This window comes from Nycticebus coucang, chromosome 5 (assembly GCF_027406575.1).
Source record: "Nycticebus coucang isolate mNycCou1 chromosome 5, mNycCou1.pri, whole genome shotgun sequence".
NCBI classification, from domain to species: Eukaryota; Metazoa; Chordata; class Mammalia; order Primates; family Lorisidae; genus Nycticebus; species Nycticebus coucang.
Window position 1 is genome coordinate 122,671,694 of NC_069784.1, and position 288,358 is coordinate 122,960,051.

The following is a 288,358-nucleotide window of genomic DNA, read 5'->3' on the forward strand; positions in this document are numbered from 1 at the left end:
GGCTGGGCATTCAGTTGTCAGAGAACTTGAAGAATTTGCTTAGCAGAAGCTGCTTTTTCCCTGCACAGGTGGAACTCTGAGCATGTGCCTAGGTCCAAGAGCAAAGGGGATCTCTTATTTAAAGACGCTTAATTATTTCTAGGCTCCTGGGAGAAATCAACTAGCAGTAGAGCTCCTAAACCTCAGGGATATGTGTTAAATCTCTCTGAAGGGAGATTATGTTGAAACAATACAAGAGTTTGTTTTGATTAATCTACAGGTTTCTCCAGTCTACGTATTTTTTAGTTACATTTAAGACCCTCTCTATATTTAGCTGACCGTTCTCTTTGATTCATGTTATCTGTCTGCTCCTTGAATAAGGGCCAGAGAGCTGTCATCTCTGTAAGAGTGGGCCCTAATTGCTGTGCTTCGTAGTGTGCTAAACATTTTACATACATCTTATTTATCCCTCCATCCCCACTCCCTCCCTCCCTCTTTATCACCCCACTCCGTCACCTTCCCCCGCCCCTCCATCCCCCACCCTTTCCACTACCTTCCCTTCCATCACTACCTCCCACCCACTTCATCACTCCCACATCCCCTTTATCACCTCCCCTTCTATCACCCCACCCCCACCCCTCTATGATTCCCCTACTCTGCTGGACACTCGATTACCTCTGCCTGCAACACCCCGACTGCCCTGCCCACATCCGCCGCAGCCGCCCGGCCCCGCCCCGCCCCGCCCCGCGGTCTCCTGGCAACGCAGACGCGGAGCCCGCGGGGGTTCAGGCAGCTAGTTGTTTAAAGTTCAGCCGCGTCAGGGCCGGCCTCGGCCATGACCACCAAACAAAGCAAAAAGAAAGAGGTGCATCGCATCAACTCGGCGCACGGCTCGGATAAATCTAAAGAGTAAGAGACCTCTGCCCGCCCAGCACTCCGTGGCCTAGCCCCGCGGCTTCGCCAGCGCTCCTGGAGCTGCTTCCCAGTGGCACACTCGGCTGGGGCAGCAGCTTAGAGGCCTTCTCGCCGCCTTCTCCCCGGAGACCAGATCCTCGAGTGTTTGCTCCCTGTCCTCCCCTTGCCCGTCGCGACCCACTTCCTTTGCCAGAGCCCCTGGTTTTCTTGCTCCGGACGCTGGGCTGTGCTTCTGGGTCTCCTGGGTGAATCTTTCACTCCTCCCCTCTCCTCCTCTCCTTCACAGCCCACTTTTGCAGTCAAAAAGGTTGTAGCTTCCTTAAGAAAGAGGCATATCTCAAAAGACTTCCAGTTAAGGCTACCGGTCCCAATAAGGGAGGGCAGCGGGAGAGAGAGAGATTGACTTCCTAGTTTGTATTTGCCCAGGCCAACAACTGAGACCTTCGATCAGATAAAAATCAGTCACAAAATGCCTTCAAAACGCGAAAACAACATAAATATTCCTCGTACTAAAGTTTACCCTGAGACCATGCAGACCTAGCTCATGGAATCTTTACGATGCCTGTCTGTGCTGGCTGATGTTAGGTATTATGTCTTTGTATGCACCTCCCTATTATCGTCATCGTCGTCATCATCATCATCACCATCTTGGCTTTTATTTCCCTGTAGAGTCATCTTTTTGTCGGTAACACAGGATTTGGGCTATTGTTTGAACTTACAAAATTTCCCAAATTCATGCTGCTGCGAGAGAGTGGGGCCACCTGCCGAGCCCCACTTCAGTGGGATCCTGCGTGTTTTGGGTGTATGGAGGGGTCGTAAATTACTTTGAACTGTATCCTTCCATCCGTGATGCTGGCCTCTGCTTCTCCTCCCTGCCTAAAAAATCCCCCACTGGTCTTTGTTCATTGATTCCTAGCATTTAACTCTTTTTTCTTTGTCAACTCTGCTCTCAGACTTCTTCCCATGTCCGTGATTCTCCAGTCCCCTATTTCTGTCTTCTTTTAAGCAGATAATGCATTCAATTTCTTCGCTGAATTTTTAGATAGGCATAGTAAGTGATTTTAAGAGGGTTGCTCTTCTGGATACCAGTCTAAGTCTGGTCATTTCAGCATTGTCCAATAGCCTCCATTCCTGTAGTTCCAAGGCCTGTGAACCCTGCAGGCTCAGTCCCCTATCACTTCTCCAACTTTCCCTTTCCCTTTGTTATCATCTAACACACTGAACCTTCTCTTCACAGTCTGGAAAACCTCCCATTTGTTCTCACCTCAGGGCCTTTGTACTTGCTGTTTCCTCTGCTGGAAAGCTTTTCGCCCCTAAATATCAGTATGGTTTTTTCCCCTCACCTCCTTCTGATGTTCACCTATGTGCCATTTTCTCCTATCAGCTTTTTACCCACCAGAGTTAAAATCACAACCCCCATTTTGCTGCCAAAAGGAAAAACAGAACAAAAAAACCTCTCCCTGTCTTCCTTCACTACTTTATTTTTCTTCATTAATATTTTTTGCACATTTCACAAACTATGTTTCACTTTTAAACATGCTTTTTAACTTGTCTTCAAAAACAGAATGAAATATATTTCATAATCCCCAAGTTAATCCATGTTATGAGTGAAATGCACATCTAATTATAGAATTTTCAAAAAAGGTCAACAAATCTATCTAATATGAAATTTGAAAATAGGACCATTTCAAAAGGTGAATTATAAATAATACCATCATTTGAAGAGTTTTCCTGTTTTATTTTTATACACTGTTGAATCCTTAATACTTAGAGTGGTTCTAGGGTCATACATAGTAAGCATTCAAACATGTTTATCAAATGAATGAATGGCAATGATTAAGAGATAGTAACAGGGTTGCAAGAGAATTCTGAACACATAAAAATATAACTGAGTCAATGATGGTTATAACTAATGCATGTTGGAGGCTTACTCCCTTTAGAAGCTTGGGGAAAAATTTCAACTTTAAGAAATTGATATGCTTAAAATAGATGAGATTGTTAACTCCCATAAAGACAACTGATCAAACTAGATACCATAAAATGTGTTACATGGCCTAGTCTTATGATGTTTGTATCACAAGATAGAGATAAATTTGCTGCTCGTAAGATGCTGACTCTTTCTTTGCTAGGATTTCCCATTTCTTGTATTTCTAACATGTTTTCCTCAAAAATATCTGAATTGAATTATACCAGTAAAAATGTATTTATTTATGAAAATAGAAGAGGAAGGGCAAATAGTTATTATAAAGGCTACAATTTTCTAGAAGTCATCTATTAAACATTAAACACCAAGTCCTTAGATTTTGCAGTAGCTTTAAATGATAGGATTGAAATGTGTTATGAATCATGTCTATCCTTTTGTTTAACTGAAGAACTGTTCACAGATAACAGGCTAAGTCATAGACACGAGACAGAGTGTCACCCAGTATGAAGCATAGGAATCAAAGTCTAGCAAGGGGCTAGTATGACTGTCATTCAAAGTGTACTGGGGAGATTAAGTGTAAGTTTTTATGTCATTTTGTCACATCTTGTTAATGTGAGTGCATATCTTGTAAGTGCAACCAACTCTAACATAGGCCTGTATAGAAACAAGAGAAAAAAGTCTTCATAGCCTTGAAAATGGCCATCCCACAGAACCTAACCTGCTATCAGTATCATTTCTTTTTTTGCCCTGTGTATGATGTCTGTTTTTTATATGGTGACTGGTATATAATAAGCACTTGCCTTTTTTTAAAATGAGCTTGTAGCTTAGTTACCTACCTTGGTTTTCATTCCTTGTGATTTCAGTTGAAGCTCAGTTCTCTTTCCCTTTCCTGTTTGATCTACTATTGGTAAAGTTCAAAACCTGAGATGTTACAACTAATTGCCACAGAATCATCTAGGCCGATCTATCGCCAAATTCTTACAAAAATATGACTTTGAATTAGCAAAAAAATCATGCCAGGTAACTGAGCTGTCAGTTTTACATTAAACTATTTCTATAGTTTCGCTCTTTAATTCTCTGTATCGGCCAGTATGAAATCTCTGCCCTTGGGGCATTAATTCGTTTGTGACATTGGACAAGTCATGTTTTTATTCTGACATTTGGTTTTGCTTTCTTTGAATGTAAGGCCCTCTAACTAAAATTTATCTCCCTCCAAACTCCCTATCCTCCATGTACTGCTTTATATTTTCTCCCAGCTCTAAACTTCCATTGTATCAGATTTTTTTTTAACTCCACTAGGTTCATAACAAATGAGGAAATTTTGTTAAAGTAAAATATTTTTTTCTTAATTTTCATCTTCTTTTAACATAACAACTATCATAGGTTGTAACTCTCATTATTATTATCCATCTTAGTTTGAGCTGCTACATCATAGACTGGGTGGCTTAAACAACAGATATTTATTTCTCACAGTCCTGGGGGCTAGAAATTTGAGATCAAGGTGCCTGCAAGATTGTGTTGTGCCTGGTGGGGATCTCTTCTTAATTCACAGATCTCCATCCACTTGTGCTTTCATATGGTAGAGTGAGAGAAGGCTAGCTCTTTTCCTCTTCATATAAGGACACTAATCCCATCACAAGGGCCCCATCCTCATGACCTAATTACCTCCCAAAGGCCTCATGTCTTAATACCACCCCATTGTGGTCTAGGGTTCTGACATATGAATGGCAGATATAGATATGTAGTCCATAAAAGTATCCAATGATAATTAGCAATTATAAACAAATTTAAATTAATTGATAAATCTATTAATAATTGATTTGGAAACTAATAGGCAAAGATTATTTTACCAGGTAGATGGAAAGATTCCTAGTGATATAAAGACAAAAATTTAATCTTCTTAGAAGCACTAAAAATGACTTTTTGTGTAGATCATGAATAATTTAAGAGAGAGAAAAGCCATACTATTTAAGTATTTATAGACATTAGAAGCATCAATGCATAGACTTTATGCACTAAAATATTTGGAATTTCCATGGACACTTTGAGATAAGGGCATATTTTGTAGTTTATAGTTATAAAACTTTGCTCCCCTTCCAATAGCACATTCTAACCAAGATTGAAAAATAGGTAATCTGTTAAATTAACAATAATTGTGCAACCTTCTAGATTTGAAATGATGAAATATCACTAAATCTCTTCCCAAAACAGAATGAAATCTATTTTATAATCCTCAAGTTAATCAATCTTTATGACTTAAATGCAACATAAATTTTATAGAATTTTCAAAAAAGATGAACATATCTATCTATATGAAATTTGAAAATGGGACTATTACAAAATAAGAATTGTGATTAATACCATGAAAGGAGCATAGAATAGAGGAGTGAATATCATACTGAGCATTAAATTAAACTAATTCTTAGTTATCTGAGGTCTAAGATAGAGTTGATTCAATAAACTAGTCAGCAGTGGTTGGAAAGTAATATGTTCCTCTGCAAAGAGTAGAAAAGGAATCCCTTAGGAGAGAGCCAGACATAGTTGGGAGGTGTCTTTTATAGCTCCAGGCCTCATGTCTTCACAGTTCACATCAGAAAGGTAGAGATAAGAGGTGCAACCCTGTAGGAAATGACCTGGGTTCAAACTAAGTTCTGTGACTTCTCCCAGGTGACCTCTGTGGACTAAAGTTAATTAATGAATAACTAAAATAACTAAAGTCAATTAACGAATTTAAAAGGTCAACCTCAGTAACAGAACCTTCCCCAGAGGAAAGCTATTATTCTTTATGTTCATTTCCTAACTGTGTATTAAGCATTTCTCATGCCCAAGTCACTGGTAAGCCCTAGACAACTAAGTAATTGTGAAGCAGGGTACCTCTGTTAAGGAATTTGTAATCTGAAGCTGGGAGAGGGGGACTAAGATTCATATAGAAGTTAACTAGGATATAGGGTAATGTCACCTTTGTCAAAGGGAACTTACTGGAGATGGTAGAGAGAAATTATGTGTTGGCACAAGGTTAAATGACAGAAATCCAGAGACTCTTAGAATGAAGGCTTTGTGAGTTAGAGTAGAGAAGAGTTACTTCCAACTGGAGCTCCTCTGTCATCACTTCTCTTTTTGTTTTTGGAAAGATTTTATTTGTTTATTTATTATTAAATCATAGCTGTGTACATTAATGTGATCATGGGGCACCATATACTGGTTTTATAGACCGTTTGACACATTTTCATCACACTGGTTAACATAGCCTTCCTGGCATTTTCTTAGTTATTGTGTTAAGACATTTATATTCTACATTTACTAAGTTTCACATGTACCCTTGTAAGATGCACCGCAGGTGTAATCCCACCTATCACCCTCCCTTCACCCATCCTCCCCCCTCCCTCCCCTCCCTCTCCCCCTTCCCCCTATTCTTAGGTTATAACTGGGTTATAGCTTTCATGTGAAAGCCTGAAAAGATTTTAAGACATGAATCCTGCATTCAAATAGTTTATGGCCTAGATGGGGAAAAAACAAAACTTGCCAACCCCTCAAGGCAAAACATAACTTATTGATAAACACTATGGATTTGGGGCTAATATAAGAAGAGTTCCAAGAAAAAAGGAAGTCATCAAAGGCTAGCAACATTTTTTTAAAACTTGTTAGTTAATAAACTTTTTACCTACATTCCCGATTAGTCATGTGATACATGCTATATCTAAAGCAGTATTTTTATACAATAGGAGAATGCGTTCACTTGTTAGTGAGTTAGTCTAAGTATCACAAATTAAATGTATGCATCTAAGATAATGTGTCATTATTTTCCACAAAATGCAGGTTAACCAATTAGAAATTTGAGACAAAGCCACATGTTTACTTCACCTTTGGTCAAAGTCTAGTTTGCACTAGACTTAGTATGTTTTTCCTAAGTTCATTTGTGAGGGATGAACTTGGGAAAAACATGTTGTGAAGGGTTTTTTGTTTGGTTGGTTGGTTTTGGGGGGGTGGGGGGCAGAGTCTCACTCTGTTCCCTGGGTAGAGGGCCATGCTGGCATCATCATAGCTCACAGCAACCTCAAACTCCTGGGCTCAAGCGATCCTTTTGAGTAGGTAGGACCATTGGCGTACACCAACATGCCAGTTAATTTTCTATTTTTGGTAGAGACTAGGTCTCACTCTTGCTCAGGCTGGTCTCAAACTCCTGCAATCAAGCTATCCACCTGCCTCAGCCTTTGTTGTGAGTTGTTTTAAAAATGGGTTATTTTGAGCCTGTGCATACACTACCTTTGAGTCCTGCAGACCTGTGATTTATTTCATGGATTTTGGTTGAAGTCATGGACACTGGCTCATGTATTTGTATACGTATCAGCTTTGCTGCTAGAAGGTGTCATATCCTAGGAAATGGGAAATGATAAGGTCTTGGTGGCCTTTATACCTTGGCCAGGGACCAGCACAGCAGGTGCAGCCTGCCTTCTATCTAGTCCACTCTCCTGGTTCCTTGTCTCTCTGGAGTGTGCAGGTGCCTGTAGAGGGACATAGGGCATGGCAGCTCAGTCTGGCCTCTCTTGTCCTTTCCTGGAGTTCTCCTGCCTCTCCCTGTCCTCCTGCCTTGTGTCCTTTTTTTTTGTAGAGACAGAGTCTCACTTTATGGCCCTCAGTAGAGTGCCGTGGCCTCACACAGCTCACAGCAACCTCCAACTCCTGGGCTTAAGCGATTCTCTTGCCTCAGCCTCCCGAGTAGCCGGGACTACAGGCGCCCGCCACAATGCCCAGCTATTTTTTGGTTGCAGTTTGGCTGGGGCCGGGTTTGAACCCGCCACCCTCGGTATATGGGGCCGGCGCCCTACCGACTGAGCCACAGGCGCCGCCCACCTTGTGTCCTTTTTTCTACCCCACAAAGTAAGTCATTCTCCATTGGTCTTATTTAGCTTGTCTTTTCTCTCCCTTTCAAATCCTCTGAAACAATTGTTCTTGACTTAAGATTACTGAATTAACATCTCTGACCTTTATATTGCAATTAATCTCATGTTTAAGTGGACAGATCTACTCAGATGCTGTCTCCAACTCCAAATTAAATCTGTTCAAATGGAGGTCATCATTTTCTCTCTCAAAGTACTCACTTCTATGTTCCTCTGTCTTCCCTGTCACCTTGAAGAATCAGTCTTGTGCCCTCTCCCTCTCCTTTGCCCATCACATACAGTTGGTTTCTTTGTTCTTTTAATTCTTCACCTGGGCTCCAAGTTCATGTTCTTGCTGCCATCCTCTAGGGGACACCCTCATTAATTCAAGGTGGAACCAGTAAGAAAACATTCCAATTCTCTTGCCTTTAGTCAAGGTTTTTTTCTTACACAATTAACTTTGCATAAAAGTGCTATTTGTAATCTTCTTGATATACCATTTTGCAAGTAGGATGTTCCAGTGTAAAAAAAAAGGAAGAAATTAAAGAAAGGAGGGAGGGAAGGATGGAGGGGGGCGAGAGAGAGAGAAAGAGAGAGAGAGAGCGCTATTGAGAGAGAATGCATGAGTGCCACACCAGCTCTTTGCAATAAGTTCATCAACCAGCTTCAGCTCCTACTATCTCCCTACTGCTGATATGGAGCAGATACTAACACACCATTTATCATTCCTCCACTTTTGCCATCTATTTTCTATCTTTTTAACAGCTTTCATACTATTATAAAGCCTTTAGACACAGATGGAATTCCCAAAGGCCTTCTTTACCATGAAGCCAACATTGTTTTTCCAAGTTGTAAGCAATTTCTCCCCCTATTATTTGCTAATAAAGCACTTTGTCTCTAACTTCATAATAACCCTCTTTGTTCTTCTTGCTTTTGTATTTTAGTTATAACATGTATTTATTCTTAGTAACTTTAATAGAAACTGAATCATGTTAATCCTTGCATTTACCCAACCAAGCACAGTGTACTGAAAGAATAGTAATTTTGAACTTTTAAAGGTAAATGTCCATTTAAATAATTTTAGTAAAACCAAGTAAATAAAAGGTCAACATAACAACTGGCTTTAACTAATTTGATGTTTTTCAAAACTTACAATTTGTTTTCCTGCATATTTAATTTCCAAAGAGTATAACTCAGAATGCCCCTAACTCAAATTAAGTCGATTGTGTAATTCTATTCATATTCTGATTCCTTCAGGGTATTAGCTGACACTCCTTATGAAGGCATGCTGATTGCACATTGCATAAATAAACTGCCTCCAACTATGAATAAAATCAGGTCCTTACACTGAACAGCGTGCGTTAAGAAAACAATGGCAAAATTCCAGATCCTTATTTTATCGAAAATTTAACATCCCTGCAGTGAACCTGCTTCCATAAAATAATCTAATTAAAATGAATACTTGATTATGCCTGTGTGTGTGTCCATGTGTGCATAAACCAGATTCTGTTGTTTTTTTATTGCATCAAAGTCTGTAATGGCTTTTTACCGTTGTGCCAGCTGAAGTTTTCCTTGAACATTTTTAACTCTTGGGCATTTTTTATTGTATTACGTAAACTTGCTAATTGACTTAATATTTTTAAAAATCATTTTGTTATCTTGGTAAAGCGTGTGATTAGTCATTGCTTTTAAGGTTGAAAAAGTAAATTTTTTAGTTTTTTATTAATAACAGGCTTATAAAATGTATTTTAATAGTTATGAACTACTTCCATTATTTATAAAGATAATTTTGGCATTTTCCCAACTCAAAATTATGCAGAGTATTTACCTTGCCAAGAATGGATACATATGAAAAACATTACATATAGACAAAATATGTTTTACTGCATATGATTATGTCATTAAATGTAAAATAGAATGCAGATTTAAACTTAACAGTGTATTAGGAGTTTATGACCAGGTAATATTGCTATTAAGAAGTGACGTTTATGACCAGGTAATATTGCTATTATGAAGTGACATTTAGAATTTTCTAAATTCCTTTCTAATTTCTTTTCTTTTCTTTCTTCTTTCCTTCCTTTCCTTTTCCCTGCCTCAGTCCCTTCCTTCCTTCCTTTCTATTTTAAACAAGTATATTGATGAAAAATTGACATATAGTAAATTGCACATATTTAGAGGGCACACTTTGATAAGTGCTAGTGAATGCTGGAACTTATTCCTTCTCTCTAACTGTATTTTTATACCCATTAACCAGCCTCTATTCATCTTTCCCTCCTACCCTTTCCAGTCTCTTGTAACTGTCGTTGTATACTCTACCTCCATGAGATCTACTTTTTTAGCTCCCACTTATGAGTGAGAACATAAAATATTTGTTTTTCTGTTTTGGCCTTATTTAACTTAACAAAATGTTCTCCAGGTCCATATGTGTTTTTGAAAATGACAGTATCTCATTATATTTTATGACTGAATAATATTCCACTGTGTATAAATATATATATCACATTTTCTTTCTTTTTTTTTAATGGCAGAAAATATTTGGATATGTTTATTTGATAACTGATTAATATCCAAAATATACCAGTAACTCTTGAAACACAGCAACTTAAAAATTTTCTTTAACCATTTATCCATTGATATTTGGTTGTCTTATTCTATCAATTATTGAGATAGTGATATTGCTATCCTGTGCCATATCTAATAATTTTCCTATTGTACTTCTGTTTCTACTTTAGTGATAACAGGTTCTGTTATCAAGTTTAAGAAAGTTTAGGATCATTACGCATGCTCCCAGTGGATTTTCTTTCTTATCACTATGAAATGACATTCTTTTATATATGGTAATATCATTCTAAAATCTCCTGTTCATAATATTTGTTTTTATTAGTGATTACATTGTATATATTTTCTAGCCTTTTATTATTTATGTATTTATATTTAAATTGGATTTCTTATAGATAGTATATTGTGAGATCATATATTTTTTAAATGCAGTCTGACAATCTGTTCCTTTTAATTGGGTTATTTAGACCATTTATATTTAATGTGATTTAATATTGCTGGTTTCAAATCTATCATTTTACTATTTTTTGTCTTTTCTATGTTCTTTTTATTTTCTTCTTCTGCATATTTTAGATTGATGAATTGTTCTAAAAAATTCAACTTATCTCCTTTGTTGGCTTTTAGCTATCTCTCTCTGTTTTGTTGTTTTGGAGGTTGCTTTGTAGTTAATAGTATAATCAAACTGTTTATTTGACATAATGTTGGTGACAGTATATCAATTCAGATACAATATAAAAACATGATAATAGTATACTTATCCACACCACTGGCATAATGCTATTATTGTCAAACATTTGATTTTATATATTATAAGCCCCATATTACATTATTTCTGTTTGCATAAGCAGTAATCTCTATCATAAAGATATTTTAAAAATCAAATAACTTGTATATTTAGCCCTGTAGTTTCTACTTCTAGTCCTGACCCTGTGTGATTCCTCCAATTATTTTGAGCATTTTCCTTCCCTGGCTTTCGGTAAATTCCTCATGCATATGTGTTGATGTGTTGATAGGTACTTTGTTGAATAAACGTGGATGACTCTCCAAAAAATCTCAGGAATTGTCTCTTTGAAGCTCTCTCTTTTTCAGTATACTGTCCTGCAAACTCTGGCGGCCTTGAAGTCCCCAAGCACTCATCTCCTCCTCTATTCAGGGAATCTTCAGGGATATACCTGGGCTACCACTCTCTTAATGTCAGCCTGAAAACTCTCTCAGGGCCATGATCTGAGACAAGTAGAGAGGGCTCATGGCATTCATTTTTCATCTTTCAGAGATCAATGTCTTTCCTTACTTGATGTCCCTATCTTTAAAGTCAGTTTTATGTATTTTGTCCAGGTTTATTGTTATCTCAGGTGAGAAAGTAAACCCAGTCTCTGTGACCCTTAGATGGAAGTGGTATCCCTCAGGCTTATTATTTAAATTTGATACTTTGTTTTTAAATATTAAGATGCTAGATTTTAAATCAGTATTTACAAACATGTATCCACAAATAATGTAGTATAAGTACAGATAGATTTTTTCCATAAAAATGAAATCCTAAATCGGATATAATTGCCATTGTGTATTATCTTTTAAAAATTGGTTTATGAATTATTAGAGATACCTTCATATGAGAATTTTGATCGGAAGAGTACAATTTTCAAATCTGACAAAAATTATTTTAAATCAAATGTTCTGAATTATTGTTATTACTATGCTCATCTTAAAGTTTCCTTTAAACCTCAGAATTTCTCAAGCTTCATATTTTAAGCCATGGGTAAATGTTAAGAATAATATATATCTAAGAATGAAACATTTATCACTTTAAAATTGAGCAGTCAACATTGACAATAAAAAAAAACTCAAACTCCTCAGCGAGATCCTAATGAGGAGCTGCTTGCCTACCTTTAGTTTCTTTTCAGCCTGATTTTCTTCTCTCCACTGTATCCTGCATGCTCATGTGGTACTGAAGAACCCACCAATCTCTCAACCTATTCTGCTGTTTCTTGCTTTTGCACTGTCTCTTACCCTGTTCTTTTTTTCCCTAGTGATGCCTTTTTTTAACCTGGAACATTTCTGGTCATCCTTCAGGACATGTCAGATGCTGTTTTTCTTAGGATGCGTCTCCTAATTGCCTCACAATGTTCCCCTCTCTGTCACCTGAGATGCTTCCACCTCTGCACATACTTTGCTGTAGTGAAGTTTTCTGTCTACCTGTTTGCAATCTAAATAAACCCAAGAGCAGATGTAAATGTCTGTGTTCAGAACCCTATCATCTAACAGAGTGCTTGCCCCCAAACAGGTGCTATATGCTAATTAGAAATAAGTGAACTGTTGGTTGAGATTCCTTTCTCTTTATGAAACTGTGTTTTTCTAAGATGTTTTATTCTCCAGACATATTGTTTTATTTTATCGTAATTATAAAATTTATATATTCCCAATTTTCCATCTACTTATGGCAGAGTTTATAATTAGTTCTTTCCTAACATTAGATTAGAGTATGCTTAATTTTTTTTTCACATGTGTGCATATCTTTCAATACTTTCTTACAAAGTCTGCAGTTAACTAGTATTATCACTGAAAAACAAAACTAATGGCATGGTCGTATACCTCAGAATTCCATTTCTTATTTATTTTATGTCTGTTTACTAGAATTTTAATTATATCTTTTTAAAGCACAAAGTTGTTATTATATTTGCACAAAATGCTTTTAAACAGTTTACCAAAATGTATATTGACTCATTTTCTTACTATTGCTACTTATATCCCACACTTTCATCCTGGGTTCATTTTCTTTTTTCTGGGATAAATACTTTAATATTCTTTTTTGGACAAGAGTCTGTTATGGTAAACTCAGTTTTAAAATATTTTTTATTTCATTTAAGATGATTTGTCTCACTTTTGGATAAGAGTTTACTAGGGTGTTGATTTCAAGATTGACTGCTATTTTACCTCAGCTTTGGAGATATTACTTCATTGTTTTATGGTATCTATTACTACTGCCAATTTGATTGTTTTTAATTTTTAGGTAATTTGACCCTTCTCTATATAAGTGGAATGTATCTACACCATTAATTTATAACTTCATTTGATATGTCTAGGTTCAGATTGTCACTGCCTCCTATTTATCCTTTCAAATGCTTGATTAACTTTTTCCAATCTGAAAATGCATATTTTATCAATTCTGAATGTTTTTCAGCAGTCCTGTTTTCACATATACTCCCCCCTAGCATTCTGACAATTTTTTCTTTCTGTTTTTCCTATTAAGCATTTGCTCTAGTATTCCAATCTACCCACTTGTCTATTTCAAATTTTATCTTTTTATCTTTCTATGCAAATACTAGATTTTTAAAATTCTACTAAATTTGCAAATTTAGAAGAATTGCTAGCTAAATTGCTAGCTTTCTTTCTTACTTTAGCTGTATTTTGTCTGCTCTTCATGTTGCCTTATCAAGTCTTTATTTCAATAACTGAAATTTTCATTAGTAAGTAATTTTTTGAAGATTTCTTTTTTTATTATTATTTTTTGTTAAATATTTTCCTGGTTTAATTGCAAGGTAGAAACTATCCCTCCTTTATGTATCCTGAGCATTTGAAATGTACTCATTCTAAAGACTTTTTACATTTGCCGTATTATTTCTTTTTCCTTGGGTGTGAGTTTTTTATTCTGACATATTTACTGACTGTCATTCATAGTTTCTTGTTTTGCTCTCCAATTTCAATTTTTTAGTTCATCTTTTATAGATACTTTAAACACATGCATTCCACTTTGTGTCATGCAGTTTGGATGGCCTTCCGAAATAATCAGCACCCTCCCTGTGCCTGAGATGCAGTTGGTACGCACTACTGAAAGGGACAGGAGAGCTGTTAGACAATTATCAAAACACTTCTTTATCCATTTCCAGACAGCTGCTTTCTGAAGCTTTCTGAAGAATGTTCTACTCCTTACAAACTCTGGCCTTTCTATGAGAACCTCAGGACCTTCCCATAATTCAGCTAATATATAGTTAATGGACAAGCAGAAGGCCTGTAGCACTCTGTTCCAATACCAGAACAGAGTCCTTTCTGATTAGTTGGCACATTTATCATAAAACTATTTTTTATGTTATTCTGACCTCCACCCAAGTCTTAACATTGGGAGTTTGGAGGCTTTTCTACTGCATAAAAATGCTACCCCTGATGCCATACCTACGGCAGTGGAAGGCTGCCCTCAGCCTCATTCTTTTTCTTTTGGCCAGCCTTTCTATTTCCTCACAGAACCATGGGCAAGTGACACAAGTGACACACAAGTACCTGTTATAGTACAAAATGTAGGGGAGAGTTATGTCAGTCTTAGCTCAGAGCGAGGTGTTTATGGTTAACTTTAGCCTTCATAAAGCCTGTACCTGGAAGGAAGGCAGGCTTCCTTTCTAGCATGGCTTCCAGACTTTTAAGCTTTGGCTGCTACTGCTCAAATCCACTTCCCAGCACCTACGTGTGCATACAGCCCCAACACACCCCTGCAGGTTCTTTCTGTAATTTGTCCCCTGATATTTTTCAAGCGTTTTCAGTTACGATCATTTGCTTCCTTTATGCTTGCTCTCTTTTCTCCAGAAGCAGCTTCATATTTCATATTTTTACTCTGGAAATCAGCTTCTTGCCTCTTCCTTCCATTTGGTTTCTTTTAGAATACCCTATGCATGTATTAGGCATTTGGAATATACAGATTTTGTTATACATGTTTGCCATTGATTTTTATTAAATTAAAAAAATAGCATGAATCTGTATTAGAAACAGATTTCTAGCCTCTCCTGAAAGGGTTAGTGACACTCCTGCTATCCTAATAACATATTTAGACCCATTGTGTGGACAGGAAGCCTTTAGGCATTTATTTATGTATGTATTTTTGAAATATTTTATAGAACTTGCAATTTTGATGAATTATATCACTTACTAGTACTTGTGTATATTGCTGTGTGAATAAAGTGTCTCTGTGAATCATTCTGATTTTTCAGGGTTGCTGGTTTGAATTTTCTGAAATTTGGCAACATTTATTTTTCAGTATTACTAGTTTCTAATTCTTCCCTCATTACTTTTGTGTTTAAGCTTATCTTATTTCCAGAATTGATGAGGACAGGAATAATGTGCTTTGAATACTTAAAGGATTCCATCTATGCTACAGCAGTAGCTCGCTTTGCCAGAGAACTTCAAAGGCACACCATGCTGAGAATTTCAAAGGCAGCATTTTACAGGGTCAGTCTAAGTCTATCTGTATATTTGACCTTGAGCTGTATCTGAGCATTGTTTATATGGCATGTGTAGCCATGGAAGTGATCTATTGGGCTGGTATAAGGCACTGCTAATGAGAATCTTTTAAAGTAATCCTCAATATAGATGGAAACAGATTGTATGTGTTACAGGGAAAGTAGGCCAATTAGAGATAAAGCTTAATAGCTTCAGGGAGGAAGCTAGAACATTTACTTTACACTTGACAAAAGGAAGAGAGAATAAAACCATTCTTAGCAGAGTCTCTCCTTTTAAGAAATTATATCTTCCTTTTAAAAAAATATATCTTAAGATTTTGAGCTTTCTGAATGAGGTAATTTTATCATGGTTTTGATATATACAATCAGCGTTTTTTTTGTCTGTAAGTTTATACCAATGGTCAATAAAACAAAGGTATTATAAACTGCTGATTGATGCCTTGATTTTTCTATTAATATATGAAAAAAGCTTCATTTTCCCTAGAAAATTATTCTAGTTATCCTTACCTCTTATATATTTTTACATGCTGCTTAAGAATACTCCTTAGCAATGTATAAATTCTCAAATTTTCAGATTTTCTTTCAACAAGATAGTGAATTGAATGAGTGCATTTTGAATGCTCTAGGTAGATAAAGGAGGGGTAGTTTCTATCTTGGAATTAAATCAGGAAAATATTTAACAAAAAATATGTAAAATAAGAAATCTTAAAAATTTTCCAGCCCAGAATTCTATATCCTGATTAGCTAATCTTTAAAATTGAAGAATAAATCAAATCTTTTATTGATATGCAAACATTGAGAAAGTTTGCCACAACAAGACCAGCTCTACAGGAAATACTTCAACCTGTTCTATACACTGACCATCACAATGGACTGCCAGCAAAGTAAGCACTCAGAAACTAAAGGACAAAACCTAGCTTCCACAATGATGCAAAAGATGAAACTAAGCAACGGACTTTCACAAAATGAGATGACTAGAACAATTCTCTAAATAAATGTTAATGGCTTGAATTTCCCACTGAAGAGGCATAGACTGGCTAATTGGACAAAAAAAACAAAAAACAAAAACACAAGTCATCCATTTGATGTCTGCAGAGAGAACACCTAGCCTCTAAGGAAAATTAAAACTCAGAGTTAAGGGATGGAAGACAATTTTTTAGGCAAAGGGAATTCAGAAGAAAAGAGGGGTTGTGCAATCTATTTTTAGATACAAGTGGATTTAAAGCAACTAAGGTAAAAAAAGACAATGATGGACACTTCATTTTGGTCAAGGGAAAAATACAAGAAGACATTTCAATTCTAATTATTTATGCACTCAACTTAAATGCTCCCAGATTTGTGAAATAGACCTTAATTAGTCCAAACAATATAATATTCCATAATACCATCATAGCAGGAGATTTTAACACTCCTCTTACAGAACTGGACAGATCCTCTAAACAGAAATTAAATACAGATACAAAGGACTTAATTGTGACCCTAGAACAACTGTACTTTACAGACCTATTTCGAAAACCCCATCCCAAAGCTCAAGAATATCCATTCTTCTCACTGGCCCATGTAACATTTTCCAAAATTGATCATATCTTAGGCCAAAAAACCTCAACAGAATCAAAAGAATTGAAATTTTACTTCGTATCTTCTCAGACCACAAGGCTTTAAAGGTGGAACTCACCCCCACAAAAAATGTCCAACCCCATATAAAGGCATGGAAATTAAACAACCTTATGCTAAATGACAGTTGGGTGCAGGAAGAGATAAAAGAGGAAATCATAACTTCTTGGGCATAACAACAATGAAGACACAAGCTACCAAAACCTGTGGGATACAGCAAAAGCAGTCCTGACAGGAAAATTAAAATTTATCCCTTTAGATACCTACATCCGGAAAAACAGAAAGAGAGTGCATCAACAAACACACAAACTATCTTAAGGAACTGGGAAAAGAACAATCTAAGCCTAAACCTAGTAGAAGAAAAGAAATATCTAAAATTAAATCAGAGAGTAATGAAATTGGAAACAAAAGAATCATTCAGAAAATTAACAAAACAAGGAGTTGGTCTTTTGAAAAAATAACATGGAATGTTTGATGAGTCTGAAGGTAAATACTCTTCTCTACTCACATTCTACTGTCCAAGATGCCATCACATAATACTAGCCATATGTGAAAAGAAATGGAAACAGGATTGCTAGGCGTCTGGTCAGCCTCTACACATGTATGACAATTTAAAACAGTTCTACTTAGAAATTATTAAAAATGTAAAATGTAGACATCCATTCTTTTGTTTCACATAAATAAAGGATACACAGATTTCCTACATTGCCCAGGTACTGTTCCGATTGCTGGAGATGGAGGAAATGAACAAAAAAATCCAGTGTTTCTACATGTGTAGAACTTACATATCCTACCTGTGGAGACAAACAGTAAGAGCATACACAAAGGATTATGAGAGTGTAGTCAGGTGCCATACAAAAGGAAACAATGTGAAAGGATGTAGAAAAGTGAGCATTGCTATAATAGATAAAATGTTCAGGAAAGTACTTTTCCCACTCTCCTCCCCACTGGACATGAGATTTTAACCTTCTTGTTGCTAAATTCAGCATTTAGTTATTTTCACTTCACCTTGTTCTATTAGCAATATTTAGGTTTATTGCTCATTCCTTCATTTTCAAAGAAAATTAGTTTACTTGGTTTCCAAGGTGTCACCTTCTGCTGTGTTTGTCCTGCCTCGCTATATTATTTTCCTATTGCTGCTGTAAGAAAATATCACAAACTTAGTGGCCTAGACCACACACATTTATTGTCTTGGAATTCTGGAGGTCAGAAGTCCTACATGGGACTGAAATAACAAGAATGTTTCAGCAGAGTCATTGTCCTTTCTAGAGGTTCTAGGAAAGAATCCAGTACTTCCAGAACCTGCCCACATTCCTTGGCTTGTGGCCTCCTCACTAAGTTTTCAAAGCCAGTAAGTTTTCCTTTATGCACTGTTCATTCATCACTTTTTCCTCTGTATTCTTTCATCTCCCTCCTCCACTTTTGAGGAGTCTGGGGATTACATTGCACCCTACCCCCAATAATGCAGGATAATTTTCCCATCTCCAATACTTAATCACATCTACAAACTCCCTTTTGCCTTAGAAGATAACATGTTCACAGTTTCCAGGGACGAAGATCCGTGTATATTTGGGGTGGGGAGGATTATTCTGTCTACCACATTCTGTGATTTATTTCTCAGTTTTCTCAGTTGTTTCCTTCTTATGTTTCTGACCTTTAAATATGGAGTACCAGGATATAAATACAGCTATGTTGCTTGTTAGAATATTGAAATACCTTTTTATTTATTACAAGTACCTTACCAACAACTCTGAGCCCCAGACATGTCTGTCTTTTACCCTGGGTCCCCGATCTACCCTGAGGATTCTACATACCTGCTCCAACAACGAAAATTAAAAAACAAAAATAAATGTCTGGCCAACCTAGAAGCTTTGAAGACACTGACCCAACATTGTGGTCAGGCTCTGTGTATATTGGCTAATGTTCCGGGAATACCAGTTGTTAGGTGTTTTAAATAGCATCCCTGGGAGTGCCTCTTTCTCAAGTAGTCATTTACTTAGTGATTTCATCCAGTCTTAAGACTTTAAATACTACTTAAATACCCACGACTCTCAATGTTTCACTTTTAGCCCAATTTTTTCTTCTACACTTTAGAATCTTAGATCTAATTACCCATTTAGCAGCCCCAAGGATGTAGTTTAGGCATCTAAGACATACCTCATTCATCAGTGAACTGCTGGTTCATCCTCCTACCTCACTCTGGCCCTATCCTGTGGTCTTCTGCCCATCCAGAAATATAGATTCTACCTACTTTATTTACCTTGAAAATATACACAGAATCCAATGATTTCTTGCCTTCTGTGCAGTTATCAACTCAGTCTTTATCCCCATTAGTGCCCACCTGTTATTTCAAAGCCTTCTGTGTTGTCTCCCTGGTTCCTTTGTTATTTTCTCAACATGGCATCAGGAGTGATCATCAAATTTTAGTCACATCATTTTGTGTTGAAAACCCTCCTTGGCATCCTGTCTCTCTCAGACAAAGAGCAATGCCCTGCCCTGGCCTCGGATTTCCTCAATCTTCCTGTGTCCTGTCCCCACTCTGGATCATCTTCCTTTACTTCCCCTTTCCCTCAGCTTCAGCCACACTGACCTCCATGTTATTATTAAGATAAGTTGGGTTGCTCTCTGCACCTGGAGTGCCCTTCTTTGCTGTTGATATTTGCTGTTCCCTGCATCTGGGGAACTCTTTCCATGGATATTCACATAGCTTGTCCCAAACTTTCTTTCACTATGTACACACTACAAACTAACTTGCGAGAGCCACTTTCCTTAACCCCATTAAAAAAAATCGAATATCTTAACTCTTTGATTCCCCTGTCCAGTTTATTCTTCCACTTGGCATTTTTCACTCTTTCTTGACATTTTTTCACTGCATAATGACATTTTGTTCAATGAATTATATGCCCGAGGGTGGTCACATAGTATGATTAAGTTAATTTATTATTGGAGAAATAATTTTTTTATAAATTTAGTGTAACCTAAGTGTGCAGTATTTATAAAGTCTATAGCAACGTATGGTAATGTCCTGGGCCTTGTATTCATGCACAACTTACTCACGGACTCATTCAGAGCAACTTCCAGTCCTGCAAGAACCATTCCTGGTAAGTATCCTTATACAAGTCCCATTTTTGTTTCATTTTCTATATTGTGTTTTTAATGTACCTTCTTTCTGTTTAAATATGTTTAGATACATGAATACTTAACTATTGTGTTACCATTGCCTACAATGTTCAGTCCGGTAAGTGTTGTACAGATTTGTAGACTAGAGCAGAAAAAAGGCCATAGAATATAGCCTAGGCATGTAGTAGGCTGTACCATCTAGATTTGTGTAATTATAATCTTTGTTGTTCACAGAACCAAAAAATTACCCAGTGATGCATTTCTTAGAATGTATGCCCATCATTAAGCAATGCATGACAGTATACTATCTATTTTACTCAATTTATGCTATTTACTTTGTGTCTAGAACCCACTAGAATGTGAATCCTATAAGGGTTGAGATATTAGTCTGTTTTTTTCCAACTGCTTATCTCAAGATCTGGAGCAGGGTGTAGACAGGATTCTAGCCTCACTAATGGTTACAAATTTGAAAATCAAACAAGATTCTTATTGTAGATTCTGAAATTCATAAAAATGAACAAAAGGTAATATTCAGAGCTTAAAGGGATGAAAACTGTAATGCACAGTTGTAGAAAGTAGGAAATAGGCCAAACTTTTCTTCAGAAAATTGGGCAAAATATGTCATAAATTTAAAATATGATATACTTTAGCACAGTAAGACTCCTTATTAAAATTTATCCTAAGGAAATATTTAAGAATGTGAATGTATGCAAATATTTACCAACAAAGATAACCACCACAATCTTGTTTGTTAAAGTGAAAAATTTTAAAACTCAAACCCCCTATTTCCAAATATAGAAACTTAATTAAATGAAATGTGGTATATTCATACAATGGGATGTAATATAATCATTAAATTAGTATTTAGATAAATATCTAGGACATGATAAATATTAACATTAGTAATAAGTAGAATAAAGCAGTATATAAAAATATGCAGGATGATTTCATTTTTAAAGGAAAATATGTACATCTTATATATTGTTAGGTAGTTGTTAGAGAGGTAGAAAGTTTTTAACAATATAGTTTTTAAAGTGAGTTGGGTAGGTTTTTCTTATTTATCTGATTTGTATTTTACAGTTTTTTTTTTAAAAATAATGATCACTTAATAAAAAATCAAAATTATACCATATGTTAATATTCCAAAAGTTGTTGCTATTAAAAATACAAAGGATTTTCTTTAAGTATGAATTATATATAAATATTCTTATGTTTTTATGATATTTGATAATACTGTTTGTATTTGTTTTTTAATATCTTGCATTAGTAAGTAGGAACTAATGCCAAGAATTTGTGTATGGAGTAAATCTTTTTAAAGTCATTTCAGTCTTTAAAAGTTCAACATGTGGAAGCTGTCTGGCCACAGGTATGATTGTATTGAAAATTGTATTTAACATAACTCTGATGATAAGATCATTAAATTTATGCCATGCAACTAATCCAATATTTTATGTCAGAGATCTTCATTAACATTAACCTTCTCTGCTCTCTCTAGTTTCTCCTCTTCCAGCAGTAATGTACAACCTGGTTCTGTTGAACAAAGGAAGGGGAAATTCCCTATCTGGCCAGAGTGGAGTGAAAGTGACATAAATGCAGAAAAGTGGGATGCAGGCAAAGGTGGAAAAGAAAAGGACAAAACAGGAAAAAGCCCTACATTTGTAAGTAGAGTAACACAATTAATTTCATTTTGGTTTTTAATTTTATAAAGGAATAAGATAAGTTAAAACGGGAGCATGCTCATTCTTCTCCATAGTCTTTATTTCAAAGGCAAATTTTGTCTTTGTCTACTTGACCTCTCTGCCAGCCCATGCCTTATCTTTTAAAGCCTTAGTCCTAAGTTTCGTTGAATCACATTTGGGTAAATAGAAAGAGATATGACCAAAGAGTTACAGTGAAATTAAGAGCTAGAACAGGTTAGCCTAATTATGGACAAAGTTGGGAAGCAGGCATTTAGAACGTGGTTTAGAGGATAAGGGTCCACATCAGCCTTATAAGCTGTTACTTGGAGTTTCTAGGGAGTGGGATTTTTAAAAGAAATGTCACTCTGATATAAGACCTGCATTTTTCTTTTCTTTATATTATTTTTACAAAATAATTTATTATGGTGATATTCACATGATATAAAATTAACCATTTTTATTTATTTTTTATTTTTTTATTAAATCATAGCTGTGTACATTAATGCGATCATGGGGCACCATACACTGGTTTTATAGACCGTTTGACACATTTTCATCACACTGGTTAACATGGCCTTCCTGGCATTTTCTTAGTTATTGTGTCAAGACATTTACATTATACATTTACTAAGGTTCACATATACCCTTGTAAGAGGCACTGCAGGTGTAATCCCACCAATCGCCCTCCCTCCGTCCACCTCCCCCCGCCTCCCAAGCTGTGTGGATAAAGATCTGAGTTGTTCTTTGTTTACTTTCTTTCCTATAAACATGATATGTCCCCAAGATTGGAGCTATGTGGAGTTCCTACATTTTCTAGTTATTTTAGGTTCTTTAGCCTATATAACATGTTTAGTTTGTCTGGGTACAGTGGCTCATGCCTATAATCCTAGCACTTTGGGGGGCTGAGAAGGAAGAATTACTTGAGGCCAGGAGTTGAAAATCAGCCCGAGCAACATAGTGAGAGTCCCGTCTCTACATAAAACTTAAAAATTAGCTAGATGTGGCATTGCGTGCCAGTAGTCCCAGCTTGTTGAGAAGCTGAGGAAAGAGGATCTCTTAAGCCCAGGAATTTAAGGTTGCAATGAGCTATAATTATACCACTGCACTCCTCCCGGAGCAACAGGGCCAGATCCTGTCCCCTCCCTCCCCCTAAAAGTGTTTATTTCCAAAGACATCATTTTGGACCTATAGGTCTAGGTTGCATTTATGACTTATTTATTTGGTACAGTAATTCATTTAAAATATTTATAGAACAATATAATTTTTGGAACACAAATAAAATTGCCACGAGGGCTAGATTGAACCCTGGTGTCTCTATTTGCATAAAGTGTTCTGAATTGGTAAACCCTAGCATTTAAATTCTGTTCACAAAATATAGTGTCACAGAGTGCATGATTCATATCAGTGATTTATTCACTGCTAAATCGAATTGCTAAATTGTTAGCACTTGAACAATTTCCAAATTAGCAAGTATGAGGGAACACATTCTTTGGGCCATATCTAGAGTGATTGTGAAACTTTTAGGTGCAAAAGGCTTTTGACCCAGAGGGTTCAAATGAAAATGGTCATAGTCTATGGATTTTTAGGAGCAATTCAAAGACTTACAGGGACTGGTGTGTGTGTAGCTCTCAGAGATTGTGCAAGTCCTCAGTTGAGCAGGCATGTTCTAGAGAAGACAGAGAGATGAGTCACTGCAATGTATGGGGAAAAGGCAGGGAGGGGGCAGGATAAATTGCTTGACGTTTTTGAAATAGGACATAAAATAACTCTCTAGGAAGCTCGGAGCAGAAGCATGTTTTTGTCAGGTGACTGTGAAAAATTCTTACAGATCTCTGGAAGGCTGGGTATCAAATTCTGGGGTTGATCAGTGTTATTAAAGTGGGGGCGTGTGCATTGGAAGAACATGTATGGGCAGAAAACCAGAGAGACTGGTGCAGTAGCGAGTGTACTGGTCACCTGATGTCTCTTTTATTTGGGGGCAGCAAATAGGAATCAGGCTGGCTGAGCATCAGACCCCAATGTAATACTGTGAGCCTTGGATTAGGGAACCGTATAAAACTGCATGGTTAGGGAGACTAAGCCGACTCTTGCTGTGAAGAGGAGCCATCCAACTGAGTGTGGCACTTGACAGCCCTAACCTACATCCCATGCTGCCACTGTAGCTTTCAGAGGTAGGGAGCACCAGCTCATACTACAGGGCAAGGTGGCAAAATCAGGGATGGAGCCTTACTCCCCACCCCGGTGCTGTCCCACAACCACAGCATTCTTGGCTCACGAAACAGCCTGTCCACAGGAGTGAGGGGTAGGTAGACAATGCCCAAGCCTTGTGACTGCATCTCCGTGGTTGGGTGGCACGGTCACTCTTAGTTCTGATTTGCAACATTCATTTTTCTTACTGAGATTATTGCCTTAAGTATACAACTATAACAGTTGTCCTTAGAATAAATGGTAAAGGAAATACAGAAACTGTGTCATACATCTGTCTGCGTGTATGACACCTATAATTATCGCAAAAGAACAGATCAGTTTTAAAAATGAATAATAAAAAGTCAGGTCAAAGACCACGGGGTTTTTGGTTTTTGTTTTTTGTTTTATATACAATCCTGTTTTTGATTCTAACAGTTGAAAATTAAGTAAATATTTCTCCATTCAGTTAAAAACGCTTCTCTACTTAAAAAAGGTTTTTCTCAAAGAAAACCATGGCCATATCTGGCCTATCCAAAATAGTTTTCCCAGCATATCTAATTCATATCCAAAGTTTGTTTGGACTACTTCCTCTACAATTAAAACACTACTCAGCTTTTCACATTCTGCTAATTATAAACGGTATTGTTAAATTCAGTATTCTCCAAATATTCCATGAATTGGCTTGGAGAGCAAGCACACAAATTGCTTTATAATGGGGTATTGATTGATCAAATTTGTGCACTTATTTGTTTTTATTGAACTGTGTTCTTCCAAATAAAGACATGGAGAAAAAGCTTAATTTATTTTTATATAGCATTGTTTTGAAGACCCTGAGGGAAAGATTGAGTTACCGCCATCACTGAAAATTTATTCCTGGAAACGTCCACAGGATTTTTTAATTAGTCGGGTAAGAAGTGTTTTTACTAGTAAGCAAAATACTTATTAATTTTGGGGATGTAATCCTATAGGGATAAGAATATGAATTTTGAAATGATTTAGAGTAATTTCTTCTTATAGTATTTAATAAGAAAAAGTAATAGCTTGTTGGCTTTTAAACCAGAAATAAATGTTTATCGGTATTGTTAACTATTTCTTGTGCCAGTTTCCAACAGATTACGTCGAACTTTTGTTTAGAGCAGCAGTTCTCAACCTGTGGGTTGCGACCCCTTTGGGGGTCGAATGACCCTTTCACAGGCGTCACCTAAGACCATCCTGCATATCAGATATTTACATTATGATTCATAACGGTAGCAAAATTACAGTTATGAATTAGCAATGAAAATAATTTTATGGTTGGGGGTCCCCACAACACGAGGAGGGCATTAGGAAGGGTGAGAACCACTGGTTTAGAGACTTGAGTTTTCTCCTTCTTCTTCCCCAAATGACAGATTATAGCCTAAAATGTTGCATGGAGTTAGTCCTTGATTTCTGGCTGATACACTTTCTCCTTTCTGCTTCTTAGCACCAGTTTACAGGGCATGCAGGTCTGTATTCGGTAGTTTCTTAGCATAACTTTTCCAGTTCAAGAAGTTTCAGCTATGTCTAGAACAGCAATTCCTGAAGCATTTTCCAGAGGTCACCTTCACATCTGGACCACAGGCCTAGCCACTTGAAGCATATTAAGTGAGGCATCTCTCAAGAAACCCTAATTTTAAATAGCACTGAAACTTCAGGCATGCTGGTCTATCGCTTCTTAACAGTTGTGTTAGTTTGAGCATATTTGGTTTTTCCAAGGGCTTAATTATCACTACTGCCTTTTTCCTTTGTTGAATATCCTGTAACTTTCACTTAATGCACAGGAAAGCAGTAGATTACATTATTTAGAGCCAGGCCAGTGGTTGTAATGGAGTGGATTCTTCTGTACCTTTGTGGAATCTATTTAAACTGTCTCTACATAAAGTGATTTTATTCCCCAAAGTGTTAGCCTTCATCAACACTGCTACTAATGCAAGAAAACATAACAAATCCACCATATTTTCCAAGGACTATAACCAGTTGAGAAAATCAGATAAAGCTAAATCCAAAAAGATGTACTAAAATAAGAAATAATAAAAGGGTCCATCTTTGACCACCAGAGTACTTTTAGAATGCCTACTTGTAAGACATTTTAAAACAAAATAAATAAAATACACCTGACCCATGCTTTGAAATTACTTATAGTGTTAGATAACATTAACATGAAGAAGATAAACTCTGGGATGTTACTAGAATGTACTTATATTCATGTGTTATTAACACTATTCAGCCTCTGCTGGATGTAAATACATGGTTTACATTTCATGCAAATAAAACATATGGATTTCATAAAGTGGACGTGTTGTAAATTTGGATAAGTAGAACCATATCTTTTTCTTTTGAGCATAACTTAGTTCTGAGAGATACATTTGTACCAAAAATGAATTAGTTCATGGTTGTTGATATCACTTTCACACGTGTTGTAATTCTGCCATCCATCTCATGTTGCTCCTCTCCCTTGGCATTGAGTCCTTTTCTTCATCCTTCACATGGGAATATGGGCTGAAACAGCCAGAACCAAAAGTCTGGCTAAGTAGAAAAATCCTAGAATAGTGTTCTTCAAGCTTTAATGTTTAGGTCCACAGTGATAACTACTTTTGACATGGAGACTCTTTAAATATGGACATTTATAAAATTGAAGAAAAATCCCACAAAATAATAATGACCTGTCTACATGAGATTCACTCAGTTCTATTATACCACATTGCAATAGAATTAGATCTATTCTGTTTAGACCTGACCCACTAAACCACCTTCATGAATCACTAATTACAATGCACAACTTAAGAACATAGTCAACCTAGAGTATACCCTAGAATTTTCTAAGCAAAAGATGTAATCAAAGGACATGATTTGAGTTGGAGAAAAGCTAAGTTGTCACACACTTTAGTATCCTAGATGTAAGATGTCAGAATCAACATGGACCCTTCCCACCAAGGGGGTTAATACATTCCAATCCTAGAGTAACTGATTAGATCTACTTATTTGTGAGAACTAGAAATCAGTGGCCTAGACCCTTTGGTATTGTTTATACTGAACTGATATAAGATATCTGCAGATTTATCTAGCCCCAGGTACAGGTGTTGGGAATAGAGATGTTAAAATGCCATTGTAGAGACTTCTGCTTTACTATTTATTGTCTTTTACAAACTCAGTTCCTAGTTTTCATCTGTTAGAAAATAAAGTACAAGTGTAATTGCTCAAACTTTAGGTATCTAATATTTATTTAATCTATAATCAATTTTGTTGCACACTGGCATGTGCTGAAATGAATGGGCATTTTAAAAATGCTCCATCCATCAGTCAAACCAGAATAAAGTATGTGTAAAATTAACATCAGCTCAGTTAATTCAGGTCTTTTAGGCAGTTTTAGGTCAAAATACTAGCACCCATGGGTTAGTACTTGATGGTATTACCTTTCATAAAAGTCTAATTTCCTAATTAAAACCATTTGCATGTTAATTAGATGTGTTAAAATATACACTTGACATAAATTATAGCTCATTTTTAATATGTTATGTTGTATTTCCCTATTATTTTTATTTTATTATTTATTTATTGGTACTTGATTTAGATGTGCATGAATTAATGATCATTAAATTAATTTGAAAATGTAATGAGATTTAAAGTTGGTCAAGATTTTTACATTTCTTTTTTTTTTTTTTTTTGGTGGGTTTTGGCCAGGGCTGGGTTTGAACCCGCCACCTCCGGCATATAGGACCGGCGCCCTACTCCTTGAGCCACAGGCATCACCCTAAAGTTGGTCAAGATTTTTAAAAGCTGTCACAACAGTGTTTTTTTGCCCAAGATGAAGATATTTTCCCAGGTTTAACATAAATTTAAATTTTAAATTACTTTTTGTGCTCTCAGTTTGTGGGTGCATGTGCATGCTAAGTTTATCTGCATATATAATGCATGCTATAATATTTGTATAGGAAAATATTATATTTTTAATGGCTTTACATTAAATTAATGTCACCTGCAGCTCTAAGAATTATCTCAGGAAGTAATGTATTTAATTTTTATTTATTCTAATTCTCTTGGATGTGAGAAATGAAATCAGACTTGGCTTATTTCCAGCACAGAAAACTGTTATATTAAGCTACGTTTCCTTGATTTTTCTTATGGAGTAATATCTGTCTATATACTTTTTTATTTTTCAGACTCCCGTAGTTGTGAAAAATGAAATTTCATTTGACTTGTTTTCAATAAATGGACATTTACTCTGCAGTGAGGTATGTGGGGAAGTATGAACTGAAGTCTCACCAACTTAAGTTTCAGAACCTCTTAAACAATTCCCAGATAGTGGATTTCAGTTCTCCCTTGCTCAACCGTCAAGTTTTGGTATAAGTGAATATTTTTTCTCAACTTTTAGAGGTATACCTGACAATTAAAAGTTGCATATATTTAATGTATACAACTTATTAATTCCAAATATATAGACATATTGCTCATTTGAAACAGGTATTGCAATTCAACTATATCCCACCATTTCCCACCACCCACTTCCCCATCGCCCACCTCCTACCTCCCACCTCCCCACACCTGCACCCTGCTTTGGGTTTTATCTATCACAAGCAGACCTATTCCACTCCTCTAAGTTAGTTAAATTAGTTTTTGATTATTTTCTCCTGAGACTCAGGCAGAGAAGAAGGGCATAATCATTATTAATTCAAATACTTTGTCATTCTTATCTTTAATGTATTGACCAATATTAAAATCAAAATTTTATTTCTTCAACCAAGTTATACTGATCAGTGTAAAATTTTGTCTGAATGTCTTATATTTTAATCTAAGGTATAACTAGTATATGAATACTAAACTTACATAGCTTTTTGGCTTTTCATTTTCCAAGTCAAAAAAGTGTGTAAAATATGCTACAGTAAAATCTTGAATGTATGGGAGGATATCTGCTCTACCAAGTTCTTTTGACCTAATCAAACTTTAAGAGTTTCTTAGATAACTCCAATTAAGAAAAACGTAAAATGGGCGGCGCCTGTGGCTCAGTGAGTGGGGCGCTGGCCCCATATACCGAGGGTGGTGGGTTCAAACCCAGCCCCGGCCGAACTGCAACAACAACAACAATAACAAAAAATAGCCGGGTGTTGTGGCGGGCACCTGTAGTCCCAGCTGCTTGGGAGGCTGAGGCAAGAGAATCGCGTAAGCCCAAGAGTTAGAGGTTGCTGTGAGCCGTGTGATGCCACGGCACTCTACCAAGGGCAGTAAAGTGAGACTCCGTCTCTAAAAAAAAAAAACAAAAAAAAAAAAAGAAAAGAAAAGCGTAAATCTTATGAGGTCAGTCCTGAGTATTTAATTTCTTTGCAAACCAGGCCATTAAACGTGAGATGAGTAATTCAGAAAATCTGATACTACAGAGGCAATATGGCCTTACTGTACACCGACTGTGACACAGCGATTTCTCACACATTCTTCCTATGCTTCACAGAAAGGCTGGAAAGTAGACACTATCATCTGCATATCACAGATGAGAAACTACAACGTAGGCTGAAGTGACTTGGCCTGGGAAGGGTCTGAAGGAGAATTCAAATCCTGGTCAATATTTCTGCTGTGAAGCCTCCCTTCCCACAGTGCTTGTTACCTGTTAAGAACAAAGAAAGTCAGAGTTCTACTTTGAGCATGGAGGCACCTATGCAGATCAGCACATAAAATATGGGATTCAGAGCATATGTATTTATGTATCTGCAATTTTAATTCTTTCTTATCTCCTTCCTTCTCTAATCAGTCCCATTTTCATAAAAGAGATCATTTCCTTCTTAAACTCAACATTTATGGAAGAGTGGCTCAACTGTGCTCTCTCTCTCTCTCTGTCTCTTTCTCTCAGCACCCCCCCTCCCCTCCCTGATATCAGGGTTAATGTCAAATGGAGTTCAATGCCGAGTCTGACAGTTTACTCTGGTAAACAGCTTTCTTATCTAAGAGTGTTTAATAACACGTAGTAGACATTTTAGTTTGTATTATGACTGTATTTTCTGTCGGTCAGAAATCAAAATGTGAACTACATTGTGTATAGAATTTAATCTTGCTATTGGAAATAGATTTTTATTGTATTTCTCCCTAAACTACAGTGTGAACAACAGCCAATTAACACTAATGACTTTTGTCTCTAGCTGATGAGATGGATTATCAGCGAAATCTACGCAGTGTGGAAGATATTCAATGGAGGGATTTTGAGCAATTATTTTAAAGGGACTCCGGGGGAACCTCCTGTTCTCCCCTGGAAGCCCTGGGAACACATATACTCTCTGTGCAAGGCTGTGAAGGGCCATATGCCTCTGTTCAATAGCTATGGAAAGTATGTTGTAAAACTTTACTGGATGGTAAGTTCAAGTTCATTTGCATAAAAATTCATGTGTCTTGTATGCTGCCATATATTTGTAGCTGGGCTAGTACAAGAGAATGCAGTGTATACAGGCTATCAATTGTGTAGCTGCTGGGTAAACTGTCCCGCATATGTAATTTCTGAGTACTAAGAAATATAGCTGCTCCTTGGCGATGCCCGTCCCACATGCTTTATAAATTGATGCTGCCTGGATCACTGAGGCATCACGGATCTGTCACCTGCTGGTCCTGCTCCTGCCTGTGCACGGTCAGGCTGAGACTAGCTGGGGAGGCGGGGGCGTGCACAAGGAGCTTCCCACTGTGACATAGTGTCAGCAGGAGGCTCTCCCAGGCTTTGCTATAGCTGAGGGGCTGAGCCCACACTAGATCTGTATCCTAAACATGAGATCTGTTTTCATGCTAATAACCCTTACTCCAAGGCAGAAAGATTTTACCTCGGCCTAAAAAGGAAGCAAATGGGATAGTAGGAAGTGCAAATAGAGTATCCAGCCCCCTCTTTTGAATCTGGTTAAAGTAGACTCACACCAAATTTAAAATTGCTAGACGCTGCCAGACGCTTTAGGCTTTTACTGGTCACCAGGAAAGAATGTTCTTCCTGAACATTTGAAGAAATAGGAAGAGTCTACAAAGTTCCATTATCTATTTCTAGGAACATGGCTTTTTCCTTCATGGGCTTAAGCCATCCATCTTCTTAGGAGCTTTACAGTGGGGAGGGAATGATTGACCTTGACACCTTGTTAGGAGAGAAAACAACTTCCTAATTGCTTTTATCTTATTTATTCACCAACTAGGAGTCCTATTTGGCAGGCTTGATTTTGGGTTTTAAATGTGTTCTGATGAGTAAGCGGGAGGGTGTGGCATTAAGAATGCGGAAAACCCAGTGGATGGTATTGGGGTGTTACAGAAAGAAGGTGAGCACAGCCAGAGTGGGGAGGTCAGAGGCCTGGGTTCTTGCCTAACCTCCATGTGGGAGGGGGATCAAAACTATTAAGTGTTTCAAATCATTGAACCACCCTGTTAGATTTTTTTTCTCACTCTCTGCCACTCTGCTTCCTGACATCCCTCCTTCTTTACAAATTTATTTCTGGATAGGGCTAAACAATTATTAACACAAGGTTCTGTTTTACAATGAAAATGTAACTTTATTTATTCTTAACTCTACTAATCCAAAACCCACTTGCTTCAGATTTTTTTCAATGCATTTAGATCCCTTTGGGAATCTTAGTCCAATCCAATCATCTAGTGCATCTCTTTAGATAATTTAGCCCTTGGAAAAAAATGTGGTTAGAGACCGGACCTCAATCTTGCAGCTCCCTCTGGTCCCCCATTGGTCTCTTCGGAGAAATGATTTGTGAGGATGTTGTTCAGCAAGTGAGCACTGAGACACAGCTGGTCCCGCAGGAATTATTTTGGTAGACATCTGATGAACACGAGGCCACCTGGTTTTCTGGTCGGTAGAAATCATTCCCTCTGGGTTAGGGGCAGAAATTTCTATCTCTTTCTACCTAATTCCCAGCTGGGAGGGCTGAGTCAACTCCTGTGTGCATATTATCATCAGTAATGCTTGAGAATAAATTTGTTTGGACAGGATAAACTGTATTGTTACTTTTTTTTCTTTTCTTGTCCCTTTCCAGACACACACAATTTAAGTTTTGACTTTTTTTTAATCTTCCAGTTTTAGTTCAGTATTTGTACATTTTTCTCCTTCCCCTGCAAACACTTGGGAAACATGTTCATAAAAATATACTTTGGTACCTTCTACCGCTGGATTTAGTACAGTGCACTGCAGATTCAACTTACACCTTGCATTTATTTTACTTTCCCTTTCAGGTCTTGCTCACCTTGAGTTTCCATCCCTCCCTCCCTCCCTCCCTCCCTCCCTCCCTCCCTTCCTCCCTCCCTCCCTCCCTTCCTCCCTTTGACAGAGTCTCACTGTGTCGTCCTGGGTACAGTGCTGTGGCATCACAGCTCACAGCAACCTCAAACTCTTGATTCTCTTGCCTCAGCCTCCCAAGTAGCTGGGACTGCAGGCACCTGGCTATCTTCTTCAATTTCTTGATGCTTTCTTACCTTTGCCTTATTGGAGATTGATTTTCCTTCTCTGCCTTATTGCAAATATTCTTCTCTGTCTTTTCTCTTACCCCTGGAAGCATTTGCCTTTATCACCTTTTTGAGGCAAAGCAACCTCTCCGCCTCCCTGTGTGATATTTACAATTCCTATGTTCACATCAGCTTATCATTTCCCCCATAGAAGTATTCTCACTACTTCCAGTTTGGATTCCAAATCAATTGCATCAAGGTTCTTGGCAACAGCCAGATTAAAATTCATCTAGTAGCCTTAAGAGCGAAGCTATGAAGCAGAGCAGTGCTTTTCATCCTTTTACCTGGGAAGGATGATGCTGTCAGATGCTTCCAGTTTCAGCCTTCCTCTAACTCCCTGCGCTTTAGCCACTGCCCTCACTTTAAATACATATTCTGTTGGCAGCCTGGCTGAGCGTGTCATTTGTCTCTGATAAACAGAGAAAACACACATATTAAAACCAATATTTTTTCCAGTTGCCATGAGTGCTTTTATTTCTAATTGACCCTCATACTTTTAAGTATAATATTATTGTAGCATCTAAAGTTTTTTTTTAACTGTGAGGTTCAGAAGTCTCAACAGCATCAACATCAACACCACCCATGACACTTATACTCCTGCTCCCTGTGCCCCACCCAAGACCTCCTGAGCCAGACTTTCTTTTTTTTTTGCAGTTTTTGGCCAGGGCTGGGTCTGAACCCACAACCGCAACCTCTGGCATATGGGGCCGGCGCTCTACTCCTTTGAGCCACAGCCAGACTTTCTGAGGGTAGAGCCTGGAATCCCCTCTCATTTGAAGTAAACTCTGTCTCATCCAGTAATATTTTTGTTCATTAAATTCGAGGGACAATGTTTACAAGATACAAACTATTACAAATTATTTTTCTATCACTCAGTTGCTATCTTTCTAAATAGAAATGCTTTATTTTCATTTGTTACTGTTAATATTACGCCTGCCTTTAGTGAAGTGAATTCAAACACTATTAGAATAATCAAGGTAGAAAATGAAATTTTTCTGTAATTCTTCCCTACTTTGTAAATGATTCATGTATATCCTCCAAAACTTTCTTCTGTTATTAAATTTACCATATGTAATTTATAACAATCTAGGTCATATAATATTTCCTGTTCTGTAAAGTATTCTTTTCGCTGACCATAGGCATCTATGTTAATATACAGTGACCTTTGTATTCCATTGTATGGAGGTATGAATATGCGTGTATATTATCCTAATTTTATGATGATGATAGACATTTAGGTTTTGACGAGTGTTTTACAAAAACAATGCTGAAAAATAACATCTTTGTGAATACATATTTTTCCCATTTATATGCATTTTTATAGGATTTCTACATATGCCAAAGTATATGCAAGTTCATAACTTTGATAAGTATATTCAAGTTATTCTTGTATTTTTTTGTGTGTATAGACCATTTATACTTGATATATTTGGATTTAAGTATATAATCTGTTAGTAAGTCTATCATATTTTTTGTTAGTTTTATCTCTTTTCCTGTACTTCTGCATGATTATTGAACATTTTTTAGGATTCCATTTTGATTTATCTGTCTTTTGAGTGTATCTTTCTGTTTTTTTTTCTAGTGGTTGCTCTAATAATTAAAACATACATGCCTACCTAATCACAGTCCACCCATATCAGCATTTTATCACTTAAATTGGAATCTACTTTCCCAGCATTTTGGCTCCTTTACACCTTTCCCTTTCTGATATAGTTTTCTGAAATGTTCCTTTTATATGTATTGAGAACCTTGTCATAAATTTTGCTTTTATATTCAAATGCAATTTTAAAAGCTAGAGAGAATAGTCTATCCTTTAGTCATATGTTTACTTATTTTTGTTTTTTAAATTTTAACTCATTTTTTAATTGATGCACAATGATTTTTCTTTCCCTTTGTTTCTTCTGATGTTGCAAGTCTCTGATCATTCCCAGTTTTTCGTTTTGAAAAATTTCTTTTCACCGTTCTTTTTGAGTATTTTCTGAAATCTCTGTTGACTTACTGCTCATTTGTTGATCTTCTATAATTGTGACTTAATGGTCTTAATTAGAAAACAACATTTTATTATCCTTTCAGAATGCTCATGGGAGGAAGAGGGTAGAAATGTATTTAGCCATTTAGTTATCTTGACCTTGAAAATACTCAACTTTGAACATGAGTATATTCTAAAGCAGTGGTTCTCAACCTGTGGGTTGTGACCCCTTTGTAACAATGAAAACACATCCTGCATATCAGATATTTGCATTACGATTCATAACAGTAGCAAAATGACAGTTATGAAATAGCAACAAAAACAATTTTATGGTTGGGGGTCACCACAACCTGAGGAACTATATTAAAGGGTCACGGCATAAGGACACATTGGGAAGGTTGAGAATCACTGCTCTGAAGTATTTTAGTAGTTAATATTAACAAAGGAGGCATCCTTCTTCATAAGCATGCTACATGATTAAACAATTTGATGGTCTCTTAAAGAGATGTAGTGCTAACACAGAAAACAATTTGAAACAACAATGCCAAATGCAGAAGAATTCAGTGTTCTATAATGATGTCTTAAATGAACTGCATCTTTCTTGTTTCTTTCTATCTGGGAAAAATGTGCTGTTTCTTAAATCTCCAATTCAAGTATTGCTTTCTCATGAAGACTTCCTCAGCAAAATTAATCACACTTTGCTTCACGGTTCTAGAGCACTTTTTACACATTGTACTTTGTGTCATTTACCTATGTCCCTTTTCCTACTAGACTGTAAGTCATTCAGTGGTAGAGGCCATTGTTATGCAGATCTTTGGATTCTCAATGCCTGACACCATCACTGAAAATATTTTGGGGCAAAGGAATGAGTTCATAATAAAATGTAGCGTATAAGAACAAAGTAAAAGAAGTCTTTATTTGAGTTCATAATCATTAATATTAACTTTTGTTTCATGCTTTTAATTATAAAGTAATATGCATATAGGTAAATACATAATGATTTTATTAAATAAGATGTTAATTCACTTCATGTAAAAAATTAAATCTTTAATTAAGTAAGGAAGTAATATGGGAATTAGAAGTGTATATCAGTGAGCACATATCAAGATCAGCAATAATTATTAAAGTTACGTTTGAAGAATTTGTATTATGATTATATAAAGTTATTTAAATATGCTCAAGCTTATCCAGGGTTGCCTAATGTCTTGATTCTTCTATTGGAAACACTTTAATTTACTGCATTAAGTAGGCTAAGACACCCGAGCGCTTCCTCCTAAGACCTCGTAAATAAGGAGAGTATTGATACAGATATGGATATATTGTAATTATAGCAAATAAAATGATAAGCTGAAATGTTCAACCACAGTAGTCTTGGAAACTATCTCAGACTTTAAATATTGAGATGCTAAAATAAAATTATAAAACAGTAAATAGTAATGTCAGCAGAGTCCAATAACATATGAGAGAAACTATTATAAATTATAGGCAGTATTATATTTTTTTCTTCTTAATTTTAGGGTTGCTGGAGAAAGATAACTGTTGACGATTTTCTGCCTTTTGATGAAGATAATAATCTATTGCTTCCAGCTACAACCTGTGACTTTGAACTCTGGCCAATGCTTTTGTCTAAAGCTATCATTAAACTGGCAAATGTTGAGTAAGTAGTGAGAAATTATCACTCACTTGTATAAAAAAAGGCAAACAAAAACAACAGCAACTATACATACATATTCCATAGTTTTCTTTATAAAAAATAAAGTAAAAGAGAACTTTCTTTGCAAGTAATGTAAACTTCATACTGGGTTAGCCAAAAAGTAAGATGACATTTTCCTAAGAAAGAATACACAAAATTATTGTATATTAATTTCATTCTTATTATGAATAAAAAGTCAGTCATGAAAAGTCATGCTTTAACTTTTCCTTTTTTTTGAGACAAGGGCTTCACTCTGTTGACCTGGGGTTGGGTACTGTGGCATCATCAAAGCTCACAGCAATCTCAAACTCTTGGGCTCAAGCGATCCTTATGCCTCAGCCTACCCAGTAGCTGGGACTACAGGTGTCCACCACAACACCCAGCTAATTTTTCTATCTTTATTAGAGATGGGATCTTGCTCTTGCCCAGGCTAGCCTCAAACTCCTGAGCTCAAGCACACATGTCTTGGCTTCCCAGAGTGCTAGGTCATGGTTCATCTTAATGGGAGAGAAAATTGTTTTTTTTTTTTTTTTGTAGAGACAGAGTCTCACTTTATGGCCCTCGGTAGAGTGCCATGGCATCACACAGCTCACAGCAACCTCCAGCTCCTGGGCTTAAGCGATTCTCTTGCCTCAGCCTCCCGAGTAGCTGGGACTACAGGTGCCCGCCACAGCACCCAGCTATTTTTTTGTTGCAGTTTGGCCGGGGCTGGGTTTGAACCCGCCACCCTCGGCATATGGGGCCGGCACCCTACTCACTGAGCCACAGGCGCCGCCCGAGAAAATTGTTTTGTATGGGGAAAACATTTGTTCATCTAAACACTGAATAACATGTACTACAATCCAGTTAAAATTTTAGTTTCTATATAGGTAGCAATAACTTAACAAGCTTGAAAAACATGAACTCATTGAAAGGATGTTAATGTGGGTTCCTTATGCCTTTGGTTGATACCAATCACTTAATTCATGTTGAAAACGACTCACAAATCCATTGATAGTCTTACAGAACCTGTGTTGTATATTTCCGCATGAAATACATGAGACATGTCTGCTATGTTCTAGTTTTTCAGTGTCCACTTTCAAAGGCAAAGCAGTCATTCTGTCCTTAAGCCAAGCAATGTAATAAAACTTAGGCGCTTGAGCTGGACCCATGTGGAAACTATATCATTGCTCTACAGGAGAATTTTCCTGTTCGCTGCACAGGCTTGCATTTTATACCCTTCTGCCTCCTGCAGTGCGGCATAGCTTCTCCATACGCAACAGAACACAGCCCCGGGCCTTCACAGACTCAGCCATCGACTCAAAGCTCAGCACCTCTCCTCTTGCAAACTTTGCAGTGTCAGAGCCAGTTCTGCTTTGTGTGGGTCTTCTTTTGGCTCAGCTTCCTTTTTCTCTCCCAAGACTGCAAAGCAAAAACAACCGTTCCTATCGCCGCCCTCTTCATCTTTTTTTTCTTACAAGACCTCAATTTTCTATTGGGAATTTGCTTCACCCAGATTTCAACCCTTAATTGCAATAATTTTTATGAAAACTCAGCTTGGATCTTTTTAGGTAGCTGAATGCCACTAAGTATTCACACAGGCAGGAACTGTGCTTGTTTATTTGGAAAATAGTTTGTAATTCTCAGACCTCACTGGAAGTTGTGAGAATTAGAGCTGTAAGACCAGGGAAGCATTAAATACCTGGCCTGGATAATTGGAGTGGCAGTTTGTCTTTCTTAAAGCTGTAGTTCAGTAGAATTGTATAGCAACGTGAATAATAGAATTATTATTATTTTTAAAAATCCAGCTTGGAAATAAAGGACCATAGTTTAAGTGAGGAAACTTGACTTACATGGTATAATTTATATTTTCCTATAAATTCGTTCCAGATTTCATAGTATCCTATAGCTATTATTTTCATATGAGGTTTGTTTTAAAATGTAATACCTAGTACTATAGTTATCTCTGTATCAATGTGAGATTTGCAAACCCCCCCACCCCCACTATTTCTGTGAGATTTGAAAAGTCACTTCAAAAATGTAATTATCCAAGGACTGTGGACTATTTTCATACATATTTGTTATCTTTGAGATATATAGACAAATACAAATTTATAATTCCTAAACAGAAAACAAAGCACATTTATACATGTAAACAACGGAATACGGGACTAAGTAAGAGTTCTCTCTAAGGAAAAGGACATGTGTTGGACAATGCCATTAACACCATTGACCACTGACGCCCAGTTGTGAAAGCTGTGATTCCTGGCTGGAAGGGAGAGATGATATTTCTGTGTCTAAATGTAAATGAATTAATCATCTTAGGAGAAAAAGTAAAAGGATAAAAGAGAATAGCAATATTTGATTAATGGCCACCTCATTCAACTTTTTGCTATCCTGGCAGGTCCACTCTTTCGTACAGGCTATGACAGATGTTTCTGGTTTCTCTGCAGTTATCTAAGGATCTTGTTAAGAATTTTTAATGCTCATCTTGACCAGTTATAGACAAGACTGATTTAATACACAGCGTTATAGGCATTTTAATATAATTATTGAAATTGGAATGATGAAAAAACACTGTTCTATTTTTAAAAGAACAACATGATCATATGTTGAACATATAAAATAGATTATATACTATTTATATTATATATTCATTCATTATAATATATAATGGGAATGTATTTTATGTACATGGCATTGAGATTAATTTTAGATATTTTGAAAATAAAATTTATAAACATGCTTTGTAAACATACATGAAATTTTATCATTGGACCTACTTGAGTGCCATAACAAAGCAAATCATCTGGCTGTTTGGGAAGTATTTTCTTATATAGTTAAAATGGCCCCTACATTTATTCTTACCCTGCTGTTTATCAATGATTATGGGTTTCTATATATATATATGTATTTCTGTGTCATCGCGTTCTGTAACTGCAGCATTATGCATTCTCTTTCCCAGCATCCACATAGCACAGAGGAGAGAACTGGGAGAGTTCACGGTCATTCACGCTCTCACAGGCTGGCTACCAGAAGTCATTTCTCTTCAGTAAGTTTGGTCATGAAGTTGCTCCCATCTACTTTTTTTTCTTTCAAGATTTCTTTCAAATATTCTTAGTCATTAAGAAAACTTCAAAAAAAAACAGGCCATGTTTTACAAAGTGTTTGGGAAAGCTCTATTCCCTTATACATGGATAGGGGAAGTATGAACTCCTGTAAGTTCTCAGAACTGACCCCTATAATACAAGACAGATTAATAAGAAAAAACAAACGTAAACTTATTAACATGTATATTTACCATAGACATGAGATAAACCCAGGCAATAAGTCGTTCTCAAAGAGGTGTCTTTGAATTCCAGCTTATATAGAATCTTCTACAAAGAACAGCAAGTTTTAAGAGAAGTGACCAAAGGAAAAGGACTTCGAGTCTCTGCAGGTGGTCCTGTGCGGGAAGGCAAATTCGTGACAGATAAAGACTAGTTAATAAAGCCTGTTAAAGAAGATTCTACTGGTTCATCTTTAGGTGATAAGAGTCCAGAGCTGCCTTCAGTGGTTAATTTACATTCTCCATGGTAGAAGCTTTGGGGTAAAGGGCAAGATGGCTTTTTGTCTTTATAAATCTGTGACCTGCTTTTAGGCAGCTGGAGGGCAGAGAGCTTCCCTGTATTTCCTTTTTCTGAACTGCCATCAGCTAATGGTCTTTCATACTCTGGAGCAATATATGCTGATCTCCCACATTCATGTATATTATTCATGTAATCCTTCTTTCCGACTTACAGATATTAAACAATAGTAATCATTTATTATGGTACATAGCTATCACATGTATTTCAATGCAGAAACATAAAAGAGGCTTGTAATCAGCCATGCATTAGGAAATAATCATGATAAAATATCTACTATGCACCAGGTATTTGAATATATTGTTTCTAATTTGAAAACCACAGTCTTAAGAGGATTATCTCATTTAATCACCCAAATAACCCCATCAACCAGGTCAGAGTGTCAGAAAAAGTAGCTAGTGTGTGGTAGAGACATAATTATTGACAATTTCTTTCCCATCTCTAATAACTTCATTAGATTGTTTAATATTACCTAGAAATATGTATAGTGATTAATAATCAACTGTTGGAAATGTTATAAAGAAGAATAAATGAGGCTGAGTCCAATAATCAAATTTATCTATTTTTTCCTAAATACAGCTAGAAAGTAAAAGAAGCATACATGATTGTGTCACGACTTGCAGGAGTTTTCATATGAACATTCTGGACATCATTCAAATAATTTCCTTCCTTCCTTCCTTCCTTCCTTCCTTCCATTCCTTTCCATCTTCCCCTTTTACTTTCCCTCCCTCGCTCCTCCTTCCCACCCTTCCTTCTTCTCTCCCTTCTTTCTTTCTTTTTTAATTTCAGATTAACATGGGGGGTACATACAAGTAGGTTACAAAGTTTGCTTTTGTAAGCTTAAAGTCTGAGTGGTAGTTGTGTAATTTTAAGTTGTAATTACACCATAAAATTTAAAAGTTGATTAGCATATATGTATATCATTTTAAATAAAAAAGATGTCAGCCAGGTAGGGTTGCACGCGTGGGTGGCTGGCAAGGCTTCAGCTTGGGAGCGCCGCAGGCCTGGCGGCTTTGAGGAAGAAGAAGCGGGAAGGATAACAGACTGCTGGGACAACCAGGAAGCACCTGCGCTCTCCACATTTAGTAATGCCAATATCTTTCGAAGGATAAATGCCATATTGGATAATTCTCTGGATTTCAGTAGAGTCTGCACCACACCCATAAACTGAGGAATTCATGCCAGACTTCCAGGAATGTGACGAGACAGTTTCAAGAAGGATGCTTTTCCCTACCTCTGCTCAAGAATCTTATCGTGGCCTCTCTGATGCAAATGACTTGTGCCTTGGCCTGCAGTCCCTCAGTCTGATGGGCTGGGACTGACCCTCAGTCACCCATGACTCAGATTCCTCAGCCCAGAGCAGCACACACTCAGTACTGAGCACGCTTCATAACCCACTGGGAAATGTCCCAGGAAAACCCCCCTTGAACTTCCTGCCTCTGCATGCCCTTGCATCTGACTTGGACAAGTTTCTAGCACCCTCTGTTAGAGGATCGTGCCTGGACACCTGGCCCATCCTGGATTCCTGATCTAGCAGCCCCTTTGACTCAGACACCAGTGGCTTCAGCTCTGGATCAGATCATCTCTCAGATTTGATTTCAAGACTTCGCATTTACCCTCCCCTAACCTTCCTGTCTCTGACAGGGGTGGGGTCCAAGAGACCCTTTATTTATTTATTTATTTTTTTGTAGAGACAGAGTCTCACTTTATGGCCCCCGGTAGAGTGCCGTGGCCTCACACAGCTCACAGCAACCTCCAACTCCTGGGCTTAAGCGATTCTCTTGCCTCAGCCTCCCGAGTAGCTGGGACTACAGGCGCCCGCCACAACGCCCAGCTATTTTTTGGTTGCAGTTCAAGGGCCGGGTTTGAACCTGCCACCTTTGGTATATGGGGCCGGCGCCTTACCGACTGAGCCACAGGCGCCGCCCGCCAAGAGACCCTTTAAAGACCCTGCTCTAGCTGCAATGACTCCCTCCCCAACCAGCACCTCAAAGAGATGTCCAGGGGCTTCTGTGTGGCTACCTTTGGGCCTCCTTGAAGCCCCCAAAGACCCCTTCGGCATAGAAAGAGAGGCCAGGCTGCATCAGCAAGCTGCAGCTGTGAATGAAACCAGCTTTACCTGGAGGGGCCAACTTCCTCCCCAGAACTATAAGAACCCCATACACTCCTGTAAGATGTTTCTAGGAGGCTTTCCTTAGGATATTACAGAATCTGGATTGGTTAACATCTTCCATGTATTTGGCTCTTTGAGTGTGGAGTGGCCTGGTAAGGATGGCGAGCACCCCCGGTGTCCTCCCAGAGGGTATGTGTATCTGGTCTTTGAACTAGAGAAGTCTGTCCAGGCCTTGCTTCAGGCTTGCTGTGATGACCCGCTGAGCCCAGATAGCCTAAGTGAATATTATTTTAAGATGTCTAGCTGAAGGACGTGCTGGAAGGAGGTGCAAGTGATCCCCTGGGTCTTGGCTGACAGCAACTTTGTCTGGAGCCCATCTCAGAGGCTGGACCCCAGCAGGACAGTGTTTGTCGTCGCCTTGCATGGCCTGCTCAATGCCCAGGCCCTGGAAGCCATCGTGAACGACCTCTTCGGAGGCGTGATGTATGCGGGGATTGACACAGATAAGCACAAGTATCCCATTGAATCTGGTCGTCTGACTTTCAATAACCAATGTAGTTACCTGAAAGCAGTCAGTGCGGCTTTTGTGGAAATCAAAACCATGAAGTTCACCAAGCTTCAGATTGATCCCTACTTAGAAGATTCTTTGTGTCATATCTGTAGTCCTCAGCCTGGCCCTTGTTCTGTGGAGATCAGTGGTTTGGGTGAAGCGTGAGATTCGTTTTTCTAACTAGTTTCCAGTGCGCGTTAGTGTTGCTGCTCTTCATCACACTTTGATCTGCTTCGAGTACTTCTGCCCGAGCTGCTGGCACTGGCGGCACAGCATGGAAGGCCTGCGCCACCACAGCCCCCTGATGTGGAACCAAAAGAACGGAGATTCCAGCTAGAGGAGCTGGCCTTGCCTGGCGGCCTGTGGTGCCCAAGCTGGCAGGTCAGGCAGCAGCCTGCACCACACTGCCACTGGCAACCAGGGAGCTAGCTGGCTTCCCAAGGACAAGGGAAAATTATAGTCACCTTTGCACTTGCTGAATCTTTGTTTCTACACTGATTAATGCACAGTGAGTTTTGTCGGGTTTTGTTTTCCGGGGGTTTTCCAGGGCAAGGACCCTCTGGCTCACCCTCCAAGCTACTCTGTAGTTTTCCCAGATTTTAGTTCCTTATTTTGCCAATGAAAAAGCAAAAAGAAGAAAAAAAAAAAGAACTACATGTCCAGAAGGTATTGACATTGATGCCTACATCTAGGTTTATTTATTAAAAGGGCTTTTTTTACATTCCTTGAAAAAAAAAAAAACAGATGTCATAAAACAGTAAATGATTGATTGTCAAGAAATGTTTAAATTGAAAACTGGAAGCAATCACCATCAGCCTAGTGTGCAGGGAGAGGTCATGAGGAAGTTCTGACTGGACTGATGAAGAAGCAGAGGAATTCTTCCTCCTCTGCACTTACACTAAATGGTGGTGTGCAGCAAGCTCCAGACTATATTTATATACTACTGCCTACATTATATATAGCTATATGGGTGTCAAAAGCTTATCTCAAACACAGAATATCCAGAAATGAACTCTTGATCTCAACCCTCCAGTACCTGCCCTTTTCCTTGAATGCCTCATCTCAGCATGTTGCACCACTGTTTACCTAGTTACTCAAGCTAAATAGAAATCCAGAAGTCCTTCTGGATCACTCATTTTCCTCACCTCTCACATGTAAATTCTCACTGAGCCCTGTCAACAGAACCTCCTCCACTTATTGTGAATCTATTTATTTTTCTATGTTTCTGTTATTGCCATGCTAGCTTAGCTCACATAATGCCACACAAATGGTCTCTCTGGGGCTATTTCCATCGTCTAGTTAATTCTCCACGTGGTAATCACAACAGTTTATTAAAATATAAATCAGATCCTATCTCTCTCCTTGCTTAAACCCTTTCAGTGGTTAACAATTATCCTTGAATGAACTTTACAGTCTTCTCCACGGCCCTCAGAGACCTACACCCCACAGTCTCACCTTGTCATTAGATTGGGATCTTGTTCTTGCCCAATGAAGCCCTTCATTGGCCACCTGGATCTTCTTTCTGTTTCTCAAACTTAGAAAACTCACTGTTCCTTATAGTCTTTACAGGAACTGCTCCTTCTTTCTTTTTTGCCTGGAATGATCTTCCATCAAATACTCACTTACCTGGGAATATCATAGCATTTAGATCTTGCCAAGCTATCAACTCCTTAGACCATTCAAACTAAATTATTCCTTCCCCAAGTTTTATTATATCCCATATTCCATTATTTCATTTTCATCATGGAAGTTATCACTGCCTGTTATGTTTCTTTTTCTCTTCCCTCTCCCCACCCTCACTGTATCCATCCATCCCTGGGTGTTAAGGCCAGTGAGAATGGGGACTCTCTGCATGTGTGGGTATGGATATTAGGAGAGAGGTTACATCCATGTACACATAAACGCAAGATCTGAACAAAGATATAAAACAGTAATAACTCAAGGAAGGAGAGTCTGGGAAAGTAATCTTCAGTGTCAACAGGGAACAGTGAAAGGGAGAAAGAAGTCCCCAAGTCTCACCTCAAGGGAGAGTTAAAAGAGGAGAGAGAAGCAACACAGGTATCTCACAGGAAGCCAAGGAAGACATGGGAAGATCTGATAAAACATAGAAAAGTGTTGGCCACTTTATAGATATCCAGATACATACTCTTTCTCTGTCATGTTTTGTAACATTCCAAGCTCCCCTGCCAGAACACATGGTCCTTGAGGTGAGAAGGAAGTTTTGGGTTGGTATCTAAATTGAGTGTTGTATCAGCACTCAATAAGAACTTGCTGAACAAATGAATAAAAGATGGTGCTGTTGACCAAAAATTGAAATACCGATTGAAGTCAGCCTTAGCAAATAGCAAGTTGATTTTTCTGTCAGTCATTTCTTGATGTGAAGTTAAAAAAAAAAAAAAGGAAGTAACAAAAGGCATCATTTAGAAATTAATGTGTGATCACTGCCTTCCTAGATCTTCTCCCTTCTGAGTCAGGAAAGACTAGTGGAAAGTTAAGAAACAACTTAGGCCTGCCTTGACCTCCATAAGAGCTGCACCGCGACCCATGACTGGCGCCCACCCGGACCTCTGTAAGAGCTACACCGTGACCCGCACCTGCCTGGACCTCAGGAATAGCTGTGCCACGACCTGTGACCTGCGCCCACCGGGCCACCACATGCCCTGACCAGGAACTCTGGGAGCTGCGCAACCCCATGAGCTTCCTCCTGTACCCTCCCTGCCTCCACACAGGTCCGCTTGTCTGGCCAGGGACTCTGGTAGCTGCGTGCTCTCCAGAGCCCTCCCTGCCTCTGCATAGAGCCCTTCTCCTGGCCAAAGACTGCTGGAGCCTTGGGCCGTCTGTGCCAAAGTCACTGGGCGGCAGGCACTCCCAGAACCATGTGCACCACCCCCTGCCCTGTTGCTGGATCAGATGTATCACACTCCAGAGCTGATCCAGCAACAATGGAGTGATCCCGCTGGGGTCTAATCTTGGAGAGACACCTCCCCAACTCTGAGGATGGCCAGAGGCAACAGTGAAAAAAAATTATGAGGTGAAATCAATGGAAATACTCTGGCAATGTGAATAATCAGAGTAGATGAAGTCCCCCAAGGAAAAATGGGGCAGACACAGCGCAAGATCCCATGCACAAACAAATAGCTGAGATGTAAGAAATCAAATTCAGAATCTGGATAGCAAATAAGATAGAATTAGAATTCTAAGCAGTAACCCAAACGATGTCTCAAGAATTCAACGAATTCAAAGACCAAATGACCAAAGATTTTGACACATTGAGACAAGAAGTTGCAGCCCTCAAAGATCTGAGAAACACAGTAGAATCCCTCAGTAACAGAATGGAGCAAGCAGAAGAAAGGATTTCTGACATTGAAGACAAAGCTTTCAAATGGTCCCAAATTCTCAAACAGGAAGAGAAATGGAGAGTAAAAACAGATCACTCTCTCAGAGATCTCTGGGATAATCTGAAGAAAACCAATATTTGTCTTATAGGGATCCCCAAAAGTGACGAAGTGGCTTCACAAGGCACAGAGTCTCTTCTCCATTAGATTATGAAAGAGAACTTTCCAGACATGCCAAGAGATTCTGAAATTCAGATAGCAGACAGTTTCAGAACTCCAGCACGACTCAACCTGAATAAGACATCCCCCAAACATCATAATCAATTTCACTAAAGTTAATATGAAGGAGAAAATTCTGAAAGCAGCCAGATGAAAGAAAACCATTACCTACAAGGGGAAGAATATTAGAATAACTGCAGATCTCTCTGCTGAAACCTTTCAAGCTAGAAGAGGATGGTCATCGACTTTTAATCTCCTAAAACAAAATAACTTTCAACCCAGGATCCTGTACCCAGCTAAACTGAGTTTCATTTATGATGGAGAAATTAAATACTTTAATGACATGAACATGCTGAAGAAATTTGCCATAACTAAACCAGCTCTCCAAGGTATTCTCAGACCTATCCTCCATAAAGACCAGCGTAATCCTCCAACAAAAAATAAACCCACCCAGAAAATTTTGATCAAATTCCAACTTCCACAGTAGCAAAAGGATTAAAAATGTTCACCGGACTCTCGAAAGGCTTATCAATATTCTCAATTAATGTGAATGGTTTAAATTGTCCTCTAAAGAGGCACAGAGTTGGCTGACTGGATACAAAACCTCAAGCCAGATATCTGCTGCATACAAGAACCTCATCTTACATTAAATGACAAATATAGACTCAAGGTGAAGGGATGGTCATCTATACTCCAGGCAAATGGAAAGCAGAAAAATGCAAGCATTGCAATCCTATTCACAGATGCAATAGGCTTTAAACCAACCAAAATAAGGAAGGATAAGGATGGACACTTCATATTTGTTAAAGGTAATACTCAATACGATGAGATTTCATTATTAATATTTATGCACCCAACCAGAATGCACCTCAATTTATAAGAGAAACTCTAACAGACATGAGCAACTTGATTTCCTCCAGTTCCATAGTAGTTGGAGACTTTAACACCCCTTTAGCAGTGCTGGATAGATCCTCCAAAAAGAAGCTAAGCAAAGAAATTTTAGTTTTAAACTTAACCAATCAACATCTGGATTTAACAGATATCTACAGAACATTTCATCCCAACAAAACTGAACACACATTCTTCTCATCAGCCCATGGAACATACTCCAAAATCGACCATATCCTAGGCCACAAATCTAACCTCAGCAAATTTTAAAAAATAGAAATTATTCCTTGCATCTTCTCAGACCATCATGGAATTAAAGTTGAACTCAATAACAACAGGAATCTGCATACCCATACAAAAACATGGAAGCTAAATAACCTTATGTTGAAGGATAGGTGAATTATAGACGATACTAAGAAGGAAATCACCAAATTTTTGGAACGAAACAACAATGAGGACACAAATTATCAGAACCTCTGGGATACTGCAAAGACAGTCCTCAGAGGGAAATTTAAAGCATGTAAGCCTTCCTCAAGAAAACGGAAAGAGAGGAAGTTAATAACTTAATGGGACATCTCAAACAACTGGAGAAGGAAGAACATTCCAACCCCAAATCCAGCAGAAGAAAAGAAATACCCAAAATCAGAACAGAATTAAATGCAATTGAAAACAAAAGAATTATACAACAGATTAATAAATCCAAAAGATGGTTTTTGAAAAGATCAATAAAATAGATAAACCTTTGGCCAACCTAACTAGGAAAAAAAGAGTAAAATCTCTCATTTCATCAATCAGAAATGGTAAAGATGAAATAACAACAGACCCCTCAGAAATTCAAAAAATCCTTAACAAATATTACAAGAAACTGTACTCTCAGAAATATGAAAATCTGAAAGAAATTGACCAATACTTGGATGTACGCCACCTAAAAAGACTTAGCCGGAATGAAGTGGAAATGTTGAACAGGCCTATATGAAGTTCTGAAATAGTATCAACTATACAAAATCTCCCTAAAAAGGAAAGCCCAGGACCAGATGACTTTACGTCAGAATTCTACCAAACCTTTAAAGAAGAACTAGTACCTATATTACTAAACCTCTTCCAAAATATAGAAAAAGAAGGAATACTACCCAATACATTCTATGAAGCAAATATCACCTTGATCCCTAAACCAGGGAACGACCCAACAAGAAAAGAAAATTATAGACCAATATCACTAATGAATATTGATGCAAAAATGCTCAATAAGATCCTAGCAAACACATCAATACATCGAAAAAAAGTGGGATTTATCCCGGGGTCTCAAGTTTAGATTTAAACTTAACCTGGTTAAGGTTCAGGCTGGTTATTGAACCTGGCTGGTTCAATATACATAAATCTATAAATGTAATTCAGCACATAAACAGACTAAAAAATAAAGACCATATGATTCTCTCAATTGATGCAGAAAAAGCTTTTGATAATATCCAGCATCCCTTCATGATCACAACACTTAAGAAAATTGGTATAGAAGGGACATTTCTTAAACTAATAGAGGCCATCTACAGCAAACCCACAGCCAATATCATATTGAATGGAGTTAAATTGAAATCATTTCCACTCAGATCAGGAACCAGGCAAGGTTGCCCATTGTCTCCATTGCTCTTTAACATTGTGATGGAAGTTTTAGCCATTGCAATTAGGGAAGAAAAAGTGATCAAGGGTATCCACATAGGGTCAGAAGATATCAACCTTTCGCTCTTCACAGATGACATTATTGTATATCTGGAAAAAACTAGGGATTCTACTACAAAACTTTTAGAAGTGATCAAGGAATACAGCAATGACTCAGGCTACAAAATCAACATCCATAAATCTGTAGCCTTTATATATACTAACAATAGCCAAGCTGAAAAAACAGTCAACTCTATTTTTTTCACAGTAGTGCCAAAGAAGATGAAATATTTGGGAGTTTATCTAACAAAGGATGTGAAAGATCTCTATAAAGAGAACTATGAAACTTTAAGAAAAGAAATAGCTGAAGATGTTAACAAATGGAAAAGCATACCATGCTCAAAAAGTCTATACCACCCAAAGCAATATATAATTTTAATGCAATTCCTATTAAAGCTCCATTGTAGTATTTTAAAGATCTTGAAAAAATAATACTTCATTTTATATGGAATCAGAAAAAACCTCGAATAGCCAAAACATTACTCAGAAATAAAAACAAAGCAGGAGGAATCACGCTGCCAGACCTGAGACTTTACTATAAATCGATAGTGATCAAACCAGCATGGTACTGGCACAAAGACAGAGAAGTAGATGTCTGGAACAGAATAGAGAAGCAAGAGATGAATCCAGATACTTACCATTATTTGATCTTTGACAAGCCAATTAAAAACATTCAGTGGGGAAAAGATTCCGTATTTAACAAATGGTGCTGGGTGAACTGGCTGGCGATCTGTAAAAGACTGAAACTGGACCCACACCTTTCACTATCATTAAATAAGATAGACTCTCACTGGATTAAAGATTTAAACTTAAGACATGAAACTATACAAATATTTGAAGAAAGTGCAGGGAAAACTCTTGAAGGAATCAGCCTGGGTGAATATTTTATGAGGAGGACTCCCCAGGCAATTAAAGCAGTATCAAAAATACACTACTGGGACCTGATCAAACTAAAAAGCTTCTGCACAGCCAAGAACATAGTAAGTAAAGCAAGCAGGTAGCCCTCAGAATAGGAGAAAATATTTGCAGGTTATACCTCCAATAAAGGTTTAATAGCTAAAATCCACAGAGAACTCAAACGTATTAGCGAGAAAAGAGCAAGTGATCCCATCTCAGGGTGGACAAAGGATTTGAAGAGAAAATTCTCTAAAGAAGACAGAAGCATGATCTACAGACACATGAAAAAAAGCTCATCATCCTTAATCATCAGAGAAATGGAAATCAAAACTACTTTGAGATATAACCTAGCCCCAGTAAGAGTAGCCCACATAACAAAATCCCAAAACCAGAGATGTTGGCATGGATGTGGAGAAAAGGGCAACTTCTACACTGCTGATGGGAATGCACACTAATACGTTCCTTTTGGAAGGATGTTTGGAGAATACTTAGAGATCTAAAAATAGACCTGCCATTTGATCCTATAATTTCTTTACTAGGTATATACCCAGAAGACCAAAAATCACATATAACAAAGACATCTGTACCAGAATGTTTATTGCAGCCCAATTCATAATTGCTAAGTCATGGAAGAAGCCCAAGTGCCCATCAACCCATGAATGGACTAGCAAATTGTGGTACATGTATACCATGGAATATTATGCAGCCTTAAAGAAAGATGGAGACTTTACCTCTTTCATGTTTACATGGATGGAGCTGGAAATTCTTCTTAGCAAAGTATCTCAAGAATGGAAGAAAAATTATCCAATGTACTCAGCTCTACTATGAAGCTAATTTATGGCTTTCATATGAAGGCTATAACCCAACTATAGCACAGGACTATGGTGAAAGGGCTAAGGGAGTGGAAGGGAAGGGGGAGGTTAGAGTGGAGGGAGGGTAATCGGTGGGGCCACACCTATGGTGCATCTTAGAATGGGTACAGGCAAAACCTACTAAACGCAGAATACAAATGTCTACATACGATAACTAAGAAAATGCCATGAAGGCTAAGTTGAACAGTTTGATGAGAATATTTCAGATTGTATATGAAACCAGCATACTGTACCCCTTGATTGCACTAACGTACACAGCTATGAGTTAACAATAAAAAAAATGAAGAAAATAAATAAAGTAAGTATTATTAAAAAAAAAAAAAGAAAGAAATTAATGTGTTTTTTTTCTCTCAGCCCAGCATATGTGGACAAAGTGTGGGAGCTCCTGAAAGAAATATTGCCTGAGTATAAGCTTCCGGAAGACACCAGTTATGAAACAGTGGTAGACACCAAATTAAAAGAAATAGGGAAAGAGTTGAAGGACTATAAAGAAGTGAAGGAGGGAAAAGAAGTAAAAGACGGGAAGGAATTCAAACCTGAAAATTCCTCTTCGACACTGAAAGTCTCAGAGAAAAGTGATAAATTTTCCAAGGGTAAGACAGTTTACATCCAATTTTTATTCACCATGGGCAGTGAAGATAAATGCTCTGTGGTGGTTGATGAATTGTTCTCATGCTTTTTTACTGTCATTATCATTTCTTAAATATTTGTGGAAGAAACAGCAATGTAACCAAGAGCTTCCTCTTCAAGGACTTTAGAACTTATAGTGATGTTTACTGTATGTTAATTATTGTGCCCTATTTTGCTTCCTTTACAAATCAAAAGAAATGCTCTACTTTGATGCTACTAAATGAATATAGCATTCAGGAAGGAACTTTAAGTTTTCAATTTCTATCAAACACCTCTTTCTCCCATTTAAGAAGTAAAAAATAGCTGGAGTTGGCAAGGATGATCTGTTTGAATATGGAGTTTCAAGGCTAGATAGATTGTGGTACCTATTAGGAGAAATCACAAAATGATTTTGAACTTGCTGAATTTGAGGTGCCTTTAATACAATGAAGTGTAGTTTTCATGTTATGAGTCCCAGATTGGTAAGGGAGTCATGGCCAAATGCATGCAGAATTAAACTGTGAATGATATTCCTCACTGGGATGGTATGGAGTGGGGAGACTTGAGATGTTGAGAAGGAGCCTTGAAGAAGCTACACAAACATCTGAGCTCTGTACAAAAGGATGAGCTCAGGGCAACACCTGTGGCTCAAAGGAGTAGGGCGCTGGCCCCATATGCCGGAGGTGGCGGGTTCAAACCCAGCCCCGGCCAAAAACTGCAAAAGGATGAGCTGCTGACAAAAACTAAGGAATATCTAGAGAAATGGGGAAAACAACAGCAGAACATTTGACATTGAAGTCACAGAGAAAATCTGTTTTAAGAATCAAAGATTAGGTAAAATATTGAGGGACAGACTGTAACACTCACGTGAATTTCTCCAGTAGATTTTGTGATATGGAGGTCCTGGGCCACTTCAGGATGATGGGGGTGGAAGATATATCAGAGAGGGGTAAGAAGTAAGTGGGAAGTAAAATAATGTATAAACGACCCCATCAGAAGCTTGACCTTGAGGACCAGGAGACCTACAAAGTGGAAACTGGCAGGGAATAATGTGGAACCCAAACAGATATATGTTTGTTCATTTAACGAAGGAGAAATGAGTATTTTAAGTGATGATTGGGAATATCCAGCTAAGATGACTGACATAGTGTAAATTTCCTGAGAACGCAGGAAGGGCGGGATCTACAGCTGACTAGTTGCAGGGATTGGCCCAACCGAGGGGGAGCAGTGGTTCCTTCACTGGGCACAAGTCGTCATGGGGTCACTACAGGCATATGAGAGTGACCAGATTTAGGGAGAAGATGAGGATTTCTGAACAAAGACTTCTATGTTCTATGTTTATAGACAGCCTAGCTGTGAGTGAGAGTAGGGTGGAGGTGGAAGATGTAGATTCTCACAGGGATTTAAAATAGATGTGACAAGGTTTGCAGAACCAGGGGAGGATTTTCTGCAGCAGGGCTCAGCTGCCAACTTTACTCGGGGTGGGGGTTTGCCAGACGGGTGGAATGAAATGTCAGAAGACCAACACTTATTTAGGGCTTCAGCAAAAACACATTTTGGTAAGCACTGTTGCACATTATTCAAATTCATATGGGTAGCAGTTTACATGTTTCTATTTATAATTTTTTATTTTATCTTTATTGTTTCTAAAACATAAACTCTGAATAGGAATTTGAAGGCTTTTAAAGTCCCCCATTTTAAAATTGTAAGTAAAATCACATATTGTGCCCCAAGACTAGTCTCATTAAATTAAGTTAATATACCATATCTAGGAAGTCCATCAACTAAAATTCTGATAATAAACTATTTTTTACACGTAATTCTTCCAGTTAAACGCCTCATCCTATGTTTACAGGATAGTTTACTTTTGTTTCTAACGTAAGTATTAAATCTATTATAAAAGCTGAGCCATGAGACAAGCTTACTAAGGAGGCTAAGGAATATTATAACTAGTTAATATCACAGTTCTCATTTATGAAAATTTAAAAAATGAATGATGTTACCTATGATAATTACATATTAAGTAGACAATGCAGAGAATGAAATGATAGAATTCTACAATTTCTGATTCAGAATTAAAGGAAATGTATTAAAGATAACAATATTGACAAAAACTATTTTAAATTGAAGGAAGACATGTTTCATAGAAACGTGTACATATATGAATAGGAATTCAAATGATGAGGATACTTTATTAGTAGAAGGGCTTATTAATCAAGCCATGTTGACAATATGGTTGGTTTGTGGATGTTGATTGAATTCTGGGCTGCACAAGAGGATACTTTGGAGACAAAAAAACTATGTTTTCTAGGTATAGAGACTCCAAATAAGCAAAATCTGAGAGGGCTCCACATTTAGGACTCAACTTTCAGTACATGCTTTGCTGTTTTTTGTTTTTAAAAGGAGAAAATTAGCCTGACACCGTATTTTATATAAATAAAATATGTTCAAATAATCACCTCCATGAAACAAAATTGTATGTAGTGGATAATAAATAATACCACATTTCTTTTCACAATACATGTCAATTTTCAATTTTTTTTTCTGGTTTTATGGTGCTGTTTCTACTTAGAGGGGATTGGGGGAAATTGTGATTATGTTTAAATAATACTATTGTTTTGTAGGGTTTTTTTTTTTTTCCAACACAATGACTGATTAAGAAACATAGTTTGAGGTTTTGTAGTTAAAAGATTTATTGTGGTGTTTTAACATGTCAGAAAAAGCAGATGCAAAAGACGTTGGGAAGAAGAGGAGTAAAGATGGAGAAAAGGAAAGGGATAAGGACAAGTTCAAATTGTCACTTCATGGCTCCAGACCCTCATCAGATGTGCAATATTCTATGCAGTCCCTGTCAGATTGTAAGTTCTTAGTCTCTTAGAAGATATGTAACTATTTTAGTTGTTACTTCAAATGCTAGAAAACACTGGAACATAGAAATACAGTTTCTATCTTGAAATAACTAAATAAGCTTATCAAGGTGTCCCGTAATGCTGGGCCTTCAGATGGGTGTGTTGGTGGGGACAAGGTCCTGCACTTGAGACAGAAGCCAGGTTGTCCAAGTTTATATGGTACAACGGCCACAGAAGAGGCGTCCACATGTAGAGGATGCTTCTGCTAAGTTGTTCTTGGGTATTTCTCTGAAAAATGCTCACAGTTTAAACTTACCATCCAAATCAAAGTAAATTCCCAGTTACCTGATTAAGTAGTTAGATGCCAGCCACTAAAAGGAAGAAAAAAAATGTACATCTAGCTCCTTGCTCACAGCGGACCTCCAGCTCTTTTACTGTGTTTTAAAAATAAGGATGAGGCATCTCTAGAACTAGTTGTCTGTCTATAGCATGATTCTAACAACCACACATTTTGTGTGCGTCACATTGTGACTAGGTAGACATAGGTCTATGTATAATACTCCCATTGTATAACAATCAAATCTTTTTAGTGAAAATACTCCCCTTTCTATGTGTTTTATTTAACATCATGTTGAAAATCCATTATTTCGGTTCATTATATCCAATGAGGACTAAATTGTCACCCAAAACCCCCCACCAATGCATTTTGTCCTCTGTACCACCTAAAATAGTCTAGAGATGGTAGCCTCTTAAAAATGGTATCCTTCCTTCCAAGTTGATATGTGCTACAAAAAAAAAAAAAAAAAAAAATACCCCTTAGACTATTCAGGAAGAAGACTGGGCTGTCTCATTGGGCTCTTTATAATCCCGACATTGGGTCATCTATCTTGGTGCTTCTAGAGTGTAGGTTATAACTTTCATGTCATCCTTTATTACATGGTCGAAAATAATGTTCTTTTACCTCTTGTACTATCCTTTATCTGGATTATTTTAATTTTGTCTTTTTTTTCTTAATGTTTTAATTGTTAGTATGAGGACATTTTAATAATTATATCTTTTTAAAAATTGTATTGAAACAAGTTTGGTGATATGGGCAGAGAAAAGAGGCATTAGTCACATTTTATTAATTCTATACTAAAACTTGTGTTCTTGTATTGATGCCTTAAGCACAATATTTTTTAATAGTGGGGAGCATCACATTACCAAATTTACTGATAAATCTTCATTGAAGTGAAAGGAAAAGAATGCTGCCCTTTTTTCCTGCTGAAGTCAGAGTTAAGGCCAATCTCAACATACAGGATACGGTTCAAAGTTTGGACTGTGGAGTTAAACTGCCTGTGCTCCAACACCTGCTCCAACACAAGTGTATGAGGATCAGGCAAGCGATGGAGGCTCTTTCAATTCAGGATTCCACTCTGTAAATCATCACCCTGGTATCTGGGAGGGTTCTTGTGAGAATAATGTGTTAAAGACCAGGTTCAGTACTTGCTTTGTACTTGGTGGTAGAGATACTTTCAAACATACTTGCTGCTAAAGCCTTTGTTAATTCTTAAATGTGCTCCAGAGATATTTCATCTAGCACAGGTAAGGTAGTGGCCATGTGAAATGCCTTCTCACACAGAGTTAAATCCAAGCAGTTTCTGATGGCACTGCTATAATTCATTGCCTCCAATCAGCTGATTGGGTTTTACTTGTGTATTATGTCAGACATAATAGATAGACATTGAGCATTCAAGAGGTAACCAAGTTCCACTTACATTTGTGAACCCTCATATTAATCTCAGATTTAAAAAAAAAAAATTTGTGACTTCATCCTACAAACAGTGCTGAATACCTCACTGCTGAATATCATCATGGTCATCAGATGGCCAGGGGAAGTACTTCATAGGTGACCATAGTGATATTCAGCAATGAGGTATCCTAGCACTTTTTCTAGGTTGAGTTCACAAACTCAGTTGTCCAACTTCATATATTTATACATTATATAATTTATATTCAATGCACACCCTAAAGACTACATGATATTATGATTGCTTTTCATCTTGTTATTTTTGGCATAAGCATACTTATTTAGGTTCACTAGCTGCCATAACTAACCAATGGTTCAAATAGTATGTATGTTTCATTTTCAATCACATAAAACCTCAGACTAGGTTAGTGATCAGCAGAAAGTTCTTTTCTAAATGTGTGTTGAGATCCATGCTCCTTCCATCTTATGGCTCTGATTCCTTTAGCACATGAATTCTAAAGTTCTATACCAGTGGAAAGGAAAGAGCTTAGAGATTTTCAGGGGTGAATTTTTTTTTTTTAATTTCAGGTTAATGTAAAAATACAAACAACTAGGTTATAATATGTACATGAATAGAACCTTCTCTGTGTTAGGTATAGTCCCTTTTGTAGTTGTGTTCAGCATCCAAAAGGTGTGCCATACACCCCTAACATTGTACCCATTAAATGGAAGCTCACCAATCCCCTCTCCTTCTCCCCTGTACCCACTCCCTCATGCCTACCCCACCACCAGCTTGAATTGAAAGGAGTTTTTCTCTTATGTGGGCATGTATTAGATCATCTACTGACTTCATATTGAGTACATTGGGTATTTGCTTTTCCATACTTGTGATACTTTACTAAGAAGAATGTGTTTCAGCTCCATCCAAGTTAGAACAAAAGATGTGAAGTCACCATCTTTTTATGGCTGAATAGTATTCCACAGTACACATATACTGTAGTTTGTTAGTCCATTTCTGGGTTGATGAGCATTTAGGTTGCTTACACATCTTGGCAATTATAAATTGAGTTCTGATAAACAATGCAGTCAAAATGTCTTTATGATAAAATGATTTTTTTTCTTCTGAGTAGATACCTAGTAATGGGGTTGCAGTATCAAATGGGAGGTCTAATGTGAGTTCTTTGAGGATTCTTCATACATCTTTCTGAAGAGGTTGTATTAGTTTGCATTCCTATCAACAGTGTGAAAGTGTTCCCTTCTCTCCACATTTGCGCCAGCATCTGCAGCTTTAGAACTTTGTGATGTGGGCTCGTCTCCCTGGGGTTAGGTGATATCTCAGGGTGGTTTTGATTTGCATTTGTCTAATGGTAAGAGATGATGTGCATTTTTTCATATGTTTGTTAGCCATTCGTCTGTCTTCCTCTATTCATGTCTCTGGCCCAGTGATATATGGGATTGTTGGCTTTCTTTTGTGGATTAATTTGAGTTCTCTAGAGATTCTAGTTATCAAGTCTTTGTCAGATTTGTAACATGAAAATATCTTTTCCCATCCTGTAGGTTGTCTATTTGCTTTAATTGTTGTGTTCTTAGCTGTGCAGAAACTTTTTAGTTTAATTAAGTCCTATTTGTTTATTTTTGTTGTTGCAATTGCCACTCAAGTCTTCATCATAAGATGTTTCCCCAGACCGACATCTTCAAGAGTTTTTCCCACACTTTCTTCTAGGATTTTTATCATTTCATGTCCTAGATTTAAATTTTTTATTCACCTTGAGTCAATTTTTATAATCAGTAAAAGGTGCGGGTCCAGTTTTAGTCTTTTACATGTGGTTATCTAATTTTCCCAGTACCATTTATTGAATAGGGATTCTTTTCCTCAGTACATGCCTTTGTTTGGTTTATCAATGATCAGATGGTTATCAGAGACTGGTTTCATCTCTTGGTTTTCTATTCAGTTCCATATGTCTATGTATCTATTTTTGTGCCAATACCATGCTATTTTGATCACTGTGGACTTGTCATGTAACCTCAAGTCTGGGAGGGTGATGCCTCTGGTTTTGTTTTTATTACTGAAAATTTCTTGGTTATACGTATTTTTTTTTTTCTGTTTCCATCTGAAATGAAGAACTAGTTTTTCCAGTTCTTCAAAGTATTTTGTTGTTTTTTTAATAGGGATTGCATTGAATCTGTAGATTGCTTTAGGAAGTATAAATATTTAAATAATGTTCATTCTTCCCAGCCAAGAGCATGGTATGTTCTTCCATTCATTAACGCCTTCTGCTATTTCTTTTCTTAGGGTTTCGTAATCCTCTTCGTAGAGGGCCTTCACCTCTTTTGTTAGGTATATTCCTAGGTATTTCATTTGTCTTTGAAGCTACTGTGAAAGGAATTGTGTCCTTGATTAACTTCTCAACTTTGCTGTAATTGAAGTATATAAAAGGTACTAATTTGTGGACATTGATTTTATACCCTGAGACGTTACTATATTTCTTTTTATTTTTTTATTTTTTGTTTTTTTTGTTTTTGGCCAGGGCTGGGTTTGAACCCGCCACCTCTGGCATATGGGACCGGTGCCCTACTCCTTGAGCCACAGGCGTTACTATATTTCTTGATCATTTCCAGGAGTCTTGTGATTGAGTCTCTGGGGTTCTCTAATGTAAGATCATGTCATCGCCAAAGAGCAAGAGTTTGACCTCCTCTGCATAGGTGAAATTTTTTAAGGACAAACTGGTTGTATTATATACATGTGTCACTTCTCACATTCTATTGACTGGAATTCATCCTGTGGCTGCAGCTGCCTGTACAGGAAGTTGGGAAATACAGTTTGGCTGAACAATCAGAAGAAAGAGGAAACCATTTTGTGAACAATGGTCAGTCTATGCCATATTCCACTTCTCTAATCACCAAATATCCACTTCACTCTTCTTCCCACATAATTGTGTGTTCACCACTTACCAAGAGTTCTACCCCAACCTACTATCTACAAATTGTATCTAGTTTAACATCCAATGTCACTATGTCATGTACACACATTATGCTTATACCCATACCCACATTTATCCATGCCCTTCTCTAATATACTGTTGAAGAGGGACAGAACAAGTGCAGTGCCATCTCCCATTCATAAAAGAAAAGAATAGGAGTCATTGATGAATAGCAGTTCTAAAATTCCACTGAGCAGGCCCTTTGCCCTAGCATAGAGGGGAAGTTCTTTGGCACTGATTCTGCTGTCTTGGAGGAACACCAAACTAAGAAGTGTAGAGTGAGTTTATAAACCTGAAGAGTATTGCTCCAGAGTTCACCATACTATCTACTATAATAGATCTCCTTTCAATATGTATGGATATTACCAACTTTATAAGTTGTTGAGCCTCGGCGCCTGTAGCACAGTGGTTACGGTGCTAGCTACATACAATAAGACTGGTGGGTTCAAATCCAGCCTAGGCCTGCCAAACAATAATGAGAATTACAACCAAAAAATAGCTGTATTATAGAAGCGCATCATATATCTGGGCTCACACATTCATAGATAGACAGGAAATTGCCTCAGGAAAAATCATATCTTAAGTCTTACCCATTCTGTTACTATTTAGATGAGGCGTGGTACTTGGGCATTGTGGTGGGTGCCTGTAGTCCCAGCTACTTGGGAGGCTGAGGCAAAAGAATTGCTTAAGCCTAAGAGTTTGAGGTTGCTGTGAGCTGTGACAGCACAGCACTCTACCAAGGGTGACATAGTGAAACTCTGTCTCAAAAAAAAAAGTTGTTGAAATAACTTTTTCAACATTTGAATAGACCTTTCCAAAATTATCAGAAATATTAGAGGTTTGAGTATTGCAATCAACTTATTAACCACAGATAACTTAAAATTTATGCAGTATCTAAAACAGATAAATGCCAAGTTATCTTATAGTTAAAAAGTTGATTGCAAAGCTTAAAAATAACTCCGTAATGTAGTAACTTTTTTTTTTTTTTTTTTTTTTTTTGTAGAGACAGAGTCTCACTGTACTGCCCTCGGTAGAGTGCCGTGGTGTCACACGGCTCACAGCAACCTCTAACTCTTGGGCTTACGCGATTCTCTTGCCTCAGCCTCCCAAGCAGCTGGGACTACAGGCGCCCGCCACAACGCCCGGCTATTTTTTTGTTGTTGTTGTTGCAGTTTGGCCGGGGCTGGGTTTGAACCCGCTACCCTCGGCATATGGGGCCGGCGCCCTACTCACTGAGCCACAGGCGCCACCCATAATGTAGTAACTTTTAACAAAATTGTTTCAAAGGAGCAAATATCAATAATGTTCAAACATGACTCAATGGAATAGTAAGGTTGAATATTTTCAGATCATGAGAAAAACTACCAGCTCTTCACAATTTCCTCCTCTTCCTGGGAACACAGCTATGTTGTATTTTCCCAGCTTCTCTCACAGTGAGATGTGGCTTTGGGCCTGAGTTCTGGCCCACAGAATATAAAGAGAAGTGACACTTTCACTGAGAGCTCTCGTGTGCTGTTCCCCTTTTGCTAGCTTGATGCTGTTGAGAGACTACGGAGCCAAAAAGATTTCTAGAAGAGCAGGAGTCTTGAGATATCCCAAGCTTGAGGAACCTGGAGATACACCTTACACCACAGCAAAGCATGTGGTAAAAGTAGAACCTGTGACAACTGGAAAGGTAGCCATGCACTTAGTGAGCCTGAATTTCTAAAATAAGTGGCTGAATATCTACTACTGTAGATGACGTTCATTTGTAATATCCACTGTTAGCAAGACATTTCAAGTAAGAGTTGAGCCCAGATAAGAATTGTCTGTTTTTCTAAAATAGTGAAAAAACAGAGAAATTTCAGGTATCATAGAACTTAGGAAATTGAAAAAGAAGACTTTTTCTCAACTGCAATTAATTTGAGGCAAGACTTAAAAAGTATCTCACAGCAAAGGTCCAATGAAACTTCTTGAACAATCTATCTGATTGTGTCAAAGATTGTTAAGACTACGGCTTCCTTGTGCAGTTATTGTCAATGTCTTCTCTGTGAGGCAAAGAAGAAAAGAAATAAATTAGCCTTGGGAATTATGCCCAAGAAAGAATATGGGAATGTGGAACTGACTTGAAACAAATAGATTAGAAGCCTACTAATTTATTTTAAAGGACTTGCACTAAGAAATTTTGAGCCAGGCATGTAGTCTCAGCTACTCAGGAGGCTGAGGCAAGAGAATCATTTGAGCCCAAGAGTTTGAGATTGCTGTGAGCTATGATGCCATGGCACTCTACCCAGGGCACAGAGTGAGACTCTGTCGCAAAATAAATAAATAAATAAATAAATAAATAAATAAATAAATAAATAAATGGAAGGAAGGAGGGAGGGAAGGAAGGGAAATTATGAGCATAGTATAAGACATCTTTTATTTTTAGCTTTATATCACATCTTGGACCTATAAACATTTTCTAGTAAGAAGTAGGCTAGAAGACATTGTAGATAACATCCTTTTTAGATATTGCCACAGAGAATAATACCAAAAAATTTCCGGGAAAACTAGGTATCACTTTATACCTTATACTTCTTAATATGTATACTGGGGATATGTTTCTTAACCTGACTGTAACTGAGTTTACTTCCCTGAAAAATGCTCTTAATAATACTCTTCCCAGAAGAAGACTATTTCCTCCTCAGTTTCAGAGGGTGAGCCCCCCTTCTTGGTTTCAGCAAGAAAGAGCCATGTGGACAGTTCCCCCAAATAACCTTGTGGGTGGAGCCATTACTAAGAATTATTGGACAAGGCCTCTGTCTAGAACCAAAAGATTGGAGCTACTACCTAGAGCCATCATGGGTCTAGAGGGTGGATGATTAGATCAAGGATTATTCTCATGCCTTCAGATCTAACAGAATCTGCCATGCTAGGTTTTGGGCTTTACCTCAGACTTTTCTCCTTTTTTATTTCTCCCTTTTAAGATAGAAATACCTAACCTATGCCTGTCACACTATTGTATTATAGAAGCACATCATATGTCTGGTGTCACACATTCATAACTAGACAGGAAAGTTGCCTCAGGAAAAATCATATTTTAAGTCTTACCCATTCTGACACTATTTAGATGAGGCTTTGTACTTGAAATTGATCCTGACATGGGTTAAGACACTTGCTGTTATTGAGAAGGGGTGAATGTATTATATTTTGTTTGTAAGAAGAATAAAACTTTGGGGGTGGAGAGGTGTCAAGGTCATGACTGCCATGGATGGAACTGTCTTTCACAAATTTATATCTTGAAGCCTCATCCCACAAAGTGACTGCATTTGGACTCTTTCTGCCCCCCTCCTCTCTCTGAACATGCACAAAGAAGAGATCATGTAAGGACACAGTGAGAAGGTGGCTGTCTGCAAGGCAGAAAAAGAGGCCTTATCAGTAACCAGCTCCATAACCTGATCTTGAATATCCGGCTTCCAGAACTGTGCAAACAGGAATTCCTTTTGTTTAGTCTAGTCTCTGGCATTTCATCATGGCCTAAGAATACTTATACTAATTAATATTGTAAATACAAGGTTATATTTTAACTTAAACATATCAGATACTTACAGAATTCTCAAAGATTTTACTTAAATTTACCTTTAATATCTATTTCTTTTTGAAGAGGAACTGTTTTTCTCTGATAAACAAATCTCCAAAAAGATAAGTAGAATGTAAAAAGGATTATAGAAAATTACTTTCAAATAATTAAACTAGCCATATAATTAATTTATGTTTATATCTATTCACTTATGAAATGTTTACTGAACAGTTATATGCAGTGGGCATAGTTACATATGCATCTCTGATCTCTGAAGCTTTCAGTATAGTCTTAGAAAATGACCATAACCCAGTAAATGAATTAAAAAGATACTTAAAATACAAGTATTTTACAAAATATTCTCTATGTGTTGACTACCTCTTTGTTAAATTTTGTAATGATTATTTTGTAAGTAAAGGCACATAGAGTTACGTTTCCCCACTTCCCCTACATATGATGACTTTGTGGTGACTTCTGAGACACCCTGTATATTGTACATGTAATTAATATCCCATTACATCATATTCTACTATAGCCTCTAACTAAAAACAAATTAACAAAAACTCATTAAGCATCCTCACCACCATGTGAGAATATAGCAGGAAGGCAGTCATCTGCAAGATAGCGCTCTCCAGGAATAGGATCAGTTGCCACCTTGATGCATAAAAAAACAAAACAAAACAGTAAGATCCCATTCTCTGGGAGAAGATATTTGAAATCATATATTAGATATATGGAGTTAATATTCAAAATACATAAGAAACTCATGCAAGTCAATTGAAAATACAAATAACTTGATGAAAATGAGCAAAGAGCCTCAATAGATAATATTCCAAAGAAGATTTACAAATGGCCAAAGGGTATATGAAAAGGTGCTCAACCTTACTAATGATCAGAAACATGCAAACCAAAACCACAATGAGATGTCACCTTACACCCATTAGGATGGTTATTATCCAAAAGACAAGAGACAGCAAGGGCCGCAAGGATGTGCAGAGAGGTGAAGCTGTCCGTGTTGGTGGTGAAGTAAATTAGCACAGCCACTGTGGAAAATAGCATGGATGTTCCTCCAAAGATTAAAAGTAGAATTACCATACGACCCAGCACTGCCTCTACTAGACATGTATCTAGAGGAAGCAAAGGTAGAATCTTAAAGAGATGTCTGTGTCTTCATGTTCATTGCAGCCTGTTCCCACAACCAAGGTCTGGAGACAATCTACATGCTCACTGGCACATGAATGAATAAAGAAATTATTACACACGCACACCATCAATGGGAAAGTATTCAGCCTTAAAACAAAAGGAAATTCTGCCATTTGTGAAAATGTAAATGAACTTGGAGGACAAGTGAAATAAACCAGATACAGAAAGATAATAATGCATGGTGTCTCCTACATCTAGTATCTAAAATAGTCAAACTTAGAGAAACAGAGAGTAGAATGGTGGTTGCCAGGGGCTAGGGCATGGGGGAAATGAGAAGATGTGTGTCACAGATTGCAAAGTTTCAGTTATAAGGCGAATGAGTACTAGAGAGCTAATGTACAGCATGATAACTATAGTTAATATTAATTTATCATGTACTCAAGAAAAAGAGTTACATGCTTAATGCCAAATACTACAAGTACATATCAAGGCAATTCAAACCCATGCTTACTGATCTCCCCTTTCTCTACAGTATTACAACCACTAACATACTTTTCATTAATAATTAGCAAAAGAATATGAAAAAGTAAGCATTGTAAAATAATATTACAATGAAGCAAAGTATACGAAGTAATTATTGAGAAATCCTGTCATAAGGAATGTTACATCAGAGAAAATCAGGAAGATACTTTTACTTTGGTGCTTGAGAATTTATATTCCAAAATCTATTATGTTTTTTAAATTTCAGATTAATATGAGGATACAGATGTTTAGATTACATTGTTTTCAATTCTAAGGTAAAGTTCAAGTTGTAGTTGAGCCCTTCACCCAGGGGTGTGCTGGACACTCTCACATTGTGCATATTAGGTGAGATCCCGCCAATCATCCTCCCTTCCCCCCTCCCTTCTTTTTCTTCTCTCCTCCCCCTTGCTAGATTATACTTGTGTTGTTTCTTTTGTGTGAGCATGTAGTTGTTTATATATTGGGTTCATATTAGTTTTGAGTACATTGGATACTTCTTTTTCCATTCTTGAGATACTTTATTAAGAAGAATGTGTTTCAACTCTATCCAGGTAAACACAAAAAGATATAAAAGTCTCCATCTTTTCTTTTTTATTTTTATTTTTATTTATTTATTTATTTATTTTTTGTAGAGACAGAGTTTCACTTTATTGCCCTCGGTAGAGTGCCGTGGCGTCACACAGCTCACAGCAACCTCCAACTCCTGGGCTTAGGCGATTCTCCTGCCTCAGCCTCCGGAGTAGCTGGGACTACAGGCGCCCGCCACAACGCCCAGCTATTTTTTTGTTGCAGTTTGGCCGGGGCTGGGTTTGAACCCGCCACCCTCGGTATATGGGGCCGGCGCCCTGCTCACTGAGCCACAGGCACCACCCGTCTCCATCTTTTCTTATGGCTCCTTGTTTTTTTTTTTTTTTTTTTTTTTTTATCTAGTTGTTAGTCTGCGTTAGGGGGCTCATAGTAATTTTTTTTTTTAATGTGAGTCTCTTGTTTGATTTATCTGGGATAGGTAATGGACACTGGTACCTGTCTTACCCTTTCTTATTTATTAAAGAAACTCCATTTTTTTCAGATAGACAATGTCTCCGGCTCAAGCACTATGCATGTATTAAGTTCCCTTTGTAGTCAGGGAGGCTGATCGCTTGCATTTATTCAAGTAAAGTGTATCCAAATGAATGTCTTCTAGGGCCTCCAGAGGAGGAGCTCCTTCCTGAGGAGGAGCCCAGATGCAATTGGCACCCATCTCACTCATTCCCTGCATTTTGAAATAATCTTAAAAGTGGGAAGTGATAAGTTTAGAGAAAAGCCAAACAAATTTAAAAATACATCCCTCCACTTTATTGAGTAGCTGAACCAATAGAACAAAGAAACAATTGTGCTGGCTACTGTTGGCTGATTCTGGGTTATGGGTACATAAGCTTTTATCTAACTTGTAGTTCTACCACAGTCATTTCATGTTCAAAGAAACATTATAATGCAATTATTATTTATTTCAATAATTATTTCATAATGATTTCCTAATTAAAATACTAAAATCAATCCTACTTTAAGCCAGCATTTTCCAGGGTGTATTCAAGAGAATATATATTCATCAAGATATTAATAGGTACAATACTGAAAATGAAATAAGGTTGAAATATGGGAGGGAGTGTCATTCTTTTATAATTTATTTTTTATTAACCATGGGACTTCTTCAATTTTGGATCACTTGGAACTCCCTGAATCATCTCGTTGGACTATTGTTCAGGAAAGACATTTCAGGAAATACTGCCTTCAGCCATTCATTCATTGATTTTTTCTTTCAAGGAAAGTGATCAAGTGTCTTTCATGTTCCATAAGCTTTATCACTAAATTCATATTGCCATCTTACTATTATCCAAGACATTGTTCTCATCATTCCTCCTAATCTTCCATTTCTGGATCTATAGGTTTATGGTAGATTTCTAGATACACATTAATGGTTCTTTAATGTGAAAGGTTGATTGTCTAAACACATGATATGTATGTGCAGGTAATACAAGCCCTTCATATCTTATCCACTCTATTAGTTCCTCACTAATAACCGTTTCCATTTTAACTCACTATCCACAATGAAGCCTCAACTTAGATTTTTTCAGTCAGTCAATCCCAGGCTTCTCCAGATAATCACAATCATTGGTTTCATTTTTCTACCTTCTAGTTCATTCCAGTTTTGTTGTCTACACATGTTTAAAATGTTTGTATTTGGTTTCCTTGTGCTTTTCTAAAATCAAAGTACAGTATAGACCCTCCCTACACTTAACACCTCCTTAAGTTGACCTAATTTTCATAGACCAGACATGCACCACATGTACATTATCAGGACAGTATGCGTATTTATTTATGTTGACCACCTCCATATGTTAATCAGTTTCTTACAACCCCTTGGGTGGTCAACTTACAGAGATTCTATGATACTATAGGACTGGGAGAAGCAGGGGTATGTGTTTAACATCAGAACTGCAGCTGATTGTCTCATAGAGAGCCTAATCCTTCTCAGTAGCTAGACTCAGAGCAGAGTCCTGCCATTTCTTTCCTACACCTCTCACCTCTCGTACAGTCCTAAGATGTAGAGAGCTAACTGGTTAATCTTGAACTTGGAAAGTACCTGGAAAAAGGGTTTTATTCCTACCCCTTCTCTGAGCAGAGGTTCTGCAGATGGATTAGACACTGTAATTTTTTATTTGTTTCAATATTTACCTGTCACCACCATCAGGAACTTCCTCCACATAACTAGCCTTCATCTCTCAGCTGGGGCCTAGAGACATTTCTTAATCTTTCTTTTGACTAGAGGACTTTTAGAGAGCTTTGGCTGGATTAATCACTGAGCATAGTAACCAGATATAATTTGCTGGCCACTGTTAAGTGGCATCACTCAAGTTCAATGGGGGAATATCAGATGTGTTTATCTGATGTTAGGAGCACACACAAAGTATTTTTGTTCATAGTAATTCTTTTTTCAGAAGAATAACTGTTTTGTTGTATCTGTGAACTCAAAATCATTAGTCAGATTTAAAAACATACTATTTTATGCAAAGTCTTTTGTGGAAAGCATAATTCAGTCTCTGCATACAAACACCTTAAACGTTAGTTGGAAAGACAACATACATAATAATATAATGCATAGACATAAGATGGTAGACTATCACCATCAATCAAGTATAGCATTGATAAATAAGTAGCACAGGGAAAAGGTAATCATCCTGTTGGCAAAGCCTGTGAGAAATGTGCAAAGTTTAATTTTTAAATGTAAAAAATATTTTAATAAGTTTTCCATCTTTCACATCTTAATTTTAGAGAGATACTGAACTGAAATCTAATTTATATTCTGTGTCTCAAAAAGTATTCTCTTGTTAACATAATAACTAATATAGTTAAATGTAGGTATTTAGGTTAGGAAAAGAATAAAAGAAAACTTTCATTAAAAATGAAGAGACTAAAATAATTGACTTCCGTTGGTTTGTCCAGAATGTTTGTACAACAAAAGAATACTGAACCAAATACAGTAATTTCAGAAAAATATGAGCACAGGTGCAGTGGCTCACACCTATAATCCCAATAGTTTGGGAAAACCAGGGCAGGAGAATTTCTTGAGGCAGGAGTTTTAGGCCAGCCTGAGCAACATAGTAAGACTTTGTATCTATTTTTAAAATAAAAAAAAAGGAAGAAAAAAAGAGAAATTTGAACAAGTAAGCAATGTTCAAATTCTGCCAGCATTAAACCTTTCAATCTAAATTACTTACACTTTCTATCTTCATGTAAGTACTTAGTGTCTTTATATATTCTTTTTATAAAAAGATCCTAGACTTTCTATAAGTTAAAAATAGAATAAAGATTTTACATGAAAGCAAAGAAATGCCTCAATTTACAAATCATTCCTTTTGGAAGTGCTCTTTTGTGGGACCATTCTGTTGCTATGTTGACTAACAACTGCACTATGTTTATATGACAAATCTTTTGTGGTTGGGTAAAATAAAGGCTTGACAACTGTTGTGAACTTAAAACTAATGGCAGTCTATAAAATAGATGCATATTTGAGATTGAACATGTTGAATAACTATTACATCATAAGCCTTCGTGAATTCATTTTGAGTTATTTGCATATCTTTTCACCCAGAAAGATAAGTTCTTTAGAGTTTAAACAATTTGGGATGACCTGTTCACAGACCCATTTTTACTAGAATTTTGATAGCATGAAATATATTTGTTTTTCAGGTTCTTCAGCAACACAAACCCCTCAAATGGTCGTATATGCTACCTTCACACCTCTCTATTTGTTTGAAAACAAGATCTTTGCATTAGAGAAGATGGTAAGCATTCAAGACCGGGAAATACAATATGCATTATGTTTGCCTGTGTGTGCACGTATGTTTGCAGAAGGTGCATATATGTAAGAAAAGGTGCACTAGAATTTAATTAAAATTCTATCCCTGTATTTCATTTCCCTTATAAGTGCTTGACCTAAAGGGACCTGGTATATCCAAAATTATCTTAGATGATTGCAGTAGTGCTATCTAATTACAAAAAAAAAAAAGAAAGAAAGAAAGAAAAGGAAAAAATACATAGTTACATTTTGTGACTTTTTTTTTTTTTTTTGCAGTTTTGGCCAGGGCTGGGTTTGAACCCGCCACCCCAGTATATGGGGCCAGCGCCCTACTTCTTGAGCACCACCCATGTGACTCTTTCTTTTATATACAAAAGGAAAGATAAAGAATGTATATATTTCCATGAAAGTCATGGAAATAATTTCCAGATGATAATTAATGACCTTCCTATAAATTGGCCACACATGTATTCTTAGCATAAGAAGATTTAAATGAATTCACCCTCAGACTGGGGAGCCACTGATATGACTCTCCCTGTATCATAAAATAATGTAAAATAAAAGGATTATTGCTTTTTTCTTATAAATTTAACATAGTACAGAAAATTTTAAAAATGCAAAGGCACTACAATTAAAATATCAGCATAAATGGCCAGGCACAGACAATATTAACATTTTGGCACATATCCTTTGATTCTTTTATCTTCTTACATATTCTGTGTTTGTATGTGTGTGCTTTTTTTACAGTGTGAAATTATACTTTATATTACACTTGGAAACCAGCTTTTCACTTGCCAATGAATTATTAATGTCTTTTCATGATGTTAAGTCTTAGTTACTCTATGTTTAGTAGTTGCATAGTATTTATGCATTTCTGTAATTTTTAAAACTGCTACTGAATATTGCTGAATATTCCTTTAGGCTGTTTTCGTTCTTGGACAGAAAAACAACTTTTCTCATTCCCCTTTTATGGTGTAGTTCATCAAATTACTAAACAACTTGTTTAGAGAAACAACTTGTTTAGAGAGATTCCCTGTTGCATTTGGGGATTTCTGGATCCTAACCCCGTTTGGAAACTTTAGACATGAGCCCTTTATTGCTAGGACTTCATGTTCTGACATCACCGCATTGAAGTACCGGGACTACATATGTTCATGTGGTTAGTTAGAAAGAGCTGAGTTTTAAAACTGGAATAGAAATTAGCTTGAAATGTAAATTTTCCAGTTGAATGATTATTAAACTTGACTATAAGCATTACGCTTGTCTCCTAGATCATGCCCAGGGAAGATAATGTGGTCTTTTTTCCTCTTTTTGTTCCTACCTTCTTCTCTCCTTAGATAAAAATCACTCCTTCCTGCAAAATCTACAAAATATCAGTGGTTACCCTGTAAAGAGGACAGAATGTAATATACCATTATGAATGTAGAGATGTTGGCAGTTATACTGATTTTAATTATATTAGCCGTCATTAAGTTGCAGAACCAGTGATTTAGATTGGATTTTAAAATCAGTAACATTCAATAATTCAATTGTGTATCTAAAACCTCTTCCAGATTAAGCCTCTTGTTGAGATTGGGTCTGGCCTTCTTATCTCTGATTGTTTTTTTTAACCTCTTTACATACCACTGTTTTCTCAAATATTCCAGAGATTACAGGGTCTAACTCACAGAGCTGCCAATGAGCACCCTCCATACTTTGTGGAGTGCCACGGCCTCCTGTCTGGGGAGTCCTCCAATTTCTTGTAAAACCACAAAATGTAAGCATAGGATAAATGTATTATAAAAAGGAAAGCGGGCAGCGCCTGTGGCTCAGTGAGCAGGGCGCCGGCCCCATATACCGAGGGTGGCGGGTTCAAACCCAGCCCCGGCCAAACTGCAACAAAAAAATAGCCGGGCATTGTGGCGGGCGCCTGTAGTCCCAGCTACTCGGGAGGCTGAGGCAGGAGAATCGCCTAAGCCCAGGAGTTGGAGGTTGCTGTGAGCTGTGTGACGCCACGGCACTCTACCGAGGGCAATAAAGTGAAACTCTGTCTCTACAAAAAAAAAAAAAAAAAAGGAAAGCATACGGAATAATCCATGTGAACTTTCAGTGGTGCTAATGAGAAACTAAGATTTAAGCACAAAGTTAGTTTTGAATTTAAAAGTCTAAGTAAAGATTAAAATCTCACATCTGTTTAATCACTGGTTAATTAAACAGATGTTTATTGCTTATGTAATATATGAGCTTGGACAATTAAGTTTGTGAACTCATCCTAGAAAAAGTGCTACTGAATATTGCTGGATATTCCTGTAGTCACCTTTGAAATACTCCCCATGGGAAGCTGTGGACCAATGCCAGCACCTAGACCACCTTTCAAAGCAATTTTGAAACTCTTTTTATGGAATGAACATCAGAGCTGTCATGGTAGAGGTCTGACAATTAAGTTCATGAACTTGCCAACATGCGCTTTTGCTGGCAGCACTGTACAATTACTCTGTGATGTTTATAACCTTGGCATATCAGGGTCTCATGGCTGATGGTGTTGACAGGTGGCAGTATCTTGCTGAGTAGCCTTCATTATTGCTGTTGAGGGTTTTTGCCTGCTGTATGGTGACAGCTCTGATGTTTATTCCAGAAAAAGAGTTCCAAAATTGCTTTGAAGTGTGGACTAGGCGCTGGCATCAGCACATAGCTTCCCAAGGGAAGAACCTTCAAGGAAGGTAGTAGTTTTTCTAGGATGAGTTCATACCCTTAACTGTCAGACCTCGAATGCTAATCAATGTGCTATATTCTGAGGGTATGCAAGTTAGTAGACTAAAGTGTTTGAAGCCAAAGGAATCCTATTTTGGAAAGTCTTGTGATGAAGGAGGTTTTCCTGGGCTCAGGGAACTGCTACAGACAGAACAGATTGCAAAGGAGAAGTCTTAGGGGCAGTCTGGGGGACGGGTGAGAGGGAGGTCATAAAAGAGTATTATAAATCTTCCCTTTGGGGGTTGGAAATAGTTTAAAGTGCCCAGAGATTCTGGAATGAGCTTAGTGTCTGGAACAGTCATTAAGTGACTTGCAAAGCGGCAGTGAACTGCCTGTAGTGTCACCGTAGTGTCATGAGCTCGCTGTCTTGCTTTCTGGTTCTTTTGGGTTAACAGGCTGTGAGGGTGAACTAGTTTCCCTGGTAAATACCAGAATATCATAGAGACATATAATGCTTTAACAATAAAAGTTTAGGAAACATTTGTGTCCCAATGGAATGTTGTTAAATGCAATACATTGCTCAAAGTTATTGCCTCAAAGACAGTGAGATCAAAAAGTAAAATAAAGTCAATAACTACTTTTTTTAAAGAAATGGTAAAGAATACAAGAAATCAAGAAGAAAACTTGGGAAGGAACAAGGTGTCAAGAATTACTTTGTATTATTCAACATCCTTCTCCTCTTGGGTATTCTAAATGGATTTAGTTTTATTTAAATGGGTGATCTGGACGTTTTAAAAAAGCCTCCCCAACCTGTTTAAACCCCCACTCCTGTTTCTTTTCAAGTGTTTGAAATGAGATGGAGTAAAAAGAATGAAAGGGTCTTAAAAAAGGGGACTTCTATTACAATTTAAGTCTTATGCATGAATTATCCGGTAGGCATATATTAAGTGCTTATTAAATGTGCCAGGCACTATTGTACATCCCTCTCTGCCCCAAATAGTAACCCAAGTTTCAACCCAAAACTTGAAATCTTTTAACATAATTTCTTAAGATCAAACTATAACTATTATTAATAGCATTACTTTATATGAATCAGAAGTATAGTTAAAAATAAAATGAAGCATGAGGAATTATGTTATTTTAAATTCACCTGCTTAAATCAAGTTATTACTTTGACAGATTATTCAAACTATAGTATAAATAGGTGCTAATATTGTACTTTGCTGTCTGGACCAGAACTTTACATTTTCAAAGTGCTTTTTATTGTTCAGTGCTCGACAGATCAAAAAGAAAATCTTTTTAGACTAAAATGCTGGTTGCAATCCTACAGAGACCAATCAAACATAGACCAAAAATTATGACTATTAATATGTCTGGAACTTACTCAACCTATAAATACTACTTTATGTATGACTTCCATTCCAGATGTTATTTAAACATAACTTTTATAACAATGCACCTTTTTAAAAATACCTTGCTAAGGCATTGTCTTATTGAATAACCCAAAATTAAGTCCGAAATGTTAACTTGACTCCTAGAAACTTTTAAAATTTGACAGGGCTAAAGTAGATTAAAGGTTTAAATTTTAGATGACCTGTGAAAAAGTTTTTAATTAACATTCTAAGACATAATTCCAGAATTTTCTGAATTTTTCTAGCAAATTTCTAAATTCTACAAAAGGAAAAAAGAAAATAAGGCTTTCCTCTAATTCTTAATTAGTTCACTTTTTAAAAGTGTTGACTCACTTTTCTTTATAGTTTCAATATTTAAAATACTTTTAAATAGATTTGCATTAACGCACTGATGAAATCTATGTTAAACTTATTTTTCCTGGCTTTGGGAAGCTCTCTCCCTCCTTACGGGTACTCTTAATCTATACTTCTTGGGGAAGTATAGATTGAGCTCTGTACAAGCAGGGTGATGGAAGCAAGGCAGGCTCAAGTTGAAGTCTTAATTTGGAATAGGATGACAAACAGGTTTCTGGTTCTAATGTAAATGGCTGTTTTGTAAATTTACCATCTCAGTTGGGCTATTGGGCTACTGCACAGAAATCAGGGATGAACAATTGATTGGGAAGAATAATACTTACTGTCAAAACTGACTTTAGTGCGGTTATTATTTCATTTTATTTTACTTTAAATATTAGAGAAAGTTGTGAAAATCAGAATTAGGCTATAACACATATAACTTTATCATCCACACTTTATGGCACATTTCAGCCACAAATCGGTGACTTGAGTTTGGCTTCAGTGTTATTCTGAATTATTCCAAAGCAGATTGGCTTCAGGAGAGCTGAACATTCTGATGTGGGAAGTATCTGCCTGGGAAACTACTTGATTTGGCAGGACACAGAAGCCTTTATTTCCCACTTGTCTATGAATGCCTCCATTGCCAAGAACAATCATGGGGATTTCCTATGGAGGAACCTGCTGTTAGTGCTGAGGGCGTAAACTGTAGATAAGCCAACCACTTAGCCCTTCATTGACATGGGGACACTTAAGACAGTGGACAGCGATTGCCAGTGATTAAAAAACAAACTTTAAGAAACTTAAAGCTTTATCCTATAAACATAATGGCTGATTGATTTTGGACCAAAACTGATGGGCTAAGATTTTTGTAATCTCATAGAATCTTAAGCTTTTCTAACTGAAAAGTGTCTTCAAATGCTAATCTCTTTGTAAATAAAGAATTCTAATCACTTTGTAAATAAATAAACAGCCCCCTCAGAAAGTGTGAAAGATGGTAATTGTGCTTATACAGAGAAATAGGAATGGTGGTGTTTATTTTTTTTGTAACAGTGTAAAGGTATCAGTGTAATGGTGACAGGATTTTTATACTGACAGAAGTTTTTTAAAGGCAATTGCAAGAATCTTTTTCCATCTAGTTTTTATCTTTTAGGCAGATTCTGCTGAGAAACTTAGAGAATATGGGCTTTCGCACATCTGTAGCCATCCCGTGCTGGTAACTAGAAGTAGATCTTGTCCTCTGGTAGCACCACCAAAGTCACCTCCTATACCTCCCTGGAAACTCTTTCGTCACAAAAAGGGAACAGTTATAACAGATGAACCTCAAGGTATGTACCACATTGTCTTCAGATCTTTCTGTTCAACGTTTCTGTGTACGAAGGTGTCATCATTTCATTTGTGGTGAAAGACAGATGGCCAGGGAAAGCACTCAGCATTGCACCTTCAATCTACATTTAATTTTATGCACAAATTTTATGTCTTTAAAGGATTAAATCTCCACATCTCAGAAGCTGAACAGTTCGGTTCTTGTCTAAATTGATTAGCTATATCAAGGTCATCCTTTGAGTGATGGCATTGTTGTTATTGGTGTGCTAGTAATTTGTAGCAAATGATAAGGAAACTGAAATAGTATAGATGAAGTCATTGGATGAATTTCTAATGCAGAAATCATCATAGAGCAGCGGTTCTCAACCTGTGGGTCGCAACCCACAGGAACTGTGTTAAAGGGCCGTGGCATTAGGAAGGTTGAGAACCACTGCCATTAGGAAGGTTGGGAACCATTGCAAAGGGCAGGGGAGCCTCATGCCACAGAGTATCATGTAGGACATAATCTTTGAATTATGGGTTTATATTTAGAGCTCTTCTAGGAATAGAACTTCTGTCCTGAACTTGCTCCTGTGTTAATTTTTCCCAGAAGCCACAGGGCAAACTGTGAATGACAGTTGGGATCAGAAACAGATTCCCATGGACGCAGGGCAGAGAGGGGAGTGTTCCCACCTTGTTCTTATTCTCACAATTCAGTTCTAAATTCTATTTGTGTCTGATTTTTCATCCCTTTGATTTTTTTTTTTGTTCTATATAAGTCTTCACATTCTCACTCCTTTTTTCATGAGCAGCAAGTTTGAATGGAAGTGGGATCAAGATGACAAGACCAGTTTTAAAGCAGAAACATGAACATGAAGGGAGGCGATTAAAATAAAATCATTAAGAATTAGAAAATGAAGCCTTAGCAGAATAACTCATAATTTGTGTATATGTATTCACTCTATATAGCCCTCCCTTTGCTAATTTAGCCTTTGCAATTTTTAATGGAGGATGATAAACAATTGGAGTTCTGTGGATTATGCACGTGGATGTGTGTTACATGGATACAGAGTCATTCCAAGAGGCTTAAATTATCTTTGTTCAAAATAGCCTTTAGATTACACTGTTTTGTGTTCATCTCCTACTCTTGCATTTTCTTCCTTTATCTTTTCTCATACTTTTTCTAATTCTATCAGTTCACTGACAGTCTCTCGTGTTCAAGAGATGATTGCATCTCTGCAAACAGAGGTCTGTTACCTGAATGAACAACAAAGGCAAAGCCACTAGGAACACGTATTGTGCCATTTACGGAAGGTCTTGCTGCTAAGCTCATAAATGTGCTTGGCATGGTTGTTCCCAGGATCCATTAGCCATGGCTTGAACCCCTCCTGGTGTTGGAAATACCCCTGACTTGCTATGGCTCCCACTGCTACTTCATTGCTGCTGATCCTTCATTGCAGAGGGCAGGAGAGCCTTATCCTAGTGTGATGAATAAATCTCAGTGGTACTCAGGATCCTAGAACTCTGATAGCCATATAGATTGGAATATTTATTTACATGTTCCTTGCCTCCTAATTCCTGCCATAATTTGTACATTTGAAAAATATAAATAACATCTCTTAACCATGTGATTTCCTCACATTCACTTTCTGCCTATACTGACACAGCCAGTACAGCTGGTGGCAAAGATTTCTCTAGCACAACATACGTTATCCTTGCCAGAAAAGAACAAAGATCAAAGAAATATCTGATTTGGATGGACACAAAAAATGATCAATTCATTTTTTACTTAGGCCTGACTGCCTCTTATCCTCCTGATCAATTATTTCAGCCATTTCCTTATATTCCTTGAGTCTCTGTAATGGGCTGTTGGTGCCAATAGCGTACCTCTGCTCTTTGTGTAAAGTATCTTATGTTCCCTCCCCCCTCCCTCCCTCCCTCCCTCCCTCCTTTCCTCCCTTTTTCCTTCTTTGCTTGCCTCCCTCCCTATCTTCCTTCCTATCTTTTGCTGTCTTTCTTAAACCACATCCACATAACAGTTGAAAGAGGAAAAAATCCTTTATTTTTAAATGCTACATTTTAGTTAAGTACATGGAGTCACTTAAAATAACTTGTTCATTCGGAGCATTATGGAATAGCCGAATGAAAGGAAGAGAAGGGAAACATAAAAGTAACCTATATGACAGTTGCATAATTCTAGGTAAGTAAATATCTTTGGTAAACTGGGGATGAAAACCTAATGATTGGTGGAATTCCATAATGGCATTATCCCACCTAGTGACTCACTACATGTAATTGTCTTTCTCCTCTCCATTAGATTTAATATTTAAAGTGAAAATTAACAAAAAATGGGGATGGAATCCTTGTACAGGACAGCAGAGAACAATCTGAGAAAATTTATGTACACTGTGTCACAGCCGTACTTTTTCTCCTAATAATCTCCCCTAATGTTTAATTCAGTGTTCACCATAGTCATACTGGTGCTGTGTCCCTCACTCATTAAGAATTTCTTCCTTCTGGCTCGGTGCCTGTGGCTCAGCGGCTGGGGCACCAGCCACATACACGGGAGCTGACAGGTTCGAACCCAGCCCAGGGCTGCCAAACAACAATGACAACTACAACCAAAAAAATAGCCAGGTGTTTCGGTGGGCGCCTGTACTCCCAGCTACTAGGGAGGCTGAGGCAAAAGAATAACTGAGTCTGAGGTATCTACTGAGGGTGATATTGTGAGACTGTCTCAAAAAAAAACACAAGAATTTCTTACTTCTTACCTTCAGGATCTTCTAGGAATATCCACAGATCCTGTCTTGATCTGCTTCTTTCTTTTCTATTCATGAGCTTTACTTTGTTACACTTTTTTTCTTCCAGTATTATCTCCTTATGTTAGTTCATGTTTCTTCTTCATATCCTGAGCAATTATAGTCATACCTGTACTTGAAATAGCAAATGTCAAAGAATATCTCTATAAGACACTGCTCAATTTTTCCCTTGAGCCTTAATTGTTTCAAGTAATCTGGAAAGCAACTGAAGAGGAGACAAAAATAATCTAATATTGGCAAGATCTATAAACTCTTTCAATAAAAACCTTATGTATCTTTGTACATTTATTGAAATTTGCTGAGTAAATGATTAATCTAATTGGTAGTGTATTAAATGTTAACTTCTGTGCACAATTCTGAAAGATTACATAAAATGTATATCACCCTTCCTAATTGCTGTTTTTTAGATCCAGTAATAAATGAGCCTGAACAGTTTCTTGAGATTTCAAGTCCGTTTTTGAATTACAGAATGACTCCATTTACAATTCCAACAGAAACGTTAAGTATATAACATTCTTTCTCACAAATGCATTTTGTTAACGAATAGAATATTTTGTGATGTATGTGGTTAAATATAACTCTGAATGAGAACATTTTAAGGATTGAAGAATAAAGTCATATATATATACACACGCACATACCCATATATACATACACATATGTCATTCCACTAATTCATTTGATTAACAGATTTTGCTCACCTTTTGTGGGTAAGTGTTATTTACTGATATTTGTTTTGCTCCCAAATTCATAAGTTAAAGTTCTAACCCCTAGTGTTTGTATTGGGAGACAGGCCTCTAAGAAAGTAATTAAGGTTAAATGAGGTCATAAGTGTTCTGATAGGATTAGAGTCCTTATGAGGAGAGACACCAAGAGCTTGCTTTCTCTTTCTGTCTCCATGCACACATAGTGGGCAGGCCAGTGAGCACACAGAGAAGGCCGCTGTCTGCAAGCCAGGAAGTAAGTCCCCTCCATGAGAAATAACCCTGCTGGCAGCCACCTTTATTGATCTCAGACTTCTGGTCTCCAGAATTGTGAGGCAATACCTTTCTCCTCTTTAAACTTAACACCTACACTGTGGTATTTTGATGTAGCAGCCCAAGTAAAATGAACCCAGATTTTGGTACAGAGAAGTAGGATGCTTCTATGACAAATATCTAAAAGTATGGAATTGGCTTTGGAACTGAGTACCTGGGTAGATTGTAGAAGAGTTTGGGGGTACAGGCTAGGAAAAGCCTACATTTCCCTGAACAGACTTTGAGTCGGTCATTCTGATGAAGTCTCTGAAAGAAAAGAGAACACACTTCCACATTAGAGAATGTACAAATAATTATAAACAGAATGTTGCTATAAATATGGACAGTAAAGTCCTTTCTAGTAAAGTCTCAGGCAAAAATGAAGAACAGATTTGAAACTGAGCAAAGGTAATTCTTGTTATGAAATGAATTGTGTTTTAGTGTTTTATGAAAGGTAGAACTTGTGAACAATGATACTGGATGTTTACAGAGGAGATTTCTCAGCAAAATGTTGAAGGTGTGGCTGGGTTCTCCTAACTGCTTACAGTAAAAATATAAGAGGAGAGGGATGAACTAAAGAAGGAATTGTTATGCAAAAAGGAACCAGAACATAAAGATCTGGAAAATTCTCAGCCTGTCCATATTACAAAATATGAGATAGTGTCTTTTGAAGAGAATGTCAAGAGTCTAATTAGACTACCACTAAATAAATAAATTATACGATTATATCCATAATCTTATCGTGTGGAATGGATTATTTGAGCAGAAATCTACCAGTTTGAACTAAAAGGGATGAAAATGGACAAAATGAAAGAAGGCTGTGAAATTTCTGGGGTTGACAGAACGGGACCATAGAGCTATCCAGCTACAAATATGTGCTATCCTCCAAGAAAGGGCAGAACTGACCCCTAAAGTGATTCAGAAATCATCTGGGCTGCGATTCCACCACAGCCCCAGGGCAGGGCTGCTTCCTCCTAGCCTTCCCCAGATGGAGTAGTTGTCACAGAGACCTAAGGCAACTGAGCTGCCCTTCACAGCCTGGGGAGTGACATTGCCCCCACAGTGGGCCCTGAGGGCAGCATGTCAAACCAAAGGGGAGCACTCTCGAGCCTTAAGACCTACTGAAATTTGTCTTGCTAGGTTTTGGACTCATATGGGACCTGTCACTCCTTCTGTCTTTTCTAACTCTCCCTTTTGAAATGGGGATGTCTATCCCATTCCTCTCCCACCATTGTATCTGAAAGCACTTAACTTGTCTGATTTCATAGGTTCACAGATGGAGATGAATTTTGCCTCAGGATGAATCCTACCTAGCACAAGGCTCACCTGTGTATGATGTAGATGATAATCAGACAGAACTTTGAACTTTAGACTTTAGAGTTGATGTTGTAATGCCTTAAAACTTGTAGTTGTTGGGATGGGGTAAGTGTATTTTTCTTGTGAGAAAGACATGAATGGGAGGGGCAAAAAAAGTATGTTTCTCCCAAATTGATGTATCAAACCTCAGTTCGCACTGGGGCTATATTTGGAGATGGGCCTCTAAGGAACTAAAGTGATGTCATAGGGAAGGGGCCCAGGACCAATAAAATTAATGTCCCTGTAAGAAGAAACACAGGAGAGTGACTCTCTCTCCAAATCCCCGCACCAAGGAAAGGATGTGTCAGTGCACAGCTTTAATTTTGTTATGGAAGTTCAAACAGACTAATACAGCAAGAACTGTACTTCATGTGAAGATAGAAAAATAACACCTGCTCCCTCATCAATAGCAACTTTTGGGGGAAGCTGCATGTATAAGTATATAGTTACAATAAAACATAACAATGGGCATTACAAAGCTATGTCTCAAATCCTATGGTTGTACATCAAAAAAATCATTTTGCAGAAGTAACTAGACCCCTGAACAGAAGAGTCCTTGCTTCGGTGATTATGCAGGAGTGGGGAGAATTTGTGTACAGCTTTCTCATCATGACTCCTCATCTTCCTGGTGGTCATAAGTATGTCCAGAATTTGAGGTCCTGACCACCTTCTCTTCCCCCATTACCCAGACATAATCTTCCAATTAAATGTTTTACACTTCAGAGACACAATGGAAGATTTGTCCTGAGGGTAAATATTGGAGTTAGCTGCTGTGAAAGTCATTGTATAATTAGCTCACCTGCCCTTGCAGAGATTTCTTTCCACACTGTCTATAGCCCCTGTCTTTCCCTAAGCCTCTGCTGCTTTAATTAAAGATTCATTGGAAAAGTTCTGGGTAAAGTCACTGACTCTGCTCTCTTTTTTACCCTAATGGGATAGTGGGTTTTTCCGCTTTGCTGTTTTACCATCAATCTTCTCATCTGTCCCTGAAAAATGTATTAAAGCTCTCCCATGGCATTTCTATTTTGCTGGTTCTATTTGATCTTGATTTTATTTTTTAATTTTTCTGAGATTCCAGTGGGATATAGCAGAAAGGAAAGGAATGCATTTGTATTCAGTCTGTTATCTGGAACTGAATGGGAATCTTTCCTCATCATTTCCCCCTTCGGCTGTCCCTTCTTTTGCGTTGCTTCTCCCACTGCTGTTTTCTTTTCTCTGTTCCTTATCCAGATGGACTCAGAACTCACATCACCTTTATTAACCTCCATTTCCCATCCCATAGAACCAGCAAGGCAAACAAACCTGGATCAAGAAAAATACTCATCCAAATTATGTGCATTTATAGCAGAATTTCCTGAAGGGTTCATGAAAAGTATTGATAGGTTGAGGAAGGCTTTATATATTGGTGATATTTGAGCAGCCTAAATAATACACAAAGAATGCTGGATACTGCTGCTCCTAAAGCGTTCAGGGTCCCACTGGCCACATTATCAGTAGTCTCACAAGCTTTTCACCATTGTTGGATAGCCCCTTTCATCTTTTCCCTTCTCCACCCTCCTGTTTTCATTCTTTCTCAGAGCAGGCAGACTTGCTATTTTTATTCTGCACTGTCTCCCCAAAGACTATGCCTTGAAAGCCTCACCTTTTACCTTGCCTATCCTGTCTTCATCCGGGGCCTGCCTGAGACACACCTAGGGCTGCCAACACACCGGCCTTTATACTCTGGGCCTGTAACAAAAGGGGCAGTCCCATTGATTTCCCGAATATCTTCAGGGTCATTCTTCCATTGCCTTGGACAACAGGGTCTTTGTTGAATAGCTTCTAGCTTCTGTTGATCTGAATGATCTATATTAACCTCCATACAAATTTGGCCACCCTCCATGTTCTTTTCCAAACAGTCTTTCTCATTTTTTTCCAATATAGATGGGCTAAGAATTTTCCAAATCAATTTCTCTCTTCTGTTATGAGGACTCAAAAGAAGTCAAGCCACATCTTCAGCACTTTACGGGAAGGGGGTGGGGCCTTGGTGTGTGCCACACCTTTTGGGGACAAGAGGGACTTTACCTAACAAATGCAATCAGTGTAACCTGGTTTATTGTACCCTCAATGAATCCCCAACAATAATAAAAAATTTAATTTCATCTCCTGTAAGTACTATTTTTCACAAATAACTAGAACATAACTTAGTGAAGTTCTTTACCATTTTATAACAAGGTTGGCCTTTCTTCCATTTTCCAATGGTATGTTCCTCATTTCCATCCAAGAGCGCAAATCCAGAATGACTTTTACCATCTATATTTCTATGAGCATTAAGTTCACAGCCACTTAGGTATTCTCTAAGAATTTTGAGATAGCTCTCCTCTTCTTTCTGGGCCTTGCCAGAAGGTCCATTCTTGGCAATGTGGGATTTTCATAATATGTAATTCAAAACTCTTCCAGCCCCTATCTATTACCCTGTTCCAAAACTGCTTCCACGTTTTTAGGTAGTTGTCATAGCAGCATCCCCATTGTCAGAATAGATTTTCTGTCTCAGCCAAGATTCAGAGAGTTCTAAAAACATCAAACAATATAAATACAAAGGAAACTGAAGCTAGATGCATTATTTTAAAACCAAAGACAAATATAATGCAACAATGTATAGAGATAAAAGGGAAATAAATGCTGCTACTCAAAGCAACATGGGTAAATCTCACATTAAAAAAAAAAATTAGACCAAAGAATTCTGGTACAAAAAATGCATTAGATTGTCTTTTTATCATTTTATTAATAAACAGTAAGAAAAATAAAAAAAAGCAGTGTCTGATGTCGGAAGTCATGATAGTGGTAACCTGTGGTGAGGGGTATTGGTGATGACTGAGCCATGCCTCTGGCAGGGCTTGGAGGAGATCAGTAATATTAAAACCATTTGCTATGAATAATGGTGATTTTTCATGTTTACTTTGTGATGTCTCAACAAGTGTACATTTATCATTTGGGAACTTTTAAAAATATATCTTAAACTTCAATAAAGCTTGATTAAAGTTATTGAATGGTCCATATCATAGGTCATGTGTGATGACCGTTAGGTACGGTTTTAGTCTTCTCTTGGATATACTATAATCCATAGTAGGAACACAAACTGATAAGATAAAAGCAGTCAAAATGTAGATCAGTACCCTTTCCTTTGGACTTTTACTACTCGGTAGTACTCTGAAAGTAGTAAAGCCCAAAGTAAAGGGTACTGATCTAAAGTACGTTGGACTTTACTACTTTCAGTTGTACTTTACTACTACTAGCCAGCCAGTTAACATCTTATTTGTTCTACTTAAGTTTAGAATATTAGAGATTAAAAAAAATAGTTTACCTTTAAGGTTCTGTCAGTTCTATACATCAATATTTGAACATTGAAATTGGATGGGCAGGTAGTAGACAAATTTATTGACAGTCATGTGAAGCTTTGCAGGACAGCTTTGTGAACATAAAAGACCATTTCCTGATACTTTGGTTTTTAAATTTTGTTACCATTATAAAATTGTAAATCTAGTTTGTTTTTTTAAAACTGTTGTGAGTTTCTTTGTGTTTGCTTGTTTTGGTATGTTTTGCATTGTTTTGTTTTTATTAGAGACAGGGTCTTGTTATGTTGGCCCAGGCTGATCTTGAACTGGATTCAAGCAATCCTCAGCCTTCCAAGTAGCTGGGACTATAGGCATGAGCCACCATGCCCAGCTTTAAACTTTTTTTTTTTTTTTTTGTGGTTTTTGGCCGGGGCTGGGTTTGAACCCGCCACCTCCGGCATATGGGACCGGCGCCCTACTCCTTGAGCCACAGGCGCCGCCCTAAACTTTTGTTTTAATTTCAAGTAAATCTTATTTCGTAATAAATCCATTAATTTCTATAAACAGTTAAAATTAATAGATAAATTTATTTATTTAAATATTTTACATTGTTAACAAAAATACCATAGACTGGGTGCCTTGTGCACAGCAGACATTTTTTCCTTGTGATCTCAGACACTGGCAGTCCAAGATCAAGGCACTGGTAGATTTGATGTCTGGTGTGAGCTCACTTTCATAGATGGCATTTTTTTTCTTCTGCAACCTCACAGAGCTACAGGGTCAAAGAATCTCTCTGTGATCTCTTTTATAAAGGCACTAATCCTATTTGTTGGGGTCTCCACCCTCACGCCCTAATCATCTCTCAAAGGTGCCACCCCACAAATACCATCACATTAAGGATTATGTTTCAAAGCATGAATTTATGGAGGAATGCAAGTGTTCAGCCTACAGCATACAGAGAGAATTTACCTAAACTTACGATTAAAATGTCAATGCTTCATAATTTTTCTAATTACTTTTATGCTTAAAGTTTGCCACTGTTATTAGTCAAGGTCTTCCAGATCGAACCACTAGGAGATATAGGTGTATGTTAAATACAGATACAGACATGGATGATAGAGTTAGAGATGGAGATGGAAATGGAGAAGGATATGGATACAGAAGAGGGCAGGGAGAGAGAGAGAGAGAGATGAGAGAGAATTTATTAGGGTAATTGGCTCATGTAATTACTGAAGCTGAGAAGTACCATGACCTGCAAGCTGGATAACCAGGGAGTCTAAGTTGGTAAGCCTCTGAACCAGGGAACCCTGTTATATAATTTTTAGTCTGAGTCCAAAGGTCTAAGAATCTGGGGTGCTGCTGGTGCAAGTTCTAGAGTGCAAAGGCCAGAGAACCTGGAGTTCCAACACTGAAGGGCAGGAGGAAAGGGCATCCCAGCTCCCAGAGACAGCCACTTTACCTTTCCTAGGTCTTTTTGTTCTATCCAGGCCCAAGCCCAATTGGACGGTGCCTGCCCACACTGAGGGTGTATCTTCCCCTCTAGACACACTGACTCACTCATCTGTCTCCTCTAGAAACAGCCTCACTAACACACTTGACCAGCCAGCTAGGTATCCCTCACTCCAGTCAAGTTGACCCCTAAAATGAACCATCATACCCAGATGATGATTTTGCCATTTCAGGTAATTTTTGTTCATCTCACAGCTAATCGAATTTGCATACTAATCAGAGATTATGAGTGTTTTAAGAATTGGAGCTGCAGAGCAGGACAAACTCCCTCCCAATTTAAATAGTTCTACTCAGCCTTTTAGAATCTCTATGCCAATCAAGAACAATCAGGTTATGTTGGTTTCATAACCTGAATCCCCTGAATTTTTCTTTTCTTTTATTTCTTTGTATCTTTTTTTAGCTTTATTACTTGATTAAAATGGTGGATTAAATTCTAATACTCAGATACAGACGACTTCATCGCTTACTGGATTCAATTAATCTATTCATTGCTTGAATCTGTTATGAATACATTTGCATATTCATTTTATTTGACAGAGCCAAAAGCAAAGATATATAAATGGCATTTCATCTTATGTAAAAGACACATCCCTTGACCTGCTTTGCTATAGATTCTCAGCTTTCCGCTCAACATAAGAAGAATATCTCTCCCCCCACCCCTTTTCTTCTCTGTGAGTCCTTGAAAATGACTGCTGTCACAACTTTTTATTGTTGGAACACTCGAAGTTTGCCCATTCTTGTTTCAGGGCCTTGTTTGATTGAATGGGAGCCTCACAAATGTGTTTGTGCTACCCTCTAGTGGCATAGTGGCAGTTTCACATAAATCAGAGAAGTTTAGTTAGAGATGAATTAGGAAGTTTTACACAACTGGAAAACTAACTGGAAAATAAATTTTGATAGATGAAGTCTCTCTATATAGAATTTACTTTTATCTTTGAGACACATTTACCTAAAATAAATACACTATTGTAAATGTTTTTTATTGTAACTACAACATTCTAGGTATGGCAAGGTTGACCTGGGTTCATATCAGCAATTGAGAGGAAGTACTATCTAATTGGGTAGCTAGGAGGAAAGTAGCAGATGTTAGAGTGGGTGCTCAAGACTCGTAATTTGTTTCCTGACCCTGATCCCTTGTTTGCCTGGCACATTACTCTGATACTTAATTGAAGCAATTCCCAATGTCAACTTTCTATGTCTTGAACATCAAAATCCAAAGATGACCACCATATCTGTAAACCAAATAGCGTTCCAGAAAGTTTTGACACTCAATACATTGACTGATATGGGATATATCTTTTCAGTAGCACAGAAGGTGATGCAATGTTTGAGCATGAAGCAGAGAAATTACTAGATAAGAGAAGGAGAGTGCAAAATGAACAAAGAACTTCCTGTGACAAAACTGTAGTCATTTACTAGTAACTTTAAATTAAATAACGCAAGTTTGTTTTTCTGTTTTGTTTCCATTAGTCATTATGTACGCTCAGTTATTAAGAAAGGGGCTCCCCCAAGATCTGGTTTGCCTTCTGTCCTTGAAACTGATGAAACTGCTAACATTAGCCAGACAGACTTTACTCAAATAGCCGGAGCTGTATCTCAGGTAACCGTGTTCCTCTTACTGTGGGCCCACCTCTTAATGATAGAAGACTTTTTTCATAAATTGTAAAATATGTTATACATACCAAAGAATATATTACATGCATCTGAACAGTAAAGAATACTATTAACATAAATATATTATGACTTAGCTTAGAAAATAGAATATTCATCTATTGCAGAAGTCCCCTGTTCATTTCTTTCTGGTCATATTTCCTATTGCCATTTAGATTTTAGTGTCAAGCAGCTCTATACTATTCTAATTTTGCCAATTATGTATATATTTGTAAATGATATTAATATGTAGCTTGGCTTTTTTATATGATTTTAGTGGGCTCCTATTGTACTCTTCTGTGGCTTCTTTCACTTAACGTTATGTGTGTGGTGTTATGGTTCATTCATTTCACTGGCCAGTCGTATTTCTGGTGTAACTATGGTACAATTTTTGTTTATTGTACCACAGTGTCAGTGGCTATATCCATCACTTCTTGATTCTTTCTATTGTAAGCAATGGTGCCATGGGTTTTCTTAAATGTCTCCCATTTGCATACAGTTTTTTTAGTTTCAGGGTTCAAAGCTTTTTTTTCAAAGCCATATGTGCTATGGCTCCCCTTAGTAACTTTGTAAAACTCTAGCACATGATGGAAACAACTCTTTGCCTCTGCGTGTCAGTTAACTGACGATTGTTGATGGGCAGCACAGCTGTCTGTGTGGGGACACACACCTTCAGTGTCTACTAAGCATAGCTGTCATAGTTGACCAGCTGTAGGTCAAAGGAGTATCTGCAGACGGGAAGATGTGGCCACACAAAATGCAACAGTGGGCCTAATGCCTATTGTCAAATCGAAGCAATGCTCAGCATACATGATCTTTTAAGATATTTGCAACAACTGTAAAATAATGCAAAATATTGTGATTTTGTTGGTTGATAGGGTCACAGTTATTTCTAATAACATCATGGCTACTTGCCTACATTGATAAATTGATAATTGAAGAAAATATTGCATTTTAGTTAAATATGTAATTCTTTTCTCACCATCCATGTTAGTGAATTCCTAAAATTTAATTATGGGCCCCAGTAGACACTAGATTAGGAAGCCCTTCTCTAGGACAGTGATTTTCAACTGGTGTGCCATGAAAACTTTTAAAGAACCTTATTAAATTATTTTCAAAAGAAGTTCAAAGCATAGTAAACATAGTCTCTTTTTTTTTTTTACTCTTTTCTTTTTTGTTCCACATAATTTAAGCCTATCACAGAAGATTAACTAGAGGTTCAAGTGAGCCGTGAGATAAAAAAGTTTGAAAAACACTGCTCTAGGATACAAAGCTCATTGTATAGTTGATGGAAATAAACATATTTCTCAAAATGAATCATCTGATTTGTGTGTGTGTAGACACAGTGTCTCACTATTTCCCAGGTTAGTCTCTAACTTCTGGCCTCAAATGATCCTCCCACATCAGCCTCCCAAATTGCTGGGATTATAGGCGTAAGCTACCATACTTGGCCATGGTATTTTTAGTATTTGTATATGTCAATATGTTATCTACTAAAAAATAAATAGCCCTTTACAACCACAATACTGGCAACAATGTACAATACTAAACGTGGGCCAGGATGTGACATAACTCTCATTCAGTGCTGACAGGAGTGGATATTGATACACACATATTGGAAACTTGGTTGGCATTTCACCTTGCAAAAGTAAAACTCTATACTCATTAAGCAACTCCCTACTCTCCCCACCATTCTACTTCCTGTATCTGCAAATTTGACTACTCTGGGTAGCTCATGTAAGTGGAGTGCATTTCTGTGACTGGCTTATTGCATTTGTTATAATGTCCTCCAGATTCATTCATGTCTGTAGCATGTGTTAAGATTTCTTTCCTTGTTTAAGGCTGAGTAATATTTCATTGCATGTGTATACCACATTCTGTTTCCTCCATTCATCCCCCAACATTTAGGTTTCTTCCACTTTCGGCTGTTGTAAATAACGCTGCTATGAATGTGGGTGTACACATATATCCTTGAGACTCTGCCTCAAGTCTTTGGGGAATATATCCAGAAGTGGAATTGCTAAGTTCTGTGGTAATCCTTTCAGAAACCACCACACTGGTTCCGTAGTGAATACACCATTTTACATTCGTATCAACAGTACACAATGGTTCCACTTTCTCTACACCCTTGGCAAAGCTTGTTCTTTTCTTTTCTTTGTCTTTTTTTTTTTTCATAGACAGTCTCACTTTGCTGCCCTGGTGCTGTGGTGTCATCGTAGCTCTCAGCAACCTCACACTTTTGGGTTCAAGGGATCCTCTTGCTTCAGCCTCCCAAAAGCTGGGACTACAGGTGCCTGCCACAGCACTCAGCTAGTTTGCTCTAATTTTGGTAGAGTTAGGGTCTCGCACTTACTCAGCTGGTCTTGGACTCCTGAGCTTGAGCAATCTACTGCCTCAGCCTCTCTGAGGATTACAAGTGTAAGCCACTGCCTGGTCTTTTTTTTTTTTTATTTATTTTATTTTTTTTTAGTAGGCCTCCTATTGTTTTGTTGAGACAGAGTTTTCCTCTGATGCCCAAGCTAGAATGCCATGATCTCAGGCCGGCTCACAGCAACCTCAATTTCCTGGGCTTAAGTTTTCCTCCTGCCTCAGCACACCATCATGCCTGTCCTAAATTTTTCTATTTTTAGTAGAGTCAAAGATCTCACTCTTGTTCAGGCTTGTCTCAAACTCCTGACCTCAAGCAATCCTCCTGCCTTGGCTTCGCAGAGTATTAGGATTACAGGCATGAGCCACTGTACCTAGCTCTCACTGTGGTTTTTGATCTTCATTTCCCTAATGATTAGTGATGCGAGGAATCTTCTCATGAGCTGTTGGTCATTTGTATACCATCTTAGAAGAAATACCTATCTATTCAAGTCCTTTGCACATTTTTGAAGTGGATTTGGGGATTTTGTTGTTGTTGTTTTTCTCTGTAGAAATTCTTTACATATTCTAGATCTTCACCCCTTACAGATACATGATTACAAATCTTTTCTCCCATTCCGTAGGACACATTTTCACTCTCTTGATTGTATCCTTTGATTTGCAGAAGGGTTTTTTTTTTTTTTTGTTATTGTTATTTTCATGCCCAATTTATCTATTTTTACCTTTTTTGACTGAGTTTTGGTGTCAAATCCAAGAAATCATTGCCAAATACAATGTCATGAAGCATTCTGTTATTTTTTCTTATAAAAGGTTTATAGTTTTGTCTCTTTGTCTTTTGTTATCAACTTTACTGGCTAAATCTTCTGTTAAGTTTATTTTACTTATTCAATTTTTATTTTCTAAGAGCTCCCCTGTTCCTTATTCATTTGTTGTAGAATTTTCTTATTTGAAAGAAGAATATCCTTTTATTTTTCTGGTATTACTAAATTTAAAAAAATGTTGCTCCTTGTGTTAGTGTTTCTGTTTCCTATGTATAAGGAATAAGACCACAGGGATTGGTATAGCCTTATCCATCCACTCATGTTCTGAGAGCCAGGCTGTACAGAAGCGCTGGGAGTCTCAACACTCAGCATGTCTCCTCTGCTCTCTGTCCACTGGCCTCTCCTGCTTTCCACCATATCTGTGAATCCTGATCTAGAGTCTTCTTATTTAATTTCCTACCTGAAGCAATATGTATCTGGTGTCCTATTCAGCCAGAAGAAGACTAGATGCTAAGCCAGAGGAGACTAGGGAGAAGACAGTCAACCTGACAGGTTGTCAATATTTCAGCCTATACCTCATCCTCTCCTCCTCGGGTACAGCTCGTTCCTGGGATCAGAAGGCATCATGGATGGGCTTTGCTTTGTCCTTGGCACATGTTCAGTTACCTCTGTCTCCGCACCCACCTGACACCATCCAAAATATTGTTCATGCAGCCCATAATCAGTCCGTATGAGTTTATTCCATTATATTTTTACACTTACTGGTATTTTGATTGTGTTCCAGAGAAAACAGAGTTGTTACACATAAATTCGCCTTAATTTCCCCATTAAAATTTTTAGGAATAATTTTTGAAATTGAAGTCAGCCTTTTTATGTCCAGTATATTATTTGCCAAAAATAATCTCATTACTTCCTCTGTATTAAAGACAAGTACCTCATAAAAATAATATTTCTACTTGGTGATATTACAGATTTAATTTTACTTTTACGATTCAACCATTTAACACATTAACACATTATGTGTTTTCAAGTCACAAATTTAAACCTTGAGCCAATTGTTCAATTAAATCCACATCCTTTGAATTTTAAGGTTAAAACTCAATTCTATTTTACTGAATGTCTTAGCAAGTTTTCCCAGAAATATATTTCTTCAATGTTTCAAAAACTGTATTACCTCTTTTAAGAACTTTAGTGTTGCAGATCTGTGGTCCCCCACCTCTGGGCTATGTACCAGCCCCCCAAATGCCCCTATCCCCTGCCCAGCACACTGTCCATGGAAAAATTATCTTCCATGAAACTGGTCTCTGGTGCCAAAAAGGTTGTGGAGCCCTGCTAGATAATGGTAATGTTTGAATGAATTCAAAATGGTTTCTTAATGTGTTTCTTTCAATTCCTAGGGAAATATGTCTGCACAAGTTGTACTTGGAAAAGGTAAATTAACAATCTCCTCATGACTTATTTTTCAATGGACTTCAAGCCACACAGGAGTCTCTCTGCTTCCTGACAGCCTTTAGCTGTGCATTCTGGTACTCAGCAGCCTCTTACTGTCTCCTCTGGCTTGTTGAGTCTAATCTGCTCTGGCTAGAAACATGAGAGCATGGCACTTGTTAAATTCTGGCCAAACATGAAAGAGGATCTGATTAAGGATCCCTGAGTAAATTCATGCATTTTAAGGCATACACTTTGTGATTAAGATGTTTAAACCATTGAAACTCCTCAGGTCCTAAATAAAGACTTGGTCAAGAATTATACTAAAAAATAAATAAAATGAGCAGTGGGGGGTGGTGGCATGTGCATATATAAATTTTGGATTCAAAAGTCCGCAATAATTTAATAACATTGCTTGATAAAAGACCATAGACTCACTTGCCATGGGGATTAATCAAATGTCTTACTGAAACACATTTGTTACAGTAGGAAGACCTTTCAAGTTTTCGTTTCCCTCTCTGTTGTCACAGCCATCTCCTCAGATATGACCATGTCCACTGCAGATTTTAAGCACAAAAGGTAGCTAAATTCTGTTGTAACTTCACAGTCTTCAAAGAATGTATGCGCCAATTTATCAAAGCGATTTCAAAGTTTCTGAACACTCCGATATGCAGAGAAGTTGAGATTAAATTCTCCCCAGCATATGAAATGTGTCTTTGTGTGGGCCTCCACACGTTTGAGGCCTGCATGTGAAAGATTATTTCACTAAACATTTTCTCCCCCAATAGACTGATATTGAAACTCCCCTTTATAAATTTTATTATTTGGCCACCTAGATGTGCTAGACATATTTGTCTTCTGGTAGGTATAGATGAACAGATCGATCTCGGATTGGGAGATTCCCACCCAATTGATGGAATTAGTGTGGACAAAGATTTGATCAGCCAGATAACAGAAACACAGGAAAAATCGCAGGATGAACTTTCTACCATAAATAATAGTGTTTCTAAAGAAATATGGCTAGATTTTGAAGACTTCTGCATATGCTTTCAGTAAGTATCTAAATCTGATTCATCTGACTATGTTGTAGTGGTTAAATTTGGGGCTGCATTATTATACAGATTTATATCAGATTCTCATCTGTGTGTTTAATACAGTGGTTACATAACCTCTTGATTCTTAGCTATCATTCAAAAGAGTTATGTCAGTATTAGCCTGGTGTTGGTATAATGTTAAATAAAAATTTTAGAAGGGAAAAATAAATGTGTTGATTATACATAACACATTCATAGCTAAGCCAGTCTCAGTGTTGTTTCGGCTTCTCCTCAAAGACTTGTTAATTAAAATGAAGACAATTTATTCACTGGGATACTTTTTGTCCCTTTAGGGCAACTAACTTAATACAGTGTATTTTTAAACTTTCTGCTTATAATTATTTGATTCTAAGAAACTTACCATGTAGTACTAATCTTGCATATAATGACAATAACCTGTTATAAATTATTCATTTCAGGAATATATATATTTTCCACAAGCCAAATTCATATTGCCTTAACTTTCAAAAATCAGAATTCAAGGTAAATATATTACGATCTCTACCATTTCCCTTCATAGACTTAAATTTTTGATGGAATCACACTAGTGAAAAATGCCCTCAAATTTCTTAAGCATTTCTAAACTGGTAATATAATTATATCTAAAAAATTAATTTTTAGAGTCTTCTAGTAATTCCTTATCCAGACAATAAGCAAAATTCCACTAGCTCATAACTCCAAGTATGATTCATCTGATTATGTTGTAGTAATTACATACTGAGTGCCTTAGACAAATTCACAGTAAGACAATTTTGATTAATGAATAAATGAAGGAAATGTAAAATAAATTCATTAGATTTGGTTTCAATCAGTATTCACTGGATAGTGTATAGTCCTTAGCACATGTATAGATTTTCACCATCATGTCTAGATTCTTTTTTCTTTGTTTGCTTGTTTCCATGTTCTTCCCTATACCTGGGGTGTCTTCCCTTTTTCCTCACTGCCTTCATCTAGCTAATGCCTGGAAGAAGGCCTTTGAGAGCAGCACGAGTGTCCTTGACCATGAGGCTTCCTTCCTGCCTTGGAGTCTGGGTTAAGAGGCTCAACCTCATGCTCTCCAGGCCCTCTGTGAACCTCACTTCCCAGTCTCCCACTCCCTAAGCACCCCTCTGAGCGCTCCCTGTCCCTGCCCGATGGTTGCCTCTTTAGAATGACTGTGTTCTTTTGTTTACCATTGTACAACCTTCCTGGCATGATGTAGGAGCTCAATTGAAAAAATTATTGAATAAGTTAATTAACAAATTAGGCATTAAGGAGAATTTTAATAAAACACATATTCTGTGAAACTAAATTGTAGTGAAATGAGGGTGGTTCCCTGTCTCAGGACAACTCCATCCAAGCCCCTGAGGATAATCCCTCAGCTCCATGAACAATCTGCAAGAGGTAGGTTTAGGAAACAGTCTTGAAAATGACTTTCCATTGCACCTGTCAGAGATGAAATGCAGGCGGAGAAACCCTTTGAGTGTTCCTGGACAGGTTCTCTGCAGGTGGCTGCCTACTCTAAAAGTGAAGAATCAGGTCCACAGTAGTGAATAGGGGAGACATAGTCTACCTCAGCACGGAGTCTATCTACAAAAACACCCAGAGGACTGCTTTGACTTTATAAAGATAACCACATTGTTAATTGGGAAGAGTTGAACCCAGAGTTTGATATGAAAATAATGTAGTTTACGGTTTACTTGGGCATGTTTCTATTTCAAAAACTTGCCATTAATCAAATGGCAATTGTTTATAGGTATTGCAATCCCCAAACTAGGTTCTTTACTGCATTAACTCCTCGTAGCAAACCCTACAAGAGAGGTATCCCTGTCATAATTTTACATCTAATAAAAGGAGACAGAGCAAGTTTGAAGTTATGTATGTAAGACATTAGAAGAATGCCTATTATTAAGTAAAATTTAAGGTTGGCAGTCATTTCTTAAGGCAGTTTTGCATATGAGTTTTTGTTGCATATTACCATCCTGATATAAATGTGCATGTGGCAAAACATTCAGCTGTCCTTTATTCTGATCCTATTCTTACAAAGTGTTGGTAAATATTAGAATGTTTTTTCTTTTGATGATTCAGCTTGACAAAATAAAAGATAACATCCCTACAAGAGCCTTTTGTTTTGTTTTGTTTTTTGAGACAGAGTCTCCCTCTGTTGCCCCAGGCTAAAGTACTATGATGTCACAGCTCACAGCAACTCAAATTCCTTGGCTCAAGTGATCCTCTTGCCTCAGCCTCCCAAGTAGCTGGGACTACATGTGCCTACCACAGTGCTGGGCTAGTTTGTCTACTTTTAGTACACACAGGGTCTTGCTCTTCTTGTTTAGGCCGGTCTCAAACTCCTGAGCTCAGGTGATCCATCCACCTTAGCCCCCCACAGTGCTAGGATTACAGGCTTGAGCTACCCTGCCCAGACCTCTACATGAGTTTTTTATTCTTCTAATTGTTTTAACATTAATGATGTGAGAAAATAACTTTTTTTTGGAAGGCACTGAAACTCAAACCAATGGCCTTTCGTATGGCCTGGAAGGGAGGGTTGCTTATGATCTGAAGGCAGACACTTCTGACACTAGCAGCCAGCTGAACTGGGGACGTGGAACATGAGGCCTGTTTGCATTATATTCCATAGCTGTTTCACCTGTGCTCAGTGTGAGGCAGGAACAGGGGCCTTTCAAAGAGGCCCCTGCTGGCACCAGGTCAGAGTCCCTGTGTATGACCTTTGGGAGATCCTCCTCCTCCTCCACCTCAATTCTCAGGTCCTTAAAAATGGCAGCAAATGAGCAGAAAATATTCAGGCACATGTACTGGACTGGCCAATCCTGGGATTCCTCATATTTTCAGATGGTGAATATGTGAACCATCTGTCTACATCACCAACTCATTGTAATGAAAGGAAACAAATGAAATAGTGTTCGAAGAAAACTAATGAAAAATGTGGAGGGCAATCACGGAAAACATGGTTTCCTTTCACCAAGCATTTCTAGCAATCTTCTTACATTTGATTAAACAACTATATTTCTTTTTAACAGTGTTACTAGAAATTGTTCTTTCATTTATTTACTGGTTACTCAAATGTTGTGGTAAAATAATCAAAAAGACTTTTAAAGTATAGCAACAAATGAATTCATCGAATGTATTTTCAGCATGCCAGTGGTCAGAATTCTGTTGAACTGGGAAGACAATGATGGTGCACCTGTCACCCCAGCCTTAGAGTCAGGGATATGTATACCTACTTCAAAACCGCACCTCTGCTCTTTACAAGCTCTGTGACCTTCCTAGATCACTGACCCTCTTGGTGTTTTAGTTTCTTCATCTATAATTAGGATAGCAGTCCTGTAGGATGAATTGAAATCACGTACATTTAACCCTTATGTGGCTGTATTTTAAGGGAAGTTGTGATTTTACTCAAGACTTTAATGCATCTCCAAAACAAAAACTACAGTCTGGTGCATCAGCAAGCAATGGATATATGTGAATATTTTGGTGGAAAGAAGGATAGGAAGGTTTATGTCATGTATTGCCCTGTAAAATACTGTAATCCTTAATACTTCATTAGACATTCCCATTCTCTGCCAACGTTACTCTGCCAACTTCCATCCCTCTCACCTGCCATTTTTTTCTCTGTTCATCTCTCTCCTCATTTTCGTTTCTCTCCCATCCCTAGCGTAGCTTCTATGGTCCCTCACTGCCATTGTCATATCCTTGCATGTACCCTCACCTCCCTGCCTCTCAGAGACCTATTCTCTGAGCACTGCACAGCCCTGGGCCCAGTCTCCTCCTCTCTTTCTTGATTCTGGAACAAGGATATTCCCCCTCCTTTGCTCATAGAGAAGAGTTTTGCCTTTTTGATATGGCAGAAAGGCTCACACAGGCACTGCAGATCCAGCTTCCACAGACTGATGCCAGTGTTCACCAGTTGTTTTTTTCATATTATTAAACACATAAAAGCACTTGTGGTGTCTGTAATACAGTAGGTTTCCTGTCAATGTTAGGTCTTGTGCTATATCATCATTTAGAAGTAGAAAATAATGCCACTAATGGACTGAGACTAAGCGTGATGGTTTGTCTAATTTCTTGCAGTTCTCAGACGAACGCGTGTGCTACCATTTATTTGTGGATAGTCTAAAACCTATCGAACTGCTGGTTTGCTTTTCTGCATTGGTACGCTGGGGGGAATATGGAGGTAAGAGGGCTCTGAGGCAAGGATGGTCTTAAAGCCCTGATCGTGTTCAGGCCAGGGAATATGCAATAATTATGGGAACTTTATCCCATGATAAAGGAACTTCTTCCCTTTCCAGAGTCTCTCACAAGTTCCTCCTCTGATACCCTTAGTCTCCAGACATCAAAGATCGTGCTCAGTCTTACCACTTGTACCTGTCTGGGTTACACTCACCTGGTCATCTCTTTGGCATACCAAGTTGTTCTGAGTTGTTTGTTTGCGTATACAATTTATTATTATTGATTCTTTCAAAATCTATTGAAAACCATGAAATTTCTTTTTTTGTTTTGACAACCCCCAAAGTCTTTTTCCCCACCCCCTTTGCCCCTGCTTTTTCATGGTTACACTGTAGACCTTATCTTCCCCAATTAGGGCACCATGTCAATCATCTCAATTCCACACACTCCACTCTCTGGTTGCCACTTCCTGACTCTTGAGTTCACTCTCTCAAGGGTCCCGACTCCTACAGTTCTTGACCCCACTGGGCCTTCCATCCCTCTCACCTGCCATTTTTTTCCTCTGTCCATCTCTCTCCTCATTTTCTCCCATCCCTAGCATAGCTTCTATGGTCCCTCACTGCTATTGTCATATCCGTGCATGTACCCTCAAAACATGTGCCCTTCTTATCTTCTCATCTTGCTTTCCTCAAAAAATCCAAACATTGGTTAACCTCAACTCTGCACCTAACCCGTGATTTCAAAAGAGCAGCTAAATGTGATTGGAAGAAAAAAAAAGTACTGTCCAGCCCTGCTTAAAATTGAGAAGCACAAATCTAGTAGGGCACTGGCCCCATATACCGAGGGTGGCGGGTTCAAACCCAGCCCCGGCCAAACTGAAACCAAAAAATAGCCGGGCGTTGTGGCGGGCGCCTGTAGTCCCAGCTGCTCGGGAGGCTGAGGCAAGAGAATTGCCTAAGTCCAAGAACTAGAGATTGCTGTGAGTCCTGTGACGTCATGCACTCTACTGAGGGCGGTACAGTGAGACTCTGTCTCTACCAAAAAAAAGAGAGAGAGAAGCACAAATCTCAGCAAAGCCCGGCAGGTCTGCCAGCAATTCTCTAGTTTATTCCCTCTCCCCTCTATTCCTCTGGATGACTACTGCAGGCCTTCAGATCGCTTTCTCTTCACATCCTCAACACTCTCTCTTCGACTCACTCAGTTTCAACTGATGGCCTTGCTGCCGATTTCACTGAAAAGACAGGAGAAATCAAAACTGACCCACCTCATCTTCCTTTTGAGCTTCCCTCACGCTCTCCTTCTGCCTTCCCTCCTAAAGTACGACCATCTCTGCCCCACTGCAAGGCCTCGCCCTGGCACACACACACTTAACACATGCAAAACAGCACCATTTAATTTTTGGCCTGCCTGTTATCTTAAAGCATTTATCTTCAGCTCACATTAACAGTCCCTGGCCCTGTCCTGGGCAGTGAATCTCTGCTGAATGCTTAGTCTTGTGTGTTTTGTTAACACTGAGGTAAACACTATTGTTTACCAAAGTTTCCTTTATGTTTCAAATGGCGTCCAGCATACGGTATGTGGTAAATAAATACGTGGTGTAGAATACACGTTCAGAAACTTAGCAATCTAGCTTTAATATGTCTACAAAACAAATAGCACTGAAGCCACGCCACGTGCTGAAACATTTGAATTACATATCCATGAAATCAGCCCTCTTATGACCTTGTATCCCCAGTGCCAGTGTTTTCTGGAAATAGGGAAAGAAGTACTTTGCCCTCAGTCTCTATGAAGAATAGTTCAGATTGTTTGTCTATTTTGAAATAAGAACTTGATATTAAAATGTTTTTTGTTAATTACCTGCTATTTTCTACATAAAGTCAAAAACTGCAAATCAAAGGCAAAAATTGAGATAAACAGATAAAAATTATCAAACATTCAGCTAAACAAACTTGCTTTGACGTTGTCTTAGAAAAATCTCGTACTTTCCCAGATATGTGTTTCCTTCCTTTAAAATTGCATTTAGAATGTAATTTATGCATTTATGTAATTACTGCCATAGAGATAATAAAAGGGACAGACTACATGGTTCATTAAGAAAGTTTTGAGATACAGAAAAACCAAGAAATGTACAATCTGCACAGATGGAAGCAAATGAGTCCCTCCCAGCAACACTGATAAGCTGAGCAAGTTGAAAAACTTACATAGGTGAATCAAAAGGACACTGTTGACCGTGTTTCTTAGAAGTGAAATAATGGATCACAACATAGTCTGTCTCAAAACTTTTGCAGTGACCATAATGAAATATAGCTACTTGTTGAGGCTCCTCTTCCTAATGTTCTCATTCCTGGTTTCATCCCCTAAGGGCATGATTATCAGGAGGAATACAGGACAAGCAGGAAGATCTGGGTTCCGCTTGAGTATTATTTTCAAAAGTTATTTACCTGGAGTCATTTCTAATGTTTTCTGAACATTTTTAGAATATCTACAATTATTGAATATTATTATTATTTATGCTATTACTGGCTAAAAAGTAACCTGAGTGAAGGCCAGCTTTTCTTTCACAACAAAATGTCAATATTTTTTCACTTACCTTAAAGCCTTAACAAAAGACAGCCCTCCCATAGAGCCTGGACTTCTAATGGTCGAAACCATTTCTTGGAAATCTCTGAAGCCACGCAATCTGGTCGTGAAGATTCACACATACGCCACCAAGGCTACCATGGTTCGTCTGCCTGTTGGGTATGGAGACACTTCATTTTTCCCATGTTCAGAATTTTCTGAAGCTTTAAAAACTGTTGATTACTAAAGAAGGAAACAACAGGGACCTGGGATATGGTTTCCTGAGTGATTTCACAAGGCATAGTTCTATCTTTATGGTTCTTGCAAAAAATAATTTCATAAGCCAACAAATTGAGACATGCTGTACTCGATCTTTCAGAAGATCCATAACTGTCAATTCTGGGAACTTCTTTAGTAAACAATATTGTTTAAACCTCCTTAACTTAGCATTTACTAAAATTAATTAAAGAATCCCTTTTGTTTTCTCATGGATCTTATTTTATATTCCTTCGCAAGAATCTTGATTTTATTTAGACATTGGTAAACCAATCTGTAGCTTTACCAGAGTTCATTTTTGTTAGGTATTATTTTTAATGAAGATAAGTAGGGCTGAACACACCACAGCGTCCATTTTAAAGAAAATATGTATAATGAAAAAGTTTCATGATTTTGATGAATAAAATTCAAAATCTGACCTTATGTTTCTAATGAAATAAATCTTTTTACCAGCTCTTCTGCCCTCAAGATTACTCTTGCTAGTTCAGTGTGACCCATGGAAAGCTATGGCTCTTGTGGACAAAGCAGAGCGTAAGCAACAAAATCAAATGCTAAATTAATGTACAGCAGCATCCTGTATTTCTAGAAAATAATAAATTATGAAACTTCAACATTTTTTACATCTGCCCTAAACACTCTGGGGTGGAGAGATTCACCCAGACACCAACTTACTCTGTGTGTGTGCTCCTCCCTTGACACATAAGCACAGGGAAGGAATGAAGAATCCTTTTCTAGCCTATACTCCCCCACCCCCACAGGACCTAACCCATCCACTTGGATGTTTTGAACATGCTTATAACTAAGGGACCACGGGCTTCCCCGTTCTCAGGGATCCTGCTTCCTGGTGGGAGGAGCACCATTAACTACATGAAATGCTACCTCTGTGAGGAAGAGACTTGTGTGACATCTGCAAAGCCCTGTGCCCACACAAGTTACCGTTATCGGGGAGAAATCACCACCAGACTTTCACCATGTGACTGCAGCGTGTGGGAGATGCCCCCACCACATGCTGGAGAGCAGTTGGCATTTAGTCTATTTTTGTCATACAAAATTAGTAAAATAGAGATTTCATGGTCTCTTAGAGATCTTTTAGAGTAAAAAGTTCAATGGTCCTAATCCCCTCTATGTTAAAAATTTCAACTCTTCACTAACCCTTGACTTGGCGTGAGTTCCAAACTGTCATCAAGCAACTAGCAGAGGCAAAGGCCACCGCAGGGCAACACGCAGCGGGTCCTGACCGGTGTCCCCTCTGTCCAGGAGGCACATGCTGCTCTTCACTGCCTACTCCCCAGTGGGCCACGCCATAAACGTCTGCAGCATGGTGACCTTCGTCATCGGGGATGAAGACGTCGTGCTGCCCAACTTTGAGCCGGTAAACACTTAGTAACTACAATTCTTGTGTGGCTTATTTTCAGAGATTCTGTACTAAATATGATTTTTATTTTTTATTCTACTTACTCATTTTGCTTTTACCTTCTAAAACTATTAAGTATATTCTGCAAGAAAATCCTGGCTGCATCTTGTATAACAGTCTAAACAGGTAGGGATGCAAATAAAATATATTTTCCCCAGTAACTTGCTCCCTCCTCTGCGGTGCTGGATGCCCTTTTGTGTCTGCTAACAGCACGGGTCCTTTGAGGGATGAAAGGTCAGTATAGTCCTTTTTCATACAGTCTAAACTGATCTCTTTCTAAATTGATCTCTCACTCCTTTCCTTCCTTCCTTGGCCTAAGGAATTTGGGGGGGTGTCTCTGGGATTTGAGGGGAGGGAGCTGCCCACGGAAGGTTCTGTCATTTCTCTTTCATCTCCTCCTCCTGCTTCTGGTCTCCGTGGTTTCTCTTGCTCCTGTGCTCTGACAGGCCTGGAATAAGAGGGGAGGTGAGTGGAGTCAGCGCCTCCTCTGAAGTTTTCTCTGGGTTTCTGGGGCCCTTTCTCTGCACCTGTGCGCCTGGGGAAGATTAGCTGTGGCCTCCCGAACGCATAACTCCTGATGCAGCCTCAGCTTCTAGTCCTCCCCACCAAAAGTAAAGGGACAAACAGGAAGCCAACTCCAAGTGGCACCACCCTGTCTCAATGGCATTCTCTAAGCCGCTAGCAAATCATGTATAGCAAAAAAGATGGCTCCAGACCAGCTGGTTTCCCGGCCCAGCTGGGCGCCGCTGGCAGGTTCTTCCTGGCTGGATTCCCCGCGGCTGCCTGCTGTTTGCTGTGCCATCCGTCCCTCACCAGGTCTCATGCCCTCCCGATTAGTAGGCACAGAAGGAAGATGGGCAACTCAACTTTATAAAAAGATGTCTCCTGTTTTCATAACTGTGTTTATCCTGCTGATTTCAAATTCTTGTCTTTTTAAAAGTGAGTCTGCTGTGCATGGTATTCACTATGCGGTGACTGCCTGCCTTCAGGTGACTTAACTCGCCAGGGGGTCATTTGTTTGGGTTTGTAAGCTTATATCTCTCTGGATCTATCATGCCTCTTGTAAAGGTTATTGGGGCTCAAGCCCAAGCACTGCTGTCTTTGATCCCAGTAATGAAGTGAAAGGTGGAGACTGGCCCAGGAGCAAAGAGGCTGACAGCCATAAGGGATTCTCCCAGCGCCCCCACTAGTCAAATTCTCTTGACCAGAGAACTTTTCTGGTGATTGTTCCACTGTAGGGAGAAAAACCCCTTGAGATGAGGCTTTACCCAGGCTTTGGAGGATTGGAGGAGGTAATGAAGAGGTCGCTGTGTTCAGGTGGCCAGTCAGTTGCATCTGTCTCCATCCGTGTATCAGCCTAGCGGGGCACCTGTGCTGTCCAGAAACCTCAGCAGGTGGTGAGGGGTGGGGGGCGCGGGGGGAGCATTGCTCAGAAATTCTGCTCCATGGAGCCCCTAGGGGAAAAGAAAAACTTTCCTCCAACTTTCACAGTCTCCATGTGGCTGCTCCAGGCAACTCCACCACTACTCACCACTAACAGCCTTCAGACAAACCTAGACTTTCCTCATATCATTAAAGAAAAAAATTACAGTATTTACTTCCTTAAACCCTATCTCTTTCTTGCTTTTAATGTTTCCGCAAAGTTGACAACAGGTAGGCGCAGCAGCCCACAATTGTTCCCTCTCTTGTCTTTTCCAAGCTCTGCCTCTGAAATCTCTGCTCCTCGGTCCTCAAACCTCACACAGTCACCCCTCAGAGCTAGGTCTAGACCTTAATACTCTGGAGAAGTTCCCTCCACCCCCCCATGACAGTGTTGTGCCCTCTATGAGCTCCCTCTTAGGTAGGAGCCGCCTTCCTCGTTTCATACCTCTGAGCCCACAGCACCTAGTAAAATGCCTCAGTATCATGTTAAGTTCTCTGTAAATAGCTATCAAATCAGATGGGTAGCAGAGGTTTCATATTTTAACAGAAATTAAAGTTTTATAAACTTAATGACACATAAAGAACTGCAAGTGAGGACAGCTGCTGTGCTCTGTCTTTGCAGGAGAGCTACCGATTTACAGAGCAGGCCCTGGTGATTCTGAAAGCTGTTGGAAACGTGATTGCTAATTTCAAAGACAGGGGTAAACTCTCTACAGCTCTGAAGGATCTCCAGGCAGCTCACTACCCGCTCTCCCTCCACAACAAAGAACTAACTGCACAGCACTTCAGGGTAAGCTCGTTCTGGACATGATGTTCACAGGAGGAAATTTCTAGTGACATAATATACCTTCTCTTAGGTGAGCTCCAACATCAGAGCCTGAGAAAATATTTCAGATGGTGACAAGTTACATGGGAAGTGATCTCAGAAAGCAGAAGTGAGGGAGTGGGAAAAATGAGAAAGAAGTGGGTTAAAGGATCATGACTACTGTGGACTCCTGAGATTTGACAGGTGGGGATTCCTGATGAGCTGTTAAAATATCTTTCAGAGGTCATGCTAAAGGCTGGCAGAGCATGGTAGTTATCCACCAACTCTTACCCCAATGGCAGATGGTTGGCCCCAGGAGCTTTTACTTCCTCATGCTTAAAACTTGGGCCTCTGCTGTGGCTAAGGAGAATTTTGGTTTTCTAGACAGCTTTGAGGGCTTCACAGACGGCTTTGAAGGCTGAAGCAAAGCCTGCTCTCCCTCCCCAATCCCTTAAGGAGGCATCTGTATGGACCTGTCCCCTTCAGCGGCACTGAAACCAGGTGCCATAGGTCTGGCTTTTGTAACCCTCACACTACTGACATTTGGGTTCAGCTCATCCTTGTCAGGGCCTGCACTATGCACTGGGGCATGTTTAACAGCACCTCCAGGCTCCTCCTTCTAGGCAACTGAAAATGGCTTCAGATAGCGCCAGATGTTCCCTGGAGGATGGAGGTAGCATCACCAAATTTAGGAAATAAAAGTATGAAATTTAATTTTATGAAAACAAACAGTATGTGCACAATTTAGGACATGTATATACTAAAAATTTACTTATACTAAAAATTCATTTTACCTGTTTATTCAAATTTGGCTGGGTGTTAGGGGTTCTTGGAGAAACAGCACTAAAACCACAGTCTCCTTCCAACATAGAAAACCTATTTGCAGAGGCAGAGAAAGAAGACAATTTTATTGTTGAAAGAACTTTAAGCCAGAAAGTGATGTGCATCACAGATAATCCACTAAGAGACTGCAAAGACAGAAAAAAGTCTCACTCTTATTCTTGTCAGACCTTGGTATTACAATTATTCCTTTACCACAATAATATCCACAAGGGTCCCGGCAAGTTGCAGACAAAATTCTACCTGCTCTCATTATGTAGCGGGAACCCTAGTACTGCATGACAACAATCAGCATGAATTCTCCTCCTAACTGTTTTACTAATTCCTTTTTCCTGCTTGTCCACCAGGAAGAGAAACCCAAACAGCCAGGCATTCATCCATCCGTGGTAGTTTAGGTTTATTGTAAATCAAACTGTGTACTCCGCTGGAGCCTCCCTTGCCTTGCTCCCCCAGGAAATAGGTCCTCCAATCCAGCAACCCCTCGTTGTAGGGAAAGAGCACAGATTCAGCAAATGAGTCCTGGCAAAATAATGGGGAAATTGGCCCATCCTGCCCTTTGAATCTCAGACCTGTATGTTTTAGCTATGCAGACAAAGCATGACCTACTGGTCTTTGGTTCAGTATATACATACACATAGGTTGTCACTTCCAGGCTGCTTTCATAGCTTGGCCTTTCATGGATCACTCCAATCTACCATAAACTTTATCAATTCTGTCCATGGTATACCGTAGGACCACTGGGTCTCAGACTATTCCCAATGGTTAAATCCTCACTGTGCAATGTGACTCTTGGTCCAAGGGAATACTAGGCTGGATCCCCTCTTTATAAATCAGATTTTCCATAGTTTTAGAACAGTGGTGCTGGCAGAAGAACTCAGGAGAGAGAAAGCAAACTCCTACCCAAGGTAGGTTTCAATTCTTGTAAAGATTCATTGGCCCACCTTGTTAGAAGTCTACTGAAATCACCTTGCTACTAAGTGACTGGCTGGACCTCTCAAAGGATGCTACTGTATGAAAAGATCAGAGTCAGTTTCTGCTGCCGAAAGGTTAGATAACTGAGAGCCCATGAAGATTACTCCGGGCATGGACCTTTTGTGGCTAGCCTTGATTTAATATGTAAGAAGTCTTTGTGTATGCATCACTGATGCAAAAGGGAGCTGTTTTGTTAAATAAAACATCTTCATTTTATGCTTTGATAATTACACAGCTATGTGACATATGGTATAAAAGCTTTGCCCAAGTAAATCTGAAAGAGCTTTAGCAGTATCAAGGACTAAGTAATAGGAAAGTGATAAAAACTCTAAGCCACGTGTTTTCATTTTTTGTAACACATGAAATAATAGTTTGTCTTATGATAGATAACATCTGGAAAATAAATGGAATATGATATTTAACTTGCTTAAGCAATGGGTCATATTTTTATTTCACTCTATATCATATATCTGCTCAGTTTAATGCTATATTTTGATTGAACGTATATCATAAACATTGTTATGACTGAATTTTACTAAATTAGAAGTAGTCAAATGACAATTTTGGTCTTTTCCTGAGTAAGTGATACTTTGAAGAGTCTTCTGTTAGACTATGTATCTAGGGCGGCACCTGTGCTCAGTGGGTAGCGCGCTGGCCCCATATACCAAGGGTGATGGGTTCAAACCCAGCCCCAGCCAGCTAAAACAGCAGTGGCAACTGCAACAAAAATAGCCGGGCACCTGTAGTCCCAGGTACTCAGGAGGCTGAGGCAAGAGAATCACCATCGCCCAAGAGCTGGAGGTTGCTGTGAGCTGTGATGCCACAGCACTCTACTGAGGGAGACAGAGAAAAGAAGAAAAAGAACTATTTCTAGACTATGTATCTGGAAAATGTTTTTATTATTTTGAAATTATCTAAATATTTTGTAGAGCCTCTCTGGCCAGGTGATAGCATTTTCTTGATTTAAGAGACATATAATTTTTTTTTAAATCTATTTCAGGTTTTTCATATTTCTCTATGGCGTTTACTAAAAAAAGTTCAATTAACAAAACCTCCTCCAAACTTCAAATTTGCATTCCGTGCCATGGTTTTGGACTTGGAGTTACTTGATTCCTCCTTGGAGGATGCTTCTTTAGGTACTGATCAATTTTAGATATTCCATCAAGGAATTCCTAGCCTTATGTAAGATAAATAGTTTGAGAAAGGTGCACCCGAAATGTTTGTGGAGTAGGTAGAACAGGTCTGTATGGGCAGTTGCGGAATCCAGGCCCTGCTCTGGGAAGCGCCTATGGCTCCCAGGATCAGAGAAAAGTCCCCTACTCTCAATTTCTGGCATGCATACTTCCAAAGAAGCCAGGTTTTCCCCGTTTAATCTCCTCTTACCTTAAAAAAAAAAAATCAAAAACACTAATCTATGTGGTATGATTTGAGGAGTTCTGGGAAGACTCTCCAACCCAAATCACCTATTTGCCTCCCCTTCCCATATTCTGTTCCCACCATTTTAACATGTCCTTTCATGTTTTAGAGGAACCTCTGGCTATTCTCACAGAGGAATCAACAGTAGTTCACTAAGGGACCCCTCTTTTGTGCACTTCCCTTCTCCAGAATGTTTACATTCAGACAAGGACAACCCACAACGGGCCATGTTCAATATGTACAATGATGAATATCTCACTGAGGCATTTTGTATGTCAGAGGGCTTTAGTAACTAAAGGCACTGAAACTTGGAGAAAGAATTAAAAATAACTTTCAGTTCAAAGTTTGCTTTTCTCTTTCTAGTGGAATGGGTAGACATTAAATATTGTATGCCAACAACTGATAAAGAGTATTCTCCTGAGGAGGTGATGGCAGCAATTAAAATTCAAGCCATGTGGAGAGGGACTTACGTTAGATTACTTATGAAAGCCAGAATACCAGGTACAATTTTTCAGACATTTATACAATGAATGAGTAAGTACGTATGTATGTAAGAATGAGTATTTGTCTCTGTGTGTTAATGAAAAGTATTTTTGAATTGCCCTACTTCATGGCCCAGCTAATTAATTTTAATCCTATAAATACTGAAATTGCTTGAGATCAGGGGACACATCCATGCACTCACTTTGAGATCAGGAGACACATCAATGCATTCACTTTCTTGTTCCCAGAATTTAGCACGGTGGCTGGCATATAGTTAAGCACATGGCAAGTTCTTGCTAAAAGAGTGAATGAAAGAGGAATGAATTAATGAATGATCCCCATCTATTTTGAGTCCTTTAAACAGAGAACTTATATATTACTATATATATCCCCAGTGCCTAGTGCCGGCTGCATTCATCAGCTTCAGCTAAGTCATACTGTTTACATTTCGATATCATTTTCTCAAATAAATGGGTGAATAAATTAATGAATTACTGAATGATAAAGAATCCTCCATATATGTCCATAGAGACATACATTTAGGAGTCATAAAATGCATTTTAAGTACATTCTTTTTTGTAGAGACAGAGTCTCACTTTATGGCCCTCGGTAGAGTGCCGTGGCCTTACACAGCTCACAGCAACCTCCAACTCTTGGGCTTACGCGATTCTCTTGCCTCAGCCTCCCGAGCAGCTGGGATTACAGGCGCCCGCCACAACGCCCGGCTATTTTTTTGTTGCAGTTTGGCCGGGGCTGGGTTTGAACCCTCCGCCCTCAGCATATGGGGCCGGCGCCCTACTCACTGAGCCACAGGCGCTGCCCTACATTCTTAAGTTTACTAAATCAAATATATTTATACATGTGAAATAAAATATTTTGAGAACAAGTCTATTTTATCAGCTTAAACTAAAACATGACAGATGCAAAATTTGACAGATGCAAAATTCAATCATTTTCATTCTGTGATTTTTGTTGACATTTTGATAAGGAAAATCTGACCTCTGATAGAATTCTTTCCATATATTGAAATATTTCCTGGTATTAGTGTTTCTATTTGAAACATTTAATGACAAAAGTCAAAATGTTTAAGCAGTAAAAACGTCAGATACACAAAGATTAAAAGATAAAAGCTATGTTGCATAGTTTAGTGATAGTAAAATGTTAGAGTTGTCTGATTTTTGTTTCTTCTGTTAGAAAAAATGCATGTGTGGTGCTTAAATGTTTTTCGTGCAGCTGTAATGGAATACCATAGTCTGGGTAATTTATAAAGAACAGAGATTTGTTTCTCAGAGTTCTGGAGGCTGGCAAGTACAAGGTCAAGGCCAGGGCCTTCTTAGTGCATTATGCCATAGTGGAAATGGAAGGGCAAAAGAGCTTGTACCTGAGTGCAGGAGAGAGACAGACAGAGACAGAGAGAGGAGGCACAGAGAGAGCAAGGGGGTTGGAACTCATCCTTTTATCAGGGACCCACTTTTTCCATAACTGACCCACTCCTTAATCATCTCCAAGGTCTTACCTCTCAACACTGTAACATTGGGGATTAAGTTTCTGACACATAAACTCTCAACATAAGTTGTTGTCATAGTCTCACATTAAAACCAAAAAGTATATGGTAAAATATAGTTTTTGCTGTGCATATATATTGTGAAAATTATATTTATATAATAATTTATTTACCTTTTTAGAGACTGAAAAGCTTGGTCATTTTAATAATATACTTAATAGTGTCTGCAGTTCTTTTGCTCAGTTCATATTTATTGAATAACTCTTGTGTGCACAGAAATGTCATAGATTCTGGCCTGATGAATGTTATAGGTTTCTGCTCTGATGAATCTTCCATTGTAGTGGTGGTAAGCATACAATAGACAAGAGAATATATGAAGATCTCCGTTTCAGATACTGGTAAGTACATGAAGAAATTAAGAGAGGATAATTAGAAAAAGAATGTCAGTTTCTGATACGGTAAATTTCTGGCACTCAATAGGGATCAGATCTTCTTGTCAAATCAACAATTTGATACTTTTAAGCCATTTGAAGGTAATGCAGTAGATTGAGCTCTAGCAGATCCCATTAGCCATTGCTTTTTAGAAAAATTATATGGATTATCTTTCCTGAGAAAAGACCTTTCATTAAAAAGGTATAACAGAGATTTCTATATGTAAACACTTGATGACTATTTTTACTTGTATCAGACAGTATTTTATGATATTTAAACTAAAGATGAAAGGAAATATGGTGAGCAGAGTTCTTGAATAAATGTTTATGGCTCTATTTTAAACATGATTTTTTCTGCTAATAAAACTCATGACATTGGATACCATCTTATTTGTGAGTTGCAACTTCCTTTGTAAAAATGAAGATTATGGACAAGATGATCTTTCAAGCATTTTACAGGTTTAATATTGTTGCTTTTTATTATTATTTGTAGACACAAAGGAAAATATCAGTGTTTCGGATATACTTCAAAAAGCTTGGGCGATACTGGAAATGAATTTAGAACAGTATGCACTTTCTCTCTTAAGGTAAAGCACTAAAATATTATTTCTTATTGAAGTATATTGGTGTCCTTCAAAGTCTAGTTTGAATGCTGCCATATTTACTGATTTTTTCCCCAATCACTTTAGCTGGAAACACATTATTGCTTTTGAATGTCCACAATATGTATGGTACTTGATACTTTTTATGTCTTAATTGCACATATCTAAAATTCTAGGCATATGCTAAAAAATTCTGAAAAGCAGAACAAAGTTTCCTGAAATCTTATGTTGCTGAGAAGACAAAAGTTTAGGACCTTGTAGAAGAAGGGAACCCAGTAAACAGTTGAAATTCCTGAAGGGTGACAGTCTCTAAAGACGGGCAAATCAGCACTAGGTTGAGCTTTAGGAAGGCTGCATTCTAACCACAATGCATGTCCAAGAGAGAGGATAAGCTGGGCAAAACTAAGAGAAAATTAAATATATGTAAACTATTGAAATATGGAATCTTGAAAAAAAGCAGACCCTCTGGTGATCCAGATGCTGTTGGAGGTTGTAGAAGAAAACTTCTAAAAAACTTCTATGATAAAAATGCCCAGGAAAATAAAAACAGAGGGGAACAGAAAATAGATTAAGATTATAAGAATTTAATGAATAAAAGACAGAATAAAATAGATTAAAATTATAAGAATTCAAAGAATAAAATTGCATAAATATTGTTATAACAGAAGTTAAGAATTAATTAATGGAGTTAACAACAGATTAGGCAGAATAGAAGAAGGGATTACTGAACTGCAAAATAGCTCAATAAAAAGTATCCCAGGGGGGAGAGACAAGATGGCGGACTGAAGCCAGCTTTCCACAGAGGCTCCCGTCCAGAAGGAGAGTTAAGGGACAGGAATTTAGTAAGTATCCTGGTGGATTTGAGCCGCACCAAGAGAGAAGGTTGAAGAACGCACATCAACACTGCTGAGGCAAGCTGTGATCACAGGGACTCAAACAAAAGCAAAACGACTCACTTCTGGATATTCTGAAGCCACATCCCCATCTCCCTGGGCAACCAGTCAGCAAAGGATTTGCCTGACGCTGCTCACAAACCTGGGAAGCTTCCAGGGCAGGGCCGACTCAGAGAGGTAATCGGACACAAACCTCCAGCAGCAAAAACGTTTGAACTCAGAACAGCCCGTCTTCTGTAGGCAATTTTAGCAGAAACAGAGACAGAACCCCGCAAAGTAGTCTGTTCTGTTCTGTTCTGTTAGCAACTTCAATCAGGGACGGGGCTAAGCCTGAGTGAACACCTCCCTCCCACCAACTACATCAAGCACTCAAAGATGTCAGGCCCCATCTCCTCCTGCTAGATAGCGGCAGACTGCAGGGGCCTGGCAGACTTCCTTGCAATTCAGGCAGGTGCAAACACCTGGAGTATCTGTTCACTACAGGCAACTGGGTTAGCCATCTGCAGAGATACCAGTGACTGGGTCCGAAGGAGGGGAAAGTGGGGAAGGAGACATCAACCTTCCCAGACTGATCTATTTGCTAAGTGGCTCCTCCTCACTCCATGCAGCACTGGAGTAAGCCATATCAGAGGAGTCACCAAGACCCCTGTGATCCAGTTCCCAGAGACCTCTTGAACTCTCCCACCCGAGACAGGTGCCGATTGGGACAATAAATTTGGACCTTTTGAACTGAACTAATAGACTGAGGACTTTTCAGGTGGTGCCCTGGGTATGCGATTGTAGGAAGGTTTGATTTTCCTTTTCCTTTTCAAATTGGTGCCAGAGGTGGGTGGGCGGGGTGACTTAATTGCTGGTTTTCCACACAGCTGAGACTTCAAGCCAGAGTAAATGTTACAATAGGATTGAACAGAAACCAGCTGAAAACAAGACAGAACCACTTCACCCCACCACACAAGACAGGGCCCCAGTTTCTCAGGCCACAACACGGTACGGGCCCTCAATAAAGCCCCAGGGGAAAAATCAAAGGGAGTAAAATAACCATGGGGTGGAATCAGCAGAAAAACTCTGGTAACATGAATAACCAGAATAGATCAACCCTCCCAAGAAAAGATACGGCAGATGTGATTGAAGATCCCATTCATAAACAACTGGCTGAGATGTCAGAAATCGAATTCAGAATCTGGATTGCAGACAAGATTAATAAAATGGAATTAGGAATTCAAGGAGAAATTCAAAAATTGTCTCAAGAATTTAACGAATTTAAAGACAAAACCACCAAAGACTTAGACACACTGAAGTAAGAATTTACAGCCCTCAAAGATATGAAAAATACAGTAGAATCCCTCAGCAACAGAATGGAGCAAGCAGAAGAAAGGATTTTTGACATTGAAGATAAAGTCTTCGAACGCTCCCAATCTCTCAAAGAGGAAGAGAAATGGAGAGCAAAAATGGATCATTCACTCAGAGAACTCTAGGATAATTCGAAGAAAATCAATATACGAATAATTGGGATTTCTGAGAATGATGAAGTGGCCTCGATGGGCACGGAGGCCCTTCTGCATGAAATTATGAAAGAAAATTTTCCAGACATGCCTAGAGAATCTGAAATTCAGATAGCAGACAGCTTCAGAACCCCAGCACGATTCAACCCCAATAAGTCATCCCCCAGGCATATCATAATTAGCTTCACTAAAGTTAATATGAAAGAGAAGATTCTCAAAGCAGCCCGGCGAAAGAAAACCATTACGTACAAAGGAAAGAATATTAGAATAACTGCAGATCTCTCTGCTGAAACTTTTCAAGCAAGAAGAGGGTGGTCATCGACTTTTAATCTCCTAAAGCAAAATAACTTTCAACCCAGGATCTTGTATCCAGCTAAAGTGAGTTTCATTTATGATGGAGAAATTAAATACTTCAATGACATTCATATGTTGAAAAAATTTGCCATAAGTAAACCAGCTCTTCGGGATATTCTCAGACCTATCCTCCACAATGACCAACCCAATCCTATACCACAAAAGTAAACTCACTCAGAAACTTCAGATCAAACTCCAACTTTCACACTGGCGAAAGGATTAAAAATGTCCACTGGACCTTTGAAAAACTTGATACGCAAAATTCCACCAGACTTATCAATACTCTCCATTAATGTGAATGGCTTAAACTGTCCTTTAAAGAGGCATAGGTTAGCTGACTGGATACAAAAACTCAAGCCAGATATTTGTTGCCTACAAGAGTCACATCTTAACTTAAAAGACAAATACATACTCAGGGTGAAAGGATGGTCATCCATATTTCAGGCAAATGGTAATCAGAAAAAAGCAGGTGTTGCAATTTTATTTGCAGATACAGTAGGCTTTAAACCATCAGAAGTAAGGAAGGACAAGAATGGTCACTAAGGATAATACTCAATATGATGAGATCTCAATTATTGATATCTATGCACCCAACCAGAATGCACCTCAATTTATAAGAGAAACTCTAACAGACATGAGTAACTTGATTTCCTCCAGCTCCATAATCGTCGGAGATTTCAACACTCCTTTGGCAGTGTTGGATCGATCCTCCAGCAAGAAGCTGAGCAAAGAAATCTTAGATTTAAACCTAACCATCCAATATTTAGACTTAGCAGAAATCTACAAAACATTTCATCCCAACAAAACTGAATACACATACTTCTCATCAGCCCACGGAACTTACTCCAAAATTGATCACATTTTAGGTCACAAGTCTAACCTCAGTAAATTTAAAGGAATAGAAATTATTCCTTGCATCTTCTCAGACCATCATGGAATAAAACTTGAATTGAGTAACAACAGAAATCTGCATACTCATACTAAAACATGGAGGTTAAATAACCTTATGCTGAATGATAGCTGGGTCAGGGATGAGATTAAGAAAGAAATCGCCAATTTTTTGGAATAAAACGACAATGAAGACACAAACTATCAGAACCTTGGGACACCGCAAAGGCAGTTCTAAGAGGGAAATTGATAGCACTGCAAACCTTCCTCAAGAGAACGGAAAGAGAGGAAGTTAACAACTTAATGGGACATTTCAAGCAACTGGAAAAGGAAGAACATTCCAACCCCAAACCCAGTAGAAGAAAAGAAATAACCAAAATTAGAGCAGAATTAAATGAAATTGAAAACAAAAGAATAATACAACAGATCAATAAATCTAAAAGCTGGTTTTTTGAAAAGGTCAATAAAATAGATAAACCTCTGGCCAACCTAATCAGAAAAAAAAAAAGTAAAATCTCTAATATCATCAATCAGAAACAACAAAGATGAAATAACAACAGACTCCTCAGAAATCCAAAAAATCCTTAATGAATATTACAAGAAACTTTATTCTCAGAAATATGAAAATCTGAAGGAAATTGACCGATACTTGGAAGCACGCCACCTTCCAAGACTTAGCCAGAATCAAGTGGAAATGTTGAACAGACCCATATCAAGTTCAGAAATAGCATCAACTATACAAAACCTCCCTAAAAAGAAAAGCCCGGGACCAGACGGTTTCACGTCAGAATTCTACCAAACCTTTAAAGAGGAATTAGTACCTATATTACTCAACCTGTTCCAAAAGTTAGAAAAAGAAGGAAGACTACCCAACACGTTCTATGAAGCAAACATCACCCTGATCCCCAAGCCAGGAAAAGACCCAAGAAAAGAAAATTATAGACCAATATCACTAATGAATATAGATGCAAAAATATTCAACAAGATCCTAACAAATAGAATCCAGCAACACATCAAACAAATTATACATCATGACCAAGTTGGTTTTATCCTAGGGTCTCAAGGCTGGTTCAATATACGTAAATCTATAAATGTAATTCAGCACATAAACAAATTAAAAAACAAAGACCATATGATTCTCTCAATCGATGCAGAAAAAGCTTTTAATAATATCCAGCATCCCTTCATGATCAGAACACTCAAGAAAATTGGTCTAGAAGGGACTTTTCTTAAACTGATAGAGGCCATCTACAGCAAACCCACAGCCAATATCATACTGAATGGAGTTAAATTGGAATCATTTCCACTCAGACCAGGAACCAAACAAGGCTGCCCATTGTCTCCATTACTTTTCAACATTGTAATGGAAGTTTTAGCCACCGCAATTAGAGAAGAAAAGGCGATCAAGGGTATCCATATAGGGTCAGTAGAGATCAAACTTTTGCTCTTCGCAGATGATATGACTGTGTATCTGCAAAACACTAGGGACTCTGCTACAAAACTCCTAGAAGTGATCAAGGAATACAGCAGCGTCTCAGGTTACAAAATCAACATCCATAAATTGGTAGCCTTTATATACACCAACAACAGTCAAGTTGAAAAAGCAGTTAAGGACTCTATCCCATTCACAGTAGTGCCAAAGAAGATGAAATATTTGGGAATTTACCTAACAAAAGATTTGAAAGATCTCTATAAAGAGAACTATGAAACTCTAAGAAAAGAAATAGCTGAAAATGTTAACAAATGGAAAAACATACCATGCTCATGGCTGGGAAGAATCAACATTATCAAAATGTCCATAATACCCAAAGCAATATATCATTTCAACACACTCCCTATTAAAGCTCCACTGTCATATTTTAAAGATCTTGAAAAAACAATACTTCGTTTTATACGGAATCAGAAAAAACCTCGAATAGCCAAGACATTACTCAGAAATAAAAACAAAACAGGAGGAATCACACTACCAGACCTCAGACTTTACTACAAATCGATAGTGATCAAAACAGCATGGTATTGGCACAAAAACAGAGAAGTAGATATCTGGAACAGAATAGAGAACCAAGAGATGAATCCAGCTACTTACCGTTATTTGATCTTTGACAAGCCAATTAAAAACATTCAGTGGGGAAAAGATTCCCTATTTAATAAATGGTGCTGGGTGAACTGGCTGGCAACCTGTAGAAGACTGAAATTGGACCCACACCTTTCACCATTAACTAAGATAGACTCTCATTGGATTAAAGATTTAAACTTAAGACATGAAACTATAAAAATACTAAAGGAGAGTGCAGGGAAAACCCTTGAAGAAATTGGTCTGGGCGAGTATTTTATGAGGAGGACCCCCCGGGCAATTGAAGCAGCTTCAAAAATATACTACTGGGACTTGATCAAACTAAAAAGCTTCTGCACAGCCAAGAACACAGTAAGTAAAGCAAGCAAACAGCCCTCAGAATGGGAGAAGATATTTGCAGGGTATATCTCTGACAAAGGTTTAATAACCGAATCCACAGAGAACTCAAACGCATCAGCAAGAAAAAAACAAGGGATCCCATCGCAGGCTGGGCAAGGGATTTGAAGAGAAACTTCTCTGAAGAAGACAGGCGCACGGCCTTCAGACATATGAAAAAATGCTCATCATCTTTAATCACCAGAGAAATGCAAATCAAAACTACTTTGAGATATCATCTAACTCCAGTGAGACTAGCCTGTATCACAAAATCTCAAGACCAGAGATATTGGCGTGGATGTGGAGAAAAGGGAACACTTCTGCACTGCTGGTGGGAATGCAAATTAATACATTCCTTTTGGAAAGATATATGGAGAACACTCAGAGATCTAAAAATAGATCTGCCATTCAATCCTGTAATTCCTCTGCTGGGCATATACCCAGAAGACCAAAAATCACAACATAACAAAGATATTTGTACCAGAATGTTTATTGCAGCCCAATTCATAATAGCTAAGTCATGGAAAAAAGCCCAAGTGCCCATCAATCCACGAATGGATTAATAAATTGTGGTATATGTACACCATGGAATATTATGCAGCCTTAAAGAAAGATGGAGACTTTACCTCTTTCATGTTTACATGGATGGAGCTAGAAGATATTCTTCTTAGTAAAGTATCTCAAGAATGGAAGAAAAAGTATCCAATGTACTCAGCCCTACTATGAAACTAATTTGGGGCTCTCGCATGAAAGCTATAACCCAGTTACAACCTAACAATAGGGGGAAGTGGGAAAGGGAGGGGAGGGAGCGGGGTGGTGGGTAGAGGGAGGGGGATTGGTGGGATCATACCTGTGGTGCATCTTACAGGGGTATTTGCGAAACTTGGTAAATGTAGAATGTAAATATTTTGGCACAGTAACTGAGATAATGCCAGGAAGGCTATGTTAACCATTGTGATGAAAATGTGTCAAATGGTCTATGAAGCGAGTGTATGATGCCCCATGATCATATCAATGTATACAGTTATGATTTAATAAAAATAAAATTAAAAAAATAGCATCCCAACTGAAGCATAAAAGAAAATTAGTGGGAACTAACAGAATAGCATGAGGGACATATGGAACATGCTCAACATGTCTCAAATGTGTAATCAGCATGCCAGAATGTAAATGATAATAGCTGAGAACTTTCCGAAACTGATAAAAGACGTCAACTCATATTTTCAAGAGACTCTGAAAACTTCATGCAGGAAAGACACACAGAAAAGACATATTGTAGTCAAACTGCTGCTGCAATTCAAACCCCTCCCCCCCCAAAAAAAGTCCTAAAAGCAGCCAGAGAAATAGGAAATATTATCTTCAAAGGACAATCTGACTAATCAGCTACATATAGAAGTAAATTCATGAGAGTGGCATTGCCAAATTCAGACACCGAATAAAAGGTTTACAAGTTTTAAGTGATTGCTGCCCAACAGTCAGTCTATCTTAACAAAGTTTCTATGCGTGTCTCATGCTTAATTCTTTAATGAGGTTTTCTGATCTTTTTTTGTTGATTTGCTTGAGTTCTTTGTAGATTCTGGCTTCTTCCTTTCTGTAGGTTGTCTATTTGCTTTGTTGATTGTGTCCTTGGCTAGGCAAAGCTTTTTAACTTGATTAAGTCCTATTTATTTATTTTTGTTGTTGCTACGATTGCCTTTGGGGTTTTCTTTATAAACTTTTTCCCTAGGCTTAGATGTTTAAGAGTTTTTTCCATACTTCCTTCTAGGATTTTTGTAGTTTTACGTCTTAAGTGTAAATCTTTTACCCATCATCAGTTAAATTTTGTGAATGGAAAAAGGTGAGGATCCTGCTTTGGTCTTTTACATGTGATTATCCAGTTCTCTCAGCACCATTTATTGAACAGGGATTCTTTTACCCCATGTTTCCTTTTGTTTGCTTGTTAAAGATCAGATGGCAACATAAGGATAGTTTCATCTCTAGATTCTCTGTTCTGTTCTATAGGTCTATGTCTCTGATTTTATACCAATACTATAGTTAGGGTCTTTTCTGATTCTGTATGAAACATAGAACTATTTTTTTTCAAAATGCTGTGTTGGTATTTTAATGGGCATTGTGTTGAATCAGTAAATCACTTTGGGTAGTATATCATTGTAACAATGTTCATTCTGCAAACCCATGAGAATGATGTTTTTCTATTTAGTTATATGAATTTCAGAAAAATCTTCTGAAGTTTCTTCTCTCAGTATTTCATAGCTCTATCTGTAGAGATCCTTCACTTCTTTGTTAAATATATGCTGAGGTATTTCATTTTCTCTGATGCTACAGTGAAGAGTATTATGTCTTTGATTCGATTCTCAGTTTGACTGTTGTTAGCATAAAGGAAAGCTATTGATTTGTGTATATTGATCTTATATCCTAAGGCATTGCTGTATTTATTGATCAATTCTTGGAGTCTCTTGTTTAAGTCTTTGGTGTTTTGTAGATATAAGATTATATTGTCAACAAAGAGTGGTAGTTGCTCATTATCTCTAATGCCAATGCAAATGAAAGCCACACTGAGATATCACCTAACCCCACTGAGAATGACTCATAAAGTCCTAAAGCAAGAGATGTTGACATGGATGCAAAGAGGAGGGAATCCTCATACACTCTTGGAGGAACTGCAAACTAGTACAACCTCTATGGAAAGTAGTATGGAGATTCCTCAAAGAGTTAAAAGTAGGCCTAACATTTGACCCTGTGATCCCACCACTAGGTATTTATCTAAAAGAAAAAAAAAAAAGACATTTTTTCATACAGTTTTGCTCAAATTTTTATAGCAGCACAATTCACAACTGCAAAGATATGGAAACAATCCAAGTGCCCTGCAATACATGAATGGATTGATAAATTGTGGTATATGTATGTCATGGAATATTATTCAGCCATAAAAAAGATAGAGCTCTAGTATCTTTTGTAACAACCTGGGGTGGAATTGGAGGCCATTCTTGTAAGTGAAGTATCACAAGAATGGAAAAATGAACACCACTTGTACTCAACAGTAAGTTGGAACTAGTTGATCAACATCTATATGCTTATGTAGAAGCGAAATTAAATGAAAGTAAAGTGGGGGGTAATGGGTGAGTAAATTCTCACCTAATGAGTACACTACATGGGTATTTTGTACACTTTCTGGGTGAAGGATACAACCATAGCTCTGATTTTAACATTATAAAAGCAAGCTGTGTAACCAAAACATATGTACCCCCATTAATAAACTGAAATTTTAAAAAAGTTTTAAGGTTCTGGCAATATTAAAAATAAAAATAATAATTAAATTACTACTGTTTAAAGCAATCAGTTAGATGAAACTCTAGTAGGACAGAGATGCAAGATGCATTCTCTAGTGTTGCATAGTATGGTTTAACTAGTGAATTTAGGAAGAAATAGATTAATCTTATGTATATATATTTCAGAGAATAGAAAAAGAAACATTTTCCAACTCATAAGCTTAAAACAAAAGCTCAACAAGGACATTATAAGAAACGAAATTTCAAACAAATAACCCTCTTGAACATAGATGCAAAAATTATGTAATTGAAATATTGGCAAGCCAAATTGTATTTCTATTAAAAGGATAATATTTCATATATAAGTGGGTGTACCCACCCCCAGATATAACAATGATGACATAATATCAGAAATAAGTCATTTTAATTCACATAAATAATAAAAAGGATAAGATTTAGTTCTATGAATTTCAGAAAAAGTATTTGATATAATTTAAAACATATTCAAGAATAAAAAAATTAAATCTTTTGGCAAAATCCTTCTCAAGGATTAGAGAAGACCCTTCTTAATATATTAAGGTATCTAGTATAAAAACAAAAACTATTAGTGATGACATTTATGAAAGATTTTCTCTGACTTTGGGAATGAGACAGATACCCATTCAACCACTTCTATTCTAAATAATACTAAAATTCTAAGAAGGGAAAAATGCAATTACGTAAAATAAAAGTCACTAGAATTTAAAAGGAGGAAACAAGACCTCCACTGTTAATAGATATGATTTTGTGTATAGAAAAATATTAAGAAATCTATATGGAAATTGCTAGAGTTAAGAAAAGGTGCTGCATACAAAGCTAATATAAAATAACAATTGAATTTCTGTTTCTAATCAAGAAACAAACAGAAAATTACGTATAAAATATATGAAATTTCAAAATAGTCTATGTTATAAATTAATGAAAAAGACATCATGATCAACCACATCCAGTAGAACCTCCATAGCTGACCCCCTCACTACAATAACCATTTCTGTAAGTTGAACTAATCTTCATAGGCTGGACATGCACCACATGTATGTGTCGGTACATGTTGACCTCCTCTGTATGTTGATGAGTTTGTTACAGTCTCTTGGATTGTCAACTTACAGAGGTTTTACTTTATCAAATTATTTATTTATTTATTTTGAGACAGAGTCTCATTTTGTCACCCTTGGTAGAGTGCCGTGGCATCACAACTCACAGCAACCTCCAACTCTTGGGTTTAGGTGATTCTCTTGCCTCAGTCTCCCAAGTAGCTGGGACTACAAGCGCCCACCACAATGTCCAGCTATTTTTGCTGCAGTTGTCACTGCTGTTTTAGCTGGCCAGTGCAGAGATTAAACCCACCACCCTCGGTATATGGGGCCGGTGCCCTACGCACTGAGCCACAGGCGCCGTCCACTTTATCAAAATTTTAACTAAAGACAGAATCTACTTCTATACTTGTCCAACTTAGAGAGTGAATGCCTTGCTCATCTCACCCTAATCCTACTCCACAGGTGCTGCTGTGGCCTAATCACTCCAACTTGAATAAATTTTGCTCCAGAACCCCTGTTTTCTAAAAAGGATACACTTTTGCCTAAATTTTCTTTTGCAACTAATTTCACATTTGAAAGCATGGTGGGGCCTACCACGGGGTGATCTCTGGGTCAAATTCTATACCTAATTTTCATGAAGACAACGTACTAGAAAACGAGCTCTCCTTTTAAGGAGTTGGATTAGACTAAACTTGACTAAATTAAAACTAATTCTTAACTAAGACTGAAACTTCCAACTCTGTCGGGGACTTCTCTTTGGGTCATTCAAGATATTCCACATGGTATATCAGGATTGTGATGGTCCTATATGTATTAAGATTTTCTGAGGTATATGAAAAAGGGTTCCATCCAAGGTTATAAAGCCTTCATTATATAAAGAACCCTACATTCCTGGTATTACTAAGGCTAGATCCAGTTTCTGTCTGAAGAGATGTCTGGAGGACCATCACATTATCATTTCCATCATGTTCTGGAATATACCACGGCCTTCCAGGGGGCAAACATGGAGAAAGCTCAGCCAATGGCGTGGTCTACTCCCTCACGCATCAGAAATCTACGGAAAGAATATTCTAAATCTTAACCCTTGATCACGCTCTTAGTTTTGTTTTATCTATTTTTCCAAACCTGTTCTTCACTTTAAACTTCATTTTTGTCTACTCTGTACCTCAATTCTAGACCATTCAGTGTCTCTCACCCAGTTTTAGAGCTGGTTCGCCTGCTTCTGGTTTTCCTATCCTTACAGCTTGAACTTTGGTTCTGATTAAAAGAGTTCTCAAAGTTTGTAGAATTACATTCTCCTTTGACTAAGCTTAAGGTAAATTTGTGTGCCTTTGAAAGACATCTTTTATGGTAGGCCTAGAATTAACTCCTTACCTTGGCACAATGTAGCATGGGCCCTTTGATCAAGGACTCAATCCAGCAAACAATATCTTGTATTATTTTATGCTGTCTTTTGCCTATTACTTGTTTGTAAATAGAGTTTATTATAAAAGTGGCATTTTTCCATTGATACTTCAAATGGTTTTGCTTTTCTAGACTAATGTTTAAAAGCAAGTGCAAGTCTATGGAATCTTACCCATGCTATCAAGATGAAGAAACTAAGATTGCCTTTTCTGACTATAATGTGACCTATCAAGATCAGCCACCAAACACTTGGTTTATAGTATTCAGGTATAGTCTATATACCAACAAACAATGTTTTAAAGTGGCATGCAATATTCCTGTCTGTAGAGTTTTATTTATGATAGTAATAAAAAGTCCAAGCTTCTAGGTTGCCTTCATGACTTAGTTAAAATTCTTCCACCCTTGCTACCCTAAGTTATTAGAGAAAATTTTCTCTATGTTTATTTCATCAAAATATGAGGAATGTTAATTATTTTATATGCATGAGAAAAATATATATAGGTTATTAATATGCTTTCAGCAGAAAGAAAAATGCTTTCATTTCTAAGCAACAGCCTATTTGATAAAAGTCATAAATTACTTATAAAATGGGGTTTCTTACTGAAGTTGGCATTTTCATGAAAAATAGCATGTTAAACCTAAGTTTTAAAAGAAAATAATATATGTACCATGTACTTACTTGGAATTTCAGACTTTTTAAAATTTTTTGACTTTTAAAAATTTTAAACTTAATTTCAAATTTTCTTTAAATTCATGTCAAAGGAAAGTTCATGCTTTTATAATTACAGAGAAACATTTTTGGTTCCTCAAGATATGATTTTGGTTCCCAAAGTATACACTACCCTTCCAGTCTGTATGCTACACGTTGTCAATAACGACACCATGGAACAAGTACCAAAGATGTTCCAAAAAGTGATGCCTTATTTTTATACCAAGAATAAGGTAGGTGTAAACTTTACACTCTTTATAGAATAGAATGGCAGTGGAAATCCATCGGTTTGTAGAAGGGTCAGGACGAGGTAGGCAGAGGGGTTTTCAATCTACTTAACAGAGGAGAAGAGCCTGGTCTTCCCCTTCAGAAGTCTTGTTTCTTTGACAACAGGAGGTACTGACTGTGGATGAGTAGCGTTCATTACCCCTTGGCTCTTTTTCTTTTCTCGTCCCCAAAGAAAATGTGACAAAAAGAAAACATTAGAAGTTCTAACTATTGAAATCATAAAATCATACAAATCCTTAAAACAGAAATGGATATAAAGAGCTCATTTATTCCGATCTCTAAACCAAACCAGATGACCGTCTCTGTTTATTCTACTCCTCTATATTTCAGAAAATCGAGGTCACACAGTCACCCATCTCCCCACCCACCCCCCATAGGCTTTTCTAGGGCTACATAAACACTTTCAGAGGCAGGAGCACTTGGCACGTTACTCCTGTGGAATGATAGACCCTAATCTCTGACCTTCACTCAAACCATGTTGCCTCTCTCTTTATTTAAATCCCATATTCATGTTTTCAGTCATTTTTTTCCCAGAGATAATCATGACAAAGGATAATGTGCACCTGGACTGGAAACCAAGAGATCTGTTTTAGCTCCGAGCTTCTATTCTTCAGCTATATGGCTTTGAACTTTATCTTTTTCTTTGGGTTTCGGCTGTACTTGACTTCTGAAACTCATTTCCATGATTCTATGCATTATTTTGTGTGAATTAAGACATACTTATCTAATGGATACAGCTTTGTAGGAATGAAAGACAAGTTAAAAATATATTCATTCCATTAAAAAAAAACAAAACACCTCTAATAGCACTTTTGAGCTGTTTTGGAGATTTTTAGGAAACATTTTAAAAATCAGAGCAATTAAATTCTGGATGAACTTATTGAATCCAGTTGATACATATACGTATGTGTGCATATATATATATATATATATATGTACAAGTATATACACATATGCCTAGATGTACTAAGCTGCCAAAAAAAGTATATATATATATTTTAAGAAAGGAAAAAAACTATTAAAATTGTAATATTCAATATATACCAGTAACATCTCTTATATATTGTATCTTATATCTCTTAGAATTGCAGCAGTCAAACATGACTTGAATCTTACAGTTTTAATCCAATTATTTCCATGCTTAAAATCTGTAGATATTTTTTGGCACTTTCAGTATATATACTAGTGTTTTTGAAAATTGTTTTGACTGAGTTTTTGCTGATATTTTATTATGACTTTAAAAATTTGTATTTGTTTTATTACACCCTTAGCATTTTTTCTATTGTTTTTCATGAAGTAAATCTTCTTGATTTTACATTCAGATTTTACTAAATTTAAAGATATTATGAAATCATAACTTGGACTTAAATTATTTTTACTTTGTAGTAAATATGGCAAGTTTCACATTTACATTTTAAGAGAAAATCTAATAGACATTACTATTTTGTGTACAGTTATTTATCATGGAATTATATACTTAAACATTTTTAAAACTCCTTTGATTAAAGTCAATGTGTTAATGTTCTTATTTATGTTTGATTATATTATTTTTATTTATACATATTCTTAATTGCTTTTGAAAGGGTATTTATATATCACTTAAAAACAGAACAATTTGCTAATAAAAGTAAATTTCTGCACATCAAACATATATTGCCATCTTTATTTGACCCATACAACTTATTATTATTTTTTTTTTTTTCCTGGCCTTAAGCAATCCTCCCTCCTTGGGCTCCCAAAGTGGTAAGTTTATAGGTGTGAGCCACCATGCCCAAATGACATAATAAAATTTAGATGTTAAACAAAACTACTTTTTTATTTTTACACTATGTTTATTCTCTTCTATGTAATAAGAAGTTATACTTTGAAAATTGAAGTTTTGTGCAATTTATTTTTTTACACCAGAAAACCTTGGGTTGAATCGAACACTACAGGAGAGAACTAGTTGTTCAATAACAAACTTGTCTTCACACCAGTGCACTATTTTTGAATGTTTGTTTTTCTCAGTTTGACCTTAATTTATTTTTGAATAGAAACTTAGTACTCTATTACATAACTCTTCTACTCTGGCAATCCTGCATCCATTTAGAATAGCCAGGTTCTATTTTATAATCCTACCACTGTTTTGGCTTTAGATTGTCACTTACTGATGTCTAGTCCCACCATTTTATAACTTTTTTCTCTTAAAATTATTCTCTGAATCGGGACAAGGTAGGAGTCGTGTACTTTTGTTTTTCTTATTTAATGCATTAGTACCATGAACTCAAGCAGTAAGTAAATTAGCATTAAATATGTGCATTACACTTTGCAAATATAAATGCTTAGTATACACAGTTTATCTTCCTTTTTTATATGCTCCAAATACCATGTCAAAAGTTCCCTATTGATGTTGCAATTTTAATTTCACCACAGGTTAATATTCCTATATTCCTATACGTCTACTGAATTTATTACATTCATTCTGGCTTGTGTATATCTCATTTTTGTTTCTGGAAATCTAAACACATCAGAGAGCTTCCTCCTCAAGAGAGAACAATTGGAAGACAAGTCTACCTTTTTATTCTTTATTAGGGGCATCTGGAATTTTAAAGTCAGAATTGTTTTGCAGCTTTGCACCTTATGATGATACCACGCTCTTGACTCATTGACGTATTGCCCAGATGCCCAATTACATTGAACCACCATAAATAGGCTCTTTCCTACATTTTTTAGCTTCCTCTTTTCTCATTTCCAGTCACACATCAGGGTTCTGAAGGATCAAATCCGCCGTGGTAACTCCATAGCTCCACCTGTCATTTCAAGGGAACTAACGTCTGTGAATTCTTTTTTTTCTTTTTTTTTTTTGATTAAATCATAGCCCTTCTGCCTTCCTTGCTTCCGTATTTTAGGAAGATGAATCTGTGAGATAGGAGAATCAAATCAGAAGCTCATGCCGTGCTCAAAATTTACATTAGAAGAATTAAGAGATAACAGTTCTCATCTCCTCAGTTAAGCATTATAAATGCAGTTAAGGAACTACACACAAAAAAATGTGAATCATCTTCCTGAAAATGTAAGGTGGCGTTTTCTAGGAGGAATTTTGAAACATAATGCTAGTCATTTTGTGTTCATTGGGAGTTATGGGGACCTGTACGTGTATCGAGATAATAGAATATTTAGTGCTATGATATATTGTACATCTGAGAGACCAGTAACAATATCACCCATTTCCGTCTAATTGCCCTTTCTTATAGAAGGGATACACATTTGTGGCTGAAGCCTTTACGGGTGATGCGTATGTGTCAGGCTCGCGATGGAAACTGCGCCTCATCGGTTCTTATGCCCCCCTCCCATGCCTCTCTCGGGAGGCTCCATGCAGCGCCTTCACTACAAAGGAAATCCGAGACCACTACATACCCAATGACAAGAAGATATTATTCAGGTACAAGTGCATGGCACGAGGAAAAATGTACATTCTTCTTAAAATGTTAATATTTTAGGATAAAAATAAACATGGCTGTAAAATCCTGAGTTAGTTTTCCATTTCAATTTCTGTACTCCTTTGGAAATAATTACTTTGGAGCAGTGTTTGGTGTGGTGATGTGGGTGTTAGATCAGATCAAGCCTGGATAGTTGCACCTAAAGGTAAAGGTATCTCCCTGCTCTTCATTGCACTGACTTTGATTAAGCATTCTTCATGAGGTGCCTCCCTCTTACTACCCTTTCCTCGTTCTGCCCCATCTCTGGCTAGTCTTTGGTGGGGAATTCTCTTTATCTCCCAACTCAGCCTTCTTTTCTGGTCCTTCTGTGTTCAGAGCTCTCCTTGAGACTCCTGCTGATTCTGATTTCGACACATCATCACGCTCCCTGTCCCTGCACTGCTTGAGGCTCTCCTTATTTTGACCTGAAGAATTGTTGTGTTTCTTGGCTCCGTGACTTCTTTATATTCCCCTTTTTTTACACAGTCCACTCTCTGATCAGCTGAGCACCACCTCCTGACACATCTGCCCTGCAGTTTTATTTTGCTCCCACCTTTCCCCCTGCCTGTGTGTCCATCTCCATTTTTTCTCCCCTTACAAAAATCCATCCCTTTGAATGTTAATTTCTAACAGTAACATCATTCGTGCTTAAACCTCCAAATATAATTAGATGGTCTTGGTCAAATTCTTACAGCATTTTGTTTTTTCTGAGATTGTGGTGTATCAGATTTTAGCTGATTAATTTCTATTCAACCTCTACGAGAATTATCACTTACTGAGTGCCAGAACCACGTATTTTCAATAACACAGTACCTGATGCATAATCTGCCTTCATTAAATATTTGTTGTTATTGAGTCATTAGAATACATATCTTCTCTTTCTAATATATATACTGTATGGCATAGGAAATTTGAAAAATGTATGTATTATTAAGAAGAATGGAAACATCCCCAAAGCTAGAAGCAACAATTGTGATGAGATATTTTAACTATTGGGATAGAAAGCCGTGGTACCAACAGCAGGCGTCCCTGATAGACTAAGTAGTGACATTTTAGCTTACTCATATCTAAATTAGTCCCAGAAGCTGGTCTTAAAATTAAGTGATGAAGACGGTGAGGAGGGAACTGCTTGAATATCCTATGTGAAAGTTTAGAAATCAAAGGGTATACATTCTTTTCTGGGAACTAAAGACATATTCATTTTATTTGCAAAATGGAGTTATAGGATATTATAGCAAGTGGTAAGGCCAGAGAGGTCGGCAGATCCTTTTCCAGAAGGGCTTCATGAGACAAAATCTACAGATTTTACTTTAGAGCAGTGAAATGCTTTAAAGACTTTTAAGAAAAATGAAATTATTAAACTTGTGTTTAAAAATTATATCTGCAAAATATGAATTAAAAAATACTTTAGATATAATTTTTAAGACAAAAAATTAGAACCGTATTATTTTGAAATTACATTTACTGATAAAAGATGTGGGATATGGAAAAAATAAAAAAGCCCACTAGAAGGCTGCAGTGTGTTAAATGGATGGAAGGGGTGCCTGGTGGAGGCAGAGGACCAGGTAGAAGCTTCAGAATAACGCATGTGGGTGAGAATGGCAACCTAGCTAGGGCAGCATACTCGTCTGCCAGGGTTGCCGTAACAGAGTTCCACACACCACGTGGCTTATGCAGCAGAGATGTCCTGTCCCAGGGTTCCAGACGCTGCATGTGTGACATCAAGGAGTCGGCAGGGCTGGTCCTCACTGAGGGCTGCGGCAACAATCTGGTCTGTGACTCTCCTAGCTTCTTTTTTGTTTGCTGGTAGTCTTTGGCGCTCCTTGGCTTATAGATATATCACCTCTATCACTGCCTTTAGCTTCACGTGGTGTTTTACTCTGAGAGTTGCTGTTTCCAAATGTCCCTATTTGGGTCATCGATCTTGTTGGATTAGATCCCACTGTAAGGACTTGAACCTTTTAACATGATTACCTCTGAAAGACCCAATCTCCAGATAGGTGACATGGTGAGGTGCTGGACGTTAGGGCTACAACCACATCTTTTGTGAGGGGAGGGTGCACAATTCAACCCGTCACAGGCACTTGTAGAGAACTTTGAGAACAAAAGAATTTTAAGATATTGCAATCGGCAACCTTGGTTATGTCCTGGAGTTTGACTTGGAGAATGTTTAGATGGGATCATTTCCTCAGATAGAGAGTTCAGAAGCTTACTTGCAATATGGTCGGTAGAAAGACAATTTCTTTTCAATTTTTAAATATCATACTCCAATGAAAGAGCCAAGGGATACTGCATAAGTAGTTGAGGTAGAGACACTGATTTTGGAATCATTATTCCCAGAAAGTTTACAGAAAAAAGAGTAAAACCCAGGACAGAACATTAAGATTCTCTAACATTGGTGGGAGTGTCAATGGAAAACAAGTCTGAGAAAAACATCCCCTCAATAGAAGTATAACCATTTCTACACTCACAGGAGAAGTATAAAAATTTCTATGCTCAAAAGCATAGATGTATTTATGTATTTTTAAGGGAGGAGATGGGAGGGTCAATTCAACCTTGTCAAACTCTCCTGAGATGTCAAAAAAGATGTTTCTACAGGATAGTGACAAACTGCTTGAAACCTCGGCAAAGCAAGTTTAGCCCCTGAGTTGGTGACTGAGTGAGCCAGTGGGAGGTGACCAGATGAGAAAAGTGAAGGTAGACACGCCTTCCTAGAACCCAAGCTGGGAGAGCTGAGATGTGGTAGAGACTGGACTGCAAGATGAGCTAAAGATCGCGCTGGTTTATTTTTTGCTTTGTTTTAATCTGTTCTTAAAATGGGAGGTAGCTGTACATATGTGCAAGCTAATGGTAAGGATAAGAGGGAGAATGTTTAAGGTACAGGAGAGAGAAGATACTCAGAAAAACAAATTTCCCGAGAGTATGAAGGTTAATAGAATACCACACATTTGCAAGGAGGCATCCAAGCTAAAACAAAACAAAACAAAAAAAAGAAGCAGCAAAACAACTCAATTGCATTAAGTGGGGGAGTTGGAAAGGATGGGTTAGATGTATGTTTCCGATCTTTTTTGCAAGAAGTTTCCAACCTATAGGTAAAGGATGCGGGTGGAGGCTATGGGTACTATTATACTTTAATTTCTCTGTATTTTTGTGAATCAAGGAAAACACTATTACCAGTGACATTTCCAAGGGCACTGTTTCTGCAGTGGTGCTCTTTATGTAGTAGAAAGGGGTGGTGTCACAGTAGTTTGCAGATCTATGACAGGGCTTCGAGCCTTTTAGGTCTATTAAGTTTTGTCAGTGGCTGCTTTGTATGTCTAAACAGAAAGTTAACATCTTTTATTTAGGATTTGATGATAACAAAAGCCCCTATACTCCTTTTGTTTTACTGTACCATATCAGGACCCTTTGCCAACATCTATAATAACCAGAATTCCTAGGATGTTAGCAAACTTTACAAGGTGGTTTCACTTTTCGATTATTGCATTGGAACATGGTACCATTTATATTACTGACTTGAGAGACAGACGAATATACTCGTTTTGAAAGTGAATTTTTTTTTTTTACAGGTATTCAGTTAAAGTGGCAGTACCACAAATAGTTACGATACAGGTACGCACATCCAAACCAGACGCATTCATCAACCTGCAGGTCCTAGAAAATGAGGAAATTATGGTAAGCTCCATTGGAAAAGGCTTAGCTGTCATCCCGGCATTTAACTTCCTGAGGAGTGAAAAAGCTTTGAGCTCCCAGTGTAAGTGGGCCTTTTCAACTGCATATTTGGATTCATCAATAGATATTTATGTTTGCATAACATTTTAAAAATGTTTGAAGATAAAATAGCAAGTGACCACGTAAATCTACAAAACTTGATAGTAGAGTAAAATCTTAAGAGACTACTTATTACATTTACCTGTCAAATTAGGCTCTGAAAATCAACAGTTTTTTTTTTTTAAATATGTGTATTTTAAAGATTTTTACTTTGGAGAATACTTTACTTTATCATTACAGGAGCCTTCTTAATAAGAAGTAGAATTTTTATTATTTCAGAAAAAAAATTTTACTTTCCTTTCATTCTCAATTCATGACTTTCAGAAAATATTCCATTTATTCAAGAGTTTTTAAATAAATAGATTATTTATGAAATAATGGTTAACAATGATACTCTGTGGCATATTCTTTAGTAAGGTACTTTAGTACTTTGATTCTGACTATAAAAATCACACACGACCAATGAAGAAAATTTGGAAAAATAGATAATTATTAAAAAGGAAACAAGAAATCCCTTAATATAATGCTACCCTCCTCCCAAATATACTGTTAATATTTCAGCTTTTTTTGAGAAAACACACTGTAAATATTCTAGCTTTTATGGCTCCATATTCCATTTTTATGTTTACATTTTAAACAAAACTAGGATCTTACCTATTACGCCAATTGATATTTCTTCTTAAAACCATAACTTTTTTTCTTTTCTTGCAGAGTAGGTTGGGATCTCCAAACCAATGATACATAAAAGTAATGATGATGTATTTCTTTTTCTTAAGTAGAAACACTTGCAGCATCTACCATTAAGTAGTATCTTCATTGGTGACTTCTAATAATTAGCCTTTATTACATACGAGAACACTTTTTCTATTGATTGCTAAGAACATTAATATGAGAACATAATATGGGTTTAGAATCTTTTTTTTTTTTTCTGTGTTCTGAGGTAATGGCCAAAATTGTTCTCACATTACATTTTTATATTACAATACAAAAATAAAACACTTTCTACAGTAACAAATACATGTAAAGTCACCCTCAGGCACATCATCACCAACGTTTCTTAGAAATTTGACAAAATTACTAACTGCTAAAATTATTTTTTTTACCGTTTTTTGTTATCAGTTAATAATTAAAGCTACCAATCCAGAAATAGTATTTTAGATACTAAAACACCATTAGGCAGTTTATTTGTTGCAAAAATATGTGATTCTTGATGAGTTGATATTTGTAGAAATTTGTTTACGGAGATATCCAAGGTGATAAATCAATCTTTCCTTTTGTCTCCAGAAAACCTAATCGCCCATACTAACACCCACCCATCTGATGAGTGGTAATCACTTTGATAATCACTTTGACCTTATGGGTGTGGTCCTCAGAAGTCCTATAAATTAGAGACTGTCAAGAAGCCAAGCTCATTCTTCTCCATTACAGGCAGAGTTGAGTTGGGAGCTCACTTGGCCTGGCACACTTCTTAAAGCTACTGCCCCTACCCTGTGAGGTCCTGATCCTAAGGGTTTAGAATCTTTTTTGTTCTTGCTGTCAAATTTTACCATTTTAAAGTTCATAAATTTATTTTTAGATTTGAATTATTCTTGCATTCTTAGAATAAAACATATTCAGCCATGATATTTTAATACATGCCTGTGTGTAGAATATAATAAAATATTCAGCTTGTTGGATCACATGTAGAACTTTATATTACTAGGGTGTTTTTTCTGTGTGTGCCCCTGTACATTTCTCTTTTCTGGTTCTCAAGTTCAAATTATGATGAATTCTTGAAATTAATTTCAGAACTTTTTTTCAGTTTTCCTATTTTGGGAGGTAATTGAAATTCCACAGGAGTCAGTTCTTTGTGAAAAGATTCTTAAATTTGACCTCAAAATTTTCTAAATCTTATGTTTTCAGGAGACAAGCATGTGTTTGTTTTTAATTATTTTAAAAATAATTTCCAAAGCTTTTAAAAAAAACTTTCATTTTTATAATTGATATTTAGACTTAAAGTGATATATTTATCTACTATCAATATATCTGTATAATTGTGCACACAATATTATTTCATAATTTTTTAATCTCTTCCCAGTGTGTTTGTATATTAATTATGAAATATTACTATTTGTTTGTTTGATCAGACTCTGCGTTTTCCCTGTATTACTGTTCTTTTTTCTTAGAAAGAAATGGATTTGTTAATCAAACTCAAATGACTCTTTTAGTTTTGTAATCTACGTCATCAATATTTATATTTATATTTTAAAACCCTTCTTCTTCTTTTTATATTTAGTCAAATGTTCTGTCTAGCTTCTCCAGTGTTTTAAGTCTTATTTTTAAACAACTATATTTAATGCTATTCATTTTCCAAAATATGGCTACATATATTATATATACACATAGCTTAGAATGCATAAAATTCTATATGTGGTGTTACTAGTACATTGGCCACGGCCTGTGATTTAATTCTGATTTTTTTCTTTAAAGTTAAGTATTTATAATAGTTTTAGAATTTTTAAATAATAAATTTGTTTTGGCTAGATTTTGCTATTAATTCTTAATTGAATTTTGTGGAGTTAGGAATTATATTTATAATTATATTCTGTATTCTGAGGGAGCTGATTTATGTTTTTCTTATTGTCTGATTAAAATCCGATTGGATTAGTGTTCCACTGGGGTTTATAACTACCAAAGCTATGATCATATTTCCTACTTCTTTATATGTCAAATTGATTGTACACTGTTCATTGTACATGCTGCATTGCTAAGAGTCTAGATCGTGCTCTTTTTATGAAAAAAATGTTTAATTTTGTTCTGGAAGGCAATTAATTTATCAGCAGCTTAGCTGGATCTTACCAAGACTTAGTTCTGAACATGTTAAGTCAGGTGCAGGGTTGCCACGACTCTACAGTTAGGGTAGCTTTACTCTTCACGCTTTGCCTTTCTTGAATTTCAGCTGAATGCTCTGTGTGCTCATTAAATTCCCTTTATTTCATCTGGTCAGAACTTCATTGTCTCTCAATATTGTGCAACTACCAGGATCTCCATTAAGCTTACAACTCTCCAGTAGTTATTGTTTGCCAGGCACTTTTGAGTGTTTGCACAAAATGGAGTTTGGAATATAGCTAAAAACTCAAGTGGACCCCAATGTCTATTTCGGAGCTCCTTTGCTGTTCAGATACTTCTCTCTGGTACCCTTCTTAAAATTCTACTTGTCTCTGGAGCCTGATATACCCATCTGAACCTGAACCTGGCAGTGCTGTGGTTCCCTGTTCAGACTGTACCTTCCCATGACACAGTTGGGAAGGTGCTCATGGGCAGAAATCTGGGGAAGTGGAAAGAACACCATGTAGATTTCATTTGTCTCAAATATCACAATCGAGAGTTGTATATTGTCCAATGAATGAACACAGTTGCTTTACACATTTTGTCTAATTTTGTCATTTTTTATGGTAGGAGAATAAGAATGATGCTTGTTATCCTGTTAGGACTAGAATTGACATGCATTTAGGTTTCCCTGATATATATTTGATGAATTAATTAATAATATTCAATATATTTCTATTTTTATTTCTAACAATGGTATTTATATTATCTGTTGATTAATAAATACTGAAAAATACAAATTAAAAATTAAAGTGAAAGTCTTTTATAAATATGATAACATAGGCACATGGCATTAAACATTAAGAAAGTCAGAATCTCTGATGTTAGCTTCGTGTCATTTGAGTGGTTCTAAATAAATGAGAAACCGTTGAGCTGTTCTATATTCTTTTAGCACTCAGTGGTAGCCCAGAAAATTCACAGCTCCATGCAGGTAACACAGTACTTCAGTAGATTTCTTTATGACTACAATATTTCCAAGGAGACAGTCATCTTGGGTTTTATCTCATTAAAACAAAAGGAATTGGCCTAGTCTTTTGAGTGTTTTATAAAGAGATCTAGACAATTTAGGGAATAATAACTATAGACATAGTTATATATATAACTTATATGTATCAAGTTTTCAATTAAACTTAAAATTCCTCTCTTTCAGCTAGCAAACAAGTGCTTTTATTTCATTCTGTATCCAAGAAAGAACAAGAAGTATATGTGAAGAAGAAATCTACCCAGGGAGGTCAGAAATCCAATAAGGGGAGACCTGGAAGCGCAGTACTAGAGACGGGTCTGCCTCTTCTGGAGGAGGAAACCCTCTTCCCGGCTTTCACAGAAGAAAGTTCTAGCACACCACAGCAGGTATGTTTACATTTGTATCAACTTGGATGGAGTTGAAACAAATTCTTCCTAGCAAAGTATCTCAAGAATGGAAAAGCCAGAATGCAGTGTACTCAATACTAATATGAAGCCAGTGGACGATCTAATACACACCCACACAAAAGAGAACCATACAATTCAACTGAAGTTGAGGGAGGGGAGGAGGAGGGAGGTTGGTATGCTCCCACTAATGGACTCAATGTAAGGTATATGGCACACCTCCTAGGTACAGGACACAACTACAACTTGGACTTTATCTAACAAATGCAAACATTGTAACCTAACCACTTGTATCCTCATATTACTCTAAAACAAAAAATAAAAATAAAGAAGTATTCGATTGGACTACTCCTAATAATCTAATGTAACATCAAACAGTCCATTTCCTTGGAATCATCAATGTGTAATGTGCCATGCCAATGTCAGTGTATGACTCAGCATTGAAGAGTAAAACATTCCTAATGTTTCTCAGGGCCAAAATCTTTAAATACATGGCAAATTTAATCTGTACACTACCTCTATAATGTAGATATAATTATCCAGCTTCATAGTTGTTTTATAAGAGGTGATATAACTTTGTATGCCACATACTAATAACAGTCACATTTTAAAGATCACATATTAATATAAATTAATATTAATTGTATGTGGTTAAAACTAAAAGGAAAAAGGACAGTGCTGAATCAGGAGAAAAATGACCTAGGCACTGGAAACCAAAAACAGGAAAAGAAAAAGGAGTCAAAAAGAAAATAAAGTGCCAGAGTTAAGTCTTAATATGATAATAATTACAATAAATTCATATAGATTAAATTAATAAACTGAAAGTCTAGAATGTTCAAGATATATAAAAAATAAGATACAACCATAAGTAGTCCAAAACGATACTTTTAAATAAAATGACAAAAAAAATTTAAAAATACAAAGATAGAAAAATCTACCTGCCAAATACAAACTGAGATGTATTAAATCAAGTTTTAATACATCAATACACAGAATTCATAAAGGATGTTATGTAAAAATAAAAGGAAGATAAATCAAGTAGATATGAGCATAACTAACAGAGAAGTACCTGACAATCCGAACGCAATAAAAAAAGAAAAAAAACTATTATAACTATGGAGGAAAAAGATAACTCAACAATTAACAATAGAATATGTCAACATATTCCTCTCAAACTGACAGATTAAGCTGAAAACAAAATAAATATAATTCTGAATATTTGAAATATCTAAGCATAAACTCAGTAACTTATACATTTATATAGAGCATTTTACCTAATTAAGAATATAATTTTTCTTAATACATAAAAATATTTTTTAAAAAGTACTTTAATAGGTGGTAAATAGAAGCTTCAAAAAAACTATACTACCTATATTATATAGATATGTTTTGATGTAATGCGATGAACTAGAATTGAATATTTAATCTACAGTTTCAAATCACATAAATATGAAAACTAAAGTATACTAAGCAATCCTTTAGTTAAAAAAAAATCAAAAAGGAAATTGTGAAATATATTATATTCAATGAAAGTCAACAACCACAAATCAAAATTTGTAAGCAGCATCTAAAATAGCATTTAGTGGAATACTACTTTTAGATTAATTCATTAGGAAGCATAAATCATCAAAAACAAATTGTTAAGCTATTGTTAGGGAAAAAGGAAAAGAGTAACACAAAAAAAATAGAAAAAAGGATTTTATTTTATTTTATTATTTTTTTTGCAGTTTTTTTGGTAGGGGCTGGGTTTGAACCCACCACCTCCGGCATATGGGGCCAGTGCCCTACTCCTTTGAGCCACAGGCACTGCCCCAAGAAGAAAGGATTTTAATAGAGAAGAGAGCAGACATCAATGAAATGGAGAAGAACAAATAAATTAGATTAATAAATTCTAGGCTACTTATTTTAGAGATTACTAAAGTTGATATACCTCCAGTAAGACCGATCAAGAAAAAGTGTGAGAAAAATATATAAGTATATAAATTAACCAATAACGGAACAAACAAATAGAGTGGAGGAGAAACTACAGACAACAGATTTTTTTAAAAATTGAGAGTGTCATAAACAAAGCTGTACCCACAAATTCAAACTCTACTGGGATGGAGAAAAAATCACATAAGATCCTGGAAGGAAGAGGAGAAGAGGAATTGCAAAGCTGATTTGTAAGAAAATAGAAAATCTGACTGAAACAACAAATAATAATAAAATTGAAGTGATAATTCAAAGTCTTCTAAGTCTTCATTTCCCCAAAATCTATCGGCCCAGCTCTAACAGACTTTCAAGGAGCAAATTGTTCTAGAAAAGCATAGCAACAACAGCAACAAAAATATTAATTTTCCAAGTCTTTTTAAGAGATTAATATAATCCTGATTTCAAAACAAGCTAAAAGTAACACAAAACACGAATAAAATTCATGTATAAACATGAATGAAAAATTAAAGAACATGATAGATAACAATTCTACCAGTGTGTGAAGTGCTCAGACAGCATTCACCTCAGGAATTCAGAAGTGTTTTGCCATTAAAAAAAAAATATCTATCAATATTAGTCACCAGAGTAGTGGAAGTGATGAGAATAATTGTAGAACTCTGATGCGTTTGATGAAGTTCAGCTGATGAGAATAACTGTAGAACTCTGATGCATTTGATGAAGTTCAATACCTATGTATGGATTTCTAAAAAGTGCTCTAAGCTAACTAACATAGGAGAGAAACTTCTAACTAAATGTTACATACCAAAAATCTTTAACTTAATGGAGATATCTCATATACAAAACATTACATTAATGTAGAAAATTTACATGTATTCCTATCAAAATTGTGTTACGAAAGAATGTGCACTATCATTGCTAGCCGTTAATAACATTGGAACATTGTGATGATGGAGAGTCAGACCAACAAGACCAGAAACAAACTAAGAGTATTCTCAATAATCACTGAGTTATTTATAGATGATGAAAATTACCTCTCCTTCAAGAGAAATAAAACTAGATGCCTCATTGATAAATAAAGGCAAATTCCAGATGCATTCAAGATTTAATTGTAAAATTAAATCCATACTTTTAATCCAAAAAAGTAATAATAGATGATGCGGGAATCCATTTTTTGTGCCTGAACACAAAATAAGAGAAGACTCTAAAGGCCAACATGTTTGAAAAAATACTCGAACTCTTTAGTTGTCTTGAAAATGCAAACTACAATAGCAGTGAGATTTCACTTTATACCCATTGCAAAGAGCAGTAATTAGGAGGTTAGGTAGTACAGCAAGTGTTGGTGGGCATGTGAGGATATTAAACTTCAATACATTGTAGTGTTACAAAATTTTGGAGAACATCTGGGATTATTTAAATTATGATCATGATACAGAAAAGTACACATTTATTATGTGGCTAGAATAATAAATTATACAGGGTGTCCATAAAGTTCTTGTGCACACTATTTTAAATTGCACACAAACTTTATGGACACCGTGTTTAGGCACATACCATGTATATTTTTATTGTCCTTTTAAAAAATTACTTATTTTAATTATTTTTTATTGTTGTTTGTTGTATTTCGCAGATGTACAAGTATATTATACAGTGTTTCGTGTTGTATAACAGTTGGCCTCTCACTGAAAGTCAGCTAACATTTGTTCAAGCACTAAAAGAGTTAGAGAAAAATGATACTAAAGGTATGTCACCCTAAATGTTTATGCATTTGCTTTGCATTTTATGTAACCATTTAAAAGTAAATTGATCATGTAATTATTAAAACATATTGCTCATAGTTTGTATTCTTTATCTTGTGACATTTTCTATTGCTAATTGATTATGTATTGCAACATTTTTACTGCCTGGTTTATGAGAAACAAAAAAATACGTTTAATTAGGTTTAATTTGAATAGATTTTATCCATTAGGTAAAAATTACTCATTGAGTATACTATTTCAAGAAATACATAAGAAATTTTCTATTTACAAAATTATGTTTGCCACAACTGTTGAGAAAGTAGAGCAATAAAGATTTTAAAATATTTTACCAAGTCTTCAGTGGCAGAAAGGGAATCTCTTAGTGAAAAAGGACTCTGGCTTCTTTTTTTTTAGTATAAGCTAATCTCACTATTCTTGAGCCAAAAATGACAGTGCGATGTTTTCAAAAAAAGAGAATCAAAAGGAAATCTCAAATAGTCTCGGCCCCTAAGCTTCATATCCCTTTGTGCAATACTATCAAATCTGCAGCAATATATATTTTCTATTTATGTTCTTTTTAAAAATTAAACCAGATTTCCTAGCCATAAAAATAATATATCTAAAAATAAAACCACACAATACAAAAGTGAATAATGTCACAAGTAAGCCTTCATTTCTTCCTGGGTCCAATAAATCTTAGTCTAATCACCGCATGATACCCACCATCAAAGTTTGCTTTGCTGTCTTTCCGAATCTTTAATGCTTATGTGTATCTTACTCTTAGTTCTTATCCCCCAACAAACAGTAAATTTGACTTCTTTAGTGTCTATATTCCTTTATTTTACACAAGTCCCTGAAGGACAGGGAGTTTTGCTCATTTTTGCTTGACTCCTTTCCTTCGATCTAGTTAGATATGATACACACAGCAAGCCCTCCATAGTGTTTGTTGAATGAAAAGAAAAATGAAAGGGCACGTGTAAACTAGTCTAATTTACTATTGCCCTTATTTGCTAATGGTCAACAGCTCTGTTGAGGTGTTTTACTTGCTTGTATCAGCTGCATGGGCCCCATCAGGAAATAGACATTTGCCTAGTAGAGATTTGTTTATACAGAAGTTAGGAGAAAACGATCTTTCCTAGACTTGTCACCTTTATTAGAACGAGTCATAAAATCCAAAGGTAAGTTATGAAAGTATATGACAGCAGGCGTTCCCATTTAGAATGTGTTGAATGTGCTTCCACAGCAACACATGACACTGTGCAGAAGTCCCCAGGCTGCTGCCACCCTCTCACTGGGCCAGGGACTGTGTCTTTTGTATCTCCAGCACCAGACAGAAGACGTTAGTAAATGTTTGTGGAGTGAATGTGTGACCGTGCTACACCCGCGACAGCAGTTATGTTTAAATCCTGATGGCTTTCGGGCCTGCTGTGTTGACAAGATTCCAAATCTGTGGTGAGGCTGAACAAGAAAGAAAGACACATTCTCAATGTCTAACGGGGACACGGGAGGAGAATTGGTAGCCTCGAGCCACAGTCATCATCTCGTTGCTCTTCATATGGGTCTTGTGTATCATCCCTCCGTAAAATTATGGAATATAAAGTTTTCTGAAATATCTCTTCATTCTATGGCAACCTCCGCTCCCACATCCAATGCCCCCATTGCCCAGCACCCCTGAGAGTTTCTGAAATGTCAGGCGAGGTGCCGATTTCATATTCTGGCCTACTGGAAGACGTCCCAACTCCTCCATGCATGAACATCAGATGGAAGCTGAAGGCTCCCTGCAGGCTAAGCTCAGGCTGGATATTCTCACTGATGCCTCAGTGTGGCCGCACAAGGAGGTGGCTTTGGTCACCACTGGTAGCATCCTCCCTGAGTCAGTGCTTCAGGCTCCAACCCCTTCCATCCTGGGCCTCCTCACTCTGTCCAACTCTGCCTTTTGGAGTCTCCATCACTGTGAATTTGAGCCTTTTGATTATGTTGCAATTGACCACCCATTCCCATACATTTCTGATGGAAAATAAATGAGCAAAAAAAATCTGTTAATCGTATTTGTTTATCCCTCTTTGCATGTTACCATGTTCTCTCTCTCTCTTCTTGTCAGGCTGTCACTTTTGTTCTCTCTTAAATTAATCATCACCTTATCTCCGCCTCCCCTGAGATCCAAATCACAATCTCTTAGCTCACCCTGTGTGAAATTTTTTTATCTGTATTTTCTATATCAATCAGGGGAAACGTGGGTGAAATAATGGATGGCACAAATTATATGGCAGTTGTGTGCCCCCTACTGCACAGAAGTAGGCGCGTGGTATGTGATAAATAACAGGGAAGTTCAATATTTTATGCTGAAGGTCTGTGTTCAAATAACATATTCACAACTATGGACATAAAATAATAAAGAAACAGCACAGTTTGGCGGGGGTGTTCATGTGCTCAGCAAAGCTATTCTTGTTTCCTTTTTTTGGTTTTCAAGGACAATGGATGGGACTAGTACATTTTAGGTTACGTTTCTGGAACTGAAAATTCCATTGATCAGAGTAAGAATAAAACCTCAAAGTTTTTTTGCCTGTGTGAGTTTTTTCATGAGTTGCCTGTAGCTCTTCATACTTAACAATTTCTAGATTATGATAGTCTATTTTCTTATCTCAATAAACTCAAAATAGTCTGCTACTGTTGGTGTAGCAATTAAAAATGTGAACCCAAATCCATATGACGGGGAACGAATAATCCCGTCATAAATGATGGAAACAAAATGACAAAATGACTTTACTAAACTGAAAATCTTGTGCCCAGGGGAAAAACTATCCCTAAATAATGTTCAAAAAAGATTAAAAGAATATGCAATGATTAAACAGGAAATATTTATGAAAAACTTTCAAGCTTTTCAAAACAAAGTAGTTATCATCATCTAGTGGCTGGTATTGGAATAGTGAATGGGGTTGCTTTCCTCCCAACTCCAAATAAACTTATAATGTCTAAACAGGTGCAAGAGCAAAATCTCAAATTATTCTTAAATTTAGTCAAATATATACGTGTGTATTTTAAATATCTGCATGTCTTTTATTCATTAACTAGAAACTTAGTTCCAAAGCCCATACCCTGAGTTCATTATGTCAAATTACATAAATCTAAGAAGTCTGGAGAAAGAAGAAATGACACTTTGTAGTGTGAAAAGTTGAGGATAAGACAGTTTGTTCGGGGAAGTCTTGAAAAATACCAAGCATGTAAAATAAAGCTCTCCCTTAAGGCTGAAGCGGTAAGAAGGAGAGTGTATCTCAAGAGACAGCGAGAAGGCTGCTGTGCACTCAGGCCACTCACGGGACCAGCCACCAGGCATCAGGTGTGGCGAGAGAGGAGATGATTCTGCCCAGAGAATAACGAGGAACAAGGCAACAAGGCAGCTCCATGTACATGGTCCACTATTCAAGGCCATTCCCCTCCTCCTCCTCGGTCAGGAACGGGGGGGAGGAAGGATCCAGAAATATGTCCCCTCACTTAGTTCACAGAAATTCTTTATTGTCAACATGAGGACCTCCTAGTGATAGACACTGGCAGCCCTAAATCATCACTTTTCTTCAAAAACGTATAATGGATGGCAGAAGAAAAGGGGTATATGCAGGAAAAAAACAGGAAAAAGAGTATATACCAGTATACTAACATGGTTATTTCTGACCGTTGAAATTATTAGTAGTTTTGCTTTCTCATTTACTTTTTTATATTAGAAGGAACTTTAATTAAAAACAAGAAATATATAAATCAGAAGTTATCAATGAGCATATACTACTTTCATCAAAAAGACTGTGCTTTTATTTTATAACAAAAAAAGAACACCTCTCAAGAGACCTACGGGTTTCATTATCAAGGTGGTCTGAGTGTATTGCGTGCCTCTTACCCTCCTTAGTACATCACTCATTATTCCCAATTCCCACCAAAACGTTTGGAGCTTGTTACTATCATCTCGATGTTACAGATGAAGAAATGAGGCTGAGAGTCTGTAAATCCTTTGCCTAAGTTTACAGAGCTAGGGAATTTCACAGAAGGGATGTTCTTACCCAAGTCTGACTTACTCTAAAACCCAAAACCTTTGCGCTGTCTCACACAAGTTCGTCAGAGACTCTAACCAGCCATATTGCCGTGGTAGCAATGGCAGGACTGGCCGTGGCAGCTAACATGTACACAGCTGGTGTCTAATGGCTTTTTATGTATTCATGCAGTTACTCCTCCCAATACTCCTGTGAGGTAGGTATTATTACGATGGTATTGCCATTTTGCAGCTGAGGAGACAGCGTGGACAGTTGAAGTAACTTGCCCTCCACTGTACAGCTAGTTGCTGGCATAGCTAGGGTGTTAAATGGAAATTACGGTCTACCAAGAGCATTTGAATGGGAAAACATAATAATATACAGTAGTATAAGTTTCATATTGTTTATGCCCCACATAAACGTCTATATTACTTCACTGAATATAAACATTTGTATGTGGGCTTTTTTATGCTTTCCTGCATATTAATGGGTAAATGTTAAAATTCTGAGGAAAACTAAAGACAAATAGTAATATCTAAAATGGTCACAGTTCTATAATTTATTAAATAGAATCATGTAACCTGTAGAGAAGGGTTTGGGTATAAAATTAATATGAATTAAATTTTTAAAAGGAAGTCATTAGACGGGGGAAATACAACCTAGCGACGAGACGTTCCTCGGTTCACTCCTTTCTGTCAAGGTTGGGTCAAGATAATAAGTATAAATTTCTTAGGACCTACTACAAATCAAAAAGATGATAGCCATTATTATGTATTCTAAACAGAAAATCATTCTTCAGCAGTAATTATATGTGATCTCTTTGGACCTCACATTTGACAATTTTAACTTCTACGCGCAGCAGCTAGAATTAAATTAAGCCTTGCATTCCGTAACACATTTGTTGCTGAAAAGCCATAAGCAAAGAAAGTCAGAATGAAATTGTATTTAAAATGAACTAGACAAATTTTCTGTTTTAAAGAATATGTTGTTGAACAATCTTCTCGAATGCCAAGCACCTTTTGAATTCAGAACAATCAGTCTTCAACATCACGTTTTACAAATGTTTAGCTGACTTATTTAAATTAAGACAGCAATATGTCAACTGCTGTGCATCAATTATATTTACAAGTAGACTGACATGCTGTAATTTTAAACATATGAAAAAGTCAATTACTAATATCTTCAAATTGTCAATCTAGAATGCTTTTAGAATATACATACGTTAAATAAAGAAGAAATTGTTCAGGTGTTTTTTTTCAATACTATGTTGGTAACTTAATTTAAATTTTATGTTCATCCTAAAGTCAAGGTTGCCCCGTTTACTCATTTAAACTCAACATTTAATTTCTGTGAGAAAAATCACATATAATTTGATGTTTTTTTTGAAAATTTCACATTTTTTCTTTTATTTCCCTAATGCACTGCCCTCAGTGTAGGGAAAGAGTAGAGAAGGCAGATTTCAAAGAAAATTTCACATCTTTATAGCCCATGATAAAAAATAAGTCCTGAACTATGACTATTTCAGGATATTTCTGCTATAAATTTTTAGAAAGCTCGGCCTCTGGTTGGTGCAAGGCAACAGTGCCACCTTTAGTATATTTTAACACCTGAGTTTTGTAAAAATCTCTTCCTGAGACGGCTGACTTTCTCTTAAAAAAGCAGACGACTGGAGCACGTTGAGCAAGTTTTACTTAGTGACATCAAGTGCCTTCATATAGTTAGTGATAGCATCATCTCAAATTCCTTTTGTCAATATGTTACACGTTTATGTTGCTGGCCTGTGCCTTTGAAGTTCCAATCTGTTTACAAAACAAACAAACTTTGTCATTCTCACAAATACTGGCTTTCAAGCTCCACCCAGTTTCATTAGCGGAATTATAACAATAAGCCATTACATGCATTTATATATTTCATATATATATTTTCCTTTATGTGCATTTATATATTAAAGAGATTTTTCTGTTTATATTTACCAAGTATGATTGTACTTGATAAATGTAAACTTTGTTCTAAATAAGCATTCTAGTTTAGAAATATCTAAGTTTTCAAATCTCAACCGGATTTGATTCTTTAGTAAATAAATCTAAGCACTCAATTTTAATCCAAAGAACAAAACTGCATTTTTAAAGCTTTATAAGTTTTATACTTCTGAATATTTCTATCTACTATATTCTGGATACATGTAAGATAATGTAAGAGGAGAACTAAAAGCATAATGTTAAAGGCCTTTTAAATTCATATTCTCTGAGCGCCTCCTCTCTGCAAGGGGTATATTAGTTTATTCCAATAATCATTTCCTCTAGAGGTCCCATGATTACATGACTATATAACATGAAGTCACATTTTTAATAATTTTATAATCCGTAAGATGTTTCTTCTTGCATCTTACTGCCGTATAGCCTCTCGATACATACAGATTTTCTATAAAGCTTTACGTATTAATCTGATGAGTACATATTATTAACTTCAGCTCAACACTACCCTAGCTGAAATTAGTAATTTAAAATGAGGTCTGTAATGATATTCTGGTCTTCATAATTCATAAGGAGAAAAGGTTACCATTATGCCATTAAAGAACATGGAAATTATTTTGCTCCATATATTAATAATGCCCGGCTGTGTGCTTGACACTCAGCAGGTGCTTTGTGTATGTGAACGTGAGTATTGCAATATGCTAATCTTAGTGGGATCAAAGACACCTAAATGTACGACTCCAACACTAAGAACTGTGGGCAGTAAGAAAAGAAAGCCAAAGACAGATTTCATGGGGCAGCTGGAGATTCAATTTCAGCTGACAATTGTTAAACATCTTAAAAACCCAGAATGTCTGATGCTAGGCATGATCCTATTTTAAATGCTCTGTATTGATTATTTTAAGCCCTGTGGCTATGGTGTAAGTATCTCTGTGATACCAAGGAGGAAACTAAAGCTCAAAGCATGTAATAACCTTACCAAAGCTAAGCCATACAGTGGATGATCCAGGATTTACCTCCACGTCATCTGATTATTTGACCAAAGGATTTTCCCCAGTACAACACGTCTCAACAGATGGGGTTATTGGCAGAAAGTCAAGTTCTTTCCTTGTAAAGGTGGTTCTTAAAGTTTCTCTGTAGTCTTGTAGGGTGATCTGATCCCCAATTTAAAAGTAGGTAATAGCTGGACACCAAGTAAATTATGACATCTGTGTTCTTTATAATTACTATTTTACTTCACTAATGAAGTGACTTATAAGACTCCAATTTCAAAAGAACTTGGATAGGTCCTTTGAACTTGTATTTAATTATTTTTAGATTCTTTTAAAAAGATTATTTGTATATATGCATAATGTACAAGTGCAATTTTGCTATGAGCTTGTATTTGAACGCTGATTCAACTCTTATCCATTAGGTTACCTGAGTAAATTTATATAGCCTCTATGAATCTGCCCTGCTGGGAAGTTCTGCCAGTTAAAAAGAAAGAAACATAGTAAATATTCAACAAATATTATTTGCTCCCCTGCACCTTTGATATTTAGTTGTTATAAAGAATTAATAGAACATAAAGCAAATGCCCTTCATGTTGGCAGGAGTAATTACACTCCCCTAAAAATAAACCAGTGGTTCTCAAAGTATGGTCGCTGGAGCAGCAGCCTCAGCATCATCTAGGACCTTGTGAAAAATTAAAATTTGGGGCCTCACCACAAACCTTCCACATCAGAAACTGTATAGGTGGCACCCAGAAATCGTTTATAATAAGCCGTTCAGGTGATTCTGATATAGGCCAAAGCTTGAGAACCATACTGTGAAGGTACCATCAGCTCCTTGAATTCTAAGTCATTTTCTTTCCTTCAGCCCATCCTTTTGCAGTACTTATTTTTAACAAAAACAAAAATTGTATAGATTTCTTAAAGTAGTGTTTCTGAAAATACAATCCATATGCCAGTTGAATTAGAATCATTCAGGTGATGTTTAAAATTGTAGATCCCTGGGTTCTACACCAAGTTACAGGGTTGGAATTTCTGAGGGGTAAGCCTCAGGATGTACATTCTACAGGCTTTTTATGGATGATTTGCACATTCATCAAAATCATGAATTGTTCTGTTATAATAGGGACAACATCATCAGTAACAGAATTGTGTGACAACAAACATAGCATTGCTAGTAACAGAGTTGTTTAACAGTACAAGATGAACATACAGTGAGTTCTTCTCTCCCAGGTTAGATAAAATGTTAGATAGAAGTTTTTTAATCAGGTGCTGGCCAGGAATGGAGCCCTAACATACAGTTAATCCCACACCCTATTGCCATTGAGACCTGGGGAACACAGATTTTATTGGAACAAGAAGCTAAGATGGTAGTGGTGGCCAGTGACATGGTCAAAATTCAGTTACCTCATATTAGGCTTATGATGAAAAGCTCTTACTGAATTGTCTCTGTGAAGCCAGGGAGGCCTGAACAGATTACAGAGGAAGCAACAACAAAACATTTCCACTTCTTGTAGGTGGTCTCGGTCTCTCTCTCTCTCTCTAGATTCTCACTCTGTTGCCCTAGGTACCATGTCATCATAGCACACAGCAACCTCAAACTCGGATTTAAGCAATCCTCTTGCCTCAGCCTCCCAAGTAGCTAGGACTACAGGAACCTGCCACAATGCCTGGCTGTTTTTTTTTTTTGTTGTTGTTGTTGTTTGTTTGTTTTTAGAGATGGGGGTCTTGCTCTTGCTCAGGCTGGTTTCAAACTCCTGAGCTCAAGTGATCCACCCACCTCAGCCTCCTAGAGTGCTAAGATTACAGGCATGAACCACTGGGCCCAGCCGGCAGTGTTTCTTCATCCCCAAAGGTTTTGGCTGACAAAGGATATCAAACATTGAAGGAAAAAATGTGTTTCCTGTGATCTTTCCTGATTTCTATTTTGGGTTTCTGATAAAAGGTGATTTATCAAACAACAACAACAAAAAAGTTTGCATTCATTTCTTCTTTTTTTGATCCTGTTTCTAAGGTTCATCATCTCTAATAGGCCTTACTCCCTCTCATTTAGATAAACTTATTCTCTTTTGGTAGGTTCGTTTTTCTCACCTTTCTACTCACAAGTTAAATTGGTCTCATCCTATTCATCACTTACAAGAATTGAGCTGCTTAGAATGGAATCTTACTTTCTTCCACAAGGGCCTTTGTAGTTTCATGCACTTGAGACAAGGTCCTCATGTAACATTGACAAACCCAGGCTATGTGAATTTTCTTTTCTCCCAAATCTTACCCAGCCAAACAGCACATAAAAGTCCTCAGGAGGTTCAGATAAGAAAACAAATCCAGTGGAAATGGCAGAGTAAGGACTCTGAAATTAATTCCTCCACAAAATCAATGAAAAGCCTGGTAAAAACTATCACAATTAATGTTTTCAGGGCTCTGGAAATTTAAAAAAACTTTATAGCAATTGGGGAGTGAGGCAGATGAATCTCTGTAAGAACCAGAAACTATATGGCATTTCAACTTGTCCTAGACCTATCCCTTGTTTCTCAGCTCAGCAGAGGCCTTACAAAATAACAACCCATATTCCTATCACATACTGGCAGATATCAAGAAGAAGTAAAAAGGAGCTAGATTTATTTCAAGGCTTTATTCCAAAGACTGATTATTATTTGACACGTCTGGTGATTTCCTAGAAGACTTCACTTATAAAACTGACTCAAATTGAACTCACTGTGAAAAGCTTTCTCTACAAGATGGGAGATAGTTTGATCAAGATTATCCAGTATGAGGATAAGGAATGAAGAAAGTTGGACAGATCCTGAGAGACTTGTTGGACACTATCACACATACCAACAAATACATAATGGGAACTACAGAAGGAAAGGATGAAAAGAAAGTAGCAGAAAGGCTATTTGAAGAAATAATGGCTGAAAATGTCCCAAATTTGATGAAAAACACGAATTAGCACATTTAAGAAACTAAACAAACTCCAAGTAGAATAAAATGGAAGAGACACACAGACACATCATAATCAAACTGTCTAACTGCAAAGGCAAAAAATTTTAAAAGCAGCAAAAGGAAAGTGGCTTATCACATACAAGGGATACCCGATAAGATTATCACAGATTTTTTAATCAAAACTCATGGAGATCAGAAGCCAATATGAGGACATATTCGAATAACTAAAAATAAATTGTCAAGCCAGAATTTTAGATATAGAAAACTGCAAGATTAAAAAGTAAAAGATTATTAAGGAGAAATTAAGATTTTAAAAAAAAAAAGAAAAACATTTGTCATTAATAAATTTGCCTTACCAAAAATGCTAGAGGAAGTTTTTCAGGTTGAAATAAAGGGACACCAGACAGTAATCTGAATCTACATGAAGAAATAGCATGCACCAGTAAAAGTAACTGCATGGATAAATGTGAAAGTCAGTATAAATGTCAGGATTCGTTTTGCTTGTAACACTTTGTATCCTCCTATCTGATTTAAAAGACAACAGCAAAGGCAATAATTATATGTCTGTGTTGATGAATGCAATCTGTGTAAAGATGAAATTCATAAACTAACAGCACATAGGGGTTGGAACTTAAAATTAGCTAAGTTTTTGTATACTATTGAAATTATATTGCTATTAATTTAAACCAGATAGCTATAAAGATAAGATTTGAATTATAATCCTCAAGACAACCATTTAGAAAATATCTCAAAAGTGCATAACAAACAAAAAAAAATGGGATTAAAGTGGTATAGCCTTTATTTAACACAAAAATGTAATAGATCAAAAAAGATATATGACATATAGGAAAAGAAATAGGAAAAAGGCAGACAAAAACCCTACCTAATTAGAAATAATTTTAAAGGTGAATTAAATAAACTATCTAGTTAAAAGGCAGAGATTGGCTCAATGCAAAGTGATCTAATTATATGCTTCACGGAAGGGACATACTTCAATTCATACATACAAATATTTTAAAAGCAAAAATATGGAAAAGGCAATACCATGAAAACACTAACCAGAAGAGACCTAGAGAAGCTATCCTAGTATCAGAGAGAATGGACTTCAGGATGAAAAAAAACTTCATAAAGATAAAAATGGTATTTTACAATGTTAAAAAGGCAATTCATCAAGAAATGCAGAAATTGTTAACACATATGAACCTGATACCAGAGTTCAAAATACACAAAGCAAAAACTGACAGAATTGAAAGGAGAAATAGATAATTCAATAATAATAGTTGAAAACTTTAACATGCCAATTTTAATAATGGGTAGACCACTAAATAACAAATTAGAAAGGAAATAGAAGACTTGAAGAATACTATAAATCAACTTGACCTAACAGATACCTATACTCCGTACATATTCTTCTCAAGTGCACTTCAAACATTCTGCAGAATAGACCATATGGAAATCAATAAAACAAGCCAAAATAAATGTAAAAGGATGGAAATTATACAAATGTATTCTCTGATCACAATTGAAGGAAATCAGAAGTCAGTAAGAAATAAATTTCACAAATACATGAAAATTGAGCAACATATTCTTAACCATTGAATCAAGGACAAAATCCCCACAAAAGAAATTAAGAAATACTTAGATATGAATAAAAAAGAAATAAAACAGAGGATGTAGTAAAAGCAATGCCAAGAGGGAAATTTATAGCTGTAAGTGCTTACATTTAAAAAGAACGATCACAAATCAATAACTTAACATTCCACCTTCAGAAACTAGAAATCTAGAAAAAGAAGAGAAAATAATGCTCCAAGTAAACAAAAGGAAGGAAATAGTAAAGATCAGAGCAGAGAGGGGTAGTGCCTGTGGCTCAGTGAGTAGGGCGCTGGTCCCATATACCAAGGGTGGCAGGTTTGAACCTGGCCCTGGCCAAACAACAACAACAACAAAAATAGCCGGGCGTTGTGGCAGACACCTGTAGTCCCAGCTACTTGGGAGGCTGAGGCAAGAAAATCGCCTAAGCCCAAGAGCTGGAGGTTACTGTGAGCTGTAATGCCAAGGCACTCTACCAAGGGGGACAAAGTGAGACTGTTTCTGGAAAAAAAAAAAAAAAAAAAACAAATTAGAGCAGAGATAAAGGAGTTCACCATTATATTGGAAGTACTAGATAGGGCAATCATACAAGAAGTGAAATAAAAAGCATCCAGATAGAAAACAAATTAGAGAGTGGAGGCAACTGCATAATCTTAGGAATATACCCAAGCCCACTGATTTATCCGTTTCAATGGCAAGTTAATGGTATACAATTACTTGTCAGTTTCATAAAAAGGTGTCACACGTACCTTTATAGAAGATGTTTGCTTTACAAAAAGAAAACCCAAATTTCATGGATTAACCATTTCCCCATCTTGCTTCCCCTGTCCCTAGGTGAAATGATTTTATTGCTATATCATGACTCAGTGGTTTCCATTTTATGTCTTTCTAGCTCATAGTGAGAAACACGAGGAATTAGTTACCCTGGGAAGCCCAGATTCCCATACAATTAGTGAGGGGCAGAAATCTTCAGGAACTTCCAAGACAACCAGGAAAGGCAAAGAAAAGTCTTCTGAGAAAGAAAAGACAGCCAAAGAAAAACAAGCACCTCGCTTTGAGCCTCCGGTAAGTATGGCACTTGTAAAACTGGAGTCACTTAATGAATTAAAGTTCATTGGATGCTTGCTTGCCTATCTCATCTGAGGATAAAACCATGAAAAATTCTATCTCCCTGATTCCAACAACCGTCTAGAAATCGTGAGAACTTTCCTTGGACACTTGCTTCAAGTTTCGCCTTCGAGTTCAGTATCAAAAAGCATTCATTGAACTTTTAGTACGTAGAACACTTTTCTTGGGACTTTGGCTTTGAAGATTGGCATGATCTGGTGCCTCTCCTAAAAGAACTCACAAGTCTAATGGAAGAGACTGAAAATAAACTGAGAGTTTTAACGTTAGATGTCAGGTGTGCAGTGGTAGAAAGCATGGGTCCTAATCCAGCCTCTGCCATAACTGGTGTAATTATTAAGCCATACTGAGCGTCAAGGAACAAGTGGTGCATCTCCCAGGTTCCAGGATTAACTAAGTGGGATGTTGCTGGTAAAATAGGCAATGAAGGAAACTTAGCAAATAAAGAGAAGCAATGATGACTCAGTTGTTCCAGGCTCCAGGAAGCATCCATTGCCTTTGAATGATTTTGTTTCCCAGCTGAGCTCTACCTTTAAAAATGAAATAAATAAGATTAACTCAATACATGTGTTCCTAAAAGACACGTGGACACGTGGCCTTCCTTTAGTACCTTCATGGTGCTCCCTTCCCAAATCAAAACTGCATCCCAGAAAAGTTTTTTATAAACTCATTTATCAAGCAGTTTAAAAATAACAGTCAATGCACTGTTATAAAAGGAAGAAATCAAAGAATTTCCATTTGTGAGACACAGTTCTCATCAGAATATTCGGGAAATACTGTAGGAAGTAAGGTCTTTTTGGTAACACTGAAACCAAACTGCACATGAAAACTTCATTCGGTATCTGTACCAATTCCTCCTCCCCACGTCTGCACCACTGGACGTGGATAATGGAAACAGTCTCCACCTTATGTAAAGTGATGCATAATCACATCAGTTTCAATCTTGCCTTCCTATCCCAGTTGCCACCAGTGAGCCTCACCTATGCAGAAGTTGTCAAATCCTTTATCATTCTGCTCCCAGGCTATGGTCCACTAAAGTGACCCTAGGACACATCAAAATGTTGTTAGCTTTCATAATACATACATAGCAAATATATCCATACCTGGAAATGACAACTATCTTGCTCTCATTCTTATGACAAGGTTCTATAAGTGGGCATAAGGGTAATTTGTAATTTGATATGTACAATTTTAAGTAAAATTCATGTACAATTGTTCAATTCAATAGGTTTTGGCACGTGTATTCACTATGTAATCCATATACCCATCAAGATATAGATAATAGGGCGGCGCCTGTGGCTCAGTCGGTAAGGCGCCAGCCCCATATACCGAGGGTGGCGGGTTCAAACCCGGTCCCGGCTGAACTGCATCCAAAAAAAAAAATAGCCGGGCGTTGTGGCGGGCGCCTGTAGTCCCAGCTACTCAGGAGGCTGAGGCAAGAGAATCACTTAAGCCCAGGAGTTGGAGGTTGCTGTGAGCTGTGTGAGGCCACGGCACTTACCGAGGGCCATAAAGTGAGACTCCGTCTCTAAAAAAAAAAAAAGATATAGATAATAGATAATTTCCACAAGCTCAAGACTACCTTCAAACCTCTTTGCAGTCAATCTGTCACCCCAGTGCCCCATCTTCAATGTCTCAGCAACCACTGATCTAGTCACCATAGATTAGCGTTGCTTGTTGTGGAATTTCATATAAGTGAATGATACGAGATGTACTCTTCTGTGCTCAACTTCTTTACCTCCCTATGTTGTTTTACTGTGGTGTGTATGAGTAGTTTATTACTTTTTCTTTAATATTTATTTCTTTTTTATTGTTAAATCATAGCCGTGTACATTAATGCAATCAAGGGGTACAATGTGCTGGTTTCGTATACAATCTGAAATATTCTCATCAAACTGTTCAACGTAGCCTTCATGGCATTTTCTTAGTTATTGTATGTAGACATTTGCATTCTGCCTTTAATAAGTTTCGCCTGTACCCATTCTAAGATGCACCGTAGGTGTGGCCCTACCCATTACCCTCCCTCCACCTTAACGTCCCCCCTCCCTTCCCCTCCCTTGGCCCTTTCCCCATATTCTTGTGCTATAGTTGGGTTATATGTTTGGAGAACACTTAGAGATCTAAAAATAGACCTACCATTCCATCCTATAACTCCTTTACTAGGTTTATACCCAGAAGACCAAAAATCACAATATAACAAAGACATCTGTAACAGAATGTCTATTGCAGCCCAATTCATAATTGCTAAGTCATGGAAGAAGCCCAAGTGCCCATTGACCCACGAATGGACTAGCAAATTGTGGTACATGTATACCATGGAAGATCATGCAGCCTTAAAGAAAGATGGAGACTTTACCTCTTTCATGTTTACATGGATGGAGCTGGAACATATTCTTCTTAGCAAAGTATCTCAGGAATGGAAGAAAAAGTATCCAATGTTCTCAGCCCTACTATGAAGCTAGTTCATTACTTTTTAATGTTAAGTAGCATCCAATTATATGAATAGACTACAACGTTTTTATCCATTCCTCAGTGGATAGACATTTACATTTCCTTTCTTGTGTTATTATGAAAAAGACTGTAATGGACATTCTGGTACAAGTCTTTTGTGAACGCAAGTTTTCAGTTCTCTTGGGTAAAACAGCTAACAGTAAACTTACATATCAGAAGGTAAAAGCTAGACCCTTCTGAGAGGAAACCTCCTACCCAAAGGCTTCTATTTTATTTTATCAGACATCCACTGTGCACTCGCAACAAGAAGACCCAAATAAACCCTACTGGACTTTGAGGCTAGTCACCGAACACAGTGAATCTGAACTATTAGAAGTAAAAAAAGATACAGAGCGAGCGGACGAAATCCGAGCCATGAAGCAAGCCTGGGAAACAACAGAGCCAGGAAGAGCCACCAAGGTCACCTGCCTTAGATACACTGTCAGTTGTTACTTTTCATGCTTAGGGAAGGTCTGAGAAAACAGTCATGCTGGTCAAACTTCATAGTCTTTCCTTTAGAAATGGTATCTAGAATTTTATCAGACATTGAGTGACCAAAAGTTAAAGGCCCACATTTGGAAACGACGTGAAATGTTCCCCTCCTGATAATCACAACTAAGTACGTGATAGCGCCACTTACAGACCCAAAGTGTGAGCTACCTCGCTCTTTTACATAGCCCTGTGTCCACATCCTCCCATAACACCCCAAGTAAGAAAGCATGCAAATGTATAAGGTGTGCTTTCCTGTACTTTAGACAGCTTGGATAGGTATTTTTCAAATACTATTAATATAAAAGGCATGTGCTGCCCCCTTGTGGAATTTTCCTGCCTAGTCGCCCGTCCCTGAAACTGATAGATACGCACCCTGAGAACAGTTAAGGGCTTCGTATTCCAGCTCAGCCTTACTGGGGCAGATGAGAAAGGTTCAGGAGCAGGTGAATCTGTGGTCGCATGCCCAGTGTGTGTGTTGTGGAGGGTTCTGAATTTGAATTTATTTGATAATAAAGGAGGGCTGGCCTGGCTCAAACTGCCCTGTTAATTCCCACTTTCCCGTTTCCCTCGAGACTGAGCACCATTAACACGCTGTTGCCTCTGCTGCTTGCCGGTTTTCAGAAGCGTGAAAGGCAGCTAATGTGTGTTCTTTAGGCTTCTCAGGCTCGTTTGCGTTACCTCAGCCGGTTCATTCAGAAGACACCTGATGTTGAGGCTTTGCCGGTGTCTGAAAGCCAAATTAAACCCGCGGAGGAAGGTCAGTGAATTCTGCCCCGGCCGCTGCAGGGCAGAGACAGACTTGAACCTCTTGAAAACGAGTGGGTCTTGCTTGGTGAAAGGAAACATTTCGGGATCTCTTTTCTTCAGGATTGTAAAAGTCACGCAATTTCAAATAACTGTGTGAACCGCACTTAAATTCTCAAATCCCTCAAGTCACCTTCACTCATTGTCACTTTTAGGTCCTGCCTTCCTCCCCACCCCCACAAGGAAATATGAAAGCAGAGACGAAGGTGCAAGCTAGTTGGCAGGCGGCGGTGGGGATATGAAGGCAGGCCTACTGCTATAATTCTGGCACCTCTCTCAACAGTAACAAGAAGAATCATCATAATAAAACTAACTTAGTTTATTAAGTAATTGCCTTGGGCCCGGCACTATGCTTTATATTAATTATTTCACTTAATGGCACATCAACCCTCCCAAGTATATAATATTTCCAGTTTACCAATAAAACAACAGCACAAAGGGTGTCAATAATTTCTTAAGTTTACAAGATATCCAGAGACAGAGCCAGCCTGCAGACAGGCCCTATCAGACCCTAGCATCTAGCAACAGCCACTTGGCTGCTCCATCTGTAACAACACTGGGCTGTCCAGGGAGGCTGAGGACGTCCACAGCCCAAATCATGTGTCCCCATTTTTATAGCTTCAGGAATGTAATCCAGTAATTGTTACACAAATCATGTCCCTTAACTTTTCAGAGGAGCAGTGTGAACAGCAGGCATCACCCTAACACTATTACCCTGGGTGGGGCACTGTGCAAAGCATTGCGGGTTTATTATCTCACTGTAACCCACAGCACCTGCGGGGGAGACCATACTATTCCCATTTCACAGTCATTCATCTAGAAAGTGACAAAGTTAGGATTCAAAATATGTCTAACTCCTAAAGCACCGACTCCTCTAATAGTTAGAATTAATGTAACATTAGCAAAAAGGGGAATAAGATTAAGTTCTTTTTTTGGCTATAGAGTTTACCATTTAAAAATAATTGTATTAACAGTTGCAAAAAAGTTAAACTGACATTAAAACTGACACACAAACAAAACTTTATTCAAGACTATTGTAATGGCAAAGAGATTAAAGTCAGCTCTCAACACAGCAGGGACAAGTGGGGATTTATGGCCAATAAGGCAGGAGAGGGAATGGATGGAAAATTACCAAGAGGAACTTGACTGGACAATAAGGGTGGGTGGATGCCGCAAAACTGGCTTTACAGGACGCCTTACTGAAAGGGGGTCAACAGGCCAAGGGCAGGGCCTAGTGAAAAACAGGACTCAAAGGGGTCTGACCTTGTCCTCAAACAAACACACAGTAAAGGCACAAGTCTTTCTAGGTGAAGCTTATTGGCATCTGAAAACGTTCGGTAGCCACTGTTCAGATCAAGTGTTCTTACCTCACCCCACAAGTCCTCCTCTTTTGTTACCAACTCACTTCCTCCCTCGGGGTAATCACTACTCCAACCTCTATCACCTGCTGGAGAAATGGTGCCTATTCTTGCACTTGACCAATTTAGACTCATATGTACTTCCTGTGTCTCACTATTTGTTTTTTTTCTCTCTTCTTGTGTCCGGAAAGTAAACCGTGTTTTATCAAAATTTTATTTTACCTAGGTAAAATAAATTTCTTTATTTTTAGGTAAAAATTATTTTTACCTAAAATTTATTTTACCAAATTATCGGAATACATTTTATTTTCACCTCTTTTTTTCTCATCAGTCTTACTCTAGTGGGTGCATAAATTTTAATGCTTTTAAAGAACCAACTCTAGACTACCAAGTGTCTGCCTTTTATTTCAATATTTCATGCTCTTCAGCACTACCTTATTACCTTTCAGTCAATGCGGAATGTAACATACATTTGATCACCTGCATTCGATAAATAGGGAAATAATGTCTGTATAACGTGGAAGTCCTGGGAGGCTTTACGCACTTTTTCTGGGGATGGTAGGAATAGATTATTTAAAGGAAAAACCTTCCAGTTCTATAGCTTTACAAGCAAAATCCTCTCTCAACAATACAATTGTATTGTTTTAATACAATTTTGGATAAGTGCCTGCACACAGGGGCCCCTCCCCAAGAAGGAGACCCTATCCATGCAGGAACCGTTGTCAGCATAGGGCTGGTTGCCCTTTCTCCAAGGCCCACCTCAGTGGCAGCCCCAATCGCTCGTCAATATCATTTCCATTCATATTATCTTGGCTCCTAAAAGCCTCTCTCATTATGTGAAGTTTTAGTATCCTGACCCAGCTTCCAAACACACTGCCCGCCTGGGCCACTTACATCGCCCTCTGAGGTACCAAGGACTGTTTTTCTGTGCTCTGGTTAAAAGCTAAAAAGCTTTAGTCGCCGGCTCCAAATTTGTGCCCCATCTGTGTTACCTGTTGCGTGTGACCTTGTAGAATTCAAGTTTTTTCAGTAACGCACATGTCATGTTGTAGTTGAAGCACCTGCAAGTGCCGCAAAAGAACCAGAGGCAAAGAATTCTGTGAGTTCAGAGAGCAAAGAGATGGCAATGACAGGGACTATGGTGTGGAAGAAGTGGCAAATGTCCAAGGGCTTGAAGGATCTGGCAAAACCCGTGAGCAGTGACAGTGGAGGAGCGTCCCCGGTGGGCAACGAAGAGCGGGAACCCAGCTCCCGCAAGGAAAACGCCAGTAAGTATTGCTCTCCTTAGTCACATAAACACGTACTTTCAAATAAAAACTCTGGAAAAGATTTTTACTTAAACATAGGTGATGGCCAGGGCTACAAAAATAGAAAAATACAGAATTTGGATTCGTAGGTCTTCATTTTACTTATCAGAACTGGTAATTTGTTCTTCACTGTGTTAATTGTTTTCTTTGCAGTGCAGAGGTTTTTAGTTTGACACAATCCCACATGTACTATTTTCGCTTTTGTTATTTGTGCTTTTGGGGTCATATCCAAGAAATCATTCCCCAGACCAATATCATGGAGCATTTCCCATATGTTTTCTTCTAGTAGTTTTACAGTTTCAGATCTTATGTTTAAATATTTAATCCATTTTTAGTTGATTCTTGCATAAAAGGTAAGGTAAAGGTCCATTTTCATTCTTTTGTACATGGACATCCAGTTTTCCTAAGACCATTTATTGAAGAGACTGTTTATTCCCCCTGGTGTGTTCCTGGCTTCCTTGTTGAAAGTGAATTGACTGTAAGTGTGTGAGTTCATTTCTGGGCTTTCTGTCCTATTCTTTTGTTAGAGGCCTCTATCCTTAGCCATTACCATGCTTTTTCAATTATTATATCTTTGTAATGTAGTTTGAAATCACGTAGTGTGATGCCTTCACACATGATGTGATGACCTTTTTCGGTCAAGATTTCTTTGACTATTTGGGGTGCTTTGTGGTTCCATATAAATTGTAGAAGGATCTTTTATATTTCTCTGAAAAATGACATTGGAATTTTGATAGGGATTTCATTGAATCTATAGATTCCGTTGAGTATTATGGATATTTTAACAATATTAATGCTACTATTCTATGTTCCTGGGATATATTTCCATTTATTTGTGTCATCTTCAATTTCTCCTATCAATGTTTTGTCCAAGGCCACACCAACCTCCACCTATGCAAGCCCCACTGCGCTAACTTGTGGCTAACAAGGTAATCTTTAAATTGAGAAAATGGAACATAATCATGACTCTTAAGTCCACACCAGGCCAAGGGCAGTCACAGTGCAGACTTCATGTTTCTCACACCCACAGGCCTGTGGTACGAAGCGCAGTGCAGCTTGTGTCCCAGTTTCAGTTCACCTCGTCCTCATTTCTTCACATCTTTGACCATCAATTTATTCAGACAGTTTCATTATAATCAATATAATTGTGAAGAGATAGACTTATAGGAAATAGCGGAGAACTTGCAGGCCTTCTGATTTCAAGACCATTCTTTTTTAAGCACCAAAGGAGGCAAGAAAAACTTCATTTTTGTCTGCTGTGCCCCTTTTAATGAAAAGATCTTTTATGTAAAACTTAGATTCTGTCAAAAGGCCACACTTATGAATCAGGGTGTTGGCTGGCCTGGAGGCTATAGGAGAAAGGATTTGTTTCCTTCTCCAGTTTCTAGAGCCACCTTACACCTTGGCTGTGCCCCCTTTCTCACAGCAATGGCCTGCAGGGGAGCACCTTCAAACCTCTCTCTCTTTCTCATTCACAATAGTATCAATAATAAAGGCTTGGAAATAAATATATATTTTGAAAACTATAAAGCATCACCAAAGGAAATCTTAGAAGATCTAAATGAACAGTCTATGCTTTAAACTAGAAGACCCAGTGTGTTTCAGGTAGTAATCTTCCACATAATGATCTATAAATTCAGTGTCATTTCTATCAAAATCATATAAGACATTTTATAAAATTTGGTGAGCTTATTCCAAAACATATGAAAATTCAAAGAACCCAGAATAGCCAAAATAATTTTGAAAAAACAAAAACAAATAGGAGGAAAACTTCTTCAACATGATAAAGAATTTTCAACCAAAAACACTATACCTAACATACTTGATGGTGAGGAACTAGAAGCTTTACCACTAAGATCAGAAACAAGCAAAAGATGTCCTCTTTCCTTTTCAACATTGGACTGAAAGCCCTAGCAAATGCAATAAAACAAGAAAAGGAAATTAAAGATATACTGTTTAGGAAGGAAGGCATAAAACTCACTTTGTTTGTAAATATTGTGGTTGTCTGTGTAAAAAATGTCTTTCTCTGATGAGGAATGCTGACAATGGGAGAGTCTATGCACATGTGGGGAAAGAGGCTTATGGGATACCCCTGTACCTTTCTCTCAATTTTACCATGAACCTAAAACTGCTCTTAAAAATAAAGTCTTTCTTGCTTATACATTTGAATTCTCTGTGGATTCTGGTTATTAAACCTCAAGGTTTCCTGTGAAACTTAGAAATGTAGAATATAATTGTCTTAATACAATAACTAAGAAAATGCCAGGAAGGCTATGTTAACCAGTGTGATGAAAATGTGTCAAACTGTTTATAAAACCAGTGTATGGTGCCCCACGATCGCATTAATGTACATAGCTATGATTTAATATTAATAAAAAACATAAAAAAATAAAATAAAGTCTTTTAAAAAAGAATAATTGAGGAGATTTTTACTTTGTGATTTCAAAATTGATTATGACGTTAACAATAATGATCAAAACACTATGGTTTGAAAATTTCTTTAAAAATCAAATATAATTTTACCAAATGATCCTGCAATATTCTCCTACATAAATAAAATGTCCGGAACAAACACATCTATAGAGGTGTAACTAGAGTGATGGTTGCCCAGAGTTTGTGGTGGAAACAGGGACTTTAAAGTATGTGAGAGATCTTATTTGGATGATGGAAATGTTTCAGAATTGGATTTTACTGATGGTCACGTAACTTGGTAAATTTGCTAATAAGGATTAAATTTGATCCTTAAAATGTTGAATTTAATGATATTCAAATTATGCATCAAGAAGTTTGTTTGTTTTTAAGAATAAAAAGTGATCTGGAAAAACGGAAAGGTTAATATCCTAGTCTCTAAAGTCTCTTAAATCTGTTCTTTTGGGCTCTATGGATAGAAGGCTGATGTTAATTTTATTTTACCTTTTATATATTGCCTACTTCACTGGAATAAAAATTTCTAGGAGGTAAAACACTGTCTTTAGTATTTCAGTATATTTATGGTTTTTACATATTTATATCCCAACCACCATTAGAGCTTAGTATAACTTTCATACGCAGCCGAAGATCTGTAACTACTGGACCATTTAACTTGTTTGTAATGAAATTTTATAACTTAAAGTAAGACTTCTTTTTGTTTTCTCATTCATGTAACTGTAATTAGAATAATATTTTGTTAATCTTCTAATAGGGTATATTGATTTTGTCATCCTCTTCATTTAACTAAAAGTGTAATAACATTCAGTAGTTATTAAATGAGGCATGTTCAATTAATCAATTTTTTTTAACAAAAAGGAAAATTTTCAATTGAAATGAGATATAACAGTTAAGTCATTGCTAATTTTTTTTGAAATCCTACATCTTTTTTGTTTTTTTTTTAAACAGTGTCTTACTCACGATCCCCAACTACTTTGGAAGCATCTTCACAACTTATTCAAAAAGTACGACAATCTTTGGATTTAAGTCAATTTATACGGTAAGTTTTAATAAGCATGATTAACACAGACAACTGTGTTTATAAAATTTTGGACATATTGTGAATAGGAAGTGGCTAAGCAACTGAAGATTTGAAAATAAGTGTGTTTCAATTGTTAGAAGTACAAAATTTTCCATCTCAAATTTAGCAAATATTTTAGCAAATCACTCATAATAGCATTTAAATCAGGGGTCCCCAACCTTTAGGGTTTTCTGGGCCACACTGAAAGTAGACCTGTTCTGGGCCACACATTAAATATACAAACACTAACAAAAGCTGATGAGGAAAAAAAAAAAAAAAAAAAGGTCCTTGCATAATTTTCACGATAACCAATACCACAGATAACTAAAAAGAGTCCTCACATAATAATCCTAATTATGCAGCAGCCCATTCAAAAAGTCTTTTAAAATCATTGAGCAGATCCTAAGTTTGTGATCGCTAATATAGAAAATGTACATATCTAAGTAATATGCAACTTTTTTGATATTTTTATTGTAAAAGTAAAAGAAAACTGGACACATAAAACTAATGGGATATTTGACATTGTATTTGAGAAACCAATCCGTCAATATCTAGTTCGATGGAAGTAGTTACAATTCTCAGTGAGTTCTCGTAATGCTCATCAGATATTTTGGTTCCAATTTTACTCTTAATATGCTTCTTTCTTGAAAATAGTTGCTTGCAAATGTAGGTGCTGCCAAAGAGCAATGAATCAAGGGTGGCACTTGTGGCTCAAAGGATAGGGCACTGACCTCATATGCTGGAGGTGGCGGGTTCAAGCCCAGCCCTGGTGAAAAACTGCAAAAAAAAAAAGCAATGACTCAAATAAGGCATCATGGTAAAGTGAAGAATATTTGCCTCTGGGAAGATAGGACTTATAAAAGTTCAATGAAGAGACATGGTCAATTTTTTCCTTGAGTGTCAGACTGCAGCTCTACCATTCCATTTGAAAATCAGCAAGTAACATATTTATATCGACTGAAAATGGAGTTACAAAGGTACTAAAACATTGATTATTCTCCCAGCAATCTTGAAATCAGTTTTCAAATTTTTTAATCAAATTGAAAGGCAAAGCTGAATATCTTTTTACTGTTCACAGGATTGTGTTTAGCCAATGTGTTAACAGGTATAAAATTGTTTGCCTAAATTTGAGCTTGCCATAATTTCCCTTTCATTTGGAATACCTTTATGGTTTGAAACATTGTATTAATAAGTTGGCTTTTCACTTTGAAGATATAGATTTTACTAATTTATATGAGCATTTAAGTCCACTAAAAATGCTAAATCTGTAAGCCAGTTTCCGTTGTCAAGTTCTGGCACAAATTTGGGTTTTGATACCATAAATGACTTGATAACATGTCACAAATCATAAAATCTTTTCAACGTTTGGCCTCAACTTAGCCATATTACTTCTGAAAAGTAAATTATGTCACCATAGCATCAATACTTTTAAGGACTTTCTGGAACTGGTAATGGTCCAATCCCTTAGCCCTTAGGAAATACACAATCTTAATGACGATTTGCATGATATTATTCACTTTGAAAGCTTTGTGCATACATTTCCTTGATGTACGATGCAATAGTACTTTAACAAACCTGAGTTTGGGAGTGGCAATTGCATCGTCTTCTATCAATTTTACATGTTCTCTCTTTTACTTACCATTGCCAAGGCACTATCAGTAACTACACCAGATATGTTGACAACAGACAAGGAAAATCACTTTAACTTTTTTTTTTTTTTTTTTACTGCTTTGTAGAAATCTCTTGAATTAGTTGTGCATTTTAATGGCAATAAAGAAGCCCTTTCTTCAGGGACATTATGTTTGTCATCAATACCGCTAATAAAAATGGCAAGTTGAGTCTCATTTCTACCATCATTGTTGTCATCTATCACCAAAGTATGAAATTTAAAATCAGCAGCTTTATTCTCCAAACTTCTTTCTGTGGATTTTCTTCGATTCTCCTTGCTATGGTCTGGCGAGACAAACTGATTTTAGAAATAGCCCCCTTTTTTTCAGAATAAATTATATCTGTCATGCTTTCCGAACATTGCTTAATAAACTCACCATCTGTAAATGATTCTGATTTTCTTGCTATAAAATATGCTACTACAAAGCTAGCTTTTACAGTGGAATCTGAGTTGTAAATTTAAAAAAAGAATTGTTGATAGGAGAGACTTTTTTCAGTTCTGCTATTTTGTTCTTGTAACACAGTCCTTCATATGTATTGAATTTGGCTACGTGTTTTTGAAGATCGTACCTTTTCAAATTATAGCCCTTGAGAACTTGCACAAATTCCCTACAATTAAGCAGAGTGCCTTACTGTTTGTCTCAACAGAAAAGGAGCAATCTGTACACTTTCCATTGAACAATCTCCTTTCTTCTATAATTTTTTTTTTTGAGAGTTCAGTTTTCTTTTGAGACATTGTAGAAGCCATTCTGGGATTGAAAAAGTTATAACAGATAAGAGACTATATTTATAATGAAAATTAATTTATAGGAAAATAGAAAACAAGGTCCAGGACCTTCCACATCTTTGTTGCCAATACATGATAAGGCGGAGGGCAGGTTGTAAAGTGTGGCTCTGTGCGAGACACTGCGGAGGTGTGAAAGTACCTTAAAAATCCAATAAAAATGCCCACCTACCCTAAATAATGTTAAATGCCTAATGTTGCAATGGTAGATTGACAATCACTGCCTCACCACGTCACCACAAGCACATGTGACATCTGATGGTTTCAGTGAGAATGTCTGTGCTTGGAAGATAGCACACTGCAAGTCACACAATGCCATAAAACTGAAGCTGCACATGGGTGCAAATAGTGAGAGTGTAGGTATGAAAAAATGACATTGTGACACAATGTTGTTGTCTACAGAGTTCATGGTTGAGAACCACACAAAGAATCTCCATCAAAGAAATTGTTAAAAACCTCATAATATTTTAAGTAACTTTAAAATTTTGTGTTGGGCCATGTGCATAGCCATCCTGGGCCTCCTGCGGCCTGCAGGCCAAGGGTTGGACACCCCTGATTTAAATGGTTCTGTAAAGATTTAACTTGAAAACTGATTAAAGTGAGTTGAGCTACAGGAAATTTCCATCATACCTTTTGCCATTATTTAATTAGATTTATTTTTTCAGCAAATTAAAGGACAGGATTAGTAGAGAGACAGCTACTCATATTATAGGTTTGAAAAAATTGTCGAAATTATTTGGCTACGTAAATTCAAAAGGAAAAACCTAAAAAATTCTCATATTTTTTGAACATCAATTCCACAATTACCTCACCAATGGTGAATGCATATTTACTGATATTCTACAAAATAGATTTTCCTACAAAAAGTGGTGACTCAGTAAATGGAACATAGCACATCTAGAACATAATCATTTATTCTTTCTATTCCTAATGTTTGATGTGATGAAAGTTTATCCCAGAGTTCTCAGATATTTTATGTCTCTCTTGTGATGATTTTATATCAAGGAAATCAGATAAGGAGCCTCGGTTGCAAACAGAGGAACTGAATCAGCAGCAGGCAATGCAAAAGGCCGAAGAAGTTCACCAGTTTCGCGAGTACAGGACCAGACTTCTCAGCATTAGAGACATTGACCAAGATGAACGGTTGAAGTTAAAGGACGAAATCCTGGACATGTATGGGGAAATGCGGGTGAGGCTTAAAATACATACACAGATCATGGCTGACAAATCCTATGTAATATTGAAAAAGAAATCACAGAATCTTAAAGCATGTGTGTAGAAGAGAAACATTTGTGTCTATAATTCACAACTTCTCGGAAAACATTGAAAACTGATAATACACGTCTCATTTCACTTACTCCCCCAAATCCCCCTGAAATGCAGCATTGGGAATCTGTCCTCAAAAATGGGAAGGGTAGGAGAGAAGACAATAACCAAATTATTTGTGAGACTGGAAAATACCTGGATGAAGGCCACATTAACAGATGTGAGACAGCCATACCCTGCACTGGCAGTGAACACTTGACCATCAAGCCCACTTGCTCTACGGAATCCCTGTAGAATCCCCACAAGTCTCAGCCATTTGTCCCATCAGGTTTTTTAGGAAGTGAATGTGAAGTGGGGGGAAGATGAAATAGCCTTGTTTGGTTGAAAGCTATTTAATAATTACAGACACCCACCTCAACTTTCTGCAGGCAGGTACCTGTCACCCCTCCACCCGGGCAGAAGAATAGAGGTGCTTTATTTAGACATGGCCAAAAAAAAAAATTTTTTTTTAAAGGAAAGAAAATAAAAGGGACTCCTGTACTGTGGAAGACCAAACTTAATTGAAAATAGGAGTATCATATCAGAAATGGAAATTTTGATAAATGTATATGCATGACTCCTCACTATGAAAGATGAGGATTTATCTTTTCTTCCTTTTCCCTAACACACACACATATACACTGCCAAAGACACTGAAGCCTGCAGACTTTCCAACCATTTTAGCCACAGCAATGCTGAGTTCTCTATGTCCTTTCCAGCATTGCCCATGTGAGAAATATGCCAGTTTGACACCTCTTGGTGTTTGCCCAACAGGCACCTGAAATCAGAACTCTCCAAGTCCAAATCCCCTCTGTCCCATTTCCACAAGAACATGGCACTCCACAAAGATTGTCCATCTTAGTCAATAGAAACTGCACTCTTTTAGTTGCTTAGGAGACATCTCGGACTCCTTCCAGATGAACCATTATCAAAATCTCTCAACTTTACCTTGACAACATATCTCCAACATGACCATTTCTCACTATCTCTGTCCCCACCACTCTAGTCCAAAGCACCCCTGTTCTCCGCTTAGAAGATGGCTACAGTCCACTAACTGACCTCACTGCTTCCATCTTTGCTCCTCTGCAACGTGATCTCTGCTCCACCCCCAAAACAATTGTACTAATCAGGATAAACATAACAGTAACCCCAGTGTCACAGCAGCTTAACATAGCGTTTGGCAAACTTGTTGTCTAGATAGTAAATATTTATAACAACTTTTCCATTGTTAACACAAAATCAAAGATAATATCTAAAAGAATGGGATAATATCTAAATAAACAAAACTGTACTTAGAAAAATTGGCAACAAGGTAGATTAGCTTCATGGGCCTTAGTTTGCCAACCCTTGGCTTAAAAAAGAAGAGACTTTCTTTCCATTCTAGCTATATGTCCAATGCAGTTCATAGGGTGTCCTTCTTACCATATTTATTAAGATACCCACACTGATGGAGGTTCCATATAGACACATCTATACACGATTATTATTATAGAGGAAGAGAATGTGGTGAATTGTATGTTAACTGTTACTATTTCTGCTTAGAAATGAAAAGTTCATTTTTACTTATATTTCACCAGCCAAAGCAAGTCATATGGTCAAGTACAACTTCTAAGAAGGATCCAACCTTGGTGATACCTTGATTTGAACTTGCAGCATCAAGAAGCGTGAAGCAATACATTTTTATTGTTTAAGGCACACAGTTTGTAGGACTTTGTTAAAGCAGTCGTAGCAATAGAGAGGGCAATGCTACCATCTATCTGGAAGATAACTGAGGATATTTTATGAATGACACTAATGGTTATTATAGTACATCTTTCAAGTGAATGATGGGATCATTTCACTTCTCCAAAGGCTTCATATTTCACTAAGAAAAAAAGCCAGCATCTTGATCATGACCTCTAGCACTCCATGCAGTTGAGCACCCACTGCCCTCGGATTTTCCTCTGCCATTCTGCCTCCTTTGCTCCTTTTGCTTTTGCCAAAGTGGCTTCACCTGTCCACTAACAGCCAGGCACAATCCCACCTCTTTGTGACCTTATTCCTATCTCTTCCTAGAATAACTTTTCTCTAGAGAGCCAAGTAGTTTACACTTTCATTTTATGAAATCTCTTATTTATTGCTACTCGTTAGAGAGATCTTCACTAGCTATCCTTTCAGAATTAGCACCTTCGTCACCTATATGGTTGTGCCTGGCCTTATTTTTCTTTAAAACTCTTATCCTACGTGTATACTCACTTACTGGTTTAATATTAAAATATAAGCATGTTACACATTTGTGTATGTATATGTAGCACACCTAATATACTATGCATGAATTTTTAATCTGTCTCTACTGAACTATAGACTGTATATTGTGAACAGGGACTTTGCTTTGGTTCACTCTTGTGTTGCCAGAGCCTGGGAGGGATGTTTGCTTCACAAAAGTTTATTTAATAAGTGAATCAGTAAATCAATGGATAAATATTAAAATTCCATAAGTTCAATTTATCACAAAGGAAATAATTTTTTTTAATTTTTTTTAAAGTTTTTTTTTAGAGACAAAGTCTCACTTTATTGCCCTCGGTATAGCATCACAGCTCACAGCAACCTCCAACTCCTGGGCTTAGGCAATTCCTTTGCCTCAGCCTCCCAGGTAACTGGGACTACAGGCGCCCACCATAACGCCCAGCTGTTTTTTTTGTTGTTGTTGTTGCAGTTTGGCTGGGGCTGGGTTTGAACCCACCACCCTCGGCATATGGGGCCAGCATCCTACCAGCTGAGCCACAGGTGCCGCCCCTTTGTTTCTTTGTTTGTTTTAGTCTACATTGTATTTTTTTTTTTTTTTGAGACAGAGTCTCACTTTGTCACCCACAGTAGAGTACTATGGTATCACAGCTCACAACAACCTTCAGCTCGTGGGCTTAGGCGATTCTCTTGCCTCAGCCTCAAGAGTAGCTGGGACTATAGGTGCCCACCATAACACCTGGCTATATGTTTTCTGTGTTTAATAGATAAGCAAATGCAGCAGATAGAGATGGGGAAAATAGTATTAAGTGGGACAGTTTTGAATTCAGACTCCTTTCATTTAAGTATGAGGTACAAACACTCTAGTTTTGATTAAAACCTATTTAAGAGAAACATCTTTCTTATAAAAAGGAGAATGTGTATGTCTCATACCCATTCCTCAAGGGATTACTAATATCTATTAAACTTACTTTACATAAAACCCTCTCCCTGTCTCTCTCGTTTTAATATGTGGTTTTATCATCTTACCCTTGTGAATTGGTTTATTGGATCCAATTTTATTGTGGTAGATACAGTACTTTTCTTTCATCAAAAGCTTTGAGAAGTCTGATTCTGACATTCAGCCATTCCAATATCTAAATAAAATCATTCCACTTGCAAAAACATGGAAAATTTCTTAAAGAATTCAAGGTCATTTCTAGAGGGCTCTCTTCAGGCTAGCACCCATTCATTAATCTTTATTCTTTGATTATATCATATTTGAAATAGTAAACAGTCAATGTGACAACTTCCACATTGAGAGGTGAAGGAGGACAGGAGACATCAGCACTGGTGACTGGCAAGGGGTTGCTAGTGAGTTAGGAAGAAGATGAAGAGGGTGTGATGCCAGGAAGCCACATGAAGGGAATGTGGTTAAGCAAGAATAGAACCAAGACGTGATCATGGATTTAGCTACATTTAGGTCATCGGGTCCTTGAGGAGTACAGTTTTATTGGAATGGTAAGAATGAAGTCAAATTAACAGCAAAAAAGATAAGCAGTAGATTAGGTGATGCTATTTGGAAATTCTTTAGGAGCAACTTAGATACGTTTTGTCAGGGCTAAAATACTTGTGGGAACGAATTAATAATTTATGGAGCACAGTTACTCTACGAGAGACATTGGGCTTAATATTTTATATTAGTTATATTTGAACTCATCTAAAGAAGAGTTCCTTTAGCCAAAATCCCCACTTACTTCTTTCTTTACGTTTCTCTTTATTTTTCTCTTACCAGTGCTTTTGTTTACCAGGCTGTGTTTAAATACCATGCACCCTTTGTGGTTATATATAACACGTTTGTATATTGGTAAGCATTTGATACCATAACCAAATTTTCGTCTTTCATAATTTCCCACACAAATCTATTGGCATAAGGAAAGGGTACAGAGGGTTGCATTTGCTTTTTTTCTAGGACCACAAACATTTGTCAGTAGAACTTATTTGTCTGGGGTTTTGCTTTGGGCAGGATTCCTTAGATGAAGCCCGACAGAAGATCTTCAATATCCGGGAAGAGTACAGGAACAAACTGCTGGAAGCTGAGCGCCTGAGGTTGGAAGCCCTGGCCGCTCAGGAAGCTGCCATTAAGGCCGAGACAGAAAAGAAGATCCTGGCTGCTGAAGCGCAGAAAAAAAAGAAAGGAAAAAAAAAATAACCAGGCGATGCCCAATACAACACTTCTTCTGGAAAGCAAAGAAGATATTTTGAATATCACTAGTTGCCTGTTGACAAGAATAAGATATTAGCCAACTGAAAAAAGAAGCTTTTCTGTCTTAGAAATGTGTATTTTCTATATTTGAATGATAACTTGTTAGTTTTTCGCAGAAAGATAATATTTGAAGCCAGTAGAGTAATGTTCTAATTTCAATAAAATTGTTACCATGTACTTAGAATGTAATAAAATCTGTGACATACTCTGAATTGCCTGCATTTTTAATTAGAAGTCAAACAAGATCATAAATGAGTCTACAGGTTTGTTTTTGAAAAAACTCAGCAGTAGCAACAGTTATTATAGAAGACATTTTGTCTTACACTTTAAAGGTTTTAAAACATTAATAAATATGTTGATACATATGCTTTAAAATGGATGCCACCCCCCGTTTTAAGCTGAATGTCAGTAAACAATTGAGTATGAACTATTCTGGTTCAGTCCACCCAAAGTGTTCCTCCATTTGCTTTTGTCTTCTAACAGTGTTCCCTTACTTTGAAGCCTACTCTTGGGGATATTTCTGAGAGTTTCAAGTAGAATTTTGTAGATTGTAGGGTCATGTGGTAGTTTTTTGGGTTTTCATCAGTGTCAATCACATAGACCTAAATGCTGAACTAATAGTGCCAACTTGTCTGCATTTAGACCACAGCTAACACTCCTCTTCATGGAAATTTTTTGTCATACAGTTTTGCTAGCAATTTATCTAAGTTTTGTTTTGTTTTTTAGGAGGGGATATGTATATATGTGTATGTGTTTGATTTGCTATCACAATTGGATTTATAGTTTCAGGAAGAGTTTTATGGACAATCAAAACTATGATGCCACCATTATTCTACCACTGGAAGTGTGTTATTGATTTCTAATTTTACTTGCTTATAAATAACGACTATATGGTCGTTAGAAGTTTTACTTTTCAAAATTTTGTAAATGTTAGGCTTTTCTTAAATTAACAAAATTTGATCTTTTTTTTTTAAAGTGCTTAAAAATATGGAACGCTTCACGAATTTGTGTGTCATCCTTGCACAGGGGCCATGCTAATCTTCTCTGTATCGTTCCAATTTTAGTATATGTGCTGCTGAAGTGAGCACCAGAATTTAATCTTTTATGTGGTTTCACAGAAAATTATATATAAATTTTCCAAGTTTATTTTAGTTTAATATAGTACTTGTTTAGTTACTTCATATTTTTATTTAGTTTTAATTCATTTGTCACTTCACTTGTCTGGTGATCTGACAGGTATGTGGTAGAATTCAACTATATTTTTTCCTTAAACTCTCTTGTATTTTGAGTATGCTTCCAGCTGTGCTATAATTCAAGAATATATTAAGCTAAAAGTAATGAAAAGGTCAACTAGCTTTGCTCAACTAAATTTAAAGATGATTATCTTACTTGATAAAAAGTTAACACCTCAAAATTTAGGGCAAACATGCCTTTTCTTTATCATCACAAGATGACTATTGCAGCTCCAATGAAGACATGTCCAAGAGTATTCACAGCAGCACAATTGTAATATCAAAAAACTGTAGAAAACTCAAATTTCCATTTATGGGGCAATAGTACATCAACATCTTGTGGTATTTTTTATATGATGGAATACTATGAATATGCTCTGTAACATGGATGACTTTAATAAATATTTTATACATTTAATATTTCCTACCTAGGAAAATTTATCTTTGGTGTTTAAAAGTTATGATAATGGTTACATTTGGAGAGTGAACCATATCAGGGATTGGGGACATATCAGCAATCATAAGGGGATAGCGAGGATGCTGATCATAATCTAATTATTGATATGAATAATTATGGCATAAGCTGCTTACTTTGTGAAAATTTATTGATTGGTATGCATCTTATTTACCCTCTTTGTATGTGCTATCTTTCAGTAGAAAGCTTCAACCAATTGGAAAGTTAGACAGAAAAATATTACTAAAATTAAAAACTCAATAAACAAGTTTAACAGCAGACTATACAAGTTGAAGAGAGAATTATGAACCTGAAAGGTCATCAAAAAGTAGTTAACTGATGAAACACATCAACCTATATATCAAATGAAAGATTAAACTTAAATGTTAATGGGTTAGAGGATTAATCTTGTAATTAAAAGACAAACTTATAACATGATTAAAGAAAACCTTAATATATGATTTCATTTCTAAAATTGAGAGATAAAGAAAGGTTGAAAGAGAATAATATAAAAATATATACCTTAGAAACAGTAGGTGAAAAAAAGCTGCTATTAAGCTGGGATAGCAAGGAGGGAAACCCCAAAAGAAATCAAAATACCCACTGAGTTTATAAAATGGAGTTTTGGGTTTAGAGAGATGAGACATCTAGAATTCACAGCAAAGAATGTCAAAACAAAGTCATAGACAAACAGATCTAAAGATGTGCAAATTCATAGACAAACAGATCTAAAGATGTGCAAAGTTTTTTGTACACATCTTTAACTGTGTATTAATGAGTGAGATAAATGATGATAATACCTGAGTTAGAGAAACATTTATAAGGAGCAGGCTTAGTACTATCTCCACAGTTCACGTAGGGCTTGGAAGAGGTTTGTCCTTCCAAAAAAATGGAAAGACTTTCTGACACACCAGGGAACCAGTTAAGTCTTCAGAAGGTTATTGCTCTCTAGCCTTCCAGTAAAGCTATTTTACACCCACTCAGCAGAGCTTTAAAGCAAGCCTTGAAAAGACTGAACCATTACCAACCACTTAACTGTACCACAAAACAAATCCAAAGATATGTTTAAAGGAATGCCAAAAGAATAATAATAATAATGATACAAAAATGAAAAATCAAAGAAAACAACAATAGATAATGTTAAACTCACAATGTCTGGCATCCAATCAAAATTTATGAGGCAAATAAGGTGAGGAACCTAACATAAAGAAGAGAAAAACAAATTAGTAGAAACTGTCTGAAAAATTATTCAGATGACAAAATTAGTAGACAAGGCAGTTAAAAGACCTATAATGGACTACATATGTTCTAGAAGACAGAGAAAGAATGAACAAGAAAAACTAGGAGAGGAGATAGAACAGAACTATATCAACTGCTAGGAATAAAAATTAAATAGCTAAAGAAATTTAATTCCATCACAGGGTGGGATTTAAAACAGGTTATTAATAGTTAACCAGAGGAAAAAAAAAATTCTGAGTTTGAAAAGACATAGGAATAGAAACTACAGAAGTTAAACACACAGGAAAAAGAAAAAGAGACCAAAACCAATTCAACAGCAAACCAGTGAGCTATGGGGGTAACCTTAAGTTGCTCAACATATTAGTAGTTAAAGAACAAGAAAAAGTATAGGGAGAATAAAATAATTTTGAGAAATAGCCAAAATTCTTCCAAATTTGATGAAAATTATAAACACTCCAAAAAACTCAACCAACTCCAAGAACAACAAATATAAAGTAAAACATGCCATGAAACATGATAACCAACTTGATGGAAACCAATTACAAGGAGAATAATCTTAAAAACATCCCAAGAAAAAAAAATCCATTAAATCCAGAGCAATAATAGTCAAAATGGCATCAGAATTTTTTACCGAAAAATACGCACGATAGAAGACAAAAGAATAACATTTTAAGTAATGAAAAATATGAAGTAACAAAGTAATGAAAAAGTCAACCTAGAACTTTAAACCCAGTAAAATTACTGTTTAGAAATAATAAGCAAAGTAAGTATCTTATTTAGAAAAACAAAATTAGATAAAATTAATAATTTTATGATCTTCACTGCAAAGTCTTAAATCTATTGCTTTAAGCAAAAGAACAGTTATGCGAGATGAAAATTTGAATCTGCACGGGTAATGAATATCACCAGTATTATTAAATATATGACCAAATATACAATCAATTTTTCTCATTAAAAAAAAAATCTTTTGAAAATGTAATTGACAGGGGGTGGAGACAAGATGGCTGGCTGAAGTCAGCTTTCCACAGAAGCTCCCATCCAGAAGGAGAGTTAAAGGACAGAAATTTAGCAAGTAACCTGGTGGATTAGAGCTGCACCAAGAGAGAAGGTTGAAGAACGCACATCAACCCCCCTGAGGCAAGCTGCAACTCCAAGGATACAAACAAAAGGTACAAAATCCATCACCAAGTGGACGGGAGTCCCCTCCCACATAAGAATAGCTCGGAGTGTCCCACAAACAAATGAGCAGAGTTCAAAGGTCCTCCCACTACACCCCACAGGAGAGACCCTCTAAAAACTGGACCTACATCCCCTACTAGGGTGCCACGGCGTCCTCCTGCCAGGCATAAAACTGTATAAAACTGTACATATTGTCTACCTGCAATTCTGAGCTCCCAGCCCTCCCCTCCACTCTCACTCTGAGGTCTGGAGGCCTGTCCCCCAGGAGTCCAGATTCTTGGGTGATTTCTCGAGGGATGTGGACAGTGCCTAAACTGCAGCTGGTCAGTGTAAACTCTGGGGCACAGGAGTGAGGAGAGGAGAGTGGGCTGAGAGGAAACCACACCAGAGCAGCGGTGCCCCGAGGTGCAGAGCAGCAGCCATCTTTTGGCAGCAATAGGGGTCAGTCCCGGGTATTCTGAAGCCACACCCCGTCTCTCCCTGGGCAACCAGAGGAGGCCAGGCATCTACTCAAGTGGAAATCACTGTGGAACAGATCTGAGATGGAAATGCAAGCCCCATGAGTAAAGGGTTTGCCTGAAGTGGTACCGGCCCGGGTGGAGTGCAGGGACTAGAAATGCATGCGCAGAGCCGGGAAGTTCCCAGGGTGGGGCTGACCCAAAAGACCACTTTACTGAGCCTAAGATGCACCCGGCCCTCAGGGGATCGTCAGCCTATAGACAAAGGAACACAGGAGGCTAGAACTGACAGGTAACCAAATACAAACCTGCAGGAGCAAAGACACAACCTGAAGCACAGGCTCTGGGAACTCAAAACAGATTCTCTTCTGCAGGGGAATTTAGCAGGGACAGAAACAAATTCCCACAAAGTTGTTCTGTTCTGTCAGTAACATCAATCAAGTGTAGGGCTGGAACTGAGTGAACACCCCCCCAGCCTCCATCAAGAACCCTAGGTTGTCAGGCCTCACCTCCCCCTGCTAGATAGAGGCAGAGCGCAGCGGCCTGGCTGAGCAGAAATAGATTTCCTTGTGATTCAGGGAGATGCAAACCCCTGGAGTATCTGTTCACTACAGGCAACTCGGTCAAAGCCCTGTGGGACTATCAGTGACTGGCTGTGACAGAGGTGCAATGTGGGGAAGGAGGCATCAACCTTCTCAGACTGATCTATTTGCTGGTTGGGTCCTCCTGACTCCACGGAGCACCAGAGCAAGCCATATCAGAGTAATCACCAGACCCCTGTGATCCAGTTGCCAGAGACCTTTTAAACTCTCCCACCTGAGACAGGTGCTGACTGAAACAATTGATTTAGACTTGTGAACTGAGCCAATCACCCAAGGACTATCCAAGTGGTGCCCTGGGTGTGTGGTTGTAGGAAGGTTTGATTTCCCTTTTCCAATTGTTGCCTGTGAGGGGTAGGGAGACTTAATTGGTGGTATTTCTCCACAGCTGAGACTTCAACCTAGAGTAACTGTTTCACTAGGGTCAAACAGAGACCAGCTGAAAACAAGACATAACCACTTAGCCCCACCACACCAAACAGGTCCCCAGTTTCTCAGGCCATAGCACTGTACAGTTCCTCAACAAAGCTCCGGGGGAAAAAATCAAACAGTATAAAACAATCATGGGGAGGAATCAGCAGAAAAACTCTTGTAACATGAATAACTGGAATAGATCAACCCGCCCAAGGAAAGATATGGCAGATGTAACTGAAGATCCCATTCATAAGCAGCTGACCGAGATGTCAGAAATCGAATTCAGAATTTGGATTGCAAACAAGATTAATAAAATGGAGGAAAATTTGGAATTAGAAATTTGAGGAACAATTCAAAAGTCAGAATTAGAAATTCGAGGAGAAATTCAAAAGTTGTCTCAAGAATTTAATGAATTTAAAGACAAAACCACCAAAGATTTTGAGACACTGAAGTAAAAATTTGCAGCCCTCGAATATCTGAAAAATACAGTAGAATCCCTCAGCAACAAAGTGGAGCAAGCAGAAGAAAGGATTTCTGACATTGAAGACAAAGCCTTTGAATGCTCCCAAACTCTCAAAGAGGAAGAGAAATGGAGAGCAAAAATGGATCATTCTCTCAGAGACCTCTGGGATAATTTGAAGAAGACTAATATCTGCCTCATTGGAATCCCTGAAACTGATGAAGTGGGCTCGCTAGGCATAGAGGCCCTTCTCCATGAAATTATGAAAGAGAATTTTCCAGACATGCCAAGAGATTCTGAAATTCAGATAGCAGGCTGTTTCAGAACCCCAGCACGACTCAATCCAAATAAGACATTCCCCCAGGCATATCATAATTAACTTCACTAAAGTTAATATGAAGGAGAAAATTCTGAAAGCAGCCAGACATAAGAAATCCATTACCTACAAAGGGAAGAATATTAGAATGACTACAGATCTCCCTCCTGAAACCTTTCAAGCCAGAAGAGGGTGGTCATCGACTTTTAATCTCCTAAAGCAAAATAACTTTCAATCCCAGATCCTGTATCCAGCTAAATTGAGTTTCATTTATGATGGAGAAATTAAATACTTTAATGACATTCATATTTTGAAGAAATTTGCCATAACCAAATGAGCTCTTCAGGATATTCTCAGATCTATCCTCCATAATGACCAGACCAATCCTCTACCACAAAAGTAAACTCACTCAGAAACTTTTGATCAAACTACAACTTCTACAGTGGCAAAAGGATTAAAAATATCCACTGGACTTTCGAAAAATTCGATACACAAAATTTTATGAGACATATCTTAAACTGTCTTCTAAAGAGGCACAGGTTAGCTGACTGGATACAAAAACTCAGGCTAGATATTTGCTGCATACAAGAGTCACATCTTACCTTAAAAGACAAATATTGACTCAGGGTGAAAGGATGGTCATCCATATTTCAGGCAAATGGTAATTTGAAAAAAGCAGGTGTTGCAATTCTATTTGCAGATACAATAGGCTTTAAACCAACAAAAGTAAGAAAGGATAAGAATGGTCACTTCATATTTGTTAATGGTTATTCTCAATATGATGAGATTTCAATTATTAATATCTATGCACCCAACCAGGATGCACCTCAATTTATAAGAGAAACTCTAACAGATGTGAGCAACTTGCTTTCCTCCAACTCCATAATACTTGGAGATTTCAACACTCCTTTGGCAGTATTGGATTGATCCTCCAATAAGTAGCTGAGCAAAGAAATTTTAGATTTAAACCTAACCATCCAACATTTGGATTTAGCAGAAATCTACAGAACATTTCATCCCAACAAAACTGAATACACATACTTCTCATCAGCCCACGGTACATAGTCCAAAATCAATCACATCTTTGGTCACAAGTCTAACCTCAGTAAATTGAAAGGAATAGAAATTATTCCTTGCATCTTCTTGGACCACCATGGAATAAAAGTTGAACTCAGTAACAACAGAAATGTGCATACTCATACAAAAACATGGAAGTTAAATAACCTTATGCTGAATGATAGCTGGGTCAGAGATGAGATTAAGAAGTAAATTGCCAACTTTTTGCAACAAAACGACAATGAAGACACGAATTATCAGATCCTCTGGAATACCGCAAAGGCAGTCCTAAGAGGGAAATTTATAGCACTGCATGCCTTCCTCAAGAGAATGGAAAGAGAGGAAGTTAACAACTTAATGGGACATCTCAAGCAACTGGAAAAGAAGAACATTCCAACCCCAAACCCAGTAGAAGAAAAGAAATAACCAAAATTAGAGCAGAATTAAATGAAATTGAAAATAAAAGAATTATACAACAGATCAATAAATCAAAAAGTTGGTTTTTTGAAAAGGTCAATAAGATAAACTTTTGGCTAACCTAACCAGAAAAAAAAGAGTAAGATCTCTAATCTCATCAATGAGAAACAACAAAGATGAAATAACAACAGACTCCTTAGAAATTAAAAAAATCCTTAATGAATATTACAAGAAACTTTATTCTCAGAAATATGAAAATCTGAAGGAAATTGACTGATACTTGGAAGCACGTCACCTTCCAAGACTTAGCCAGAATCAAGTGGAAATGTTGAACAGGCCCATATAAAGTTCCGAAATAGCATCAACCATACAAAACCTCCCTAAAAAGAAAAGCCCAAGACCAGATGGCTTCACATCAGAATTTTACCAAACCTTTAAAGAGGAATTAGTACCTATATTATTCAACCTGTTCCAAAATGTAGAAAAAGAAGGAATACTACCCAACACGTTCTATGAAGCAAACATCACCCTGATCCCCAAACCAGGAAAAGACCCAACAAGAAAAGAAAATTATAGACCGATATCACTAATGAATATAGATGCAAAAATATTCAACAAGATCCTAACAAACAGAATCCAGCAACACATCAAACAAATTATACATCATGACCAAGTCGGTTTTATCCCAGGGTCTCAAAGCTGGTTCAATATAAGTAAATCTATAAGTATACTTCAGCACATTAACAAATTAAAAACCAAAGAGCATCTGATTCTCTCAATTGATGCAGAAAAAGCTTTTGATAATATCCAGCATCCCTTAATGATCAGAACACTTAAGAAAATTGGTATAGAAGGGACATTTTTTAAACTGATAGAAGCCATCTACAGCAAACCCACAGCCAATATCGTATTGAATGGAGTTAAATTGAAATCATTTCTACTCATATCAGAAAACAGAAAAGGCTGCCCATTGTCTCCACTGCTCTTTAACATTGTAATGGAAGTTTTAGCCACTGCAATTAGGGAAGAAAAGGTGATCAAGGGTATCCACATAGGGTCAGAAGAGATCGAAGTTTCGCTCTTTGCAGATGATATGATTGTATACCTGGAAAACACCAGGGATTATTCTACAAAACTCTTAGAAGTGATCAAGGAATACAGCTGCATCTCAGGTTACAAAATCAACATTCATAAATCGGTAGCCTTTATATATACCAACAATAGTCAAGCTGAAAAAACAGTTAAGGACTCTATTCCATTCACAGTAGTGCCAAAGAAGATGAAATATTTGGGAGTTTATCTAACAAAGGACGTGAAAGATCTCTATAAAGGGAACTATGAAACTCTAAGAAAAGAAATAGCTGAAAATGTTAACAAATGGAAAAACATACCATGCTCATGGCTGGGAAGAATCAACATTGTTAAAATGTCCATACTACCCAAAGCAATATACAATTTTAATGCAATCCCTATTAAAGCTCCACTGTCATACTTTAAAGATCTTGAAAAAATAATACTTCATTTTATATGGAATCAGAAAAAAACTCAAATAGCCAAGACATTACTCAGAAATAAAAACAAAGCAGGAGGAATCACACTACCAGACCTCAGACTATACTATAAATCAATAGTGATCAAAACAGCATGATACTGGCACAAAAACAGAGAAATAGATGTCTGAAACAGAGTAGAGAACCAAGAGACGAATCCAGCAGCTACTTACTGTTATCTAATCTTTGACAAGCCAATTAAAAACATTCAGTGGGGAAAAGATTCCCTATTTAACAAATGGTGCTGGGTGAACTGGCTGGCAACCTGTAGAAGACTGAAACTGGACCCGCACCTTTCACCATTAACTAAGATAGACTCTCACTGGATTAAAGATTTAAACTTAAAACATGAAACGATAAAAATACTAGAAGAGAGTGCAGGGAAAACCCTTAAAGAAATCAGTCTGGGCGAGTATTTTATGAGGAAGACCCTCCCAGACAATTGAAGCAGCTTCAAAAATACACTACTGGGACCTGATCAAACTTAAAAGCTTCTGCATGGCCAAGAACACAGTAAGTAAAACAAGCAGACAGCCATCAGAATGGGAGAAGATATTTTCAGGTTATGTCTCTGACAAAGGTTTAACAACCAGAATCCACAGAGAACTCAAATGTATAAGCAAGAAAATAACAAGTGATCCCATCACAGGCTGGGCAAGGGACTTGAAGAGAAACTTCTCTGAAGAAGACAGGTTCACAGCCTACAGACATATGAAAAAATGCTCATCATCTTTAATCATCAGAGAAATGCAAATCAAAACTACTTTGAGATATCATCTAACTCCAGTAAGATTAGCCCATATCACAAAATTCCAAGACCAGAGATATTGGCGTGGATGTGGAGAAAAGGGAACACTTCTACACTGCTGGTGGGAATGCAAATTAATACATTCCTTTTGGAAAGATGTTTGGAGAACACTTAGAGATCTAAAAATAGATCTGCCATTCAATCCTATAATTCCTCTTCTAGGCATATACCCAGAAGACCAAAAATCACATCATAACAAAGATATTTGTACCAGAAGGTTTATTGCAGCCCAATTCATAATTGCTAAGTCATGGAAAAAGTCCAAGTGCTCATCGATCCACGAATGGATTAATAAATTGTGGTATATGTACACCATAGAATATTATGCAGCCTTAAAGAAAGGATGGAGACTTTACCTCTTTCATGTTTACATGGATGGAGCTGGAACATATTCTTCTTAGTAAAGTATCTCAAGAATGTAAGAAAAAGTATCCAACGTACTCAGCCCTACTATGAAACTAATTTATGGCTTTCACATGAAAGCTATAACCCAGTTATAACCTAAGAATATGGGGAAGGGGGAAAGGGAGGGAAGGAAGGGGAGAGGTGGGCGGAGGGACGGTGATTGGTGGGATTACACCTACGGTGCATCTTACAAGGTTATATGTGAATCTTAGTAAATGTAGAATGTAAATGTCTTAACACAATAACTGAGAAAATGCCCAGGAAGGCTATGTTAACCAGTGTGATGAAAATGTGTCAAACGGTCTATAAAACCAGTGTATGGTGCCCCATGATCGCATTAATGTACACAGCTATGATTTAATGAAAAAAAAATAGAAAATGTAATTGACTAAAGCAAAAATGTTGCTAGTGTAGCATAAGGTTTAAAGCATACGCAGAAATAAAATGTACACCAACATTCACCCAAAGAACAAGAGGCAGGGGATGAAAGTACACTAGTGTAACACTCTTCATACAGAAAGTGAGAAATTATTTGAATGAAAGCTGTACTAACATCAAGAATTATATTATTAACCTAGAGCAACCGTGGAAAAATAAAGGTAATAGGTCCTTAATAAATTAAATACAAAAAATAATTGAATTAAGCAGTTTTGTGGGGGGAAGCAAATAAGATGTTAGATTTAACAAAGAACTTTATAATAAATAAAAAATAAATACAATGCCCAACTGTTAAAATATAGTAAAAATAAAATATTTTATAAAAAACACTACGAATTTTGACATGTAAATGCTTGGGTGATCACACTAGAAATAACCCAAGGTTTGCACTGTATTTGAAGTCACTGTCACTGAGACTGCACTGGGTACATTTGCAACCTGGTTTACAGGTGTTTTGTCATCAGGATTCAGATATTTTGGAATGGGCTTGCCATTGGTGACACAACTCTGGGTGAATTTCCCAAGACAATAATTTCCTTAAGGAATACAATATAATTTCTGAAATGTTCCGTGAACATTAAAACTGTACAAAAATACTTCAGTTTTACATATTTTACAGAATTAGTTTCTTGGATTATTAACCTGCTTTTCAACCATCTGAATGTCAGGCTATTTGAATCATACAGAAGCTAAGACAATTCGTTGCTTCATATATAGCTCTTAAAAATAACAGTGTGTGTAACGAAAGACTGGTTCTCTTCCATTACTGGACAACCAAAAATGTCCCCAAATGTTCCCTAGCAGAAGCCCTGTTCCCACTGAGACCATCATCCCTGTGTAGAAAAATAGTAAAGATTGTTGAGAAGCTGAGCTAGTAATGCGTATGGATCACAGTTAACATATGGCTCTTTAGAACTCACTGCCCTATGCATACGCATCATTGTGCTGGCTGAGTTAACCAAGGTGTGTCCCTGAAGCAAGTCATAGTTCCTACATCCCCTAAGCCCACTGCCCCTGGCCTACCATTCAATTTATATCTCATTAGTCTCCTACTCTTCCTCTCTATAGATCCCCAAGTACATCAAGGTCAAACTCCCTCTTCTGGGGCTACTGTAAGAGCAGAGCAATCAGTGGTCCTCTTCTTCAGTCAGTGGCCTGGCTTTGAGACAATAGGAATGATCCCCAGGGGGACTTCTGGTGACAATGACACATCATTATATAGAGTAATTTAACTCCTATTGCCTCCAGCAGCTTCACTGAGCAATAGGATTGTGGCTTCCTCATTTGCATAATTCAAGAGCCCACTACAGTGTTTTTGAAAGGTAATAATCTTCATTTTTTGAATAGGAAAACTGCTGACAGCATTTAAAAACTTTTCACTAACTTCTAGACATCAAGTTTTCAAAGCAACACAAAACATCCACTTCTAGTCTTGGAGCCCCTCATTATATTTACATGGTTTGCACTCAGAAAAATATGACATTAAATTCTGATTTTTTAACTGATAGTTATCTTGTGGCCCTGTCTCATTCAAAACTAACCCTTGCATCAATTGCCTCTTGAAAAAAATAGGAAATAAAGGGAAAAGTGCAAGCCGTATAGTAATGAAACTTCTCAGAGAAGAAACCACGTGCTTTGCTACCTCTACCACCAGCTGAGCCCTAACCTGACAGCATTTATTTATATCAGCCAAATTTGAAGCACTTGAAATACTAATGGCACAAATTTGGTCCTTAAATATAGTGTAATTTCTTTGATTTAAATGTCTTCTCCTCCGAAAGAGTGAGTTGGATATCCTGTCTATTTTAAACCCATGCTAATCTTATGTATTAAGATTCCACCTTTTGAACTGAAATGCGATGGTATCTAAATACAAAATAACTTCTGGTGTAATTGTTCTGGGCCATCAAATATTAAAAAGGATATCAGAGCAAAGATAGTAACTGGAAAGTTTTCAACTGAGGAGTGAAAGTGGAAGACTGTAGAGTTGTCATGTGGGAGGGTGAGGGCCTGAGGTGAGCGCCCCCTCCTTGGCAGGACCACATCCCCTCATCCAAATGTTTACTTGTAAATGTCAACCTGAGTTGGTTTCTTTTGTTGTTGTTTGCTTTTGGTTTTGGTTTTTAGCAAACAGATCTCTTTGTTTTTGTGAGAGTATTAAACAGATTCAAAAATGATGGCAAGGAAAATAAGAGTGTTTCAATCAGGGTGAAAAACAGACTGCTGACTCAAATACACAGCTTGGCAGACTTTGGCGTTCCTACAGATCTGGTGGAATAATTAATTGGAAGGTGTTTCATCTCCTGGCAGCTCTTGGTAGAACTCAGCAGCTATCACAATGTACATAAACGTCCTGTTCACCAGTGGAAGACAGAACATGAAGGAACCGGCGTGTGATTTACACTGCCAGGGGGACTTGGAAGATCAGTATACTTATGCAAATTGGAACTTAGCCCAGAATCTATTTCTGATAAAGGAAAAAGAAATTAAACATTTTAATAAAGGACAGGAATATTGTTTATTGGAGATATGACACACATTTCCTAGGCTCTGCAATGTCTTTTTAATTCTGCAAGTGCTTCTCTTGATATACTGGTATACCTTTTAATTTTAAATAACCAGTTGCTTATCTATTTGCTTTTTAAAAGATCTATTTGACAGACTCTGGTTTCCAGTCTGGTTTGGCTCCTCCCTGATAATCACAGTGGATAAATTTCTTAGGAATTATGTTCAAGGGGAAAAAATCAATTCTAAAATGTTACAGACTATGTGATTCCATTTCTATAATATTATTAAAACAATATTTTAGAAATAGACTGCAGATCCGTGATTGCCAGGGTTTGAGGGGGAGGATTGTGGTTTATGGTTATAAAATGTCAACACATGGTACTCTTTTATACCTTGCACCGTGGGAGATACATAGATGATAAAAGCGCACGGAACTAAATAAACACATCCACATGAGTGAGAGTAAAACTATGGCAATCTGAATAAGACCGGTGGGTTGTATCAATGTCAATATCCTCGTGGACATTATACCACAGCAAAATGCTCGCTGATTTGTCCTTGAGGGGCTTGAACTTACTGACGGTTGTCCTGACCCGCTACATTTTGCTTGTTTTATTCCAAGGTATGAATGGGATTATCACAAGTACAAAGTTAACAGCAGTAGGATCAACTGCTCTCAGGAAGAGTGAGCAGTGCAAGATCCAAGCAAGGGCTCAGCGGGTGAGTGATAAGCAAACGAAGATGATAAAGAAACACTTGGAATGGTGAGTGTTTCCTTCAAAGCTCAAAATAAGCACTGATTGCTGCTTGGATTCTTAATCCACTTACCTGTGTTTAAAACATGAAGGATTCAAAATGTTCACTCAATTATTTAAGATCAGTATATTAATCCTGGCTTTCAAAGAGAAATTAAAACTCCTTATTAGTGTTCTTTCCAACTGACTTTTCCCATCTGTTCTATTTCAATTTGGCTGGAATATTGTGTGTTAAAACACAGAGTGAAGACAAGTTAATTATGAAAAAACTTGATGCTGCATTTAAAGATCTGTTGAAGTGTGAAATGATTCCCAGCCTTAGCTGCAAGGCTGAGTAATGGAGCCCCAGAATAATCCTAATCTGGGGAGGCCTGAAACCAAATAAACCCCAGGTGAAAAACATTTGATGTAGCAAATCGATTGACCAAGACCGAGCAAAATCGAAGTTCATTATACAGATTTTTTCATGAGCAAAACAGGAAATAAAAGCTATGTTTTTATAAATCTGCAGTGATTCAACAACCTTCCCTCAGTTCTTACATATCCTTCCTCTTTTAATTTTTACCTTTGGTCTGTTCCTCCTCTCACGGGCGAGGAGACATGCACTTGCTTATATGTCAAAGAAAAGAAGGTCTGATTGCTCCACACTCTTTGAGTACTTCTTAAGTAGATCATACTCTACCAAAGGATGCTGTCACTGGGTAGTTACTCTACGTCTAGCTTGGTTCTATTTCTCTTCACCATAACCCTCGTTCGTTTACCCATATGGGCTGCCCCGTGTCTGATGTGACAACGGGCAGAGGTTTGATGCTACATTTCCAGGATCTTCCTACTTTCTTACCCAGTCAACACTGATCTGTTTCCCCAGGAGGCAGGTGAGTGGAATGAACGCAACAGTTTCCACATTAAAGTATGCTCATTACCAAGTCTAGTCTTCCCTCAAAAAATGAAATCAAAAAGCAACATGAGAAGGAAACAAGAACTAATAAACATTAATAGTAGGTATTTATACCTTGTATGAAGAAAAATATATATTCCATTTGTTATTTAAAATTAAGGTACTCAAAATGAAAAGGCCTACTTTACCTTGAAGTCTAAAACTAGAAAAGCATCTCTGTTAGGCAGCAGCAGGAGTGCAGAATAGAATTAATACTAGACCCAAAAATCTACGGTCAGGCCATATCTATATTTATTCAGATTAATTCAAATTTATACATGTATTCAAATTCTTCAAGAAAGGGTAGTGGTATAGGAAAATCAAAGCCAAAAGTTCAGCACACTTTATAGTTTTAACATTTTACAAAGGTAACACGTGTTCATTTTAAAAACTTGATATATATATATATAGTACATGTTATATATACATATGTTATATGTATTATATATGTTTATCATCTAACAAATTCATAAACTTATTCTAGAAAAAGTGTTACATACCTCATTGCATTAAAGTCACCTTTGAAGCACTCTCCTTGGGAAGCTATGCACTGGCACCAGCTGCTGGTCCACCCTTCAAAGAAATTTTGACAATGTTTTTTTGGAATGACCATCAGAGGTGTCATCTTAACAAGTCTGACAATTAAGTTCATAAACTTGCCACTGTGCACATACATTAGCAGCACTGTACAAACAGCCCAGTTTGGTTTAATAACCTTGGTATATCAGTGTCTCATAGCTGTGTTTGTGTTGACATGAGGTGCTGTCTTGCTTAGTGGCATTCAGTATCACGGTTGTGTGTTCTTATGTGCTGTAGCGAGAATATCAGAGCTTGAATTAAAGCAATATACACACATTAAATTTCTAGTTAAACTTGGCAAGAGCAGAAGTGAAATTAGAAACCTATTAATTCAAGTTTGTGGAGATAATTCCATGAAGAAAATGGCAGCATGGATTAAATATTTTTCCGAGGGAAGCAAAAGGGTCACTGATGAAGAAAAGTCAGGGCAGCCAGTAATGAGCAGAACTGACAAAAACATTGTAAAATTTCTTCAAATTGTGCATCAAATCATCAGCTGATTGTGAGAAGCATATTAGACCAAGTAAACATCAATAAACAGGAATCTTTTTTTTTTTTAAACAGAGTCTCAAGCTGTAGCACTGGGTAGAGTGCTGTGGTGTCATAGCTCACAGCAACCTCAAACTCTTGGGCTCAAGTGATTCACTTGCCTCAGCCTCCCAAATAGTTGGGTCTATAGGCACCTACCATAATGCCTAGCTAAACAGGAAAATCTTACATGAAAATGTTGGCCAACAACTAACTCACGGCTCTTACATCACAACAATACACCAACTCACACAGCACTGTTAATAAGGAAGGTTTTTTTTTTTTTTTTTGAGACAGAGTGTCAAGCTGTCACCCTGGGTAGAGTGCCATGGGGTCACAGCTCACAGCAACCTCCAACTCTTGGGCTTAAGTGATTCTCTTGCCTCAGCCTCCCAAGTAGCTGGGATTACAGGTGCCTGCAACAACACCCAGCTCTTTGTTTGTTTGGTTGTAGTTTTTACCATTGTTGTTTGGCAGCCCAGGCTGGATTTGAGCCTGCCAGCTCCGGTGTATGTAGCCACTTGAGCTACAGGTGCTGAGCCTCAATGAGGGAGTTTTTAACAAGGAAAAAAATAACTGCATTGGAACACCGCCCCCCACTCACCTGGTCTTTCCCCCAATGACTTTTTTCTTTACCCAAAGAGAAATAAAATAGTGAAAGGAAGACATTCTGATGACATTCAGGACATCAACGGTAATACAACAACAGCTCTGATGGCCATTTTGGAAAAAGAGTTCCAAAATTGCTTTGGAGGGTGGACTAGGTGCTGGCATCAGTGCATAGCTTCCCAAGGGGAGTACTTGAAAGGTGACTGTAGTGATATTCAGCAATGTGGTATGTAGCACTTTTCCTAGGACAAGTTCCTGAACTTAAATGTCAGGCCTATTATGTATTATACAATAAGGCAACTACAAATTCTTTGCCAAGTTTTTTACTTCAGTATGTTCTTTCATATTATGGAACAAAATAGCACTACTCTAATACCAAACTATTATCTTTTTTTAGAAAAAGCAGTAGCACAAACATTTGTATTTCTCTCTCACTGCTGCTCCTAACACAGACTTCATTATAAGATTTAACTGAGGGGCAGAGGCAAGATGGCTGACTGGAGCCAGCTTTCCACAGAAGCTCCTGTCCAGAAGGAGAGTTAAAGGACAGAAGTTTAGCAAGTAATCCAATGGTTTGGAGCTGAGCCAAGAGAGAAGGTTGAAGAATGCACATCAACCCTGCTGAGGTGAGCTACGACCTCAAGGATACAAATAAAAGATACAAAATCGATCGCCAAGTGGATGGAGTCCCCTCCCCAATGAGAGGGCTCACAGTACTCCATACAAACAAGCAAGCAGAGTTCAAAAGTCCTCCCATTTCATCACACGGGAGAGACCCTCTGAAAACCAGACCTACTTCCCCTACTAGGGTGCCATGGCGCTCTCCTGCTAGGCATAAAACTGTACAAAACTGTATATATTCTCTACCTGCAATTCTGAACTCCCAGCACTCCTCTTCACTCTCAGCCCGAACTCTGGAAGCCTGTCCCCCATGGAGTCCAGATTCTTGGGTATTTCCTCGAGAGGTGTGGACAGGGCATGGACTGCTGCTGGTCAGTGCTGATTCTGCAGCACAGGAGTGAGGAGAAGATAGTCAGCTAAGAGGGAACCATATAGGAGTGGAGATGCCCCAAGGCACAGAGCAGCAGCTGTGGCAGAAACAATAGGGCTCACACTCCTGGAGATATTCCGGAGTCACACCCCCCATCTCTCTGGTCAACCAGAGGAGGCCGGGCATCTTCTTTGGTGGCACCCACTAGTGGAACAGATCTGGTACTGAAATGCAGGCCCCGTGAGTAAAGTATGTGCCCGAGGTGGTACCAGCCTGGGCAGAGCATGGGGACTAGATATGCATGCTCAAAGACACCAGACTCTCAGGGTGGGCTGACCCAAAGCACTGCTTTACTGAGCCTAAGATGCACCTGGCCCTCAGCGTATCATAGCTAAGACAAAGGTGGGCAGGCAGAGGCTGGAACTGACAGCTGAGTCTGAGCTTAACCAGCCCACTGCAATACAAACAGCAGCTGAGACCAGGAAGCCACACAAACCGGGGCTGAATTGCAGTTTTGGTGAACTTAAACAGTGTCTGATCTGCAACAGAATGTAACTGGGACAGAAACAAATTCTGCAAAGTTGTTCTGTTCTGTCAGCAACATTAATCAGGGGCGGGGCTGGAACTGAGAGAACTGCCCCAGCTTCCATTAAGCACCCGAGGTTGTCAGGCCTCACCTCCCCCTGCCTTATAGTGGCAGAGAGTAGCGGCCTGGCTGAGGAAACATAGATCTCTCTGTGACTCAGGCAGGCGTAAACCCCTGGTGCATCTGCTCATTGGAGGGAACTGGATCACAGCCCTGCGGAGTTATCAGTGACTGGGTGTGAGAGAGGTGCAAGGTGGAGAAGGAGGCATCAACCTCCCAGACTAACTTATTTGTTGGGTGAGTCCTTCTGACCTCAAGGTGCACCAGAGCGAGTCATACTTAAGCTGCCAGCAGACCCCTGTTATCTAGTTGCCGGAGACCTTTTGAACTCTCCCGCCTGAGACTGGGGTTGAGTGAGACAATTGATTTGGACCTCTTGAACTGAGCCAATCACCTGAGGACTATCCAAGTGGTACCCTGGGTGTGCAGTTGTGGGAAGGTTTGATTTTCCTTTCCAATTGTTGCCTGTGGAGGGTGAGGTGACTTAATTGATGTATTTCTCCACAGCTGAGACTTCAACCCAGAGTAACTGATTCACTAGAGTATCACAGAGACCAGCTAAAAACCAAGACAGAGCCACTTAGCCCAACCACACCAAGAGGTCCCCAGTTTCTCAGGCCATAGCACTGTATGGGTCCTTGGCAAAGCTCTAGGGGAAAAGGTACAGACACTGGTCCCAGCTTTTGGGCAAAGGGCAGGTTAATCAATACTCCTGGAGCCCCCAATCCAACTTCTTTTTATCTGCTCATCTAGTCAAACAGTGTAAAATAATCAGGGGGTGGAATCAGTGGGAAAAATCCAGTAACATAAATAACCAGAGTAGATCAACTCCCCCCTAACCTCCCCACCCCTGCCCAAGTAAAGATATGGTGGACACGACTGAAGATCCCATTCATAAACAGATGGCTGTGATGTCAGAAATTGAATTCGGAATTTGGATTGCAAACAAGATTAACAGAATAGAGGAAAACTTGGAATTAGAAATTCCAGGAGCATTTCAAAAGTTGTCTAAAGAATTCAATAAATTCAAAGACAAAATCGCCAAAAATTTTGACATATTGAGACAAGAATTTGCAACCCTCAAAGATCTGAAAAATACAGTAGAATCCTTCAGTAACAGAATGGAGCAAGCAAAAGAAAGGATTTCTGACATTGAAGACAAAGCTTTTGAACACATGCAAATTCTCAAAGAGGAAGAGAAATGGGGAGCAAAAATGGATCATTCTCTCAGAGAGCTCTGGGATAATTCAAAGAAAACTAAAATTTGCCTCATAGGAATCTCTGAAGGTGATGAAGTAGCTTCACAAGGCACAGAGGCTCTTGTTCATGAAATTATGAAAAATAACTTTCCAGACATGCCAAGAGATTCTGAAATTCAGATAGCAGAAAGTTTCAGAACCCCAGCATGACTCAACCAGAATAAGACATCCCCCAGCACATCATAATTAACTTCACTAAAGTTAATATGAGGGAGAAAATTCTGAAAGCATCCAGACGTAAGAAAACCATAACTTACCAGGGTAAGAATATTAGAATGACTGCAGATCTCTCTGCTGAAACCTTTCAAGCCAGAAGAGGGTGGTCATCAACTTTTAATCTCCTAAAACAAAATAACTTTCAACCCAGGATCCTGTATCCAGACAAACTGAGTTTCATTTATGACGGAGAAATTAAATATTTTAATGACATTCACATGTTGAAGAAATTTGCCATAACTAAACCAGCTCTCCATGATATTCTCAAACCTATTCTCCATAATGACCAGTGTAATCCTCCACTACAAAAGTAAATTCGCTCAGAAACTTTTGATCAAACTCCAAATTCCACAGTGGCAAAAGTATTAAAAATGTCCACTAGACTTCCAAAAAACTTGATACCCCAAATTCTACCAGGCTTATTAATATTTTTCATTAATGTGAATGGCTTAAATTGTCCTCTGAAGAGGCACAGGTTGGCTGACTGGATACAAAAACTCAGGCCAGATATCTTTTGCATACAAGAATCTCATCTTACCTTAAAAGATAAATACAGACTCAGGGTGAAGGGATGGTTGTCCATATTTCAGGCAAATGGAAATCAAAAAAAAGCAGGTGTTGCAATTCTATTTGCAGATACAATAGGCTTTAACCCAACAAAAATAAAGAAGTATAAAAATGGTCACTTCATATTTGTTAAGGGTAATACTCAATATGATGAGATTTCAATTATTAATATTTATACACCCAACCAGAAGGCGCCTCAATTTATAAGAGAAACTGTAACAAACATGAGCAACTTGATTTCCTCCAGCTCCATAATAGTCGGAGATTTTAAGATTCCTTCAGCAGTGTTGGATAGATCATCCAATAAGAAACTGAGCAAAGAAATTTTAGATTTAAACTTAACCATTCAACATTTGAATTTAATGGACATCTACTTTAATGAAATGAACATTTCATCCCAACAAAACTGAACACATTCTTCTCATCAGCACATGGAACATACTCCAAAATCAATCACATCTTAGGTCACAAGTCTAACTTCAGTAAATTGAAAGGCATCTTCTCGGACCACAATGGAATAAAAGTTGAACTCAGTAACAACAGAAATCTGCATACTCATACAAAAACATGAAAGCTAAATAACCTTATGCTGAATGATAGCTGGGTCATAGACGAGATTAGGAAGGAAATTGCCAAAGTTTTGGAACAAAACGATAATAAAGACATGAATTATCAGAACCTCTGGGATACTGCAAAGGTAGTTCTAAAGGGAAATTTATGGCACTGCATGCCTTCCTCAAGAGAATGGAAAGAGAGGAAGTTAACAACTTAATGAGACATTTGAAGCACTGGAAAAGGAAGAACATTCCAATCCCAAACATAGCAGAAGAAAAGCAATAACCAAAATTAGAGCAGAATTAAATAAAATTGAAAACAAAAGGATTATACAACAGATCAATGAATCAAAAAGTTGGATTTTTGAAAAGGTCAATAAAATAAATAAACCTTTGGCTAACCTAACCAGGAAAGAAAGAGTAAAATCTCTCATTTCGTCAATTAGAAATGGCAAAGACAAAATAACAACTTACTACTCAGAAATTCAAAAAATTCTTAATGAATATTACAAGAAATTTTATTCTCAAAAATATGAAAATGTGAAAGAAATTGACCAATACTTGGAAGCACGCCACCTTCCAAGACTTAGCCAGAATCAAGTGGAAATGTTGAAAAGCCCTATATCAAGTTCTGAAATAGCATCAACTATACAAAATCTCCCTAAAAGGAAAAGCCTGGGACCACAAGGATTCACGTCAGAATTCTACCAAACCTTTAAAGAAAACTAATACCTATATTACTAAACCTTTCCCAACATATAAAAAAGAAAGAATACTACCCAACCCGTTCTATGAAGCAAACATTACCCTGATCCCCAAACCAGGAAAAGACCCAACAAGAAAAGAAAATTATAGACCGATATCACTAATGAATATTGATACAAAAACATTCATCAAGATCCTAACAAACAGAATCCAGCAACACATCAAACAAATTATATACCATGACCAAGTGGGTTTTTTCCCAGGGTCTCAAGGCTGGTTCAATATAAGTAAATCTGTAAGTATAATTCAGCACATAAACAAATTAAAAAACAAAGACCATATGATTCTCTCAATTGATGCAGAAAAAGCTTTTGATAATATCCAGCATCCCTTCATGATCAGAACACTTAAGAAAATTGGTATAGAAGGGACATTTCTTAAACTGATAGAGGCCATCTACAGCAAGCCCACAGCCAATATGGCATTGAATGGAGTTAAACTGAAATCATTTCCACTCAGATCAGGAACCAGGCAAAATTGCCCATTGTCTCCACTGCTCTTTAACACTGTAATGGAAGTTTTAACCATCTCAATTATGTAATAAAAAGTGATCAAGGGTATCCATATAGGGTGAGAAGAGATCAAACTTTCACTCTTCGTAGATGATATAATTGTATATCTGGAAAACACCAGGGATTCTACCACAAAACTCTTAGAAGTGATCAAGGAATACAGCAGCATCTCAGGTTACAAAATTAACACTCATAAATCAGTAGCCTTTATATATACCAACAATAGACAAGCTGAAAAAAACAGTCAAGGATTCTATTCAATTCATAGTAGTGCCAAAGAAGATGAAATATTTGGGAGTTTATCTAACAAAGGACGTGAAAGATCTCTATAAAGAGAACTATGAAACTCTAAGAAAAGAAATAGCTGAAGATGTTAACAAATGGAAAAACATACCATGCTCATGGCTGGGAAAAATCAACATTGTTAAAATGTCCATACCACTCAAAGCAGTATACATTTTAATGCAATCCCTATTAAAGCTCCACTGTCATACTTTAAAGATCTCTAAAAAATAATACTTCATTTTATATGGAATCATAAAAAACCTCGAATAGCTAAGACATTACTCAGAAATAAAAACAAAGCCGGAGACCAAACAACAACACTAACCAGACACTAACAAACACTACCAGACCTCAGACTATACTATAAATCAATAGTGATCAAAACAGCATGGTACTGGCACAAAAACAGAGAAGTAGATGTATGGAACAGAACAAAGAACCAAGAGATGAACCCAGCTACTTACTGTTATTTGATCTTTGACAAGACAATTAAAAACTTTCAGTCGAGAAAAGATTCCCTATTTAACAAATGGTGCTGGGTGAACTGGCTGGCAACCTGTAGAAGACGGAAATTGGACCCACAGCTTTCACCATTAGCTAAGATAGACTCTCACTGGATTAAAGATTTAAACTTAAGACATGAAACTATAAAAATACTAGAAGAAATTGCAGGGAAAACTTTTCAAGAAATCTTCCTGGGCGAATATTTTATGAGGAGAACCCCCTGGGCAATTGAAGCAGCATCAAAAATACACTACTAGGACCTAATCAAACTAAAAAGCTTCCGCACATCCAAGAACACAGTAAGTAAAGCAAACAGACAGCCCTCAGAATTGGAGAGGATATTTTCACTTTATGTCTGCAACAAAGGTTTAATAACCAGAATCCACAGAGAACTCAAACGTATTAGCAAGAAAAGAATAAGTGATCCCATCTCAGGCTGGGCAAGGGACTTGAAGAGAAACTTCTCTGAAGAAGACAGGTGCACAGCCTACAGTCATATGAAAAAATGCTCATCATCTTTAATCATCAGAGAAATGCAAATCAAAACTATTTTGAGATATCATCTAACTCCAGTAAGATTAGCCCATATCACAAATTCCCCAAACCAGAGATATTGACGTGGATGTGGAAAAAAGGGAACACTTCTACACTGCTGGTGGGAATGCAAACTAATATGTTCCTTTTGGAAAGATGTTTGGAGAACACTTAGAGATCTAAAAATAGACCTGCCATTCGATCCTAAAATTCCTCTACTAGGTATATATCCAGAAGACCAAAAATCACATTATAACAAAGATATTTGTAACAGAATAGTTATTGCAGCCCAATTCATAATTGCTAAATCATGGGAGAAGCCCAAGTGCCCATCAACTCGTGAATGGATTAATAAATTGGGGTATATGTACACCATGGAATATTATGCAGCCTTAAAGAAAGATGGAGACTTTACCTCTTTCATGTTTACATGGATGGAGCTGGAACATATTCTTCTTAGCAAAATATCTCAAGAGTGGAAGAAAAAGTATCTAATGTACTCAGCCCTACTATGAAACTAATTTATAGCTTTCATATGATAGCTATAACCTAAGAATATGGGAAAGGGGGAAAGGGAGGGACTGGGGAGGGGGGAGAATGGATGGTGGGAGAGTAATTGGTGAGACCACACCTATGGTGCATCTTACAAGGGTACATGTGAAACTTACTAAATGTAGAATATAAATGTTTTAACACAATAACTAAGAAAATGCCAGGAAGGCTATATTAACCAGTTTAATGAAAATATTTCAAATTGTATATAAAACCAATGTGTTGTGCCCAATGATTGCATTAATGTACACAGCTATGATTTAATAAAAAAGAAAAAAAGATTTAACTAAAGTAACTGACTTCCATTTCTCAAAAGGATTTATGGGTTTAAAATTGAAGATCGTCACACATCAGCATTTTAACAGAATAGCAAAGCTCATGAATACATTGAGCTGAGCTTTTCCTCATATGTTTAAACAGTTTCCCAGATTACTGCATGTCTGGAATTCTACTCATTTCCTCTGGGCTGACGTTTTTCTTGTATCAGTAAATATAACCGTCACTATTGATTTCAGGGAGAGTCCACAGTGGCAAACTTTCTTCAACCTTTATCACCTTTGAAAGACAGTTTGGCTATAAAGAAAACTCTGGGTATACAATTAAAATTCCTGTAGCATTTTGAGAATATCACTTCGTTGACTTTTGGCAATCATTTCTGCTGATAAGAAGTCTGCTGTCAGACTAATGGTGTTTCTTTTGTAAATAATGTATTTTTTCTCTTTATTGCTTTTAAGATATTATCTTTATCCTTGTTCTGCAATTTCACTCCAATGCGCACAGGTGTGAGTTTATTTCTGTTCATCTGATCAGCACTCAGTTTGTACTTTAAATCTAAGAAATTATATCTCTGGTTCTGGTAAATACTCAGTTGACTTCTTGTCAAATAGTGATTTCTTGGGTATTCTCTTCAAGTATCTACTTCTGAAATTTCTATGAGGTACATGTTGGAACCCCTCTTTCTAATCACCATGGCTGGTAACATATGCTTCATATATTTGATATCTTTGTCTTGCTAGGTAACTTACTCACTACTACTTTACTAAGTTATCCTTCAGCCATGCCTAGTTGAAATTTATCCTCTCTTGAGGCTATTTTCTTTTTTCTTATTTCCAAAATTGATAGTCAGTTATTTTCTATATTTATCTATTGTTATTATAGCTTTCTTTTAATTTCACAACATCTTGTTGGGCTTCCTTTAATTTCATATTTTTTCTGTTCTTCTTTATAATGACTATAATTTCTTTGCTTGTTGAAGATGCAATTCTTCACTCACAGTGACACATCATGTGCCCTAACTTCTCTGTGCCTTGATTTCCTCAGTTATAAAATAAGGATAATCATATGTACTTCATAGTGCTACTGTTTTGAGTAAATAATATAATACATGTAAACTACATTCTCTGATATCAAACACGATTATATTTTAACCCTGTTCAGTGTTCTATTACTTCTATTTCACTGACAATAAATGGGTGAGCTTTCATGTTGAATTTGTTGGAAGTCTCCCTTAGCAGTATTTTTCCTTGTGTACAGTACAATGTCTTGCAGGCTAAACTTGAACACAAAGGCCTTCCCCATGTCCTCCTTCACCATTCCTAAAGTTTTACAGTTTCTTTCCAACTGGCCCAGGTCTTAACCTGACAGCTGAGTGTTCCTGTCCTGCAATTACACCAAAGACATTGAAGGTCTGTACTTGGATGGGGGGAAGGGAGGAGGGGATGGGGGCAGGGAGCTTGTCCCAGATACTAGCTGTTCCACACATTCCTCTGCCCACCACACAGCTGAAACAAGTCACAGCCCTCCACAATGAGCCAGCTCACTTCCCAGCCTCCTTGTATAGGAAAATTCCACCCAAGCTTCCAATTTTGCACAATGACTGTGGCTCGTGCTCTCTACCTTCTGCAGGCCGTCTGGCCTCTGTCACCCTATGGAAGTCCAGTGCTTATTCCTGTTCCTGGAAGCCGATGTGTCCACAGATACAGCTCTAGTTTCTCCTGTGTGTTTCTCTTCCATTTTTCTTTCACAAAAATGTAAATTTTGAGTGGGCCACATACTTTTTACTTAAAAAAATCTTCTATTTGTCTGTCATTTCTAGGTACTTGTTTGTTGGGAGCCAGTGCTAGTGGGGATGTGTAGGGGTGCATTAGAATTCAGCCTTACAGTAAATGCTAAATACCATCTTGAGCAAAGAATATTCACAGAGGCTGGTGACTAAGGTCTTCACCCTCTGCCAAAAAAAAAAGTTCACACTAAGCTGCTCCAAGTTCCTTCTGCTCTGGTGCTACTGCAGGGCTTCTAGGGCCTGACTCCACAGAGCACAGGCAGCGCAGGCATCCTCTCTTTTTATTCCATCACATGAGTTCCATTTCTTCCCACTCCCCGCCTCCTCCCTGTCCTGCTGTCCTCCAGAAGGAGAATTTTACCAGACCGGTGGTAGCCATCAACTAAGCTGCTCTGGTGTCTTTTCCCTTCAGCACTAGATACCCGGCCCATGTCCTGAAGCCTGTCCACTGAGCTTTCTACCCCTAGTTTGGGGACTTTTTTATTGTATGGTCTACTTTTAGGAGTAGTGAATTAATTAACCCAAATATTTCAGCATATTTTCATAAAAAATAATTAACCTGTTTTTACCTTTGTCAGCCTTCTTTCATTCATTCATGCATTTACTCATTCATTCATCAAAGATTAAGTTTCTACTCTGTGTAAGGTCATGTCCTACAAGCTGGGGACAGAGGTTCTTACCCTTGACCAATCACTGTTATCATCTGAGAATGTTTAAAAATTAAAGATGTCACAGCCTCATCCCCAGAGACTGAATGAATTAGTCTGGAACACAGCCTGAGCATATATGAATTTTTAAAGTTCCTTGGGTGATTCTAAAGTGCAGTGAGGATTAAGAACCATGAGAAGACAACAGCGTAAATAATCTGGACTAAAATTAAAGGCCAGAATGCCCTAAACACTTCAGAGAGAGTGTTCTGAGGACAGCGTGGCAGCAGGCCCATGTCTTTGGACTGCTCAGCACTGTCTGCCCCTCCATCTTGGTTCAGCCCCACTGACCACAAATTCAGCTGCAGGTCAGGCAAGAGATACTGTGCGTCTGACTCCAACAAAGAGAACATGTCAATATCACTAACTTTTTCTCATCCAGGCAATAACTATACCACCTTTCTCTGGCGAAAAGTGCACAAGGGCAGGAAATACTGTGTGTCTGCGCAGCCCACCGAAACTCAGGGATCATGAGGTGTTGGCAGAGAAGATTTCGAGGCAGGTCTGAATGCCTCTGAAATGTCTATGGCTAAGTGGGGGCAACAGCTCATACCTCAAGGGAGGTCTCTGTAATTCTATAGAGTAACAGGCAGTTTGTTGGGATTTTTAAAGGAGTGTGCAGGAAGGGGAGATGCTGAGGACATCCCTGCAGTCTGAGGGTCTTTCTGCTTCTCTGGTATGATGAAGAGTTGGAATCAAGAGAATCCTGCAACCTTGACCCCTCCAGGTCTCACCAGGCACTAAAAGTCCTCTGTTCCTGTGCTTTGTCCACCTGGGGCCTGGCATCGGCATCGACGACCTGTTCACGGCAAGTGAACAGGTGGCAGGAAAGTACGCGCACAAGGTGCTGAGAACCGGCCCTTCCTCCCCCAGAAACTATATATAGGCTGGTTCTCCAAGATGTGCTTCTCGACATGGGGTGAAGGTTCACTTTTCTTCCGAAATCCCCTTCCTGACAGTGGCACAGTGAGAAACCAGCGGGTCCTAGAAGCGGAGAAGGGCAGGGAGACGTCAGCGACAGCGTCATTCCCCGGGCTCTCCGGCAGGGGGCTCCCGTGCCCAGCGCGCCGCCGCGGGCAGCTGCGCAGGCGATTATGCAACGGTGAGGGCGCAGGCTCCGGGCGGGTGCTGACGCAGGCGGAGTCGGGAAAAGGCGGGCACATCTGGGGCCCGAGTGGCCCATTTCCGCAGAGGAGCGGACAGGCTCTCAGGAATCATCATCCTTCCCATGAAACCCTGGAAACTGCTTTGTTGTTTTTCTGGTTGACTTGCTGCTGCGTGCAGCTGGCAGCTGCCTGTGACCCGGGTGACAGCTAGCTCAGTGCTCCAGATTGTTTTTCCAAAAGGGACTGCCCTGGTTTTTTGTTTTAAGACTAAATAATGATAGTTATTATAGGCACCCTTTCCTGAACTGCCCCTATCTGCCAGGGGCCTGATGTGCACGGTGTATGCTTTACCCTGCAGTGAGGGTCCCAGCAGCGCCTTCCTCTGGGTTAAACGCGGCTCCTCTGAGAGGGAGGGCGGGAGGGAGGCAGCGGAGCGGGGGAGGAGACGTCTCTCCCCAAATTGATTCCTCCTGTCGCAGAGAGCTCGTGTTTAGAGAATGAACAGGCAACTGAATATTGTTTAATTTTTCGTAAATCACTTTCATCTTGCTGCTATCTCACTGTTTTAAAGGACTTTTGTTTTAAATTTCCTTTAAATATGTCAGTGATCTTTCTAGATATTGTATTCTAGAGGTTTCTGTTCAAAAGGTTGAAAAAAGGTTCTTCCTGGTAAGAAACAGAGCTGCTTTGCATCCCTTTCCTCCCTTAATTGTGTTTATAAGGAAAATCATGAAATAATTTTCAAAAGGAAATTGCTTGCTTCACTGCGAACCCGGTGACGCTAGCCCCAATGTTCTTGTTTGTTTTCCAAAACGAACTGCCCTCTTAATTTAGAAAAATTTGGAAAATACGAATCCAGAAAAAAGAGCATGATGTATGTATGTAATCCCTTGAAATAATGATAATTGTTATTAAATTTACTATATCAACTGATGGTCCTTTTTTAAACATTGTACATGTTATGTTTGAAAGTTACAGTATTCTTCATACTTGTTAAAATCTATTGTATTTCTCACAAAGCATTTTGATAATTTTTAATACTTGCATAGTATTTTTATCGTATGTCATATAAATGTACCGTAATATATTCTGTTAATTCAGTGAGATAGTGAAGTTATTTTCACTATTTACTAGTTTACTACTGTAAACATCACAAGGATAGTAGTTGTTTTGCATACATTTGTGTTTCCTTAGGAAAAATCAATAGAAGAGAAATTGAAGATCAATGGATATTTGAAGCTACACAGTGTGTATTTGCAAATGCTCAAACTTCTTCTAAGGTTCTTTCCAAAGACCTTAGATTATGAGGTAAGCAACAAAAGAGCAACAGCTAAAGAAAGAATGGAAGTGCAGTGGTAGACAATGACATTAAAGATATTTAAGACTTGATAAGATGGTGTCCCTTGCACAGACGGATGCTTTTATAGATACGCTGGACCTGCAATGGACTAAATAGAGTAGAACCTCCATGGCTGACCACCTTCCTGCATTGACCTCCTTTTGGTAGACTAGACTTGTACCACATGTTTGTATCAGTATGGCAGGCCTAGTTCCCTATGGTGACGGCTCCATATGTTGATTAGTTTGTTACAGTCCCTTGGATGGTCAACTTGCAGAGATGCTACTGTATTTGTATCCTTTCATAATTCATAGGTCAAAACCTAATCCCCAAGGTAATGGCATCAGGGGGTGGGGTTTGGGAGAGGTAGTTAGTTCATGAGAGTTGAGCCCTATGAATGGCAGTAGTACCCTTATAAAAGAGGCGCCCGAGAACTTTCTTGCAGCTGTCACATGAGGACACAGTAAGAAGACAGACATCTATGAACCAGGAAAAAGGCCCTTCAGCAGACACTGATTCTTCCAGTACCTTTCTTTCAAACTTCTCAGCCTCCAGATCTATGAAAAATAAATTTCTGTTGTTTATAAGTGACCCATTCTATGGTATTTTGTTATAACAGCCCCAATAGATTTACATCCAAGAAAATTAGAGAGGGGCTGTTCATGGGGATCCAAGTTGGAATTATTCTTGTATTTGGTTACTCAACTATGGAAACTATAAAAGACTTACCATGTTCAGCAAGTCTACACACAGAATTCCAGTGATGTTTGCTCCAAGGTAGCCTCAGATCAAGCAAGATTGTGGCATACAGGAAAGGGATGACTTTTGAGAAGCCTTTTTTCATCTTATGACTCAAACCCAGACAGTGGGCTGTATGTACAGGTGTGCACATGTCACTTTGTGGTGTGCATATGTGCATGTCCTCAGGGATGTCTCATCCTTATTTTAATTGAATGTGAAACCAGCAGGAACTTGTGCTAGAAAAGAGAGACAATTAAGAAATAGCTGTGCTTTGGTGAAGCAACTCAATTTACTGAAAAGCAATTTGCCAAATGCCCAATATGCAAAGTTTTAGGAAATATGTTTAGGAAGTTTTAGTTTCATCCTTACCTTGTGCTTTCCCCTGTCTCTGAGGCAATATTGTTACAGAGGCAAGGTCAAGTTTAGAGGCATGAGCAGGAATTAAACTAAAATGTGTAAACAAAAATCCTCAGTGAGTCAGAAAACTGGTCATTCATCAAGTTAATTTGAGCAAATTGGCTTTCAAAAAAATTGGTCTCGAGCCCTACTTTGGCATTTTCTTCTGGAAATGTCTCCTTTGCCTTTTTTTGAGGCCTTTCACCTAGACCTTGAGATTGTGCCATTCACAAGTATAACCTCAACATTTACCACCTGCCATGGGAGGAAAATAATTAATCATCGGCTGGCTAAATGTTTATGTGGAATCTTAGAGGGCCTGAAAAAATATTTAATAAGACATTCAAAATCTACAAGGCAAAAAATATTTAATAACACGTTCAAAATCTACAAGGTGTTAGTGATTTGGAAATGATTTCTCTTGCCTATGGCAACCTGCCCTTCAGTTCCAGCCATGCTCATAGGCTGTAGTCGTTAGAGAACACCCTTGCTTCTCTTCCTGCCTTCCCTTTGTCCTCAGCACCTTATGATTTCCACTTGCTGATTGAAAATAAGTAACAATCACTACTTCCTCCCCTTGCTTCTGCTCCTAGGTTGGGTTGCCAGCAATCTGATCCACTGCTGAACAAGGGCTTTTAATGACTTGGAGGTTGGCAGTAAGGATGGAGCCCTCACAGTCATCTGCCTTCTGTGGGGGAGACAAAGGGATGAGCAGACATTTTATACTGAGATTAGCTTCCTGCCGGTTTCTCTTAAGTTTTCCTAAAATAAAAGTACATCTTCTCAGCTTGATTGCATTTTAAAAGCCTTCTACTATCATAGCCTTGGTAGACACTAGACTCTAGGGAGGATTAAAGGTGGTAAGGATGGTAAGAAAGGTGAACTAAGATGAAAATTGCCCCATCACACACTGGGGCATAGCAAATATCTGTTAAGTTCATGCTATTGGTGGTGCATCAGTATGGTTTCTGCATAGGAAATGCCAGTTTAATATGCTAACATGTGCAAGGGGATAAAGCATGTTTACCAAAGTTTCCACACAAGGTTTTATATGTTAAATGGTAAAATGCTGGAATGCTCCTGAACTTGACCAGGACAACAAGGATGTTAGCAGAGATAATATGGAAAGCAAAATTGTGAATCAGATTTTGAAATGATTAGGGGGTTGGAAGAGTGAGCTGAAGATAGCGTGCATCAACTCACAGCCTGAAATGCAAAGTCAAGGCAGAGCTGAGTAACGGATGCAGCACACTTTCACCTATCATGTTGGAAAAGCTGAGACCAGGTGCCTATTTAAAGTCAACCCTATAGAACTCTAGAGCTGGAAATTATTTCTGTGTAGGACCAAACCAGATTTGCTGTGGACCTACCATGAAAGAGTATTAAATATGTAGCCCTTTATACAATTGAATGGTACAATTGTGTATATATACCCACTGTATATTCACATATCCAGTGAATTGAGGCAGGTCATAGCATAATTAATGACTACACAACATAATAAAGGAATATCAAACTATTTATGCTTTTTTTTTTGGTTTGATCCTCATTTTTCCCAATAAGAAGGAACAATTTCATGCTTTACAAAAATCAGTGTCACCTCTGATGGATGAACCATTTTATTTCAAACACATCTTACTATTACAATTTTGTCTACTGCTTGGTTAGGAAAAGGCCTTTCCATATTTCACTCACAACAGAACAATCCACTTGTCTTGTAATACCCATCTGGTATTTATATCCATCTTTTGAAAGGTAGGGGCTATTAGAATTAGATCAGAAATATTCCATGTAGAATGGAACAGAGATTCATGTCACTGACAGCTGGAGAAAAGATAATATCACAGGGACAGAATGGACTCGGTTACAGAACTTTTTAAGGCTAGGATCATACGCTTCTTAATTCATCCACCGCAAGGCCGATTCTGAGGTTCTTGAAGGTAGTCAGGTCACAAGCCCCCTGACACACTCCGTTATGGACTGTGTGGTTAGTTACTCTTTGAAAACGAATCACCAGAGTAGCTGGATTAGTTATACAGTGTTACTTCAGAATGCCCACCTCAACCCTCAGTTTGGTCGATGACATGCAAATTCATTTTTTAAGAAAGAATAAATCTTTGTATTTCAGTTAGAAACAAAGCTTAAAGAAAAATAGATGGGAAGCTGGGCACAGTGGTGCAGACCTGTAATTTTGGCACTTTGGGAAGCAGAAACAGAAGGATGACTGGAGGTCAGGAGTTCAGGACGAACCCAGGCAATAGCAGCAGCTAGTCTCTACGTAAAAGAAAAAATTTAGGAGGGAATATGGTAAGCTCTCACTTACTGGCTGCAATGTAGAGGTATATGGCACACCTCCTGGGTGAAGCGTTCACCTATAACTTGGACTTTGATTAACAAATGCAAATAATGTAGCCTGATTATATGTATCCTTATATTAATTTGAAATTTTTAAAAAATCTATGGGAATGGTGAGATTTTGCCTAAAGTTCAAAAATAGCTCTGCAGGGTGGGCATTAGAACTTTTTCTAGGATCTGGGGAGCTGGTTTCCTGCAAGGAAACACAGCTCAGCTGAGGAACACAGTGTCACAGGAAGCTCACAGGAGAAGGAGCGGGGAGGCTAGAGTTCCTGAGCCTACCTGGGCACTGGCCCCCTTTACTCCCCAGGCTCCTTACGCTTTCTAGGAATTCAATACACGAAGCCCAACTTACTAAGACTAAACGATGAGCGTTAGCAATCTGAGTCTTTACGTTTGTAGTTGGTGAAGGACTATATACGTTTGTATTTGAAAATCAGGTGTTTTTCTTTCCTGTCAGGTACGAATGAATACTGCTGGTGACACTGGCCAGACCTGCAGCGACAGCTCAGAGTTAGGTACCTAAACAAGAAAGATCGTCTCATCACAGAATTACAGCATCGCCGAGTCAGAAGGGAGCTTCAAGGTCACTGACTCCAGCCTCAGCGCTGACACACGTGTTCTCTTCCCAGAATCCCTCTCAGGTGGCCATCAAGCTTCCACCTGTGTCCACACCTGGGCTGCCTACACCCTGGAGGAGAAGACACTGGGCTGCTCACTCCCTTCAACTGTAGGAAAGGTTTTTATTATTTTTAGTCAAATCTACCTTGGTATAACTTTGACATCCACGCCCTTGGACTGAAAGTGAGTTTCTGGAGTCCCGGATTCACCCCTTGGCCCCACTGCAAATCAAACGGGCGACACCACTTCAGTTCAATTAGCCTTTCCCTAAGCATTTCATTTTTCCCTGTTCCTGTGAGTTTCTTTTTTAAAGATCTGCATTTATACAGTTTGAGTGGAATTTTTCTTTTTTAGGAAACTAAACATGTTATTGTTAAATTGAGGAGATAGAGTTTAATTTTAACTTTTTATTATGGAAAATCTCAAATGTACGAGAGGAGATCTAATACAGTAATATACTTGTCCTGGCCTTGTCACCCAGCTGCAAGCATATCAAATTTTGGTCAGTCTTATTTCATCTTTATCTTCCCTCCTGGATTGTTTGTGAGGCAAATTCTAGATACCGTAGAATGCCATCCATAATAATTCTCTGTTTCTTTAATACTTTAGACTTTGACTTTTTAATAAAGTACAGTGCCACTACCAATAATTCCTAAATACCCTAAATGTTCAAATTCCTTCCACATACACAGAGTCTCTCTCTTTCTCTGTTTGCTTTTTTTGAATGAGGAGGCTAATAAAGTCCTACCATTTCAATTGGTTAATAAATCATTTAAGTCTCTGTTTATCTGTAGGTATCCCTGTCCAGCTCATTTTGAGTTTTTTCTTATGATTTTATTTGTTAAAGCAACTAAGTTTTTTTGTCCTGAAGAGATTCTCAGAGCCTTGATTTGTTTAACATTTTCCTTTATCACCTGGTAGAAGATAAGTCGGTAGTTATTTCTGGAAGTTTAAACAGAATCTGAGTCAGAGCTGACTCAGGATTACGTCCTGGGAGGTGCTGTGTCCTTCCATCCAGGGGCACATAACACCTACCAGCCTATCGCTTTGTGGTGTTTTAGCATTTGTAGCAGGATTTTTATCTAAATCCATTAATTCAGAAGATGTTGCCAAATGATATATGAATTGTATCATTCCCATATCCCTCTAAAGAAATACTTCCCATATTCAATTGCTTGTTTACAATGAAATTTATTTTATATAGAAAAGGCAGATAAATTTGGTTCTTTAACTTCAATTATCAGTTCTCAAAATAACAAGTTAGTTTCCTAATATTTTCACTAATAAGGATAATCAGTAAGGACTTTCAAAAATATTAGCATGATCTCATTAATGTAAACATATTTGATGTGTTTTACTCCACTGCAATTGTTTTCTTGGGTGGTGTGTAGTTTGACCCACATCCCTAGAGGTGGTCTATTTCTGAGCTGCCCTTTCTGTTCTTTTGACACAACCCTGGTAATTCTGATAGCTTCCTTCCTTTCTGATATGACAAAATATATTTCCTTTAATATTTCCTTATATCATATTGGGAGCCAAACATTTCATTTTGTTTTAGTGAGAAAATACCATTTAGAGACCACAGTCTGGATGACAAAGCTGCTTGTTCCTATTGGGTTATATCAGTCAGGAGGAATTACGTTTTAAAATGTTATTTTATTTTATACTTATGTAAAATATTTGTGTGGCTTAGAAGGACAAATGAATAAACAAGGTATATTAACATCAATCCTTGTTACCTCCCTACCTCTATACATAGCCTTTTAAAAACATTTTTATGATTTATTCTTCCAATTTTGAATAATCAAATAGGTTCATCTCTCTCCTCACCCTTTGGTACAGTAAACCTTTCTTAAATAATCTAAGAAAATGCCAGGAAGGCTATGTTAACCAGTTTGATGAAAATATTTCAAATTGTATATAAAACCAGTGCATGGTGCCCCATGATTGCATTAATGTACAGAGCTATGATTTAATTAAAAAAAAAAAGAAAGGAAAAAAAGTAAGAGTATCTATGCATACTTTTCTGCATGCTGCTTTATTCATCTTATGTTATATCTTAAAGATCACTCAGTGGAGTATATAAAGACATTTCCCATTTGTTTTTACAGTTCCATGATGTTAGCATACGCTAGTTTATTCAGTAAATGCACAGTTGATTAATTTCGGGTTGCTTTTAGTCATCTGCTTTTTCAAATTATTGTACAATGGACGGCTTTGCAAATTGGTATTTTGTGTATTGCTTCTTTTGTTGTTGTTTTTGTGGTATTTTTAAAAATACCACAGTATATCTCTACAATAATGTACTAGAAGTGGAATTTCTGTATCAAACAGTAAATGCATACACAGATTTTCAAGATATTGTCAAACAGTGCGATCTTTCAAGTTACGAGCTCCATAGGTCTTTTATCACTGCATTCCCAGCATTCCCAAGGGGCGGGAAGCGGATGATGTGGGAGGCTGCTAAATTTTTGTAATTATTGAATAGATGTTTGATGAGACTACCATAGGAGCCCATGTTTTCCAGGCTAAGCTATTCTGCTTCTTGCACACTTGAAAAAGGCACCTTCTATATCAATATCCACTAATGAATTTGCTAATCAGAAGCCAATTGAGTAAGAAACTTTTGCAAACATCAGGAGATGTCCATCCATGTTGACATTGATTTAGTATCTTACATTTATCTACACATACATCTCACATTTTTTCATACTATTGGTATGAAATGGTATTCAATGAAATATACTCTGTTTTCCCTGTGAAAGGGTAGCATACTAGATAAGATAGTAAGCTCAGAACTAATACTGTTGGGGTGTACCCTGCGTCCATCGCTAAATAACTGTTGCACTGGGCCAGATCAGTTACTTAAATCTCTGTGCCTCCATTTTACCATTTGCATTATGGGCATTTTAACAGGGCCACTGTGATGACTATGAAAGATAATACACGGTACATACTTAAAATGACTCCTGGCAAGTAGTCAATCCCCCAGAAATGTTGGCTACTCAATGAAAGCAACCAATCCTATACCAAGGTCCCAATGAAGGTAATTAAGCAATAATGATGCCTATTAAAATATGTTTTGTCTCCTAAGTACTCTCAAGATCACAGAATTTTTTTAAAGTTTTGTGGGGGTTTTTTTTTTTGAGATTTATACACACTTATACATCTAGCTCCTGAAATTCATCTGTAAACTCTGAGAATTTTATCAGTTGGTGTTAGGTTCAGCTACACACAACAGACACCCCCAAATAACATATTTTAGCAGGGCTTTATTTTCTCTCAAGTCAAAGTCCAGAAGTAGACAGGACAGTGTCGGCACCATGGAGCTCTCAAGAATCCAGATTTCCATCTTTATCCTTCATGATCCTCAGCATTTAACTTCCCTCCTTTACACTGTGGCCTGGACTAAGATGATGCTTGAGACGTCCCTTGTGGATGCGTTACAAGACAACAGTAGTCAGAAGAGTAGTCAGAATAGTAAGGAGACAGAGGAATCACTCTTCCAGCTGAGTGATCCCCATCTACCCGGAAGTTACATCAATACTTGGATCAGAATTAAGTCACGTGGCTATATCAAGGTGTAAGGAACACTGGAAAATGTTTGCTTTTTACTGGCTACATTGCCCCTTCCCCACAAATGCAGAGTGTTGTTACTAAAGAAGAAAATTCTAGCTAATGAGCAGATAACTAGGTGTTTCTGCCACAATCATTTTGCAGCTTTTGACACCTCTCTCACGTTCCACATTTCATGACATATTTCCAACAGTGATTCTGGCATCACATCAGCAGCCTCTTATAGGAACCTGGGATAACAGTTCTCCAAATTATAGAATCAATGGAGGAAATGTGGTGACCTTAGCATTAGTACTGGAGTTACAAAGATGAAAGAAATCATGCCAGACTTTAGTCTTTGGGGAAAAATCTACCCCTCGTGAGTATGTAAAAATCAATTCTTCTTTATGTACTGATGCTTCCTTTTTTATTTATTATTTATTTATTTTTTTTTTGAGACAGAGTCTCACTTTGTTACCCTTGGTAGAGTGATGTGGCGTCATAGCTCACAGCAACCTGCAGGTCTTGGGCTTAGGCAATTCTCTTGCCTCAGCCTCCCAAGTAGCTGGGACTACAGGCACCCGCCACAACACCCAGCTATTTTTGTTGCAATTTGGCTGGGTTTGAACCCGCCACCCTCAGTATATAGGACCAGCGCCCTACTCACTGAGCCATAGGCGCAGCCCTGATGCTTCCCTTTTCGGAGCAAAATTTTCTAAAAATAGACAATGAGCCCTCTGTTGTTGCACTAGTTTCTTAAAGTGCCCTCTTCTGAAGGTCTTCCAAGATAGGTTTTCCAAGTAGGATTTTTCTTTTTTATAGTTTTTCATTTTTTAATTTTTGATGTTTGTTGTTCAGATGCATGACACACTCAAGTTACAAAAATGGGGCCTTAAAAGAAGCACATTGTACAACGAACAAGCAGATTGGAGTTAAGAACACTGAAACGCTAACCCGCTACCACGAGAAGAGACAGGGAGAGGGTACAGGAAGGGAAGGAAGGGGCTACCAACACAGGGGTCAGAACTGAAAGAGGGGCTAATTTTGTGAGAATAGAGGAAAAGCAGGTCTGCTCTGAGGCCTACTCAATTTCTGGATGCCACTTTTTGGTCTCCTTTGCCTACTATTTGCCACCCACTCTGAATCCCTTCACACTCATTCCAACCTGGTCCTTCAAGTGAGTAGATGAGGTACCCCACACCACAAAAGAACAAGCCAAGCAGATCTTTCCAATGTAGGGTGGTCACGACCAACTAGGATGTTTTTTAAGACTTCCCTTCCCTTTAAACTGCCTTTCCCTTATAAAGCCTCTGGTTACAGAATTGTGCCTATCTTTTCCTTTGATAATTTAAAAATTTGTATATTTAATTATTCTCTACTTTCATCTCAGTTTATTATGAACTCTAAGATAACATCGTGACTTTCCAAGAATTCTTTACCATTTCACCTTATCTCACATCTCTTCCTAGGTGCTCAGACTTAAGTTCAACTGGTAATTTTCTTTTTCTTTTCTTTCTTTCTTTCTTTTTTTTTTTTTTTTTTGGAACTTCTGGCAGGTGAGCCTAATGACAAAGTTAGTCAAATAATTGTTCAAAAGACCTTCATTCACCAGAAAAAATCTTTCTGCCAATATTCAGATGATCAAATTGTAAAGCTCAGCATGAACCATGCCTCAGTTATACTGTCCTCACACAGGGAAGCAGGGAAGAGCCTCCACAGTGTGCATGAGGCAAAGAAATCAGACCCTGCAATCGTTACGTGATAATGTATTAATAATAGATGGCATAATGAAGAAGAAAATGAGCTTGGCAAAATTCCCAGGTACTTTTTATAAAATACTTTCCATGACCTGCTCTACCTATGAAGAATGGAAGACATTATCCCAGGTTTACTCCGGAGTGCAGTGGTTGGCTTGGGTCCAAGGCCCAGCACAATGACTCTGCTTGACTCTATACTTCTTCAGATGAAGTCCTTGGCCTCCCCTGGTTAGAGTGTTTGTAGCTGTGCAAGGGAACCTGAGAGTCTAGGTGTGAGCTCCTGGGTCCCTGAGCTACAGAAGCTCGGCTCCTGGAAAGAGGGGATAGGTTTCTTATTTTTATTTAAATGTTGTAGGATGAGTGCACAGAGCTGACCTCACAAGAACTGCTGATGTGTCTCTCAGCTACATCATCCAGTGAGATAGTCTTGAGGATGACCAGAAGACAAGGGTTACTTTCGGAAGTACAAGCTTGCCATAAGGCATAGTCAATACATGGGACTGAGGTCCCAGAGTTATCTATGACAGGTGCTCCAAATCCTGTACTCTACAACCATGGTTCCCAATCCCCAGACTATGGACTGTCAGTTGCCTGTTAGAAACTTGGTCTCACAAGAGTAGGTGAGCATGGCTCCGTGCCCGGAGCTCAGTGGCTAGGGTGTTGACCACATACACCGAGGCAGGAGGGTTTGAACCCGGCCTGGGCCTGCCAAACAACAATGACAACTACAACAAAAAAACAGCAGAGTGTGTGGTGGGAGCCAGTAGTCCCAGCTACTTGGGAGGCTGAGGCAAGAAAATATCTGAAGCCCAAGAGTTAGAGGTTGCTGTGAGCTGTAACGCCACAACACTCTACCCAGGGCAACATAGTGAGAATCTGCCTCAAAAAAAAAAAAAAGGAGGTGATCAGCAGGTGGGAAAGCAAAGTTTCATCTTCATTTACAGCCATTCCCCATTACTCAGATCCCCTCCAGAGCTCCTCCTTCTGCCTGGGTTGCATGGTCCTTCTGAGAATCTAATGCCTGATGATCTGAGGTGGGGATGTAATTCACTTGAAACATCCCCAAACCATTCCCAATCCCCCATCCCTGTCCATGGAAAAATCGTCTTCCATGAAACCAGACCCTGGTGTTAAAATGCTGGGGTTGCCACTCTGTAACATAGTAGGTTTAGCACTTACTTCGGTTGTAATGGCTGTCAGATCTTCTGAGGAGTTGTAGCATTTGCTAAATCTAATGACTGTAAATTTATATGTTTAGATGCTGTAGGACAGGTCATGGAAAGCATAGAAGAAGCATGGCTGGAGGTTCCTGAGTATTCTGGTCTGGGCATCAGACTGGACACACCGAACAGTGTGCCACCCACTCAGGAGGAAGGATCGGTCACGCATTTGTGTTAAGTCATGTTGACGCCAACAGCCTGCAGCATCGAAAGGGCAGTTGATGCCAAATGGATCTGTTGAATGGGACACTCAAAACCTTAGCTAGTTTGCTGAGTGTTTTTGTCTAGCCACATGCATTATGTAGTTCATATTTCAAGTTTATTTCCATGAGTGGGATTTCATTTAATTCCACATATTCATTCAACCCATTGAGTGGTTCTAAGTTACGGACAAATACAGTTCTCAGAAAGTAATTATTTAAGAAATAACAGTGCATACCTATAAAGAAGCTCTTCTATTTGAATCACTACACATCACCCCCAGGATGTGCTGAACAGACGCTCTGTGTGGGAGTGGAGAAAACCAGCTTGTACATCTGTCTCTGAGTCACAATGGCTGTTCTGCACACAGCGATGAACTTCTGGGATTAGAAAACCCAATTAGCAAGTTAGCAGGTGAGGTCAGAGAAGATGCACACTCTCTGCCTTAAACTAGCCAAGGAACAGACCACAACCCCTGCACATCTTCATGGAGCCTAAACCACAAACTCTGAAAAGCAAGTACAAGTTTAGATATAGCATATTTGCCAAAATACTTAGGCTTGTATTACTTTTCCTGTGAGAACTTTATTATTTTGTATACATTTCTATTCTCACCAGTCAATGTAGTATTTGTGGAAATATGTTACTTACACACAATTTTCTATGAACACTTAAACAGAACCAGTCAACAGGGGTGTCTTCTGTGAAGTCAAGGCTTCATTACCATAAAGACACCTATAATTCCCTAGATCACAGGGAGACCTATTCCCCTGAAGGACTGCTTATATTGCAAAGGGTTACTTTATGTCATTTTTGTTTGCAAAGTCTCTTCTAAAATATTCCAATATCTACGAAACAGGAGTTAGAAGAGCTCCATGCTAGAGGCTGATCCCTGGAGATCCCAGAGCTTCCCCACTTCCCCTGTGCTATTCAGCTCATGCCTGCCCCTTTCAGCATAGCATCTACCAGCACGTCGAAAGCCCATGTGCACTTTATAGATCAAATTAGAGAGTCTCAGAAAAACTGCAGATTAGGTGAGCTAATGGTACTCATGTGTAGCCAGGATGAGTCGCTTTTTTCTGCTCGTGATTTAAGTAACATGATATGTCTTTCTATTTTACACTTCCCCCTTCAACTAATTTTTTTAGTTCCCACAATTTGTTTTTTAGAAGAATACCTAGCATAATTTCATTCACATTCCCTCTTACTGACTTTCCCAAGAACACTAGGGGATTACTCATTCAAAGGTGTTCGTTCTGTACAAGAATGGTAGGCAGCAGGTTGGAGAGAGGGGGAAAAAAAAACAGAAAGCCTGGTCAACACACTGGCAATACACCAGGCTCCATTGTGAGAGATTGGTTCTGCACAGTCTGAACAAAACCTCCCTGTCTAACACTGAAAGGCTTTTGGTTGCATCAAAGTCACCAGTGCAATTTACCCACTGCTTTTCTTGAGTTTCTCCTTTGGGGACATGGTATCCTTTCTTGCCAACAGGTCTTTAAGTCATCCAGATACAAACTATCCTAACTCTAACAGGAAGTACAGTCCTCATTCCCTAACTTCCCTGATGTTGCAGGGATGATTCTTTTGGAATCAGAGAAGGGGCCTTCAAATGTCAGGTCCTTTTCTGTCCTTCCACCCCAGGAGAGTAGGTGTCTCTTCAACCTGCATTGTTGTAACCAAGAGGAGCTTCATGTCACCCTGTGTAGAATCAAAGAATCTCCCCATAGAAGACAAGGGCATCCTCAGAAAAGGATTCTGCTGTACCCAACACCCAGTGACATCTGGCTTTTTTTTGCTTTGCACAAATGTCTATATGTGAAGGGTGGAAATATCTCTGGGTCATGTCTTTGTGTTAGCCCCTGTTATTGTTTTATAAGCTTGGAAAAATCATTTTGTTTCTCTATAGGAGTAGACTAGGAATTTTCTAACTTCTCTGTTTCATGGGTTAGTTTTTAAAGCTTTCCTTTAGCCTCTGGATCTTTTTTTAATCCAAAGTCTTACAAGTTTGAACTTTTACCATCATCTTCTCAGATATTCCTGAACCATAACTTTTCTCAAACCGAAGTTTAATGTATGACACTGATTACCCAATTTTTCTTAAATGAAGAACTTAATCCAGTCAACTGCACTTAGATCTAATACAATGCTGATTTCTTTGTCAGTCTGGATTGAAAATTCAGATGTATTCAAAGCTATCTACCCTTTTCTACTTCCTCATCTGGAGAGAAACTTGGTAAAATTAAAGGCAAGGTCTCAGCAGGGAGTCTGGACACTTTATACTTTCACATTTATAACACTGCCTGGTAAATATTTCATTTGCCAGGCAGACTTATGCCATTTTTTCTCTGCACAGCCAGGGAAGTGCATGGCTCACCCTCTTCACTTCCCATCATATCGGTTGTCACTTGGAATGCTTTTTCTAGAGAACCAACGGCTCAGTCCTTCAGTTCCCTTCAGCCATGGCCCATGATTAAACACACTTGGGCATCTGCTCACTGTCCACATGACTCTGGCAACTCACCAAATATCTCTGTGCCTTAGTTTCCTCACGGGTAAAATAAAGAAGTTAGATGGTCTCAAAGCTTCTTCTCCTTTTGAAATTCCATGACCAATGAATTCTGAGTGCTCACTCAGGTTCTGGGTCTCCCCTGAGTCCTTTAGAGCCACTGCGGTAATTACTCACAAGTGAATATTACATGACCATCGCCATGATCATTTCTGCAATTTACATGTAGCACAAGTAGCCCAAGCTCACTGGGCTGGTGCTACCACTTACTATAACCTGTGACAGTGATCTCTGGACATAAAAGCTTTGCTTTTCACTATAAAATCAACAACAGGAGGTTTCATAGAGTCACAGAGTAAGAACCTGCATATGAGAAGGAAACTACCCTGGAAGTCAGCCAAGCAAGATTTGTGTTCTAGTTCCAGCTCTGAAATGGGCTAAGCGCCCTTGGTTCAGTCTCTTAAGTCTTCTGTGCCTCACTTTTACCACCCTTAAAATGGACATGACAATACTTTCCCTACCTACCCCCAAAGGATTATTGGGAACTACTGAATCACAGATCAGCACTGCATTTGCGTGGTCACCTTCTACCAAGTGCCATGGCCAGAAGGTCATCCCAGCTCCAGAAAACTGCTTATAACTGTCAGGGAGGTCTGACATCATGGAATGCTTTGGAATCTTCCTTTACCCCAGCTTACTTTACAGTCAATCTATTATGTACCTTAAGACATATTGTCCAGCATCATTTGACCCGAGATATATATATATATATATATATGGACACACACAAACACACACACACACATATATATATATATATTATTGTTGGGGATTAATAGAACCAGATTACATTGATCACTTTTGTTAGATAAGGACCCTCTTATGCCTCTTATGATTGCGTCCTGCCCCCAAAAGGCAGACCACGCCCTTTTCCCCCACCCTCGCCCTCCTTCCCTTTCTCAGCTCTCGCCATCCCCCACCACCCACCGTTTACTAGGACCTTAATTGTCCTCATATCAGAATTGAGTACATAAGATTCTTGTTACTCATCTGATACACATATATATTTTACCCAGCATACTGTAGAAAATGTAAATCAGTCATTTTTATTATTATTAAAATTATTTTTTAGTATATTTGCCCCTTTGCCTATGCCATTTGATCCTCCTTGAGAACCTTTTTCTTCAATCCATAATTATGCAGCAAAATCCACACCTTTTTTGTGGGAAGAAAGATGCTGTATTTACCTTGATGCTTGTATTAGCTTCCACATCTACTTTTATTGTGGTTATTTTTCCATGGAATGTTTTTCTTAGTATACATATGCTCCTGGAGATCACTACATTGTGCCTTATACATTTTTATGCAGTCCCAAGGCAGCCGGCATGTAACAGTTTACATATGTACTTCAATAAATACTCGATACATAATTGATAAAGACTTAATGAAAGCAGACCCCAGAGGCCAGAAATCATTTCTTGGCTGTGCAGCTTGCTTGACTTTGGCTTGCCATTTGGTTTAGGAAGGGCAAAGGGTATCTGCAGGTTTGCCTAAGTGGACCTCATTATGTATCTGATGTCATTAAATCCATAGACTAATCTGCCTCAAAGTCCCTTCCATTTCTGAGCATATCTGTTAGGCTGAAAGGAAAAGTCTTCATAATAGAACTAGACGTTTTAATAGCCCCTGGGGAAATAAAAGCACTTCATGAAGGTTACTTTTTTTCTGAATAAAAGAAGTATATGCATATAACAGCTAGAAAACATGGAGTAATTAGACATTATTTTGTTTTCCTGAAATCATAATACTGATAAATAGCATTTATTGAATTTCTATTAGATGACATGTCATCAGATATTTTATCTTGGTTAAGCTTTGCAATGACTATGTTATAGAAATCATTGTCATTCCCATTTTACAGGCAAGCAACCTGAGTTTGAGAGATGGCATGTTGCTCAAACATACACAACTAGTAAGTGATAGAATGATTTGGCCATGACCAGCGCTCTCTAACTGGACACAGACGTCCAAGGAATTTCAAGTCAAGATGGCTTCCCTGTTCTGGGACTCTTCACCTTTGCTCACAAAGATTTCTGAATGTGGAAATTGGCAAGAGTGTTCATGGTCACCGTGAAACCTCTGTTCAGTTCACTTTTAATCTAGTTATCTTTCTCTGTGTGTGTGTGTGTCTGTGTCTGTGTGTGTAAAGAAAGCAAACTTCCTATAATTGTCATCAGTGGTCCCTGGAGGGACCTTCCACGATGTTCAGGAAAAACTCATTCCTATTCCATTTTGCCAGAAATGTCCTATGTGTGACTCAGGTGTGAGGCAAGGATGCATGCTGTCAGGTTGCACTGCCCCAGAGAGAGGCCACATCGCCTTGCCCTCCTGTCTTCCATGACAACAAAGCCATGTCACGCTTCTGTGCCAGGAAAGGCCCCCATCCAACAAGGGAAGTGGAAGGGCAGAGACTGGTAGAGCCCGGTGCAGCAGAGCAGAGTGAGAGGGGCCTAAGGTTGCAAGGGTGAAGTTTTGCAGGAAACAGCCCCCTTCTTTCCAATCAGGGAAAATTTTTTTTCTGCAAGGGAAATACACACTGGGCATTCCTATCAATGACAAGGTCACATATGCCGCACCACAGGAAACCTAACTGGTTGTTGAATCCTCTGCTGAAAGATATCAGTGTAACTAAGCAGCCTTTAAACCATCACAGCATGAAAAACCGCTCCCTTCGCGTCCTCAGCTGAAGGTAGACTGTTCTCTGAGCGGTGCCAAAGAAGATTCCTTGTAGCACAACTGATTTTTTTTCAACAGCTCCATCTATTACTCACTTACAAGAGATGCAGATTTCTACACATTTTGTGCATTTCCTGGACATCGGTGGCACTGGACATTTTCCTGTTTATGTCACTTTCCGGCAGTAGTTAATGTTAGGTTTTCCCCCTCCCTCTGTTCCTAGGTAGACATTCCTTTCTTCTGCTCACGCAGACAAGGCACCCAGTGCTGATCTGAGCCTTCCCAAAATCCTGAAAGCCACTTACTCACACTTAACTGTAAGGTACATTTTAGGGGAGTCTTAGCAAACGGAGTCAGTCAAGTGTTTTATAAGAAAAGAAACTATTAAAAGAGTGTTCTTCAGAGTCTTCTGCCACAATCCAGTCAGGTCAGGTTTTATTGGTCTCATTACCCAGGCAGAGAGTGATAACTGTGGAAACCATGGAAACATATTATGGCCAAACGGATGTTGCTCTGAAACACCAATGACTCACGCTGCAGAACACCCCTTGTGCCTCTTAGATTTTTTCAGGAAAGCCTTTCACGTGGGCATTCCAGGTGCAAGTTCAACCACAGCTCACGGGGCAGGTGAGTGAGAAATCTGAAGTAAAAGGCACACAGGTCATTGAATCCACATAAAGTGTCACAAATTGTGCATCATCCTTGATCATTTTGTTCAAATTAATCCCTCAAGTTATAAAACATATTTAATGTTCCTAAACATTTAAGACCCAATGTACCTCCACTCGAGGATGCTTTCCCATCTTTAGACCCATTGCCAATGTAACTATGCCCAAGAAAATAATAGATTTCAACATCCTATGTCTGATAAAATTAAGCAAAATTTGGCAGGTCAGTATACTTGTTGAATACCTAAAACTAAGAACATATAGTCCACACTTCCCTTCAGAGAGTCCCAGGTCAGATCACGTATGCCTCTTTTAATTATCGTCCTGAAGGTAATTCTATCTTTTAACTAACCTATGGGATCGAAATGTAGTGTTAAATAAATGCAAATTCTCATAACATAAGCATTAACACTGGTTTTAAATTTTTATTACAATTTTCATAAGAATAAATGATGCACGATTTCTGTCAAGTAAGTCCATAAAAGTAGGAGTTTTCAAAATTATCAAAATTCATCAAAACTTAGAATGTATTCATTGGCTGTGTACAAGGTATCTCTTGTACAGGGGATGCCATCTCAGTGAAATGGGAAAGTTAGACCGAAGAGACTTTCTACCCCCTTTGAATATTTTGGTTCTATTTGGTCATGTCATCTTCAAGATGTAACATTCTCCTATGATTGCAGCAAATCAATCATCACAAGACTGATTATTCTGACAGCGTAACCCCGATATGTGCCTGAAATTTGAATTGGTCGTCTAAATAAACCTTGCTTGTATAAGCACTGTTGAAATAGAATCAATGTGAGCTTCTTCAATTTGTTGGTATCTTAACATCTATCTTTAAAAAAAAAAAAGTCATAAAAATGATACACGTCCACTGCAGATAACTTAAAAAATGGAAAAAATGGCAAAGCAGCAGAAGTTATCTATGGTCCAGCACTGATGCGTAGTCATTCTCGTTCCCAACGTGCCTTTCTGATTTGGTTAGTTTATACACTTTTGCAAAAATGGTGTCTATCATATTGCGTTTTCTTACTTGGTTCTGCGTTTTTTCTTACCACTAGATAAGCATTTTCAGTAACATTTTTGATGACTAAATAAAACACTGTAGTAGAAATCTAATAAGACTTATATAATCCCCCCTTCAGAGAACTTTTAGACTTCTTTAAATTGTCGCTTTTAAAGATTACACTGAGAGGACCATCCTTTTACATTGAACTTTGGCCCCATCTTTAATTATCTACTTAGAGCAGAGCTATAAAACTGCTAAGTTATAGCAAAGAGATGTTACAAAGGTCTAGAAATCTATTTTCAGAATTTCCCTTTAAAAGTTTATTTTAATTCATTTACTCTTCAGGAGTATATGAAAGTGATCGATGCTCCCCACTCTAGTCAACCTGGAAATTATGAATCTTTTTATTTCTGCCCATCTGACATATGGAAAGGGAATTTCACTGTTTTAAGTTGCATTTATCTCTTATTAATACTCTTTAACATTTTTCATAGAATGAGGATAAAAATCCCCAGTATGGATTGCCCGTTCATCCCTTTTCCTTTGTAAAATATGCAGATGTCTCTATTTTCCTTATAGATTTGTAGGATCTTTCCATTCATTTGACACTTTCTCTGACACATTTTCCCCACTTTGTCATTTGACCTTCAATTCTGTTCATCTTGTACTATTGAGGTTCAGAGATCTTCCTTTTAGCTCACCAAATCACTTTTGTTTACCTTTATAATTTCTATCTTTCATTTTATTTTCCTGGATCTAAGAAATTTGTTCATATTTTCTGATAGTTCTTTTACTATTTCTTTTATATTTAATTTTTAGGTCCATGTTAAAGGGCAGTGCTTTCAATGTATTTTGCATCATAATGGGCATGAAAAATGTTTATTTACATGGTACCCTGGAGTAAAAAAAATGAGGCTGCAGGGTGGTGCCTGTAGCTCAAAGGAGTAAGGCACCAGCACCACCAGAGGTGGTGGGTTCAAACTTGGCCCCAGCCAAAAACCGCAAAAAAAAAAAAAAAAAAAAAGGAGGCTGCTCCGAGCCTTCATGTCACCATCTTTAACCCAGTCCCAGCCCATCATTGTGTACTGTGGTACCTCTGGTACAAGGTAATAAACATGTGACCTTTTAAAAAGTAACTAACCAACTATTCAAGTTATTGAATGCTGTAATTCTTTCCTTCATTCATTTGAAATGGCACTTTAATCACATGCTAAAAATTTCTATACATGGGTCTTAGTATTCCTGTTCCATTTCATTGATCTCCATTTTATTGATCTATTCTGACACTAATGTCACATCTTTCCACGTTATGATGCTTTTTTATCTGTTTGGGTCATTGGTGATATAAGTTCTATCCTAAAAATTTCTTTCAAAAATGGTGATTCTCATTTGTTTATCCTTTCATATAAATTTTAGAAAATTTCTTAAAAGTTCAAATGTTTGAAGGGGATTGCATTAAATCTGAACGTCATTTTGGAGAGTATTGACATTTGTATAATAGTTTGTTTTTTTATTACGAATGCATTTACTCAAATCATCCATGCACTTCTCAATGAAGTCTAATAGTTTTCTACATATAGGTAGACACTTTTAGGGTAATTCCTAGTCATCTATATTTGTGACTATTTTTAGTGGTATCATTTTTCCTATCATATTTTCTACATGAATATTATTAGCATATCAAACTACAAATATTTTGTTTTCAGCCACTACACTATAAAACTTGGTCTGTCCGCCCTGCCATATTCTATCTGTAGAGAACGTAATGTGGAAGAAAATACACTCTCTTACTATTTTGAAAATATGCAATATAAATCTAGAGAATAATTCTTAATTTATGGCTCCTTATTTAAAGAACTATATATTTGCATAAAATGCATTGAGAGTCAGAATATCAGAATATTATTTTCATTTTGTCTATTTGATTTTAGCCTGTAGGTATAAAGATGTTACTAAGATGAATTTTTTAAAAAAAGGTATATTCAGTATAGTTCCTTTAGAATTTATAGGCATTGCAGTTTGTAATACACCTCTGTGCTTGACAAATTTCCCCTATTTCAATACATTCAATTCTACCAATTCTACTAATGCTGTTTGTGATGTCAATGGAGAGATACAATTGGGTAATACTCATAAGCAAATCTTTTCCTACAGTGGTATAAAAAGTTAAAAAATCAAAAATTTTAATGAAACATTTTAAAACATGAAACCCAAACTTCACATCAGAAAACAAATGACACCAAGTTATTTCTTCTTCTCAAATCACACCTAATAAAAAGCAGGGGAATGAGAAAGTTGTGAAACAATATTACCATCTTGCAGGATGCTAAATGTTTTCCAAATCTGCAGATCTATGACTTTTCTTGGGACTAGACTGAACATATTTTTAAAAGCAGTTACACTCAGCTACTTCAGGTGCATGAAAACTGCTCTTAGGCTTTATTGAATTGCTGGTTGATACCAGGGACTAAATTAGGTCTGTAATTTCGGATGCCCTTTTTTAATGACTCATTTTTCTGTCAATAAAACTGACAACAGAGACCAGCACAGTTACTTTGCCCAACTCTGCTCTGCCCTGTTGAGTCACGTGACCTGGTGGAGTATTGCCAGATACGGACTGTCACTCTCTCCTGGAGTTTGCATGGAAGGAAAATTAGAGAAATGTGGCCTGTGCAAACCCAGGGAGATTTTCAACAGACATGAAGGCTGGCATCAACCATTCACAAGGTCTCCCATAGGGCATTTTCATTGATAATGCAGACTTTACACAGACTTTACTTGTGTGTTAAAAAATAAAATTCCCTTTTCCAGTAAAAGCCACCTCTCTTGGTAAGGGCTTCCTTTACTGACTGCAGAATCTTCTAAAAGATTGAGATGACTTATCTCCCTCCCATTCCTAAAACTAGAGAAGCATCTCTAACACAAAAGAAGGAAGTTAGTGTGGATGATGAATTAAAATCAATCAAAGAATTTACAAAATGTGTTCATCACAAGGGGAAAATTCTAATAATCCTTCTATGATCTTTATCAAATGAACAAAATGGACAACCCTCATCTTTATTCTGTACTTTTTCTTACTGATGACAATTTAGTCATTCACTGATTTATGTGCCTAGATAAACTGTGCTCATGAATATTTTGACATTTAAAGGCAGATTAAAAAAGGAACAGATATATATGCTTGCTGAAGGAATCATACAACTGATATGTTGAATAAAAGCCACCTCAGTGATAATCCACTTCACACACACACACACACACCCTTCCGCTTACAGATAAGAAAAATGAAGAGGCTTAGAGAAAACTATAACAGGCCAAATGTGGATGTGACCACTGTCACTAATGTAAAAATTATGGATTTATCTTAAAATGTTGTTAAATTTTTTAAATATTAATTAACTTTATTACTGACTAAATTTAAATTGAGAATCCTTTTAAAATCTGTTTTAAAAAATAGATTTTATTTTATTTTATTTTTGAGATAGAGTCTTTCTCTGGTGCCCTAGGGTAGAGTGCTGTGGCATCATAGCTCACAGCAACCTCAAACTCTTGGGCTCAAGAGATCCTCTTGCCTCAGCTTTTCTATTTTTGGTAGAGATGGAGTGTCGCTCTTGCTCATGCTGATCTTGAACTCCTGAGCTCAAGCAATTCACCTGCATTGGTCTTCCAGAGTGCTAGGATTATAGGTGTGAGCTGTCCTGCCAGGCTAAAAAACTGATGCTGACTATGCAAAAAGAAAAAAAAGAAAGAAAGAAAAGTGACTTTTAAACACATAAGATGCTCATTTTAAAAACTGATTCTGACAATGCAAAAAGAAAAGGAAGAAAAATGACTTTTAAACACATAAGATGCTCATTCTCAAAGTAAAATGTATGAAAAGTAAAACACTGAGATAACATTTTGTGTGGATAAAATTGTAAATGGTTTAAAATAAAGTTAATATGCTCGATCAGGGTTTGATAATATTGACTTTCTTACCTATTGTTTTTGGTAACATAAGTTGGTAGAAGTCTATAGATGGCAATATGGCTACATCCATCAAAATTACAGACACACTCCACTATTTGACCTAGCAAGTTTCATTATTAGGAATTGACTCTACTGACATATTCACACTCATGCAAAATGCATTTGAACAAAGATATTCATTTTAGTACTGCTGTTAGTACCAAAAAGAAAAAAAAAAATGGCAACAACCTAAATGCATACCAGTAGAGGGCTGTTAAATCTATTTTTAACTTATAAATATATACAAAATACACATAGCATTTGATAATGATAAGGCAAACAGATATGTCAAAGTCAACATAGTACATGTTTACTTACAAAACCACTATTCAGAAGAATGTGCAACGTACAATTTCATTTGCACATATATACTTACTAGTACATAGGCTAACTCTAGAGGGATGAGTGAGGAACAACACAAGTGATTAATATAGAGGTAAAAGTAGGGAAAAAATTTGATGTGTACCATGCAAAGCTTTTTATCCCAACATATATAATGGGAAAATTGATAAAATAATTCAAAGGAGGGAGGGATGAAGGGAGAGAGGGGGGAAGAAAGAAGAAAAAGAGGACTTTAGAGTTTAAAAGCATTTTCCCAGAATTGATGCCAAGATATTTTTTTTTTTTTTTGAGACAGACCCTCAAGCTGTCACCCTGGGTAGAGTGCTGTGGCATCACAGCTCACAGGAACCTCCAACTCCTGGACTCAAGCAATTCTCCTGCCTCCGCCTCCCAAGTAGCCGGGACTAGATGCCAAGAGATTTCTATTTGAAAACTTAGATCCATGCTGGCTCACTGGGCCAATGGGGAAGCCATCGTATCTTTTTAAACATTTAAATCTTACTCTTTGTACAATGATTTTAAGACTTCTATCCCCTTTTCAAAATAAATGTGATGCTGAAAGATAAGCCACAGAATTGTAGCTTTTTTTGGTAAACATGCTTCATGATTTTAAAAATTGTGTCTTTATTGAGATCCTTAGGAAAAAGTAGACTTTTTCAATGTTAATCCTCTTAATTCATAGAATTAATTTTATAAACCATTTCTTTTTCTTGTATTCCTGGGATTTAAGTTAACACATGCTATTTCACCTACTTTTGTTCTCATTTGAGATTTGTGGATAGGCTATAAGAGCTGCATTTATTCAGTTCTCAATGCAATGGGCCGTGTAACCTTTTGATCTTTGCTGATCAACTCCATGTAAGTACCCTGTGCCCAATAGCTACTCTTTAAGTTACTCTGGGTGTCTATCTTCTTACGGATCCAGTGTATTTTGCTTTCATAGTCCCACCAAATGATGTTGTTACTCACACTGTAATAGTTCTGCTGAGGCTAGGAGCTGCTGTCAGCTCTCATTAGATTCTATTTCTTACTACAAGCATGTTCTGGAATGTGTTTTCATAATAAAATTTAGTATGAAAATAGACTATGTGCTAAAGGTCAAACTATCATAGCCTTTGGCTTCCTCCTAGATTCTAAATTAATGTTACAGTTCATGAATCTCCTCTTTTATATTTTTTTGCAGGTTGGCATAATTTTTAGTGGGAAAAAGTTCTGATAATCCTCCTATCCAGCTTCATTGTCTCTTGGTGGCTTTACTTGGGATAAGATGGACTCTGGGACTCTGGAATCCTGGATATTCCTTGTATCTCCTTGTCAGGGCCTCTTTCAATAGTTATCTCCTTTATTGAATATGCTGGTTTCCTTCTCCTGGGTTCATATATGGAACTCTACTCTTGAGTTGGTCCTTAGTACACGTGTATAATGACAGTAGCACAGGGGAGGGGAGCAGCTCTTTAGGGTACTGACATTCAAGAGATAATCAAGTCATCTTGAGTTCCCCAAGATTATTAACTGAGTCTCAATTAATAGGACTTTGTTAAGTATCTATTATGCAGCATGAAATAGCATATAAGGTAGTTTGGGAAGTGAGACATAAGACAGGTGAGTAGGTAATAGGAAATAGGAAAAATGATGCTAAATGAATGGTACATAAATTAAAATATCAAGGAAGAAGATAACCAAATAGCAATCACCTCTCACTGAGATAAGCATGGAAGATCTCTTAAATGGTTTTGATTGTGTTTGAAGGGTTGGTGGAATTAACGCCAACCCTTCAAACACAAATGAAATGAGAAAAAAGACACTACCAGTGGCCCAAAAGGCATCAACCAAAGAATAAAAGGAGTAGCAAAGTACAAAAATGGGTTTGGGATACCATGAATACATGCTTTGGCTGGATGGAGGCATTTGGATTTGTAGGTCATATGACTTGCTATACATAGAGATGTCTTCTGGCTGAAACAAGCTATCCAGCCCTCAGCTGTCTGCTGAGGAGACAAGCCCCAGGCTAGCTGTGTATGTGTGTGTTTGTGCATGTGTGGTGGTGGTGAGGGGAGATGGCCCCAAAGCAACCCAACTAATTACAACTACAATTATGGTATGCTAACATGACAGCCTCTGCCCCCCAAAAGGTGAAATTACTTAGCCAAATTATTTATACCAGTTACCTTTGGTATTTGAAGACTTACCATGTGATAGCAAAGAACACAAGAGACAACATGACCACGCAAAACACAGCTCCTCCCGCCCCCTTTCTGTCTTTAGTTTCATCTTTTCATACATCAGAGATCAAGAACCCCAGGGGTTCACATGTGAGATGAGCGGATTGCAGGATGCAGGGCAGAGTCCTCAGTATCTTCTACTTCCCAGATTCCATGTGAGTCCAGTGGCTACTGTATGCTATACAGCTTTCCCCCCAGCCCAGCTCCTTAGGAACTTAAGTAAAAATCTAACAGTCATTTTCATGATAACTATGCCCGTTAGTTTTTTACTTAAGTTCATATCATGATATGAGTCCTGTTCATGTTCCCTACTTTTGTACCCCCTCAAAAAAAAAAAAAAACTGGAATTTTTTTTCTTCCCAGGACACCAAGCAGTAGGGATAGAAAACTATGGCATCTTTCATGGATAGTGGGAGCCCCATGGAGAGACAGCAGTTTCCAAGTGGGCACAGCAACTATGTTAATCTAGGTACAATATGTATGGTTGTGGCCCATGACATATTTGGCTTTAGAGGTAGATAACATTGTAGGGACTCAATGTTTTCTTTATAAGAAAATGACAAGAGCCACCAATACAGTGGTTACAGCAATGAGACATTTTAAAATTCACTTGTAATTTGAAATTCTCTAAAGCAAAACAACAATAAGACCGAGTATGGTGGCACATACCTGTAATCCTAGTACTTTGGAAGGCTGAGGCAGGAGGATTCCATGAGTTCAGGAGTTCAAGACCAACCTAAGCAAACTGAGACTCTATTTCTACCAAAAAAAAGAAAAAGAAAAATAGAAAAATGAGCCAGATGTGGTGGCCAGCTACTTGGGAGGCTGAGGCAGAAGTATCACTTAAGCCCAGGAGTTTGAGGTTGCGATGTGCTAGGCTGACACCACAGCACTCTAACGTGGGCAACAGAGTGAGAAACAAAACCAATATCAAAGTAAATAGCAGCATGACCTAAAACGCACGCCTCATCCAGCTGACAGTCACCACCCTGACACTGACGACCCTCCACCCCATATGGCGAGGCTGCCAGTGGGCTCCTGGAGCCCTGGCAGCTCAGACATGAAGAGAAGGTCTTTCCACAACATGGCTAGGAAGACAGAGAAGAAGGGGGAGGAGGCGCCAGTGATCAGCTACTTTCTGATGGCGACTGAGGGTGAAAAGAGCCTACAAGCACTAGGGTTTAACGCTCATCTGGTTTCTAGTCTCACCCACACACTTCAGGCTCACTGAGGACCATATTTCTTCCCAGAGTCTCTGAGGGAGTCTTCTCTGACTCTGGACCATTGTAGCCTTCATTTCTCTCCACACACCTTACACTTCCTTCTGGGGCATGTGTACTAACATTGTCTCTGTCCGAACATCACGACCAAAGCAAGTTTTTACTTCCCTGGATCCGCTCTATCTTAAAACTCTCCTTCCCCTTCTGATTTCAATTGTGTACAACCCATTCAAAACATTTGAAAAGACTTCATCTTCCCAAGCATCACTTTGTCACGATATTTTCTTTCTTAGAACATTAAGTCAGCCTCTATTGATTCCTAAAGCCAATTAAAATCTAAAACCATGGGCTTATTACATTCCAGCTCCTGGACTTTCCATCCTCCATGTATTTTGACCGTGGATGCCTTATTTCCTATTAATTTACCATTCTGAAGCAATCAGAGAGTTCTGTTTGTCATCTTTTCTCTCATATATTATTACACGTGCTGTGTTCTCCATTTGAACACACGTGCCCTGATCCTTGCACAACCATTTCTTTAAAAATCTTCAGCATGATGCCTTTCAATGAAGATTTGCTTGTAATTAGTTTTCCCAAGCAGTAAATCATTTTTCTTCTTCCTTCTCCATTCCTGAGAACTCCAGAGTTATAAACTTAGGATGATGAGGATAATGATGATAACTTAGATGAATACAAATTAGCCAAGCACAGTGAGTGCCGTGTGCCTATATTACCACCTACTTGGGAGGTTGGGACAGAAGGATCCCTTGAACCCCAGGAGTTGGAGTCCAGTCTGGGCAACATAGAAAACCCCCATCTCTACAAAAATAAGAAGAAGAAGAATAGTTTATTGGGGGGCAGAAGTTGACAATTTGTGTAGCAATTTAACACACACACACTGTCTTACTGTTTAGTTAGGAGAAACTGTGTCCTAAACTCTTTTCTTCTCATTTTCCTACATTTCACATACCATTTGGTATACACGAAGTTAAAAAAAGCTTGATGGATAACCTGAGTTTTCATTACATGGTTTTAGAAAATAATTTACCCAGGAGTTCTTCTGTTTTCTTGCCTTACAAGTTGGGACAATAAATAATTTGCCACTCACTGCCCTCTCCAAGCAGAGTTTGAGGATTAATGACAGAATTATGGAAGGATTCATTTTATACGGTGACCAAGAAGAGAAGTGGAATTTGAGATAACTGTGGCCCATCGGGATACCCAGACGGAACACATTCCTCCATCTCCTCCCTAATTCCATTCAGGTAATATGGATTTGAAGTAGGCACAGCAAAAGAAAAAATATTCCAGCATGCTGGAGGGTTATTTATCCTAAAAATCAAGATAGGCATTGGGCACTAGTTAAATTGACCAGAAGCTGTGGCCAACATATCTTTCAATGGTTTATTATTAACTGCATCCAGCCCTTGAGGCAATTGCCAGCAAATTTATTCATTATTTCCACAGGCATTAAACCCTGTTACATGGGGGGAAAAGTCCTAAGAGGAAAAAAAAGTCGTACCTTTTTCATTACTAAATCAATACTCTGAAATAGATGTTTGTTCTATTTTCATATTTATTGAGAAACAATAATATTCTGGGTGTTGTTTTTTGAACTACTGATTTCAGCCTCTTAAATCCGCAAAATATTTAATAGGCTGTACTATGGGATCTGCCTTGGGAGAACAGAACCACCTCGCAGCTGTCAATTATCATCACTCCTGGCATTTCTGCAGCACTCTGCCCTTTTTGTGCTTTACAATTGTTCAGAAACTACTTTTTTGATGGGAATGTAACTAGACCCCATGGATATTTAAATAACCATAGTGAGCGCTTAGCATGATTGGGGAAAAGTGAATAAACCTAGCAGAGGAAAAAGAAAAAAAGAAGAAAAGGTAATCAACATGCAGCAAGCATAGACTTGGGCCCTGATGTGAACCTAGGCATTTTTCTTACAATTCTTTACACATTAAACATTTTATTTTCGAGAAATTAGAAAGAATAATATAATAAACATTCACATACCCTTCACCTATCTTCACTGAATGCTAACATTTTGCCCCATTTTCTTTCTCTCTACATGTATTCAAAAATATAGGTAGCCCATTTTAAAGCAAGCTGCAGGCATCATGATACTTCACCTATAAATACTTCAGCAAATATCTCCCAGAAACAGGGGTGCTCTTCCACGTAAATCTCTGGACCATCACCACTCTCATAACTGATGAGGCTAAGTTGGATTTCTTGGATAAGGTAGTATCTGTCTAATCTCTCAATCCTAAGAATATACTTTCTGTTATAATTCAAAAGTAGTATGAGGGGCACTAATTTGAGATTATTTCTTTCCTCAACAACATTTTACCTAATCATTTTAACATACATTGGTGACCCAGAATTAATTGTTACTTTGGTAGCTGCAAAAATATTAGTCCCATTTTACTTATGTGTAAATGTAGGCTCTAAATTGTACCTTCCCCCTAAGAACTAGCTGGTGTGTGGCTGAGCCAGGCTTCAGCCTGGTAACCAGCGACTATTTGGGATCACACTGCCCCATTAAGATCATCATAAGATTGGCCTCAATTCCTATATCACAACCCAGGGAAGATCTGTTGCCTTTCTCTAACTCCCTCCAGGATTACGGTCTCAGGGATCCTCCTGGTTCCATGCCCTGGCCCTGAGGGATCCATGTTACTGGTCTGCACAACCCCAGACTCTAATTTCAGCCTCTTTCTTTGATTTGCAAACATAAGAGAGCCACTGTGCAGGCAGCAGACTTTACCCAAAGCTCCTGGAGACATTAGAGGAAAGAAAAGCCTGACTTTGCTTCTTTACAAAAAATGCAGAAGTGAAGACTGGCCATTTCCAGGGCTGAGTCATCTGTCTTGCCCCCATGCTCCTGGCCTTCCTCGTCCAGTTGCTCTCTATCCATCCTCGTGTGAACAGGAGGTTCACTTCCTCACAGGTTAACTTCCTCACTTACTTGTCTGGAATAGTTTGTAGAAAATTTTCAATCCAATACCTCTCAACCTTTACACTAAACTCAGCTGTGCCACCCTATGTGCACACAGACTGAGTGTTTAAAATTACACGTGGTAAGCGTGTGATAAACTGAAGGGGAGGCTTCAGTCTCCATTCCTTCCCAGCCCCTTTGAGAAGGACAGAGGAGTGCCATTCTCATTAACTATATCCTAGATCAGCCCCAGGAAAATCAATCAGTTTGCCTAAGGCCCTGTAATCAGTTCAGAGCTAGGCTTATCTGCCTCTGAGTTTCCATGGTGGTAAAGCATTAGCTGAAATCACTCATCAGGAGTGGTAAGAGGCTGACAATCTCAGAAGGATGATATAAGAGCTGGATGTCAGATCCACAGTGATTAGTTCAGGGTTATTCATGGAGCTCTCCCTTTTCACAGAAAAAATGACCTTTGCATTTATAAAGGGAATAAGATAAAGGGCAATTTTTTATAGAGACATTTGGGAGTAAATAAGGTATTTAGGAACCAGTTTCAAACTAAATAAATTAATTGTCTGCTTGAAAAAAAAATAAAGACAGATTCTCGTAAGAAAAGAAGACAATAAATGTCCCCAGTCTGATCAAAAGCTGATGTGTCATAAAAGAATAGAAAGCAGGGAGGTGCCTGTGGCTCAATGGGGTAGGGCGCCGGCCCCATATGCTGGAGGTGGTGGGTTCAAACCTAGCCCCAGCCAAAAACTGAAAAAAAAAAAGAAAGAATAGAAAGCCATTCTAGATGGTAGGAAAATTTACAATAGCGGTCTTAATATTATCAATACAGGGTATTCCAAACATAGTCTATAAAACTGTCATACATAGGGACAATGGGAAATTATAGCTAAATGTACCTTGATTGACAAATATTCATTACAGAAGTTTAGAAAGAAGTGGCCAACATGCAGAGAATATTTTGGGATGACTTTGGGGACAACCTGTATTTTTAGAATGACTTATGAGGTTAACTATTTTAAGCAGATTTTTTTCTTTATCGCAAATATGATAATTCAGTGGGGAAAAAAGGAAGAAGTGTAGGTAACAACTGTGCATGCTTTAAAATGTGGAACGTGCATCTAAGGAAACAGTTACAGGTGTTAAATATTAGATATATTTTATTCAAGTGATATTAGACAAATGTTCCCCCAAATAGGAGCTGCTCCCCAAAAATCAACTTTCCCAGAGCAGCCACTTACTCCAGCTTTCTCTTTTATGCAGTCCATGTCTGGATCATCCAGTTCATTTCACATACAACCTTTTACTGCTTTGAAACTGAGAACAACAATGTTAATCTCTATATTCTGTTTCAGAATGAAAGAAAACATGGCAGATTTTCCAATAGTCTGGTCTGGCAGTTTGTCACAGCAGAGCAAACACAATTCCTCTGAAGGCACGAGGGTCTGGTTCGGTCTGCATAGCCCTGATAGATGCCACCGTGAGATGATTCCACATTTGCTACCTTGTGACCTGTCCCTACCTACGGCCCCCCTCTCTTCCCTGCTTGCCTTATATCTGTTTGTGTCCAAACCACTGACTGCTTCTTGGAATTGAACATGTTCTCTGCCCTGTTAATAGGGTGGTGCCAGGGTTAATAAAAGTTTCTCTACTGCTGAGCCTCTTGGCTGATAGCATTTTTTTTTTTTTTGCAGTTTTGCCCAGGGCTGGGCTTGAACCCACCACCCCTGGTATATGGGGTTGGTGCCCTACTCCTTGAGCCACAGGTGCCACCCAGCTGACAGCATCTTGAGAGAAACAACTGCCACTAGAAACTGTTCATAAGAACAAAAAGAAGAGGATCCAGGGAGAAATTAAGTGAAATGTCAGGGGTCCATCTTTTGAAGATCTTTCTTCTACCAGGATCAAGTTGAACTATTTCTCCCCTCAATCCCCCTCCTCATCTCTGCATTGATTTAGTCTCTTCTGGACATGCCTACTCCATTTTTATCTATGTCTCGCTTTCAGAAATTATGTGGGCTATGAGAAAAAGGCATAAAGACAGTGGTGACGAAGTCCCAGTTCAGACGGAGAATGACTTTAAAAATAGGAGGAAAGATATAGGGAGGTATTGGTAGTTTTTCAAAGGGGAATTTCATAAAAAGAGGTTAAGCAAAGGCAGAGGTGGGCGGTGCCTGTGGCTCAGTGAGTAGGGCGCCGGCCTCATATACTGAGGGTGACAAGTTTGAACCCAGCCCCAGCCAAACTGCAACAAAAACTAGCCTAGCGTTGTGGTGGGCACCTATAGTCCCAGCTACTCAGGACGCTGAGGAAGAGAACTGTTTAAACCCAAGAATTTGATGTTGCTGTGAGCTGTGATGCCACAGCACTCTACCAAGGGCAACAAAGAAAGACTCTGTCTCTAAAAAAAAAAAAAAGAAAGAAAGAAAGAAAGAAAAGAAAAAAAAAAGAAAAGGCAGAGGTCCCACAAAGCTGGGGAGGGAACCTGGTTTACTATTGGTAACAAAATTCAAATGGCTCTAGCGAACCACAGGCAAACCACTTCAAATTCTTTTTCCTTCTTTTTCCAAGAGAAAGATTTGGGTCCATGGGCAATCAAATATCCTATTTTTGGCTCTACCAGATCCTTTAAAACCAACTTATGATTAATTTCATCAATCAGGGGTGGCACCTGTGGCTCAGTGAGTAGGGCGCTGGCCCCATATACCGAGGGCGGAGGGTTCAAACCCAGCCCTGGCAGAACTGCCACAAAAAAATAGCCGGGTGTTGTGGCGGGCACCTGTAGTCCCAGCTTCTAGGAAGGCTGAGGCAAGAGAATCGCGAAAGCCCAAAAGCCGGAGGTTGCTGAATCCTGTGACATCATGGCACTCTACCGAGGGCGGTAAAGTGAGACTCTGTCTCCACACACAAAAATAAATAAATAAATAAATAAAAATTTCATCAATCTGATGAACCAAGCAGGGAAGCTGGGAAGCCAGCCAACTGATCTCCCGTAGCAAGGACTACATCTGACCAAAGAGATTCACAAAGGTGAGGGGAAAGGACTGAAGCTGGTTTCCCAAGAAGAGAGAGGAAACCTGCCTGGTGATGCAAATTTCCCCTTTGAGGAGGTCACCTGATGACCAAGTCAGAAAGAAAACTGGAAAGACTCCAGGAAGCAAAAATGCCTCTGTCTCCCGGCCTAGAAGAAAGGGCCCAAGGCTGTCCATAGGTAGCAAAGAATATGGCATTGTGATTTCAGCATTCAAGTGGAAAGACAGATAGAGCTCTTAATTGCTTCCAGATCCCTGCTTCAGTTAAGCCATCTATGCTCAGTAAACACCAGCAACACTTTCCATTCAAATGGGCAAATATTTTATCTTTCTTTTGCTTACAAGGAACAAAAACGTTATCTTCAATATTACACTCTGTCTTCAATATTTCAGCTGGATCAAGGCTAGGCAATGGGACCTTGGAGAACCAAGGCCCTTCACCTGGCATTAATTCCTGTGCCTGCCAAAGAACAGAAATAGCACTGCCCTCTCCAGGGGCCCCGCCGCATAAATTAACTAATGTCTATAAAGGATAATGAAGATTAAAATGGTGTGCGCCCAACTAGCATGAATAATGAACACATTAGCTATAGAGTACGTCTTTACTCCAAATACACGTGGTAAAGCTGACTGACTGTGAAACCTGGAACATTTAAAAGGAGGCCTTTTTGAAAAATGACCTCCTACCTTCAAATAAGATTTTAAGATAATATTTTAAATTATGAACTATTTATTTAGGCTCCTGTTTTCCATTCATTCCCTGCCAAGGTCATTTTTGTGAGTCCACAAAAGGGTTTTAAATAAGCCCAGATGTTTTGTTTTGTTTTGTTTTCAACTTAGCTAGTAATGGCCCTTTCTTCTTGAAACTATTTTCAGAAAATTGGAAAGGGTTTAGAATAAAGAAATATACCTTATTTATGGAGCTCTAATCACTCGTGGGATCCCCTAAGTCTCTCTGCTGCTGCCATTTACCCCAACACCCAGTGTACCCAACCTGATGGGCTTCTCCCAGCTCAGCCTTACAGTGGGTGGCTCCCCATTGCCCTGACTAACCCACTCCAATTCAAATATCTGTTTCCTGGCCAGGTGCAGTAGCTCACTGAGGCCGAAGTGGGTAGACGGCTTGAGTTCTGGAGTTCAAGACCAGTCTGAACAAAATCAAGACCCATTCTCTACTAAAAAACAGAAAACTAACCACGCATTTTGGCAGGCACCTATAGCCCTAGCTACCCCAGAAGCTGAGGCAAGAGGATCACTTGAGCCCAAGAGTTTGAGTTTTGTGTGAGCTGTCATAATGCTGTGGCACTCTACCCAGGGTGACAGAGTGAGACTGTCCCAAATAAATAAATAAATAAATCTGTATCCAGAGCCCATCTTTGAAATTTTGCTTTTTGACCTGTGTGACCCACCGATCAGTCAATCTATGCTACTGGATTCCAGTGTTTCCTCACCTACATAACGTTGTCACGCTTTTATCAGAGACTTGCTACCAGCATGGTGTCTGTGTACATAACGGGTCTCAGGCACTGTCTCCTGGTCTCCATGGACTGTGGCCCCCTCAGCTGTCACCACCCCAGAGCCCAATCTGAGCCTGCCTCCCTTCAGCTCTTTAGTTCTTGTGCAAACTGAATCGCCATGACATGTCCCTTGGTACTGTCACTGGATAAGCTTCTTTACTTGAACGCATTTTAAATGAATCTCTTCATGACTGCTAGTTGGTAACATTATCATCCTGCGAGACAGAGGTACAAAGGAGAAAACAAAGAGTAAGAGAAGCTCCAGAGAATCATTTCTGAACAGAAACCTAAAATAAGCAAGCTTTCCAAATGTGCATAAAATTTCTCCCTCATTTGTATGGCCAGCACACAGCGGTGAGTTGTATGTTCTGTTTATCTCTGGTACAATGAAGTGCATTGAAATTGGCCCCAGATGGCCCTTCCAGGCTCCAAAAACATTCATGATGCCAGTGCAGTGTGGCAGGGCAGAGTCCTCATGGAGAAGGAGATAGAATGTCTACAGAGGGCAGACTAGAGGAGATGCCCCTGGACACTGCTGCTAAACATTTGCCAATGCAGGGCTGAGTTAGAGCAAAAGAGGGGAAGGTGAAGAAAACAAATCTGACGATTTATTTGCATGTCATTCATGGAGGGGTAATAAAATTTCCAAAGAAAATCTTCCGCTGGAAAGGATCATCTGGGGGAAGATGTTTCTTCTTCTTTGATGTTAAATGAGGCTTCTTACAGCAGAAATTGTTAACCTGAACTCAAGAGGACTTTTCTTAGAATTGTCCTGTGAACTGAGGGCTCACAGTCAAAGTTCAAAGGGGGAATTCTGCAACTGGATACAGAATCATATCAGGTGTGCTGAAATCCTAGGAGTCATGTCAACATTTCCAGCCTCTTTTCAATTCTAAGAAAGGATCAGGTTTGATGGTATGTAAAATGAACTTCCAACTCTGAACGTCTATGGCAGGCCCTTTTCCTATACTTACATGGACGTAAATACTTACTCTCAAATATACATTCAATGCAAAACAAAGTTTAAAAATAAATAATTTAAATTTAGTAATTGAAATATTTTTAAAACAATAATAAAAGCACAAAGAAAACAACAGTATTCATCAAGCTTTTGCATGCTTCTAAAACTTCTCCAAAGATTAAGACACTTTAATGTCAAAAAACACTTCAGAATATTGACAGAATTTGGCCTATAGTGCTGATTGGTTATGATTTGATGACAGTCATTGGGAAGAGAATTGAAGTTTTGAACTGGCCTGTGTATTAATAACTGGATACTAGCCATGATTCTTGAGCTTTCATCTGCACCAAGATGACATGGAGGACCTGTTGAAATGCAGATTACTGGGCACCACCGCCCAGAATTTCTGTCAGTACACTGGTATGACAGTGTACCTGGGAATGTGTATGTCGAACTAAGGTTCCCAGAAGATTCTGCCATTCCCAGCCAACACGCTACCCTACACTGCCTCCAGGTTGGAGGGCTGCCGGACAGACCAGGATTACCCTGTTCTGTTGTCATAGAAGAAGCTTAAGATCTATTTATTTGTTTTTTTCTCTTTCTGAATGCAGATAAATGATGTTTAGAGATTCATAAAAACCTCGTTCCCTCATCCAGGTATGGGCTTATTTCCGGCCAACTCATCAATTTATTGACAGCAGCTCTAATCTCTCCCGTTTCCCTGCAGAGCAGAAAGGATCATGTACATATAACAAAAAAAAAAAAAAAAAAAAGAATTCCACGGAGGGAAGGAATACCACAGAGCCTCAGGTCTTGGCCAGGCAACAGCAGAAGGCAACATTCTCCGTCACAGCTCAGGAGGCGTGAAATGCACAGCACCCAGGGAGCAGAGTGACAAGCGGCACACCTCGGTGTCATGTATCTGCTACCCGTTCATTACAACTCACTTAAAATAAATTAGGATTTTTTGGTTATTGTCCTGAGCTTGAACCTAGAATTTTCATGATAGCTGGTATTTAATTCTAAGTAAGATGCTGCTGCTGCCGAGCACGGAAGACTGCAGCGCTGGATGTCGCTCTGGTGCCACTACGTCGTTACAATGTGACTTTTCGGAGCTTCCATTTCCTTGTCGGTCAAGAGAGAACTATTTCTACTGACATGAGTCCTTGAGGAAAATTTGCAGCATTTCCTTTCTTCCCAGTGCAAAGGGGGAAGGGCAAAACAAGTTATAGAAATAGCCTGAGCCAAGCTTTGCAAAGACAGCTAAGGATTCATTCAAAGAAACTCTAAGTGATGTGCCAGGAGAGTCAGGAAGATGGGACATTATAGAGCATTTGAAACTGACTCCCACGGAGTGGGGAGCCATCCTGGAAATTTGAAGAGGAAAGTTACTCAAGCCCACCTGTATTTTAGAGAAATACAGAAAGGTGAGGGATTTGAAGGGTGTAGATAAAAATGGACCATAGTCACTTCTATAAGTGACTGTGAGGTCTAATTTAAGATCCCCAATGTTGTTTTAAAACTGCTACATTGAACTAAGGATCACATGTTTAGGTTAAATGAGAAATCACACTTACCTATTTGCACTCCGATGCTTACTATCTGTTACATACCTCTACATCTCACTAGATTAACATGTGCTTTATGGGAATGTCCTTCTGTGTTACAAAGCAAATGTAATTAGGCTAGGATTGTGTTCTCTTCCCAAACTTTCTTTTTAAGCAAAAATACACTTTCAAGTCATCGGTCTTGTGCTTATGAGTCATCTTTACTTCCTCTTTTCTGGTAAAATGACCCAGCCTTCCTGTTTATTACCCTGTCTGACTTGTCTGTCTGCTACTTCCACGTTAAGTGAGATGGCTCCACAGTTTGAAATCTTCCTACTGTTTACGGTGTCACTAGCAGATCACCTACGTCCTTGTATCTGCTTTGCTAAATACTCACCCACTCACCATCCTAACTCCCAAAAAGCCATTCTCCGGGGTGGGAAATATCTACGTGACCTTGTGGGATCAATGAAGTTGGTGAGACGTGAAAGGTGAGCAGGACTCAGTAGGCCAAGGGGATGGAGCAGGGGTGTTGGAAACAAATTGGCCATCGCATCCGGAGGCTTTTAACCTGAATTCTTGTGAGTGGAATGTACAGTGTTTCACTGGCTTTTAAATCTCAGGCAGACTACTTATTGTGTGATCTTTTGTTTTTCATTTCTCCTTAGTTAATTCATCTTCAAAATGGGAATAATGATGTCTCTTCCTGTAGTAAGATAGATAGTTATCTCAGAAACTACTATTCACATTTCTGAATTGTCACAAGCAAATTTAAGTCCATTAATTTGAGAAAAAGTATCAGCCTTGATCACCAAATTACATAATGATGGAACAGGTACTCATGCTATTATAACTCAGAGACATGTATTTCACCCTGGGTTTAAAAGAAAAATATGGTGTTTGTTGTCTGTTCGGCAGGTACAAAGGAGAAAGACTTTAGTCATCAAGTTGAGCACAGGAATCCTTCTTAAAGAGCAATACACACTCACTTTAATTTTTGTTTTAAGTAAAAAGAACATAATATATCAAATCATAAAAAAAAAGTAGGTTTGGGAGGTCTTATTTTTATAGAATGAATGAGAGGCACCATTCAGCTCAATTCAACTCTAACAACAAAAGTGTAAACTTGCTTTCCAAATATATTTTACTCTAACGTCAGGTCAGAGGACTTTAACTGGCTTTGGGCTGCAGTAGTTACTCTTCCATTTTACAGTGAAGAAATTAGAGTTCCTAACTGAGTTAGACTCAAAAGAGAAGGAAGTCACTGAAATGTACACATCACATTGGGGGGATCTCCCACAAGTTTTAAAACTGAGAGTCTATCTCCTTCAGGCAAGGAAACTGATGATTGGATCAGACAGACCCATGAGGGTGGAGCAGAGGCTTGGAGAATAAGAAAAGCCAACAAGAGGAAAGAGCAGAGAATTCTAAAGCCTGTGAAAGTGACCGAGATGAGATTGTAGAGCTATTTATTGATAGGTAAGCACATGAATGTTAATGGTAATTGACAAGTTCCGCTACGGTCTATACACAGTGGGAACCCAATTCCTGCAATGGGGATTAGATGAAGCTGCAGAGAAGGACTTGTCGTGAAATCACATATGATCACAAATCAATCTAAAGTCTAAAGCCACAAATCCATCTCTAAAGGTTCATAGCAGACACATCAGAGTCACCTTAAAAGTTAGTGTGATTCCCAGGCTGGGGACAGTAGAGCACAACCTGTCATGAACTCATACCAGAGTTTTAAAAGGCTCTGTGAGAAGCTGGGGTGACCTGTCTCAGAGCCAGAGAAAAGAGAATCAGCAGTTAGGGCAACACTGAATAGACAAGGGTGGCACTGGGACAAATGCACTTGGTCATGTAATGTTACCGAAATTCAAAGTTCTGAGATGTAGGGGCACAGAAGCCCTGCAGCTACAGGGATACTAGGGTGGGTTTAGCTGGGCAGGTGAAATGGGAGGACAGGTCAGCAAGCACATCAAAAGAAAATGACTGAAGGGACCGATGTGATGGGGGATCAACAGGAGGAGGAAGTAAGCATGGGAGGGACTCGGTGGACAGAGAGGACTAGGGATGGACAATCTTGCTGAGGCTGACAAATGCTTACTGTGCACTCACGGACGCAGAAGACTCAGCAGGTAGAGTGTTGTGATCAAAGATGGGTCTTGGAGAGTGTAGGACCGTGAGAGGGAGTAGCGGGATCAGGAGAAGGGGAGGTTATTGGCGGTGAGAAAACCAAACGTGCCAGAGGCCGAGCAGGAAAGTAGACAGAGATGGGAAAGGGTAGGGAGGACAGGGAGGCTGTGAGCTGAGCACTCCCAGTGCATGAGAGAAGATCCAGGGATTTGATAAGGGGGTGGGAGGAGGAGAGATGGTGATGCAGTGGGATGTCACACGTCTCCAGGGTGCAAGGATTTTTGCATTAAGGATGAGGACACATGGCCGGTAGTACCTCTGTACATAGAAGCACATCACTGAGGCTGGTGAATGGGGCCATCTCCGATCAGGGGAAACCAAGTACCCAGAGTGAGGCAACTGTCAGCCAAAATCATGGAAGGGATGTGTGGCAAAGCAGCCGCAGGACCCGGGTTATAGGATGAGAAAGGGCTTAGAGGAAAAGTGGCTTGGAGGGGAGTCAGAAAAGGAGGAAAAGCAAACAGTGTCTAGAATGAAAGGAAAGAAGGGGACAGAGGGAGAGGAGCTTGTGTTTGGATGGTCACAAAGTGGGAGTGACAGGAAGCAGTTTCTTGGTCCCCAGTGAATGGGGAAGGGCTGTTGACAGGGAGCAAGGGCCCGTGGGAGGGAGGAGCTGGGACTTGCCCTGATGGTGTTTGGGGGGAGCTGGGGTGGTTGGGCCAGATGTCCCAAGAGAAGAGACATGAAACTTTGAATGGGGGCAAGAGACCTGCCTTATTTACAGTCCAACCTCAAATGACCCTTAGCCCAAAGGCATGCTGCCTCAGTTTCTCCATGAGTGAAAGTTTGGGCCACTCTCCATTCCTTCCTGGGGTTCACTCAACTCAGAACGTCTCCTCATGTGGGTACTATCAGCACCAAGTATGAAAAAAAATAGATCAAAGAGCCATCCAGCAGCAAGGGAAGGGAGGAATCTCACATGGTATCCATAAAGCTAAAAATATTTTACAGTTCAGCTATCTGATTTGAATCCAGGGGAGAAAATACAGTATTTTGTTACAGTTTCCCACAAAAGCACAAAACAGCACCTCTCCTGGACCCTGCCATAACATTCCTTCTAGAAGGTAGAGCTTCTCCTTACAGGGGTGGCTGATCCCGTGGCCCCCCTGCTGGAAACCATATCTTGCAAACAGCAGCCTTTCTGAGGAGAGATAAGAGGACTGGGAAGTCTCCCAATGCAGCCTGTTCAGACTCATCTCTTATCTGCTCAGATTCCTCTCGGCTTCATTAACTATTAAATGCTAACCTTTCCTGCTTAACAAGAGGAGATTCTAATTTTCCTCAGGACAATGAGAAAGATGTGGAGGTCTATAAAGGCTGCGTCTTTCAGGTTTCTGCCTTCTGGAAGGTTAAAAAAAATGCTCATTAAACATTTCTAAGCACTGTCATGACTGTATTTGCCCTTCTCTTACCTTGAAGCTGGCTGGCTGAATTTAATGTTTTTATGCCCCCAGCATTGTGTCTGTGGTGCTTTTGTGAAGTCCTGGGAACAGCCCCGTGGCTGGCCACACAGGACTGGTCAAGTCCTCCAAAGGACCTTCTTCTTTTGGGCCAGTGGCCTTCCTGAGCTGTGGCTCAGTCACTCGGCCTTGGCATTCCACTTCTTTCCAGTTGTGTGGCTTTTCCACTGAAGCAGTTTTCCCATGTCTGGATAAGCCAGGCAGAAACAAACCACCGTAGGACTGGGTCAGTCCCTAACCGCCCCACCCTCGCTGGTATTTAGCACAGAATGATTAAGACAATCTGAGTCTGGTCACAGAGCATTACAGTTTCTGAAGTAAAATGATGTAAAATTATCCCAGAGTTAGATCTCTTGAGTGGACGAGTCTCTTTCCTCTCCAACATTCTGGTCATAATTTAAAATTTTGCCAATTAAGTCTTAAGACCAAGGGCTCACTTGATCAACAGAGCATGCTAATGTGTTGCACCTTTAAGATAATGTTTTAAAAATATTTGTTCAACACGCATGTTAAGGACAAAGGGTGTATGAGCTGTAGGGTGGGGCAGAGTAATCTAGCCTGGACCTCAGATGCGTCTCATGCTCACTCTGCATAAACATGCCTGCCTTCCCTCTCCGGCTCACCGTCCTCAGAATCAGGTAGGACCTTCCTCTGTGCAACTCGAGGGACTCTCTACTCTCATTCCCAGGGTCTCATCAGAGTAATTCCTCTAACCACTTTTCCTGAGGGGAATTCTGGTAAATATGATTTTTTCTACTTATTATATTCCCATTTTTGTCTTTGCAACCAGTAACATTTAGCTCCCCTCATAGAATGATGCGGAGGGCTGTCTATGCTTTGGGTCAGCTCTATTAATAACCAAGTCCCAAAATATACACAAATGGCCAATTTTGATCCTATAGCAAGGATAAGGTCACAAGGCAATATTGTTACACATAACAAAGTATGGTGGAGATTAGAAATAAAACTAATAGCGATGTTGATGAATTTAAAGTTGTCTGTTTCATATCATTTTTAATCCTGAATTCCAATTTGAGGAATTCTGATAACTTTGCCAGTTAACGAAGAAAAATTTTTTGAAATAATGCATTGTTCTTTCAGCAAAACACCGGGTGAATTTCCTGCTATGTTGTTAGGTGAGATGGCTATAGCTAAATATGAGCAAAAAGATAATGCTTTGGTAATTTTGTTTTTATTTTTTTAACTTTCATTTTGGAAAATTTCAAGCATGTACTAAAATAGACTGGCTATTAGAATGGGCCTCTACGTACCTGTTTAGTTTCAACCAATCTCCTCCACACATGACTGACTTTGTTTCCTCAAGGCCATCGTCTCTTTCCATGTCCACCAAGATTCTAAAATAGCTTGAAAGGACAAGAAGATATAATAATATGAACAAGATGACATTCCACCAGCATAAGTAGAAAAATCTACTTTGAGAATTTTTAAATGTATTCCTTTCAAATCAAATTTAATTGATTTTAGGCATGGAGAAAAACTGGCTTTAGAGGAATTTGTGAGGGAAAGATCTTAAATGGGTTAACTCATTAGAAACCAATTCTGTGAAAGAACTGATAAAATTAGTGGACATCCTTTAAGCCAGAATAAAAAGTGGTTTTCAAATAAAGGGAAGTGAAGAACCCTTGTTCCATGAGCCTCCATCTGAGATAACATCTCTCACCCTGAACGCCACAGGGTAAGAAGGAGGGTGTCCAACTGCTTTGTGGGAGAGGCATGGGAAAGCTGATGCTTTTAAGAATAGCCACATACAAGGAGCAAATGAACACATCAGGGACGTAACTGCCTTAAGTAACCGTGTCCATGGAAAAGAGACCCATTTTGGCACATTAAAGAGATGATGCTTTTTTGTGACCCTTTGCAGACCTGCACTGGTTGAATGTGGTGATAAATCTTAGACTCTCCAATATCCTTTACTCTAGTATAAAATATATACTAGATATACCAAATTCTTGCTGTTTTCCAAAGGCTAAGTGGATCAAAACTAGATTCAAAAAGGATAGTCAACAGTGGTAAGGGTATGAAAAATCTAAGCAGACCTACTAACTGAAGTCAAATGAGTCTGCTGAGGCAGAAAGAGAATTATCCTTAATGAAAAAAAGAAGAACTAGGTCCTGAGGGAATCATTCCACAGCTTGAACTTTCCAGAAAAGAGGAGTGGGTTATCAAGAGACAAAGAAGGGAAATGTGGCTTGTAACAGTCACGTTATTTCCAGGGCTGTGCTCAGAGCGTGGCAGATTTATGAGCTCCATAAAAGTTGGTGAAATTGACAATATGCTGTGTCAGGGAACTGCCTCAAGGACAGACGCTGGGAAGATTCCTGGAACTCAACACCTGTTTTATTCTCATACTTTCCAGCGTCTGTGAGTTTGACTGTGGAGCCCATTTCTTCACATTTTGAATATTGCTCGAGATTAAAACACAAATAATTCTAGAATAGCTCATTCCTCAGGCACAAAGAAAGACAGGTTTCTGAATCTATCTAATTTGGATTTAATTTCCAGCACTGCCAATTAGTAGCTGCTTCACATTGCACAAACTTCTTAATCTCTCTGCAACTCTTTCACACATGCTGAATGCAGGATGTTTGCAAGGATTAACAATAGGAAGTGTTTAACTCTCTCACATACAGAAGTAATGTTGTTGGTGCTATTGGCATGAAGGCTATTGTTGGTGTTAATTCATAGGTGTGAATTTTGAAAAAGGTAGAAAGGAAAATACCTGAGGAAAGCAGATCTCAAGGGGCAGGAAGGCAGGCCACCTAGGAGAGGCAAACTACTATTTCAATGTGACTCTAGGGCCAATAGCATTTTAGGAGGTCCAGCCTCCGAGCCAGCTCATTTCCCTTTTCTCTCCTCTTTTCCTTGTTACTCAATCATATTCCCTATACCACTAAGGCCCCTCCTAACCCCCTACTACCCTTTTCAAAGATTGTTCCCTTTAATCATCACCTCCCCATATGAATCATTTGGCTGTAACTGTGCTCCTGGCTGATCTTTCATACTAAAGTAAGTAGTGATCCCTTAAATAAAGAAGGATTTATCTATGAGACAGAAGGGAGCCTAGAAGATAGGAGAAATATCCCCCCCAAACAAAAGAAAAGAAGCCAAAAAGAACAGGATACATGTGACCTCCATCATTTAAAACAGAGGGCATAAAATGTGATTTGTAGGCCTTACTGTATGGTAAAACCAGATTCTTTAGGACAACTTAATGGTTCTCAAGTAGCCAATGAACTAACTTCAGAAACTGAAACTATCCCTTATCTTTTGAAAATAGGAGGCATAAAACTCATAAGTCCTAATTTATATATGAAGATGTGGAAATCAGAAGAGATTACACACCGCAATGCTATACCAGGACTTACGAAACGAACATAGTCAATAAGGAAAGTACCAATTATTTTTCACACACGTGCACACAAAATCCTTAGGAATGTCTAGGTTCTTCTCCTAACAACATCCTCCTCCTGACCCATGAAACTGCCCCGCAGCTGCTGGGCTTAGTGTGTTAAAGCAGCAAGTCCAGGACAAGACTGGGCACCAAGCTGAGCCCACCACCAACCAACAGGCTTTGGAACATAGGGCAATCTCCTGGGGTGCTGGTTTTCTTCCCTGTAAAATGGGATTTTAATCAGAGTCGGGCTCACTGTGTTGTGGAGAGGGTATAATGAGATTCAATGTGAAGAAGACCTTAACCCAGCTCCTGGTGCTTGGATCGCCCTATTCTTTGCCCTGCCAGGCTGGGCCTGCCTCGGGTCTTTGTCTACTGTTCCTTCTGCCTGGGGCGCCTCTGTCCAGCATATTTGCAAAGCTTGTTCTCCTCCATCTTTCAGTGTTACTTTCTCAGTGGGGCCTTTCTGTGCCACCTTATCTCAAATGGGAACATTCTCTCCCTCAATGGGGCCTTTACGGCTGCCTACTTTATTATTTTTTTTCTCTAGTTCTTGTCATTCTATCATGAACAGTGTACAGTAGAATTTCCAAAGTTGACCACCTCCCTACACTGACCACCTCAAATTGACCTCATCTTCATAGCCTGGACATGCACTCCATGTACCTATCAGTACAGCAGGCCTATTTCTTTCTGTTGACCACCTCTGTGTATTGACCAGTTTGTTACAGCCCCTTGAGTGATGACTTGCAGAGGTTCTACTGTCTTTTATTTATACTACATCTGCATTTCCTACCAAAACACAAGTTCTTTGAGAGCAGTGAGTTTTGTCCATTCCTGTTTGATGTCTTATCTCTCTCTAGCACAGACACTAGATACACAGCAATCACTGCGTAATATCTGGTGAATGAGCAGATGCGAGGATGCATGGAAGCCACTCTTACCAATAACTTTTTTTCCCCACTCATTATCAGATACTGACATGGCTGCACTGTTCCGTTCCTATTGGTGGAATAGCTATTAAGTCATTTCCATTCCCTGAGCTGCATGATGAGTTCCTGTTAGTTGCTGTGTTCACACAATATTTAACAGAACCCTGTCTCCGTGGACTCTCACAACCCCCCTGGAATGTAAACTGATAGTCCTGATGGTGTTTGTGGTAGGAAGATGTCAGGTCACCTTCACATGCATGTCTCCATAGAACAGAGGATGAGCAGGAATTTGCCCATGTGTGCATCTCAGGGAACTGAGCCAGTACTGCATGGCTGTTGATTCTAGGACTGCACACGTAATTGGATGGCCAAGCAGACTATGATGTCAGTTTATCGACAGAAGGAAAAAAATATATGACTTAAGAGCAATTGAGCTTTGGTAGGAATACAGTTGGAGAGTGACCAGTTTGATGGGAATGCATTGTGGGGAACAGTGGCTACAGCAGCATTGACTGGTCACAAGACACAGTGTCATCATCAAAACACTGTGATTCTTGGCATCTATTATCCTATATCTCACTGGCTGTCACAGCTCTAAAAATTTTCACCTGAGCTGGGGTGAGTAGTGAATGCATTTTCTATAGATTCATCATAACACCTGTTCCTATGTGCACAGTTCATTCTCTAAGGTATACCCTGACACATCAGACCATGACAGTGTTTATTTAGAGGATCTTTGTTAGTATTTGGATGAACTTCTTGGAAAGATAGGTAGAAAATGTTTACTCCAAGAAATATTGGTTTGTCATTAAAAAAAATTTGAAGTAGAGACAATTTGGAAAATGTAAGTGGTAGGTCTCTCCACGAGATGGCACTCATCGTCCTCCTCACCTTTTATTAATGTTCAAATTTGAACACCATTCACAGTTGTAGAGAGTGAACCATGCATAATCATATCTACATGCACCTGTGTTTATCTTACGTTTTATAATTTACCTAGATTGTTCATGTCCTTTAATTGTTCAATGACCTTTTAATAGTCATTTACTTGGGGCCCTCAGGGACATCAGAAGAGATAGAATGTAGGTGGCTATATTCATGGAGGTACAGAGGGAAATGCCACCTTCATCTTCTTCACTCCCACCCCATCATCTGCCTTGCCAAAGCGCAAAAATGCAAAGTTGCATTGGAGCTGGGTATCTACCAACAGTTGGCAAGAACAAGCAAGCAACCACAGAAACAGAGAATAAACTAGGGATGAGATGGGATGAGCTATTTATAGAAAGACTGCCTATCCAGGTTGTTAGGGTAACAGCCTATCTGAGCAGGCCAGTAATTTGAAAAGCTGGTGATATTTTAGAAAAACCATTGAGGTTCACTCCTCTCAGGACTAGTTAAAATAATCCCCAATCTTGCTCTTACTTACACCCAATGCCTGAGAATCAATCTTTTCTCTTTTCTTAGCAAGTCTAATTGGAATTAAAATAAGGTCTCCTTTACTTGATCTTCTCCCACTGTCCACTACAGTCCTGGGCTCTAGCTCAAATGGCATGAGTATGGGTCTTGAGGTCAGAGACTCACAGTTTCAGTACTGGAAAATCAACTAGTGCTTTGGGTAATTATAAAATAGCTCTATTTTTATTATATTAGCACCAAAAGAGGGGAAAGATTAGGGTTTCAGACCCTGTAGAAAGACATAGCAAATAGTCCATGGCGGAAATACAAGTTTCTGCAACATCATCATCACACATTAGTAGACTGGAAGTTCAACCCAAACTGAGCTCAGAGGCTCTTGAACCAAGTGAGCACTTGGGAGACAGAGGTGGAAAGGCATTTAGAGGGCTCCACATCTCACACGCCTTAGGCAAGAACAGCCAGTCACTGGTCCCTTCGCAGGTGCACTTTCTCTTAAGACGTCTCCTCCCCGGAAGGGGGCTCTGCACTTCCTACATGCAGGTGTCAGTGGCTCTCCAGCAACATAGTTCAGAGCTCGAAGGCATGGCATTAATTCCAGCTTACTCTGACATCTAAGAGTCTTCTTCATTCTACTCAACCACAATGGTATGGCGACTGATATGTTCTTCTTAACTTTACAGATAAGAATTCTGAATAGGGGAAATATCCCCAACCATGTAGAAGCAAGGCCTAAAATGGAAATAACTGGTGCCCAGACCTGTAACCTACTCTGCTTTTTATAAGATTCTTTAAAAAGTACAAGATTGATATGTCATAGGAAACAACGACCCCTTTTCTTCCCCAGCACATGCAGTAGTATTGTAAGTTAAAGCTTTCTTCCCAGCGGATTATTTTATGTGGGGCATTTTCCACCACTAAATATTGCCTGTTATAACCTTGAGGACAGAGTCAAGACCTCAGTGAAAAACATAGTGTAATAAATTTCTCTGAGACCCCATACTGGATTTTCATTAAGGCTGGGGCTGATTCTTTTTTAGTATTGCCTTAGGCATGTGGAAAAGAGCTTATATTCATAACGAGCAAGGGCATTGTTCAGAGGACAATTTGAATGTGACCATTTATGTATTTTGTTTTCCCCAGAGTTACTGTTAGATAACCTGAAAGGAAATTTTTAAAACACTCTGAAAAGGAAGGCCATTTGCAACATGGTAGACACACACAGACATATACAGACAGGCCAGTACTGCTGAGTGCATGAGTAAATGTGTGTGTGTGTGTGTGTGTGTGTGTATTTTGGGTGGAATATGAGATTTGTTCTCTGGGAAATGGCTGATCCAGAGACTGTTATTAACATGTAGACCAAAAAGACAATCTCTTACTTTGCAGCCCTTTTTCTCTGGATTGAAGGAGTCAATGATAAACAAGGAAAGGAAAAAAGAAACCCTGAAGTCTGAGCTATAAATGCTAGCATAAAGAAACATTCAAATTAATTTTTTTCAAAGATTTAGCTTGGAGCTACCCAGGGCTGCCTAAGTCATGTCAGATCTGCAAGAAGTGGCTAATTTCTCTCTAATAAGAAGCATTTTGCTTTCTACCCACACAACCAAAATGTTGCTGTGCATATGTGCTTGTGTGTACATGAATGTATGTGTGTCATATGTATATTTAAGGGTTTTTTTCTTTTTTGCTATTTGAATTTTTGCTGCTTTTTTCTTTCTTTCTTTCTTTTTTTTTTTTATTAAACCATAGCTGTGCACATTAATGCATTTACAGGGTATAATGTGCTGGTTTTATATACAATTTGAAATACTTACATCAAACTAGTTAACATAGCCTTATAACATAACCATCATAACTGGTTAACACCACGCTTTCTTAATTATTGGGTTAAGACATTTATGCTCTATGCTTAGTAGATTTGACATGTACCCTTGTAAAATGCACCATAGGTGTGGTCCGACTAATTACCCTCCCTCCATCCCTCCTCCTCTGCCCTCCCCCTCATCTTTCCCCTTCATCTTGGGCTGTAGTTCAGTTATAACTTTCAAGACCAATGGAAAAGTCTATAAAGACAGCAGATCTCATGAAAAAATCTGTTTCATCAATTTGGTAATTATGTTGTATGCCTACACCCGTGTGCGCACACACACACAAATCTCTTCCACCCCCTCTGCAAGGCAAGGACAAATGATTAATAACTGCTTCTCTGTAGGTCTTTTAAAAGAAGATTTCTTAGGCACCATTATTCCTCTGCCAAATGCAGCAGATTCTTCTTTGAAACTGTGACCCTGTTGATTTTGTTCACTGCCAAATTTCACAAAGAAAAAAATAGATTAATATTGGAGTGATTAAATTTCAGGGCGAGCAATACCTGAACTCTGCCAATTTTCATATTTCTAATTTATTCCAACAAACATTTAAGTCTAAATGCCCCCATTTTAATCATATTAATAGTATATTACAAAGGCACTAAACACCGAAAGAACTCCAGTTGCAAAATGAATTTGGCTCTTCCCCTACCTCTTGATGTTTGGAATGATTAAATATCTGCTAGAAGATACTTTTAGCCAGAGTCAGCCACTTGGTAATTTCCCTTTCACTTCCTCTGCTTCCTCAGCCAGAGGTTTGGACCTTGTCCAGATACTACAGGGGAAACAAACACACCTGTTATCCAAGCAACCAGAGAGGTGCCGAGCTGCGCATTGCTGGCATCTGGCTCACCTGGGGAGCTCACATTTCCGGTGCATTTGATCAGGGGTAGACAGAAGCAGCTGCATAGAACCAGCCTACATCAATTCCTACCAACCTTGAGCCCAGGCCTGATGGCACTGGGAAGTAGGGGGCACAGCAACAGCATTCAGGAAACTGTGCCCTGATCCCCCTTTTCACTCTCACCGTTGATCACACATCAGGCCTTCAATAGGCCCAATGTACACATTCTCTTATGCCCAGCCCACGCCATTGCCAGTTTCCCACTTCCTTTGATCGTACGCTTGCATAAAGCTGCAGGAAAGCTGAATTTTTAATGCAGATATTTTGTTTGAAACCAAGTGCCTCCAAGGTCTACTTTCTGTCACCAGCCTACATCCCAGGAAATTGAATAAACATTTCTCTGCCCTGCACAAGCCAAGCTATTTTCATATTTAGTTTCCCAGGAGCCTTTAAGCTGTATGTGTACACTGACTCTGAAAAACTCAAATGTCTTCTTTCCATTTTGCCAATCTTGCATGGTGGTTACAAGCTAGAACGCTTCTGTCACACAGACTAGGCTAACCTCTCAGCTCTGCCACTCACAGGATAGCTTTCCAGAGGTCATTTCTGCTCTCTGAGAATCAGTTTTCTCAATTATTAAGGTAGGTACAAGAATCATATCTATTTCCCATCATGCCACTATGAGAAACAACATGATAATACACAAAAAGTACTTAACAGAGTCCGGTCAATAGTAGATGCTTAACAATATATGTAATATAAGTGTATTAGATGGAGTGTGACAGAAAAATGTACACACATTTTAAGAAAGAAATAAACTTTATTAAAATCATAATACTCAAGTCACATTTTACTTCCATAATTATAAGAGATACAAGTTACAATGCACAAGATAACAGACATTATCAGTATATATTATTACGATTTTAATACAGTCTTTTTCTTTCAATAGAGCTAGGACTTGTTCTAGCTTTGTTCCCTCCAGACAATTGCCCTCTACACAAAGACACAGACTCAAAGGAAATAGATAAAATACTAGCATAAAAGCAAACTCTGAGTCTCCTGAAAGGGAAGACTCCCTAACCAAAGAAAAGAGAGAAATGTTAAAGTTTCTCACCTCTCCAAGGGAGATTCTGATGTTTACATTTGAGAAGAGAGAGTGGAATTTTTTGCAGCATTCAGGAGTCCTTGAGAAAGTAGAGTCCATTCTCATGGCTGGAGAATGGATAGCACTTTTACTGATGGGCTCGGTGTCACTAAGAACAATAGTAAGTCATTGAATATGTGTCCTGTTGTGGCCACCCTGGAATTACAGACAATGGACATCCCCTTTCCTTTGGAGCCAATGAGGAATACCCTGGCTATGTCAGGAGTAACTAGGCAATCAGAGAACATTCACCCTGGTCATTTGAATCTGGATCAGGCTGCTGATACTCCCTAGGGGGAAATACTACTCAATGGTCATCTTTGAAATATAACTAAAAGCCAATAAAACTTATATTACAAATATAGAATTAATTCTATATTATTTTTAAAAATGACTTCAGCAAGATATATATCTAAGGTCTATAGGTGTTAGTCTAATGACAAAAACTCTCAAAATGTAGTATTTTCTCAGAGGGTCCTAGGTCCTCGGGACTGGAAATCCAACACATAAAAGGAAATAAAATGTATCACATGAATAGGATAAAACTGCAAACTCTGTATCAAATTTGGCATTCTAAGCACTAACTTCATTATTTTTTATAGAAATCTCTTTAAGAAGCTAAGAATATTTGGAAGATTCTATTTCTTGCAGATCAGTTTGATTAAGCACAAGTAATTTCCATCTATGCGCTAGAGAGGATATGAGTTGGAACTGGTTACCACTGGATGTTCGGATACAGAGATTAACTCCCTCGGGACTCTATGCAGGAAAAATGCAGTCACATCAATAGCAAATGTAGACAAGTGACTTTTCTTTACCCTTTCTGATCATTTCTGTGAAGATGGTTTCCTCTTGGACATACACACTGAATTTTCAGTGTTTATTTCCTTACAAATGTTCTTCTAAATCCAGACCTGGCTATAGATTGCCTCTTTCAAATTATCCTTCCTTCCTCTTGGCACCAGCCCTCCAAGATGTTGACTGATCTCTCAGCATGATGTCATTCTCTCCAGCTTACAGAGCCGGACTCATTGGTGTGCTTTTCGAGGTACCTTGCAATGCAGACCTGCACATCACAAAGCAGGCTGATGATGAAGCACCTCACCCACCTACACTGTACAAGGGAAGATGGTCCACTTTTCTGAGTGTACTTCTCGAGTACAGTGAGTTAGAGACTTGTTCCTACGTTGGCCTTTGTGTACAATTTTCTTTTTACTCTTGATCCTTCTGGCAGCAGGTGCATTTGACATCAAGTGCACCGCACACTGTATCTTTGAGCATCCTGTCTCCAAGTGTTGGGAAAAATCTCAAAGTCAATGATAGAAAAATAAGGTTTTAACCAAGTTTGAACAGAATAAATTAAGATGCCAGTTATTTATAGGAAATGATGCCTAATTACAATATAATCCACACAGAAATAATGTGGTATCTTAGAGAAATAATGATTATTTGAGGGAGGCGGTACTGTAAGGAAGAAAGTGCTCAGTGCTAGTAGTCGGTAGACCTCAGTTTTTATTCTGTCGCCTTGTAGCTAATGTGTGACCTTGGACAGATGAGTAGCAGCCATTCTAACCCTAGTCCTTTCATCTGTGAAATGAAAGGTGGGAGCTCTGAAGCTCATGGTGAGACTTTGTGTCAGATGAGGTGATTTGACAAATGGCGTGGTTAACTGTCAGCTCCACATGGACTGTCAGCTCCATGTGGTTGACCTGCTTTGGTGACACCCACAACTACTGCAGGTACAAGTGACTGTGTGTACATTCTGAAGCCACTCACCAGAAGGCAAGTAAGTAAGTGGGTAGGGCGGTGCCTGTGGCTCAGTGGGTGGGGTGCTGGCCCCATATACCGAGGGTGGCAGGTTCAAACCTGACCCTGGCCAGCTAAAACAGCAATGAGAATCACAACAAAAAATAGCTGGGCATTGTGGGGGGCACCTGTAGTCCCAGATACTCGGGAGGCTGAGGCTGAGGCAAGGGAATCGCTTAAGCCCAAAAGTTGGAGTTTGCTGTGAGCTGTGATGCCAGGGCACTCTACCTAGGGTGATAAAGTGAGACTCTGTCTCTAAAATAAAAAGTAAGCAAGTGGTTATTGCTCAGGCTGATTTAAATCTACTAAATGTAACTCTAATAAAGGTCTTTAGTATGAACTTGGAGATGAACCCATGCCAGGGCTAAGGTCCAAGCAAAGCATTTAAGTGTGATGGTTGATAAAGAGCCCAGAATATCAAATCAGCAATGCTTGTCTGTCAGAAGTGAATGCTGAGACTAAATAGTTACAGAGGTCTGAGAAGCAAACATCAATTAATGTACCCACTCTAAGGACCTTGGCGTAGCCAGAACAATAATGAGTTGTTTTGACAAGTCCAAAAACTGTTTCTGTCTCTACTCTTTCCTATGAGTTGGCACCTGCTTCACCTTGCATCGATTTGTTCCTCATTTCTCATGCAACCAAATTTGCCTCCTTGCTTACTTTCAATGCAATAACCTCTCTAGAATGACTATTTCTAGTGCCTCTACCTTCTTCTCAAGTGATTTACTACCTTTCTTATCCCTCCCTCTATTGAAAAACTAAAACAAAACCCCCAAATTTTAGTAGCACAGTATAAAATGCCAAATTGTCCCAATTATTCAAGGAATGAAGGCAATGATGGGTGTGGCGTGCTGGGTGCACAGCTGCCTCAGTCGCCCAAGATGAATAATCTGAGCTCCTCTCAGTGTCAGGCCTTGGCCTGGAAGGCTTTGTCTCCAAACCAGGCTACTAACTGGATTGTTAATAACTGTTATTCCTCTGCCTCCACGTCACCAATTCCTGACAAATCTCTTCCTACTGCTTCCCATCTCTGACTGTAGACATGAGTTCAGCATAGGAGGCACAGGAGACAGACCAACTTCCAAGGAAAGGATGAGTTCAGGCAAAAGAACCATGAGAAACAAGGCCCATATTATTAATCCTTGGAGCACATTTTTCATTTTAACATTTGAATTCTATCTGATATTTCCTTTTTTTTTTTTATTAAATCATAGCTATGAGTGCTCCAGTGTCACAATTGGTTAGCGCACGTGGTACTGACAAAGTAAATCATAGCCGTGTACATTAATGCAATCATGGGGTACAATTTGCTGGTTTTGTATACCATTTGAAATATTTTCACCAAACTGGTTAACATAGACTTCACTGCATTTTCTTAGTTATTGTGTTAAGAAATTTATACTCTACACTTAGTAAATTAAACATGTACCCTTGTAAAATGCACCATAGTTGTGTTCCCACCAATTACCCTCCCTCCACCCATCTTCCTCCCTCCCCTTTTCCTCCCCTCCCGCTCCTTTTTCCCCTTTTTCTTGGGCTATAGTTGGGTTATAGCTTTAATATGAAAGCTATAAATTGGTTTCATAGTAGGGCTGAGTACATTGGATACTTTATAGCTTTCATATGAAAGGCTGAGTACATCGGATACTTTTTCTTCCATTCTTAAGAAATTTTGCTAAGAAGAATATGTTCCAGCTCCATCCATGTAAACATGAAGGAGGTAACAGAATATTATGCAGCCTTATCTGATGTTTCCCGACTGGGACTAAGTTATTTCTCATAGGTAAGTCACCTCACCTCCTCCAAAGTAGGTGTTCCTGACAGGTGTGAAGGACCATTTGAATAGAAACCACGTGTCTTCTCAGGATAAATACGTGTCCTCCCTGTGGTCCCCACACCTGGGCACTGTGTCTCCCCTCTGCATTTTCCTCTACTCTAGAGGGATTATAGTCCTTATTTTGGAAAGTGTGATTTTTGAGAAGTTGAAACTGAATTGAACAATTTTCTCCTTATCATTATCAGACTTTAAACTATATGAAAGGCGCTACTTAGAAGGTCAACTTAGCCCATTTCCTTTAGTATCTTAGCTTTAAAAATGTAATGTGCCCCAATCCAAATCATATGTTTTATAAATAAGTAAAACAAGGCCGAGACAGTCACGAGAAAAGACTTCAGTGACGTAGTCAAGTTCATAGGGCTAATTCGTGGAGGAATACAGACAGGCTCCCAGGTTTTGTGGCAGTGGTGAGGTTTTACACTCACCACTGCACAAATGGAAGAATTGAGTTCTGGTTCCACAGTTACATGCGTAAGGACCACACACAATTTTCTTGATACTGAAAATTCCTTCATACTTGGAGTAGGATGGTATTTTTACGAGAGCAGAGCAGCCCACTGAGCCATGAGGACCTCTTTATCCTCTCATCAGAAAAAGACAACTGGCATCTGCCCATAATTCCATACTCATAAAGCGCTTTCACTGCCTTGAAGGTACTCTACCTTCACTAACCGGGTATAAGAGGTTGCTTTTGTTGATAGTTTTACCTTACAGTTGAGGTCACCAACATTTCTCAGCAGGTAGAGTTTTCTGTAGCTTGGCATCTGTAGAAAGTCCATTTAAACTAGGAAAGTGTCCATACTTGCTTCGCTGGAGTGCCTGAGAGAAGATCCCTCATGGACGAGAAGCAGCAAGGCTGTGCCCCGCCCAGTGTGCCTGGCCAAGCACACGTGTGCCCTGAAGTAAACTTGGATGAGATCGTGCCATCACAGTCTGTCCTCAAATCGTTTCCATTTGCCATGATGAATTTTACATTGTGGTACCCCTTTTTTTGAAATTTTAAATTGGGTTAAGTAAAGGCAGTTATAGTTAATCTATTAAGTTCTTTTTGACAAAAATATTTCATAAGCAAGCATATAAACATATATTTCTGCTTTAATTTCTACTTTATAAGCATTTAAGGAATGCACACAAATCGTGGCTTTTCTTTTCCTTGGATAACTTATATATATGTACTTTTCTGTTTTTAATAACATTTTCAATAATTTATAATCACAGTATATAAAACTGGGTTTGCTGCTAATAGTTAAAATAAAGGTACGTGTTAAATCAGATTGTTCTAAGGCAGTAGTTCTCAACCTTCCTAATGCCATGCCCCTTTAATATGGTTCCTGTGGTTCACGACCCACAGGTTGAGAACCGCTGTCCTAAGGGGTCAAAAGATTGAGAGTAGTTGCCTTCATGAGTAAAGCCTTTAGCTTCATAATATTTTATTTCTCTCTTCACCTATAAGAAGTCTGGTCTCTTAACAGTGTTGTGCTATCCTCAGATAATATTCTGAAAATTCCATTGATATATACAAAATACATTAATTTTTTTCTAAAATGAAAAAGACATGTAGTGAAGGCAGTTTTCAATATATAGATTGATCATGGGGCACCTCAGTGGTCAGTGTTCTTCTTGAGAGAAAGCAAAAAGTACAGCCATCTGACTTAAAAGGAAATAAAAATTTCCATTTTACCATGTGACCCCAATGCATCAAGGAAATCAATAGTATATCATTAAAAGGAGCATTCTGACTTTGTGTAGAGTCATCTAAATAATCTCATCAGCATTAAGTTGAGGGCATTAGGGAATCCCTGAAAGAGCCACAGGAAGATGTCGACCCACACAGATTTGGGAGGGAAAGAAGCCAGAGGCAGGTGGGTGAAGAAAGTGCAGTCTGGCCCCAAACACTGCCTACCTCCTTCATGTGAACGCCCAGGGATCCTTCATGCATGGGCCCCTGGTGCCTCCTCAATAGCATCCACCTCTGTTCCAGCCTTCCTGAAGGCTTCCCTCCTAAAGCCAACTGCTTTCTGGTCAACTTTCTGATCCCTTACAAGGCTGTCAGATGTAATGAAGCTTTCGACAGGGTTCATAACTGATGGGGGGGTCAACTGGACATTTGCCCTTGATCACAGACTCCATGACATATGATACTGTAACCCAAAGTCTTCACCCAAAGTGATGATAAGAGACAGATTTTCAACTGATAGTCTTAATTAGTCAGGGAGTACAAATCTGGGAAGACCCTAAATACTCAGGCCACCTGGCTCTACCATCAAGTGGCACTCCTCACTCTGGGTAAGTCACCCGACCTGCCTGTGTCTTACTTTTCTCATCTGATAAATGGAGATGTAGAGGGTGTTTTATGAGAGCTCAGTAAGATCATGGAAAACTGCTTGCAGAATGCTACGGTGCTTTATAAAGCTAGCCATGACATCACCTCCACATCTTGTGGAATGAACACACAGAGAGCTGCCGTAACTCAAGGACAAAGGGAAGAGACACAGACAGACTTCATTCATAAATCATCTCCTCAGTATGTACTGCAGGGCAGGCATTGTCTTACAAACGGGAGGTATAGGCATGAACAAGACAGGCTGTCAATTATCTAGATGACTGCTAGCATTACAGGAGTTTAAAACTATCTTCCAGCTCTAGTATATTTATCATCCTGGCATAAATCAACCGTGCTGCTACTATCACAGTCAAACGGCCATCGTATCAAATGTCTAAAGCAAATCAGAGTAAATTAATCTGTATTAATTTCTATTTCTTTCAAAGAGTCATACATAACCACTGTCAAACACATCCTCCGCCTTTACAGCTGGTCAACGTTTGTTACAGGAGTCGGGGTAAGCAGATATTGCAGGAAGAAGGACTTTCTGCGTCATGTCACAGGAGTCTCAGCCCCTTCCTTAGCCAGGGGTGGAGGCTGGGAGGAAGGATGAGGTAAGGCGCGGTTGGCCAGGCAGTCTGGAGTTTTCCTGAGAGCCCTGCTGGCTCCCCCGCAGCTTCCACCCCAGCCTTGCAATCTCCCAGCTGCTGACTCATGCTCATGATGTAAGCCTAATGACCGTGAACATGCTCCTGGCTCCTGTTTTGCTTTTTTTTCTGCAGGCATATTTTCTTGGGAACCAGCAGGATGATATGCTAATGTAAATCGGCAGACTTGAACTCAAATTACAAAACTACGACTTGCCGCATGGAGGAAGCAGAGGAGGAAGGAAACTTGGAGGCGACCCTTTTAACTTGGATTTCCCCTTCTGTGGCAAGGGCACACAGTCAGGGCTCAAAAAGAGAGCCGGTGTTCCGAGGAGACCCTTGGCGACCATTTGGATGTTAAATCACCATGCACAGTGGCTCTTCTCGTTTAAAATAAATTTCCTCTGAGCTTTTTTAGCAACATACTTTATGATCCTCACTCGGTGTCAGGCTGCTCTGGGTCAGCAGCAGATACTGAAACCCGTGAGGCAGAAAAACCAGAATTTGCCTTTTCTCAAAATCCATCTTGGCTCTAACTTGGCTTCATCTGCCTTCTGAGTCATATAGCAATGGTTCATTGGAGGTCACCGCAGTGCCAGGGACTAATTTGGACTTTAAATGTATTGCTGCTGAAATAATTTTTAATCTCTTCTTGTCAGCTGGCTAGATGATACAATAATATTACCCTGCATTGCCTCACAAGCGATTAAAGGACAAAAGCACAGCAAATCATGCTGCATGGCCCTCCCAGGAAGGGACAGAAGATTCTGCAGGAGGAACAAGCTCCTGCAACAGCCAGATATTCCCAGAAAGACAATTCAGAAACCAGTTTATGAGGGCCTGTGTTTTCACAGCCCCACGGAGTGGAACTGGCTCCTCTTTTATTAAGGTTCTCTATCTGACTCAGACTCACAAATTTTCTGGCTGCAGACTTGGAATTTGCTGTAAAGTGAGTCATCTGGTATGATCCAATGAAAACTTGCCAGGCATATCCAACTCAGAGTTGGAGCTGTTATTTCCATTCTGAAATGGTCTTTTTCTTTGTTGTCTGAGAACTCATCAGTTAGGTGGGTCTGAGTGAGCCTGTGTTAAGATGTTAAGATTAATAAATCACTTGGGGGTAATTTCATGCCAAAAAGCCACAACCTCCAGTTGATAAAATGGAAAATGTTTCCTTTCAATTGGAAAGGTCACAGTTGGTCTACTAAGCTGCTTTTAAAGGCGATATGCTGATAAGCATAGAAGAGGGTAAAGAAGTTCCTTACAAAGCAGAATGAAAATGAGGATTTTTTTTTTTTTCATCACAGAAGAGTAAGATTGAAATCAGAGTCCTGAGAAAGAGGTCATTTTACTATACAGAGAATCCAAGGTTGGCTGTAATAGGTTTAAGGTCTTATAAAGTGCATGTGACTAGTTGCTTCCTTAATCAGTTTGGCCATCTGGCATCCATAGTGATCGTCAGCAATAAAGTATGTGGCACTTTCCCAGGATGAGCTCTCAGACTTAATTGTCTGACTCATACTCTGCACATACAGATACGCACAGCTTCATTAATGTTCTGACTCCTGATCAGATTGAAAATATTATCCATTACTTCATTAGAAAATGGGAAAAACCCCTGAAGATGTGATAGGGAGTGATTTCGGTGGGTCAGGCTGCCTTATCATCTATTCATTGATGTTGTCGACATTCATTTACTGAGCGCCTACAATATGCCAACCAGCTGGATTTCACCAGCTGAAGAAGAATCTATCTTGTTGAGCCATTTGCTCGTGTTAGAGAAATGATCTTCAGAATAAGCACACGCTGAATTATACTGAAGACATTCAGAAATATCAGAGTAATTGTTAGTTCATCCTTGAATGACTCTATGTTTGTTGGAGATAAAGCATTTGTGCTTTTCAGATGACACTTTCTAGATGTCAGCACTTAGTTGTAATTATTAGTAATAATTTCAGTCATTACAACTTGTTACGTAGGCTGAAACTTGGGCTTTGAAGAAGATTGGATTGGCTAAGCCTTAATGAAACATGAACTAAATCTGGTATTACTAAATCTAAATCTAGTATTACTTGAGGAAATCCAGAGTAAAACTCAAATCTATGTCAGTGGTTCTCAACCTTCTTAATGCTATGGCCCTATAATACAGTTCCTGTGGGCCGTGACCCACAAGTTGAGAACCGCTGCTGTAAGTGATTCTGCATCAGTAACCATTACTACACTACTCTGCCATTTACAGCACCAGAACGATGAGAGGGCACGTAGGATAGAGAATCTTAAGGCCTGCAACCCAATCTCAGTTTGCAAGTTTTAGAACCACACATAAATCACCCGAGCTGAGTTCTAGACTTCTTCTCTAAAAAAGAGAAAAAATATATATAGCTTGGCCCATCATCTCACTGGAATTTATAAAGATCAAATGATCTCAGGTTTGTAAAAATGTTTCAGAAACTGTGAGATGTTATTTTAAAGTATTCATTTGTGACAATGTTTCAGAAACTGTAAAACACTATGTTATTATGATACGAAGTATGAGTTTTACAATTAGATCTCAAAATTTTATCTTTGATTTCATAAGTATTTTTAGATCTATGTGATATACTTGTTCATTGTAAACAATCTATAAGATTCAGAGGAGAGGTGATGTATTATAAAGTCCAGAGTACAAGTTTAGATTCAGTTGAACTTGAATCCCACTTACATTAATTATTGACCAAGATCCCTAGGCCACGTTGCTTCTCCTTACCTGTTACTTCATCTGTAAGGAATGATAACAGTATCTACCTGTATTTTAAAAAATAGTATATATAAAGCTTTTAGCCTGCCAGCTTCATACATGGTTTCAATTAATAAGAACTATTTCTGTTACAAAGTTATAATAGTCTTTTTTGTCTCCACTAACCACAGTTAGAAATGTTTATTTGGTTTGAGGGCTATATCAAAGTTGCCTGTGGCTCAGTGGGTAAGAAGCCAGCCCCATATACTTGAGGGTGGTGGGTTCAAACCCAGCCCCGGCCAAATTGCAACAAAAAGTAGCCAGGCGTTGTGGCGGGCACTTGTAATCACAGCTACTCAGGAGGCTAAGGCAAGAGAATTGCCTAAGCCCAAAGATTTGGAGGTTGCTGTGAGCTGTGACAGCACAGCACTCTACCAAGGGTTAATAAGTGAAACTCTGCCTCAAAAAAAAAAAAAAAGTCTGCTGGTTTTGCAGTCTCCTCTTTATTTTTCTGCTTTTCTCATGCCCCTCCAAAAACAAAAGATTTATCATTTCCATAATTATCAAGAAAAATGATTAGATGTATGATTAACAAGATAGCATGACAGTTATTCCAGATGTTGGGGGCAGCATCCCACTGAGACATCTGGTCAGTGAGTCTGCTTTGAAAGCAAGCACAGGGAGGGCCACGCATGATTGCAGGCCTGCTCTCATCAAGGTGATTCTTGCCAAGGTTATAGCCTTTTGTATTTTTGTATTTTGTATTTTTTTCTTACAGTGAGTTTTTTGAAAATATTATCCCACCTGTACCAATCTGGTAATTGATAACATGAAGTCCTGTCTGAGACAGCAGACGCTGCTGCCCAGAATCTGCTTCAGCATCATGAATTGTATTCATTTTTAATCTAGAATTTCATGGCTTGTCAAGGTGAGCTAGTTTATCATAAGCAGTTGTCTTTTTGTTCATTTCAGAAAGTGCTATGTTGTTATTGTGTGTGCCTTTTGGGAAAAAAGTCAACGTGGTTTAAAAGGAAGGGGCCTGATACTCTGCTCTCCTTCCCTGCCTTTGTTCCGAGCTCACTGGATTTGCCCTAAAAGTCCCTCTTGCAGTTTTACCAATTCCTTCCTGCAGCCCACATTAATGAGTGTCAGATCCAGCAACAATCATCATTTCATATTAAATTTATAGTTAAGCTAATGTGGTGGAATGATCTCCATGCCAGAATCTCTTAATTCCTTTTTTCTGTCCTTCACGCAACTGTAGAATAGAACCAAATGCTCAAGTATCCTCCTTAGGTAACTAAAGGGAGATGAGTATGTCCCTGTTTTTCTTTCTTACTTGTCCTTATTCTCCATTTCGCCTTTATTTATAGAACCAGCTTTAATTGTAATTTACCGGTGTGCTGAGAGTACATCAGTGATTCTCCAGACGGCTCAAACTGACCTGTGAGAGCGCATTGCCTTTCACATTTGATCTTGGAATAGCCGATATGTTCCTAGCAGGAACTGTGTTTGTGATTAGTTTCCTTTCACCTGCTTTCAATGATAAGCACTAATATTCCTTGATATTTTCTGTCCCCTAGGTATCTCTGTATCTTTTCACTTTTTAGATTTTTCTTTATTTTTAACTGTGTATCAGTAGAAGGGAAGCTTTTAATTAAAAAAGCATTTGAGTATTTAAGCTAGCTTTTCCTTCCAGACTATATTACAGCTTCTGAAATGAAGACCTTAAACTTCATATTGATGATTGCCGGATATTATTCTAAAGGCATTTCTGAGAAAGTGAAAATATGCCTTCCCCATCTTTGTTTTCTCTTCATTTGAGAGTGAAGAGAAAGAATAAACAGAGCAAATGATCTAGCCACTGATAACCAGATTAACACATTTTCTCTTCAACTGAGAAGGGAAAAGAAAGATGGGGAAGAGAAAGATACTATGCTTAACACATTCTTCTAGAACCTCTAATCAAATTCTCTGCCAAATTGTTTAGAATATACTTATATAGGACCAATTTGGGTACTGTACCCAGGGCAGATTCCACACTTTCTTCAATTTCAAAATAATGAAAAGTAAGAGCTCCAAAAATGATCCTAAGAACTATAAATAAACTAGCAATGGAATAATGTTCATTATGAATGATAATACACATGTGTGTATATATATGCAAAAAGTGCCCCAAAATGTATATGCATTTAAAAAAGGAAAAATAGGTATTAAAATTGTAATACTCAAGTCACATTTGACTTCTACAATTACAAGAGATCCAAGATACAATATACAAGATAAATGTTATCGATGTAAATTGAGTACAAAAACTACATATACATATGATAAAGGATTTCCATTTCATCGGCTTCTCTTGTCTCCAACCAACTGTACAACAGAATTGTGTTTATAATATGTGCCAATAGTCTAAGTTTGTTTGAATAGTTCAAATGTTTTTATTGGGCCAAATTGATATTAAGGAAGTGCAATTATTGTTAAAATTTTAATAAAATTTAAGAATGTTAGAATGTTTATTATGTTCAGTATAATGACACAGAAAAGCCCAGGTTTATTGTCCATTCTGAATGTTCACAGTAATGCTACTACAGCCTTCCGTTCACTCATTTGTTCACATGACATAACCACTGTTATGCACATGTTGGGAGTGAGAATAGAGTAGGAAGAAAAAAAAATCAAAAGAATGTAGAGAAATTTCAGCAATCTACCATTTACGAAGGTAAGCTTGGCTTCTCTATAACATAGGAATAGGATCACAGTAGACAGCATTTTTGTGCCATACTCGGGAACATGACTTTTGTCCTTTATCCTCAGGCAAAGGGAAAATGGATCATTTTGAACAGGTAAGTGTCACATTTCATCAAATGTCCTTAGATTTTTAGAATGTCTGCAATGTGAAGGGTGACATGGGAGGGCATGAAAACAATATGCATTTGAAGACTGCTCAGACTACTGCCGTGATAAGATGTGACTAGAGAAGGGCCTGAATCAGGATGGAAAGTGGGAGTTCAAGGAGATGTAATTCATAGGAACTAGTGATTATTCAACAACTGGGTTGGAAGAAAGACACAAGCATAGGGTAACCCTTGGCTTTGGGGCATGAAAAGCTTGGTGAATTTCAAAATGAAGACTGCAAAAGGAAAGGTAGCTTTGCAGAGATGATGAGGTCTGTTTTGGACATGTGAAATGTCTGAGACACATCCCAGTGGTAGGCAGTTGAGATACATAAATCTCAAGCTTGGGAAAGATGAATCTAAGCTGAATCAGAAGATTTGTTTACAACATTTTGGACTCAGTAGCATAGGTGATCAGTTGACACAGAGAGTAGTGACTGTGCCCCTCCTTTTAGGAGGAAAAAGTCCCAAAAGCAGACTCCCAGAGAACACAAAGACTCAAGTCATTATTAGAAGAAGAGAAATTTGCAAAGGAGAATTTTTAAATAAGAAAGAGGACTACCACAGAGAGTCATGAATCAGAAGGAATGGAAAAAAAAATTTTTTTTTTAATTAAATAAGATAAGGACTGAATGATAACATTGTCTTTGGCCATAATTATGTCAGGGATAAACTTTGCCAGAGCAAATTAGTATGCTAAATTGCAGAGGCTATGACCAGTAAAATTTAATATGCACCAATCTTATCAATGGATCATGTCATCAATTCTAAAACTTACATAGTAATAACTCTTTCAAGAGAGTGCGTTTGCCCTAGAATGAAAATGTATTTGCATAAGCTAAATAGAAAATTGATTTAGAAATTATATTTTCTATAATAAAATACGATAAAATTCCTTTAATTTAAAAAATTCTGACTATAACAATTGTATTTTGGGAATATACATCCCCACTTTTGGACATCATAGTGCTACTGATACCAGACTAATGCTCCCGAAATAATGCTTTAAGACATCAGACAAGTGCAGTGCAAGGCAGTGATCTCTGAAAGAAGAGAAACAAAAAACGCAATCCCTGTGATCACCAAGGCTTTCTGGCAGAGACAGAGGCAGAAAAAGAGATCCAGGCAAAAGATAGAAATCTCACTAATCAGAGCTGGGAGCAGTTGAGGTGTTGGGAATAGCAAAACTGAAAATGGAGAGAAAAGACTAAGCAGAGCAAATGATCTTGGGATCCACACAAAGTTCTATTTGGTTCTTTGGAGAAATAAAGCTGTGCGCATACAGAACACTTCACAAAATTTTCTTTTCTTTTTGGAGACAGAGTGTCACTCTGTGGTCCTCGGTAGAGTACCATGGCGTCATCATGACTCACAATCTCTAACTCCTAGGCTCAAGCCATCCCCTTGCCTCAGGCTCCTTAGTACTTTGCACTTCAGGCACCTGCCATAATGCCTGGCTAGTTTTCTATTTTTAGCAGAGATGGGGGTCTCTCTTTTGCTCAGGCTGGTCGCAAACTCTTGAGCTCAAGCAATCCACCCATCTCAGCCTCCCAGAGTGTTAAGATTAAAGGTATGAGCCACTGTGTCCAGCCAACACATCACAGGATGGAGATGAAGGAAAAATAAATTCAACAACTACAGCAGAACACACAGAGGTTATAACACTGTAACACGCAGAGGTGGTCAACATAAGAAACTAGGCCTTCTGTACTGATCCATATGTGAGGTGCATGTCTGGTTTGTGAAAATTAGGTCAACTTAAGAAGGTGGTCAATGTAGGGGGTGGACAACTATGGAGGTTCTGCTGGGTTTTTTTGCAATTTTTGGCCCAGGCTAGGTTTGAACTCGCCACTTCCCGTATATGGGGCCGGCGCCCTACTCCTTTGAGGCACAGGTGTGGCCCAGTTCCGTTGTATTAATTTAGAGTTGGCACAGAGCTGAACTGCATTTAAGTTCAAATCAAGGAAAGTGAAAAGAGTGAAAAGACCTCAAAGCCCACTCTGAATACGCAGTAAAGATTAGAGAAATATCAAGGACTTAGCAGAAGGCCTAACATAGCTAAACAGTAGAAGATATTCTAGTTTAGATATTCTAGATCTAAACTTAAAATGAACATCGAAAAGATCACGCTGATTCCCAGGTAAGTTGCTCCCTGAGCAAAACAAATTCAGTGCACTTTATAGGAAGATGATAAAACCCAAGCACTTAACAGTAAAACATTAAACATGTCCATCATTGAATAAAAATTTACTAGACATGGAAAGAAGCAGGAAACTGTGACCCATAAACATAAGAAAAATCAATCAATAGAAATGGACTCAGATATTACTGAGAGCATAATTCAGCAAACAAGCTTCTTCTTTTTTTTTAATTATTTATTTATTTATTTTTGTAGACACAGAGTCTCACTTTATCGCCCTCGGTAAAGTGCAGTGGCATCACACAGCCCACAGCAACCTCCAACTCCTGGGCTTAGGTGATTCTCTTGCTTCAGCCTCCTGAGTAGCTGAGACTACAGGCACCCGCCACAGTGCCTGGCTTTTTTTTTTGTGGTGGTTGTTGCAGTTTGGCTGGGGCTGGGTTTGAACCCACCACCCTCAGCATATGGGGCTGGCACCCTACCCACTGAGCCACAGGCGCCACCTAGTAGACGAGCTTCTTAACAGCTATTATGACTATGTTCATTATGAACAAAACGAAAAAAACTTTAAAATGATAAAAAATAACCACATTGAATTTCTAGAGCTGAAAAATACAGTACCAGAAATTAAAATTTACTGGATGAGCTTAAAAGCAAATTAGATGCTACAGAGAAAGAAATCAGTGAATTTAAAGGCCGCAGCGAATTTAAAGTCTGCAGCAAATAGATTCCAAATAAACACACTGAGAAAAAAATGATACCAATAAATCCAATACTTCAGGTAAAATGGAAAAGTTCCTCGAAAAACACAAATTACAAAAGCTGATAAAAGAAAATAGAAAATCTGAATACCCCAATATCTATGAAAGAAATTTAATCCTGAATTTAAAATCTTCCCACAAATATAAAGGTCCAGATGGCTAAACAGATGTATCAAATATCTCAAGATGAAATAATCCCACTGTCTACATTTTGTCCTAAGAATATAATAAAGACATAGGGAACACTGTTCAATAATTAAAAGATAGTTAAACTCATTCCACAAAGATTTATCATAGTTCTTAAAAGGAAGGAATCTTTTCTGGATTATTATGGTCAAGAATGGAGTACAATTAGTATTTAAAGGATTTCAGTAGTAAAATATAGGGTCATTCTAATTGGGAGGAATTGCATGGAATGACATAAGGCAGAGAATCATATATGCATGGAAAAGTAGGTACAATTGGACCATATCATCAGGTTCATTTCAGAGACCTTCATAGGTAGGCTTACACTTAAAACACAGGCGTTGTCATCATCAGAGGGCTCCCGCAGTTCCAAGTAGGGGTGTTCAGGTCTTATTTCTGAAGCAGTTCAATTGTCCGTGAAAGTCTTTGAGCATAGGAGTAGCACAATCACACAAAAATTTTGGAATCTTGATCTGATAAAAGCTATTTGGACTAGAGAGAGGAATTTTAGTTAACAAAGACAGGGAAATCCCGCAGTGGCCTGGTGGTTCTTTGGGAGTAGAAAGTGCCCAGAGGAAGCCTCAAGGTAGATTTGAAAGACAGAGGCCGCAAACCTAATCACATTCTTTAAGTATCAAGGTTAAAAATACACAGGCTAGTGCAGACTGCCATTTTTAAGTCCCAAATGAACCTCATGTGGGGTGAAATTTTACCAGTAATGCTTCACCTGTGTGAGAAGCTAAATTACTTCAATTCATGCCATGTTCTTGGTCCAAAATGACACTTAAATTTAGTCCCAAATGTCTGTGCATGAAAATTATTTTAGGTAAGAGCCAGGGAAGTTCTCTCCCACAATTTTTAAGTGTGAAGTTAAGTTCAGGGAAATTTATAATTGGAAGCAATTGACCTATAAACATTGTACATATATTAGATTTTCAATTGATTTTAGGAAGATGAATCTGTCCACTGAATTTGAAAATGCTCAATGCTGATTAAATCAGATATAATTGATGACATCCATAATTTTCTTCTTTTGCTCTCAAAATGAAACTTGACTAATGCAGTATTTCTCTCCTTAATTAGCCAAGGTCCAAATGCATGTATCTCTAAGGCAACATCTAACCCTCTATAGTTCTCTAGTGAACACTGCCAGGGGACTAAGGCAGACAAGAATTTGAACTGTTGTGATTTTTCAGCAGGAAACAAACCACGGTGGTGAAAGCAGCAATTAACATTGTGAATTTTTTCACAGGAAAATTGATATAAAATAACTTTCATGACTAGTCCAAAGAAAGACTTGCTGTTTCCATGCTAGTCTCCTTTCAATAAAAATCAAAACAAACTCCCAAACCCCTTAAGATGATGAATAGTTAGGGAAGCAGAATTATTAGGAATACTTTAAGTATTCCTAAAAATAATGATATCCACTCATTCATTCACCCATTTGGTCAACAAGCATGTGCTGAATGCTACAATGGTTTAAAGTGAATGAGACCCAGGGCCCATGCCATGGGGATAAAGGACAAGCCCTCACAGGTCCCCAGAAAGTTACTAAGGAAATAACATAAGCAAAAGCTCCCCATACAATGCAATTCTCAAATATCACAGAATTAAAAGAATGTATAAAATCCCTAAGGTTTCCATTTTCCTGTATGTGTCTAGTCTTGTAGCTTCCTTCTTTAGGAAAAAAATTTGAATATTGTACTAGCCTGGTGCAAACACTCCTTAAGAGTAAGCACTTACTATCTGACCGACACTGTGACAAGAGCTACCCCTTCCCTGAAAAAGCTCCCAGTCTAATGGTAGGATTCCTCACATTTGCACTGCACCTTACAACTTATGAAAGGTTTGCTTGTTCACCCATATGACTTCATCACATCCTGTGAACGTGGTAGGGAAGTCATGCTCCATGTTTCTGGAGACCAACTGGAGCGCCAAGACCTGTATGGCTTGTGAGTGGTGGAATCAAACACATAGACCAAACATCTAACTGCTAATTCAATGGGTTCTTCAAACGCAACACACACCCTTATACAGTGTGTATATAAATATATATAAGCACTTATGAATACGTATGTTTATAGGATGGGATGTGTTCAATTTTTTTGTTTCATTTAATTTATGGCCATGGAATGGTGAGTTTAGGAAAATATTGATTCTCATTTTCCTAAGCAAAGTCTCTCACTGTACCAAATTATGATTCCATAACCAGGTGGTTAATGTGCAAGGAGGAGGCTTTATAACTACATAGGGCCTCTCTTCTTTCTTACTGTTCTCCATATATTAAATCAATTAATTATCAGGACAATACCAGGAAGCAACTTGTTTTTATCCTTATTTTATTATTAGGAAATTCATTTTATATATGAAGCACAGAGAGGTTAAGTAACTTGTCCAAGGTAATATAGAAAGTGACAGAGATTTAATCTGAGGCAGCTTTGCTCCACAGCTAGCCCTATAATATATAGTGATATTTTAGGGAGGAGGAGCAGTTTCCATTCCCAGAAGATACTGATTAGCTAGAAATGTAGATTCAACTAGTTACATTTTAAGGCAAATACAAGTGTATATCAGTATTATATACAGCATACATTTTGAACCATTTCCCAATAACACTTTAGTATGAATTATTTCATTGGATTAACTAGTTACTTGTTACATAGCTTGGCTATTAATATTGGGCTGTGGGATAGCAACATTTTGAGGGGAATGAATGTAGAATGATTAAAAGTGTGGAGAACCTTACTGTATATGGGCTGATATAAGGGAGCCCTTGGAAGCTAAAGGGGTTGCTGTGAGGACATCAGATGCTTAGTCTGGGGAATAAGAGGACATAACGAGCCCAAAAGGAGGAGCCAAGGTCAATGGGCATCCCACAGGGAGTTCTCATTCTGGGATTACAAGCAGACAAGTCACCCATTATACTACCATGAAGCACGTGTTCCAATACAGATGTGCACTTATACTACCACAAAGCATGGGTTCTACCAGAGATGTGTTCACCATTCAGAAAAGCTTCAGAAAGGTGCTGATTGACTTCTCCCTGGTGGCGAAGGGAGATCAGAGGAAAGAAAGACATCCCTGAGGAGCAGCTTCTAAAGAATAGGGGTAGGATCTCAGGCCAAAAAAGGACCAAAGTGAGCAGTTACTGGGATGCTGTGATTTCTGGAGCATTTGAAGGACAAAACGATGGAAGTATTTCAAAATAAAAAACAAAACATTTTATTTTACTCTTCAAGATAATATATTTCAAGACGAGGTAGTAAAATGGGATTGTCAAAATTACTGATAAGAGACTCTTTCCCTCCACAAGTTTGGAGAGATCATGAGCCAAAGCAGAACACACCTGAGGAACAAAAGGACAGAGCCTCGCTGCAGGATGTGGCCGGGGGTGGGGGGTGGGGGGTGGTGGTGCAGTGCTTCACAGACTCATATTGTGTGGGAGTTTTTGTTTACATATTTTCACTGAATTTTCCAGACACACCTGTCAGATGTTCTGCCTATTTACAGCTGAGATAACATCAGACCAGAGGAGCATCTTCAACCAACAAGCAGTAGATCTGGCATCTGAACCTAGACAGAGCTGTCCAATTTCCAGGTTCATGCTATTTCTGGGCTATCATTTGATCCGTTCACACTTCCCTTTTTACTCTAACCTCCTTAGGAAATCCAGGTCTTAGAATCCCATCAAGGACCTAAAAATACCTCCTTGCTCACCACGGGTTGGCTCGTGGAAGCTTTGGTGGGGAGGGATCAGGGCAGTTGCCAAATCTCCCATCCTCCTCCTGCTCTTGGTCTTGGGCCAAGGTTTCCCTTTTGTGGCCATATGTCTCCCACTCTGAGATATGACAGGGGTCTGGAGGACAGGAGAGGACAAAGGGAAGGGGGATACTTACTTAAGACTTGGCTATACATAAAAAGGCTTTAAAGAAAAAGGAAAAAGACCTTGAGGTTTTTCCAATACATTGCCCAGTCGAGTCCACCATGGTGGAAGAGCACAAAAGGTTTTAAAACACAAGCTCAAGGTAGGAAAAAGAATCTTACTAGTTGCATATTAGCACCTAAGCACACATGTAGATGGCTGAACGAGGCACAAGCCTCATGGAGGTGTTTCCTGACTTATAAATCAGAGGAGTGGCGGCAGCATCAAAGGAAAATGCAGCCCATCTTCCCCCATTCTTTCCAGCATCGGCAAAGGAAACGGAGTCAGGGAAAGTTCAGGTTTTTGTAAAGGCAACCTATCGAGGTGGGACAGCAGTGAGGAGGAGAAAGGGCATACATAGAGACCAGTGTTAAGCAGCGAGAGAAGGCCATGGAGTTCATAAGAAGGATGCTGATCCCCAGGTCAAGGGTGGATTGTTGTTACCTCCTATCTGGGCTCTTCTCACTCTTCTCCATCTAGCAGGTCCATCTCTCTCCTCACGCCAGACTATGGTAATGCACTGAAATCATCAACAGCTTCCTTTTGCTTAGGGAGTGTCCATATTTCTCAGGCAGGCAGGCATTTGTAGCTGTAGTGCTGTAACGTGGCCCATCTTCCCTTTCCAACCTGATCTTCTACCCCTACTGAAGGAACCCTCCACCACTTATGAAGTCTGCCCTATTCCTGTCATCATCTCCTTTGTGCTCCTCCTCTCCTTATTCCTCTGCCCCAATGCCTCCCTCCTTTATTTCCAACTCCCTTCTCCTTTATGACCCTCATACACAGTATGGAGCCTGCAAAAGTTGTCTCATAGACCCTGCATCAGGGTTATATCTCTACGCCTTATCTCCTTTCTATTCTGTAAACTCTTGAAGCCCAATAAAATATCTATACAAATTACTATTCTAAAGCATAATTCCTCATACATAATAGGCAGTCCATGTATAACTGATAGATGAAGATATTAAGAGAAATAAGGAGTGTGCTAACTAAGTAGACATAGAAGGATCATTTGCCAGTAGCTAGTCCCATGCCTTCATTTTAGGAATGAGAAAACTGAATCCCAAGGAACTTACCAATCTTGATTTGCATAATAATTAGTTGAACCAGACCCAGAACTAACAGTAATGGCTAACTTAATTTGACTATCTACCAGGTACAAAGTATAGCTATAAGATTCCTTATTTCAATTCATACATCTTTTCAGAAATTCTATGAAGTAGCTCATTTGACAGAAAAAGAAAGTCACAAATTACCCCTATGGAAAACAATACAGAGATTTCTTAAAGAACTAAAAGTCGACCTAACATTAGATCCAGCAATCCCACTACTGGTTATCTACCCAAAGGAAAAGAAGTCATTTATCAAAAAGATATCTTCCTGGGCAGTGCCTGTAGCTCAAAGGAGTGGGGCACCAGCCCCATATGCTGGAGGTGGTGAGTTCAAACCCAGCCTCAGCCAAAAACTGCCAAAAAAAAAAAAAAAAACTTACTGCAGCACAATTGCAATTGATAATTGTAAAGATCTGGAATCAACCCAAGTGCCCATCAGTTCATGAGTGGATTAATAGAATGTGTGTGTGTGTATACACACTGTGGGGTACTACTAAGCCATAATAAAGGATGAACTAATGTCTTTTGCAACAATTTGGAAGGAATTAGAGACGGTTAACCTAAGCAAAATATCTCAATAATGGAAAACACAACATGTACTCTAATAAGTTGGAACTAACTGATAGACACGAAAGTACACAGAGAGAAGTAAAAGTCATTGGAAATCAAGCAGGGGGGAAGAGGAAAGGGGCAAAAACTCATCTAACAGGTACAATGAATACTACTCAGGTGATGGGCACATTTGTAGCCCTGACTTAAGTCACATAACAAAAACATTTGTACCCCCTTAATAATTTGAATTTAAAAAAAATAAGAAAGAATTAAAAAAGCGTAAGACCCTAGAGGCAATTTTCAAAAAAAAATACCCTGGTGGAAAAAGAAAAGTAAGTAACATAGAAAGATGGAGTCATTTATATCAAGTCACATAGCTTTGTAAATAGCAGAAGCAGAATTTGAATAGAGCCTGGTGCCAGGGTATCCATGACCCCATTTGGGTGGACCTTCTGGCATTTCCGCCCTTGTTCTACTGGGCCATTCTGTCTCCAGTTTGTTAGCTCTGTAGTTTCTTTCATGCTTACAAATAAGGGGGCTTAAAAATATTGGCTAATACAGGTTCTTGCTATACAATGAAAAGCCTGGAAAAATCCCACACACACAGGCATTCACTGATAGCAGTAACAAGACTAATTAAGAAAATGGAGGTGGGGGGGTTAGTTCAAGCTAAAAATCGATTCCATTTGAGAAATGAAGACCCTACTTAAATTTGCTGTTTAGTCTTAATCACCCTAGATAATACACCCATCCTTTGCTAAGCTATTCTGAATCCACTATTTCTTCAATTTTTCCCATCATTTATTTGAAGGAACAAAAAATGTGGGATATTGATAATGCTCATGGAGGTTTGAGGGGTTATGTTTTATTGATGATGGTAATGATGGTAACAATATCTTTTTTTTTTTATCAAATCATAGCTGTGTACATTAATGCAATTACGGGGTACAATGTGCTGGTTTTATATGCCAGCACGTTTGATGAAATATTTCCATCAAACTGGTTAACATAGCCTTCATCACATTTTCTTAGTTATTGTGTTAAGACATTTATATTTTACACTTAGATAGAATAAGTTGTACACCTGTAAAATGCACTGGAGGTGTGGTCCCACCAATAACCCTCCCTCCACCCTTCCTCCCCTCCCCCTCCCCTTTCCCCTTCTTCTTGGGCTATAGTTGGGTTATAGCTTTCATGTGAAAGTGTGGGTGTTTATAACTTGGTTTCATAGTAGGGCTGAGTACATTGGATACTTTTTCTTCCCTTCTTGAGATACTTTGCTAAGAAAAATATGTTCCAGCTCCATCCATGGTAACAGTATCTGGACTGGGAATTTCTTCCATGTTTGAGTAAGCTTATTTTCTAGAGCTTTGGAAATGAAAGCCTGCCTCAAACAAGAAGATTTTGAATTGTTTTTTGCTTACTTTTCCCTGCTAATTGAATTCCAGGTTATAATTTGTTATAGTGTTCCTTTTTCTCATTCACTGTATTTCTGTGTGAGTTCTCACTAGATTAGAATTTTGAAATTTTCTCAAGGAAATGTAAACCTTGGCTTTCCTATTAATTATAAGAGGAACTGAAAAAGCAATTTAGCATTGCTTTGATTTTCTCCAGAGTCATATATTTGCACTTAAAATATACAAAGTCTCGGAGGTGACCCTGTCTAGACCCCCACCCACTGGGAACAACATCTTGTTTGGATGTCAGGCCCTACTTTTCCTGCATAGCCAAATAGATCTCCCAGGACACAAATGTGCTCCTGATTCTCTGCTGCTTACCGCCCTTCTGGGTTTCCTCATTGCCCACCATCCTTAACATACCTGTATGCCGTGGACCCTTCCTACCGCCCAGCCTCCTCTCTCACTTCTTAGGGTCTTCAGGTTTTAGCAATCTACTCACTGAAAGCTAGACATCAAATCTACACTTCTTCCTCATAACCATCTCCCACACACTGAAGTACAGCTATTGGGTACAGCCTAACTTTTCCATTACTCAGGTTCAACATCTCTTAATTGGTTTGATTTTCTGGCCATTCTTCAATAATCACTGCCTACTGTGTCCATTTCTCTGCTAAGACCTGATAAAACTGAATAGGGTATTTTTATATGGTCTTTTCTATTCGGAGAATATTGAGCTTTTACTTTTCCTTGTTCTGGGCACTAAGCTTCCATTTATGCAAAACAAGATTTTATAAGCCTATTCACCACCCACACCCACTTGTCTTACACTGGCCAACTGAACCTTAAATTAATTTTCATTAAGTTAAAGTTCCTCAAACCTGTACTTTGCATTTGATATTTTAAACATAAACATGGTTATTCATATTTATTTCTGTGGAATTGTGTCACATTAATTTTTGACTCATCATCTCATCCACTTGCAAATGTTCATCATTCAGAATCCTACATTTTGTATCATTGAAAAATTGGATTAATTGGCTGTCTTTGTCTTCATTCAAGTTATTGATAAAGAAGTTGAAAGAACAGAGCCCAAAACTTCAGTGGAGGGCACCCGTCCTATTATTACATCAAGTCTCATATTTCTCCATTTCATCTGTTCAGAAATTTAGAGACATTAAAAAATGTACTCTAGTAAAAAATATCCAAAAAATTTCATTATATTCTTGATAAACTCACATTTGCTCTTTCTGATACAAAAAAATCATAATTTTTTTGGAAGTATATTAAACATTGAAATCACATTTATAATCCAAAAATTGACCTTTTTCCTCTAAGAAAACATAAAAAAAACTTCTTATAGAAACTTCTCTACTTTTCATATTTTTGACAATAATTTATAATGGTTCCACAATAACGTTAGCAACCTCTTCACTGTGAGAGAAAGAAACTGTAATCATTCCCTCACCTACTTGATTTTTTTCGTAGCCACAATAACTCTACCCTTTCAAATGTGAAAATCGTTTCTTTTGATAGAGAAGACGGAAGTAAAGCGGGAGTGAGATTTCTAAAGTCTGGGTTGGTTTTACCGTGGTTTGATCCCTATTTTCCCAGACCACACTGAATAAGAGCCGGAGAATGTTCAAAATTGTGGTAACTAATCATTTGTACCCTCGTATTAAACTGAAAAAAATTTTTAAAAACCACAAGTTATTGCTTTTAATAACCTATTTTTTCTAACCCAGTCCCTTCAGCAGCGTTTCAGGAACCTTCCGTGTCCTCCAGCCACTCCATGTCTCTCCACACTCGCTGAGGAAGCCCCTGTGGACTTCATGTGTGTGCTGGGCTCAGAGTGTGTGGATGAATGAGAGCCTCGGTTCTTAGTGGGCGGTGGTGCTTCTTTGTTGTGCTCATCCCTCCTTCATCCTTTGAGGCCCTCATCCATAATAATCCCAATCCTAGTTTACCATCCCTGACCCCTCTGCTCCCCTGCAGTGGGCTGTGGGCACACTACCCAGGTCACCACGTCTCTCCTGCTCCTGGAACCGACCATTCTAATATCACCTCCTACTTCCTTGCTATGCCTCCTTGACACAGGACCATAATCTTGCTGAAGCAGAGGAAAGCCTTTCACTTACAACTGTTACTATCTCCTTTTTCCCTGTTTTAGCACCAGTTCCTGTGGTTGAGGGTTTCAGTAATCTTTGAACTCAGGTATACCCCAAACTCCCTCTCCCTCTGACAGAGGCCTATCAATTGTATTTGAGCACACTCCTGCATCTAAACTAGTCTTTTTTAACCTTTTAATCTCACAGTACACTTGAACCTATAGTTAAACTTCTGTGGCACACTTAAAATTATGTCAATCAAAAAGAAAGGGTGGAGGAAAAAAAGAATATACTTACTGTGCTTTGAACTTCTTCCCAAAATTATTTATCTTTAAACGTTTTTGCATCACACCTAAGATCCTGATGGCATACCAGGGTGGCGTGCCACACCGGTTGAAAATCATGGATCTACACGCTCTGCTAAATTAGGGTGAGTTCTTTCCTATAGGAAACTCCTGTTCCTCATAAAGGAAGCATTTACCCTACACCAAATAGGACGACTCTGCATTTTCTTTGTGTATTTTTAATCAGGGAATACCCACAATTGGAAGATTATAGACTATTTCAGATTTTCGGTAGTTTAACATTCTCACAAGAACAAAACACACACAGAGAAAGTTGTCTCATTATTTGTAGGAATTGTGTTCTGTAAAGTCACCTCAAACACTGAATTAGCAAATACTGAATCACTGCTCCTCGGGGAAATACAGAGTTAGTTTCATGTGAGCCTCAACTGACAATATTTTCATCAACTAATCAACATATAATCATGTTTTATGTGCATTTCTGTAAAGATACTCCTTTGATATACATTATTGATTCATTAACACTGAACTCAGAGCCAATAGCATTGTAACTCAAGCCTAAACTAATATGTTTTCTCTGGCAGATACATCACAAATTTCTTGCACTTAGGAACACCATGCATGAGGGACATTTTAAACAGCAAAACACACAAGAATGCAAAAATGAAAAGTGTTACTCAATATCCCATGAAGAGAACACTTACAGTATGAGAAATGAAACAAGAAGGCAGAGGCCAAACTGTCCCCTCGTTCAGTACCATCTGGGAACATGTGCATTGGGTGACTCAAATTTTTCATCACTCTGCACAAGCCCATAAACGACCACAAAGGTACCAGAGTATTGATCTGGAGGTTATGCACAGTGAGTAGGCAAGTGTGCAAATCTTCAAATCATGAGGCTCAGCCGTGTATGTGCATGACACTGACTAATGTAGAGTTCCACTTGTGTGAGGGTCTTAGTGACCTCAGTACCAGAGGGAATGGCTCTCCTACAGGCCACCACGTACCTTTCCCTGCCTCACATAACCCCTCTGCCTCATTTCCCAGTTGGTATGCAGCAATGCTGATGACCACCAAGGGCCCTGTTCTATGTTCTGTTTTCTCCCTTTCATCTTCAAAGTAGTAACTGTATCTCCAGTTCTGAAACTACTCTTTTATTCCCTAAGTTTTGTTCTGTTTTAGTTAGTGTTTTTAGAATATTTTTATCTTTCTCTGTTATTTTAACCAATTTTACATAGGTGATATGTTCACATAGCAAAGATGCAAGAGTTAATATTCAGGGAATATTCAGGCAACCCTAAATTTTCTCTTCCCCACTGCCTCTGTGCACTCAGTTCCTTTTCCCTGCAGTAGCAACCATTCCCACACATTGCTTACGTACCTTTCCAGAGATATGCTACTCGCATACCAGCCAGTTATTAATATACATATATAATTATATATGTGTGTGTATACATATATGTACCCTGCATACACTGTTATGCGTCTTGCCTTTTTCGCTCATCAATGTATCTTGGAGATGGTTCACACCATTATACATAATCTGACTAACTATGTAACTATTACCCCAGTATTATATTGTGCCAGTAATTGATAGGTTGTACAAAACTTACAGGACATGTCTTTGATCCTTTAATACTTATGCCATAGGGGTAATCATTTCCTGCCCCTATGGAACTCTTGGCAGAGCAAATGGCTTGATTTAGAGGCCTATCATCATTTTTAGGTCTCTATATAGAAATGAGAATGCTAAATTCAAGGTATTATTCAAATGCTTAGCTCCATGTTCAAAGCTTAGGCCCTCATGCCAAGGCACGATTTGGATGGTTGCCTGCCTGTGTTCAAGGCAGATTTTATGGTGGGTGTCTCTACCGGGACAGGGGCGGGAGGTACTCTTCCGTGCTTTCTGCATCTTACAGAGTCTTACAAAAAGATACAGCAGGCTCTGTGTTTTGATGAATGTTTCTTTGAGTTCTCCAGAGAACCAATTGTTGGAAAACTGACCCTCGTATGTCCCTTGACCCAGATGGATGTGAGTTCTTGGTACAGCTTCTGAGTCCTTCCTCATCCATCTTCCATATTGCCAAGTTCCCTCCACACTGCCAGGTGAGAGCTTATTGGACAGGATCCAGGACCTATGCCGACCCACTCTATTAATTTCCCATTGCAGCTATAACAACTTACAAATTTAGTGGCTTAAAACAAAACAAATTTATTGTCTTAAAGAGATCAACAATCTAAAATGGGTCCCACTGGGATAAAAATAGTTGGTGTTTGCAGGGTACTGTTCTCTCCAGACTCTTGGGGAGAATCCACGGCTTTGACTTTTCCAGCTTCTTGAGGCCTTCTGCATTCCCTGGCTCATGGCCCCTTCCCTCTTTAAAACCAGCTGAGTCTTTTTTAAGCAGCAGCACCCTGGCACTAACTTTCCAAGTCCTCTCTTTCTCGCTTATGAGGGTGCTTGTGATGGCATGGGGCTCAGGATAATCTTCCCACTTCAAGGCCATCTGTTTATCAACCTTTGTTCCATCAATAACTTTCATTCTCTTAGCCATGTAACTTAATATGTTTACAGCTCCAGAGATTAGGATGTGGATGTCTTTGGCCTTCTACATCCTCTCTCCAGGAGGTCATAGCTGTGCATAGGAAATACCCATGCCTTGCTTGCTCTGACAATGGCGTGCTGCTGGTGCCAATGCAGATACTTTCATGGAGGGTCGCAGGGCACTTGAGCTTTCTTGGGAAAGACCTGGCACCAAGTTCTCTCAAATACTTAACTTCAAGGAAGACATTTCTGAATGGTCCTCTCTACTGCACCCAACTTGAAGTGCTATTATCTCTCTCATTCCACCTCTAGGAAATAATGCAAATACAGATCTTCTCCCTACTCTCTAACCCTTCCTTGTAATCCTTCACCTGAGCTGATGGGTTCAAGAGTCATGAAACCTTAGAGATCTGTCTTATGACCATTTTAATATCTGAAATTCACTTTATTAACACATAGTAGAAATTTGATTTTTAACATCCTGTTCCGTGGTATTTTTAACTGTTTTCTATTATAAATGATTCTGCAGTAATGTTCTTGTACATACATAATTTCATACATGTTTAGTATGTTTGACAGGTCCAAGAAGTAGAATTAATTAACAATCAAAGTTCCCCATGTTTACTTTTAATGGATATTGCCAATTGATGTTTATACTGGTTTATACTCCTATAGATAGATATATACACTAACCAGAAATAAATAATTTAGGGAGACTATTTTTTCCACTCTACCTCTAATAGTATATGATGTCCACCTATTGACGTTGGCTATTAAATTGATAGAAAATGTACTTCGCTATATTTCTCTTCCTCTGAGTAGAAATGGACATTGTAGTAATTGAAAACCATTTGTAATTAAAGATGCTTTCTGGGTGTCTTTGTATGTTTTTAAATGTTCTGATGCTTTTAAACTGACTTTTAAGAAATTAAGTAGCATGAAGCTGAAGTGTGGCTGGAAATAATTTTGAGACTCTTCTCCCAGGGGAAGAAATCAGGAAAGGAGAACATCAGGCAACAGGAGTCTATAACCAGAGTCACGAAGCCCAAGACCCTGCTGAAATGCTCTAATTCTTCTCCATTTTGCTCTGACCATTCACAGATTGAAGAGTGATAATAATGGTGATCTTCTTACTCTAGCACTCTCTTTTTCTCTCTCTCTTAGAGGATGACACAGAAGGAGAGGCTCCATGACAGGGAACACAGAGGAAGTCATTCTTTGATCAGAGATTCCTGAAGTTAGTGTTCTTTCCTCCTAACCTTCTTTTCCGATTTATACTTTGACCAGTCACCAAAACACAAGTATTTGTTCACTTTGCCTATGTCAACGAGGCTACAATGAATACAACAAAGAATTTCTTTTTTAAGTATAAGGCAGATGCCTGAATTTCCAAAATCTTATACTTCTAGGGAGAAATTTTATCTACAAAGAATAGTTTTATCTTTGCATAATAAAGCTCTCAGGAAACAACTTTTAACTAAGACTTTACAGATAACTTCTAAGAGATTAAACACTAAATATTGGCTCAATGTTATCAAGAAAGAGTTAATATTATATGATCCTGAGTGAGCATTTTTTTTTTTAGGATGACAAAGAGAGATTTTATTTAAGAACAAAGAGAAGAGAAAGTTTAGGGCATTTCATTTGACTGTGAGGAAATTTCTTTTTCCATGTTTTCGATTAGACTTTATTATGTTTAAATGTTAGGAATGGATGGGAAATAGATGACCAAACTATTTAAGACTACTTTCAATCTAAAAACATTGAGTCTATAAATATCAAAATAATGTTGATACCTTGATATCTACTTACAGATTCCTAAATTTTGTGTTCTTTCTAAATGACAATAATATTTTCTATATTGGTTCATATGAACATTGGCATTCAGTGCTTTTTAATGTGGAATTTTACACAATTCAGTTTCCATATTGAGCACAGAATATATGTCCAAGAACAGATTTTCTTGAACTGCTAAAGGAAAAAAGAAACTTTCCAATTCTTCCCATGAAAAATATAGAACCAGGAAATGAAAATGCTGACTGTAGGTATTTTGATTTATTTGGGGAATCTTTAGTTCTGGGAATCCAAATGAATATAGTTTTTCAATAATATTTGCTGGTAATTAAAAGTAATATCAAAAATATCTGAAGAATAACATAATTTACTATTTGAGCAATGCCTTATTGTTCTCAGGGATTTTCTTTAACTAGCACAGCCATTCCCTGTGATGATCTTTTCTACCCCTCTTCTTGAGTCAGCATTGCCTCTAAAACACTACAGTGAGTTGTCATGTTTCACAAAAATGCAGGGCCAAATGACCATACAAGTTGAAAGCTTACAAAGAGAGCTTAAACATCTATGAGAAAAGTTATCATTGTCCCATGACCAATAAACATTTATTTAAAAACTGAAAACACTATCTTACTACAGTTTTTAACATGTATAGGAACATTTTTAAAAAGGTAAAATTTTAGTATGTCATCAACATATTGATATTAGATTTTGACATTACTTTGATATATCATTCAATACAATTCATATATACTGATCTTAAAATACTTTGATATTAAAATACTAGAGCCATTGGGGATTAAAATTCTTTGTACTTTCATCAAAAGTCATTTGAAAAAGGCTTGCCTTCCCTTTCACATCAATGTATAAATTCAGATACAAAGGAAGTATCATTCCTACTTTGGGGAATTATATAGCTTTTCTAAGTTTTGATCAACTTCAAACATTATCCTTTTTCCTTTCTGTATTGTGAAATACTCATGAGAGTTCTTTTAATGTGAAGATGTCACTTTGTCTAGGGCAACTTTATTGTTTTTGGTCAAAACCTCTTTCCTCCTTTGGGTAGGTAAGTTCACCATCACCAAGATCCTCTGGTTGCAGATGTAGAATCTCTCAAGTGGTAGCCAGAGTCCAGCTTTCTAGGATCAGCTGTTTCTTCTATAGCCCCATTTATGTTTATTCAATTTGCTAACTCATTTTTGTTTCTTTGTCTCCCATTCATCTTTATAGGCCAATTCCCTCTGTTGATTATCCATTTGTATAAAATAGCATGCGGATCTATCTGTGGGAGACAAGAAGGCAACAGAACGACACACTTTGCTGTCTGTTGTGACCTGAAAACAGCTGTGCAGTCACCAATCACTAACAAGCTTTGAAAGAAGTAACAGAATTGGTCAGTGATCATGATGCACATCTGATGTTTACATAGAGAGCGTGGACTGAAGAGCTAACAGGAAGTTTGTGCCTTATGCAATTATTCAGCTAATATGCAGTGATAACTGCAATTTTGGGGAGGACTCCCTTAATTAAACCATGATAATTTAAATTCATGCATATGGGAACCATTCAAAGCAAGGACTGATTGATTTGTAATAAACAGGAATAATGTATGCATTTATTTATCATAGGGACTGTCTTTTGGAAATAATAAAATAGATCCTTTTACTAGATGTAGTTTAAGAAAATGGGAGAGATAAGTGAAACAAAATACTAGGATCTGGGGAGAGATCCTTGACATCTACATATTACTTTATTTATCAAATCATTTATATAGTATTTATTGTGTTACATATTTTTCGAAGAGTTTTACAGAAATTATTTTCATTTTAATCATCTAAAGCACAATGAGGTAGCTATTATAATTTTCCTCTCTTAATGATGAGGAAACCAGAACAAAGAAGATAATTTACTTGCCTAAGGTCACATAACTTATAAATGATAAAACAAGATTCAAATCCATGCAGTCTGGACTTGGGGGCTTTGCTTTCATCTGCTGTGCAAAGCTGCTCTATGTCATTAGCTAGAGCTGCTAATCCTGGAAAGTAACATATTATCAGATTATTCCACCTTTTGGTACAGTTAGGCTTACCTCATTCATTGTTGTCATTTATGACTATAGATATAAAATTCAGTACTCAAAGCCACCATTATCTACCGCAGAGATTATAAAGGCTCTACAGAGCTAGGAGAAATCAGAGAAGCTATGGGTATGAAGGGAATGGTTTAGAGGAAAGGGATCGCAGGTGGTGACATCTCAGAGTTTGAATCAACTAATTCAGAAAGTCAGAAATTGGGGTTCTGAAAACAAAGCTCTTTATGGAAAGCAGCCCCAGGAATCATGGAATGAGTCAATTATTCACTCCCTTTTTACCCATATTGCAAAGGTCTCTTTTGGGAAATATTCAAACCAAAGCTACTGAAATTTAAATGGCATAAATTTGACTTTGCCTTGCAAACAACTGTTCACTCCTTTAACCACTAAATATAAAAACTATAAAAGTCAATTTTAATGACTCTGAGAAACATATTAGGAGGAAAAATAATTGCATTAAATAAACATAGAACTGATAGTTCAAAAATAATAAATCTTTCTCTCTCATTAAGTCTTTTTGGGGAATACTAGTAATCACATAACTTGAACTGAATCACTAGAATTTTGGTTAAAAATTAAAATGCTTGATTATTTTTAAATCTATCTGGGTTTCATTGCCACTTCCTGAATGTCAACTTGGTGCCTAGCAACTGCCAACCCTCCGACTGTCAGTGCTACTTTTCTCTCTCTTTGGCAAACAAAAAGAAAATCAAAAGGTTATACAGGTTGTTCCTAAAAATACTATTTCATAAAACAATATGAATTACCTACAATAAGCCATCCATGAATATAAGATCAGGAAGAAGAGTGAGATTCTATTTCTCGTGGTTTCTTTCTTTCCAGTTTCTACACGGTGCCAGTAATGTGAGAACTTCTTTAGTCTGTACAAAACAGATCTTGATTTCCAAATAATTTCACTTAACAGGGGAAAGAAAGGATAGAAGGACCAAGACCAAAGAAAAATGTGTGCAATTGAGCACCAGTGGTGGGTGGTACAGTAAAAACAGCAGGAACTACAGACACAGGACACCTTTGTGTCCCAGACAAGAGAATCAACCAAAGCGGGTGCCCATTTACATTAAGAAGAAAGAATTCAGCTAATGATCTCTAAATTCACTTCAGGTTCAAAGCCTAAATAATACTGGAAAATCATTTAAATTATGTCAAAGTCAACCAATCAACTGTAATGTCCATTGGATGGCATCACTCAATATTTACATGCCCCTGTTGGTTTCCCATTTCTCTTAGAATGAAATTCAAATTCTTTGACACTGCCTGGAAAACCCTCAGTGATCTGACTTTTACCAACTGTCCAGAACCTTCCAGTGATTCATACTCTCCTCTGTTCACATGGGTCTTCATTAGTTCCTCCTACCAGCTAAGCTCATGCCCATCTTCAGGCATTTTTGCCCTTCCTTTTCCATAAGCCTGGAACAGTCCACAACCCAGCTTATCAAAGCTGCCTCCTTCTTTCCCTCCTGGTCTCAGCTCAAATGTCAACTCATCTTCCTCCTCACAGAGGCTTTCTCTCTCCAGCTGACCTAAAGGAGCTCTTCCTCGATTAACCTTTGTCACTTACCCTATTTTAATTTTCTCTTTGCACGCGACACAACTTGTAATTATCTGGCTTATTCACCCACTTGCTTGTTATCTGCTTTCTATTATACAAGAACATAACCTATGTGACAGCAGGGATCTTATCTTTTGTATTTCCTGGAACAGAACTTTGTAAGTTATAGGCACTAAACATATACGGTAAAACCTCTGTAAGTTGAGCACCCAAGTGACTGTGACAAACTGGTCCATATACAAAGGGGGCCAACATAAGGAATTAGGCCTTCTGTGCTGACATGTACATGTGGTGCATGTCCAATCTATGAAAATTAGGTCAACTTAAAGAGGTAGTCAGTGTAGGGAGGTGGTCACCTTGAAGGTTATACTGTATTTTAAGAATAAATGAATGTCACATATTGCTGATTTATCACCAACCCCTAACCACAATTCTTGGGATACAGTAGTCATTGGATACTTTTTTGATGTAACTAAATGAGTGAACCTGATTGGTTTTTTTTTTTTTTTTTTTTTTTTTTTTTTGCAGTTTTTGGCCAGGGCTGGGTCTGAACCCTCCACTTCTGGCATATGGGGCTGGTGCCTTATTCTTTTGAGCCACAGGCGCCACCCAACCGGATTGGCTTTTTAATACAGGTTGCTACAATGGGAATGTTTGTCTCCCAAACCTTATGTTGAAATTTCATCCTCAGTGTTGGGAGTGAGGTTTTTTTTTAGACAGAGCCTCAAGCTGTCACCCTGGATAGAGCGCTGTGGCATCACAGCTCACAGCAACCTCCAACTCCTAGGCTCAAGAGATTCTCCTGCCTCTGCCTTCCAAGTAGCTGGGACTACAGGCACCCACCACAATGCCCAGCTATTTTTTGGTTGCAGTTGTCATTGTTGTTTGGTGGACCCAGGTTGGATTCAAACTTGCCAGCTCAGGTGTATGTGGCTGGCACCTTAGCCACTTGAGCCACAGGTGCCAAGCCAGAGGGGTGAGGTTTAGTAGGAAGTTTTTAGATCATGAGAGCATAACCCTTATGAATAAATTGATGCCCTTCCTCAAGGATAAGTTTTCACTCTATTAGTTCCTGGGAAAGCTGGTGGTTAAAATGAGTCTGGCGTCCACCCTGCCTCGCTCTTTCTCTTGCTTCCTGTCTCACCATGTGACCTCTGCACACACCTGCTCTCCTTCACCTGCCTCCACATATAGAAGCAGCACCTCTCTAGAAGCAGATGCTTGCACAATGCTTCTTGCAAAGCCCGCATAACCATAAAACAAAATAAATTTCTTTACTTTAAAAATTACCCATCCTTAGGTATTTTTTTATAGAAGCACTATATGGACTAAGGCAAAGATGTTAATGTGGATTATTTATTATTATGTGTATTAGTTCCAATTGCCACTGTAAGCAATGATGACAAATTTGGTATGCTAAAACAATGCAAATTTATTTTCTTATAGCTCTAGTTGTCCAAAATCTGACACAGGCTAAAATAAAGGTGCTACCAGGGCTGTTACTTCTGGAGGCAATAGAAGGGAAATTCATGGTTTGCCTTTTTCAGCTTCTACAGGTTGCCCACATTCCATGCATCATGGCCTTGCTCCACTTTTCAAAGCCAGCAATGGCCAGTTGAGTCCTTCTCTGGTTGCTGCACTCTGACACTAATTTGCCTGCCTCCCCTTCTATTTATAAGGACCCTTGTAGTTACATTGGGCTCATCCAGATAACCCAGGATAATCTCTCCATCTGAAGATCCTTAATAGCATCCGTAAAATGCTGCATGTGGTGGTATATAGTCATAGTCATAGATTCCAGGGATTAGGGTGTGGCTGTCTTTAGGGGGTCATTATTCTGTCTACCACATTTGTCATGATTCTGGGAATAAGTTGCCCTTGTCTTAGATAATCTCATGGAGCCCTCTTTCTCCTATCTTTCAAATGTGTGCTACACAATTTTATTCTAGAGAGGAATTCCTTATAAATAATCTTGTCTCTCATTTTTCTGAATCAAGGGTATGGCCTGAATGAGTGAGTGATGTTATTTTGTATAAATCGAGCAATGAGTTCAGACTACTGCCTCCTGTGCATATAAACAGCCTGAAAATAAGCAGATGCTGACATCTCTGGACTAGCTAAAAATCCATTTCTGTTGCTGGTAGAAGATAATTACAAGAGGAGAAAACACATTTCATTCCCATCACTAAAATAAGAACAACACTGTATCCTGTAAGAAGATAGAATTCAGTGGGAGCCAAGCAAATTGCATCATTATTAGAAGGATCTATCTTAAGCCTGGGGATAGGAGAAGAAGAACAGGATTATGGACTCCAAAACCTGTACTTAGCTATGGTAATTCTCTTCATTTGCTTAGGGTAAATCAGCCTATATAATTAAGCAAACCCAGGGGCCTAATGCATTAACTTGCCATCAATATATTCTCTATGTCTTAGCACCACCAGTGTTTCAGGCATTATTTATGAAGGCACTCTTGCTATATTTGCACAGCATGCAGCATTGTTCATAGCAGGCTAGAGATTATTGTCAGTGAATAATGCCTTAGAAGCTCCTAACCCTTTGTGATTCTGTCTAATAACCAAATCAGTAATAGCTGCCACTCTGTGTTCTACTTAAGATGATTTCACAGCCATAAATAAGCTACCAGCAGCAGGATCCACTTGGCCTCAGTGACTGTCACTGCAAAGCTACAGGTTCATATTGTTTCTTGTTATACCATAAACAGTGTTCATCACTTAGGTTTTCTTTTTAAAGGTGATCAAACTTAAATGTGGACATCAGAATCTTCTTAAATCTCATTTTGCTTGAACTGTTAATCATCCAATGCATATATAAGGTCTTGTTTGGAAATTTACCTGTGAGAAATGGTAAAAACAAACAAACAACAATAACAAAAAAGAACAGAGAAGTAAGAATTTCTGCACTGTCACTTTTGTCTCTAAATCATTAAGAATTTCATGGGTCATCATCTTCTAAGATAGGGTGGGGGAAGACTTTTGCCCATGCCACCTGCCACTCCTTGACGGAAGGTTTCAAAAGAGGCCAGTGTATCTCAAACTTGCATTTCATAGATTTCATTGCTAGATTGGTTCAATATAGCCCATACTATAAAGGAATGTAAGTAAAAATATATGTTTTCTTTTTTAGAGATTGTGAAAAAATAGACGTTTCCTAACATTTGTATTTAAACTTAACTATAAGAGATGCAGCGGTTCTAACAGCCATCTCCTGTGGCTTTTCTCCAAGACAACTATGCAAGCTTTTGTTCCTTCTGAATCTTCTGCTTATTCCCAGTGGTCTGGCCTTCTGCATTTGCCACTTGCTTCAGCTATCTTCCTTGTACACCTGCTTATGAAAGAACAGGTTTCAGCACAAGATCGCTAATAAAGTGTATATTTAGTTGCTTTGGGAAAATAAATTCAGGTTGAGTGCAGTGGCTCATGCCTATAATCCCAGCCCTCTGGGAGGATCACTTGAGCTCAGGAGTTCCAGAACAGCCTGAGAAAGAGCAAGATGCCGTCTCTACTAAAAATAGAAAAACTGAGGCAAGAGGATTGCTTGAGCCCAGGAGTTTGAGGTTGTTGTGAGCTATGATGCCACAGCATTCTACCCAGGGTGACAGAGTAAGACTCTGTCTGAAAAATACATACATACATATATGCATATGTAAATACATAAACAAATACATAATTTCAACAATAAACTGGTCTAAATTTTCTCCAGTGTATTAGTAGATAGGGACCATCTTTATTTCCTATGAACTGTGATGAAACTAGATCTTAGCCTGCTGCATTTATTTCTCTAGCTATCCCCATACCAGCTTGCTTTTATCAGCCTCTTCCACTACTCACAAAAAGGCATGGAATTCATTAGGAATTCATCTTTTTCTCTCCTGGTATGTAAAAGTAGGTCAAATTTCTTATTCAAAGGTCTAGAGAAATTTTATATTCGCATGTTAGTTTTGTTTTGTTTTCAAGAACTGGATAGAAAAGCAAATCAGGTACCAGATCAAACTAATTCCAGTGCAAGATAAAGGGCTGCACAGTCCTGCTAGGCAGTACGGGACAAAAGACTGGAAAGCAAAGTGAGAATCAGGAGTCCCGCCTGGCCCTGTAAATAGGCAACTGCTCAAGGAGCTCTCCTTCTAGGGGAGGTTGTGTGTTGTCCTGTGTACAAGGTCAGACAATTAAGTTTGAAAACATCCCAGAAAAAGTGCTTCTACCTCATTGCTGAATATCACTAAAGTCACAAATGGCCAAGGGAAGCAATTCAAAGGTGACCGAAGTGTTATTCAGCAGTTAGGTATGTAGCATTTTTCTAGGATGAGTTCACAAAATAAATCATCCTACCTCCTATTGATCTCAACCTTACTGTCTTTCAAATGGTTCACTTTTCAATCCAGCAGCCCTGTCTCTTTGTGGATCAACATGAGGCTGGCATTTGAATGATACTCTGCCAGAGTTGAAGGGCTAGCCCAGAGTCTCTATATATTTTCCTGGAAGCTCTCACAGTTTCCCCAGGAGAGGTACCCTTATCTCAAGGGAATCATCAACAGGGATTCTCCAGAGGGTCTCAGGAGAATGCATGTGCCCCTCCCAGGGTGCTGACAGGCCCTTTGCAAAGTCCATTGCTGAAAAGATGTGCATAAGAACCAAAGTTCCCTTGACAACACCTCACCCACAGAATCACAAGGAGCCAAGGCCAGAAAGTCTGCCTTAACTCTGTAGCTTAGCACCAGGGACATGCAGTCAGCAGTGGTCACGGGACCTCTAATTCCAAGTAGTTGCTTGTCAAAATTCTTTTTTTCGAAGCCTGTGAAATGTCTTATTTTTCCCCCCAATTTCAAGTGGCAATTGCTCTATAACAGGATATAATTTCATTTATATGAAAATGAGATTATATTTTCATTTATGTTTCAATTAAAGCTGAAAAACTTCACGATGTCTGGCTTATTAAAAACAAAAAGGTTGAGTAGGATGAGTCTTCTTTCTTTTTTTTTTTTTTTGTTTTTTTTTTTTTTTTTATTGTTGGGGATTCATTGAGGGTACAATAAGCCAGTTACACTGATTGCAATTGTTAGGTAAAGTCCCTCTTGCAATCATGTCTTGCCCCCATAAAGTGTGACACACACTAAGGCCCCACCCCACTCCCTCCCTCTCTCTTTCTGCTTCCCCCCCCATAACCTTAATTGTCATTAATTGTCCTCATATCAAGATTGAGTACATAGGATTCATGCTTCTCCATTCTTGTGATGCTTTACTAAGAATAATGTCTTCCACTTCCATCCAGGTTAATACGAAGGATGTAAAGTCTCCATTTTTTTTAATGGCTGAATAGTATTCCATGGTATACATATACCACAGCTTGTTAATCCATTCCTGGGTTGGTGGGCATTTAGGCTGTTTCCACATTTTGGCGATTGTAAATTGAGCTGCAATAAACAGTCTAGTACAAGTGTCCTTATGATAAAAGGATTTTTTTCCTTCTGGGTAGATGCCCAGTAATGGGATTGCAGGATCGAATGGGAGGTCTAGGTTGAGTGCTTTGAGGTTTCTCCATACTTCCTTCCAGAAAGGTTGTACTAGTTTGCAGTCCCACCAGCAGTGTAAAAGTGTTCCCTTCTCTCCACATCCACGCCAGCATCTGCAGTTTTGAGATTTTGTGATGTGGGCCATTCTCTCTGGGGTTAGATGATATCTCAGGGATGTTTTGATTTGCATTTCTCTAATATATAGAGATGATGAACATTTTTTCATGTGTTTGTTAGCCATTCGTCTGTCGTCTTTAGAGAAAGTTCTATTCATGTCTCTTGCCCATTGATATAGGGGATTGTTGGCTTTTTTCATGTGGATTAATTTGAGTTCTCTATAGATCCTGGTTATCAAGCTTTTGTCTGATTGAAAATATGCAAATATCCTTTCCCATTGTGTGGGTTGTCTCTTTGCTTTGGTTATCGTCACCTTAGCTGTGCAGAAGCTTTTCAGTTTAATGAAGTCCCATTTGTTTATTTTTGTTGTTGTTGCAATTGCCATGGCAGTCTTCTTCATGAAGTCTTCCCCCAGGCCAATATCTTCCAGTGTTTTTCCTATGCTTTCTTTGAGGATTTTTATTGTTTCGTGCCTTAAATTTAAGTCCTTTATCCATCTTGAATCAATTTTTGTGAGTGGGGAAAGGTGTGGGTCCAGTTTCAGTCTTTTACACGCAGACATCCAATTCTCCCAACACCATTTATTGAATAGGGAGTCTTTCCCCCAAGGTAAGTTCTTGTTTGGTTTATCGAAGATTAGGTGGTTGTAAGATGTTAGTTTCATTTCTTGGTTTTCAATTCGATTCCAAGTGTCTATGTCTCTGTTTTTGTGCCAGTACCATGCTGTCTTGACCACTATGGCTTTGTAGTACAGACTCAAATCTGGTATGCTGATGCCCCCAGCTTTATTTTTGTTACTAAGAACTGCCTTAGCTATACGGGGTTTTTTCCGGTTCCATACAAAACGCAGAATCATTTTTTCCAAATCTTGAAAGTACGATGTAGGTACTTTGATAGGAATGGCATTGAATAGGTAGATTGCTTTGGGAAGTATAGACATTTTAACAATGTTGATTCTTCCCATCCATGAGCATGGTATGTTCTTCCATTTGTTAATATCCTCTGCTATTTCCTTTCTGAGGAGTTCATAGTTTTCTTTATAGAGGTCCTTCACCTCCTTCGTTAGGTATATTCCTAGGTATTTCATTTTCTTTGAAACTATGGTGAAGGGAGTTGTGTCCTTAATTAGCTTCTCCTCTTGACTGTTATTGGTGTATACAAAGGCTACTGACTTGTGGACATTGATTTTATATCCTGAAACATTACTGTATTTTTTGATGACTTCTAGTAGTCTTGTGGTTGAGTCTTTGGGGTTCTCTAAGTATAAGATCATGTCGTCAGCAAAGAGGGAGAGTTTGACCTCCTCTGCTCCCATTTGGATTCCCTTTATTTCCTTGTCTTGCCTAATTGTATTGGCTAGAACTTCCAGCACTATGTTGAATAGTAAAGGTGACAGAGGACAACCTTGTCTGGTTCCAGTTCTAAGAGGAAAAGCTTTCAGTTTTACTCCATTCAGTAAAATATTGGCTGTGGGTTTGTCATAGATAGCTTCAATCAGTTTTAGAAATGTGCCACCTATGCCTATACTCTTCAGTGTTCTAATTAGAAAAGGATGCTGGATTTTATCAAATGCTTTTTCTGCATCTATTGAGAGGATCATGTGATCTTTATTTTTGCCTCTGTTAATATGGTGGATAACGTTTATGGACTTGCGTATGTTGAACCAGCCTTGCATCCCTGGGATGAAGCCTGCTTGATCATGATGAATGACTTTTTTGATGATAAGCTGTAATCTATTGGCTAGGATTTTGTTGAGAATTTTTCCATCTATATTCATGAGTGAGATTGGTCTGAAATTCTCCTTTTTGTTTGGGTCTTTTCCTGGTTTTGGTATCAGGGTGATGTTTGCTTCATAGAATGTGTTGGGGAAGATTCCTTCTTCCTCAATTTTTTGGAATAATTTCTGCAGTACAGGAATAAGCTCTTCCTTGAAGGTTTGATAGAATTCTGGAGTGAAGCCATCTGGACCAGGGCATTTTTTAGTTGGAAGCTTTTTTATTGTTTCTTTGATCTCAGTGCTTGAAATTGGTCTGTTCAGGAGGTCTATTTCTTCCTGGCCAAGTCTAGGGAGAGGGTGTGATTCCAAATATTGATCCATTTCCTTCACATTGTCAAATTTCTGGGCATACAGTTTCTGGTAGTATTCAGAGATGATCTCTTGTATCTCTGTGGGATCAGTTGTTATTTCCCCTTTATCATTTCTGATTGAGGTTACTAGAGATTTTACTTTTCTATTTCTAGTTAGTCTGGCCAATGGTTTATCTATTTTATTTATTTTTTCAAAAAACCAACTCCTTGTTTCATTAATTTTCTGAATGATTCTTTTGTTTTCAATTTCATTGATCTCTGATTTGATTTTGGAGATTTCTTTTCTTCTACTGAGTTTAGGCTTAGATTGTTCTTCTTTTTCCAATTCCATAAGGTCTCTTGTGAGATTGTTGATGTGCTCTCTGTCTGTTTTTCGAATGTAGGCATCTAAAGCGATGAATTTTCCTCTCAAAACTGCTTTTGCAGTATCCCACAGGTTTTGGTAGCTTGTGTCTTCATTGTTGTTATGCTTAAGGAAGTTAGTGATTTCCTGTTTGATTTCTTCCTGCACCCATCTGTTATTCAACAGAAGATTGTTTAATTTCCATGCCTTTGGATGGGGTCGAGCATTTTTGTTAGAGTTGAGTTCCACCTTTAGTGCCTTATGGTCTGAAAAGATACAAGGTAAAATTTCAATTCTTTTGATTCTGTTGATATTTGTTTTGTGTCCCAGGATATGATCAATTTTGGAGAATGTTCCATGGGGTGATGAGAAGAATGTATATTCTTTATCTTTGGGGTGGAGTGTTCTATATGCATCTATCAAGCATAATTGTTCTAGGGTCTCATTTAAATCTCTTATATCTTTGTTTAATTTCTGTTTAGAGGATCTGTCCAGCTCTGTAAGAGGTGTGTTAAAGTCCCCTGTTATGATGGTATTATCAGATATCATATTGCTCAGACTGAGTAAGGTCTGTTTCAAGAATCTGGGAGCATTTAAATTGGGTGCATAGATATTTAGAATTGAAATGTCTTCTTGTTGTAGTTTTCCCTTGACCAATATAAAGTGACCATCTTTGTCTTTTTTGACTTTAGTTGCTTTAAATCCACATGTATCTGAAAATAAGATTGCAACTCCTCTTTTCTTCTGAATTCCATTTGCCTGAAAAATTGTCTTCCAACCCTTGACTCGGAGCTTTAATTTGTCTTTTGAAGCCAGGTGTGTTTCTTGCAGACAGCAAATGGATGGCTTGTGTTTTTTAATCCAGTCAGCCAATCTATGTCTCTTCAGTGGGGAATTCAAGCCATTAACATTTATGGAGATAATTGATAAGTGTGGTAGTATTCTATTCGTCTTATTTGGTGAGAGTCCATTGCTTAGTTTTATCTTTTGCATCAGTGTGGAGGTTAGGTTCTGTCCTTTGATTTCTGAGTTCTTACTTTGCTGCTGATCCATTGTGGTGGTCAGTGTGCAGAACAGGTTGAAGTATTCCCTGTAGAGCTGGTCTTGTTGTGGTGAATTTCCTCAATGTTTGTATATCCGTAAATGATTTGATTTCTCCATCAATTTTGAAGCTTAGCTTAGCAGGGTACAGAATTCTGGGCTGAAAATTGTTCTGTTTAAGTAGATTAAAGGTAGATGACCATTGTCTTCTTGCTTGGAAAGTTTCATTAGAGAAGTCTGAGGTCACTCTGATGGATTTGCCCCTGTAGGTCAACTGGCGCTTACTCCTGGCAGCTTGCAGAATCTTTTCTTTTGTCTTGACTTTGGACAGGTTCATCACAATGTGTCTTGGAGAAGCTCGGTTAGAGTTGAGGCGACCTGGGGTCCGATAGCCCTCTGAAAGCAGTGTGTCAGAATCTTTGGTGATGTTTGGGAAATTTTCTTTTATAATATTCTCTAGTATGGCTTCCATTCCTCTGGGGCATTCTTCTTCCCCTTCTGGAATTCCTATAACTCGTATGTTGGAACGTTTCATAAAGTCCCATAATTCTGACAGTGAACGTTCTGCTTTCTCTCTCTTCTTTTCTGCCTCTTTTACTATCTGAGTTATCTCAAAAACTTTGTCTTCTACCTCTGAAATTCTTTCTTCTGCATGGTCTAACCTGTTGCTGATACTTTCCATTGCATCTTTAAGTTCCCTGATTGACTGTTTCATTTCCTTCAGCTCTGCTATATCCTTTTTATATTCTTCATATCGTTCGTCTCTGATTTGATTCTGTTTTTGGATTTCCTTTTGGTTATTTTCCACTTTATTAGCAGTTTCCTTCATTGTTTCCATCATTTCTTTCATTGTTTTCAACATGTGTATTCTAAATTCCCTTTCTGTCATTCCTAACATTTCTGTATAGGTGGAATCCTCTGCAGTAGCTACCTCATGGTCCCTTGGCGGGGTTGTTCTGGACTGGTTCTTCATGTTGCCTGGAGTTTTCTGCTGATTCTTCCTCATGAGTGATTTCTTTTATCTGTTTCCTTGCCCTAATTTTCCTTTCACTTCCTCTTGCTCTTTAAGTTCTTGTGCCTGTGAACTAAGGGTTACAGGACCAGAAAGGTGAGAAGGTTGAAGAGCAAAAAAGGGATGAAAGAAAGGATGACCGAGTGATAAGAAAAAAAAGAAAGATAGAGAAAGGAGAGGGGGTAGGGATAAGGAATATTGACAAAAAGAAGAGAGGCACAGAAAGAGGGAGACAGGGCAATATAGGTGTACAGTAGGGTACTTTGACACAACCTTAAAAAACCCCACCTTCTGGGGGTTGGGTGCCCAGTTG

At 38.2% G+C, this 288,358-nt stretch overlaps 1 protein-coding gene, 1 non-coding gene and 1 pseudogene across 10 annotated transcripts; 2 read left to right on the top strand and 1 right to left on the bottom strand.

Annotated features, from left to right (window-relative positions):
• The first annotated feature begins 741 nt into the window (after nucleotides 1-741).
• On the top strand, nucleotides 742-168,415 carry ADGB (androglobin). 9 transcript variants are annotated; one of them, XM_053591396.1, is made up of 37 exons: nucleotides 810-888; nucleotides 20,160-20,191; nucleotides 21,706-21,868; nucleotides 24,891-24,983; nucleotides 28,255-28,326; nucleotides 30,220-30,429; nucleotides 36,038-36,177; nucleotides 39,158-39,244; nucleotides 50,760-50,998; nucleotides 53,732-53,872; nucleotides 68,010-68,104; nucleotides 73,687-73,861; nucleotides 77,065-77,155; nucleotides 85,323-85,452; nucleotides 90,028-90,061; nucleotides 90,924-91,110; nucleotides 91,572-91,635; nucleotides 95,221-95,323; nucleotides 97,914-98,055; nucleotides 99,409-99,523; nucleotides 101,610-101,777; nucleotides 104,605-104,740; nucleotides 105,384-105,521; nucleotides 107,932-108,025; nucleotides 120,008-120,142; nucleotides 120,664-120,817; nucleotides 124,106-124,293; nucleotides 127,900-128,084; nucleotides 132,120-132,319; nucleotides 135,897-136,008; nucleotides 148,412-148,584; nucleotides 151,378-151,554; nucleotides 152,281-152,383; nucleotides 154,841-155,056; nucleotides 158,471-158,561; nucleotides 162,040-162,223; nucleotides 166,568-168,415. In XM_053591396.1, exons 6-37 carry the CDS (start codon nucleotides 30,223-30,225, stop codon nucleotides 166,751-166,753), a joined length of 4,590 nt encoding a protein of 1,529 aa, XP_053447371.1. In that variant the 5' UTR covers nucleotides 810-888; nucleotides 20,160-20,191; nucleotides 21,706-21,868; nucleotides 24,891-24,983; nucleotides 28,255-28,326; nucleotides 30,220-30,222; the 3' UTR covers nucleotides 166,754-168,415. The 9 variants fall into 9 exon arrangements, with proteins under 9 accessions (XP_053447365.1, XP_053447366.1, XP_053447367.1 ...); XM_053591397.1 differs by having other exon boundaries at nucleotides 858-888; nucleotides 20,172-20,191; XM_053591390.1 differs by lacking the exon at nucleotides 20,160-20,191 and having other exon boundaries at nucleotides 742-888.
• Nucleotides 40,843-42,818, top strand: LOC128585959 (cytoplasmic polyadenylation element-binding protein 1-like; annotated as a pseudogene).
• LOC128586869 (U6 spliceosomal RNA) lies at nucleotides 167,789-167,895 on the bottom strand. The gene has a single exon (XR_008380328.1). It is a non-coding gene; the product is annotated as a U6 spliceosomal RNA (small nuclear RNA).
• Nucleotides 168,416-288,358: the final 119,943 nt, after the last annotated feature.

Coding starts and splice junctions, on each gene's coding strand:
- ADGB (XM_053591390.1), top strand. CDS start 815: ATGACCACCAAACAAAGCAAAAAGAAAGAGGTGCATCGCATCAACTCG. Junction 889..21,705: donor GGCTCGGATAAATCTAAAGA/GTAAGAGACCTC, acceptor TGCTCTCTCTAG/TTTCTCCTCTTCCAGCAGTA. Junction 98,056..99,408: donor ATGGTTCGTCTGCCTGTTGG/GTATGGAGACAC, acceptor CCCTCTGTCCAG/GAGGCACATGCTGCTCTTCA.